This window comes from Hemicordylus capensis, chromosome 3 (assembly GCF_027244095.1).
Source record: "Hemicordylus capensis ecotype Gifberg chromosome 3, rHemCap1.1.pri, whole genome shotgun sequence".
NCBI lineage: Eukaryota > Metazoa > Chordata > Lepidosauria > Squamata > Cordylidae > Hemicordylus > Hemicordylus capensis.
In genome coordinates this window covers 236,679,145-236,959,502 of record NC_069659.1, presented here as the reverse complement: position 1 = coordinate 236,959,502, position 280,358 = coordinate 236,679,145, and the positions used below count along the sequence as shown (strand labels likewise).

The 280,358-nt window shown below is 42.8% G+C and overlaps 3 protein-coding genes and 2 long non-coding RNA genes across 11 annotated transcripts; 2 read left to right on the top strand and 3 right to left on the bottom strand.

The window, feature by feature from the left end:
* The first annotated feature begins 5,652 nt into the window (after window positions 1-5,652).
* On the top strand, window positions 5,653-22,699 carry PLA2G12B (phospholipase A2 group XIIB). 2 transcript variants are annotated; one of them, XM_053309857.1, is made up of 4 exons: window positions 5,653-6,406; window positions 15,633-15,709; window positions 16,981-17,146; window positions 21,065-22,699. In XM_053309857.1, the coding sequence occupies exons 1-4, from the start codon at window positions 6,169-6,171 to the stop codon at window positions 21,181-21,183; spliced, it is 600 nt and encodes a 199-aa protein (XP_053165832.1). In that variant the 5' UTR covers window positions 5,653-6,168; the 3' UTR covers window positions 21,184-22,699. The 2 variants fall into 2 exon arrangements, with proteins under 2 accessions (XP_053165832.1, XP_053165831.1); XM_053309856.1 differs by having other exon boundaries at window positions 15,633-15,721.
* Window positions 22,084-85,164, bottom strand: OIT3 (oncoprotein induced transcript 3). 2 transcript variants are annotated; one of them, XM_053309854.1, is made up of 9 exons: window positions 84,909-85,164; window positions 80,990-81,364; window positions 70,488-70,598; window positions 57,052-57,174; window positions 54,805-54,927; window positions 39,021-39,181; window positions 35,407-35,822; window positions 26,728-26,827; window positions 22,084-24,531 (listed from the first exon to the last, which is right to left on the bottom strand). In XM_053309854.1, exons 1-9 carry the CDS (start codon window positions 84,976-84,978, stop codon window positions 24,355-24,357), a joined length of 1,656 nt encoding a protein of 551 aa, XP_053165829.1. In that variant the 5' UTR covers window positions 84,979-85,164; the 3' UTR covers window positions 22,084-24,354. The 2 variants fall into 2 exon arrangements, with proteins under 2 accessions (XP_053165829.1, XP_053165830.1); XM_053309855.1 differs by lacking the exon at window positions 54,805-54,927.
* LOC128350942 (uncharacterized) lies at window positions 44,277-49,912 on the top strand. The gene is made up of 2 exons (XR_008319523.1): window positions 44,277-47,016; window positions 48,343-49,912. It is a non-coding gene; the product is annotated as an uncharacterized LOC128350942 (long non-coding RNA).
* Window positions 85,165-99,443: 14,279 nt separating the features above from the next.
* Window positions 99,444-260,990, bottom strand: MCU (mitochondrial calcium uniporter). 5 transcript variants are annotated; one of them, XM_053310641.1, is made up of 8 exons: window positions 260,745-260,990; window positions 123,439-123,508; window positions 115,362-115,532; window positions 113,603-113,707; window positions 110,219-110,379; window positions 105,684-105,887; window positions 103,713-103,829; window positions 99,444-101,382 (listed from the first exon to the last, which is right to left on the bottom strand). In XM_053310641.1, exons 1-8 carry the CDS (start codon window positions 260,886-260,888, stop codon window positions 101,305-101,307), a joined length of 1,050 nt encoding a protein of 349 aa, XP_053166616.1. In that variant the 5' UTR covers window positions 260,889-260,990; the 3' UTR covers window positions 99,444-101,304. The 5 variants fall into 5 exon arrangements, with proteins under 5 accessions (XP_053166616.1, XP_053166618.1, XP_053166617.1 ...); XM_053310643.1 differs by lacking the exon at window positions 260,745-260,990 and adding an exon at window positions 260,273-260,292; XM_053310642.1 differs by lacking the exon at window positions 260,745-260,990 and adding an exon at window positions 259,226-259,381.
* Window positions 260,991-267,002: 6,012 nt separating this feature from the next.
* Window positions 267,003-269,058, bottom strand: LOC128351263 (uncharacterized). Its single transcript, XR_008319673.1, has 3 exons — window positions 268,943-269,058; window positions 268,179-268,192; window positions 267,003-267,101 (listed from the first exon to the last, which is right to left on the bottom strand). It is a non-coding gene; the product is annotated as an uncharacterized LOC128351263 (long non-coding RNA).
* Window positions 269,059-280,358: the final 11,300 nt, after the last annotated feature.

Sequence of the window (280,358 nt, the reverse complement as noted above, 5' to 3'; positions counted from 1 at the left end):
TATATGTGCATTCTCTGTAGTCATATGTAGCTGGAGCTTTCAGGTGCATCCACATAAACGAAAAGTGTAGATCCATATAAGGATTTTGAAAGTGGTGCAATTGCAATGCCGTCCTTTATGCAGAGAGATGATTCAGCTAAGAGGTACTTTAATTGCTCCTTGAAGAGAATGAGTGGACAACATGACTCTTGAACCTGATTTTCTCAGACTCAGCATTTGCTGATAATAGATCCTCAAAATAAAAACCAGAGGGCAAGGAAAACAGACATTCATCATATGCCGTGTACAAGTAAAACTCATCTGATAACTGCTTTGAATAGCAATACATGAATAAACCGCAGATATGAAGAGGTGTTCCCAGAATGTATGAAGATGAACCCTTTTATCAGATCAGCTCTTTGTATGTTTTCCCACAACCTTTCATGAAGAGATCTAAAATTTCAAGTTCAGGTCAGTCCATTAAAAGATATTTGTCTTTTAGCCTAGCTGAATAACTATGATATTTCGATAGTCCAATTTCAAAATTACCATCCTTGGGTAAGGTACTGAAGTTGAGCATGTAGTGGCAAACTAGCTCCAGGTTCCCTTGTATGAAACTGTTTACATCCCTTCCAACCTGGATTCTAGCACAATTTGGGGACTGAAGTTGTCAGAAAATTGACAGGGAAGTGTCACTTTGCTGATTTCCCTGGATCTTTCAGCAGTTTATTCTACCATCTACTGTGGTATCATTCTAGGCCACCTATCTGGGATGGAAGCAGGGGCAATGTACTGATACTTTCTGACAGGTAGGTCCTAGAGATGATGTTGGGAGATGAATGCTCTACTTTGCGGCTATTGGCATTCATTATGCTGCAAGGTTCCGTCTCATCTCCCCTGCTTGTCAATATCTCATTTAAACCACTGGGAGAGGTCCAGGGGCGTAGCTAGGGGAGAGGGGGCCCGTGTTCATCCCTATCTCTGGTGGGCCCCCAGACCCCCAGAGTGTGGGAGATAATGAGGAAAATAGGGAGGGGTGGACCTGGAGGGCCCTCAGGAGCTGGGGAGTTCATCTGATGGAACTAGGGCAGGGATAGGCAAGCCTGGCTCGCCAGGTGTGGTTGAACTGCAACAACCATCACCCCCAACCACATCATTCCCAGCCACTCTGGATTAGGGTGTTATCAGTAGGCAGATGACACCTGACTCTGTCTCTCATTTCCATCTTCTGCCCCTGTGGAGGCTGTGAAGGTTCTGAATCTCTGTCTGATAGCACTTTGGATTGGGTGAGGGTGAATAAACTGAAGCTTAATCCAGAAAAGACAGAAGAACTGTTGGTTGAGGGTTCTGATGGTTCTGCAATAGATGTTTGACCTGTTTTGGATGGGACTGCATTCCCCTCAAGCAGCAGGTTAGAAGTTTGGTTGTGCTTTTGGACTCTAGTCTCCTCTGGATGTGCAGCCAAGAGCATTTTTAATCTTATTTGCCAACTACAGTCTTTCTCGAAGAAACCAATCCTTCATGCTCTTGTCACCTCTAGGCTAAATTATTACAATGTGCTTCAAAGGTAGGGCTGAAGACTGGACAGAGCGCAGCTGCCAAACTGGGAATGGGAGCTGCTAATTCTGATCAAAGTAAACAGGTTTTATACCAGCTGCACTGGTTACTTCTTTGCAGGCTCAATTTAAAATGCTGGTCTTGCCGTTAAAGCTGTCAGTGGCCTGGGCCCAGAATGCCTCAAGAACTGCCTTCTCTCATATGAACCTGTCTGAGCGCTTTGCTCTTCATTGGAGGCCCACTGGGGCCCCCTGCCACCAGAGGAGCTGAGGGCCGGTACATGGGAGAAAGGTTTCTCAAGTGCAGTGCCCAAGCTCTGGAACAGTCCCCCAAGAGAAGTACACCAGGTCCGATCACTGCTTCCTTTTAGGCAAGCAACAAAGACGACGTTATTTCAGCAAGTTATTTTTAGATTGAAATTATTGCTGCTGCTCATTTTATTCTATCTACTTGTATGCTGCTGTTTTAGTCTGTGTTATTGTGGTTGTAGAATTATTGCTTTTACAAATTTGCTTTATATATTGTATTTTGTATTGATTGATCGTGTTGTGCCCTGCCTTGGATATATTCTAGAAAGGCAGCATGCACATTATTATTATTATTATTATTATTATTATTATTATTATTATTATTTGACGTGATGAGGAAAATTACCCAGAGTAGACCCACAAAAATTAAAAGGACAAGTTAGGATTGGGCTAACTTGGGTTTGTTAACTGCAGATGTGGCTTGACTCTCAGCATAGCACGGACAAAGGGGGAATGAAAGCAAGTTTTGCTTCTTCTCCTTCCCCACAAGAGCCTATTTTGCATACAGGAATATGTCCACAAAGGCTGTGCAGCCGTATGTTTCACCTTCCAAAACCAGCATGCTCCGTCACCACTACACAAGCCACCAGAGGTGCACTTAAGTAATTTTGGAGCCTGGACATAAAGGCATTTGGAAGTCCTCCCCCCCACTGGAGCCAGCCCCCCTGCAAGTTAAGCATCATCCCCCTACACACACACACACACACACACACACACACACACACACACACACACACACACAATTTTTAACACGTGGGTTCTTGAGAGCACAAACAGCAACTGAACTCATAAGTATGTAAGAATATAAAACAGGTATACTTTTGCAAATATGCATTAGCAGAAACATTTCAACCTGCAACTTAACATATTCCCATCCCAAATATTTCTTTCCCCACTCCCACCATTATCTCTAAAGCACTTGGCACAGGTAACAATCGCACTCGGCCGCACGACACAGTGAGGGCTGGCAGTTCAGCAAGGTGGCCACACCACCCAGGACAGACTGAGGAGGATTTGGGGACTCCTGGGGGTGTGGAGGCCCTGGACTTTGGCCCCAAGGTCCAGGGGTAAGAGTGCCACTGCTAGCCACTTTTGAGACTGGTTGTGGTGTTCTCCTAGTTTTGAAACTCACCTGGTACCAGTTCAGAAGCAGTGTATGCACCAGCATGATGTGAGAAACTTTAGAACTGCCATAAATTATTGAGGAACATAGGAAGCTGCTTTATACTGAGTCAGACTTTGGTTCATCTAGCTCAGTATTGCCTACACTAACTGGCAGTGGCTCTCCAGTGTATCAGGCAGGCGTGTTGCCCAGCCTCGACTTCTGGATAAGATGGCGATATAGTGGGACACATTTCAATGCACTCTGGAGCCTGCCACTTAAATAATCTAATCTAAACTGCTTAATTTTTCTTATCAAAGTAGGACTTGGCAGCTGGACAAGTGATTATCTTCTTCTTTGGCTGTGTAGAACAAGTATGGACCTATAACAAAATATTGTGTTATATTCCTGGTGTGCTTGTATTACTTGACTCCCTGTGAGGGGGGAGCATGGTGAAAAAACAGAAGTTAGCAACAACAAAAAAAGAAAGAAAAGGAAAAGGAAAAGAAAAGAAAAGAAAAGACAGGAGTGGAGGAGTCCTTGTTCTAACTTGAGTTGTCATGCTTCATGTGCCATTTTTATTTTTGCTGATTTCTGGAGGTTTCGTGGTGGTGAGGCACTGCTGTTCCATTCCAGCTCATTTTTATTCAGTCCTAAAGTTTCCGGAGTTAATGGCTGTTGAGGGGTCAGTTTAATGTTTTCATCAATATTTGCTGAGGTTCTAGGAGAGAAAGGGGATTGTGGAATAGGTTACATCTAATAGTGAATGTTGTTAGTTTATTGTGTGACTGTGTGTGTGCATGTACACAGTCAATAATCTGCAGATTAATAGATTCAGTGCACAACTTCCCCTTCTATATCTCAGGAGAGTTCACCCAGATGCAGTTGTTTTTATCTTATTTTGGAGGGGATTAAACCCCCACACACCAAGAGCTTACCATAGTTACTCAATTGAAGATGACTCAGAATTTAAAATGACCCCCTTAAAAATAAAGGTTAAATATAGGTTATACCTGCATTTACTGAAAAGGAACAGGACTCTGAATTTAAGATGACATCCTGGTTTCTAAATAAAAAATTGGAAAAAACATGGTTTTGGGTTCAGGTAAAATGCGTGACTAACAAGCAGAAGGTTTCCGGTTCAAACCTCTGCTAGTACTATATCAGGCAGCAGCGATATAGGAAGATGCTGAAGGCATCAGCTCCTACTGCATGGGAGGAGGCAATGGTAAACACCTTCTGTATTCTACCAAACAAAACCACAGGGTTCTGTGGGCGCCAGGAGTCGAAATGGACTTGACGGCACACTTTACCTTTAAATGCAGTAAGTGTGTCAGACCCCTTCTCCTTTAAAAACACAAAGATGTGAAATGGCTGGTGATAAAACTGAAGCGTTTTACAGAGTTTCCCCCTCAGAAGCAGAAGGGGTTCTGACTATCTTGAAGGAGTTTTCTTGAAGCTGAGAAATTTCCCACTTTTTTGTTCAGTGTTCAAGCCCTTTTTCCCCACCTCACCACTGAGTTCCATTAGCTCAGCCCACCTGCTTGTCTGTTAACTGCACTCTGAGTCCACAAACATCTCATCCCATTGACTTACATGGGGGCAGTTTGCAGAGGGTGGGTTGCCTGCCTTAGGGTTTTTTCTTCTTCTGATTTCTTTGAACACTGATGTATCTGTGGGTCATCCTGCACTTGCTAGTACCTCCCTCTCACCTGCAGGCACTCTGGTTATGAGTCCATAGGGATAATAAAGTTTCCAAGCCTTTTGGAAATAGTATATAGATGTTCACTTGGCCTGTGCAGGTGAATGGAAGGTAACCAGGTACTATTATGTGTTTGAAGAAGTCATAGAGTTCTGCCACTCTCTCAGATTTAGAGTCACAAATGCTAAGAAAAGCTCTCTGACTGAACAAATCCAGTCTTAACAAGATCACATGGTCTGAAGCTGATGAAGTTCACTGAGGTGTATCTAGATTACCACATGTTTTTCAAAGATAAGGTAGATCATGTTTCCTAGCCAGGCCTGAGAAGGAAGTAGGGAGTAAAATAGACCTCCTCCAATCCAATCCAATCCAATCCAATCAATCAATCAATCAATCAATTAAAAAAAAGTTTTTAAAATGGATTGGATTGAAACTTCTGTTGTGTAGCAAACTTGGTCAGTTCAAGCTATTTTATGACCACAGGCAAAAATTAATGTTGATACCCCACTAAATTACATAATGCATTTTGTGAGTGTGTCTTCATGTCTTTGTATTAAAGAGTTTTCCTGAATTCATTTTTCATGTTTTGGAGAGTGGGAGGAAGAGGCTGCCAGTGGAAAATGATGGATTAATGAGAGACGACACACACATTTACATCTGGGACAACAGGGCCTGAGGCAGGGTAGAACTTAGGCTTCTTTCCTTGAGGCTCCCCCCCCGCCCCAGTTTCAGCTCCTTCTCCTCCTGTACTATACAAGTAAATAATGGTTGATGTACAGAACACTGGTACAGTGAGAGAGCAGTCTAACCGAGTTTGTCAATTAACTGCACTGCTGCAGCAGGGAAGCAGCAATTTTTGACGCCCACCCCTTCCCCAGAAAGTCCTCTCTGCCCCCTAAAAATATGTCCCTGAGGGCTGTACAGCCCTTGGGGTCATATTTTTGGGTGGTACAGAGGGTTTCCTGGTGAGAGAGAGGGTGTCAAAAATCACTGCTTACCTGCTGTATTGGTGCAGTTAGTTAGGAAGGCCCTGGTACATCCTTGTTCTGCCAGATACTTTTGCTCCATTCAAGTGTATGGAGAAAGGGAAAAGGAGCTAATTAGGAAATCAGGAATGGGGCATGAAGAAATGACACGACATAAGAGTCTGACGGTGGGTGGAGGGAACGATGACACTTTTGTTCCTTCTCCAAGATGTTTCTGATTAGCTTGGAGCCCCTGGAATTGTGCCCACCTGTTCTCTCTATTGGTCCTGAGAGCAAACAAAACTGCCTTCTGTATTGGGCAATATGTTCAGTTCTTTGAGCTCTGCTTGGACCAAAGTATCTGAACTTTGTGCTCCCTAATTAAGGTGACCTCATCCTGTTACCACAGTAGTGTTTAAAGTCCATCGGAGTGGGGCGTACACACAAATCCTGAGCTCAAAATAGCTCCATTCCGATTACCCCCTCACTCCCTCACAGCCGTCCCTCTCACATTTATGTTCTTGGGGCCTAGATTTGTTTGGTCTGACTTCAGAAATGCAGCTTGTTACCAGCGCCCTGATTCTGTGCTTGGCACTGACTCCTGGGAAGTGCACTGAAGGGACGATGCAGGACAACACCATCCACCAAGCAGCACCGCCAGAAGAAAGCTTGACATCAGACTGGGGGATTGGGACAATCCGGAACAGCTTTGAAACCGTTACTGGCTATTTCGACTCCTTCATGGAGATGCTAGGAGGGAAAAATGGAGTCTGTCAGTACCGGTGCAGATATGGTAAGCTCTTCTTCTTTCATAACCAATCAGGGCTGCTCTAGGCAGCAAATTATTAATACTCTCATCCAAAATGCTTTCCTCCCCCACTGAATGAGGGCCTATTGATTTTGCTAGTAGTAAAAATTCTCTCTTTCCTCATTCCAGTTCTGTCACTGACCAACGGGAGTGACTGGGAGCGACAAGGGAGAAATGTTTTTTTAAAATGCATATATTGATTGATGATCATTAAGAAAAGCTCCCAGAGTATGTGAAAAGTGGCTTTCCTTCAAGTAACTACAGGGATCTGGTAATAGGGAGATTGAGGAGAAAACTATATGCCGGGGGTGAGGTTGATTTGTCCTTCCCCGCCCCCCAGGTACTGACTGCATTTACATTCCTAAGGCAAGTGGCTCTGTATCATCGTGCCCCATTTCCCTGTAGTGGCTGAATTTGTCTCAATGGCTTGTCCATCCATCTTCCAGTAACCTCTCTACATTTCAGAAGGCCTGGCCTAACAAAAAGGCAGTCCACATGTTAAAGTCCAAACTAATTTGCACCAGTCCAACTAGGCTATGTGCTTATAGATTCAAGTGTGCATCTTCTATTAGACTGGAAATCACTTGTGGCAGAGTCAGTGCAACAAGAGTAATTCCTGTCTGCATGCATCTTCTGAACTGTTCGTGGAATGGATGAGCACATTCCTGGATCAGGAATGATGAGCACAGCTCCAATCAGAAGGTTGGTGCTTTCAACTCTGATAACTTGATTATGAGAAGAGCAACAAAATCCATTCCGTTCTCTCAAAAACCAAAACAAACCCAGTAGACAAAGAGTTAGTGGCTCTAACCTTCTTGATTAGTGGAGTAGATGCACATCTACCTGTGTGCATAGCTGGATTGGGACCACTAACTATTCTTGTCACATGTTTGTTGTCTTATATGACCATGCACCAGAATAGAAGGGTAGCACATATGCTGCCTTATTCTGACTCAGACTATTGAGACATGTAGCTCAGTGTTCTCTACATACAGAGACTCACAGCAGCTCTCCAGGATTTCAGAGGACAGGGGTCTTTCTCAACCTTGCCTGGAGTTGCCAAGAACTGAACTTGTTCTGCACACTACACACTGTATTGAAAAATATACTCTACAACTGAGCTGTGAACTGTTTCATAAATATAAGCAATCTTTTAGAGCACGAAAGATTTCGTTTCTGTTTTCTCTTATTTTCTTTTTGAGACTTACACAGCTGTGCATTTTGCTTTCACGATGTTACCCATGCTCCATTAAGTTCTGAAATTGATCCTAATGGAGTTCCCAAGAGCTGTTAATCAACTCCCTGCTCATTTTTTCAGAATAGCTGGCGATTGTATAACTTTGTTTTGCAGGTTCCAAAAACTTCCCAACTTTCCAAAAACTTCCATCGTTCAAAAACCAGTAGTATTTTCCACAGACACCAAGTATTACTGAGGGTTTAGAGCCATTTCACATGTTGTTGTTTTTAGGTGTGCATCTACAATACACACTTAGGTGTTTTAGATGTATTATAGCTTAAAAGTGTGCCGTGAATGAGAGCTGATTTGATTGAGCTGCACACCAGGACTACCTTGGTTTGAATCTCACATCTAACATGAACTCACTGTGGATTCAGTGGCTGGCCTTAAAGAAGCCACTTTTCAGCCTCAGCTACAATGTGGGGCTAATAATACCTTACAGGGTTGTTGTGAAGATTACAGCAAGATAATACATGTGAAGTGCTTTGCACACTCAGAAAGTGCTATGGGAATACCGGTCAACATCCAGACTAACAAATCGCTGGTGCTGCTAATGCTGTGCTTGTGCTACTGGAGAGGAGCAATTTTCTTAGATTCCCCTTCTCTCTGAAGCCCATTGTGACTCTCAAAAGTGTGTCACCATTGGTCTCAAAGTGTTATTTAAAGGCCCTGGGTATTTAAGAGAACGTCTTCTTCATTATGAGCCCCACTGCCCATTGAGGTAATTTGAAGAGGTCCATCTCCAGTTGCCGCCAGCTCAGCTAGTGGCCACACGGGGACAGGCGTTCTTGGTTGCTGTACTGACTACTGAGCCTGTGGAATGCACTCCCTACTAAAATAAGATCCTCCTCGTCTCTGACCATTTTTAAAAAGCATTTGAAAACCCACCAGTTCACCCAAGCTTTTTCAGCTTTTTAAATTTTTAAGTTTTCATCTGTTTTTGATTTTTAGATTGCCTAAATTGTTTTAAGATTTTCGTGTATGTTTTAACTTGTTTTATGTATGTTATTGTTAACTGCCCAGAGATGAAAGTTTGGGGTGGTGTACAAATTTGACAGATAGATAGATAGATAGATAGATAGATAGATAGATAGATAGAGCAAGAAAGAACACATTATATAGGCACATTAATCAGAGAGCCAGGATTGGCTGCAGCTGCTTGTCAAGGGTATTGCCTGCCACAATCCTGTTTTTTTCCTGCCATGTAATGTGGAGATTGGCCTTGGACATCACAGATCGTGGGTCAGATGCCAGCAAAGGAAGGGAGGGATTGAACTTGTTCTAATATGACACCTGGTATTGAAACAACCAGGATAAGGACACCTTGTTCCTCCTATAACCTTTGAATGCTGACAGCTTGGCCCCCAGTGAAGGTCTGAACAGGCTTCGATCTGCACCTGGCCTGCAGGAACTTGTGCAGGCTGTTAGGTTACAGGAAGGTAATGGTGCTCTTTTCAGGAGTGACTTAAACAGAGTCAGGGTGGCCCAAAAGATAGCAGTGCCTGAGGCAAGACACCAATTGCTGACGTGCACCATGACCTTTTGGCAGGGGGACGCGCTCTCTTTCAAAAGTGACCTTCTGAAAGCAGCATGGGAGCTGTGGGGAGGAGGGAAGTTGGTCAGCGGCCTCTTCTTCTCCCCTCATGCTTCTTGCAAACTTTGAAAGGAGCATGAGGAGAGGCTCTCTTTGCAAAGCCTGCAAGAGTCAGATTGGTCCCAAAGAGCTGCTCTGGTGGCAGCAGCGGGGGGGGGGCATCTTGCTCTCCTGCTAGCGCCACAATTATCTGCCACCTGAGGTGACCACCTCACCCTGCCTTATGAAAGGGCTGCCCCTGCAGAGTATGAATACAGTCAGCCATTTGCCAAGTGGCAACTGACTGTTCTGTGCATATGACCAAGGAACCAAGAACCTGTTTTATCCTGCCAGGTGGTATATAAAATCTTTTCAGACTTATACACCTGATAAGAAATCAAAGGAAACAGGGAAGTGGTCATATTCAGTGTACCACTTCATTCATTCATTCATTCATTCAATTTCTATATCGCCTTCCAAAATGGCTCAGGGTCGTTTACATTAAAACAAAACAATTAAAACCAATTAGCAGTTAAAAACAGAGGTTGTAAAATACCATAACAGAGAAAACATTCAAAACAGTTTAAAAACCCCTGAAAAACCAGGTTACAACATTAAAACCATTTACAACCATTGAAAAACCCTGGAAGGCCAGGCCAAACAGATAGGTTTTAAGGGCTCTCCTGAAGACCAATAAAGAATTTAGATGACGGATTTCTGCAAAGTGATTTCTGCACTTTGCAGGCCACAGCAGAAGACTAGCTTTCCAAATGGTTGCTATGGTTGTTGGGGGTTGTAATTTTTTATCCCCAGTTAATCAGCAGAGCACTAAAGAAGCTATCCATTCCAGTTACAGAGTAGTTGCAGAGTTTAGTTGTTGCGGCTATTCAGAGAAGACACATGGAGATTCTTGTAGATCTAAATACTAAATAGATTCATTGGTGAAGTACACTGTGGATAGGAAAGACCTAACCCTAATCTATAGAACTACATAATGAATAGGTAGGGGAGAGATATATGTTTCCATATGCTCCCTACAAGGAAAGGAAGGGGTTATGACTCAGCACAGGAAACACCTGTAGAGTCATATTAAGGGTCATAGAGTAGAGACAGGTAGAACAGTTAGGGAGACCCTTACTCACTATCTCTACTCCCAGTGCCCCTAGTGGTCATTAGGATAGTTGATGCAAAAAGTCGATGCACTGGAAGTCCATCTCCAACAATGGTAACATGTCCTTTGATAAATGTCTGTTGGTATTAACCCACTGTTTGACAGCCAACTTGTTACACTACTCATATCTGTCCAGAGATCTCTTATAATGAACACCCTCCCTGTGTGGCTGACTGACTGGGCTGTTTGGCTGACTGACTGCCTGTCAAAAGGTTTTTGAACACACAAGAAACTTCTGCTCTTGAATGGTCAGGAGCTGCTGGAAAGCAGAAGCTTATGAACTCTGGAATGATGTGGGCAAGAAGGAGAGAAAAGGTTCATCTGACTAACTGCAGAGTTTCCAAGAAATGAAGGGTTAATCATTGGTTGATGGACAGTTGCTTGATGAACCTTGTTGTCAAGGGTGTGTGGCTATGTTCTCAGTGGAGAGTTCTAAGGATGAATGACAGCAGAGGCCTGTTAGAGAACGTCATTTGGGGGCTGAAGAGGAAAAGATCTGGAGCGGGGGTGGGGGTGGGGAGTGAAACCGTGCTGCGAGGTAAAGCAGAGACTAAGAAGGGAATCTAAAGGAGGAATTGTAATCAAGTTAAAGGAGTTGATTGAAAGAAAGAGTGAAAATATATCATTCAAAATACACTTCTGGGAAAGATACAATTTAATTCAGATTTCTGAAGTCTATCATATTTAATGGCAGTCACAGGCATACCCTATGAAACAGGGAAGAAAGTAACTGTTGCAGGGCGTAGATATAACTGAAGGCGTGTGGGGGACATATGTCCATGGGCCCCGAGGGAGGGAAGGTGGGAGGGGCCACAGGCTGGGCGACAGCTCGCTCTTCATTGTCCTCCTCCCACCTCCTCAACTCACTGGCACACTGCTGGCATCTAATCCGCCAGCTCATCTCCACTTCCAGCAAGATGAGTCTTCTCGGGGAGGGAAGGGGAAGGGTTATCAAGCAATTGTCTTCTTTCCTCCTCTCCTCCTGGCTGTGCTTAGTTTTAGCCCACCCCTCTTCCTGGTGGACTTACAGGATCAACAGCGAGGGAAATGTTGCTGAGCATCAGCCAGCCAGTCACAAGGAGAGGAGGCGGGAGGGATGTTGCCTGACACTCCTCCCCCTTCCCTCCTAAAGCTGAGACAAGAGCTGGACCTTTTTCAATTAAAGAAGCTTAGTGTCCACCATTTTTTACTTCTGTCTGCATTAAAAAGAACAGGATAAAAAACATAATCCTCCGTTTCTCTGCTCTCCCTACAAAAAACCTTCCTTAGCACTGGGTTCAGTGCTAATTGCTAATTGCTGAGGCAAAATTTGGGACTCAGTTTCCCATGAAAAACTTTGACCAGGTTATGTATATGTTTGTGTGTGAGGAAAATGAATGGGCAAATAAGAAAGACAGAAGCATTGTTGGTGCTGTGTGAATATATGAGGTAATTATATATGTGTTAAAAATGTTTCTGAGCCAAAGGAATGCACACACGCAAGTGTATGCAGGTGCGCGTGCGTGTGTCTAGAATTATTTGCATAAGAGTGGAAGAGCCTTTTGGAGAGAAGTGGGGGGCGGGGCAAGATAGGAAGGGGCCCATCCTCACTTCTTGTCCCAGGACCCACTCCAGCCTTGTTAGGCCTCTGAAGTGTTGCTAACAAAGACTACAATGAGATGCTGGGAGGTACACTATGTTGAGATAAGAAAAGATTTAAGTCTGAGTCTGAGTGGGGAAAATAACTAACTCGTGGAAAGGGTATAGCATCTTAAATTGTGGAATTGAACTGAATGGATCTTAAATTATGGAACTGAACATATTTATCTGAACCGAAAGAAGAACATCATTTTAAAAAATACTTTAAGCTTTTTCATTCAGTCCTGGATTTCTGGTTGGTTCATTCCTATTCCTATTCCTATTCCTATTCCTATTCCTATTCCTTTCCACTACTGAGTAAAAAAGGGATACAGAGGAATTCGAAGGAAGTGGTGGCAGCAAAAGACAAGGATATAAAGTGGCCAAGGAAGAAAGTGAAAGGAACAGGTTGTAAATGAGGTGCAACCATTTTACCAATCAATATCTCTTTACTATATATATATATATATATAGCAGTATATAAATATGATAAATAAAATAAATAAATGTGTTTTATAGAAATAAACAATAAATATATGCCACCTTTTGGTCCAAAAGTAAAAACAGTAGAAACCAGGCTAAATAAAAATCTATTTTAGTAGATTATTATGAACTAGTCACATTAGGCCCGTTACAATAACGGGCGCTAGAAGACCTTTGGGGCTGGCTCCCTTTCTCTCTCCTCTGGCCCCCCCCGTCTCCAGCGGGGCCAAGTGCGGCCGCTGCCGCCATCGGGGCCGGTCGCCCTGCCGCGGCTGCCGCTGCCATCGGGCCCAGTCGCCCCGCTGCGGCCGCCGCCGCCATTGGGCCCAGTCGGCCCGCTGTGGCCGCCGCCGCCATCGGGCCTGGTCGCCCCGCTGTGGCCGCCGCTGCCCTCGACTCCGGCCCGGTCGCCCTGCCGCGGCCATGGCCGCCATTAGGTCTGGTCCCTCCGCCGTGGCCGGCGCTGCCGCCATCGGGCCCAGTGCCGCCATCGGGCCAGGGGGCTGCAGCGGTGGCACACACGCCGCCACCAGCCTCCCTATGCTACTGTAGGAGCCGGTCCAAAAATTTAGGAGGCAGACAAGGGACACAATAAAATATTGAACTTAATGATGGACATTGTGGAGGGGGAATGTTTTACAGCTGCTTCTCTCATAACACAACAAAATCTTATGTAGATTTAACTAAAGGTTTATTGAGAAACAACTCCATTTTCTCCTACTCGACTCCACCCCCACCCCAAAACCTCTACAGGATCCCATCGGGACAAACATCTCAACAACACAACATAAAAGATTACTAGATAGAATGCCAGGGAGCATAAATGGGCTTCTCTTTATCCCCTTTATAAATAACACCCTTAGAACAGAAATAGGGCTTCCTGGGACAAATAAAAATCTTATTAAATAACTACCTCTGAATATCCTAAATTTCCATGTGCCAGGCTCCCTAGGATTTGTCAAGTCCTGTCCTAAACATAGTCATTCCTTCTAATGTAACATGTAAGTTATCTCCCAATTAAGAAAAACTTTGCAATATCTGGGTTTTAGGGCTGGATTTTAATTTTGGGCCAAATTTATTTGCAACATGTTGGCCACATTCGCATATAATGCAGAACCACCTCTCCCCCTACTCTCCCATCCAAATTAGGACATACTGGAGAGCATCCTCTCTTCAGTCAGAGAGACTTCAGAGAGGCGGAGGAGCTGGCTGTGTGGGCTTCCTTCTTGCTTGAAGGACAGTCTGCACAGCCAATCAGGGAGGGAGAGAGGGAGGAGTTTCCTTCCTCAACTTCAGTCTGGAATGGAAGGGAGGCTCCCTGGACCCTTGGTTTGGAGCAGCAAAACTCACTACAAACTGAGGGTTCAAATTGGAGTCTCCTGGGCGCAACCTCGTGTCGTGCTACGGATAGGACCAGAGTTTCACGTGTTTGGATTTAACAGTAAGTAAACTGTGTGTCCCTGAAATTCCAATCCCCCTATGTGCAAATGCGGCCGTTGTTACTGGTCTTGCTTGTAGTTCTGGGACAGCACTTTACATTTCAGCAGAGCCTATGCTTCCCCCCCCCCCCGCCTTATTTTCCATTTGCTGTAAGTGTGTTGAAGTCCTAAGCACAAAGAATATGTGTACATATCAAGGCACAAAAAATACTCTACATGTACATATAGAGGTACATGCATCATTGTTTATAAGATATGTATGGAAATGAAAGGCTTCTTGTTAAAATATCTGTAGTACATCCTCCCCCTTAAGATGTGTTTTTCTAAAAAAGCCCTTTGCTCATGATAACCTCCACTTGGCAGGCTTTTGAAACGAGCAACTAGAAAAGGCTGTCCAAAACCGGCAATAAAGAGATTTCATTAAACTACAGCTTAACCTATTGACAGATTAGTTGCCTCCAACCACATCATAAATTAGGTGGCTGATCTCTTCTTTCCAGGGCAGATAATCCCAAGCATTTGGCTGCTTTTTAAAAATTCTCTCCCTAATGCTGATGAACACATGTTTTGCTGACATGCAGGCAATTGCGAACCCATCTTAATAAGCAGTGGCAAAGTCCATTTCTATCTGTAACTTGTATTTGCCCTCTTGTGGCTTTCCATTCACTTGATTCCTTGCTGAGTTCTCAAAAGCCTGCTGTGCTGCAGAAGTCACACCAAAAAAGCAAAAGGAACCATTCATTCCCACTTCCATTGTAGATTATTATGTTTTAGTACTGTACACGTGTTGTATTTTATTATGCATATAAAAAGCAATGTGGCAAGTCAGTTGCTTGGTCTTATTGAACTGCCCATTTTTGTGTGAACTGGAAATTAAACATTTTCAGTGCGGCCACAACATTTGATTTTTGGCATACAATAGTATTTAGCATATGTGGCTGTCTTGCATAGGTGACATGTAACAGTATTGATTTTTGACAATTGACACCTTATTACATTTCACATCTGCTAAAATTAGGGTTGCCAGCTTGGAAGCATTTCCAAATCTGCGATTCAAAAGGCCTAGTGATGTCACAAGATGAGATCTGATGATGACACAGTATTGATTGATAAAAATATTATATATGCCTCTTCATCTCCTATCAGGCCAATTGAAGAGATTGTCTGGCATTCCAGCAGCACACATTCACTTTTGAATGGGGCAAATAAGGGAAGAAGCAGCAGAGATGGCAGGAGACTAGAGAATGAACTGGCTTGCCTAAACAATTAAACTTAGCCTTCCTAAACCTGAGACCTGGCAGTCCGAATAAATGACATATGACTATTACTTACTAGGATATCCTAGTAATGAAAACTGAGATGGCAGTGTCTAAGCACTTGGATTTTGAGGAAAGAAAATGTATGCTCAGATTGTAAACATGCCATTTTCTTATCAACTCATGAACATTTTCTGATCACTTCATTTACAGTCCAGAGTAATTAGCATGTACCTCAAGGGTATGGCCTTGTGTATATAGCCTTAACTTATATTTCTATGGATATGCTTCCAATAACCCTGTGAAGCAGTTGGGGTGGGGTGGGGAGAGAGAGACTGAGACTGACCCAGTGAGCTTCATGGCTGAGTGGGAAGCTCAACCTGGGTCTCCTTGGCCTAAGCCTAGCTTCCTTCTAGTAACTTTTCTGTTTTACAGGGAAGGCACCAATGCCCAGACCAGATTACAAGCCTCCAGAACCCAATGGCTGCAGCTCCTATTTCCTGGGTCTCAAGGTACCCGAAAGTGTATGTACTGCTAACAGCTACTTTCCTGATGAATGCACTAACCAAAACAGCCAATAAGAAAGGCAGTTGTCTTTGCCAGCGATGTGATGATTGCTTGGTTATTTTTGTCCCTTAGCCTGCCCCGTCTCTCTGAAGGGGAGAGTTCACTGGTTAATGCTTGCCTAGACAGTCACACACGTCATGCTATCAAGTGCAAACAGTCTGCCTGGGCATGCCAAAGGTGGTGGCAGGCTGCTGATGGCAAGGGAAAGGACAATACGTCATCTGATTGCCATCTACTTAATCTGCTGTTTGATTGCCCGGGCACTAGAGCATTCCCCCCCCCCCCAACTGTTGGTGGCTGCTTCAGCATGTGAATAAATCCTACAGATGGGAACTGCGTAAATGGAGGCAGGCTCCCCAAACCCTAATTATCATAATACTTATTGCAAGGCAAAAGTGCTCCTTCCATTATGAATGCTAGAAGAGCCATAGGCTGCAACAGAGAAGCAAGCGGAAGATGTGTGGTAACAGGGCCCTTGGCTAATGTCCAGACTAGAATCTATTCATGGACACGAAGCCTAATGCCCATTGGTGCCATTGCCTGAGAGTGGATTCAGCAGATGGCAATTCAAGGCTTGCGAACAATATCTAAGCAGCAGCAGCAGCAGCAACAACAACAACAGCATCCCCATGTTCCTGCAAACTTGTTTGCAAGTATGAAATGCTGCCAGCAGCCACCTCTCTCTGTGTGGTCTTTTATTTCCTTTGTGCTGCTTCATCTTTCTTTGATATTGGATAGCACATGAAAAATATCTCACACTGTTCAGGATGTTGTTCTGCAGTTCTGGTCCTTTTAAAATGATTAAAGAAAAGGAAAATGTGCCTGTACTACCGTGATATGTCTCTGAGAGCTGGGATGGCTGGTTCATTGACACAATCAGGTCAGCTGTAACAGAGAAGGAATGGCTGGCGAAGAGGAATATCTTCTAGAGCTCTTTATGTAGTTAAAAGGCATGATTGCCTGCTAGGTGCTACCTTTGGTTCCCAAGACTGAAAGCCAAGTTATTAGCTGCCCTGATGGTTAATATCACTGCAATATACTGTCCTTTTCCTGGACAAAATGGACCAATGGCCTTTCTCGGGATAAGGCAAAGATGCATATGCTGCAGCTAACACATGGATAATGGAATGTTATAAGGAGCACTTAGGGATCTCTGGTGAAAAGTGAACAAATGGCTGGTGTCAGATTCCTTTCTTCCCTTTCCTTTCCTGTACAGCTGGATCTGGGCATCCCAGCCATGACGAAGTGTTGTAACCAGCTGGATATATGTTATGACACCTGCGGTGCCAACAAATACCGCTGCGACGCCAAGTTCCGCTGGTGTTTGCACTCCATCTGTTCCGACCTTAAACGTAGCCTTGGCTTTGTCTCCAAGGTGGAAGGTAAGTTTTCCATTCAAGCAGACAATATGCAGATGGATGTGTAGATCATGATTTCCTAAGCAGTGGGAGCAGATGGGGACAGCTATGGTCTCTGTGATCCAGCTATCTATGGTTCACTCTAAAATAACATTCGAAATTAGCTCCATTTATTCCCCCCACCTCCCTCTCCCTCTTTCTCTCTCTCTGGATAATGCGAATTCAGATTTTATTATATAGAGCTGAAAATTCTGGTAGATACACCAGGTATCCTGGCATGTTTCTCTTGTTTAAACAAAAAAGGTAGTCCTTTTCCTGTGTGGGACAGTCAGGAGCTGGAAGCAGACTGAACACAATACACTTGTGGACTGTGCCTAGCCCTGGGCTGTGTTTGGCCCAGGGTTTCCCATTTTCACCTTTCCATAGGATGGCAGTGCCCCTGTTCCTTAATAGAATCAAGCACTGGGAAGTCTGCACTAGCCTTCCCTAAGAGTGGAGAACTGGGAGCAACACACACTCCTTTTAAAGAAAGCAAACCTTGCTGAATAAGATAAAGCAGTTCAGAATAAGAACAAGATGCCATCCTTTTGAGAATTATTCTTAAAAACCTTAGAAGTTGGAAAGCACATATAATGCACCACATGTTGCTATGGAATATGTGACTCAACCAACATTTCTTCCCCACATGCCATTCCTTTCTCTCTGGTTCAGACTACTGCAATTAGCTGGCTAAGGGGTCACTAATTTATTTTCCAAGTGTAACAATTAAGATAAATGGGGAAGTTCACACTTCAGTGCTGCTGATGCAAACTCATTGCAGATTCCTTAAAACAGTGCCTCTCATCATTGGCTTCCTGTCTCATTAGGATGATTAAACATGTGTAAATTTTAGTACCTTTAAGTGTACATACCTAACAGAAGCAGAATAAATAGACAATACCAGAAGTCCTGAATAGTTTACACTATTAGAGCACCTTATCCAACTTTTCCCTCAAGCTCCTTTATCATTAAGATTCTGCCTACATTTGTGTCCCTACCTCTCCTAAGAAGGGAGAGAGCACCAGTGTCTGTTTAGATTTGTGCTAGGACAGTATTCTCAGGTTCCTTTTCAGCTTCACATTTCCATTGCTCAAGGTACAGTTGGCCTGTAAAGATTGTTGTAGCCATTCCAAAGCAGAATAAAATATTTATTAAGCAGTTTCCTGGAATGAACAATGGAAGCATGGCTCACATGGAAAGGCAATATTAGACAGAGGGCCACAGTTAATTGGGCCATAATCCACTCTCTTCCTTCCTGTTTGTGTTGAGACTTGGGCTGTGTGTTTCTTTGAATACTAACCAATGCCATTGCCTCTCCGCCCTAAGTCCTCTACCCATCACACTGAGTAACAAACTGCATTAGAAACTCTAGGAAGCTTCAAATGCAGTTTTTGATGTGGCACAGGGGGCTTTTATTCACAGGGAACAAACAAGTCTTATTGCATACGCAAACCTTAGTTGTGCTTGAAGTCCCTTTCTGCACTGAAATATGACCTTTTAAAAGCATGTGGTGCAATTTATATATTTTAAAGAAATCACTAGCAGTCAACATAATTTGCCTCTGTTTTGCATGAAAACCAGTTTGAAGCCAGTAGGAATATCAACTTTATTCTCTCGTAGCCCAAATACAGACAAAGGATTAGACTAAAAGAGGCCTTCATGCAGAAGCTTTGAAGTGGTTTGCCAGGTGACATGGCAAATTTTTTAGCTTACAGATTGACAAAAAAAACCTGACAGGGTTGTGGCAAAATAAGTCCTCCCACTCATCAGCTGAATCTTTGCTTTCATCTAGCTGACATGAGTAAAGGTCATGATTGTGCTGACTCACTGTGGATAGAATAGGAATTCAGATCTGAAATTAGTGTAATAAAAATTGTGAGCTGAAAACACTAGATACCAGATTATAAAAAATTGCCATCTAGTTTTCAAGACTTTAAAATGTACTGCTTCTCACTCCCCAGATTTCCCCAGCATCATGAGTGATATGCATTTAAACTTATAAACTCAGATAATGAAACTCACCCATTGATTACAGACCATAAAATTATTGAGTTGGAAGGGTCTGTGGAGGCCCTTCTGGAGTTCAGCCCCCTACTCCGTGCAGAAAACTGCTATAACATCCCTAACAGATGGGCAACCAGCCTCTGCTTGAAAATCTGTAAAGAAGAACTCATCACTGCATGAGGCAGACTGTTCCACTGTTGACCAGAAATTCAACTGTTGATTTAAGAAATTCAACCTAACATCTAGCCTAAATAAATAAATAATAATAAATTTGCTCCCTTGTAATTTCAACCCATTGGGTCTAGTCAAGGAAAACAGAGAAGAAGTCTACTCCTTTTTCTATATGAGAACCCTTCAGGTATTTAAAGATGGCCACCACATCTCCCCTTAGGTTTCTCTTCTTCAGGTTAAACATACCCGGGTCTTTGAACTGGGTTGCCAGATCTCATCGTGTTGTTTTCCAGATCACTGCTTAAAAGCTGCTCCTTTTAGCAAAGACATTTATCTGTCTCAGTATTCATGTCCCATACTTTGACTTGCTCTTTTCTCTTCTGCCTTACCATTAAGTATTTTTTAGGCAGGAAATGTTCTCTCTTCCTCATATGAAGTAAATTTATAGTATCATATATTTTATAGTAATATTCGCTCGCCGAACCTTTTTCTAGACTAGTTCTAATAGTTAATAAAAATTATTAGAGTTATAAATATTGGCTAGGAAGTGAGAAAGGAAGGAAATAAGGGCAAAAGCAGAAAGCTATTCATTTCTCATCATTGCAGGTACAAAAACCAGGGACAAATCACAGCGGAGGAAGGACACATACCTTACCAAGAACTGGTAGCTTAAATGAATTAGCACAAATTCATCAGCCTTCAGTGCTCAACTAGGCAAGATCTGGGAGATCTTTGATGAGGCTCATCCACCCACACTTATTTGAAAAATAATTTAAAAGCAGTTGGGAGTCTGAGAGCTGGATTGCCCAAAGCTGCCGCTCACGGAAGCACCAGCCATCACTTTTATGGTGCTTCCCCCTTCACACAAATGGCACCATAAAAGTGAGCAGCCAGCTAGAGGGGGCGAGTGACAGCTCTGAGGCGGGACTTCCTACCTACTTTTGGCACTGTAACCATGAGCATTGCTGCTCAAAATAACATCTGAAGAGGGCTAGGAAGAACTCATTTTCTGAGCTTCAGTTCAGACAAAAGATTCTACATCTGAAAAAAAGCAGTGTATGTGCTTCCACCTTAGCTGGACTGCTCAAATCCTGTGCTTAAATGCACCCTTAATGCAACAGTGTTGCAATAGAAGCCTGTGTTTTCAATATATCCTGGGTTTAGGGGACTCTTGTTCAGGGCCTGCTCAAATATGTATATGGTTTTATGGGTCAGTAGTCCTTGGGATGGACAGGAGGAGCCATTCTCTCCCTGTATTTCAGACTGTATGTGACTGTGCCTCAAAGGTGTACTGATTCTACACACTCAGTGACTTAATAAACATATAAGTGGGCTGATATACTTCACTGTGTTTCAAAAAGGGTATTTGCTTGTCCTGTGTTGATTTAGTTGTTATAATTGTTACAACGTATCATAAACGACCCAATTTTTTTTACAGTAAAGGCTCTTAACCTATCAGGTCTTTGCAAAAGAGGAGCAGGTAATCCTCTTGCTTCTGGGACAGCAGGCTCGCTTGCTGCTGGAGGAAAGAGAGAGACATAGAGTACCATTTCCCCGCCAAGCAATTCAGAAGACTGAACAAGCCCCCATCTAGGAACAATCAACCAGGAAGCAGTCTGTGGACAAACACTTGTCTACAGACATTAAGCAGAACACAAGCCTTTTAGAGCAGGCAGTGAACATGTATGATTGATCCTGACATGCCCCCCCCTTTCCCTTTTGCTGCAGCATGCGACTCAGTAGCCCAAACCGTATACAAAATGGTCCGGACTTTGGGCTGCCGCCCCTTCATGAACAGCCAAAGAAGTGCCTGCATTTGCAATGAGGAAGAACGTGATGAATTGTGAGACGTGTATCAAGCTGCTCGATGGCTCTGACTTGACATCTCCCTTCTCTTCTGAGGCTTGGTCTCCTGCCATCTGAAGAGGTGCCATTTTGTAACTGCAGGGTTAGGGGATCAGGTGGCTGCAGCAGTGCATTAACTGCCGCTTTTAAAGTTGGGATCGATCGAGAGAGGAAGGTGGAGCAGGAGGCTGCACTGGCCTTTACGCCACTTCAGTACCATCTGACGACTTCCATCACCTTTCCTGACTGAGCATCTGCTTGACATAATTTACAGTCTTGTATGAAGACCGCCTGGGATTTGTGTGACTATCTCATATATGGTCACATACATGGTTAGCAGGGGTTAGCACTCCTGCTAACTTGGCAAAGAGGCACCTTTTAACGTGATGAGCCTCTTTATTTAGCAGGGGGAGAGTAACTGGCCCTATCCACCCCCAGCACAGTACCCCCAGTGACTGTTGCTGGTGTCTGTCTTATGTTTCTTTTTAGATTGTGAGCCCTTTGAGGACAGGTAGCCATCTTATTTATGTATTATTTTTCTGTGTAAACTGCCCTGAGCCATTTTTGGAAGGGCGGTATAGAAATTGAATTGATGATGATGATGATGATGATGATGATAATGACAAAGACTGCAGTGCAACACTGACTACAATAAATTCTGGCAGCATATATGTGCATAACAGCACTACCAATATCACAAGACATTTACTGCTGCCATAGTTTTTTGAGAGCTGCTGAGCCATTCAGCTTTGTCCTACTGGCTATGCAAACCCCATGCTATTGAAAAACAAACATAGGGCTGTGCCGGCAATTCTGAATTGCTCAGCAGGCCATAGAATGGTAATCTATATACATTCACCTTAGGAACAAAGAGGGGAATAACCACAGGACCACACTCTGTATTGGCTTTGGCATTCTCATTTATTTCATTTCCATTAAGTCATGACTCCACTTTAAAAGGGACAACATATGTATCACCTAATAAAGAGAGAGAGAGTGGAACAAACATTCTGAGGAGAAGAAAAGTTTAAAATACAGGCAGTTGCAAAACTAACATTTTTTAAATAACATATATAGTTCAAAATAACACCAGAGATTGCAGGTAACATTAAGAAGCTCTTTTCTAGCTATATAGAATTACTATTATTTTACAGCTTCAGGTGGTACACTACATATATTTTTGTAATCATACTTCCAAAATATAACTCTTATGCCCTCCAGATTGCTGCCTGTGTACACTCTGTTTGATCAAGGAGTTGCTTATCGCAAACTGAAGTGTTGCTGACATTTTGTCTAGCGCCTTCTCATGGAAGATAGGGGAAAAAATTCTAAATATAATCTGTTGCAATTGAACTTCCTCCATTCTCTGATTCGTAACCTATCTGAAACCCTTGGAGCTATTTTGCACTGCAGTGATACCTTGTATGCTTTCCAACGCTTTCCATTTACATAATATTGGTTTTACACTGTTAATTTTTTTTTCATGATCTCATAACTAAAGCATATCGGCCTCCCCTCCCCCTGTTTCCGTATGTTATTCTATCCTATGATATGTGTGTGGTCCCTTAGAAACTGAATTTGCTAACTCTGTTACTTTCCTAGACTGTCCTATGATTGTTACATTTTTAATCTCTCACAATACTTCTGTATGAAAGCAGAACAAGAGCAATTTGGACAAAACTAAACAAAAGGCAAAACATTCCATGAACCAGGTGTGGGACGGGAGGACAGAAGGGAGACCACAAGGGCAATGTCAGCTCTATCCACTGGGAGTAGTACAAGCAATGGAATTTTGATCAATGTACATTTGGAATTGAAACAAGTACAATTTTCAGCACCAGAATAACCACATCGACGACTTTTTCCATAGTACAGATGATGCACTATGCAGATTCTTTCAGTTAGCATAAGCATGATGCTGACACTTAGCACAAGTAAAATATTAGGCTGCAATCCACAAACTACTTCTGAATAATCCCACAAAAAGAAGAGAGAAGGGGTAAGAAAGAGACAGTGCTAGAAAACTGAATGCTGGGAGCTTCAGGTTCAGCCCGGTTAACTGGGAGTCATTGGGCGGGGGGCAGTGGCAGGGGGAGTGAGGTCACTGCAAAGCAAACCAACTCAAAAGCCTGGCAGGTCTGCTTCGCACAGTTCTAGGAAACAGTATTAAAAACAATTCAGGCATAAGTAGTCAGTACTTGGCATAAGTATTTATGCCAGTAATGCTGGCATAAGTAGTTTGTGGAGACCTCCAGATTCAGTATCAGTGAAATGCACACAATTTGATATTGTGTGCATTTAAAAATATTGTGTGCATTTGAAATGATATTGAAATTAGTCCTATGAGCTTTAGTGGGTCTAATTATAGAATCATCTTTTGCAGAGTGATGTCAGCACAAACTGACATTTGGATTTGTATGTTAAGCTGGTGTTGTGAAGGGCTTCAACACACATCCAGATTACGAGTTACTGTGCACCATAGGCTCACCTCATTTTTGGAAGATTTTCCTGGACATCATGATTTATCATTTCACCTTAAGTTGTTGTACTAATACATCAACCTGCCTAGATCCACCCCAGATAACCAAACTGTGTTGATTTAAGTCCAGAAGAAGCTGCCTTATTGGTCCATCTCATTCAGTATTGTCCACTTTGACTGGCAGTGTTTCTAGAATTTCAGATCTCCAACCCTATCTGGAGCTTCTAGGGATTATACCTGGGATTTTCTGCATTCAAAGCATGTGCTCTTCCACTGAGCTACAGCCCCATCCCAATTTCAAAACTCACAAATGATCATGTGCCAGTTTAAATTGGTGCTTTGCAGTCAGTGTCTTTCCCCACTTTTATCCCCATGTCAATATAGTTTTGTAAAAACACAGAACTACTATTGATCTGAAGATCTGATTATCTAGACATTTTGCATTTAATAAAAGTTGGTGAGATTTTGGTCCTGTGAATCAATAGTGAATACAGCCATCCAAAAGTAGCTAGCATACATGAAGTTCGGATGCAGAATGCATTTAATTTGACCTCAACAAAGCATGACCTGCAACTTCCAATGGGGGTGGGTGGGAGGGAGAATCACATTTTTTATTTTTTGCCAAACACCTACCATTGCTCATTGTCAAAGATAATCAGAGAAAAGTACATTAAGACATGTTTATGCGACAGATCTACTCCTCTACATCAATTCTAATGGGGCCACCTGTCAGCACATGATTAGCCATGTGACTAGCTTCCTTTTCCTTAGCTCCAGTCCATCTGCGCATCCGTCTACGACAGCCCTGGGCACAACGAGACCTCTCATCCATCACTCCACACACAAGGATGTGGCAATGCAGGAACACTTCCTGAATATAAAAGCAGAGATATATATGAAATATTGCAGTGATCTAGCTAAATCTGTAATGCACAATGCCAGGGAAATATTTCCACTCTAGAGGTCTCACTATGGGTGGTGAAACTTGCTTGTTAAAGGTGACAGTTCAAGATTATTGGAGATATTCCACCAAAGCAGCAAAACAAGACACACTTGCATCCTACTTAGGTTGTTCAGCTACATAGAATGTATACGGCTTTTCTGGAAATCACACTTTGGGCTTCTGATGGACCTGGGGGAAGTGAGTTAAACGCATGAAGCTACCTTATACCAAGTCAGTCAGACCATTGGTCCATCTAGCTCAATATTGTCAGACCAGCAACAGCTATGTAGGGTTTCAGGCAGGAGTCTTTCCTAACTATCTGGAGATGCCAAAGATTGAAGTTGAAGCTGTCTGCATGCAAAACAAGTGCTCTTTTACTGAGTTATGGCCCTTTCCCAACCAGTTTGACACTGTTGGGTTTAAATTTAAACAAAAATTTAAAAAAATTAAATTGTAATGTTTTAACTTTTACTATGTCATTAATTTTGTTTTAACTACTGTTTTAAGTTTTTTTGTTGTCATTTATTTTAACTAATGTTTTAGTTTTTTGTTTGTTTGTTGTAAACCTCCCAGAGACATGAGTTTTGGGCAGTAGAGAAGTGTGTTTAAAAAAATAAATAAATAAAAAATAAATGATGAAAACATTTGGGAGAAGCAACCTGATATGCTTGCAATGTTTTGTGTTACATGGCCTGTACTGATTTGCCTTGGCATTAATTCTTGCCACTGCAATGCTAACATTTCTTCTCAACCTTCAGTATATTCACCTTCAAGAGAAGCTGGTCTGAACAATATGGATTAAGCATGGGCTAGAAACCCATCTTATTCAGCAAAACAAAAAACAAAACAACCCATCCTAACCCAAACTGCCAGTTTGTTTATTATTATTTAATTTATTTTTTACATTTATATCCTGCTTTTTCTCCAAGGAGCTCAGAGCGGAATATGCTCATTCAAAATTGTCTAGCATTGAAACTGAGTTATAAGACAATATAACCAGCCAGATCACATAAAGTTATTGTTGCTATATTATTGTATGAACCTGATTTTGTGCTCTCCCCGCCATCCTTCTGTACTGGTCAAAGAATGTAATAAAGTTTATCTATCTATCCAGCCAGATCACGAAATCCTGTCCAGGATTAAAATGAGCTGAGTGATAAGTAGTTTTAGGTGTAATCAAGCCTCCATTACTGAACAAGGGAATGACATCAACAAACTGTGTATGTCATACATATTTAGGTTTTGCACCTGAAGGTTGGCTTTTTCCCTTCAATAAAGAAATAGAGAGCATATCTACACTGTAGAATCACTAAACAGATTTAGTCTTCCTCATGAATCAGTCCTGGGAACTGCCTTGTGGAGACTAGGAATCTCTAAAAGGGAAATCTCAGCACCTCACCAAACTCTTTGTGTGGGAGTCATGACTTGGGGGCGGGATTTTGCTGAGCGCTCTTTCCCCCCAAAGCACTCAGGGGCTCTTAGGGCCGAACATGACCATGACATGTCAGTTCCATGACTGAAACCTCTGAAATCTTTTTTCTTTTTAAAAAAGCAGCTGGGGGTGGTGGCAATTTTGATAAAGGTCATAGCACAAAGGGAGGGGTTTTTAATCCTCTTCCCTATGCTGTTTCTCCAATTTAAATAATCTCATGATTGCCTTCTTTCTCATTTTCACGTGTTCTAATGCCCACCTCTTTTGACTTCACCATTGCATCCTCTGTTTCCTAGTGTATCCTGCTTTTCCTTCGCTAATCTCCTGGTCCATCATATTATCTTGATCCCGGTCTGGCCTTCAGCTAGAGAGATGCCTAACCCGATGAACAAACTAGATGTTAAGTGTAAGTTCTTTGACATGTGAGTTCCATGACTGCAACTCGCAATGTTTTTTCCTTTTCCAAAAAGCAGTTGGGAGGCCCGGGGGGGGGGGGGGGGGGGCCCTGAAAGCCTGGCCGTGCAGATTTGTGAAATGGAATACAACAGCAGCAGTCCTAAAAGAGTTGGAAGTGGTCCTTCCAACAGTGGTCCTAAAAAGTAAGAGGCCCATCCACATATACGATGCTCCTAATAATGACCAGCATTTTGGTAGTAAACCGTGAAGAGGAAGGGGGTTGTATTTTTGCTCACCCTATTGTCTTTACCCACAAATTTGAACACCGGGACCTGGAAGTGCTTGGCAAGATGATCCTTCGACGTATATTGCTTCACAGACTCATCGGAAACACAGCTGAAGAAAGCAGAGAGAAATATTAATGGTTTTCACAGGCACGGTGGAAAAATCCCAGCATATTCCAGCCAGAAGAGGGCAAGGAGTCTGGCTATTCTTGCTTAATAGTCACATTAGTATCTTTGAGCATGGCATGGCATCCAATAATAAAGAGGAAAACAGCAGTTGGGACAGATCACATTGCCAGAAACGAAAAAGCCAAAGCAGCAAAGAGATTTGTCAGAAGACACACACAGCTAATCTCTCTCCGTATACACAGCTCAGGTATCCTAGGGGTTTGGTAACATTACTGCAACCACGTTTTTATCCTCAGTTCACCTTTTTGAACCACCGAAATTTCAACAACCAATAGAGATGCATAGATAGTGCAGCACTGACTCAGGCATGGCATATATTAGCATTTATTTCAAAGAATGTAATTTTAGAATGACACAGTAGATAGATAATATCATATAGAATCTCCTTCCCTTCTTTATACCTTAAATACAAAGGCTTACTGCAAAATAAAATAACTTTTCAAAGCAGTTTTATTATTCACTATTTATGCTGGTTCGTGGGGTTTAGTTGCTTCCCTTCCCTTCTGTGTAGACAATACTGAGCGAGATGGACCAATGGTCTGACTCAGTCTACGGCTGCTTCCTAGGTTCCTATGTAAAGCTTCTAGGTCCCAGCCCTAGAGAATAATGACTTATATACTTATTTTACAAGGTTTTCATTTTCATATCAAGCCACCTGATAGGGTCTGTGATTCCCAAACGACTAAATCCAGAATCGAAACTCATGGGACTAATTTGAAGAAAACTGATTAAGAGTAGCAACCATCATCTCCCAGAAGTTAGACATAATGCTAAAGATGTGAAAAATGTTTGAACTGAGGATTAATTGATAGATGTTGGTTCAGCAAAGTGCCCTTTCAAAAAGAAAAACATCTGGTTTCATGGTGGAGTAGAACACAACGCGGCACATTTTCTTTCCAGTAATCTAATCTCAGGAATGTGGACTTTGGATGTTATAAAAGCTGTAGAAAGGAAAGAGGGAAGGGAAAAGGCTCAGAACATGGACAACTCCAGTCTTACAGTGGATAGAATTAGAGGTGCACCTAGGTAGCGTTGGAGCCTGGACCTAAAGGCCTCTGGAGGCCCCCCGCTGCAAGTTAAGCATCATTTTTTAACACGTAGGTTCTTGAGGGCACAAACCACACCATCCAGGACAGACTAAAGAGGATTTGATTTGCATCCCTGCCCCCCGCCCAAGGTATGGAGGCCCTGGTCTTTGGCCCCAAAGTCCAGGGGCAAGAGCACCTCTGGATATAAGTATCTTTAAGGAATGGACCCATGGCATAAATAGCTAATGAACTACAGTATTACCTAAGGTAGGAAGGGCTTGTTGGGCAGCACTTGATTACATTTTCAAATGGCTCTGATTACAGAACCACTTGAAAAGAGCTCTGTAAATGGAGGGGAGAGTGTCTATTTTCTACATGGATGAAGAACAGTTCAGCTATTTACTGCCCAGTGATTAAGTCATGTAGGAAAAATTAATGTATTGTTTCATATTCTGTTATGCGGTGTCTTTCTTTAGACTTAGGTATGGGTGGGCTTTCAGGACGGACGTGGGGCAGGTGGCATCTGGAATGTAGGTAACACCCCATGCACAGAGATGGAATCAAGTTTGGTCTAAGTAGAGAGACTGTGTATGTGTTTTGCAAGGAAAGCTGAAAAACAGCATTTCATATTGGGCTGGTAGAGAGCTGATCTCTGGATCATGGCAAAACAGCTAATAGTTAATATTACTTTGGGATCAGCATGGCCTGGGTGCTTGTTTCTACACCACTGTTAATACCGGCTGAGCCTGTACATTTGAAAAGAAAAAGATTATTCCAAGGATTCGGGGCATAGCAAGGCTGAAGTGATCCCTGGGATAAGAAGTGGCTGGTTTCCTGGGCCCCGGATGCCTTCTTCTCCCCACTCGCCCATCCCCTGTACCTTTGCTGCAGAACTATATAGACATGGTGAAAAACAAAACATTCTCAGTATGCCCTTCCCCTTGTTCATATGCAAATAATTTCATACACTCTCCACACTCTGATCAGGAGCCAACTGTTTGCCACTGAGTCATGCAGGCAGGAGGGGAGTGTAAAGAATGGGCTGTTTCCCAGTCAGTGGGTCCCCCTCCCTCATGAGTCCAAGGACATTTGTTTCCCGCCCCTTGTATCATTACAGCCACACCACTGCAAAGACCCCATAAGTTTACATGCACTGTCTTCCAAGGAGAGGGACCTTGTAAAGGCTGCCATGAATTTCCCACTGCATGTGAAAGAAGGGGACTGAAGCAGTATTATAAGGAATACAAAGGTATCGTCCAACAAATATAACTAGCTGGGAATTGGACTAGGGGCCAACATCCCAATGAAACTGAGCAAACAAGAATGTCAGCTGTCCAGGGGCGGTGCTGAAATTGTGCACATGGATTCAAAGAACCCGGGCTGAGCTGCCTCTGGGGCCACCTGGACAGCTTCTAGGGCTGCCTCGCTGGCCCCTTCTCCTTCCCATAAGCGCACCACCAAAGGCCAGCAGAGTGGTGAGGGCAGCACAGCCTCCCTATGGGCTCCTGGAACAGGGAGCCTGCTGCCACCGCCGCCATGGGGAAGAGGCTGCTGGTACCCACAGTGGTGAGGTGGTGTGCTTGTGGAGAAGAGAAGGGGCCAGCAAGGCGGCCTCAGAAGTTATCAAGGTGAGTAGCACGCCACTGCCATCACCAGGGATGCGGGGGCAAGCTGTCCATGAGGAAATGGGCCACCTATACGCTCCCCACATGCCACTGCAACTATCTTAAAGTACAGCATCATTATGTAAGACATGGACAATCAAAGCTGAAATCTCAGTTCAGCCATCAGTGGCCTTGGATGTTAACCATTGCTGATCCTCAATTCTTCATCTGAAAAGTGGGAGTAGCAGCCTTTTCTGAATAAAGGAAAGGACTTGTATCTTGTAGCATCATTCATAATCAGGGATGGTCCAAGGTATCGTGGCACCAAATGCTGACTTGCACCTACCCCTTGGTGGGAGCCAGCCCCCATCAGAATTTTGAAAGTGGTGCAGAGGGTGGGAAGGAGGCAAGGTTCCTAGCAGCCTCCTCCTCTCCCTTGTGCTTCTTGCAAGTTTGATAAAGAGTATAATGAGAAGTACAAGGCCAAATCAGTCCCCAAAAACTGCTCCAAAGGCAGCAGTGCAGGGACATCTTGCTGCCTTGCTGTTGCCCCAGTAATTCCCCACCTGAGGCAACTGCCTGATCTCTCCTCAATAAACAACCACCCTGTTCATAATGAATTTCCGTATTTCAAACATCCTGGGGAATTGATTCTACTAAGCTAAGGATGTAGTTACATTAGCTATTCAGCTACTGTAAATACAGCTAGTTCTGCATAAATACAGTACAGCAGAGCGGTCTGTACATTTAAGGATTATTTATATGAAATCTAGTAAAGCATGATAATAAGTCAGTATTTAACAGTTATTGACAAGGGAAAGCCAGCTAAGACAAGATCCAGAACCTTATTAAATAGTAAAGCATGGAATAGCACCATGTATTGTTTGGCGGTGTTACTCATACAATCATTACACCTCACAAGTAAGGTGTAAGTACCTCACAAGTAAGCACCTCACAAATTAATAATGTTCACAATAAGCTAACCAAATGGGCTTTTGTATTTTTCTGCCCACCCGAGTTCTGTATTCCGGGGATGGACATGTATCACTGGTAGTCGAGTCTGAGCAATTTGGGCAGAGTGGTTCAGCACTCTGTGCTCCAAGGATGTTGTCATTTTCTAGTGGCCTTGGTTCAGGGTTACTAAAAGCTCCTGGCAGTTCCTCCTCAAAGGTGGCTCCTCCTCGAGCAGGAGTGAGTGTTTCTTGAACTCCTTCCCCATCAGCTGCAATAAGCTCAAGAGGGTGGTGTTGACCCACCACAGCAGTTTTTCTCTTTTCTCTCAAACTATCGATGGATCAGGATCAGGAATACCGCGCAGGTATACGGAGGCCGGACAGACCGCAGCGGTTATTACCGAGGCTGGCGGGGGAAGGGGGAACCTTCACGGACCCCCAGGCCTTTAGGAAGCCCCCCCTAAATTCACGAACTGGAGGGGGAGTTCGGTCCCGGTCCAGATGGAACCGGGGGGGGGGCTTTGGTTCAACCATGAACCCCCGAACTGGTTTGCACATCCCTACTTTCCAGCAGGAAAAGGCCCAGCAGATGTCCATGTTTTATGAAAACAAACGAAGTCGTCTAAATAGGTGATCAGTCTTCAGCACCCTAATAAAATAATTTACAACCCTTTGAAAGGTACTTGGGGCATGCATAAGTCCAAAAGGCATCCTGCAGAACTGAAGGAGTCCATAGGGCATTAACAAAGGGTGTTTTTTTCCTAGAAGGCCCATAATCCACAGCCGCTTCAGCAGTTAAGGAAGGTCCAAGTGCAAGCAATCCATAAGCAGTCCTGGCAGAGGAAACCAAGAACAGTCCCCCACCCCGGGAATCCCCAACCAACGGATACTTGTTGAAAGTACAAGGGAAAGGTGCATTGCCCCAGAGTCCTGGCAAGGTGCCTCAAGGAACTGGCTGCTGTTGTACAAGGACCCCCAGTTGCCTCAGGGAAGAAGCTGCTGTTGTAGGAGAACCACCATCAGCTGCAATAAGAATGGCCCTGAGAAAAGGATGTCCAGGCTCCTGCTTTTATGTGAAAGGGAAGATTGGGGACTGGGAAACCTCTGTGGTGTCGGATCCTTTGTCATATCAGACCTCAGTGAAGGAAAAGTTAACATATGTTGGAAGACGGATTGATAGAACCTTCTACATCACCTTGGGCTTCCCCAGTAGTGACTGTAAAGAGGCCTAATGGAGATTTGAGAATATGTGTTGATTACAGATAGCTAAATAAACAAACGGTTCAGGATAGCTACCTACTTCCTAACATGGCGGACGCTTTGGATAAAATGTCAGGAGCCAATTTCTTAGCAGTTTTGATCTGGTCTCTGGGTATTATCAGAATCAGGTGGCACCAGATGACCCCTGCTAACTGGGCAAAGAGGCACCTTTTAATGTGGTGATTCTCTTTATTTAGCAGGGGGAGAGTAACTGGCCCTATCCACCCCCAGCACAGTACTTCCAGTGACTGTTGCTGGTGTGTGTCTTATGTTTCTTTTTAGAATGTGAGCCCTTTGGGGACAGGGAGCCATCTTATTTGTTTTATTTCTCTTTGTAAACTGCCCTGAGCCATATTTGGAAGGGCAGTATAGAAATTGAATTAATTTAATAATAATAATAATAATAATAATAATAATAATAATAATAATAATAATAGGAAAAGACTAGCCTGCTAGTCTTCAGGCTGTTCACACAGACCTCTCTCTGGAGGGAAAACTCTCTCTGAGAGTCTCTATTGTTGTTAGTCTCTAACAGTAGAACAGAGCATTTAAGAGACAGAATAAATAGTAAATAGTAAAGCATGGAACAGCACCACCTATTGGTTGGCAGTGTTACTTAGACAATCATTACAATACCCTTGAACAACTGTAAAGATGTTTATGAGGTGAGCCTAAAATTTCTGCTTGATTTCAGCATTGTTAAATTGAAAGAACTGAGTTTATTTGAAACAATGACGATCCAATAATCAACTGGGTTAAACTACAATGTGAATTGTTGTAGCCCTTCAAAAGTCAGACACACTAAATCAATTTAAACTGGACCTTGATTCAGACCCTTTGGGAACTTGTGAAAATATTATTCATTGTAAGTCAGACAATACTCAAAGGGTTGTGTGACTTTGGAAATAAAATGTATTTTGAAGTCAGTAATGTGTCTGTCCTATCACTCCTAGCCTCCATTTTGCAGTGTTTAGATGCCCTCTAGAGGATAAAGGCAGCAGAGGGGTTGTTGTATGTATATGTTATGAAGATATCAGCGTATTTTAACATAACCAATTACCTAAATGTATCATTGTCAGCACTCTCCTGCACATTTGTTGTTCCTGATGTTCTTTGCAACACACACAAATATCCATGATGTTCAGAATGGCAAGAATGCGTGGGTGCCTGGAGTCTGAAATATTTGCATGTCCAAAAGCATCCTTAATAAGCCAGTGATACATAAAGCAGGAAGCGTTCTGCAGTCCTTGGGCCAAGCAGTAATTAGCCTTGATAGAGTGATGCTGACATACTGCTAACTGGTCCAGGAACAGTTTAATTAAAAGCCATTATACAGACTGTTGTGAGCATGCTTTCTGCTTATGCAAAACAGTTCCTTTCTCTCTCCAGGCTTGCATATCACCTGGCACTTGAAGATGAACAATTGGCTTGGAAGCTTTTGGTGACCAGTGCCAGGCCAGGCTAGTGCAGTTCGCATACTACTCCCCCACCCCCGTATAGGGGCTAAAAGAGTTCTTGTAGTTTGGGTGTGGGGAGTGGCTGATTAACAGAGAGATGGAGTAGGCTTTTGCTTATGGTGGCAAAATTTGAGGAGTGGCAAAATTTTGCTGCCCCTCTCTGGGAGCAGTGGAGGCTGCAGTGAGGGGAGGGGAAAGGAGGAAGTCCCCCCTTTTCCTTAAAAAAAATGCTACTGCGTGGCGGCAGATTTAACTGTGGAGAGGGGGAGTGAGGGGAAAGTCCCCCCCCCCTTTGCCCTGCAAAGAATGTCGCTGGTGGTGGCAGAATGATGCACAGTGGTAGCTGCAGGGTGGGAGGGTGGGTGGGGGGCAAGGAGGGGAGACTTACCCCTTTCACCTTTGCGCAGCGGGATGTGGGAGAAGGCAGCGAGCTCCTTTCAGCTCCCCTCCTCCCAAAGTGACTGCACAGAGCTCTGCTGTGCAGCCCATTTTCGGCCTTTCTCCACACGTGGAGAACAGCCAAAAATGGGCTGCACAGCCGAGAGGCCCATGCAATTACCTGGGAGGAGGGGAGCTTGAAGGAGCTCGCTGTCGCCCCCATCCCTCCGTGCAGAGGCAGTTTCGAAGGTAAAGGGGGGAACTCTCCTCTCCTCACCCCCACCCTCCCTCCCTCCCTGCAGCCACCGCCATGCCCCATCCTGCCACTGGCAGGCACAGCGGCATTCTTTAGAGGGCAAAAGGGGAAGCATTCCACTCAACCCCCCTCCCTGCAGCTACTGCCACTGCTGTGCAGTGGCACTTCTCTTTTCTTTTTTTAAGGTTCAAGGGCAGCAAAAGCCTTTTTGCCTGTGGGTGGCAATCCACCCCTGATTGCGGGCAGGTGAGCAAAACAACAGAACAGACTGTTTTGGGAACATAGAAAAGTTTGCTAAGGGGCTTGTGGGCCAGTTATCTTCTGAGAAGAGGTGATTGGCTTGGCCATCACTGTGATCTGAATTCGGGGGCATCCCATGTTTTAGGGTTCTAGTTTTCCTAAACTGGGAGGGTAGATTGCATAGGCAGGGATCTTGCTTGGGGATGAGTACTGCCTGCATACAAGACTGCTTCCTATTTGTAAACAGTTGATTTTAAAAAATGTATTGTATGCTCTTCTCAGACGAAAACCAACTTTATAAAAGGCTGCCCTGCCACTTCTAAGTCAGGAAGTAGGGGGGAAAGGAAAGGTTGTGCCGTCGAGTCAGTGTTGACTCCTGGTCAGTGTCGACTCCTGGTGACATGTAGCCATGTGGTTTTCTTGGTAGAATACAGGAGTGGTTACCATTGCCTTATCATGCACAGTATGAGATGATGTCTTTCAGCACCTTCCTATATCGCTGCTGCCCGCTATAGGAGTTTCTCATTTTCTGGGAAACACACCAGTGGGGATTTGAACCAACAGCCTCCTGCTTTCTAGAAATCAGGTGGCTTTCCTGCTGCGCCAATAGGTGGGTAAGTCAGGAAGTAGGGAGCACAAATATATACATACACATGACATTTGTCCTATGAGGAGTTAACTAATGGTCAAATTCTGTCAGCTCTGGCCTTGGCAATCACTGTTGTTGGTATTATCACCATATAGGACAAAAGCAATGTATGAAATAGTCCCAAGGGATTACAAGTAGAATGCTTGAAAGAAGCTCAGAATACTTATTCATAGTTCCAGTCTTGAGGCTTGATCTCTAAAGAAATATTGTGCAAGGACAAAAGTTCTTTGCTTCATCTCTGGTCTTGTGCAGGCTGCCCACTGAAGTAATCCATTCACTCAAGAGTGCTATTCTGCTAATTGGTTAAATATGCTCTAATGATGGGTCACCAGCTGGCCATCACAGTAGGGCACATGGGTATGGAAGCCAAATTAATTACCAGCCATAAAAGTTAGAGGGACAGTTGCCCCCTGTAAATACTGTTGTAAGTCATCTATTTGCTCACCCAATGGCTCCCTCTGGATCCTTTTTATGAAGTGGGTAGTTTTGCCTGGGTAGCCATAACAGCTGGTGATCGTTCTGATTGGCAGCCTGTCCTTTCCCTGTCCGCCAAAACCCATTGTGACTTGGGAAAAAGTTGGCACTTCCTGTATCCTCCATGTTTCGTATGCCCCAAGGAGCAAAGGGAACTGAGTTTTAAATATCAGGCAATTGAAAGGAACAGCAACAACACTTACCCATCTCGGATTAAGTAGTACTTTAGGACTTCATCATTCCTGGATGTAGGGGTTGCAAAACAGCTCTCCACTAACGTCTCAAGACCACTCACATGCACCAGAGGCTCAATGCCAAAATATAAAGAGTCTCGGAGTTTAAGAGTGGGGAGAGTATCCCTGTAGGACTCTTCAAACTCTTTGTCTTTGAATATCTCGAGAGTGAAGGGAAATACACCATGGTTTCGGCTCATGATTTCCAGCGGTGAGTTCTTAACATTAGGGATGTAGCCCTCCGAGATAGTGTAGTGGCGAGGGAATTCACAAGTAATAGGGATCAACAGCTTGCCAGTACGGACGATAATATCTCCATTACTGCCAGGAGTTTGCTTTGGCAAGCCAGTTACCATATTGGTCGCGATGATTTTGTCATTTACTACCTGTACCATAGAAGGGAGAAAAAGAAAACACTGCAACAACAGATGGACAGACACAGTAAATGTATGTCAGGAACAACTTTATTATAACCCTGACTGCATGCATAGTATATCTCAAATCTGCAGAAACAGAAAAAAGATGGGTAACTGGGAACAGAACTCAGCTTCTTAGGGATCTCACCTTAAAAAAAAAAACCAATTCCCAATCCTTCCATTTGCAAAGTTATGCTTGAAAGCGTGTGGGCAATGGCTGCTGAAATTTTGTGGGTGGGTGAATACAAATTCCCTTGGATAGCAGGTAGGGTTTTAGCACTCTGCATAGCTCCTTGTTCCTCCATGACAGGCAAAACAAGAATAAATCATGCCAAAAAAAAAAAAAAAGTTTAAGAACTCAGCAGAGAGTAAACAATGCAGTTAGGACATAATTTGTGGAGATCATAAGATTCATCTTCCTTGGCACAGAATTTGCATTGCATGGGCACAGAATTTTAATATTTTGAAATGGGATTATGCACAGCCTCCCTGATTGTAACCAAAACCTTTAGATTGTTTGAAGCTTAGTGGCTAAGAGACTGAGTTATTAATCAGGAAGTATCTGGTATGAATCTTACCTCTGTCAAGAACTCACCAGGGAGTTATTCACACTTGGCTTCATGCTGCGGGGTATCTGAAGAACAAATCTGCTTCACAGCAGATTTGCAAGATGTTTAATTTGGGGGATTAAATTGACAGTTCACGTAGCCATTAGCTCCTCCCCACGTTAAGCCAGAATGTGCAGGCTCTATTCAGGGGAAAGCAGAGTCCTGTCTCTCTTGGTCCCTGATAGCTTGCAGGAACGTCGGTGTAAATCCAGCTAATATGTGGAGTGGCACACTCCAATCCAGAATGGATTTGAAATAAAAGCCCTGTCTGTAAAGCCTCCTGGTGATCTTAAGTAAGCCTTTCTGATCCCTCTCTGCAATATAGGGATTAAAAACACTTACTTACTTTATAGGGGTTGTAATAAGGATTACAACAAGACAATACAAGACAACTGCCCTGAGCCATTTTTGGAAGGGCGGTATAGAAACTGAATTAAACAAACAAACAAGCAAACAAATAAATGTGAAGTGCTTTGAAAGCACTATTCAGATGCAATAGATGATGATGATGATGGATGGATGATGATGATGCAAGAGATTAAGGACTAACTCTGCCCTAAAGGAATCTGAAGTGTGGTATATAAGATTAGAGCAATGATTATTCTAACATTATCATCCTAAAATCTGGGACATATGTAATGATACATCCTTGCTCTTTTATTATGTACCAACATGAAATTTCCAAGAACCATATCTATATATGTGTTCCATTTTATCAATATTGTAGGAGCCTTCTAAGTACTTGACAGTACAAATTTCAATGATCTGTCATTTAGAAAATTCAGTATTTCAGTGTGACTGTAGCCACTAACTGCTCCTAATTGCATAGCTGTCTCCTTCCATTTCATTGACCCAGAATGCAGAAGGAAGGACTCTCAAAGTGTTTTCACACAGGAGGACAAAAGCGCCTCTTATTTCAATCAGCTTTGTCACATAAAAAGAAAACCAGCATCTGCCAAAAAAAAAAACCCCAACTCATTCACATTGCAAATGTGTCTCCTTTGCTTTCTCTTCTGCATGCGCAACTATCAGTTGTGAACATGGCTGATGTAAACCTCATATATGAAAATGCCTCAGAGTGGATTGATAGAATTCAAGGCAATTTGAACCACCAAGAAAAAAGGCCTATTTGAATCATAGATTTAAACCACAATTTTCTATTTATCATATAGAAACTCCTTAAATTTTTTTAAAAATGCATAGTAATTGGTTGGGATAGTCCAAACATATTTTAAGGTTGTTCAGACCAAAATTAATCAGCTTGGGGAGGGCCAGGGGGAAGGCGGGAGCCTACTTGTCTCCCCCCCACCCCACGATCTGGAGCCTGACTAGGACTCTGCTGCTCATGCACCCACATGAGTACCAAGGCAGTGAGTGGTGCAGTGAGGGAGAACTGGGGGGAAGACGCCTGGCCTCCAGGAAGCCCACAATGCACCGTGCAACCAGCACAGTGCATTGGGGAAATGCCTGGAGGCCGACTCCTTCACCCTGACTCTATGATGTATGGCTGCTGGCAGCCCAAAAGGAGCTGCTGGCAGCCCACTCACCCACATGAGCTGGGAATGAGGTAGGAAGAGCACACACGCGTCCTCCTACCTCACTTTTAGCCCAGGTTTAGAACCTGGGCTGCCTGGCTGAGGACTGCCAAGATCAGAACCAACCCTGGCGGTTCTCATGACCAGCTCTACCCGGGTAGGTCTGGCTGTGAGAATGACCTCACTGAGTTGTAACCTACATTGTTCCGTGAATGGAAGGCAGTTCTGTTTGTGTGAGGAGGGGAAGTTTTGACTGCAATCACCAGTTATAGGACACGTTTAATTGCAGTTATTGCTGCTCAAGGAGGTGCCACCAGTGACTGAATGAAGGGTGCATGTACTTTTTCACACAAGGATGTTTGTTGTTGAATCCTTCTGTTGGGTGAATAGTCAAAATATATCCTTTTTGCCTGAGTTACTTATTCAATCGAGTTGCCTTTCTCTCTTATCAGGGTTTAGCTTAGGATCTAATCATGTTTTGAAAAAGAATTTTGCTAACGTACAGACCATCCTAGGGGGTTCACAAACTTTTTCTCAGCACTGTGACTTAGAAAGCCTAGAATTGTGAGATACCATAGTCGTGTTCTTCCTGCTTTAGCCTCTTTTAGCAAGGAAAAAGAGCTGATCAAAGGATCACTGTGAAACAGTCTTGTGCTGGTTGGAGGAATAAGTTCATGGTAGGAGAAAGATGACATCTAAGGCTATACCTATACTGCAGGCTTAAAACAAGTTTAATAGCCATTCTTATTATGCAGGGATTCCTGGGCACTGTAGTTCTGTGTATGTGTGCATGTGTACACTAGAAATTCCTAACAAGGAATTCACTGCGCCTTTGCCACACGGCAATCCCCAGGATATAGCAGGTAAAGTCTTGACAACTAACATAAGTCTGGATTATGGATATGTTTTTCAGTGAGATATATTAGAAGAGGAGCACATTATGGGACAAGTTTATAGGAATGATGTTTTGAAAAGGAGATATATCATTTCAGCTGATTAAAAAAAGCTAATGCATCTATACGTACATCTATAGTGGTACCACAGGACTTCAGGGAGAAGATGATGTTGACATGTGTGCCATTGGACACCCCTTTGCAGGAACCATTGATGAGTGAGAGGTCCATCCCTCCAACAAGATCCTTGGGTATGTTCACTTCTATGGTGGTAGATTTGCATAGGACAGGAACTGTAAGAAAGACAGATCTCCCAAGTGAGCTGGAAATTAAATGCATAGCCTTGGAAAGAAAACCAGAGCAGGCAGATGATATACAATCACCTTGCCCTATGAAAACTTGCTCTGATCTGCCTGCTTGTAAAATGTGATTATTATTTTAGACTTTAATTTTGGCTCCTTTCCCCCTCACAAAGAGCTGTCTGTCTTCTTTAGTGTGACATCCCCACCCCTCCGAATGTGAGCTTACTCTGCTTATGCTGTATTTCTAGGATCCAGTAGGGGCATTAGCACTTTTATGATGATTCAGTATTTGAGCAGGGATTTAATGAGTCTCCTCCCATTGCAGCAACACTGCAGATGGCCAGCTCTTTACTAGCAGCAATATCCCAGTCTTCACAATATAGAAGAGTGTGGGGCAACCTTGTAATATCAAGATGGGAAGTTGAATTGTTATGGTTGGGAAATTCATAACGCCCAGGGGAGGGACTTACAGTGTGTCTCATCACTTATTACAGTGTTATCCAGTCATGGCCTGTGGTGTAGCCATATGCACTGTGCTTGAAGAGGAGTAATTGTGCCACTTGTTGGGGCTGGGAAATACAGGTGAAACTCGGAAAATTAGAATATCGTGCAGAAGTCCATTAATTTCAGTAATGCAAAGTATAAGCATACATATGTATTCAGTACTTGGTTTGGGCCCCTTTTGCAGCAATTACTGCCTCAATGCGGCGTGGCATGGATGCTATCAGCCTGTGGCACTGATGAGGTGTTATGGAAGACCAGGATGCTTCATTAGCGGCCTTCAGCTCTTCTGCATTGTTTGGTCTCATGTCTCTCATCCTTCTCTTGGCAATGCCCCATAGATTCTCTATGGGGTCAGGTCAGGCGAGTTGGCTGGCCAATCAAGCACAGTACACTGTATACTTTTCAGAGGTCCGATATTGTTCTATTCTTCAATCCTTGTCTTCTTGGTTCCATGTAATATTCTAATTTTCTGAGATTGTGGATTTGGGGTTTTCATGAGCTGTACACCATGATCATCACAATTATAACAAATTAAGGCTTGACTTATCTCGCTTTGCATGTAATGCGTCTGTCTCATATATCAGTTTCACCTTTTAATTTGCATTACTGAAATTAATGGACTTTTGCATGATATTCTAATTTTCCAAGTTTCACCTGTATTGCTCCCCAGGAATGTCTGATAAAGAGTGTTAACATCCGGCAGACTGTATTTCTAATGCCACAATGGGATTATCATTGGGCTGGGTCAGCTATGGCCTTACTATCTATTGCAGCAAACCTGTCCAGAAGAGCCCACAATTCAGGGTAAGGGACATCACCCTCTGTACAATACACTCTGTTGTAGAACATTTGTTCTACAACATGGTGGCACCATCCTATTGTCCATCTGCAGTACCTCTTATTTAGTCTAAAATACCCTCTAAAATATTTGACTAGCTAACACGTTCAAACACTAGACTATCTGCACAATCCTTATGTGCATATAAAGTGTACCTGCAAAAGATTATCCATAACAGGAACTCAAATCATGTATTATGAATGAGCCTATGAATGTAGACTTGGTATGCATGTATAACTGTGCAATCATGTAGGTCAGGGCCTTCTGCCGCAATCCTGTTCCATGATTGGACCTTTCAATGAATTTTTCTTCTCCTAAAAGCAGATTCAAGAGGGTCATGAAATGGATTGGGGCTGCAGTATGGGAGAAGGTGGAGTCAACCCTTCCTTTCTGTACCAGTTTCCCAATACAAATCACCCCCTGCTCCTAGAGCTGCTATGAACCATATAGGGGGAAACAGAAGGCTCCCGTATTGTATCTCTATGCCCCCCACCCCTGCCCGCCGCAACTAATGGCAACTCAGCAGGATTTTTCATCAAAGAATCACCTTGGGGAAAGGATTAAATCTCCTCCTCCCACTCCATGGCCCCAATTCAAATCACCCCACAGCGGCTTTTAAGACAGAGAAAATATATTGGGAGATACAGTTTGAAATTCCCCACATAATGTGTACTAGGGTCCTTGATTCTATTGAACACTTGGGTGAAATACTGTATGCAGGTTTCCCCTTATAATTCCATACATAAAGTGGCTAAAGAGTTATGCTATTTAAAAAATGAAAGTTGAAAATCAAGAAGGAGAACTTGAATGTCACAAAAGAGCCAGGCTTCCCCCTACTGTGGCTAACACTTTGAAGTTTAAAGAATGTGCAGCCTGTTACAATCCAAAGGAATGGAAGCTGGGAAACAGACACAATGCAGTGAATAAAAACAGGAGAAAATATTTGAATCGTGGAGAGAGGATCGCAGAATTACAGAAACAGGCTAGAAAGGGATCTAGAGGGCTAGAAAGAGGATCCTGTTTAATTAATTAATTTCCCCATATGGAAATCCAGAATGGCTAACAAGGGATCATAAAAATAACACTATATTAAAATTAGAATAATTATATTAATTATTAATCATAAGCCTAGTTATTAGTTCTATTAGTATCTTAACACTAGTTCCATGAATAAAGGAACCTTAAGGCCAGTTTGCCTGATACCATCCAAAGGCTCCAAGCAATGATGCAATGAGTGACATGAGAGCACGCCATCATGGAATAATGGTGTGTGTGTGCGGGGGGGACAACCCGATTGCCCCCCATTGTGTGATATTACTTTAAAAGAGTATGTAAATAAAACTATATAGAGTGGACTGGACATTTTATACAAACATGTACCACAATTATATGGAACAGAATGGCACGCCAGGAGGGTCCCGTGTGCTCATGTGGACAGAGTTGGTGGACAATATCATCCAAACCAACCCTTAAACTTTTCTCAAACACCACCATCTTGTTTCAAATGGCAAACAGCTTCTGAAAGGGAGAGGAGTTTGAAATCAGTTGGTGGCATAGAATGGTAAGCTGTTTAAAAAAAAAAAAGAGTCAAGAATTCTACATGGTGAGTGCAAACCTCTTGGGTGAGCATAAGCAGTTCTTTGGATTGAGGTCTAGGAGTTTCTGTGTCAATTTATTTCACATTTTATTGTATTTCAATGTTCTCATGAACTTTATGGACTCAGAAAGGGCAACAACCAATATCTTGAGAGGGTCTTACAGGTTGTATATTTGTCATCCAAATGGCACCCCACCCATCAGTGACCTTGCACTAGAAGTAACCAGCCTTGAGTCCCTATCAAGGTCACAATAATCCCCTATCACAATGGCCTGGTCATTGTGGCTTGGAATGTTGGGAATTGTAGTCCAACAACATCTGGGGACACAGGTTTGGTTACCCCTGCCTCACACTGTTTGAGTGTATATGTTCCATAGCTGTGAAAACTTGATTGCTAGGCAATGCCAACTTTACCCTGACCATCCATGTTGGGGTTAGGGTTGTTCCAACCCTTAGGATGATGAACACAGTGATGCCCAAGAATCAGAAGCTGAAATGTCTGTAATATTTCCAAAAAACTGCTACCTAAATATTCTAGGGAAACAAATCCCCAATTCACATTGGCCACAACAGAGGGGTCTCACAGGGTCTTCCCATTTACCCATTTGAATTCAACAACGAAGCCCCAGATAGATTAGATGAGAGATATGTCATTGCAGTGCTGGACTAGGACCGGGGAGACCCGAGTTCAAATCCCCATTCAGCCATGATACCTGCTGGGTGACTCTGGGCCAGTCACTTCTCTCTCAGCTTAACCTACTTCACAGGGTTGTTGTGAGGAGAAACTTAAGTATTTAGTACACCGCTCTGGGTTCCTTGGAGGAAGAGTGGGATATAAAATGTAGATTGATGATGATGATGACTTCTGTTATTTTGAACTTATTGGCTGGAGAATCCCCAGTCTGACTGGTGTGAGGGGGGATGACCTATACAGTTTTCCCAGTGATGACTGCCTTGTTGGGGGTAATTATTGATATAGCAGGAGCTAACTCACTCCCATTACAGCAGAAGTTAACAGGATCTCAGAGGCAACAGCTTGTAAATGATAAGGATGGAAATTCAGACAAGGTTAAATTAATCTACTTTATCCAGTACATGATGATAGAAAAGACCTATATCTAACTTTGGCTACATGGTGGTCAGAAAGAGACCAACAGAAGCATGGTGTTCAGAAAGAGAGCTGGTAGCATTCCGGGAAGCAGAAGGAGGAGGAGGAAGGCACTCCCAGGAAGTTCCTGAGTACACTCTATCAATTGAAGGCTCACAGAGATAAACAGGAAAGAGAAGGAGACTCTAACTGACTGTGTGAGGGCTAGAAAAAGCTGTGTTTTGCCTTTGGCATAACTGTAGCCATTTTGCTTCTGTAATACTGCTAAAAGCTGATTAGGAAATAAATGATAGTAAGAAATTGCAAGCAAATCTCTTTTTGGGTGTTGTAAGCATTTCTGAGTTCCAGACAGGACAGGAAGATAACACTTGAGAAATGCTTAAGCTTAGAAACCGCAAGCGGAAAGACAGGAAGCCACCTCTTGATATATGTGACACCATGTCTGGAACGACAACTTATTTGAATATAGCCAATAGCATTGATTCTACAGAAAAGGGGAACTGAGGGAGGGGGCTTGTTGCTTGTCACTGCTTGTTAAGGTATAAAATTGATTGTAACTGTTCCTGCTGTGTGCCATTTCTCTCTTGCATTGAAATGGACACCCTTTACTCAGCTGAATAAAGATACTTAATTCTCCTTTCTGGCTTCTTATTGAATTTGGCTAATTAATCATAAGAGTCCAGAGCCAAAATCCCACCAGACTAGCTGGAGGGCTTTTAGCCTTCCTGGAAAACTGACCCCAACATTTCTTGGTGCATTGGCCGGGAAATTGAAGGCAAAAATTGTGAGGCTGCCATTTGCAGCAAAGGGCGCCTTCAGACTGGTACCTGGGTGAAACCGGAGTTGCCCATTGGTCGTCTCAAAGCGCGCTCCAGCATCCTTTCGCTGGGAGACCACGTTTGAGCAGTTTCTGGCAGATCCCAGCGTTACCACGAACGAATGCAAGGAGATTGACAGGGAACAAGGAGGTTGATGCTGTGATTGGACCAGAACTTGAGGGGGTAAGTATAAAATTATTATTTGGGGAAAAGGGGGGAGGTGTGTGAATTTTGTGACCCTGTGTGCAAGAGATTTCCATACGGAAGCGTGAAAGAGGAGGGCCAGTACCGCAGTTCTGTCCCTTCGCGAGAAGGCCAGTCGGGAAAAGCCCGAGCGCAAGTGTGTGTGAATGTGAAAAGGGTCCATACTTAGGAGGTTGGCCTGGGAATAGCTGTTCGACCGGGGGGTGAGAGGCCTGACCCCGTTTCTGACCCCACCTGTCCACCACAGCCGGTACGCTTAAAGGAGGGGACAAGTGTTCCCAGACCCAAGCCTGAGGGGGGCGGACGGCGTGCGCCAAGGCCCAGCCCGGTGTTAGTGGAGATAAGGGAGGCAGAGGCGAAAAAACCCGTTAGGCTATTCTTGCAGTGGTTTGGTTAGGTTGGATTGGTTAGGTTGGGAAAATTAAGTTAAGGAAACTGGAAATTGGGAAGTTAGTGAGAATAGGGACAAGGGTTAATAGTTAGGGGAGATAGGAAACAATAGGGAAATAATTAGAACACCCCCTTCAGCACCTCCTAGATAAATTTAACTATATTAAAAGAATTATTAAAAGCTCATGAGCGTTAATTAAGTAAATTTATGGTCTGACCACCCACATCTTGGTCAGAATTTGCCTCGTTGGCCACTAAGAAACTGCCATCGACGTGTGAGTAAATTAGCTCGCAAAGTTATCAAGTTTAAAAGCCTTAAAGATGCAAGACCAGAGAGTCAGGGATGAGGATGGTTTTCCACCGCCCCATATGAATGCCCCATCCCACATTCAACCAAATCTACCTCAGCGGGCACCCTTTTTCTATTTTTCTGCCCCACGATTCCCATGGGCACCGCCACCCCGACTTCCCACTCCCAATATGAGACCAGTCCCGGGGAGACTGTCAGGGAGCCTGCCATCTGGCCCGTCAAGGGGATATGCTCCACCTGGACCTGGAGCGGGACCGTCTTCTCCCAGTGCCCCTAGTTTTAGAAGTGGGAGTGTTGGCTCCGACTTGGGAGGGGATAGAAGCTCAACTCCTGGGGAATCAGCTAGGGATACGAGAAGGTGCCCACCCCAGAGACCCATGGCCACGGGCACACCAAGGAGTCAGTTGGGAACAATGGTTGTGGGGGATGGATTGCTCCTAGTCCCTTTCCACCTTGGACCTTTAAAACCGGAGACAAGAACTTCTGCCCTATTGGCATCAGCCGTGCAGCTGACTATTGGCCAACCAGGCCATGTCCCGGACAGGGGAAGAAAGGTACGAGGGCCACGGGGAAGTCGCTGTTTCTGCTGTGGCCAGACAGGCCACTGGAAGAGGGAATGTCCTGACCTTAAGGAGGGAGAGGGTGCTGTCTCTCCACCACAGGCAGAGAAAAGCGGGGAACAACCAAATCCCCAATCAAAAACGGAACCCATTGCTGTTCCAAGCCTTTCTTTGTGGACGGATGGGACATCCTTTTTATTTAATGGACAGAAATATATGGGATATGGAGTGAAGACTGAAGAGCACTTGGTGTTCTTAACAAGAATATTCCTACCAGGCTCTACTCCAGAGACCGAACCATTGGGAAGGGAGAAAGACATGAAATAAGACAATGGCCCTGATGCCAGAGAAGATCAGCTGGCAGAAATGGGTGCTTAATAAGCAGCCTAAATAAAAAGGGAGGTCTGTTAATAGTTGAGCATTCAATGGCTTTTGTACTCTGCATGCCATTTAGAAAACCAGGAATAGATAACATCTAAAAGTGCTTTTACACACATATATATATATTTTTTTTATGAACTCGAGTTAGAGGCCCTTTTTTGGCCCCAAGAATAACATCTTTTTGCAATTGCTTTTATTATATACCGGTAAAATTCTAATAAAACACTACATGTGTGGGCCCAGCAAGGAAACTCCCCTTATACCATCATGCTCCAAGCACACGCTATGGAGAAAGGAGGGGGGGAAAGGAAAGAGCCCCCTGAGCCTGTGAGAGAAGGCTAAGGGAGATTTTTGGGGAAGAAAACAATGCTGTCTGTGCTTTCTCTAAGCTCAAAGCAGCTAACTTCCTGTCTGTTTCTGTGTGTGTTCATCTTGGCCCAAAGCCAACACTGCTGCTGCTTTTGTCGTATGAGCTATCGTCCTGTTTGTGTGTTTGTGTGTATGTGTGTTCAACTTGGCTAAGAGCCAACACAGTATTGCTGCTACTGTTCAATTGTACCTGTTGCAGCAAAAAGCCAAGAATAGGCTTCTCCAAATGGAGGCTGTTTCTTGTTCTCTTTTTTTCTTTCTCTCTTTTTCTTGTCCCAGCTGTAGCATTACGGTTGGGGGAAGGAAATGAGGAAGTGGAGTTAGAGGGAGGCCAGCTTAACTGCCGCTCCTAAAAGTTGTACAACCAGCCTAAAGTTTTGCTGCCACATGAAATGGAAATTGAAGGATATTGAGCTCTGTACAAGAGACCACAAAACAGAGAAATGGGAAAATATGTAAAAGGATTTTGGTTGAAGGTGGTTAGCAAGGCAAAGAAAAGAAATGGATAGTAACATCTGAGTGTGTCCTCCAGATTCGGAGAAAGCTCCCTTGCACCTGCAGGAACTCACTTGCTGGCTGCAGGCTTTTTCCTTTTGTCTTTGTGATCAGGCTGAAAAGACTAAGAGTCTCCTCCAGGTCGTCCAGCGGAGCCAGCCAGGAACTTTTTTCATTCTCAAGCAACTTCTGCATTTTGTTAAAGGCAAACAGGCTCTTCTACCTCTCATCTCGTATCTTTGTCAGACACCAGTAAGTTGTAAGGCATGTGGAAGGTGGAATTGGAGGGAGGTGTAATTGCAGGGAAAGGACTTGGGTTGTTGGAAGGGTTGAGACTGGTTGATTGAAGTCTATGGGTGGACTGTAGCTTTATACCACCTTGTGTGTGATGTGGAAGGGTGGTGTGGAGTTGCAGACCGTTCTGTGACTTGCTGTGAGGGATAGTTTTGTCTGGCCTTTATCCTGTGCCTGCTCATGGGCAGGAGGAGTTCCGCGGGGGTTACGGAGGATTTTAAAAATAATGATGTGAATCCTTTGTGGCGCACGTGGAATGTCTTTTGTCTAAGCCCCTATTCTGTAAGCTGTTTTGATGGGTTTGTGTGCATGAGTTGCTGGACTAAATACATTCACGGGAATGGCAGAGAAATAGTTCTGCTGTGTTCGTGGGTGTGTAATTCCGGTGATATGTTTCTTCTTGTGAACTGAAACAAAACTTAGGGAACTAAGTGCTGCTCAAGGCTGACTGAAAATATATTAATGGCAAGCTTTGCATCATGCATTTTTTTAAATTGAGCTGAAATTCTTATGTTGCTGCTATTGAAGAAGCTGCTACACTTGTTCTAAAACCGGAAGTTTTTCTTTTAACTCTCTCACCACCGAGAGACAAGTCTTTGAATATTAGCAGTGGCAACCCTGCCCACGTTTAGATGGGGGAGGGAAAAGGGCTTTCTGTGAAGCAATTGCGTTCCAACTGGCAGTTGCGCGGATTTTTACAGAACACAGTGGTCCTGCGATGTTAAATTGGTTAATTGTATGCTGCTGTGTTTTTGCAAAATCTATGTGACATTTCTGCTGCCTTTTTGGGAAAGCTTAAATCTTGCCCCAAACTACGGGTTTTCTTTATGATTGGTCGACAAGTGCTTGGATTTTGTGAGACATGACAGCAGTACAATGTAAGGGAAGTTAGTCTGATTGTATTCCTGTCATGCTTTCGGAAGATCTATGTAACATTCTGCTGACTTGTCTTGAAATGTACACTGAGAAGCTATTTATTCAATTGGTCTAAGGTCCAAAATTTTTAAATTGGTCTCATAAAGCAGCCCTGCTTTGCCTTCACAACAGCTGAGTTTTTGAAGTTCCAGGTTCCAGATGCAAGATTGGATGAAGAGAATTGTTTTCTGAAAGTCGAGCCTATCATCATTATACAGCTTTGATGAAAGGATATGACTTTAAGATCACAGGTTTCACCCCTCTACAAAGATCATGGACAATTTTTATAACACCTTTTGCAAAAGAGAGACTTTAATTTGCTTATAAGAACCTAAGCCTTATCCAGAAGATTAATCCTATTTTAACCAGGTTTTGCTAAGTCAGGAGGCTAAAAGATGGAAAACAGAAACATCACAATAAAGTACATGTGACCTAAATGGAAGTTCCAAAGCCAGATGTCACTGACGAATCATCCCTGTATGGAGAATGAAGTCAGGAATGCTGGAATAAAGATTGTGAGCCCTGATGAAGGTCTGTAAGTATGATTGTCAACCAAGCGTTGTGCAAGCAGTTAGAGTGTGGGAATAGGACCGAAGAAACTGAGTCCAAACCCCATTCAGCTGTGATATTTGTTGGGTGACACAGAGCCTGCCACTCAAAAGGTTTGACCTACCTCACGGGGTTGTTGTTATACAAGGGAAAATGGGATACGGAAACCATATGGAAACGGGACTTTGTGAGCAGTCATGCCCAGAGAGGGTTCTGGTGAAACTCAAACGCTGAACTTATATGCTACAGCCTTTTGATTGATAAGACTATGTTGAATCTGAAAAAGTTTAATGCCTCCTCAACACCTAAAAACTCATGAGAAGAGTGTATGCAGAAAAATGTGAATGCCTTTTTCTTTTTTGATCTTGTTGTTTGCTTTTTGCCTAGGAACACCTTTTGTTTGAAGACATTGTTTTTTGTTTTTGGCTTCGGGAAAAGGGCACAGGCCCGGGGCAAGCAGGGAAACAAAAGCATAAATTGGGAAGATTAACATGCCAAAGGACCAAATTGAAAATGGCCTCAGGATTTATCTATCTTTTGTATTACTTGTCTTGAAAACTTTACCTTTTCTGTTTTGGCTAGTATTGACACCTAGGGACTTGATTTTAGGATGCCTCCTCTATGGGGGGAGGGAGAATATTGGCAACTCACTTGTCTGTTTTCTCTCAAGTAAACAGGGTTTTGTAACCAACAGTGCCTTGAATTATCTTTCCAAGAAGGGTTTTCCTCAGATGACAGAAGTATCCTGCATATAATCATTAGACTGTGGTCCCAAAGGAAACTCCAAAAGGACATCAACAGTGACCCAGGAGATTAGCTGCCAGCGACAAGCATCCAATGGCAACAGATTGTTCACCTGCTAATTTGTCTTGTGTTGAATAAATTCTGGGCATATAAAGGAGATTCATGAAGCCTACAGCTTCAGAATCTGAAAATAAAAAGGGAGGAAATGTGAGGGCTAGAAAAAGCTGTGTTTTGCCTTTGGCATAACTGTAGCCATTTTGCTTCTGTAATACTGCTAAAAGCTGATTAGGAAATAAATGATAGTAAGAAATTGCAAGCAAATCTCTTTTTGGGTGTTGTAAGCATTTCTGAGTTCCAGACAGGACAGGAAGATAACACTTGAGAAATGCTTAAGCTTAGAAACCGCAAGCGGAAAGACAGGAAGCCACCTCTTGATATATGTGACACCATGTCTGGAACGACAACTTATTTGAATATAGCCAATAGCATTGATTCTACAGAAAAGGGGAACTGAGGGAGGGGGCTTGTTGCTTGTCACTGCTTGTTAAGGTATAAAATTGATTGTAACTGTTCCTGCTGTGTGCCATTTCTCTCTTGCATTGAAATGGACACCCTTTACTCAGCTGAATAAAGATACTTAATTCTCCTTTCTGGCTTCTTATTGAATTTGGCTAATTAATCATAAGAGTCCAGAGCCAAAATCCCACCAGACTAGCTGGAGGGCTTTTAGCCTTCCTGGAAAACTGACCCCAACAACTGTCTCTACACACAATGCCCCTTGTGGTCATTAGGGTTACTAGTGCAAAAGGTGGATGCCATCTGGAGCTAGATCTCCAACATGCCTCTCCTTAAAGCTACTATTTAGGAGGAAAAACATGCCCCCTCCAAGGTGGAGGGACAAATAGTTTTGGAGAAGGGTGCAATTAAGTTGGGAACATTGCAAGTAAGAAAAACCCTCCCCTGCATTGCAAACCTGATCCCGATCAAACACCCTGCAGCTGCTTCCCCCACTTTTTAAAAATAAAAGTTTAAAAAGTTGGATATGCTTCTCATCTTGTTTAATTTGGCCCTGAGTTTCTTTGCTGACATAATTATTCTTTGGGGAAACAGCATGGAAAAAGCAGTGTTATCAGCTGCATGGAGGGTATTTTCCAGAACACAACTTTGACCAATTTGCTCACACATAACTTTCAAGCTTAAGGGATGGATAGAACATAAATTACTTTTAGTGTGGAAAGATATAGATTCATGAGTCCTGTTAACAGCATAACACTTAGCAAACATTTGTTTTACCATGTTATTCTGAAGCACAGAAACAGGTGTTGCCTGTATCTAAAGTGATGCATTGATTACTGACTCCCTGGAATCTGGGATGCATAAGCTCCTTCCGGCATCATTTTCTTTTCTCCTTAATATAAAGCATTATTGTTCAAGTTTAAATCTCTTCTTAAAAAACACCTGTCCACTCCAGGGGATAGTTTTGGCAAGAAAACAATATGCTAGTGTGGAAAAAAAACAGGTTGGTAGTAGTATTTCTGAAAATGAGTTTCCCTACTGATTTCTCCATGGGCGTTGTTTGACAGAAGTGGGAAATGAAAGTCAAAGGCTCTCTCTCAGCTCCTGCTCTGGTAAATACACAAGAGGGAAGGAATCAATGTACTATATCTCAAATAGCAAAGAACAAATCCTGGAAACAAAAAGCCAAAAAGAAGACAAACGTTACTTTCAAGCCTCCAAGGGGAAATTTGGAAAGCATTTCCAATAATGCCTGGCCCACGGATAATTTTGCATAGATGAATTGATCAGCTCAAGGCTCTGATTTAGGATGTTTATTAAGTCGCTCAATGAACGGTTTGATAAATGAGCATGCTTTTCTGCTGCTTGGGTCTGGATTTGGGGGCCTGCCTCCCATTAATCAAGCAGTGATGGAAAATATGTATTTCCTTTTAGAAGCATTTTTTCCCCCTAAATAACAAATTACATTATTTGCTAGGCTTCTCTTCTACCACCCTTTCTCACTAGAGGCCAAACCAGACCTGACAACAGCAGACCTATGCAAATGAGGCTAAAGGATGGCTTACTTCCCCTCCGTCTGATAAACAGGAATCTGGCTAGGAGGAAAGTGTGCGGGGTGGGGTGGGGGGGCAGAGTGGTATATAGGGGTGTGGGGATGCAGGGAGGAAGTAAGGGAAGGGTTCTGCACTTCCTCACCATATGGCCATCTGGTGTTATTATTCAGACCATCGACAGTCTGCTTTATATGTGAATTGGCCAAACACACGGTTCTTCTACTGGAACCGAAGCCCATGGGCCCAGCCAGGAAAGCCCACAAGGACATCTGGGAAGTATAGTCTCGTAGTGTTTTCCTCATTCCCAGATGTCCCATGTGCCTTCCCAGCTGGCTCTGTGGGCTCTGGTTCCAGTAGTAGTGCCCTCGACCCCCAGCACAGTAAATGTACAGAACTGCGTAGAACGGTTTATGCTGTGAGTGCTTGTTTATGTGTGGCACCAGAAGGGTGCTACATATTCGTTGACATTCTGATGTATACATATTCAGCATGTTCCGATACACAGTGTATGGGAACATGATGAACATTTATTCATCAGAATGCCAACAAATATGTAGCACCCTTCTGGTGCTACACATAAACAGGCACTCCCAGCATAAACAGTTCTATGCAGTAGTTATGTTATGTAATGTTCCGATACACAGCCCTATGGCACACAGCTGTGTTCTGGACTCTCATGCTTTTTAGGCTCTATCTGGAAATTTAGGCTGAGGTGGCATCAGTATGCTCTAAGCCATGTTTCCAGCTTCTAATCCTAGGGAGACTGTTGAACTTGTGAACAGGTGTCTGGAGCAGGTTTGGTCTGGAGAAGAGTGAACAAGCAGAAATGGGGTTCAGATAAGATGGAGGTCCTGTTGGTTGGGAGTTCCACTACACTGGCTGGAGATATTCAACTTCTCTTGCATAGGTTGTACTGCTCATGAAATATCAAGAACACAGTTACGGGCTTTTCTTGGATCTGCAACTATTGCTAGAAGCCCAGGTCTCAGCTGTGGTCAAGAGTGCCTTTGCCCACTTCAGCTGATATATCAACTGGATGCAGTGGACCTGGCCTTGGTGTCTCATGTTCTTGTGACATACATGCTAGATTACTGCAGTACTCTCTACATGGGACTGCCTTTGAAGACAGTTTGAAAACTATATTAGTGCCAAATCATCATGGTGCTAGAGGGATTATGGTGTATGAATGATGTGATGCGTGAACTCCGACAGTTACACTGACTAATCACTAGCTCCTAGTTCAATTCAAAAGGCTGGCTTTAACCTTTAAAGCCCTATATGGCATAAGGCCAGACTCTCTCAGGGACTGCCTACTCCAACATAAACCCCACCAAAACTTGAGATGGGGGCATTGGAAGACCTGCCCTCTGGTCTGCCCTTGACTGAGATCTATCTGGTAGGTACCAGAGACAAAGCCTTTTCTGTAGTGGTACCTCACCTATGGAATGCACGCTGCCACAGGAGTTGCCACAGGATTCCTTTTTTGCCTTAAGATTTTTTTTAAAAAAAATATTTAAACATGTTTTTATTAAGTTAAGAATGTTCATGTATTCTTAGTACAACTTTCAGCATTATTTTAATAAACTTTTATTTTGTTTTATATTTTATTATGCATTTTTTGAATTTATGGTTTTCTTAGCTGCCTTGTGATGACTATTGGCTAGGAAAGGAAGGATTACTAATATAAATAAAATGGCTTTCTAATGCCAATGCCTTTGTGCCTGGAGTTGTGTGTGTGTGTTTTGCTTTTGCCTCTGAGGAGATATCTGCTATTCCAGAAATGTGTATATCTTAGAGTGCCTTCTAAATGTAAACAATTCTATAGAGGCAGCTGATCTGTGAACATGATAGAGTGAAGACAATGGGAAAGAGTTAATATTTACTACTAATTTACAGCAAGAGTGCAGAGTGGAAACATTAACGTGATACATGCTTTGGGTAACTGCCAGTACCATTAGCAATTATATCGCCATGCACCTAATTAGAATTAATAAAAATCTGTTTTTATGCAGTTGAAGGCAGGGCCTACAGTTTATGTCCCCATAAACTACTGCATGTGGCCATAAATTTGATTTGGTTGAATAAAGAGCAATGGTTGTTTCTCTAATGTGCTTGTCCTTCTGCACAAAATGGTTCTTTCCATTCTGTTAGATACTCAAACTGATGTTATGCACTCATGACTGCAGGCAGGGCTGATCCACCCATTGGACAAGCTGGATATTTACCCCATGCATTAGTCTTGTACAGGAGACACCACCAACTGCCCTTGACAGATTGGAAGCAACTGACTGCACAGGCAGCTCAGCCATTTTGTCGCAGCAAGGGAATGTGGAATGGCATGTTTGCCCACCAAACTGGCAGACTGGGAGTGGAGTGTGGCTGCCAGTGGTAGCATAACAGAGGAGGAGGACAGTTGGATGAGAGGAGCAGTGCTGGGTCCAGCCACTTCTGTGTCCAGGGCAGAGGCACCCTAGCCCTTTGGCCAAGCGCAGCCCAACAGCCAAGCCCCATACTTTCCTCTCATGCTCCAGAGCAGGACTGCTCAACTTAGGCCCCTCAGCTGGTTTTGGACTACAACTCCCATAATCCCCAACCACAATAGCCAATAGCCAGGGATTCTGGGAGTTGTAGGCCAACATCTGCAGGAGGGCCAAAGTTGAGCAGCCCTGCTCCAGAGCAAGAGAGGAAAGGAGAGGGTCTTCCTTGGCTGTGCTCAGCAGAAGTGTCCTGGGTGCCTTGGCTGGGTGCAGTCAAACAGCCAGGTCTGCACTGCCCATGGGTAGGAGGAGGGTGGTGGCTGGGAGTTCCCTGTCATCCCCTTTGGTGTTATGCCTGGGAAGGAGTCCCTTTCACCCCACTTTAAACCCAGTACTAGAGGGAAATGGACTCCTAATACATTTGTATTTTAAAAAACCAAAACCCATGGCATTGGATCAAAGCCAGGACTCGGTCAAGGTTTTCCCCATTGCTCGGGGCTAGCTGAAATGCCTTGATCTACATAACCCAGTTTATGCAGAACATCAGCTGTCAGGAGGGTCTGGAGGAGAGCTGGTCTAGTGATAGCAAGCATGACTTGTCCCCTTAGCTAAGCATGGTCCAGCCTGGTTTGCATATGAATGGGAGACTAGAAGTGTGAGCACTGCAAGATATTCCCCTCAGGGGATGGAGCTGCTCTGGGAAGAGCAGAAGGTTTCAAGTTCCCTCTCTGGCTTCTCCAAGATAGGGCTGAGAAAGATTCCTGCCTGCAACCTTGGAGAAGCCACTTCCAGTTTGTGAAGACAATACTGAGCTAGATAGACCAATGGTCTGACTCAATATATGGCAGCTTCCTATGTTCCTATGTCTTCTTCAAAATGTACTCCAATTCTAATGGTACAAAAACCAAGGTGCATTTGTTCCACTTTTACTGGACCCTATATTGGCCCAGCTACCAAGTAGTATTTGACCACAGTGATCCGTATTGTCCTACCTTGGCAGGTGTGGTTGTCATCTGACAAAACAAGCCCCCGTGGGCATTCACACTGGTAAGTGTCTTCCACTGTCATGCAAGCATGGCTGCAGCCTCCATTGTTATTGTGACACCCTTCAATCTCTAGGACAGAAAGAATTCTCAGACACATAAATAATAGCCTTCTGTCTAGCGAATGGACAACCCAGTAATGGATCTGTTTGAGATACTGCTAAGAATGTCTTAACCTGGCCAAACAAGCAATATCCACTGAAGAAGTGGAATAGGAGAGTAAAAAGGGAAGTTTAAGTTCATTAAAATTAAATACTGCTTGTAGCTGCAGTATCCACCTGCATATATTAAGTATTAATTTTGTAAGTGTCTCAGGCAAGATGTATTCTTGCGCAGCTCCCATAAATTTCAATGGGTCTACTACAATAGAACCTTGCAGTCAGAAATTATGACAATGTGGAGAAACAGGAAGCACAAAACACATGCATTTCCTGCTCCCTTTGTAGAACAGTGTCCAAAGCTACTCTCAATTTGCCAGTATTGTAAGAAAATTGGCAATGCTTAAAAAAGCATTCATTTTTAAAGAATTATATCAGGTTTTAATATGACAAAGATATATTTGTAAATACAGATGCCCTTCAGGGAGCTGTCTGACAAGTTTACATTTGGTGGCAAACTTGGATATGCTGCTGTATAAGATATGAACCAGCCCTCTAAAGTAGGGTTTATTACTACTTTAATGTACTAGTAGTATGTTTAGAGCTGTTCAGTCAAAATGTCTTTGAAAGTTACAGAATACAAAAATGGGGCCTGGGGAACTCTAACAGACCTGTTTTTACCTCTAGTTAAAAGTCACATAAACTGAAAATGCAATCCGAGGAAGTCCCTGTGGTGCACCGGGGAAATGACTTGATTAGCAAACCAGAGGTTGCCAGTTTGAATCCCCACTGGTATGTTTCCCAGACTATGGAAAATACCCATATCGGGCAGCAGCGATATAGGAAGATGCTGAAAGGCATCATCTCTTGCTGCGTGGGAGGAGGCAATGGTAAACCCCTCCTGTATTCTACCAAAAGAAAACCACAGGGCTCTGTGGGTACCGGGAGTCAAAATCGACTTGACAGCACACTTTACCTTTACCTGTGTACCCAGTCAATGTCTGGGTAAGACTCTGAAAACATCTGAATGTTTTTAGATGAACAAGCTCCCACTGACCTTTAAACTGGAAATTCTGTGGTAAGTGTGAACGTACCACCATTCTGAGATTATTAAAACATATTCCATCTTTTGAGAATTTGTGGTTATGCAATCAATGTTGGGAAGGCTGCAAAGTGAATTATATCTTTCCTGGAACGGCTCATAAACCTCATGGCATATCAGTAAATATGAAACCAACAAACCCAGTTGTATATTGCTTAATAAATTCCCTTGAGAGTGTTACCCTCGTGAAAAATGTCACCTCGGGGCTTTAAATTGTCTATGAGGCAAGTATAAACCTTCCAACGTTTAGTGGGGGGAGGAAACAATTAACTCTTCCTCACAAAAACAAAATGACCAAAATGGATGTTACCAGCCCTCTTCCCAAAAGACTAGACATTGAGAATAGTGGTACCAGACACATGCTTGATTTAGTAGGGATATAAGTACTTTCAGCGGGTGTGAACTCGATGGGCTTATGTATCATTTCATTTATGAAAAGCTATCTTCCTTGGTTCCATCAGTGGCCCATCATGGGCAATCCATCATTCACTCTCTGACGGCAGCTCAGCTGGGCTGCTGCAGAGCAAATGCTTATCAATACAAAGCTTCAATACAGTGCTCTCGCTGTGGTTGATTAGTTCATATTTCTGACTGTGTCAGCTCAAGTGCCTTTTAAAGCAGGAGTTTTTCTACCCTAAAAAACATAACTGCACAACTTCCGACTCTACTGGCACCATCTCATACATGGACCATCGCCATACTGGTCCATGTATGGTGGACCAACAGGGACTAGATAAACCACCTGTTTTTGCTGCCTGCATAAATGGAATATTATCAATGATTATTATCACTGTTTTTTTTCTGAATACTGTCTCCATCAACAGCACCTGTTTTGCCTTTCTTGCTGAATTTATGCACAATGTTTTTGAACTCTGTGGGAAACTGCCCCATCTTGTAGCTACTGGCAGTAAGTCCTAAAGTTTTCATGACACAAGGATTAATATCAACATAGCTAATCAGATGCAGGTATCTTAACTGAGTTGTCGTCTTACTCACCCTCACAGGTCTTTCCATCCTTCCCCAGAACACGCCCAACTCCACATTCACAGCGGTATGAGTTCTTCAGGTTTACACAGAACTCGCTGCAGCCCCCATTATTCTGTTCACATTCATTTTCATCTGAAGAGAAACAGGAGTCACAAATCCACAATTTAGTAACATGCAGCCAGTAACTAGGGCCCAGTCACATGACCGGAATCAGGGATTCACAGATCATTTTACTTTTGATGGCATTGGAAGAGTCACCTACTTACTACAGGGCATTGTAGGGGCGTAGCTGGGGAGAGGAGGCCTGTGTTCACCCCTCTCTCTAGTGGCCCCTTGGTGAGGGAGATAATGAAGAAGATAGGGAGGGGTGGAGCTGGGGGCCCCTCAAAATCTCGGGGCCCCCAGTTCTTTGAACCCATCCGCTCAATTGCAGCTACGCCCCTGCTAGTAGACAACCCTAGCTGGGTTGCCAACTAGAGAGAGGTGACTATTTTGGGGACCAAATGACTTTTTAAAACCTTTTTTTCATTAGGAGAAATAAAGACTGTTTTGGGGAGCAAACAACTTTTTGTTTGCATGTGTTGTGGTGTCCAAAGTTCTGGGGAGCAGCTGAAACATTCTGTTCTCTTAGAACACATGGCTTTCATGAGTAGCTTCTCGTCTTCTATCTCCTTTTCCTTCCTAGTAACCATCCATCTAATGGGGAAGCCAGAGGAGAGGTTCTGCGTCAGTGGCAGGTTGCAGAGCTACTTGATGCAGGAGCATGGACAAGTGGGCCCGGCAGGTGCAGCTTCCTTCCTTCAGGCGGCAGTTAGGAGTTCGCTAACTAGCTTTACTCAGTTAGCAGTTACCCCTGCTGACTGAGTAAAAAGGCACCTTTTAAAGTGGTGAATCTCTTCTATTTATCAGGGGGAGAGCAGCTGGACCTATCCAACCCCAGCACAGGATTCCTTCAGCAGCTTTTCTTTCTTTTTAGACTGTGAGTCCTTTGGGGACAGGGGAGCATCTTATTCTTTACTTTTCTTTGAAGACCACTGTGAAATCTTGTTGAAAAGCGGTATATAAATGTTTATAGTCGTAGAGAACAGCAAGTGAGTGGGAGTCCATGCATGCACGGCTGCACCAGCATACAAAGAGTCTGGCTTGGTAGCTAGCTAGTTGCCCTGCCTCGAGCCAAGAGGTAAAGTTGTTGGCCTGTCTGGGGAGAGCAGGCTGGATGACCCATGGGGGAGCAGGGCAGAGGACGGTGTGGGGGTAAACCTAAGCAGGATCTTGAGAACTCAGCACCTAGACAGCAGACTGGGCAAACATACAGCTCACCTAGTCATCAGCTTTACAGTGGTGAGCTCTATTTATTCTCAACTTATCCAATGTTTATCAAAATACGCATATACTATATATAATATAATAAACATATGCCAATTTTATGGAAAGTGGAGACTTTGGAGACGACTTCTTCTTCTTCTTTGGTAAAAAGCATCCTCTATTTCCACTTATTTTGTGATGGATATCAACTTTTTTCACCATCTGGACCTGCAACCTTAATTCTTATGCCAGTGAAACAGGCCTGTTCAATGTATTACGTGTGTGTGTCCGTGTGTGTGTGTGTGTGTGTCCATGTGTGTAGAGAGAGAGAGAATGAGAATATATGAACTACTTGATTTACTTGTCACCTTTTTTTGCTTTTGGAAGCAGGTAAATAATAAGATTTACCAGAGGATCTGTCTTCAACTTGACAGACCTTAAAGGCCAGGTTGAGACAGATCATCCTGGAGAGAATCTATCTATGTAATTGCTAAGAGCTGACACTGACTTGATGGCACTTAATCAATCAATCAAATAGTCAGACTGGAATTTTTATGACACAGCCCAGATAGGCAATACTGAGTACTTTGGGGTGCAGGCCCAATTTCATTAATAGTCCTTCATAATGGACTGAGAATATCTGTTTGTTAAATGGTGGCCAACCCTGAGCAAGAGTCTGACCACCCCCACTGATCTAATGCTGAAACTGAAATTCAGAAGACCATGCTACAGATTCCTGGATAAAAATATAAGGAAAAGTTGTATGAGACATTTATGAAATTCTAGGACAGGGGCAGGAGATGGAGGGTGGAAAATTGCTCTTATTACTATATGGCAACTGATCTTGTTTGTCTAGTCACGTAGTTCAGTAAGGCTTCTCCACAGCATCTTAATTCCACTTTCTATTTGCCAATCCCATCCTGAGCTACCCATAACAAAGACTTCCAGCTAGGCCTTATTTCTTGTGGTGGGTCAGGTTTGTTATTTGGAGAAGGAGTTTACTGATGCTTGATTTCCAACAGAGAACAGAGAGGATTGAAACCAGATCTCCAAGGGGTTAACAAGTGAAGATAAATTTATCAGAGGATCTTTGAGTGATTAAAATGGTGTAGATTTTATCAACCATTGTTAGTTTTTAATACTGCAGCACTTACTTAAGAGACTGAAATGAATGTCAGAATCAGTGGTTGAGAATTAGGATTCATTATACAGCCAGGATTCATTATACAGCCAATGAAAAACTTGAATGAAAAGCACATCCAGTTACATAATTGATTAAAGGCCTCCCAGATGATGGTGGTGTTGTAGCATTGCCAGTCACCAAATTGACTAGATTGCCTAATATTCTCAGAACACAGGTAGTATGCAAGAAAAATTTGGAAAGGGGAGGCCAGAGAGACTAGTGTTTGAAATATATCTGGAGCTGTTATTACTCAGAGCTCAGGAAATTAATTAGAAAGATGAACGAACCTTAGAGATTCAAAGTAGAAGAATAAGAAATATTTATGCTGGAAGATGACTGTGGTACCAGATTATTTGGCATCAAGTATGTTATAAAGTAATTCATCAAGAGAGGAAAGATATGCGGCCAAAATTCCAAAGCAAACTTTTTAAAGGGACAGAATTAATTTCTTAATGCAATGCTTGTCAAACTGTATTTTTGTGGGATCCACAAAATTCCTCAGAAGCTTATCAGGAGTTCTTCAATGAGAAGATAATTGATTGATTAAGTGCCGTCAAGTCGGTGTCGACTCTTAGCAACCACATAGATAGATTCTCTCCAGTCTTCAACTTGGCCTTTAAAGTCTCTCAGTGGTACATACACTGCTGACATAATCAGGTCCATACACCTTGCTGCTGGTTGTGCTCTTCTTCTCCTTCCTTCAACTTTCGCCAGAATTATAGACTTCTCAAGGGAGCTGGGTCTTCGCATAATGTATCCGAAATATGATAGTTTGAGTCTAGTCATTTGTGCCTCGAGTGAAAATTCTGGATTGATCTGTTCTATGATCTATTTGTTTGTTTTCCTGGACGTCCAATGTATCCTCAAAAGTCTTCTCCAACACCAAAGTTCAAAAGCGTCAATGCTTTTTCTGTCTTGCTTCTTCAAAGTCCAGCTTTCGCATCCAAAGAGCATCATGGGAAAAACCAAACGATTCTAATCTTTGTAGATATAGACACGTCATGGCATCTAAATATCCTTTCCAAGACCTTCATTGCAACCCTAACAAGTGGTAGTCTGAGGCATATTTCTTGACTGCTGGATCATTTACTGTTGATGGTTGACCCTAAAAGGCAGAAGCTATCCACCACTTCAGTGTCTTCATTGTCAATTCTGAGGCTGGTTGCTGTACCCGTTGTCATTCATTTAGTCTTCTTTACATTTAATTGTAGTCCCGTTTTTCACTGTGCTCCTTGACTTTCATTACTACAGCTTGCTGGTCATCTGTATTCTCAGCTATCAGACATGGTCGATGCAATCAAAGGCTTTTTTGTAGTCAATAAAGCACATATTGACTTCTTTCTGGTATTCTTTGGCTTTCTCAATTATCCAGTGTGCATCAGCAATGATGTCTCTTGGTCCCCGGCCTTTTCTGAAACCAACATGAACATCCAGCATTTCCCTTTCCACGTAGGACTCTAATCTGCGTTGGATGATCCTGAGCATTATTTTGCCAGCATGTGAAATTAAGGATATTGTGCGATGGTTTGCACAATCTGTTCAGTCTCTTCTCTTTGGTATCAGTATGTAAACTGACCTCTTCCAAACTGTTGGCCACTGTGTCATTCTCCAGATTTGCTGGCATAGTTTGGTTAGAGCCTCGACTGATTCTTCTTCTGTTGCCTGCCATATTTCTGTAGCTATTCCATCAATTCCTGTAGCTTCCGACTTGGTGATGACTGGAGTGCTGATCTAACTTCATCTTCCTGTACTAGAAGTTCTTGCAAGTAGGGAATCTTTTCTAAAGTATCTTGGATGTTAATGTCCCTGCTGTACAGATTTTCAGTATACTCCTTCCATCTCTGTTTGATCTTCTTTGAGTCAGTTACTATCTGTCCTTTGGCATCCCTTAACATACCAGTTCGAGGTTGGAACTTCCCTCTGAGTTCAGAGATCTTTTGGAAAACTTGCCTTGTTTTCTGTGTCTATTTTATCCTCAAGGTATTTACAGATGTCATTGTAGTACTGCTCCTTGTCTCTTCCAACAGCATTCTGAAATTCCCTATTAAGTTACTTCCTGAGGTCTTTATCTTTCTTGACTTTGGCTTCTCTAAGATAATTATCAGTTGACAAATATCAGTTGGTCCCCCCTTAACAATCTTCCCTTTTAACTTGCAGCCACAGCGTAGTGTTGGGTGTGTTCTGTAGCAGGTTGAGTGCACACAGGACAATTAAGAGGTATATTTTAGGCTTAGCCAGTCTTCAATGTGAACTGAGTGTGTGCCACAGAACACGCCAGAATTCTCTGGCGTAGGAGTTCCTTTCAAGACCAGCTGATGTGGAAAGGATTCTCTGGTGCTAAAAAGTTCATTTTAGCAGGTTATTGAAACTGGTGTGTGCATATGCATTTTAGATTCAGTCTCTTTGTTTTTATTTTAAAGGCACCCTAAGGAGCAAAAAGAAAAAAAAAGAAAAAAAAAGACACTGCAAAGGGGGGAAAGTACATGGAAAAGGGAAACAAGGATTGTTTGGGATAACCTAGCCAGGTATTAGAAACTGGGTGTCTTTCTAAGGGTGGAAACTGGCCATTTATTTTCCTTCAGCTTTCGAAGGAAAGTGAAGAGGTCAGTACTATGCTTACTAAACACTGAATTTTATTAATATCAGCAAGAGGTCTTTACATATAAGGATGATCAACACAGGCCCCAATATCAGGGGGTAAAAGTGTGGAGGGGAGCCACAGAATGGGTGTGTGTGTGTGTGTTCATGTTCAGCCTCTGGAAAGAAGCCCATCTGCCTGCCTGCCTCAGATCTGGCCACTTACCCAAGAGGAAGCCCATTGAATTGAATCATTTACTACTGTGCAATGCCATTTGTTTACTGCAAGGAAGCTCAGTGTGAATCATTCACCAGCAAGTCTGGAAACTGTTCTCAATGCCATGTGGTGTGGAGGTCTCATTCCACAGTTCAAGCATTTGTTAGTATCTAAAGCCAGTCTCTGTATATGATTTATTTATTTATTTGCTCGGGTTCTTGCACAAGTGCACAATCCCTTTCTGTTTCCTCATTATAGAAGCAATCAAGGAATTGCAGTTTGCACCATGGTGCTCCCTCTAGTGGCAGTTTTGCTCAAAAGTGCCCAGAGAAAAATTACACACACACACACACACACCCCTACACCTACCTTTGTCACATCATTTCCACTCTGTGACCCCATTGGCCCGAAATGGAGGTGGGGCAGTAAATGCTATTCCGGTGGAATATGGACACTCCCTACCCAGAAAGCCCGCTGCAGTGGTAGGAAATTTGAATAGCCACAATCCTGTCATGACGTATTGAGAAACACATAGAAAAATGCTGTGCTCACAGTTTCCAGTCACTGCCTGATACCGTTGCACTTTGCAACACTTTAGCCAACGCAGATCTCGCAATCTGGAAAACACCTCTGAGTCCCGTATCTCTGTATAAGTGTATTGTTCTATAGGAACATTTATCCTTGTTCTGCAGCTTTAAGTAATGCCCAGATTTGGGAATAACACAATGAAGTCTTTGCATTAAACGTGTGTGTGTGTGTGTGTGTGTGTGTGTGTGTGTGTGTGTGTGTGTGTTTGCTCTATGAATTGTGTAGCTGATCTTTGGAGTCTTGTACATGGATTTGACCTTTGAATATATGGGATTACTCCCCGTCTGGCATTACAGTTTTATAAAATCCCAAAGAAAACATTATCTGGCATCATGTTGGCAATTCAGGAAGCATTAGTTTCCTGGAATGTACTGATGGGTCTCAAATGACCATCTGGGAAACCCTCTAACCTTATCCACTGGAATCTAAGAAAACTATTAACCATAGATTTGTAAGCATATTCTTAAACATCCTTTTAGAACTACACATGATGTTTATTGTGTCATTAACCTTAACAGGTTTATTTTTCCCCTCGTCCATAGCAGAAGGGGTGTGTGTGTGTCTATGCGTCTGGTTAGCATCAAGACTTAATGACACATGAGACTTCCGGTTGGACTGCTAACGTGGCTGCATGCTTCCCGACAGGGGAGACCAAGGAGGAGAAATTTAAGGGGGTTTTGAGGCTTCAACCCCCCCCCCATGCCACCCTGGATTAAAGGGTCTGGACTTCAAGATAGCCCACAGATCCCCCTGAGCTGGCTCCTTAATTTAGAGCTGTGCTGAAGAACGCAGTTCTGTTTTAAGTTGAGCGGCAGGGGCTGGGACCAATCAAGCTCACTCCTTCATCGGTAATCTTTTTGACTGAAGCCAGCTGGCATATAATCTCTATGGTTTGGATTTAATTAATTACTTAAAGTTCAAGAAGCTCACCTTTCAACGTGACTAAGGACAACTTGCTGGAATTCTTCCTGCTTTTGCTGGAAAGACATCACAGAACTCAAAACGTGGCTGTAAGTGTTTCTGACTATAAATTAAGGAGGGAAGTCCAATCTTCTTGTTAAAAGCTGGAATCCAAGAACTGAATTGATGTTTAAAAGTTTTAAAACTTGGAAAAAGAGTTTATTAGTGGGAATTACTATATTTTTCTTTACTGTTGATTGAGAAAGTTTATGGAAGAGGCGTTTTGCTGTTTTGCTGTTTGCCATTGAATATGTCCATCATTAAACTAGCCAATCAAAGTAAGGAAGTGTTTCATACTACCGTGAGAGAATTCAACTCCAACTGATAAGATATATGAGTTGTGGTGTGGAACTGATTCTATTCGGAAAATAACCACAGGCTTCTACTTTCTCTCTTGATGTGGTTAAAAGAATGGATAACATTAAGAAATCCTAGAATACTTGATTTGGAAGGATTTGATAGAAGGTTTGGATGGCATTCATATTTGTGGTATGAAAAAAGTAAAATACATAAAGATGTTTTGAATCACTATGTAAGAAGGAGTCTGATGAGGGTGTGGTTAAAATATAAAAACTGGTTGGAACTTAAAACGATATGGGTATCGCTGATTGAAGCTCTAACACGTAAAGAAGTAAATATGCAATTGCAATAGGGTACTTACAGGGATTTGTTATGTTTTCAAGAAAAGGATTGTAAGCTAAAAAGTTTAACTGAAGTACAAAATTTGATTAGAGATTGGTTTCAGTATCACCAGTTAAATGAAATATATAAGAAGGATCTTAAAGTTGGATTTGAGGACCAGATGTCGAGATTTGAGAAGGAATTATGTGAAAATGAGGAAAAATTAGTTTCTAAAATGTATAAGCTTTTACTTTTGGAGGAGACAAGAGATGAAGTGGTTAAAACGACCATGGTAAAGTGGGCTCAAGATGTGGGGTGTAATATAGAAATGGCAGCTTGGGAGAAACTATGGAAAACTGATTTAAAATTTACTGCATGTAATGCTTTAAAAGAAAATTATTATAAAATGATGTATAGATGGTATTTGACTCCAAAAAAATTGGCATTAATGTATAAAAATATTTCAAACAAATGTTGGAAATGTGGACACTCTGAAGGTACTTTTTTCCATATGTGGTGGACCTGTAGGAAGGCCAAGGCCTATTGGGACATGATATACAATGAATTAAAGAAAATATTTAAAATGACATTTCCTAAGAAGCCAGAATCCTTCCTGCTGGGAATAACACAAGGAGTAATTTCTACAACTAATTTAACATTTTTCATGTATGCTTCTACGGCGGCCAGAATAATATATGCACAGAAATGGAAAAGTAATGAACTGCCTTCAAAAGAAGATTGGCTGATAAAAATTTTGGAATATGCGGAGATGGCAAAACTTACAATATTGATAGGAGACCAAAACTTAGAATGCTTTAAAGAAGATTGGAACCATCCTTGTTGTATCTAAAGAACTATTTCCCTACTATGGATCTTACAGCAGGGTTTGAAATTTAGTAATAATTGCAGGTTGGGTAGGTTAAAATTGTGTTTGTAAGGTTTAAATTTATGTTTTGAATTATTATTATAGCAAGGGTAAATTTTATAGCTGATGATTCACGAAGAGGTGTGAGTGGGAAGTCCATACTTGTTTATCTGTTGTGAATGTTAATTTTAAGATCATTGTTAAAATTAATAAAAATTGAATTGAAAAAAAAAAGACTTAATGACACATTAAGTATCACATGAACTTTGACTATTAGAATACACTTTGACACACATGCTATAATGTTTATAAAATCCCAGCAGATTATTTAACACAGCCCCTGGTGGCGCAGTGATAAAACTGCCGCCCTGTAACCAGAAGGTTACAAGTTCGATCCTGACCAGGGGCTCAAGGTTGACTCAGCCTTCCATCCTTCTGAGGTCGGTAAAATGAGTACCCAGAATGTTGGGGGCAATATGCTACATCATTGTAAACCACTTAGAGAGCTCTGGCTATAGAGCGGTATATAAATGTAAGTGCTATTGCTATTGCTATTGCTAAATGGACAACTAGCAACCCATGGGCTGGATCCAGTCTAAGGCACTTTAAGGATCCAGCACCTGCAATGCTCCTAGCAGCCTTATCCAGTTTAATTATGGTAAAATGTTGGTCCACATTTTTATTCTGAGGGCCTTTCCCAGGCAGCAGGCCTTACCACACGATTAAGAGGGGTGAAGTACTGAGCGTTATGAGGCATATCAGATATTTGAATTTGCCCAAACCACCACCCCACCCCCGCAAAAACTGGGGCTTTTTTAACCCCAGACACAAATTGGGCTAAGCTCCAATGTGGAATGAAAAACCCGAATCATGTATGGAGTGCTCTCTCATAGCTCACAGGGACCTAAATCTTCGACATAAATCTGGACGATATGTGAGCGCACACCTGCCCTTCCTGTGTTGAAGGAAAGTAAAATTGCCGTCTGGGAACGGCCCTGGAGAGAAAAAACATTTTCAAGTTGTAAGAAACAGAGATGCTACACTTTAAAATTACATTTTGCAGCTAATATGTAAATTCACATATCTATATTTATCTCTTTCTATATATATATTATTATGATCCCAAACTGGGAAGCTTTCACTGCTAGATGATACTGATTTTACCGTGGAGCCTGGCCCCTCATGAGGGGCTCAGTTTATGAGGTATATTACACTGACAGCCCCCATACTTCTAGTTCAAGATTAGAGAAGCCCCTGAAAATCTAGACGTTGGTCATTCCTAGTTTAAACGGTTTTAAGTTCTCAAATTGTCAGATGTGACTATGAAAGGACCACAGCATTTTTTGGTATCAGATAGGTGTGTGTGTGTGTGAGAGAGAGGGGGGGGGAGGGAGGGAAGGAGAGGACACTGAAGGAGAAAATAACTGAACTGATCAGCAGAGAAAGTCTCAAATAAGAGATAAGGAGTTGTTTGTTTGTAATATGTATGAGACTTGCTTTACAGTAACCTTGTAAAGCATTGCAGTCTTTGCAAGCAACGCTGCTGCCCTTTGACTGGCTCTTCATCTAAACATCTACAGTCTCTCCTTGCGGGCAGACTTTAACTAATAACATGGTATCAGAATAATTAAGTCAGAGATGTACTACTGAGTCTGAATGAAATCAGAAGGAGAAGAGTGCAAACAAAGAGCAGGGACTGGCCTAGACTAAAGGCTAAATCCAGCCCTCCAAAGGGTTTTCATCTGGCCCCAAGAGTTGCCTTCAGTTTCAAGAACATGCCCCCTCTCTTCTGACCCTCAGCTGTGCCTGCTGATCAAGCCCTTTTCAGACATTCCAAGCACTTCAAAGGCCCCTTGAAGTTTTTCACACAGAGCTTTTAAAGCCCTTTAGCTTACACCTCCTCCGGAACGGCAGGTGTGCATTCACATGTTGGCCAAATGTACCCTGAAGTCCCTGCGAGCGATCAGGGAGCACTTCACATATGATTTGGGGTTTTTACTGCACATTAGAGTGCAGCCCAATTTCTATCTGGGTTTTTAAAAAAATCCACTTTTTGTGTCGGGTTTTTGGGATAACTTTGAGTTTACAGTAAAGCCTCCCAGAAAACCTGTGGTAGAGCCTCCTGTGTGGAGAACTCCCTGGTCTATACATTCAGCAGAATAAATTGGTAGGATTCTGAAGACTTAGAGTGGGCTGTACCACTGCAGTTTGTAGGGGAGCCAAGGGGATCTTCCAACCTTCCTTTCAAGGGCAAGCTGCAGCCATGAGGAGCAACAGTCTACACTTTGATCATGCCAAAGGCATTGTTGAGTCCCCGCTCCTGCTACACTGCTGCTCCATTCCTGTTTAGTCTCTTCTGCCGTTGCTATTTAAGTTATGAAAAACAAGCTTGTCAACAGGTTTAACATAATCCAACCCCAGCAGGTTTAACATAATATATGGTCGACTATTGGACTTTGGCCAAATTGTTGTTTTTGTCTCCATATGGTCACCCAGGACAGTGCCATAGAGAGGGAAAAGATACCCTATTCCAGTGATCTTCACTATTTTTGGAGTGGGGGCCACAGCTGCTGAAAGGGCTTATTCCACGGATTAGGGCATGGGGAATGAGAGAGATGACAGCAGGTGGGGGAGGGGGAGAATTGCCTTCAGTTTCAATAATTCAAGAGAGACATCAGTGCCACCTACTGGCCAGCCCTTGCATTCCAAGATGAACCTGCCCTTCCCTGCAGCTGCCACAAATGCAATGCAAGAGCTGGCCAGCAGTGGCGCTGTGGAAATTGTGTGAGGTACCTGCTCGGCATATGCACAGAGAAGATCACGCTCAGAATTAGCTTGGAAGCTTGCAGCAGTATATGTACAGAGAGGAAGATGGCACTTGCAACTCACATGAAAGCTGCAGATCCTACTCTTGACTGCCATATGGGAAGACCCCAAGAAAGCATGTGTTATCTTCCAAACTCTTGCTTTAGTCACATGCAAATGTATGCAGGCTTAATTGGTTGATCGATTTCCATGAATTGGATTGGCTAAACATTCTTTAATTGTGTGACAGCCCTGTATATTAGTTATTACGAGGCATCACAATCAAAGCCCCCTGGATGAACCTGAGAGACACAGGTTGATGAACAGAGACACACAGGGCACCTTCCTCCTTTGAGGTCCCTGCCATAGAGGGGCAGGCCATCCCACATCAGGAGTAGCAGGCAGATCTAGCACTCTGTACAAGGCACGGTATCATTTCTTCTGCGAGTGAATGTACACTGGTATGGCAGAAAGTAACAGGTAAGGAAGTTGCTTCCTCATGGGAATGAATGGCAGCCATTCACTGGACTGGATGAAGCAAAAGTGTGCACTTGAGGACAGCATGGAGACAGCGGTAGACCCACTTCTTGCCCCTGCTGACCCCAACTATTGAGAATCACACTTGAGCGTATCAATGGTCTATCAACAGGTCAATTAATGGCTACTAGTCCTGATGGTTGCTGGCTGCCTCCAGACTCAGGGACAGGATGCCTCTGAATCTCAGGAGAGCATCTGGAGAGTCACTGTGGGCAACAGCATGCTGGAGTACATAGGCCTTAGGCCTGATACAGCAGGGCGGTTCATTTGTTCTTATGAGCCTGGCTCCACAGCCACTCCCACTTCATCTGGAGAGCCCCCTCCTCAATCTTTCCTCCAACCAGAGTGACCAAAGGCTGGCAACTGGGGTGTGTGCACACCTATGCATGTGTATTTATTTATTCATTCCATCCCTTCATATCCCATCCTACAACACAAAAGTCCTGCCAGGTCAGCACATAAGGTTGGAAAGTAGAGATACCAAATGAAATCCAGCAGCAGCAACGCAATGGAGAAGAGAGAGTAGCAAATCAAGAGGCAGCAGACACAGGATTCAGTTGTGGTTTGAAAGGCATCAGAAGCCTGGGGAAAGCACCAGGGTGACCTAAGAACCGGCTCAAGGCAGGCCTACTGGGGTGAACACTCCACAGGCAGGGCACCACAGCCAAAAAAGTCTTCTCCCACCCACCCCTACCCCGTATGACCTCAGAAGATGGGGGCACCCAGAGGAGAGCTTCCAGGGACTAGTGCAGGCCAAGGGGGGAGAAAGGCGGCCCATCAGGCAGGAGGTCCTAAATCATGCAGGGCTTTCCAGACAAGCTCTCTAGACTTTCAATACCATTGTCAGTGTGCATCGTGCTTTATACAGCACTAGATCTATTTTTCACTAGAAAAGTTGAAAAAATGACTTGCCTCTTTCTGCCCCAAAGGCTGCAGCCTCATGAAAATGGGTCCATTGTGGCAAACCACCACATAAGGCCTAGGAAAATTTATTTCCTAAGATGAAAAGACCCCAGGATGACATTATTGTCACCAACTAACAGACCAGAGACTGCAATCAAAAGAGCTTGTAGGCTAAAGGCCCAGGTAGGATAAATTCTGGTCAACTTCCTGGCCAGGGACTTCTATTCAGTGCCCTTGACATTTACAGGAACTCTCCCAAACCTGTTTGCCATGGGTTCCGGGTTTTTAAAGCCCACAGATCCGACATCATCACCCATTTCCCCCCAGGTGGCTTCTTGGTGACACAGAGAGAACTGCCATCTCAGGTTACCTCTCCCAGAGTCCCAGAATGCATCACTTCCCTTTGATTTGCATAGTTCCACCCTGCAGGTTACTGCTCCCAGATTGCATCACCTTCCCTTTGCATAGTTCCACCTCGAAGGTTACATCTCTTAGAATGCATCATTTCCCCTTCATTTGCACAGTCATGATAAACACCAATTTTATCTATCAGTGAAACTGCATGTTGTTAAGGTAATAGCCACCCTTTCTTCCTTTGGATAAAAACAAAACAGCTTTATATCACTTGAATGGGTTTGCATGAATGTGTTTCCATGGGTAGCTACTGAAGCAGCCTTTGTGGGGACAAGTCATAATGAGTGGCTTAAATCAGCACAAAGGTCAAACCTTAGGAAGGTCCACCTAACACAATAAGAACTGTGATGAAAAAATAAACTGAATTCTAAAGTGGTGGTGGAGAACCCATCAATAATTTGTGTGTTCCTTTTGTCCCTATGGGACTTCCCTTTTGCTTTTCATGTTCCCTCGCCTGGGTCCTTCCTTACCAAGGCAGGTTTGTCCATCTGGTCCCAGTATTGTCCCTAAGGAGCACATGCAGTCTCCAGGATCCAAGCAGGAGCCCCGGCAATCAACCATATCACAGATGTCATAGAAATCTGCAGAATGACAAAAGAGGTTTGCCATGAATACAGAATAATCCATCTCTGGTGTCCATATTTTCAGAGTGTAAACAAAGGGTCAAACAAGATGCAGCTGTTGCACACCTGTGTTTTATAGTCAGGTCACTGTGGAATTGGTAGGGGACAATTTAAAGCACAATGTGGCTGGGCGGGAGAGATGTGCTGAACCCTTCCTCTGCCTGCTTTCCCTCACAAAACTGCTTCTCCTGGGCATTTTTTCTCTGTTGGGCTCCAAGGCTGGAAGTGACCCCTGCTGGGAGAAAAATGGTGAAGGAGAAGAGAATTTGGGAGCGCAAGTGTGGAAGGGATTCTTCCACAGGAAGGGATTCAGTATCCCTCTCTCACTCATGGTTCACCCAGCCCTACCCTCCATTTTGTAGGAATTTGAATTGACTTATATTCTAACTTACAGACTGTGATGCAGTAACATCTACTATGCCCTAGTTCTTCAGCATACTCATTGGAAGTAAGTTGTTTGTGAAGTAAATTTCAGTGATTCATAAGTCATAGAACAGACATCTGAAACCCTGACAGCAAAAAAATGCGTCTGGCTCTTAAATACTGGGACTAGCTCCTAGAGCCAAAGAAAATTTGTCAAGACCTTTGTTATATTATCTGAGGGCCTAGCAGCTGCATTCTGTAAATGTAATCAATGAACATATCAATTCATAAGTTAAGCAATAGAGGACTGATCAATTATTTGATCAGTTGATGGTCTTGCATTAAATTTGGTGAATGTAAGTAAGTAATGAGTTTATTGTTGTAACCACACAGACTAAAACATCGTAAAACAGCATAAGCCATGATAGCTAAAACAGCATGCATAAACTAAGAAAAAACAGATAAAACAAACTAAAACATAATAATACATACATAATAAGAAATACAGGTAAAATTATGAAGATCCCGAGTACCTAACTGTAGTTATAACTCTAGTGGATACAACTTGGGTTAAAGAGCTAGTCCTGGAACTAGAGCTTAGCCAGATGTCTAGCAGGGTTAGCAGGTATTGTACAGTTCTCTTTCTAATTTTAAAAGACAATAGAGTAAAAATGGCCACTTGATAACTGACATAAGGAAATGCGTCTGCCAGCAAATACTTGACAGGGTGAATGAAACTCTAACTTGCCACTCATCCCGTGGGTCTCAGTGCAACTTATATCCACTGCGTGTGCCAAAGACTATGGGACTAGCCTTGCCACGTTCCCTGGAATTTAGGGTAGCCCCTGGAATTTGGCTCCTCCACCCAGCTGCAAAATTCCACCCGGATTTACACAGATTTCAAATGCGCTGCCTGGATTGCCCGGATTTTACTTTGGCTCTGATCACATGGGAGGGCAGAGAAGGGGGTGAAAGTATTCAAATCTGTCAACCAAATAAAATGCAAATTAGTTCCTGCATAATTTGCACAATATGCAAATTTGGTCACCTGGATTTGGGAAGCTTGAATATGGCAACCCTATATGGGTCTAGGATCAAGAATGCTTAGCCTCCATGTTCCATTTCTCATCTGTAAACTGAAAATTATTTGGTTGCCACCTATCTGTTCCCCACACACTTCAAAATAAGGAGCTAGCTCCCCACTTTTCTTAGCAAAAGGGACCAACCAGCTATCACATTTGGTCCCATTCAATACAGAAATCTGCTCCTTTTTTTGGAGACCATTTTAAAAATCCCTTTTTTCCTCCACCATCCCCTCCCTTTTTTTGGTTCATAAGCAAATTACATACTTTGAAGCAAGGTATGGTGTGCCTCTGAGCACATAGCACACGAATTTGTGTTTATACCAAAGCTAAAAGCACACAGTTCTTCTATTCCATGCAAAACTCCACACCTGCTTTTCCATTCAAGCAGTTTACAAACCAAAGCAAGCCTTCTTGAAAACAGCTGAAACTGCAGAAGCTGGAAAATATTTTGTGTGTGTGTGTGTGTATGAGGAGGTGAACAAAAGAGTATGCCAAGAAGAAAATTGGAGAGGAAGAAAAAGGAAAAATCCTGGGTACACCAAGGGTAAACAACTGAGAATGCTACAGCCACACCCTCTACATGGCCAGCCAATCAGATGCGCAACATCTGCAGAAAGGTTGAAGGGAGACAGAATAGCTTGCCGCCTGAAAATCACTGCAGGAATGACCAGTAGCTTGCAAATGATGGAATGCCTGCCCTATTGTAGGCAACAATACAATTCTTTGAACTTTAGTGCCCCTCTCTCCATTCAGTGAATGAAGAGGGGACCCTAAGTTAAGCAAATTGTACTCTTGCCTACCATAGGGACAAAGCCCTGTCTCAAGGCACAATAATTATATTTGCAGGTGCAAAGGAGCGCTAGGGTTTGTTGAACCCAAATAGAAAACATGTTCTTTTACAGCTGCACTGGTTACAGGCTTGTTTCTGAGTACAATTTGAAGTGCAGGTATACTGACTTTTAAAATCCTAAATGGCTTGGTTCTTGCTGGCTTAGGACCAAGGTACCTTAAGGACCACCTGCTCCCACATATATCTCTTTCTATCCTATGTGAATAGTCCTCTTGTGTGTGCCATCGTTGGTGGCCCTGTGGGAAAGGGCTCTCTCTGTGGTGGCCCCATCCCTTTGGAACTCATCTCCATGTGAGATCTGACTTGTGCCAGCCTCCCTCCTGTGGTTTGATGACCTTGTGAATTCCTAGCTTTTTAACTTTCCCCTGCTAACTGGGCAAAGAGACACCTTTTTAATGTGGCCATTCTCTTTATTTAGCAGGGGGAGAGTAACTGGCCATATCCACCCCCAGCACAGCATCCCTCCAGTGACTATATTATGTTTCTTTTTAGATTGTGAGCCCTTTGGAGACAGAGATCTTTCTTTCTTTCTTTCTTTCTTTCTTTCTTTCTTTCTTTCTCTCTCTCTCTCTCTCTCTGGAAACTTTTGCTGGAAAGTGGTATATAAATATTTGTTGATGTTGTTACTCCTGTTATGAAAATCTTTTGGTGATATCCTCTCCTGTATTAATTTTTATATTTTATGACCTTTTTCTTGTTTTTTAAATTTTTAATTGTGTTTTATTGTTTTAATCCTTGTCCGTAAGTTGTCTTGAATTTTATCAAAGGAAGGAACAATATACATTTTTACATAAATTTTTGGTCAATGACTGTAAATAAATAAACTAACTAACATAAAGAATAATAATACATTTTAATTGATAATGCAGAATACAAGACAATGATTAACACTGGATTGTAAGAAATATTCCATAAGCATTTAGTCTAGGAGTGCAACCACTAAGAGTACTTTGGGTGGAGTCTCTTGAGCAGTTCAGTTGCACATATGTTTCCCATATGATTGTTTTAAACATGCGGGAAGCTGATCCTTGTGGCTTCTGACCACAAGGTCATGGCGAGCCATTGTAATCCCTGCATGCTGTCTTTGGATAAAGATCTCAGCTGTACCTCTGGGAAAGACTTCTGTTTCTGCCTGTGTCGTGAGCCCTGTCCTCACCAGTGAATCAAGGCTGGACCTTGAAGAGACGGGGCCAGCACCAGACCTAGCCCCAGGCCCTGAGGGTAGCCCAGAGCCTGAGAAAACTTCTGAGTATGGTCCTGAAGAGGCAGAACCACCACCAGACACAGCCCTGGCAATGGTCTGGATGGAGTGAGGGAGCCTTGGAGTTTAACCCTCAGGATGCAGGACTAGAACTGGCCCCACGTCTCAACACTAGTCCAGAGCTGGTAGAAGCTTCAAGGATGGGGCCCCCCTTGAGACACCTCTAGAGCCTGAATCACCAAGAGATCTTGCCCCTCCTCCTTGCCCAAGGAGGAGGAAACACCAAGAGATCTTGCCCCTCCTTAAGTGCAAGGCTTCAAGGCAGGAGGGTACCCTTTAAGAAAGTTGCTTGCTAGCCAGAAAGGCAGTGCCCAATAGGGACAGACTGAGCTCGGGAGTATTTCAGGGCTCAGTCTGCGGCGTCTGCCTGCTGTTGGGACAACATATCCCATGGCGCTACCCAACCTGCTTCCTGTACCTTGCCTTGTGACTCACTGCCTGAACCTTGCTGTGTTGCTGGAACTCTGCTGCTGAAAACTTGTGTCATAACAACACACGAACCATGTCATATTTTTATAATCCTGCATCGCTGTGCAATATACAAGTCAATTTTATAACAAGACAATTAGTGGTTCTCGTACAGTGCATTTAGTCTGGTGTTTTTTTTAGCTGGGGTGATTACCCAGTATCAGAACCAATTAGGATTTGAAAAGCCACTCCTGCCCAAATTATTTGACCTGCAAGGCTGTTCACGATGCAGCTGTCATCAAGTGAAAGGCTGCCCATTCCTGAACTTCAACGGTATTAATTTGGTTTAACTGTTATAGCATCAGCTAACCCCCTAATCTGTGTGACCTCAATTTGATAAGTCTTTGAGCAAGAAGGGAACAAATCAATGCATTTATCCAGCAGGGGAGGGGAAAGCATTTTCTCAGCTCAGGCATTTATATAGGTGGCATATGTTTGTGTCACTTTCTTCTGATTTGCAAAAATCCCGAATAGCTCTTCTCTGTTAGGGATGTGCAAAATGTTTCCATGTTGAAATTGATCATTTCGAGTGTTGCAAGCTTGAAACAAAATGTCCTTTAAATAAAGGGCCTGTTTCGAGCTTGGAACAAAACAACCCCGTTTCAAGTCAAAATGTTTTGATATTTTGGAGGCCTGTTTTCCCCTTGCTTATTGGTTTTCTGGCACTTGCTTTTGATTGGCTTGCAATCTCCTTGCTTCTTAAAAAGGTGTTGGAAATCACCTGCTTGCCCATTGCTAGTGCACCAGTTGCATCCCTTCCTCGAGAAGGCAGATCTGGCCACAGTTACCCATGCCTTAGTCATGTCACAGCTGGATTACCGTAACACGCTCTATGTGGTGCTGCCCTTGAAGAATATCTGGAAACTGCAGCTTGTACAAAATGCGGCAGCTAGGGTTCTATTTGGAGCTGCCCGGTGACATCATATCACACCTATTTTGAAAGAGCTGCACTGGTTACCAGTGTGTTTCTGGGTCCAATTCAATGTGCTGGTTTTGACCCTTAACGGTTTGGGCCTGAGATACTTGAGGGACCGCCTGCTCCCAAGGGTTGCTGCCCTCTTGAAAATATCATCTGATGGGGCTCTGCTCTGGGTGCCAACAATGAGGGAGGCTCGGTTGTCATGCACGCGGGACAGGGCCTTCTCTGTTGCTGCCCCCAGACTTTGGAATGCTATCCCAGCGGCCATTCGCTCCTCGGACTCCATGATTGTTTTATTGCTGATTCTGTGGGTTTTTATCTGTTTACAGTTTTTATGTTTGTATTTTATATATTTTAGATCAGATTTATTGTGATATTTTTAGCTTAATACTTTTAACTGTCATTTTTATTATATGTTTTTAAACTTTTGTAAACTGCCTTGGGATTGTTTTTAATGAAAGGCAGTATATAAATTTATCAATAAAATAAATAAATAAATAGATAGATAAATAAATAAATAGAATTTCTTTTGTGGGCTGGTGGTAGGTAGCACCCATCATGTCCTACCACCCAATACACTTTGGTGTCTCTAGGAGCTACCCATAGGGAACAATGCGGTGTTTCCAGTTTCTCCATTGTTTCCTATGGCCAAAACACTCAAAATGTTTCGCATTTTGTTTTGTTGAAACAACAGGGTTGACTACTATTTCAATGAAACATTTTGGCTGTATGAATTTTGTTTCAACCTTGAAACAAAACGCAAAATCTGTTTCATGCACCTCTCTACTTTCTAATTCAATATGTATTCATTTGCATTCAAAATCCATTTGACAGTACCCTCGAGATAACAAATCACAGATTTTATGACCATAGATGACAGCTGAGACCATCTCGTATGGCCTTACATGTTGTATAACTCCAACTGACCTTATCAAGGTTTGTCTATATGGGGTGTAGTGGAGAGATGAATGCTCATGAATTCACAGATTAATTCTGTGAATGCACAGAGATGAAGTGCTGGTACTTCTTGGCTTCTCTGGCTGTCAAGGTGGGCATGGTCATGGGGCTATCATGGAGAACACCTGCACTTGTGAATCTGTAACTACACCATTCATCTATTTTATATATATATATATATATATATATATATATATATATATATATATATATATTTGATTATCTGAGGGAGGAAAGGGGATTTTATTCACCTTTAAGAAAATGAAAAAATTCCTTTGTTTCTAGTCAGTTTAATTCAGTCAGCCATATGAGGTGTTCAATAATGTCCGTAATCAACTCAGACCAGTTTTTCAAATAAAAAAAGATAAGCAGAGATCTAAAGCACTACTGTAGAGATGGTTGAAGGGCTTGGTTGATTGTTCCGCCAGTGGAAGTTTGGACTTGCTTTCAAACAGTATTTTTAATGTATTATTATTATTTATTGCATCTTTATTCCACCTTTCCTCCAAAGAGATCAGGGTGTGATTATGTGGCCTGCTACCATTACAGATTTTATCCTCTCACAAAACCTCTGGGAAGTAGCACAGGCTGAGAGAGAGTGATGGGTCCAAGGTCACTCAGGAAGCTTCCTAGCTGATATAATCCCCTGTTTTTCCCAATCTGAGGGTCAAAAACATTGGAAGGGTGATAGAATCTCTTTAAAACAATTTTAAAGAATCAGTTGTGGAAGGGAAGTAACCATAAATTTCCTGGAACAAGGCAAATAGTCCTGGACGTGGTAGGAACAATTTATATTAAGAAAATGGTTGGCAGGGGGTGGGGCAGAATATTTATGCCTTGTCCCCAGCACCACGGTCCCAATCTAATCAGTCCTTCCACCATGATTGCTTTTACATTCTTAAAATAGAGATGAGAGGCCCAGTCCTGGCTCATCCTGAATATGCTCCCTGCTGAAATAAGAGCATCTCCTTCTCTGTTTGTTTTCAGGAAGAACCTCAAGCCTCTCCTGTTTTTGCAGGCTTTTACTTAGAATTAATTTTAATAATTTTAAAACTTGTTTTAATATCTATTTTATTCTATTGGATTTTATTATGTATTTTAATTTGTAACTCCTAAATATTTTAAATTTTGCACACCGCCTAGAGATGTATATATCAGGCGGTATAGAAATACGATAGATAGATAGATAGATAGATAGATAGATCTATCTGGTTTGGCCCTAACATTGTCATTACTACACCACACTTGAGTTCCATATATCATAAACTATTTTAAAACACCCCTCAGTTTCAAAAAGAGGCTTGCCATATAAATGCAAGGGCTGCTGTTCAAGAAACACAAGTTTGAATCCCACTTGAATATGAAGAGTTAGTTGTGAAGTTCCTTGGATTCAGGCCATAAGAAACTGCTAAATACAGACTAAGGGTTTGTCTTAGTCTAGCATTTGATCTCCATCAATGGCAAGCCACTGAGGTCATTCACACAATCAAAAACTGTTCTCCTTGGGTTTGGGAGCCATGTGTGCTTCCAATTTTTGGTTGCATGGAAACAAGGTAAGAGGAAAACCTGGGTGGGTAGCTTTTCCTCCTACCTTGCTTCCACACAATCACTTCTACCCAGGTTTCCCTCCTACCTTGCTTCCACACAACTGAAATTTGGGAGCATACACAGCTTCCAAACCGGAGTAGAAAACAGTTTTTGATTGTGTGAATGACCTCATTGAGTCCCAAGCACTGTATAAGGGTTCTCTCTCTCTCTTTGTAAACAAATGTTTCTCACTTAAAGGTGTTCTCAGATCAGGGGAACCCCACATACTAAGCACACAGCTCTCACAGCAGCTTACAAAAATAAAAAAATAGTTTAAAACAACAGATCACTTACAAAACAGCTAAAAGCAAGCAAGCAATCTCATCAGTTAATTCAGAACCTGAAAGCCATCCTAAAAAGGAAAGTCCTAGCCATCCTCTGAAACCTCTCTCTCTCTCTCTCTCTCGTTGGTCACTTGAGACACACTGCTCTAGGGAGAGAATTCCAGGAAGAGGGAGGACCACTGAGAAGGCCCAAGATCTGGCCATCCTCATGTTGGCACCTCAACAAACAAGGGGACCTTGAACAAGGCTTCCTTGGCCTTTGTAATGCACATGGAGGAAATGTTTCCCTAGAGAGTTCCAAAATGACTAAAAAGGATTTTTGAAGATACAAGATAAACACCAATGAGTTGAGCACAACAGGAAGCTACTGACTAGCTTACTAGGAGTTGTAGAGCTGAACTGAAAATTCAGCTTCCCATAACTTCAGGAAGTCAGAATGAGTACAGATTGTTGGGTTTTGTTTTTTGGTAACCATAGATTAACATTCCCCACTGTGAATTCAACTCCAGCACTACTGCAACTTCAACTGTTGGCTGAAGGCATTTTATACATGACACCAAAAGCACCTCCTTTGCACATTATTTATGTGTATGTATGGTGGTTGCTAATATGAGGGAGAGAGCTGTTTAAAAAGTTCATTTTACTTGTATATTCTAGTTACTGGCAGACATTCCCTGCAGCGCTACACCAACAGTAGAAGCCCTGTGAGGATGCAAAGTAGTTGGAAACTAGCAGTTCACCTTCAGCCCAGCGAAGGGTGGGAGAAGTGATGTCCACCACTCTCCCCTCCTTCCTAAAGGACTATTCATTTCCAGGACTACGTCCATGAAGGCCACGCACAATTCTCACGGGCATATTCCTGCAGGTGAATAGTCCTGTAGGAGGGAGGGGAGAGCAGTGAAAATTGCTTTTCCCCGCCACCCACCTTCTGCTGGGCTGTGGAAGAAGGAAGAAGTGCCGCTAGTGTCCAACCTCTTTGCATCCCCACAAGGCTTCTTCCATGATTGCAGCAAAGTGGGGAATGGCAGCCACTGTACAGGCACTCCCCAAGTTACATTCGGTGTACAAACATCCATCCATACAAACAAAGCTCCGTATCATAGTACATTAAGGAAGCCCCCAACTTACAAAGGCCAACCTGCACATACAAACAAGTCACCACTCTTGGAAACTATAAGGCTGTTTTCACACACACACAGCCAAGACCAGGCTAAGACAACCAAGCCTGGGCTTGGCTGTGCGTGAGAACCTTCGGGATCATGCCCAACCCCGATGGGACTTGGGCAGCAAACCCGCCGGTGGAGCCAGCCTCTTAAATGAGGCTAAGGAATGAAGTGCTCCCTTAGCCCTGTTTTGTTTATCGTGTGCAGCACTGGCTGCTTATCGCTGATGCTGCCGCAGTGATGGGTGCCCACCCGTCGCTGCGGGGATCCCCACAATGCAACACACACTTGCACAATGCATCATAGGGTTTCCGGGGGCCAAGACAACACATCCCAGCCTCCAAGCCGGGGCAGCCCGTGTCCCTCTGGGCAGGCACTCTGCATGCAGAACGCCTGCCCAGCATGGACCCAACCATCATCTGCAGGGGAGGTAAGCCCTTTCTCCTGATCACCCTCAAGCCCTTCTCACTGATCAGGAGAAAGGGCTCTATATGTATTTCGAGTTATGAACATCTGACTTACAAACAAACTGTTGGAACACAAGCCGTTTGTAAGCTAGGGACTTGCTTATACTGAAACTGTACATTCACATTACAGATGTAAAAAATGAAAAAAAGTGCCTTTATTCATTTATTCTGGTGAAAAAACACCCCGAGGTTTCCCAGCAGGTTTGGTGAGCCCATTCTACTGCTTTTGAAGCTCAAATATTCATAACCCTCTAGCCTGTTCAGAAGGACTAGAGGGTTTTGGGGTAAAGTGTACCAGGGGTGCAGAGCTAACATGAGCACACCGTCTACCTTCACCGCTTGCAATCCTTATCCATGCCCCTTGCTCTTCTCAAGTGCATTTGTCTGTACCGTTTCTCCCTGTAACTGGGAACGCCAGCTATAATCTAGAATGGTCAGCACAGAGTAAATTCAGCTATACCATCTGCTCCCGATTGTGTCTTTCAGTTTCTCAAAGAGCAAGATGTGTCTCAAAAGTGTGTCTATTGACACCTGCTCCCACACTGGGGAGGTCCGGTTGTGGTTGCCACTGGCTCGGTTGGTGGCAGCTCAAAACTGGGCTTTTTCTAGGGTTGCCCCGGGACTTTGGAATGCACTTCCTAATGAAATTAGAGCCTTCCCTTCTGTTGATGGACCTGAAAACAAAGAAGGACCTGGAAATATATCTGTCTAGTCAGGCTTTTAGTTTATAGTTTTAAATTAAGTTTTGGAGTTTTTTATCTGTAATTTTAAACTGTTTTGTGTTAATGATTTCATTATGTTTTTAGACTGAGAACTGCCAGGAACTTGTGTATGGGGTGGTTCTAGAAATGTGTTAAAATGAATACATACATAAAAGGGAACCCCTCTTCACACACTTAATCCAAAGAAGTGGTTGTAAATGAAAATTGTATATTGGTCACTTACGCCCACAGTAGGCATGGAAGCAGACACCGGGCTTGGGTAAGCGGTAGACATAATAGCCTCCTGGGCATGCCTTGACATCAACCGTGGTGTTCCAGAAGCAGCAGTTCCCATTGAATGTTGCACAGGCCTGTCTTTGGACAATGCTGTCTGATTCTTGAGGGTGGCTGCCATTCAGCCAGACTGGTGCATGGGTACCACAGTGGTTCTCTTGGATACAAAAGGTGGGCATGGCATCACCAGCCATCCCAGTGAAGCGGTACCACTCCCCATTAACATGGCTGTCACACTCAGGCTGGTCATAAGAAGTGTTGATCTGGTGCTCTGTATTCCTCCAAGGTTCATTCAGACTGATGTAGGCAGAGCAAGGATCCAGAGCTAGAACACAGATGGGGGAGAGAACCCAAAGATGGTCAAAACAACTTCACTGTTCATGCCAAATAATTTTGTTGGTTGTTTTTCATTCCCGTAATAGAGATATCTGTGGATAAAATATCTGTATATTCTGTGACACTAGAGCATCAGGTCTCTAGAATTTAATAGTCCACATAGAATTGAACCAACCTATAGATTGGACCTTGACTCTGATTAATTGCTTACTGCTTCCTTTGTACATCTGGAGCATGTGGATTCCATTAATTCATTCTGCCTAGTATGATGTGTACACAAAACACCTTTTCACCTGGTGGTAGGGATGCCCACTCTGACTGAAGCTATTCCTGGAAATGTGGATCTCTTGGAAAGGCACTGAGAGATCCAAAAGGACCAACAGAGTCATATTCCCTCTGTCAATACTTAATTAGAGATCATCCATCAGACTGACCAAAGCAGTCTGAACACCATAGCCTGCCCAAAAGCCACTTTGAAATGGATTTAGATAATCAGTTTCCTCCAAGACAGCCTGGAGTTGAAGGGCCACACCACCTGCTCAATCATGGGAGATTAGAGACTCGTCTATAATTGCCTAACTTTGAGGGATCCAATGAAGGTTGTTTCAAGTATGGTCTAATGATAGCCTGCTTAAGACAAGGAGGCATCCTGCCGTCCCTCAGAGAAGCATTCATGATATTTACCAGACCCTCTCCGATAATCCACTTGTCAGATGAAATGAAGCAATTTTGGCAAGGGTTAAGAGAACAGGTAGTAGGACACACAGTCCAAAGCAGCTTATCCACATCCTCAGGAATCACAAACTGAAAGTGGTTCAGTCTAATCCCATAAGAGGAGTTACTGCACACCTCTATAATACAGTCTGCCAAAATTTTGGAATCCAGTTCAGCCCAAATAGGAGATATTTTACCTGCAAAAAAATCATTAAAAGCATCACAGCGGGTAACTGGTGGTTCCAAATTCAAATTCAAGGGGGAGGGGGCTTGTACGAGTCCTCTCACAACTCTAGATTACTTCTCTGGATGTGAACTTGCGGACACAATGCGGGCAGAGAAGAACTGCTTCTTTGCTGCACATATTGCCAGAGCATAGATCTTCAAATGTGCTCTATGTTGGATTCAAGTTGAGTCTTTCTCCACTTGTCTTCTAGTCATCTACCTTGTTGCTTCAGCTCCTGTAATTCTTCCATATAGCATGGGGCTAATTTTGAAGGAGGTTGGAGAGGACGCTTAGGAGAGATTGTGTCTACTGCTCTAGTGAGTTTGTTATTCCAAGTTTGCACTAGGGCATTGACAGAATTGTTGGCCTAACATGTCCCCTAAGGAATCTCCTACCTGAGAAAGCAGTAACATGGAACAAGGCTCCTCTCTCTGATCTATGGGTGTGGAAAGGAATATATGAGAGATGAGTTCTCTAGGGATGGGGACTCAGATGTTCTCTAGGGCATTAAATGTGATAAGCACTAAGTTCGTCCTGAAAGCTAACAACCAATGTACAGTAACCAAAACTGGTACAAGAGTGCCTGTGAACCTTATCAATAAATGGGCCATGGAATTCTGTACTAGGTAAAGCTTAAGAACAATCTTTAGGGGAAGGCTCCTTCTCTCCATCACTTTCCATTTCTCATTGTGTGTCCTTTTAGAATCTTTACCATTAAATTCACTCTAGTGAGTGACCGTCCGAGGATGTTGAGACACCTCACTGCAGCAATGTCAATTTCTTGATTACCCACAAACCTTGTTGCCAGCAATGGGTGCTGTAGGTATATGCAAAGGACACCTTAGGTGAACTGTTCCTAACAGAGTTGAATAAAACTGAAAAGATTTAAAATGAAGGCCACTAGAGAGAAGAATGCAATAAAAATATTCATTTCACTTTTCATCAGGGCTGTATTTAATCTTCTCTTAGCAGCTTCTGCAGTGAAAGTTTGCAGCTTACATCTTTGCATACATTTAACAGCTGATTAAGCACCAGTTAACCATGGCTGGCCGTGTCCACCATTAAAGCAGGATTTATGCTAATATTTTTCTGACTAAGGCAAATTCATTACTTTTCACTATCATTACACTAAAAAGGCCAATTGTTCTGATTAAGCACATCCAAACTGAGCAAAAAGCATTTTTCTCCCTTTTGCAATGTGATTTCCCCCTGGGCTGCTGCTGCTGCTACTGTTGTGGTATTACTTAACCTAGATTTTAGGAATTCTGTGATTTTCACCAGGTGAAAATAAGAATGCATTGTAAACTAATGAGAAAATATCTTGGGCACAAATGAACTGTGACTGCAGACTGTTTGCCCATTCACCTGGAATTATGAATTCTGGAGACTGACTCTGTTACTCAGCATTACTCTGCCCTCACAAGATGCAAAGATAAAAGGGGGATATCCCTCAATATATACTTGCCTGAGATCCTTGGAGAAAGGGCAGGATACACATATGATAAATAAATAAATCCAAACCAAGCTAGGGAGCACAAGAACTATCTAGAAAGTTTCTGCAACCATGGTTTGATGGTGCAGGGGTTTTTTTTGGTGGTGGTGGGGAAAGTATTGTATCTCTATCCCTTGGAAGAGCCATGCTTCATTTTGTTTCACATTAGCAGAATCTTCATGGCACCAGTTTCCTGACCATCATTTTTTTCACCTTAGTTAGTACTCCTGATGATCAGCATTTACTGGATAGTCATGAAAGTCCCCAGTCAAATACAAAGCTTAATATTCAGTCTGGGTGTGATGGGTACCCTGTTTGTCACTTCAACAACAAACCAACAACAACAACAGGAGTTGATGAGAATCTAGTTCCTTGAATGGCACAGCAGTGTGTGGTGTGTGAGAGCATAAAAAAAGCTTTCAGCACAGGCCTATACATGTCTACTCAGAAGTAAGCTCCACTCTGTTCAGTTCCCTTGCAAATGTGCCCAGGATTGCAGCCACAAAATGACTGGAACATGGGGAGAGGGGAGTCATATTGTATATCACGAGATGTGCCATATCTACCAGTAGTAGATGGCTGGGATCATCATCATCATCATCATCATCATCATTCAATTTCTATACTGCCCTTCCAAAAATGGCTCAGGGCGGTTTACAAAGAGAAATAACAAACAAATAAGATGGCTCCCTGTCCCCAAAGGGCTCACATTCTAAAAAGAAACACAAGATAGACACCAGCAACAGTCACTGGAAGTACTGTGCTGGGGGTGAATAGGGCCAGTTACTCTCCCCCTGCTAATTAAAGAGAATCACCACAGTAAAAGGTGCCTCTTTGCCCAGTTAGCAGGGGTATACAATCATATTTCACATGGCAATCCCAATACTGGGGAAAGAACTGCATTTCTCCCAGGGACAAAATTCAGTGCACAGAGTCCTAGGGAAATGCAGCTCAGGCTCTGTACTGCATGCAGCAAACAGATGAGTAACACCTGTACATTTACTACACTGATTGGCTGCAAAAGGTCCTAAAAGGAGAACAAGCTTATTGCAAGAACCTGGCCTCTTCAAGCTTCTGATGAATGGCTTTGCATTTACTTACCCACTGTATTCTCCTGTATGGGTTGTGCCTTGGTATAGAGGCAGAAGGAGAAAACCAGAAACAGGAACATTCCCCTCTGACAAAGGCAACTTGCAGTCCTCTCTGGATTCACCTGGATGCTCCCTCAGTCACACAGGTGTCCTACTAGGTTTTGGTGTTTTGAAACACCAAAGCTCAAGAACCAAGTTCACATGAAAAGAGACCCTGTTAAGGGTACTTGAGGAGGTTTTATCAGAGGAAGAGGCTGAGGGGATACTAGCTGTAGCCTTGACCTTCCTATTAGTAGTTCTGCTTTTTAGAGACAAGAGGGTCCGTCCCCCCCTATTCATTTTGTTGTTAACCCCATCCTCCTATTGTTTTGTTGTACCGTACAGTGACATGTCTGCTATCTTATCTGGAAAAGGCCCTAAGGAAGGGATATGTGGACATCCTGTAAAGAAGGAAAGATGGCTTCTAGCTATTATCTCTTCATGTTTGTTCTGTTTCCCGACAAACCTTCATTCCTGAGATTGTGAAAACTTAGCAAAAACAAAACAGCACTGTGGGGTGGGGGGAATCTATCTCAGCTAATTAGTTAGGTATCTTTGACAGCAATGAAGTTTTGTTTATGAGACAATGTTCATTATTGACTGGGCATCTCTGAGTAAGGCTCTACAACTAAGAAAGTTTCTAGTGTATCCACTGGAACTGGATGTTGCCAGTGCACCGTCTGGTCTTGTTTTATTGGATGGTTTCCAGACTGTTGCCTGAGGAGGTGGACAGGCTGCTTGGAAGGCTGAGGCTTACCACATGTGTCCTTGACCCTTGCCCTTCAGGGTTGGTGAAGGCCTCTAGGGATGGACTGGGTCCATGCGTGGTGGGGGTGGTGAATGCCTCTTTACAGCAGGGGGTGGTCTCCCCTTGCCTGAAGGAGGCAGTCATTAGGTTCCTCCTTAAAAAGCCCTCATTGGACCCAGATGACTTAAATAACTTTTGACCAGTTTCAAACCTCCCCTTCTTGGGCAAGGATTTTGGAGAGTGTGGTGGTGTTTCAGCTCCAGGCAGTCCTGGATGAATCTGATTACTTAGATCCTTTCCAGTCTGGTTTCCGGCCTGGATATGGGCCTGAAACTGCCTTGGTCACCCTGGTAGATGATCTACACCTGGAGAAAGACAGAGGGAGTGTTACTCTGTTGATCCTCCTGGACCTCTCAGAGGCTTTCGATACCATCGACCATGGTATCCTTCTGGGACGTCTCTCTGGGTTGGAACTTGGAGTCATATATGGTGCCTCCGCTCCTACCTGGAGGATTGCACTCAGAAGGTGGTGCTGGGGGATGCCTGTTCCACCTCTTGGCCTTTGGCCTATGGGGCAGGATGGCCAGAACCTCAGGGGTATACTCGTGAGTCAAATGGGCCGTAACCCAAAATTTGGCTTTAAAAAAACCAAATCTAGCAACAGAGCTATGGGGTGCCACAGTGATCTATTCTATCCCCAATGCTGTTTAACATTTCCATGAAACCCCTGGAGAGGGTATCTGTGGGTGTGGGCTGCACTGCCATCAGTATGCTGATAACATCCAGCTCTACCTATCTTTTAAGTCAGAAGACACCAGAGAGGCAGTGGATGCTCTGAACCAGGACTAGGAGGCTGTTCTGGACTGGATGGGGGCAAACAAGCTGAAACCTAAATCAAGATAAGACAGAAGTCCTCTGGGTTGGTAGAACTGATCATCTGAAGAATGAGGTAAATCTGGTTTTGGACGGGGTCACACTCCCTCGGAAAGACAAAGTCCGCAGGTGGCAGTGGTGTGCAGAAGCGCCTTTTACCAACTACAGCTGGTACGCCAGCCACGACCCTACAAAGTTGGATCTGACCTCAGTCACTCATGCGGTAACATCCAGATTGGACTACTGCAATGTGTTCTACATGGGGCTGCCCTTGAAGACTGTCCGGAAGCTTCTGCTGGTCCAGAATGCTGCTGCAAGGATGCTCATGGGTGCAAGTCGTTCCATGAGTATTACACCCATCCTGCAGCAGCAACATTGGTTACTGGGTCACTTCCGGGCTAGATTCAAGGTGCTGGTATTGACCTTTAAAGCTCTACATGGCTTGGGTCTGGGTACCTGTTGGACTGCATTCACCCATATGAATTTGCCGGGGCCCTCTGTTCATCATCTCAGGCTCTGCTCATGGCCCCACCACTAACAAAGATCCAGTTGGCGAGGACTAGAGACAGGGCCTTTTCGCTTGTGGCCTTTCGGCTTTGGATTGCCCACCCTGAAGAGCTTCACCATGCTCTCCCCCTTAGTGTGTTTAAAAACAATAACTAAAACCACACCTTTTTAAGGAGACTTTTTAATGCTCCATCCATCTTTGGTTAGATCTGGTAGGTTCTTTAGTGTTTAGTTTTTATAATTCTTAGTTTTTAGCTTTTAAAATAACTTTTAAAATAACTTTTAATTTGAACTTAATACTGATGATGGTTTTTAACCTAACTTTTAATTTGTTTACTCAGTTTGTTTATTTTATTGCTTTTGTTGTGTACTGTATCTATTTTATTGTTGTGAGCTGCCCTGAGTAGTAGTGTACTGGAGGGGCGGGATAAAAATATTTTGGATAGATAGATAGCGTATTGGGCAGTGTATTATTCAAACACAGCAATTTAACAACTTTAGGCCAGCAGACAAAACTGATGTAGACGTGCTTGGGAAGGATGCTTCCTCCCTCCCCACTCCGTCCCTGCTCTTTGACCAGCTTATGAATGGATTTCCTGACTTGCTATGATCAGAACCAACAATTCTGCAGCCCATAGCAAATCCCCTCAGCATGGGCTGATGCTGTCTGGCACTATGGAGATCAAACTGGGAATCGTTGCTTCACTGGACTGCTAGTTGGCGAATAGGACATCCACATCATGGCCCATAATCCTCCTGTGACAAAATGTGTTGCATCACACCTCCTCACCCAGGATGTCAGGTGATTCTAGAAGACTAACCTAATTCTACTGGCTAATATAAAGACTCCCAGATAAGCTGCTTTCCCTCAGTCTGGACAGCTTGTGCCACAGGTCTGCCAGAGACACACCTTCCAGTATTTCACAAATTCAAATAAGGTCACTCTTTTGCTCCCTTAATGCTATAGAGCAGGGGTGGGCAAACTCGGCCTTCCAGCTGTTGTTGAACAACAACTCCCGGTCCCATCCCCCAGCCACAATTTATTGTGGCTACTACATGGTTACTTCCCAGCTGTCGCATGCTTGTTTTTTTTTTCCAACTGTTGACTGAAATTTCAAAAAAACATGTTGTGTTAATAAACTGAACAATGCATTTATTAAGGGTGTTTCATAGAATGCCTAATTAGGTGGAGCCAATTCTACAGCTGCTTGCTACTCTCTGACTCTAAGCCTGCCATTACAAATAGCATTGCCAGGTATGGTGTGGCTGCGATCAGCATTCGTCGGCGGTTGATGGGCAGTGAGCCCCCTCTAGCCTTAAACTGACTCTCTGTGACTCTGGGCAGGCCTTGTAATTGCTCACGTGCCTCCTCTTGCTTCTGCTCGTTATACTCTCAATTTGGTGGATTTCCAGTCTTATTACTCAGGATTTTATATATTTCTGCTACCTTTTAACCTTTTTACAATTTTATGACTTCTTCTTATCCCCTTTACTTCTACTATCTTCCAGGCGTTGAGGCCCTCATGCATACTATTTTAAATCCTTTTAATATTATTAGTCCTTATGTTCTTAATTTTAATTTTTAATTTTTATATGTAATACTTTTTAAATCTAATCTCACTTTTAACACATAATCACTCATATTTTAATAAGAGCTTAGTATTTTTAGTATTGTTATATGCATTACATATTATTTTATATGCAAGCATCTCTTTTATCTAATCTTACTTTTACCATGTAACTACCACTATATTTTATGCTGATCTGAGACTGTAATAAAGACGGATTGATTGATTGATTGAATTCGGTGGTTACAAAATGCAGCAAGTCAAATAACTTCAGCAGCATTTACTGTCGGAAGAGACAGTTATAGAGGAGATGTGGGGGAAGCAATGCACTGGCTTTTTGCACCTTTGTGTGTGTGCAATGCATGTATATACAGTGAGCCTTGTATATACACGTACACAGGGCCAACTAAAAGGCAACCCAAGTCAAAAGGTTGACTGCTGACTAGTTCTGGTTGCCGTGAGAACTGTAGAATACAGAGGGAAGGAGAGAACAGCAGGCACATGCCATATGAAGCCCAACTAGATTTCACATGTGGCAGAAGCAGGCCATTAACTTGACAGCTGATTCACCTGGCAGCATCCTCACCCTGTGAAGTCTCCCTGTTCTGTATCTTTCTTTGTCATTATGTGATTGCAAACCTTCGATTTCCCAGGCTGCTAACGCTTCTTAGCTGATGGATATATAAGACCTTGGGAAGACCTTGGGAAGATATATAAGACCTTGGGATGGATATATATAAGACCTTGGGAAGTCAGGTTGTAGAAGTACTTGCATCACATATTAATCTTAAGGTTGGCCATGGATAGACATTTTGTGGCTGTGTTTAGAAAACCAGGTGTCTCCCCCCTACTACACCTGTGCATAAACATTTTGCAGTGACCATATTGGACTTCAATGGGACTTAATTATCTGAAAGGGACTAGTTGACAGCCCAGCCAACTGTTACGGTCTTTGAAGTCCCTGTTATGTGAGTAGCAGATATGCTCAGGGCTCACCTACACTTGCCAAGGAAGCTAGAAGCAATGGCTGAGAAGACAAAAGATGGGAATAATCTTTCCCCAACCCCAACCTATAGAAGTGAGGAGGCTCCAGCAAGCTCCACATCCTCCTCCAGATAGAGCTAAAGGCCTCCAGGAAGCTGACAGTAAGACATCCATAAGCAACTTTCACAAGGGCCATCCAGAAATGGAGAACTCCGCCGCTCGGGAAGACTCCACACTGAAGTGTGTGCCAGAGTATAGTGTGAGCCAATAAGAATGTCACTTGCCACTTCTAAATGCCCCCAAAAGCAAGCCGTCATGGATCTCAAGCTAAAGTTTGACTTTAGCTTTTTGACTTTATGGCTAAAGTTTGACTTTAACCATTTTTTGCTTTTTATTAATAACTTTTAATTTGAAACTTTCCCCCCCAAAATGTAATTTTTAATGTGGCCTAAGCCTGGTCTTTTAACTTGTTTAACTTTATTACTCTTTTATTTTACATTGTATATATTTTATTATTGTTGTGAGCTGCCCTGAGCAGTAGTGTACTGGATGGGCGGTGTATAAATATTGTTTATTATAAAGAAATAAATTAATAGTTATTCTCCAGCCAGAAAAAAAGGAAATAAAAACTCCCATAACGATGACTGATATACTATAGATCAGAATGAAAACTCAGATCTCATAGCAGAGCCATTAGACACTATCATTGGCTTTGGATGCCCAGAAGACAAACTATCTCTGAAGGGACAATAATACAGCAAGGCCAAGGAAGTTATGGGTTGTTGTATCCTCTCAGTGGCTGATGTATTCTTCACTACAGAATCAAATAAAAAAAGTGACAAGTTTCAACTGCATTTCCAACGTAAACTACAAGCACATATAATCCATTATTTCTTGCCCATTTATATTTTCACTGTCTGCCCCAGCAAATGGCTACAAGCTGGTGTTTGCTATTCATAGTGGCCCTAGCTACAGTATAGTAGTTCATCAAAAAATGCCAACAGTACAAGATCAGTAGTCTTTGATTTACATTTATGTTACAGTGAAGACAAAAACTGTGATGACATTACCCTCAGTCATGTTCTGTTAGTGCCTTCAGAGACTTATCTGACAGAATGAAGGATTGGCATTTGAATTACTTCTGATGAATAAGCAGAAATGTAGAACGCATCGCTTTGGAAGAGCCGTGACTGTCAAGAGAGTTTCTGTTGCCACAATGCCACTTTCTGTCTTTATTGATTATTGCTTTATCCTGTTCTTTGAGTCAAATGATGTATTTATTTAGATCCCAAATATTCTAGGCAGGTGACAGTACACTCAAACATACATAAAATAGAACATTAAAATCAACTGAACAAGCTGAGGAGTAGCTGTAGGGGAAATGCATGCTTGAATACTTTCACATATTAGAGAAAACAAACTCTGCATATACAAAATGAACATGCAGGAAGAAGTTTTCTGCCTAGACTTCTTCCTCAGCAGGGGTGTTGATCCCGCTCTAAGCATTTGGGAAGTCCCCCGCTTTCAATTCACTGAACACCCTCCCCCTGACCAAATAATCCATATCCTCATTCCCCAAAACATATTTTGCTGCTCCCTAAAAGTGTCTTTCCTCTCTCCCCATTAGGTGAGAAGTTGCTCCTCAAGCTTTCTCTCTGTCTGCACCCCTGTTCCTGAAATGGTGTTTTTCTACAGGCCCATTCACAAATTATGTTCAACACTCATACATAGTACAGAGTTCTGTACGCAGGTACAGTCATTCACATGTTATGCGGAAACCAGGTATAGAAGTACTCTTCCTAACATTTGAAGGGCTTGTATCCCGGTTCACTTTTAAAATGAATGCAGGTACAATCACACAGACCCATGTACAAGTGTACAGACATAGTACACTCATACAGCATAATGTCTGAATCAGGCTTATATGCAACTTGATTCTGTAAAATGTATCAATTGTTCCTATAATGCTTTCAGAAGATTTTGAGGCTTGGGGTTAGACTAGTATCTAACAGAAATGTTCCAGAGCTTTAAGGCAGCTACAATTCTACCCTGGCACACAGGTGGAATTGTGGGTTATGTTAGATTGGTTTGACCATCAGCAGATTGCAGCTTATTGGAACCCTGTTGCATCGTGCCAGAATGATTTATTACCAATGGCAGACCAACACAGAGTTGTCCAGTTTCAAAATTATGAAATATAATAATGATGATCATGAGGTCTGAAAAAAAGAATTGCAAGTTTTCTCACCATATGGGCAGAAAGCTGATAATATCTACAGGTGCTTAACAGGATGTGCAAACTAGTTCGATGTTGAACTGGTTCGGTCTGAAGGTTCAGGGTTGAGCCGAACCCGGTTCGGCTCGACCCTGGGCTGAACCTGCCAGTAAATGTTCGGGGCGGGGCGGGTTTGTGAGCCTTTTTATATTTAAAATGGTGGGGTTTTAGTACTTATTCCCTCTGGGGGGCTTCTCCAAGGCCGCAGGGGGTCCACGGAGGTTCCCCTTCCCCCTACAGGCCTCCATGTTGGCAAAAACTGCCTAGTTCTGGTGTTTTTTTGCCCATTCCATGCCTTTCCTCCATCACGGTGGCCATTTTGGAGGCTGCCGTGCATGTGCAATGGGCCACTGCATGGCCAGGTCATGACCCAGGCTGGGGGGGGATGGAATGGGCCGAAGAACACCCAAACCGGATTCACAGCTGTTTAATTCAGGTGATTAGATGGGCTATTCACACAGAGTGGGCTCCTCTCCGCAATCCCTACAGATCTTTTCCCTGTGTGCATTCCCACAGCTTGCTCTGGGTTTTTTCTCCAACCAATCACATCCCAGGAGGAGGTGAGAATCGTGTAAACTGGTCCGATAGCTCACAGGGATTTTGGGGTAAATCCAGCTGATATGTGAACTCACATCCTCCATTCCAGAGGCGATGTGAACTGAAAGCCATGTGTGTAAAATTCCCAGGTAAACAAGCAGAAAAGCTTGTACATTGAGGGGGTGAGGGGAGAGACAGCCCCCCACACACACACATTTCAGGGTGCCAGTTTGTCACAAATGACTAAAAAATAGGTATGGATGGAAAAGAGGACTAATAAATGTTTGTGGGCTTGGAACTTCTGAAGACTTATTTGCAAGGCTATTTAAATGCTTATTTTGCAAAAGCCACAGTGGTCATTGACAACATCCTGGAACGTGCTGCTCAGCTCAACACAATGCAAAGTTAAGCTGTTGAGTGTTGTCCTTCCATAGAAAACACTGCCATTATATGTACCCCTTGGAGGAAAGTACCACAATCACAAACTATATCCACATTGCCATTTACAAAGCATATAGTTTCATTGCCAGAGTTGGGATCAATTTTTTTGAGCCAGCCCTACTGTACGGAGGTGCTGCACCAAACAGCTCCTTGGAAACATGTTGATAGTTCCATGTCTACCATCACTGTGGCAGAAACAATATGACAGTTTCACTATATATTCAATGTGATGCAGCAAATATAGTCTCAACAAAATCAGCAGGAGGAGGAGGGTGACAATAAAAGCAACACTTTTAGTGGTTGTGATAAGCCGTTAAGAACCAGCCATATGTGGCTAAGTCCTGCTTGTAGTTAATGGAAGGTTCCCTATTCCAGATAAGTAGGGATGTGCTTCCAAATGTAATTGCTGGGGTTTAGAGACTTAGCATAATTTGTTTAACCATAGTGATATCTTCCTAAGTTTCAATGTGTTCATATTCTATCAGGGCAAAAAAGTGGGGTGCAGGACGTCAAACACAAAAATCATCTCCCTTTGATTGAAACATTTCTTAAAATGAAGACCAAGGGATAAGAACCATTTAAGGCAAAAGAGTGCTAAGGTGGAAATGCCCAAAATGAATAAAATAAGCATTTAGGATAAAATAAACCACGGGAATGGAAAACAGAATCTAAATCTCTTCTAATCTCAGTACTCCATCCTTGCTATGGAAAATGAGCATACATCACATATCATTATCTGGCTACACAGTAATCAGGTACTACTGCAATGAGCTCTATGTGGGGCTGCCCTTGAAGACCGTTTGGGAGTGTCAGCTGGTCCAGAATGTTGCTGCAAGGATGCTCCTCAGCGCAAGTTGCTTGATGAGAGTGACACCCATCCTGTGGCAGCTTCATTGGTTAGCAGTCTGTTTCCGGGCTAGCTTCAAGCTGCTTGTCTTGACCTTTAAAGCTCTACATGGCTTGGGGGCAGGGTACCAGTCAGACTGCATCTGCCCATATGAACCTGCCAGGGCCCTCCGCTTAGTAGGGGTGTGCCCGAACCACGGTTTGAAGTGCGGTTCGAGCACAATGAGGGAAATTAAAAAGGGAACTTTAAGAAAATGGAGAGCAGGTACTTACCTGTTCTCCATCTCCCCTTCCAGCTTCATGCGAAGGCAGCATGTGTCCCAAAAAGCCCCACGTGCTGTCATCATGCACATAGCATCTGCGCATATATGCGTGCCAGTTGTGTAGTCAGCAACACCACGTTGACCACACAAATGGTGCCTGTGCATGCAGACACACCATGTGCATGCTGACAGCGCGTGGGGCTTTTTGGGACATGTGCCACGACAGCAGGAAGCTGGAATGGTCAGCAGAGAGCAGGTAAGAACTTGCTCTCCATTTTCTTAAAGTTCCCTTTTTAATTTCAAAGTCCTCAAACTGTGCTTCGAACCACGGTTCGAACCCTACCGATCGGCATCCGAGGCCCTTGCTCATAGCCTCGCCACTAACAGAGATCCAATCGGCGGGCACTAGAGGCGGGGCCATTTCAGTTGTGGCCCCTTGGCTTTGGAACACCCTCCCCAAAGAGTTTTGCCATGCTCCTTCCTTCAATATAAAAAACAAATAAACATTAAAGCATCTTTTGAAAGAGGCTTTAAAATGTTTTATCTGCTGCTTATATATGGTAGGTTCTTTAGTTTTTATAGTACTCAGTTTTTAGCTTTTTATTAACAACTTTTAATTTGATTTTTTTTTAAAAAAAATTGTAATTTTAAATGTGGTTTTAGCCTGGTCTTTTAACAACTTAACTTGTTTAATTTTATTAGCATTTTATATTGCATCTATTTTATTAATGTTGTGAGCTGCCCTGAGCAGTAGTGTACTGGAGCAGCGGGGATATAAATGTTTTAAAACAGTGTGTTTTATAGTGATCCCCTGATAATTGAGCAAAGAGGCATCTTTTTAAAGTGGTGATCTTTGTTTAGCAGGGGGAGAGCAACTGGCCCTATCCATCCCCAGCACAGCATCTCTCCAGTGGCTGTTGCTGGTGTCCATCTTATTTTTCTTTTTTAGATTGTGAGCCCTTTGGGGACAGGCAGCAATTTTATTTATCTTTTTATATCTATGTCAACTACTTTGGGAACTTTTTGTTGGAAAGCGGTAGATAAATATCCATCACATTTGTACTTTCACAGCCCCACCTGTCAGCCAGCAAATTCTGTTAAGCACCAGTGCTTGCCACAATAGTAGTATTGAAAAGAGAATGGGTTCTTTTCGGAATGAAAGCCCTGGCCAGCAGGTGCCTTTGTGAAAAGCATAAGAGGTCTCTGATCAGGTTGTGTCCATAGAGTAAGACTCCAGTAGAAAGGAGCACAGCCGCCTCTGGGACCCGTGGACTGTCAGTACGACAATGCTTTGAATTCACACAATTTATTGCCATCTATAAGGACCCACTGTGAGATGCAGCGTGAAGCTATTGCTGGTTAATAGCACCAACTTTATGGAGCCTTATCACTCACTTCCGGTGAAGTGAACACAGACTTTCAAACCACTGCATGGAGAAGAGTGCTGCCCTCCCCAACAAAAGTTGGCCAACACTGGCCAGTGTCTTTTGGTAGATGCTGAGACACCAATGGGAGCTTTCTTTCTGGGGAGTGGTCCAGATTGGGGCCATGGTGGGGGCAAAGACTAACCCCCGCTCAATGCTGTGGCCCTGATCAAGATTGCCCCCTGCACAGCAATTTGTGGTTTAAAATAACAGCACAAAAGCTCTAAGCATGCAGAATGCAGCATATGTGTAATTTGACCTTTAAGAAGGTCTGCTGAGCTTTTTGCTTGTGTGTGTCCATGTATGGCTCCATATATGCTATTTCACTCATGTTCTTAGCATCCATTCTCTCCTGGATCTGTATGTACCCCTTTCAAAGAAAGCAGAAACCACAGAGGGGGAAAGGAAGGAAAACTCTGTACAGGTGTTATTTATATGAGCTTGTTGCACTGCTGCTCCTCACTGTGCACAGTGACATTTCCAAGCACAAACTGCTGGTAACACAGAAATATTGCATTGCTGTTGAAAGATGGGTCAGTGTAGACAGCCAGAAAACATGAGTTTGCCATCTGAGAACGGTATAAGTGTACACAAATCCTAATTTACCCACAGACAGAGAGTATGAATACCATGTCAAAGCATATGCTAAGATTTGGTATTTTTGGTTCCTATGTTGCTTGAGTGTACAGTTGTAAATGCACCCCCCCACACACCCACATTCAATAAACAGTAATCACAAGGGAAAAGAGAGAGGAATGCTACTCTCTGCATCTTTCCCCCCAGGGATTTTTCACCAGCAAAGAAGAGAATGAGCCTGAATGCCACTGGGAACCAATTCTATGCATAATCTGTTGCGGATGGCTGCACCTGGAAAAGGGGAGGGACTTGCATTGTGGTACAAGCCAAAAAGTTACTTTTTATTGCAAGCACATAAGAGCAAATGAGGATAGGTGGAAAGGTACTGTTATTCCAGCACAGTTTTAACACTCTATAATGGACTGCTTGCCTGAATCCTAATCAATCACAAATGCTTTAGATCGATGAAGCATAATAAGAAAATCTCCTGGCACCAGATATTTTGAGATTACAGCCAAGAAACGAAATATCCTGCTGATTCTAATCTTGAGCAAGCAGCTCTGTAGAGAAAAAGATAGAGCTTGAACACAGCCACACAGACACTTTTGCATGTTTATATTTGTAAAAGTAATCTCAGCAGGGGCTTAGTTCTCACTCAAGTGGTAAGCCTTTGCCTGGACTGTACCACTTAAGACTGAATGCGGGAGGATATGTTTAAAGTTCCCAATATTTTTTTAAAAATTACATAGAAAAATAGTTGGTAGGGAGCAGGGCCATAGTTTTGCCTAGACCCCGATATGCCAGTTTCCTACGGAACACTGGTTTACGACTTCAGCATGGTCTAGGGAGAGGAGGATGGTAAGACAGCAAGATGAAACTGTTGACAAAAATTGATCTGGGGAAAAAACATTTGGAATGGCAGGTTTGGAGGGCCAGCTCAATTTTGTCAAGAAACTGATATTCTATAGGAAGTAGTGTCTCCTATTTAAAGGGGTGTACGGGGCCATCATTCATCCAAGCAATGTGAGGCACTGTTGGAGGACACAGGTGATCTAGAATAATTTAAATCTAGCTTCAGGCTTTGAGATTCAGCACAGACAGCTTTCATCACCATGATGACTGACATCACAGAAGGAGTGCATCTCTGGGATCTCTGTTAATTCTCCTGGACCTCTTACCGACTTTATAATCCACCATATTATCCTTCATGTCTGTTGGGTATCGCTTCTCGACCTTATGGCCAAGATCAAGTGAAGTGTCTATTGGGTGCAGTGTCTAGTGCTGCAGGGATTTCACTGCAATCTCAATGGCTGTTTCCAGAAAACATTGCTAAGGGACTATTGCTCTGCCTCTGGCAGTTATGCAATAATGTACTGTAGGGCTCTGTCTGACATTTACTGATAGTATTGTTTTGTTTAAACCAAGCTGCTTTGGAAGCTTTGTTGGTAGAAAACAGGATAGGAGATATAAAATCATGCCACCTATAAGGTGAACAGAAGAAGCTGAGGAAGAACTTCCCTATCCCCTGCTCGTGGTTTAAAGCCATGGGTTCTCAAATTTTGGTCCCCAGATGTTGTTGGACTTCAACTCCCATAATAGGTATTATATGAGTTGAAGTCCAATCAACATCTGGGGGACCCAAGTTTGAGAATCCCTGGTTTAAGCTACATTGTAAGGCTCCTTTGGTTGCTTGGCTCCATGCCAGGACACTCTATGATCTACACAGGGATATATACCCGAGTCAGATCACTGTTTCATCTAGTTTAGTACTGTCTATGCTGATTTGCCAGGGCTTAAGGCAGGAGTCTCTCCCAGACCTACCTGGATATGCCAGGAATTGCATCCAGGATCATCTGAATGCAAGGCACATACTCTACTATTGAGCTACAGCTCCTGCTGTTTATATTACCTTCCTTCAGTGGATAAAGCAATCACTCCTGTCCCAGCAAAATACCTAGATAAAAAAACAGATCTATATAGAAGCACCGCAAACCAAGTTTTCTCATTCTATGTACATATGTGAGGTTACATGTGTTGGGGAGCTGCAGTCAGGCATGGCTTTCTAGTGCCATAAGGCAGCCACCTGCATGTGAGAACTACACACAATGATCTATAGGATTCATACTTCCAGCCTAGAAGTATCTTCTGTGCAGGTTTTTTTGGTACAGGTGAAACTCGGAAAATTAGAATATCGTGCAAAAGTCCATTAATTTCAGTAATGCAAATTAAAAGGTGAAACTGATATATGAGACAGACGCATTACATGCAAAGCGAGATAAGTCAAGCATTAATTTGTTATAATTGTGATGATCATGGCGTACAGCTCATGAAAACCCCAAATCCACAATCCCAGAAAATTAGAATATTACATGGAACCAAGAAGACAAGGATTGAAGAATAGAACAATATCGGACCTCTGAAAAGTATAAGCATGCATATGTATTCAGTACTTGGTTTGGGCCCCTTTTGCAGCAATTACTGCCTCAATGCAGTGTGGCATGGATGCTATCAGCCTGTGGCACTGATGAGGTATTATGGAAGACCAGGATGCTTCATTAGCGGCCTTCAGCTCTTCTGCATTGTTTGGTCTCATGTCTCTCATCCTTCTCTTGGCAATGCCCCATAGATTCTCTATAGGGTCAGGTCAGGCGAGTTTGCTGGCCAATCAAGCACAGTACACTGTATACTTTTCGGAGGTCCGATATTGTTCTATTCTACAATCCTTGTCTTCTTGGTTCCATGTAATATTTTAATTTTCTGGGATTGTGGATTTGGGGTTTTCATGAGCTGTACGCCATGATCATCACAATGATAACAAATTAAGGCTTGACTTATCTCGCTTTGCATGTAATGCGTCTGTCTCATATATCAGTTTCACCTTTTAATTTGCATTACTGAAATTAATGGACTATTGCACGATATTCTAATTTTCCAAGTTTCATCTGTAGAACATAAGGTGGCTCCTAAGACAACTTTAAGCCACCTAATGGAGCAGGAGGGAAGTAACTTGCCTAGGGAGCAAGAGGTTGCTGGCTAGAATCCCCGCTGGTATGTTTCCCAGACTATGAGAAACACTTATATTGGGAAGAAGCAATATAGGAAGACACTGAAAGGCATAATCTCCTACTGTGTGGGAAAAGGCAATGGTAAACCCCTCCTGTATTCTACCAAGAAAACCACATGGCTCTGTGGTCACCAGCAGTCGACACAACTTTACCTTTAAGACACCTTGGCTCTCTCTTAACAATGACCAGGAAGTTTCAAATCAAGTCTCCCCCCCCCCACCCCCGCCCGCCCTTAACCTCCCAGAGAGGTAAGTTTGGGGCGGTCTACAAATTTGCAATACAAACAAGAACAAAATAAACAAACTTAATGAGTGGAGGATTGCCATGTCAAAGTTTACAAACTTCTTGACCTCAGATTTGACCCCTCCCATTGGGCAAGAAACAACCCCAACACACCAGTTCAAAAACTGAATAGTTATTTATTGTTCCTGAAGTACATTGCTCTTTTATACATATTTAATAAATGATACAGGATTTTACACATGTTCAGTATTTTACTTTGTTTTTTTAAAAGGACTTTTCTCCATGCCCCCTCCCTCACCCCAAACACACACACACACAAAGGATTCCGTTACAGGACTGTTCATTTTCTTCCTTTTAAAATGCTGCATACAAAGGATAAAACTGATCTTTAAGAAAAGAAAAGAAAAGAAAAATCAAAAGATAACTGAAAACAGAAAGACAGAAGAAGAAAGGTGGGGGAAGAAAAACACCTTGGAACATGCATCCATTCAGTCCAACATGCCATTGAGTGAGAGGAGGCAGCAACAATCCCATCTGCGTTTCCACATCGGCAAGGCACCTGGCGTCTGGTTTATATTTATTTTGTACACTTTAAAACATGGTTCTCCAGAAAGTGGGAGCCTCTCGCCTTGACACAGTGAGAAGTGGTGAACTCAAAGGAAACACCCGGCCTTTCTGCAAATTAAGCTTAGAGCTCTTCTCCGACCTCCATCCTGTTTCCACAGTATTTATCTAACAGGACGATAAGAAGAGGCTGATTCCACTCAGTGCAGGATGTGAGATCCGCTTCAAAAAAAAAAAAATCAGCTGGTTTGCAAGGAGGTGGAGGGTGATGAGTGCCATTTCCTTAATTGTTTAAATAAGAAAGGGGGTTACAATCTGCTACCCCTTAGAAACCCTGACCCGTAGGCTTCAGAGCATTAATTTAAAGCTACTTATATGAGAGAGGGCTTGTGAATCAACATGGAACTCCATCTCATGTGCTCCAGGCCTTTGACAAAGTCTCCAGACCTGGCAATCTCGTCAAGACACATCATTAATTCTGTTACGTAAACATCACGTTTAATTATCCCTGTTCTAATGCTGCTTCATCATATTTTGAATCAAATACCCTATATATTTAAAAATACAAGCTTCTTTGATGTTGTAATCCAGGTGGCTACCAGATTTGGGGGGCGGGAGGGGAGAGAACTTCTTTCCCTTAAGACTGAATATGAAAATTTCTCTCATGCAACATCACCATTTATATGTAAGTAGTAGATTCAGGGCAGTAAGTCCTGTTGAGCTCTAAGGTATTCAGGAATAATCAGGTCAATCAGCATTCAGAATAAGAGCTATTTCAGTTTGTGATTCTGATAAAATTAATCAGTGATATCATCATCCAGTAGAGAAGGACATTTGGTTGATTTTAAGTGGACAGGGAGGGGGAAGTTCTTGGTGGTTGTTTTTTGGTAAGTAAAAAGCAGTTTCACATTAATTTTACAAACAATACACTAGGTCCAATCTAGAGTGCATGTTAATGAAGGTGGAGCTCTAGGTGAGATCAGCAGCCATAGCTGCTTAAGAGGACTTTGGTGCTTCCCCCACCCTTCACTTTTTTGGTGAACTATTATTATTGGTGTTTTGAATGTTTTTGTTTTTAAAAGCTGAGCAGACTGCTGGTGCATCATCAAGAGGCAGATACTGCAAAGCTGGAAAATATGCCCCCACCCCACAACATTCTCTTCATTAAATGCCCAACTTTTGAATATATATTTTCATCCAGCAACAAAGAATGTTTGAATGTGACGGTACTCACCAAGCCCTTTGAAAAGACTTCACATCCCACAATGCCTGACCTTCTAATTGGACACATTGCCCCCTCCCCAGCCAAGGTCCTTGTTCTGGTTTTAATGCTAAAAAAAAGCCCTCCACCCCAACGAGACCTCCCAGCTTCCACCTGCAACACTTTAATTAAAGAGGCAAGAGCTATGAACAGGTTTGCCAATTCTGCCAGGGTTCAGAGGTCCTCCGCTGATCAATCTTTATCGCTGATTTGTCGGACAGGCAAATGTACCTGCAAGGGGTCTCGAAGCCTCTTAAGATCCAATTCTGCCTGAAAATGGAGAAACACAAACTCATGAGGACCATCTTTCCCCCTCAACATTCTGCAATGTGATGTAATCTCTTTATTGATGAAGCTATAACAATTACAAAGTGGTTTTTTTAAAATTATCTTCCATTAGAACCAGTGCAATACAAGCACAGATGTTATCTACATCCATTCAACAGAAATAAAGCACAAGCATAATTAAACACAACCATCCTCTTTACAATAGGCAACACACATTCACAAAGGCTCAGCAAAATTTCAGCTGCAGCAACTGCAAAACCTTCCAAATGGCAGACCAAGTTGCTTTTCCCTGCTGGCCCAATGTCATGCGGTGCCAAGATTCAACTATAGCTTTGAGTGACTTCTCAGAGTCTCAGGAGTGCATGCCCCACTATACCTTTCATATGCACAAGCCTCAGAAGAATTCTACTTCCAGAGGAAGCTACAAGCAAGCCAGGGACCGGGTTGGTCATGATGACCAGAAGTCTTCAAATAAACGGCTGCCTGAATCCAAGGTTTGAAGTCGGGTTCAGACTGTAGTTTATTTTAAGACTTGTGGTTAGAATAAGCCAGGATCAGTCAGTGGACTGACCCTGCCTTGTTACTAGCCACAATTGGAAGTACACATTTTCCAAGGCTCATGTGATTGAAGGGGAAAGGGGTGTGTGCATTCCCAAGGTTTTGAGATGCTGTGCAAAGCCAAGGTCTGATATTGGCTCTCTGCATGATATCTGTTAACCCCTGCTAACTTGGCAAAGAGGCACCTTTTAACGTGGTGATTCTCTGGGGGAGAGTAATTGGCCCTATCCACCCCCAGCACAGTACCTCCAGTGATTGTTGCTGGTGTCTATCTTATGTTTCTTTTAGATCATGAGCCCTTGGGGACAGGGATCCATCTTTCTTTCTTACTTATTAATTAATTAATTAATTATTTCTCTGTGTAAACCTCCCTGAGCCATTTTTGGAAGGGCAGTATTGAAACTGAATTAATATTAATAATAATAAATCAAAACTTACAAAATTACAAAAAGCAACTTTACTGGGAACAGCATATATTTTGTGATGATATCTATAATAACAACAATATCGATAATAAAATTCAGGCATCCCAGGTCCTTGGGAAGGACCCAATGTCTGGATAAAACAAACCAGTCAATAAAACCTGACTATGTAAAAAAGAAATAATAATCATAATCTGTACTAGCCCTATATGTATATAGCACCACATAATAATGCTCATTATTTGTCGTATGTATCTAAATATTCCAATATTCCATAGAATCCAAGACAGAGAATTCCAATTGTAGTAGTAATGCTTCACAAAAAGGCATCACTAAGCAAGGTTGCCAATTTTGATTTCAAAACTCCTGGCAGGTAAGAACCAAGGACTGGTGGGTTCAGGAATAACATAAAGGAGGAGAATTTTTTATTCAGAAGTTCACTGGACTGTTAGATCATTATACTGGTTACAAGCCAGAACATCACTTTATTGGTTTAACTGTAAAATAATAGATAGGTCACAACTCTAAAACCACCCATTTAAATGGGAAATCTATAGAATAGCAGCTCAAAATGTTTTTTTGGGGACAATGCAGTTATGGAATCAGTTTTTTTCCATTTGCAAATGCAACTCAAGTGAAAGCCCAATCCTAGTTTCCATCTCTCTTCCCCCATTCTCTTCTTTGCTCAGCAGCAATGTGGTGAGCCTTTTGAAGGGTTTCTGCAGACTCACTATCTAGGAAGCAATGTTATAGAATCGTACAGCCTTCTTATACTAAGGATAAGGAAAGGAGAGGAGAGGTTTCATGGACAACTCTCATGACTGCTAGCTATAACTTAATTGCATGAAATGCTTGCATGTACGCTGGATCCTCTGTGAGACATTATCACTGCATGTGCTGCAAAGAAGAGTGGGCAAAAGGCTTCATATCTGAGAGCAGCTATCAACACCAGCTGCCCAGAGTATATACGGGCTTTTTAAGTAGCTACCATGCACCCAGACAGATAGTTCAGAATTATTTTGCGCACACACACACACACACACACACACACACACACACACACACGTCACCCCAGAATGCCAAACAGGGTTGTGTCATCCCATAAAACATCTTTGCAGCTTTAAGCAGCCATTTCAACTTTTTGCTGGAATACAGAAAATAAACTTATAAAATCCACCCCTTTGTGCAGTCGCTGTAGAAATATGGTGAGACAAGGAGATGGGAAACAGATTCTGGCCATAATCTTCTTCCAAGTGCATCAGTCAATAATCCTCAAGTTCAGAGGAGAAGATTATTTCCCACTGACTCCTGCTGAAAAGTTATTCTCATTACCTGAGCAATAGCATCCTTGAGTTGATTGTATTTTTCTAGGTCAAAACGCGTCTTTTTGGCTCCTTTATGGAAAAATAATAAGTACTGCCTATCTCTGGCATCTGGGTATACATACTCCTGTGGAATGTGAAAAAGAATGAAAATTAGCTAACATGTCATGAATTAATGTTTATTAAGAAATAACAAGGGGTTAGGAGGGAAGAGGACCCAAACTGTTGATTGAAATCAGTCCCTACACTAAGTATAGGTAAGGTAAAGTGTGCCTTCATGTCGATTTTGACTCCTGGCGCCCACAGAGCCCTGTGGTTGTTTCTGGAAGAATACAGGAGGGGTTTACCACTGCCCTCTTCCGTGCAGTGATGCCTTTCAGAATCTTCCTATGTTGCTGCTGCCCGATATAATAGCAGCGGGGATTCGAACCGGCAACCTTCTCCTTGTTAGTCAAGCGTTTCCCCACTGCACCACTAGACTGGAACAATAATACATCACTGAACATCAAACCTGATCTATATTCATGAAAGTAAGAACTAGGTCTGATTATCAGCTGCTCTGCCATTTTAAAAGTACAATGGCAAGCAAGCATCAGCAGCTCTGCCCCTCAGAACAAGACAGAACAGGAAATGAAGCTTTTGTTTTACAAGAAAGTATATTATTCAGCCCAACTGAATTATAACTGTTCATTACTCAACTGTTTATTATTCAGCTCAACTCGATTATTCAGTTCAGTGAGTTTTTGTAGGGAAGAAAGGGAAGGGTCCAAGGTGGTTCAGTCCACACCACCACTTACAGTTATTGATCAGCACACTGATACCATCTGCTGGAATCAGAAGGTAATACAAACTGCACCAGAGACCAGGGTAGCTATCCAGAACATACAGGCTAGCTCAGCTAACATGGTACTAGAGTACTGGCATACAAACTTGGGGCAACCATCATGACTAATGTTCACAAACTCACACACTCACACTGCACATTATACATCACAAGTGATATTAAAAAAACCAACCAAACTCAAAACTTATGTCACCATAACACTCAAACTATACATCCGCAGTTTGCATCCTGCTACATTTTTGTGGGCATCCCTCTTGGAATAAAGTGAAAATATGCTCATAGGAATAATTTAAGAACTGGAACAAGTAGCCTGACAGCTGCAGAGCTGTGGCAATAGGTAGAGAGTTCTACACAGAATCGCCCCATCTAGTACAAAATCTGGTATTCACAAACCTTTCACTTTCATTTTGAAAAAAGCTCTGGCTGAAAGAACAGAAACCCCAGTCTCTTAACATTCTTAATGTTTGTTATGGGGTAACTTTCTCAACAGACAACAGGAATTATGAGGCTGGGGCTTGTGTTCTTTCAACCAGAACCTTTTTCAAAATGAAAGTGAAAGAGTTGTGGATATGTCAACAGGTTCAATGCTAGATGGATAAATTTCATATAGAGTCTACAGGCTTGTCAGTAAAGACATCCGATGAATACAAAATAGCTAATGGGGGTTCCTGGTATATCCAGCCCTTTACCTGATGTACTCTGCCTTCCCCAGGGACCTTTTGCGGTCCAGAGCAGAAGCATGAAGAACAGCACCAAAAAATCACATTCATCTGGAGAAAACTTATTATGAGTTCTTAAATTATTCTTCTCTCTTTGGGGACAATTGGCTAGAACACAAAGCTAGATGCCGAAGGACTAGGTCATACATGCATGTACATCACTGAATTTCTTTGATGACTGAGAACTGAAAAAGGACTGCATTTGAGCCAATAGGAAGTTCTATCTGTGATGGTCAATTCACAAATTGAATCACTTCATAGTGAATCACATGATGCTGTATGAACATGCATACTATCTGGAAGTGTACAAGCTATTTATGTGGTCTGAGCAGTACTGAGGAGAAAAAGTAAGATTTGGAAAATGATTTTCAGAAAACTTGCTATAGAAGGTTGAAACAAAACCCAATGCTTGTCTCACCTGACGCGTAACTACGAAGTATGCATACATTGCCATGGCACTACCGTATGTGATGAAGTAGGTGACTGGCTCCATAATGTCCCAAGAGTACTCCCACCAGGTGAGCCGGGCCAGAATCCCAAACTGAGTGGCCATGTAAGCAAGTCCACCCCATAGCACCCAGGTGGTCCTCTTCTCCGCTTTCCTGCAGATTTCCATCCTAACCTGCAGAATAAAAAAGTCAGCACTAACATGATGTCTTATATTCATCTGAGGCCTATTCACATTATGTTCTACACACAGTTTGTGTATCAAGTTTGCTCATATAGATCTGTAGGTACAATTATTCACACATTATGCTCAATGCACATTTAGTACACTTCTGTACCTTGCACTGGAAGGGGCCTGTACCTAGGTTCACTTTCAAAATGGACACATGTTTAGCCATTCAAACAAAAACCATGTACATGTGTACAGTCATCTGTATGTATGTACAAGGTCTGAACAGAGTTATGCTGTTGGGCAGTTTTGTTAAGGTGCAACATAAACTGAACATATTACAACTGGAATTTTCAATACTGGCCTATAAAACTGCTTTTATAATATACTGAGTGCTGACGTTTCAATTTCAAATGAATCAAATTTCCATTTCTTTTACACAACATTTATTTCTGCTGAATATCAATGCCTTGGTTCTCTTCATTTTTGTAATATCCGTCAATCCTAATTCTAGCTTTAATGGTGTGTTTATACCACCTAGATTCTTTCTTGGAGGAGAGGCAAGCTGTTCCTCCTCTTTGAAAGTTTTTGTGCTACTCTTCATAGCAACGCTCACAAAGAACAAGAGATCTCTGAGTTAGTATGTGTGAAACCCTCCCCCGCCCCGCCGCACAGGCAGGTGTGCTTACTCATGAGTATGTCTGCTGCAGGCAAAGTCTCCAGCCTGGTGCCTGAAATGAAAGGTCAGATGAGCCTTCCCCAGCAAGATTATTTGCCTCAAGGAACAGCTTCTGCCTGTTGCTGGAGACTTTTCTTTGATACAAAACGGCTGGCTGGGAAGGATCTCCACCTGTTTCGAGCACCAGGCCAGAAAGAGTCTTTCTCAACCAGCAACTCTGTTCCCAAAGAAAGAAGCAACATTCCTCAAACACTGCAGGGAAGTAACAGCATCCATGACAAAGGAGTTGCTTTCCTGCAATAAAATCCAGAAGTGGAGCCATAACAACCACTTCAGAAAAATCTTACTAGTTTTTATATTTTGTCCATCATTTCAGCATCTAATAAATGTAGGCCAATAGAAAAGCAAAACTAGATAGCAATTTAGCTGATTTTCTTCATTAGTGTCCAATGAAAGTGCTGAAAAGAATTGACCATTCACAGTCCAAAGGCAATTTACTACCAATCATTCCCCAAGTGCTGCAATTCTAATTTCAGAATCTCCATATTTCCAAGGAAACCAGTCTATGAAAACAATGGTGGCGGGAGTGGGGAATTAAAGTTAGAAATGCTCCTGATTCTGTAATCTCTGTGGCATTCACAGTAAGTATCCCTTTGAAAGGTTCTTATGTCAGTCGTCTAGGATACACAATGGATTTTACCTTGAAATCATTAGGATTAACCCAAGAAGTTCACTGTGTTCAACTGTGTATTCTTTAGCTAGAAGGCATGCTTTGAGTACTCAGCAAGATCTGACAAGAATGCATATACTGTATTTCAGTTCTAAATCCTACTAGCAACAAAAAAAGCCATTATGTTTTTTCAATTCTATTTATTATTCGCTTACAATTAATGCCCTGTAATTCAGTTATTCACTAGACAGTTTAGAAGCAGCTCTTTCGAAGACAAGGCTCAGACCAGGAGAGGCAGCAAAACTTTTGTTTTCCTTCCTAAAGAAGCAAGCAAGCAAGCAAATACATAAATCAACAAGAAAACAAGGGGGAAAGGACAAGGTAAGTTTGTTAGAGCTAGTCTTTTCTAGGGTTTGTTTTCTGGCTGGCAAAGGTTTTGTTTGTGACATGGCAGTTTCAGTTGTACCTAGAGAGGCAGTGGACAGGGATTAGCTGCAGGTGAGTCACACAGCTGGTGGGAAGGGCTACATTCCTGAGAAGGCTCAGTTTGGAAACAGCTCTTGAAAAGACTAGGCTCAGACCAGGGGAACTTTGCTACCTGAAGCTTTGTGAATAGGAATTTGCTAACCGATATCAAAGGAGTTTTGTGTGGAGTTTAGGGTATGGGGACCTGAGTCCTCCTAGATGCACTGGACTTCAGAAGAGAGAGCGTCTCAAAAATGTGGTGACTGGTAAAAAGGAAACTGAAAGGAAAGGTCAGGAGGGTCAAATGAGTCCAGAAAGCATGGGACTTATTTAAAACCACAATACTAGAAGATCAGTTGGAATGTATACCAAGGAGGAGAAAGGTACCTGAGGACAACAGCATGACTAACAAGTAGAGTTAGGGAAGCTATAAAAAGGAAAGACAACTTCGTTCAGAAAATGGAAGTCCTGTCCAAATGAACGGAAAGAAGCATAAACTCTGGCAAAATAAATGCATGGGGACAACAAGGGATGCAGAAAGAGAGTTTGAGGAGCATATAGCTAGAAATGTCAAGGGTAACAACAAAAACTTCTTCAAAATATCAAAAGCAGAAAGCCTGCAAGGGAAGCAGTCAGATCGTTAGGTGAGGTGGGTGTGAAAGGGATCACTAAGGAGAATAAGGAAATTGCAGAGGAACTGAATGAGTTTTTTGCATATGTCTTCACAGGAGAGGATACATCAAGTCCGGAACTTAGCTTCTCAGGCTTGGAGGCTGAAGAACTGGGCCAATGTGAGGTGATGAGAGAGGATATTCTAAACTGCCTTGAGAAACTAAAAATTAAGAAGTCGCCTGGACCAGATGGCATCTACCCAAGAGTTCTGATGGAACTCAAATGTGAAACTGCTGATCTCCTAGCAAAAATATGTAACTCTGTCCCTACAATCAGGCTCTGTACCAGAGGACTGCAAAGTAGCTAATGTAACTCCCATTTTCAAATAGGATCCGGGAAACTACAGGCTTAACTTCTGTGCCAGGTAAATTGCTGGAAAGCACACTTAAGTACAAAATTGTTAAACATACAGAAGAACAGACCTTGCTGAACGAAAACTAGCATGGCTTCCACAAGGGCAGTCTTGCCTCACTAATCTTTTGGAGTTCTTTGAGAGTGTCAACTGGCATGTGGATAAAGTGATCCGGTTGACATAGTATACTTGGGATTTCCAAAAAGCTTTTAATAAAGTTCCCCACCAAAGGCTTTTGAGTAAACTTAGCAGTCATGGGATAAGGGGACAGGTTCATGTGATTCATAAATGGATTGGTAACTGGTTGAAGGACAGGAAACTGAGGGTAGGAATAAAGGGACAGTTTTCACAATGGAGTCAAGTAAGAAGTGGGATCTGCCAGGGATCTGTGCCAGGAATTTTAGGACCAACAAAAGGATGTACTTTTTCACACACTTTGTAATAAATCTATGGAATTCTGTGCCACAGGATGTAGTGGTGGCCACTAGCCTGGATGACTTTAAAAGGGGTGTGGAGAAATTCATGGAAGACAGGTCTGTCAATTGCTTCTAGTCTGGTGGCTATAGGCCACTAAGGGTGTGCACAAAACTACCTGGCCTGGTTTGGTTCAAAACAAATTTGAACTGCACCGGGTCAGTTAGGGTCCACGGAGGTTTCCCCTCCCTTCATCGGCCTTTGTTTTTCTAAAAGTCACTCGGTTCAGTGTCTTTGGCCCTTTCCAGGCCTATTTCCTGGCATAGCCCCTGGTGGCGCAGTGGTAAAACTGCCGCCCTGTAACCAGAAGGTTGCAAGTTTGATCCTGACCAGGGGCTCAAGGTTGACTCAGCCTTCCATCCTTCCGAGGTCGGTAAAATGAGTACCCAGAATGTTGGGGGCAATATGCTAAATCATTGTAAACCGCTTAGAGAGCTCCGGCTATAGAGCGGTATATAAATGTAAGTGCTATTGCTATTGCTATAGGGGCCATTTCGGAGGCCGCCGCACCAGGCAATCGGCCCGGAAAGGTCCAAAGACACTGAACCGAGTGACTTCTAGAAAAACAAAGGCCAATGAGGGGAGGGGAAACCTCCGTGGACTCACCACCACCTTGAAGAAGCCCCCTCCCGAGGGGTTAAGTTAAAAAAATAAAAAAATCAACGAACCCCTGAACTTTGGGGGTGTGTGTGTGTTCAGTTCAGGGTCGACCTGAACCGGGGGTGTTTGGGCTCAACCCTGAACCTTTGAACTGAACCGATTTGAGGTTGAACCGGTTCAGATTCAAGCCAGTTTGCACACCCCTATAGGTTGCCTCCAGCCTCAAAGGCAAAATGACTCTGAATACCAGAGTTGCAGAGAAGCAACAACAAGAGAGGGGGCATGCCTTTGGGCTTCTCAAAGGCATCTGGTGGACCACTTTGTGATACAGGATGCTTGACCAGAGAGGCCCTGGGCCTGATCCAGCAGGGCTATTCTTATGACAGTGCAAATCGGAATGCAACTGAATGAAACTCAAGCCGCACCTTTTCCAGGGGTGCTAACTCTTGTTTGAGGTCTTCTAGCCGTCCAATTAGTTCCTTCTCTTTATTCAGCTGGTGTTCCTCAATACCCAGTGTGGTGTATAGTTGCTGAACCAATGTCTTCACATCATTCAGCGTGGTTGCATCTTCGTGGCTTAAGAGATCTAAAGAAGCAGAAGGCCCTTTTAGTATTCTGTTCTTCACAGTGGTTATGTTTCCAACAGCCGATCAGAACCAAAGTGACAAATCTGTTCCATTTTTGCATATAAATGTACACAACCAACTGAACCATACCACCCTGCTCTCAAACAAAGGCTCATGCAAAGACTACCATTAATGGAGCGATACCCACTACAGACAACAATGTACTCTCAAGATACTACAACTCAAATGCTAATCCAAAATGCTAATCCAAAAACACAAGTTAGTAATTTCCTTGTACTTGCATCACCTATGATAAAAATGTTGTTTCAGCTACAAACACTCTACTGTAAAATGTAGTTTTACAGAAAAGTACTACTGAAATGTAGCTTAAATTTGAAACTCTTTCAGAGTATAATTTTACTCTGAATAGTAAGTAAAATAGGCATGCTTGCAAGATTGTATTCTTCCCTGCTTCCCCTAGCTCAGGCCCAATCCTATAGGTCCACCTGATACCAGCAGAGGTTCCCCATAATCTGCATGCATGCTGCTACAGCGCAGCCTAGGAAGGGAATGAACATGGCAAAACCTTTCAGAAGTCTGTGCTTAGTGCTCACACTTCATGATTCAGCTGCTGCCTGGTTTAAATAGATTAAATGTAGCTATAGCAGCAGTAGTGTGTGAGTGTGTTTGTGTGCGCGCGCGCATAATCAATTGGAATCAATTCAGTATGAAATAGAGGATGCACTTACAAGTTAAGCAAGGCAATGAAGCCAACTCCTACCTGACAACATTTCACACTCCATGCAGACCATATTCTTTCAATATTTTAATATATAAGCTTGTAAGTATTTAAAAAAATCAAATGTTAAAGTTGCTAAAATTAGTGTACATTCCTTGCTGTATTTCCACCTTAAAATGAGGTATTATACATTTTGTGAAGACAATGCAAACTAAAATATATAGAACCTTGCATGCAGTAAATTTCAGCACATAAATCTTCAGGCTTAGCTTGCCTTTGTAAGTCTCAGTGATATCTACAAAACAATCCAAGTTTGACAGACATGAGTTGAGCAGACATCAGTTCAGCAGTTACACAAACAGTGGGCAATGCTCACATACTGAGTCAGAATAATATTTGAACCACACCAACACCTACAAGATCCAATCCTTCATATTAATATGCTGAAAAAAGCCAGAGAAGCTTCTTGTATAATATTGAATCATACATGGGTAAAGAGAGACAGAGCTGGTACATGTTAACCTTTCTGCCCAGAATCAGGTAGTATTCAGCATCACAGAAAACAGTCCTATTCTCACAATACTTTATGCCATGAAGGAAAGTCACTTTCTTTGCACATCTACAGGACCCGCCAATGCTTAAGAGATAGCCAGAATATATAAACCAAATGAAACCAACGTCTTTCCTCTGTCCTGAAAAAGCTTTCATATTTAGACACAAGTAACATAACCTCTAGACTGTGTCTCAATATTAGAAGAAGATTCAGAGAATTGCAGGCTATTGCCCTGATCATTTCATAGCCATTATCAGTGCCTCCATACCTATCTCATCCTTGGGTATTAAATGGACTTTCAAAACCATGCAGGGGCTTGAAAGTGCCTTTGCACTATTATATATAGCTTTGTTTATGGTCCAGGTTCTTGTGTATAGATAGAAGGCAAGGGCACACTATCTGTCTGCCTTCTATTCAAGTCTACTGCAAACAACTCTTTGTTTCAGAATAGTGGCTGGCATCCTGACTAATGAAGCACATGGATAACGAAGGGCTATGGGGACATGACTGGGGCTCATGTGCAACTCAGCCCCCACCCGCCTCTTTCTCTGGCTTGTGCAATAGCATGCAAGCGTCCCTGCTCGTCAACACTCTGGAAGTGCTCTGGAAGAGAGGAAGCACATCACTGAGGCTCAACAATGTATTTCCTCCCTTCTGTTCCTCCCTCGCCATATGTATTTTCTACCCCCCCCCACCCCCACCATCTATCCCAGTTTTGCACAGAATGGAGGAAAGGTACCACTTATGAATATTGTCTTAGATTTACAGTGGTCAAGGGCATAACTAACTTCTAAGTGAATACACAAACAAGGCATTACAAATCAGGAGTTGCCGGCCTAGTTCCAAAGACAGTAAGTACGTGTTTAGAGACCATAGTGCACAAATGAACACAGCCTAGGTTCATTTCAAGGAGCATAAATGAATTTGTTCTATAAAACAGATCCAAGGCCTTATGGATATCACTGCTTGTTGGCATACATATTAACACCAGCATTACAACACAACTGCTGAAACTGTATTTATTATCAAAGTCTAGTAGCTATGGGTTGCAGTAATAACAGCTATGATGAATACTCTTTCAACCATTTTGAAATGAACCATTTTTGAGTACTCACTAAACCACTTACCACTAGGTAACTATCTCTGGTATCAACTTCTATAGAGGAGTGTGTGAACATCCAATACCTCTGCAGTCACTAGGGTAATCTTACTAATTGTACATTGGATGGAGATATAAACATTCCTCAAAGCATATGCATGTAAGTGATTCTAAAAAAACTATTCAAGTACCTTCTACGAGAGAGAAGCTACTTAAGAAGAGCAGCAGTGCTCAAACATTAAGACAGTGATGACAAAATAGAAAGGAGGCAAGCAACCAGAAAAAGGTGATCACCTAAACCTAGGACTGGCCCAAATCTTCATAGCCGTTCTTCTTCAAACACTCAGATTTGTTCAATAAACAGTAAGACTAGTCAGGTCATCTCTAACCAACAGAAAATCTTTTCTGTGGAGTGGGTGTTCCTCATATTGCACCATTTGCCACTTATTCAAAATGAAGCCCTTTTAACAGAAACTATGACTTTTTAAAGAAAAAAAACCCACGGATGAGAAATGTGAATGGAATATGAGTGGGTGTGAGTGCATGTGTGTCAGAAAAAAACTGACTGAAGACTTAGGAAGGGCACACTAAATAGGGCATATACCCACAAACCTATCTACCCTATAAACACTGGAGACTTGGAGGTGGTACTTCAACGTTTTCTTTTACACCTACACACTAGGATCAGAGGCAGCATGCTCACGTGCAAAATCCTGACCACACAGTTTTGCAGAAGATGAACCATCAACTGTCTTGCCCACCAAAGATGAAATCACTGTTTTTAAAAACTGATAGATGAAGAGTCTTCCTGAAATCTCCTGGAAATATATCCAAATTGCATGAAGTCGTTACCTCTCTTTGGTGGTCGGACATGATAAGTCAAGTCATTAATTACTAGTTTGAAATCATCAAGGAGTAGAAGATCTATGCCTGTTGAGGAGGCCACACGTGTCCCATCTGTAAAGGGAAATGGGAACAGAATTGAGCTGGAGAGCATTAATGTCTATGAACTGTGTTCCAGTGCAATTAAATATACAAAACTTGGCAAATCTAGTATGCTTCCAAGTTGTGAAACAAAGCTTTTCCAGATTCCTAGTCATCTTGGTATTCAGAAGGCCAACTATACATGATGGCTGCACACCCATGTGTTAGTATGCACTGCCATATTTGTATAAAGAAGGGTAGGTGGTTAGGGGTTGATGTTTTAATAATAGAGAAGCAGCGGATGGGTCTGCTCAGCCCAATCCCTGCCTACTCCTTTCCAAGTTGCAAAGTTTCCTTCCCTGCCATTATTTCTCCAGGTCGTGCCCTGAGATGGGAAACATATGCTTTACTAGGAGAAAAACAGCTTGAGAGAAGGGGCTGCAACCATCACGTGCACTTAGCCCCTCATTTGGCCATCTGACCTGGTCATCACAGTAGAGATGTGTAGGAACTGGTTTGGTGCCTCCTTTGGGGCAGGGTCCTCATCTGCTCTGCTGCCGCCCCGCCCCTCTTCCAGGCGCAATGCTCGCTCTGGCAAAGGCACAGGCTGCAGGGAACAGTACCTTTGTTAGAATGAGCACTGCACCCAGAAAAGAGGCAAGGCAGTAGTGAAGCAGGTAAGGACCTGCTTCTGAAGGGAACCGCTCCCTCATACCCACACCAATATGAGCCATTCATGCACATCCCTAAATCACAGTTTGTGGTGAAATAATATTCAGAGTTCTGCACTGTCGCTCTCACTCTCCAGGAACTACATCAGATGACACCTCCTCTTACTCAGAACTGACTTACGTAGGCCCAATAGTATGCAGACGTTTGAAGTGCATAGAACAGGGCAGTGAAATGTAACTATTTGGCAGCTGTAGTGAGAGTAAAGACCAAACTAGGCGAGACATTAAATATGTATTACATTTCTATACTGCCACTCATATGTTATTGACATTTACTTTAAACTAGACAAAGTAAAACGAACAGCCATGTGGGGGCTTGATCCACTTCAAAATCTTGGAAGTAGGAAGTGTTTAACAAATTGTACTTTTGTGAGTGGGGAGATTTTTGACAGGATAACAGTACAGAAGAAAATGGTTCAACACTCTCAACTTCTGTGCAGTCCAAATCTAGATCTGGCCTTTCCCCTTTTAAAGTAAAAGCTGCCTTTTACTTTAAAGTAAAGATCAGACTGTACATTGATGTCTCTAATGTCTTATTTAGTTTGGCCTAAGTAATTCAATAATGCTACATTTTATAATAATCTCAGGTAGAAAGCAGAGTGAACTACAACACATTTATCATCTCAAAAAATAGTCAGCAGTGGTTCATTGTTATCAGAACTCAGACTTCTTGTATTAAATAAGCGTAGACATTACAAATCCTGGGCATACCTATTTAAAACCTTGTCAAAAGGTTGATGCACTTCTAAACAGAGTGTTCTCCTTTTCTTCAATCTCAACAGTTGCACAGATTTGCAAAACTAATGCAATCGTCCTAATCTATGGTGGTGTTCATGTCAGTCTGACAAGCGGCTTTGGTTTAATGTCATTAAATGTAAACTAAGGAGCTGTAAGCAAGTTAGCAAGTGCAGAATAACTCTGTACTGAAGGAGTTCATCCGATTGCTTCAGTAATACCTGGCGAGTAAATTGCAACCCGGTCAATTCCCCGGTCTTCTGCCTGTAGTTGCCGTAGAAATACTCCAACAGAGTCTGAGATAGGCTTAAGTGTAAACTGGCAACGTTCACGGCGGGATGGAAGATTCACAGATATCACAGGCAACCCGTTTTGGTAAACCACTGTCACATCTGGGGGGGGGGAGGAGAAAAAAATTAGTCCGTCAAGGCAGATTCTGTGCCAGGTACATCATATAATGGAGAAAATAAGAATCTCTATATGAGCTTTATAACACACAGCATGCCTTTCTGAAGTTGAGACACACAGCCACAGGAAGGATCCTAGATTTATTCAGACTGCCAATGTCTGGATTCTGCCTCCAACCCCCAAGGCTGGAGCTGGCTTGAAGCATTGTACATGTAAGCAACAGATATCTGTTTTGGTCAGTGTCCTGGTGAGTATTGCAGGGAAATCTCTCTAAATCCCACTCGCCCTTTGTTTGACAATTCTTACATGGAGCCTCACTGTGGCCTCTAGGCGTTGTCCAAACATCATAGGAAGCTGCATTCTACTGAGTCAGACCATCTAGCACAGTATTGTCTGCACAGACTGGCAGCAGCTTCTACAACTTTTAAAACATTTAAACTTCTAAAAAGTCTTTAAAGACGCACCCAGGCTTTTAACTGATTTTTTTTTATTGTTTTAATGTTGTTTTTAGAATATTGTTTTAAAATTTTAAATTGTTGTGTTTTAAATTTCTTGTTTTTGTTTTTAATTAATGTTTTACTTTTGTTTTTATCTTGTTGTAAACCGCCCAGAGACGTAAGTTTTGGGCAGTATAAATTATGTTAAATAAATAAATAACAAATAAATAAATAATACAAGGCTGCAGGCAGGAATCTCTCTCAGCCCTCTCTTGGAGATGCCAGGAAGGGAACTTGGAACCTTCTGTATGCAAGCATGCAGGTGCTCTTTCCAAGAGCAGCCCCATCTCCTAAGGGGAATATCTTACAGTGCTCACATATAGTGTCCCATTCAAATGCAACCAGGACGGACCCTGCTTATCAAAGGAGAAAATTCATGCTTGCCACCACAAGACCAGCAATCCATCCTTTCAAGCATTTAGGAAGCATCTTCCTTAAAGATTAGGGCTCCTTACTGCAATATCTTTTGAACACAGTTCTCTGAGTTGGGAGTCTCTTTCTTCAGAAAAAGGAGCTACGCTTATTCCATAAGGATATAATGGTCCTTTGGTATGAACAAGGGATCAGACCAAAGATCAGTTCCACTGAACGCAAGAGCAGATGCTCCTCTGCTTCTGATCTTGGCCAAAGATGTACAAAGGAATGGTGCACACTCAATGTGTGAAAGGCCCTTCCTGGCAAAACCTAAACCCACCTGCAAACTTACCGCATTCCAATTCAGGCAGCAAGAATGTGTGTGTCTGCTTTGGCCAAGTGGCTCAGGAAGAACTGAACACATGTTGCCTCACCCATATCAGGCATTGCACTTTCACATGATTCACTGTGACTTAAATAAAAGTGGATGGGTCAGTCTTGTCCACTTTTTGAGAACAAGCTCCATTAGGAGAGAAGCCTTGAACTCAAGTCTGGTTGTCTGCTCTCATATTTACTAGAGATTTGAAGAGGGACACCTCTACTTTCTGAAATAAAGCATTTAACTGTTTTTCACATGTCCAAGCAGAATGCTCTCCTCCCTCCAGGATGAGAGTGGAAAAAAGAGCTTTCTGACAGCTTTTTTCTTTAGAGAAAGGGAGACATTCTGAGCTTATTCAGTTCTGGCTCCTTTGCGATGAGAGCCAGGGTGGTTGTTTTTGGGGGCTTCTGGCCTACAATTTTGTCCTCTGCTGTGGTTCGATAGGAATTTGCCTGTTCATTTTTTCTGCTTATAGTTGGTGTGGTTACTAGATCATGTGTTGCAACAGACTTCTGGAAAAACCTCTGTTTGCCCTAGAACTTTGAGACTACCCTGCCTCAGAAAAACGTATACCTAGGCTAAATGTCCTATCTTCAAACGAAGAAAATTTTACAGACTAGGCAAAAAGCTTATTACCCTCCTGCAACACACACTTCAGTGCAAATCACCAGAAAGATGATTATGTCGCTCTACAAATAAACTGGAGATACACAAAGCTATTGCAAGCATGAGCATATAGGCTTCCAACATGACAAACAGCTGTTCAACCATGCCACTAGATATGCTTCAGTTCACTAACAGCTGGTCCTATAACTCATTTGGGGAACTTACTAACAGCTGGTCCTAGAACTCATTTGGGGAACTTAAAATTACTATTCAATAGCAATTAAATTCTGTACCTAAAAAGCAGAGGTGGCCTTATAAGAACATCCCTGCTGGATCAGGCCCAAGGCCTATCTAGTCCTGCATCCTGTTTCACACAGTGGCCCACAAGATGCCTCTGAGAAGCCCACAGGCAAGAGATGAGGGCATGCCCTCTTTCTTGCTGTTACTCTCCTGCAACTGGTATTGAGAGGCATCTTGCCTCTGAGGCTGGAGATAGCTTATGGACCTGCAGACTAGTCAATGACAGACCTGTCCTCCATGAAAACCCCTTTTTAAAGCCATCTAAGCTAGTGGCCATCACCCCATCCCATGGCACAGAATTCCATAGATTAATTATGCATGGTGTGAAAAAGTACATTCTTTTCTTGGTCCTAAATTTCCTGGCCTTCAGTTTCATGGGACGACCCCTGGTTCTAGTGTTGTGAGAAAGGGAGACAAAATCATCTGTCCACTCTCTCTACTCCATGCATAATTTTATACACCTCTGTCATGTCTCCCCATAGTTGCCTCTTTTCTAAACTAAAAGCCCAAGGTGTTGTAGCCTTGCCTCATAAGGAAGATGCTCCAGGCCCCTGATCATCTTGGTTGCTCTCTTCTGCAACATTTCTAGTTCTACAATGTCCTTCTTAAGATACGGTGACCAGAGCTATACCACAGATTTGTATAATGGCATTATGATATTAGCATTTTTATGTTCAATCCCCTTTCTAATGAACCCTACAATGGAATTTGTCTTTCTCATAGCTGCCGCGCACTGAATCGACACTTTAATGAGCTGTCCACCACGACCTCAAGATCTCTCACCTGGTCAGTCACTGACAGCTCAGACCCCATGAGGGTATATGTGAAGTTGGGTTTTCTTTGCCCCATTATGCATCACTTTACACTTGATTACACTGATACAATTGCCATTTTGTCACCCACTCCCCCAGTGTGGAGAGATCCTTTTGGAGCTCCTCACAATCTGATGTGGATTTCACAGACCTAAACAGTTTAGTGTCATCTGCAAATCTGTCCACTTTACTGCTCAGCCCAACTTCTAGATCATTTATGAACAAGTTAAAGAGCACTGGTCCGAGCACAGATCCCTGGGGGATCCCACTTCTTTCTTTGCCCCATTGTGAAAACTGTCCACTTATTCCTACCCTCTGCTTCTTGTCCTTCAACCAGTTACCAATCCACACATGAACCTATCCCCTTATCCCATGACTGCTAAGTTTACTCAAGAGCCTTTTGGTGGGGAACTCTGTCAAAAGCTTTTTGGAAGTCCAAATATACTGTGTCAACCGGAACACTTTTACCCACATACCTGTTGACACTCTCAAAAGAACTCCAAAAGGTTAGTGCAGCAAGACTTGTCCTTGCAGAAGCCATGCTGGTTCTCCTTCAGCAAGGCCTTTTCTTCTATATTTTTGTCCTTAAGTATGCTTTCCATCAATTTACCAGGCACAGAAGTTAAGTTCACTGGCCTATAGTTTCCTGGATCCCCCTGGGATGCCCTTTTGAAAATGGGAGTTACATTGGCTACTTTGCAGTCCTCTGGTACAGAGCCTGATTGTAGGGACAAGTTACATATTTTTGCTAGGAGATCAGCAATTTCACATTTGAATTGAGAGCTGGTCTTGTGGTAGCAAGCATGACTAGTCCCCTTAGCTATGTAGGGTCTACCCTGGTTGCATATGAATGGAAGACTACATGTGTGAGCACTGTAATATCTTCATTTCAGGGGATGGAGCCACCTTGGGAAGAGCATCTAAGGTTCCAGGTTCCCTCCCTGGCATCTCCAAGATAGGGCTGAGAGAGATTCCTTCCTGCAACCTTGGAGAAGCTGCTGCCAGTCTGTGTAGACAATACTGAGCTACATGGACCTATGGTCTGACTCAGTATATGGCAGCTTCCTATGTTCCTATGACTTCCTTCAGAACTCTTGAGTGGTGCCATCTGGCCCAGACGACGTGTTATTTTTTCATTTTCCAAGACAGTTTAGAATGCCCTCTCCCGTCACCTCAAATTGGCCCAGTTCTTCAGCCTCGAAGCCTGAGAAACCTCACAATCTCAACATGTATAAGACACTAACCTAAACCAGAACGACATGTGGAGCATCAATGTCAGCACCCTTCACTACTCCCTCTATGTATAAGCCTCCCCCACTCATAACTTTGTGTGGGTTCCAAGGGATCCTGATGGGGTCATAATCCTAGAATTTTTGAGTTCAAAGGAACCTTGCAGGTCTTCTAGATCAACCAGGAAAAGAGAAAAGGTCAGTGCAGGGAGGAAGATGACGCAGCACTAACAAGTAAAAAAAGGGGGGGAAAGGGAGAGGGGATGAAATCCCAAAGGGGCTGACTGAGTTGATGATCAGTTTATTCAAGCCTGACTGACACATTTTGAGCAATATGCTCTTCTTCAGAGGCAAATGTATTTCTAAGGTTTTTCTGGGAATTATATCCTGCACCAGCAGGAAGTACTGCTGGTGCAGGATATAATTCCCAGAAAACCATTAGAAATACATGTGCCTCTGAAGAAGAGCATATTGCTTCAAACATATCTGGCAAGGTTGAATAAACTGATTATTAATTCAGTTGGCCCCTTTGGGATCTCTTCCCCTCCCTCTTTTGACTTCTAGTTCAACCCGCTGCTCAGTGGAGGAATCTGACAGATGGCCATCCAGCCTCTGTTTAATAACCTCAAGTGAAGGAGAGCTCACCACTACATGAGGCAGACTGTTCCACTGTTGAACAGCTCTGTAAGGATTTTCTCTTAATGTATAGCCTAAGTCTGCTTCTTTGAAATTTCAACCCACTGGTTCTAGTTCTGCCCTCAGGAGTAACAGAGTACAAGTCCCCTCCCTCCTCCTATACGAAAGCCTTTTAGATATTAGAAGACTCATGATATCTCACTCTTTAGCCTCTTTCTCCAGGCTGAAAAGTCCCCCATTATCTGCCTCTCTGCAAGTTGGTAACCTGATTTAGCAATGCATCATCCATGCATTCTGCTTGGCCAGATGGTCCAAAGTAAACTCCTGTGATGATATTGCTTCTCTCTCTCTCTCTCTCCACCCTGCCACATGCTTTTGACAGGGCTTCCATGCTTGGATTTATGGATTTCTACAGGTGAAACTCGGAAAATTAGAATATCGTGCAAAAGTTCATTAATTTCAGTAATGCAAATTAAAAGGTGAAACTGATAAATGAGACAGATGCATTACATGCAAAGCGAGATAAGTCAAGCCTTAATTTGTTATAATTGTGATGATCATGGCGTACAGCTCATGAAAACCCCAAATCCACAATCTCAGAAAATTAGAATATTACATGGAACCAAGAAGACAAGGATTGAAGAATAGAACAATATCGGACCTCTGAAAAGTATAAGCATGAATATGTATTCAGTACTTGGTTTGGGCCCCTTTTGCAGCAATTACTGCCTCAATGCGGCGTGGCATGGATGCTATCAGCCTGTGGCACTGATGAGGTATTATGGAAGACCAGGATGCTTCATTAGCAGCCTTCAGCAATTCTGCATTGTTTGATCTCATGTCTCTCATCTTTCTCTTGGCAATGCCCCATAGATTCTCTATGGGGTCAGGTCAGGCGAGTTTGCTGGCCAATCAAGCACAGTACACTGTATACTTTTCAGAGGTCCGATATTGTTCTATTCTTCAATCCTTGTCTTCTTGGTTCCATGTAATATTCTAATTTTCTGAGATTGTAGATTTGGGGTTTTCATGAGCTGTACGCCATGATCATCACAATTATAACAAATTAAGGCTTGACTTATCTCGCTTTGCACGTAATGCGTCTGTCTCATATATCAGTTTCACCTTTTAATTTGCATTACTGAAATTAATGGACTTTTGCACGATATTCTAATTTTCCGAGTTTCACCTGTATGCAGATGTATAAGTTCTTTTTGTATAATGCAACTTTCCCCTCCTTTAAATAAAAAGAAGGGGAAGAGAGGGGTGCTATTCCATGGCTCCTCAGTGGAGTGCTGCAAGGCTTCTTTCACCATCTTGAAAGAAGCAGAAAGATTCCATTAATACCACTTAGATTTCCGTTTGGGGTTTTTTTGCTTTATGCCACACAATGGCATTGCTAACATGCTACAGTACTAGGGCACATAATGTCAATCTTCTCTCCCTGGTAGGAACACTCTCCCCCAACTCCACCCCACACTTGCAAACAAAGAGCCCCAGCAACTACTCCTTAGATCCACAGCCAAGAGCTTTGTACTAACTGTGTGAAGAACTGGTGTTCCTTGAAGATTTTAACATCTGCTCACTATTAAAAGGCATTAAGCTACTAGAGATAGTAAGGTTACTTTATACTACAAACCTCACATCGATTTTTGCTGGTCAATCATAAACATTTTCTTGAATCCAGTTTTAATATACTACTACTGAAGATGCCCTAGTTTATCCACCCATATTTCACTTTGCAAAGCATTTCAGATTGTTTTCACCCAATAATCTTAAAATGTCAAGTTCTATGGACGTGCTATGATGATGAGACCTCGAAGCTAGAAATAGGTTGTGGTGTTGTTGTTTTTTAAAAGATCAGGGTATTTTAGAATGCCAAAAGGAAAGGACATTCTTGACCAATGACCCATTTAATCTTTCAGGGTTATGACAGGCATGTTCCAAAATGCATCTGAAGATTTCCTTCAGTAAGTAAGTGCGACAAGCACACATTCTACCACACAGAAATGGAACACACAACATAGGATATAAAGCCCCAAACATACACACAACATCTAGCCAGACAGATGGCAGCAACATTTCTGGCTCTTGGTTTTGGATCTAAAGAGCTAGCAGTTTATCTGCATGATCCAAGGATTGTTTTCCTTTAGTGGCCTCTAAGGATTTTTTTTTTTTTAAAATCATTATTCTGGGTAGTTGCCATTTTCAGCTGCATGATGTATTCACTGCCTTTTTTTGACAGATGCAGTGTTTCCATATCATTTTGTAGATTCCATTCTTGTGAGCAATCTCATTTCCATTTTTGGTTGGACAACGCTTGTCCTTAGAACTCCTCTGCTGAGTTCCCAGGACCAAAATGACCCACAAGCATACAGTGGGAGTGGAGATAATAGAAACCACAGCTGTTAAGGAAACTAGTAATGGAAGGGACCAGATACATTATTGACAGTGTGAGTGCATGATAGAGAAGTCTGAGAGTGCCATTTTAAGATCACATGTGCTTTCTAACCAATGTAAGTTTCATATTCAAAATTAAAAACTTTACCAGTTGTGAAACTGCCTAAGCAAAATATCCATTTCTATAACAGAAAGCGGGGGGGGGGGAGAAAATTTGAAATGAAAGGAGACGACCAAGCATAGTGATGTTATTCCACAAGAAGAAAACTTACTAACCTCCAAGGCACATGATTGACCTTGAAATGACAGCCCTAAATTAGGCAAGCAAGGTGATGATTTGAAAAGGAACGACAAGCACATTAAATTCACCTAGAACAGGTAATCGTGGAGAAAGATCCTTTGGGAAGTATGAAATGGGGGAGAAAGAGGGGAAGACAACTGACCTAGAAAACCATGCATTTTATATATTTTTGGTAATTTAGCAGTACAGAAAGACCAGGGCAGGCAAGGTGACCCATGAATTTCTTTCATAAAACCTTTTGAAAAACTGAACTGCCTATGACTATATAAACTCAGTGTCCAATGCTATAACTTCTATAAAGTGCCAAATTACATCCCTAAGTAATATACCCAACAATTTAAGCCTTTTAATAGAAACTATTGTTTATTGTACTCACCATCAGAGGGCACTACAGTACTGCAATAGACCACTCTCATGTTCTGCCATGGAGGAAGCCTTTGGTGTGCCTAGATGAAATGAACACAGCAAGACAAGATTTATTAATAAAACAGCAAATGCTGGGTTATTTCAGATGACCCATGCCAGGATACCAATCTAGCCACATCCTACTACCCACTGCAGGGAAGACAGCAAATCAAGACAACCTTTCAAGAGCAGTACCTCTTGTTGCCATCTGTCATTAAGTATGGATATTCTTCATGAGCCAAATTTCATGCCTTAGAAATTCTGCTCATCCTATATGGAAGGGAAAAGGAAATCATTCAGGACGCATGCAATCTTTAAGCAGCACTTTGGTTTAATATGGAACATTTATCTCCAAAGGTGGTGAATGATCGATAGATAGATAGATAGATAGACCAGGTCAAGAGCATATCTGGACGCATGCAATCTTTAAGCAGCACTTTGGTTTAATATGGAACATTTATCTCCAAAGGTGGTGAATGATCGATAGATAGATAGATAGATAGACCAGGTCAAGAGCATATCTAGCAAAGAAGAAATTAACAGTATGTAGAATAGAAGTGTTATATTCCTTTAGAAATCCTAGTCAGCATAACTGAACACATTGCTAAGTGCACCATATTTGAATGGGGGCAGGGAGAACGTCCATGGGATGGAAAGCGAAAGAGGGTTTATTGGGAAGTATTGATTAGTCTAGCTTCCAGTTTGGTTTATATATCATCAGTTACCAATTCATTTCTGCGAGCAATGATTTGTTTGAGCAAACCACACAGTGGAATTTACAAAAGCTGCTGGCAGCAGCATCACACCATTTTCACTCATTTGGTGACCGAACTTTAGTTTGCTCTCTTGGGAGGCATAGTGGCATAATACATAGCATGCTAGGTTCCTAAGAGTAAAGAATTACTCAGTGAAAACTCCCTACCCCTACTCCAATTACAATCCCCTTATCTGCTGCTTCTTGCAGCACACATACACCCCACTTCATTGCTAAACTTGACTTGCAGCTATTGTCATCTAAATCTTTAGAGAACATTAACACAAGTTACAAGAAGTTTTAAAAGTGAGGTACAAAGTTTACCATTCCAAAATGGTAAGCTTATTTGGAAGTGAGGGCCATTGATTTAAACAAGTGTTTACTTCTAAGCAAGTATGGTTTAGGACTGCAACTTTTTATTTCTAACATTCAATTCATGAAACTGCATTAATTGAATGAATGGAAACTTCAATTAGTTTTCAGGAAGTGTTAAAAACCAAAAGGTATTTATACTTTCAAACCCACATCTATAGCATTTCTAACAATGGACACTAGTGGAGAAATGTTGCCTTGGAACATGATTTATCTTTATCCAAGCCAGAGTCAATGCGATATCTTGAAATTTCCCATTTGCTTTTCTGTGTACAAATTAACACACAGCAGTGACCATTTTCATGACAAGGAAAAAAAGCATGTATTTGTTTCTAGTCACATAAGCATCTGCTGCAACGTTCCCACTTCAGATGTTAAACTGTTCATGTGAGCAGACCATTCATGTGCACAGTTAGATACAGGGATTAGCCAACTGCAATCTTGCCTGCAGTGACTCAGACTGGAGTTTTCCAATAGAGAGATTGTCCCATTATTTGGACTGCCAAGGAAAACCCTTTTGCTGGGACAGAAAGAGATGGACCAATTTATTCAGAAGACACCACTTTGCAAGTTGGAAACATGACTTCTCCGATTCCAATTCTTTTGTCCAAAGCTGTATTTTAAGGGGTTTGCTAAAGGATATCACAATTACCGTACTACCACATCAGATTTCTCATGGTTATATTGAGCTGCATGAGTTGAGATAGGTCAGATTTGACGTGAAACTAGCCTTTATTCAGCCCAAAGGCTCCTTGAAATGACATACCAGAGCTTCCCTTTATTCTAAACTCCATTTTGAGCATGCCTGACCTTACGTTTAGCCCTGTGAGTGTTACATACATTGGGTATAGGAAAGAATCACCCCCTTTGATAGACCTTAAATTCTGGTTCCCTTACATCCTGAAATGAAAACACAAAGAAAATTCCCTTCACCAGCTATACTTATCCAATGCAACCTATAACATCCAACTGAAAAACATCACAATTACAGTCCAGAAAAAGTGTCAGAAACAAAAAGCAAGAATTACTGAGATTGAAAAAGGATCACCCGCCCCCCCCAATGTCAATATTTTGTTGAACCACCTTTTGCTTTAATAACAGCCTTGAGTCTGTTGGGATACTTCTCTATCAACCTTGCACATCTAGACGGAGCAATATTTGCCCACAAATTCTTTTCCCTTTGCATTATTAGCCGGGAGATACAATGGTGTTCCCCTGGAAGAACGCTTCTGCAGATGCGGCAGTGGGGAAATAGAATCTATTGAGCATATTCTATTATCCTGTAAAATACATAGGCAATCGAGGGAGCACTTAATTCTACCTCTGGTCTGTAAACAGACAGACCGATCTGATGAACAACTTGTTAAATTCTTACTCTCTGATGAAAATGTTTTTAATTTTAACTCTGTAGCCAAATTTTGTTATATTGCTTTTAAGATGTATAATGAGAACCTATAGAGGTTTTTTAAAAATAAATTGTTCTGCTATTTGTATGCATGGATTGTTTTGTCTAGGACCGTAAATAAAACTTGACTTGACTTGACTACATACAGGTGAAACTCGGAAAATTAGAATATCGTGCAAAAGTCCATTAATTTCAGTAATGCAAATTAAAAGGTGAAACTGATATATGAGACAGATGCATTACATGCAAAGCGAGATAAGTCAAGCCTTAATTTGTTATAATTGTGATGATCATGGCGTACAGCTCATGAAAACCCCAAATCCACAATCTCAGAAAATTAAAATATTACATGGAACCAAGAAGACAAGGATTGAAGAATAGAACAATATCGGACCTCTGAAAAGTATACAGTGTACTGTGCTTGATTGGCCAGCAAACTTGCCTGACCTGACCCCATAGAGAATCCATGGGGCACTGCCAAGAGAAGGATGAGAGACATAAGACCAAACAATGCAGAATTGCTGAAGGCCGCTAATGAAGCATCCTGGTCTTCCATAATACCTCATCAGTGCCACAGGCTGATAGCATCCATGCCACGCCGCACTGAGGCAGTAATTGCTGCAAAAGGGGCCCAAACCAAGTACTGAATACATATGCATGCTTATACTTTTCAGAGGTCCGACATTCTTCTATTCTTCAATCCTTGTCTTCTTGGTTCCATGTAATATTCTAATTTTCTGGGATTGTGGATTTGGGGTTTTCATGAGCTGTACGCCATGATCATCACAATTATAACAAATTAAGGCTTGACTTATCTCGCTTTGCATGTAATGCGTCTGTCTCATATATCAGTTTCACCTTTTAATTTGAATTACTGAAATTAATGGACTTTTGCACGATATTCTAATTTTCCGAGTTTCACCTCTACGTTCACCCAAATATCTGCAACAGCTTTGTTATTCCCATTCTGATTAGCAACTATTCTAAGTTCTATATTGAGCAATTATTGCTCAATAATTCTAAATTCTATAAATTCTATACCGAGCAATTATTTCTTATTTCCAGTAACCTTCCTTGCCCTGACTAGCATGGTGCATGTGTTTGCTTGACAAAACCAGGAAAAAAGGACCATTAATTCTCTCTCTGCTTGGGTTCACATATTATTGAGCTAAATCGAGGCTGTGATGCCTGCTTTCATATCAAACACACTTCAAAAAAAGACCAAAACTATATTCTATTGTGTGGACAACACAGAGCTGTTCCTATCTAACATTTAGCTGTTTGCTGCAAGGTTGGACAAGGGTTCCTGCTTTCAAAACAGCAGCACAATGATGATATTAAGCAGCTATGGGTATTGTTCATGTTAACCATTTCCAAAGAGGGATGTGGGAGCTGGCCGTTGGGGCTTGAATCCAAACCGGATCTGAGCCGACACTTGGCCAAACTGCATCCGGCCTGGCCCTCGAGCCAGGTCACAAGCCGGGTTTTGATCCCCCTTTATAAGTACAGGGGATTCCCTAGCCTAAAGTGGGGGGCAGTGAAAGTGAAACCTTTTACCTTGGAAAAGGAGGTCCTGGGGATGGTGGAGGCAGCCATGGATGCGGTAGGGATGTGCACAGCCTTTATGGACCTCCGAACTGGTTCAAACCACGGCTAGTTCCACCGGTTTGATGGCAGGGGGTGGTGAAGCTTTAAGGGCAGGGGAGAATGCACTTACCACCGCCCCCGTTGCATTTCACCCGCCAGCACTCGGTTCCTTAAACATCCCCCGGGGCAGCAGCGTACCTTCTGCTCTTTGTTATGTTTACTGGAAGTAGTGGATGCTCCTGCGTGTGTGTGTGTGTGCGTGCAGGTGCATCCGCTACTTCCGGTAGGGGAGGGGGGAAAGTGGCAGGGGAGGGGGAAACATGGCGGGGGAAACATGGCGGGGGAGAGGGGCAAACGTGGCGGGGGAGAGGGAAACGCGGCGGGGGAGAGGGAGAGGGAAACATGGCGGGGAAGGTGGTAAGTCCATCCTCCCCTGCCCTTAAAGCTGCACAAACACCCCACCATCAAACTGGCCCCCACCAGTTCTGTTCAAATCCCTAGGATGCGGTAGACACATTGGAGGTGGCGGCTCCTCCCAGCCCGGACTGTCATTTGGGAGGCACACCTCCAATGTGTCTGCCGTGGCTGCTTCCACCATCCTCACACCTCCATTTTCAAGGTAAAAGATGGAGGTTCCATTTAGCATGAGTCAGCATTAAACAAACTGGATTGTGTGCGGAACATTAAAATAATGAGGTTTCAAGCCATTCTATGGCTGTATACATTAAGTGATAAATGCAAAGATGGGGGTTGTCTCTGAATACAAGGATGGGAATAATAGTTTTGGCACAGTACATTCTTCAAATCAATCCTTTGGCTTTGCCTTGAGAAAAGACTCACTGCGGCACACACAAAGAGGAACTGACTGCTCCTCAATTGTCCATTATTAGGTTCGGAGGGTTGTAGAATGAACTAAGAAAGGTTTGCCCAAGTCCTCTGGACTTCTCTTAATGTATTCTGAACCCTAAAACAATTTCCTGGTATGATGTACTTGGATTCGTCTCTCCTCATTTTGATTTGAGCACCATGTTCAACGATCAAATTCAGTAATCAAAATTTTACTTAAAAACTACAGGTTGTACAAGGTGACCTTAAGGTATAATTCCAGATCTCTGATATGCCTTAGCATATTATACCACTCATTCAACATAAATGTTGATAATATCAGGCTTGAATTCAAAGACTCCTCTCATTCTTGAACTTCCCTCATTCAAGATAAAATATATATTTATGAGCCACTGCTAATGAGAATAAGATAAAATAGATAAAATAGCAGAGTGACTAGATACATTGAACTAAATTAATCAACAACTCTTGAGTGTTGCCCCTGTTCTAGTGAGTATTCCCAGCCCACAATGCCATACAAAGCAGGCTCTGCTACAGTTTATTAAACCATAGTCTTCTTCAACCTGAGCAGTGTTGGATGGTTTTATTTTCTGATCTTAAGGGCAAGAGAATGTAACACCTGTGGTCTAACAAGTTTACAAGAATTCAGCAGAATAATGAAGTTTTGGAGCAAATGAATCTCAATGCTCATTCCAGACTTCACTGATTATGTTTCATAACCAATCATTTGATGACATTTAGCTAATAGCCAAAGCGTTCTGGCATTAGTTCAGGAAGCAATGCAGAATAATTACATCCAGGTTTCAACTGAAGGCATACGTTTTACCTTTAAGAGCATCTGGCGACAGAGCTAAAGGAAGGCAGGGCTTACCAGCATGAGAACAGAAAATTTCAGAAACAAGGATGTTCAATTTTTTTCATTCTTCAATCATAACTAAGCAACAATTGCCAATGACAAATCACGTTTACAATCACAAACCATAAATCATGCCTCTTAATACTTCTAAATCACAGCTTTTGCCCCTCTGTTCCTCTCCCATCCTCTTTATTCTCACTCCCCATGACTACGATGGAACAAAATGAAAGTTCTGTTTGCTTCCCCAAGCAATGTGAGTGGAAATGGGGAAAGAGAGATGGGAAAGGGAAGCATGGTACGAGAAACCATGTCCACCGCATCCCCATTTGTTGCTCGAACTCTTGGGCTCCAATCCAGAAATTCTGCTTGCAGTGGTGTAGGGAGGACACAGGTGGCCTATGTTCACATGGACAGCCCCCCTGCAGTGGCATGACCCCTACCTCTCCCAATGGTGGTGTTTGTGGCGGTGAAAGCAACAGCCTACCCTCCCCCCCCCACAAATGACAGTGTGCTCCTACTAGCCACATGGTGTGCCAATGCGTCTGGACAAGAAGCTGTGGTGGGCTGCAGGAGCACACTGCTAGGATTGGGCAGCATGGTGCAGTGCGTTACAGGGAGGTGAATATGTGACTGAGGCAGCTCCAGAGATAAGCGAGGCAGCTCCATAGGCAGGAATCTGTGTGCCCTATTATTGCTCCGCGCCGGCCTGCTTGCTAATGTCACCAGTGTCCTACGTCACCCTCATCTGCTCTGTGGCAAGAGGGAGCAATATTCAAGGCATTGGAGCAGAAAGCCAGCTTTCATCATTCAGCCCCACACCCTGGAGTAACATTTATCAGCGAGGCGGGGATGTGTCAGTCAGCATTTTATATAAACAGTCCACTACCACTGTACCATTGCAGAGAGTTTTCCGTCATCTTGTATTATTATTATTAAATTCAAACAATGCTCCTATACAGACATAATGCTTTATTTCCCTTAATCACGATTAAGGGTTACACTTGAAAGTCTGAACCATGGCTAACAACTGGCTGCAACAAGATGTGAAATCGTGTTAGAAATGGGCTTGCAAATCATTTTTAAACACTGAAGCATGATTAATCAAAGCAAACCATGGTTATGGCAGTTTCCCTGTCTTTTCAATGTTCTTGATTGCATGACAAGAGGCAGATTTCACTGAGATCTGGACATGCAATTCAGTGGCAAGGCTTAGCTCAGCTAGTTAAATGGTTCCACTGTACACTCCAAAAACTAATCAGGATTAAGGAAAACAAATGTGGTAAGCACTAACTGTGATTACACACAATGCTATCACCAGGCCAATGTGTGCCAACTACAATTGCTGCCATCCAGTTTAGTCTACTGAGCAGTATATATTCTAGAATATGTATGACAGAGCAAGTATCGCCTTTTAAAATCCAATGTGAATATATTTAAGGGTTCTCAAATGTATTTGTGAATGCACGAAGGTGTCATGAACCCAGATCCAGGACCCTCCCCCAACTGAGGGACAAGGTAGACGGTTCTGGGGATCAAACAGGTGGGAAGAACCTAAGACTCGGTCCCAAATGACCCCAGGCCACTGGGACACCCCCCCCCAAACCTAAAAGGAAAACCCATGACATAACATGTACCACAACCTAAGGAAACAACCTTGCTATTATTCTCTGACCTGGAGGTCCCATTAGTCTTAGAAGCCCCTTCCAACCCTGCATTGTCCAACCCCTGATCATCTTGGTTGCCCTCTTCTGCATCTTTTCCAGTTCTACAATGTCCCTTTATAGATGTGGTGACCAGAATTGTACGCAGTATTCCAGTTGTGGCCGCACCATAGTTTTGTATAAGGGCATTATAATATTAGCCATTTTATTTTCAATCCCTTTCCTAATGATCCCTAGCATGGAATTGGCCTTTTTCACAGCTGCCGCAAATTGAGTTGACACTTTCAATGAGCTGTCCACCAATACCCCAAGATCCCTCTCCTGGTCAGTCACCGACAGCTCAGATCCCATCAGCGTATGCTTGAAGTCGGGGGTTTTCGTCCCAATGTGTATCACTTTACACTTGCCAACATTGAACCGCATTTGCCACTTTGTCTCCCATTCACCCAGTTTGGAGAGATGCTTTTGGAGTTCCTCACTATCCGTTTTGGATTTCACTACCCGAAAGAGTTTGGTATCATCTACAAATATGGCCACCTTGCTGCTTACCCCTACTTGTAGATCATTTATGAATAAATTAAAAAGCACCAGTCCCAGTACAGATTCCTGGGGGAGCCCACTTCTTACTTCCCTCCATTGTAAAAACTCTCCATTTATACCTAACCTCTGTTTCCTGTCTTTCAACCAGTTAGCGATCCACACATGTACTTGTCCCCTTATCCCAGGACCACTAAGTTTCCTCAGGAGTCTTTGATGAGGAACTCTGTCAAAAGCTTTTTGGAAGTCCAGGTAGACTATGTCAACTGGATCACCTTGATCCACACACTTGTTGACACAAGTGTGGGACACTTAAAATAATTAGTTGAATACTGGAGCTCTGGAGATTTCAGCTCTTAGTGTTTATATAGGAAGATTTAAAAGGTTTAAACAGGGAAAGTTAAAAATATTTGCATCATAATGCTGCAGGTCTCCAGGAATGAATCCTGTCAGGTCTGAACCGAAGTCAAGCCAATTAACTGCTGCTGGCTGAAAAAACAAATCTTGCTTTCAAGTTCTGCACTGTGAAATAAAAATCCATATTTGGCTCTGATATACAAGTACCTCAAAACCAGTTGGCCACAATCCCAGTAATATTACAGGATTACTGCAAACCTTCCTAAAGCAGTCTCAGTACCTTTGGCTGTCAAGTTTGTAATGGGCTAAAACAGAATGTCATCTCTTAGCCTATTTTTTATTTTATTTTTGCACTTTCCCATCCACTTAAGAAAAAAGTAATTGGATGCCATACATACTTTGCATAATTTAAAGACTTTCAAAAATGCAAACGACAACAGTTTAAACTATGTTCACTTCAACAGCAGAATAGTCTGAAGACTAAGCCAGAGGTCCTTAGTTTTAAGTCTGTAATACTACACAGGAAGCAAGAAATTGGAGCAACATGCGAGAATGAGCAAGTAACATTAATTTAAGTAGTTCTTGACCCCACTTGAACTTTAATTAGTGAAACAAAGTGCTTGCTCTAATGGTTGCAGCAGCTTTTCCAAGCATGAATGATGGAGAGCTTTTTTTCTTGAACATGCAAGAAAACACTGAAAATGCATGCAGGCTAGCTCAATTGTGTATGTATATACACCAGCACAATTTGATTAAAGGTGTGTGTGTGTGTGTGTGTGTGTGTGTGTTTACTGTGCCCTATCCTCAAGACAACAAACTAAAAGAAAATAAAAATATAAAAGTATCCCTCACATATATATGCTCAGTACTCAAGTGCACTTCTACTTACTCAAGGTACTACATTACAGTGTTTCCGCATCCCTATGCAACATGGAACTGAGTGCCTAATATCTTGCATTTCTATAACATGCCTGTATGACAATTCCTGCATCCTGTCTCTGCAAAGCGTTACTCTGCCCTATCTAGGGCATGTATTTTATTTCGTTAAACATTCTGACGCACCACTGGGTTTTTTTTCTGTATCCCAAACAAACAATCCTTTGTTAAAGCAGGCCAGCACAACCTAAGGCCTGGGGGCTAGATCTGGTTTGCGGGGACTTTTAACATTAGGGGTTCATTCACCTGCTCATCCTCAACACATGCCTATTTATTTAGGCTTTTGACCAGGAAGTGAGAGGGTCTTGTTCTGCACTGTTATTATTTAGTTTTGTTGCTGCTCTTTTTTATTTAACTGCTGTTTTAATTGTATTGTGGCAGCATTAATTGGTCCTCAGAGTAGACCACTAAGATACATGCAAGGGCAGGTCTGCCAAAACCTATGTGGCCCTTGACACTCTTAAACCTCTTAGTCTCCACTCACATGAAAAAGAGATGCATGGGCAGGGGAGACTTGAGATCAGGGATTGTGCTGGAGACCAGGACATTAAGCCCCTAAATGATCCTGATTGCAATACATACACAAGCTGCAATTTGAAGACCATTAAATGGGGAAAGTGAACACTAGAACCCTTCTGGTGTTTGGTTTTCCCATAGCTATCTTCTGTCTTTACTAGAAAAGGGCTTGGTAGCACTTCCACATGCCTTGACTGGACAACTTGAAATGGCTATAAATATCCCTTGCCTGTACACTTGCAAAAGAAACCAAACACAGGTTAATCATCATCATCATCTTCTTCTTCCATTAGAAGCAAGGAACATGGAAGGAGAGGAGCCTTCTTGGAAACGGGAAACCACTATATATATGGAAACCACTCTTTAGATTTGTTTCTGTAAAGTCTTCTTTCTAATTCATCTAGACTAGTGACACTGGCTGCACACAGAGGCATCTATGTAGCATGATACTTGTACTAGGCTCGACAGAACCAGAGGCGCATCTAGGGAAAATAGCGCCTAGGGCAAGAACTGAAATTGCACCCCTGTCCAAACATCTGACACTCATCTTTCAGATAACTTTACCATAATATCAACTCAAAAATACAAGTCAAGCTCATTAATCTTTTAATTAACAAATTATGGCACTACATTCTGCACTAATTGCAGTTTCCAGACCGCACACAAAGGCAGCCCAACAGAGAGCGCATTGCAGTAGCCAAGCCTGTATCAACATATATGCACCACTGCTTATGGCCATTTATCTTAAGAAATGGACTTAACTGGCGAATCAAATGGGACCAAGAGGGAATGAACTAGAGGATTCTGCCAAAGGTGTTCAATTAGCATTGTGGTCTATTTTCGGTGGAATCTTCTTGTGTAATGACTTGGCAGGGTCCAGCTACATTAGCTACATCATCAAACCTGTAATTAGCATTATTAATAACTACTGTGATGCCTGGGAACCTTGTGGGAGGGGAGGGTATTGTAAGAATTCTACCATGTGGCATTGATTTTTCTAATAACTCAAGGAGGGAGTTGTCTCATTCCACATCAGAAAGCATTAACTCATATTGTTCAAAAGAATGGGTGAACAAACAGTAGAAAAGGGTGGGAAGCTCAAATATGTTTTTGGAGAGATGGTGAAATGACAGAAGAGACAGGAGGTGGGTCTTTTGGTCCTCATCTAACCCCTGTAGCAAGAAAGGCAGGCTTACCCCAAAGGTAGGCTTCCAGGAAGGGCCCCTGCTTTGAATTTTACTCACAAAAACGTGACCGTGTGCAACTTGGTCCCACTAGATCCTGGGAGTGAGCTGTTCCCCCTGTTTGTTCACGGACCCTGGCAGGGGTCAGAGAGACTGAGAGCGGCTGGAAGGGAGAGACAGGCAAGGTGACGCAGGCAGAGCTCAAGACATCAGGCAACATTAATCTCCTGTTTCCTGCCAGGCACCTTGCTAAAAAGTGGGGTGGGAAGGTGGGAGGCGCGAAAAGGAAATTAAAAGCAAGGAAAACGGGAGATGCGAAAAGGAAAAGCTATATGATGGTGATGATGGAACTTCTGATCCCAGCTCACAGCACCTGCCTGCTCGCAGGGCAGCAGAGATCCACCAGCTCTTCCCACTGCACAGACTATCTGGAAAGAAAGACCACCAGCAGCTTTGCCCATGCTCCAGCTTAGGCTGTAGGGTACGTGTGTGTGCAGATGCAACCGCAACTGGAGGCTGTGTGAGCTGGGAAAGGAAGGAGGCTATTGCTGGGAAGCCTCTTCAACAAAGAAAGAACAGGGGAAGTCTCCCATGAGCCCACCAATGGAAAGTACAAAGCAATCCTAGTTACGTTTACATGAAAGTCAGTCAGTGGGGGGTGGGGCTAGTCCTAGGTCAACGAACATAGGGTGGCGACCTCAACTGTATGGGTTGCAATATTTGGATAAAAGATATCACACACACACCCCTCCAGTTTGGGTGAAATGTTTTTTTTATGAAATGTTCCTTTGGAAAGGGAGGGGATATGCAGACCTCTCCAAATCCCTCTCCGCATCTTAGCACCCAGCTGCATATGCCTACAGTTCCCAAAACGGTAATTAAGGAGAAGAGAAGCTTCCCACACCCCATCAATGAAAACCAGGAAAGCCTGACGATCTCCCCAAACATTGGATTTCGCTGCCAGGGACAGGATGGATTCTTGATGACACCTCACTTCCCCTTCCCCAATACACCATCAAAACTCAAATGCCATCACGCTTTTGTTCTTTAAATTTCCTGGGGGAGCGGGGAGGATTAACTGCAACATATTTTTTAAAACTTTGGAGGGGGGGCACCACCACAATATCCAACAGTGTCCCCTCTCTAGGGGGAAAAGAAGGAGGTTGAGAGTCAGATTCACACACACACACACACCCCAAATCAACCAATAGGAAATGTGTTTTAAGTAAATATCCATTTTTGAGAATTAACATTCTTTGGCAGCTGTGGTGTGAACAAGTATAGGTCATACACCTGTTTTTGTCGAGTGTACACTATGCAGCAGGGCAGGCCGTGGGCAAAAACAGCAGCACAAAAGAATGGGACGCCAAGAACGGCCCCAGGCTACTTAGTCTCCCGGACTCCCTCAGCGGCGCTGCATCGAAAGGCTCCATGGGCAGCAGGCTGAGGCTCGCTCAAGAAAATCGCCTGGCCGCTGCGGCGCCTGCACTGAGAACTGGCACGGCGGCGGGCGGCCCAATCAGCTCAGGGCACTCTCAGCCAGCCAATGGGAGTGCCCGCCCGCTGCCCAGAGATCTCGCGACTGGTGAGTTGTGCAAGTGCTGCTTGCAGGGGGTGTGTGTGTGTGCCAGGTCCATCCAGCTGGGCGCCCAGAGCCGGAGATGCCGGCTGCGGTGGTGAGCAGCGGGGCACCCTCCTAGTTGCTCACGCTGGATGGATTCTGAATTTTGTAGTGGGGCAGTCATGGCACTTGTGCCCCCTTCAAGTGGCGCCCCGGGCATGTGTCATGGCTGCCCTACCATGGATACGCCTCTGGACAGAACATTCCCTCCTGCTTGCTTCACACAACTTTCATAACATATCAGAAAACAGTAATGAAAAAATCTGAAGCCAACAGTGAGAATAAATCTTAGCTCACCTAATGGTGCAGTGGGGAAATGACTTGATTATCAAGCCAGAGGTTGCTGGTTTGAATCCCCGCTGGTATGTTTCCCAGACTATGGGAAACACCTATATCAGGCAGCAGTAATATAGGAAAAGGCTGAAAGGCATCATCCCATCTGCACAAGAGGAGGCAATGGTAAACCCCTCCTGTATTCTACCAAAAACAACCACAGGGCTCTGTGGTCACCAAGACTCGAAACCGACTTGAAAGCACCTTTACCAGACATACAGCAGAAGCAACATGTCCCCCAAGTATTTGGTGCAATGGCTGCTATATGCCAGGACATGCACATCCCTCTTTCAGTGATCCTCAGAAAAAAGAGTGAAGGTCTATTAGGCCAGTTCCATTATTACAGTGACTACTCAGAGATTAGAGATCTCAGATGATTATTGCTGCTTGGATAGCAGAAATCTCTTCAGCTTGTTATCACACAACTATGTTTGACTGTTTTGTTATAAAATGGAAAAAGTTAATAGTTAATCTGCCATACTAAACAAAGTAACCCAGTGGCATTGTTTAAATCTAACAGCTGCCTCCATGACTATACTCATAGGAAACATAGGAAATAGCCATATACTGAGTCAGACCATTGGTCTATCTAGCTCAGTATTGTCTTCACAGACTGGCAGCGGCTTCTACAAGGTTGCAGGCAGGAATCTCTCTCAGCCCTATCTTGGAGATGCCTGGAAAGGAACTTGGAACCTGGATGCTCTTCCCAGAGCGGCTTCATCCCCTGAGGGGAACATCTTGCAGTGCTCACACATCAAGTCTCTCATTCAGATGCAACCAGGGCAGACCCTGCTTAGCTATGGGGATAAGTCATGCCTGCTACCACAAGACCAGATCTCCTCGTCATGCCTTCCCACAGACAATTCGGAAGATGAAGATTTCAAAGGAAGGTTGTTTCTAAGGCCCATGCCATAGTGAAACTGTTTCAGAGAAATTTGCATGTGATGCCTGTCAAAGCCTCAAAAGCACCTCCTTCCACTTTTTCAAGTACGTATTGGCCATTAGGAGCATTGGTCTTATTTGTTCAGGTGCTTTAAGGTACTTTGGTTAGAGCCCTCAACTATCCCTGCCAGCGGCTTCCAAAATACTCCTGTGGTTGGGAATAGGGTTCGGCTGATGCCAAGAGGTTGTTTCTATGACAACTCTAAGAGTCAATGTGTTCAGTCCCCAGAAAGGTATCCCTTCAGTGGCTGTTACTGGTGTATCTTATGTCTCTTTTTAAAGATTGTGAGCCCTTTGGGGACAGAGAGCCTATTAATTAATTAATTTATATCTGTGCAAGCCGCTTTGGGAACTTTTGTTGGAAAGTGGTATATAAATATGCATCATATTCATATTCAACCCTAATTTAACCTTGACACTAGAATTTCTAAGAAAAAAATTACTAAAATCCCACTCCTGTTTGAGGACCATGCTTTCTTTAAAATATCCATTAGCTATTCTATAATAAAGGACTAGTTGATCCTCCTTTTGAAAATGATAAACATAAAAAAGGTCAACTCATGGATAGAGTTACTATAACTAAACTAATAGTGAGATGTAAATAATCCTCAAGTATCTCAAAACATTTGGAAATTATGTCATTTGACAAGAATAAAGATTTAGAAAGATTTCTTTCCAAAAAGTACCTGTCATGAAAACTGACGTATTTACATGGTTGACGTCTCTTTCTCTCTGTGTTCTGTGGCCAATTACCGGTGCTCCTGGCCAGTGCTCAAGATGCTATCAGCAAAAGCAGATATCTAACGAAAAGATCTCTGAACACACTAAATTATTTGAAGTTTTTTCAACAACATATTGGAAGCCACTAAAAAACATTAGAGCCCAAGTTCTGAACTGAACTCTTTTACTACAGATTCCATTTGTTTGGTATGCACACGTCCAGCAAAAATAAACAGCAATTAATCACTGTAATAATTCAAGTAGAGTCAAGTTGAAGTTTCAGGATGAATGAAAAAGGTTTTCCTCCCTGTTACTGCAAACACATATTTTCCCCCAAAGTGCATTTTCTTTTTGCCCTGCAAATACTTTATTTTTCAGGGCAGGGTGTGCATGTGGAAACACACATTTACTTCTAGCACAGATGGGCTATGCAGCTAGACCTCCCCTACATTGGGTTCTGACCATTAATCTCAAAATAAGACAGAAGAATTAGGCTGATTCAACTGCATTTTGTATGACCAATGCAACAGCTATACCCATGGACTCAAGTAGAAAAGAAATGCCCTTTTTATATAGAAACAAAAAATATTTTGCCACCATAAGATGCTACTGAGACACCCAGAGAGATTAGAAATAATTAGAATACCAAATTGATAGCTCTGAAAAACAATGCAACTTCCACTACTGCAAGGAGATAAAAAGCAGGAACAAGCCAGCATTTCAGTTGAGCCGGTAAATAAGAAAAATAAAGAAAAAGAGTCATTAAAAAGGTAGCATTTGAAACTAAGTTCAAACTATTACTCTCTATTGTGAAATACAACACATCTACAGTAAGTGAATTATTCTATTACAGTCTATACAATGTAGAAGAACGGTTTAGAGAACCCAATACGACAGACTGCTACTATAGCACGTGCGTGCATACAAACACACTCACTTCCTTGGACTATTTCTACACTCTGAATCCTCAGACTGATCCTGCCAAAATTCACAGAGAAGAATTACTGGGAAAAGTAACAGAATACTCCAGTAAGAATTTTTTCTTTTGAATGCTAGTTGCTTCAAACAGCCATCTAGAGAGTGTGGGACATAGATGAAACAAAAACGTAGGGTGGGGGATGCAAAAAGACAACATCGGCCTGTAAGTAACACAAGCATCTGAATGCACCTTCTCCCCATCTTCTGAAACAAGTGGTACAGAGCTCACCTAAAACCTTACATGGGAATGCCAAATAATTTAAAGTTCAGCCACACCTGTTTAGGAAAATACAAACACCAAAAAGCCAATACAAATCAAGCAATTCTAGTCTTAGTGGTCAATTTGCTACCCTTAACTCAGCATTCTCACATAGACTAGTGAAAGAAAGAAGTCTTGATATGCATTTCCATACATGACTCAAATACTACAATGAATGACGATTAATAATTGTAGCAATTTTAAAGCTTTTCTCCTTTTCAAATGTATAGCGGAAAAAGTTAAATAGTAAAAAGCCTCCAATTAAACTGTATGAAATCTTCACATCTTTGAAACCATCTAAAGCAGTTAAATTAAAAGAGCAATCTTGATTACCCTTTGTTAACGACATGCACAATAGTCCCACAAATTAGTATGATCTTGTTTAGAACAAAGACTTGTGAGAAACAAAGCTAAAATACACCATTGTCCTGCATAGTTTAGCCCCAGTTCTTCACTGAGTCTTTAAGAACAAAGCTATTCCAGAATCATCAATCTTTCTGGATTTAAAGAAATTTCAAGCCTACTAAGCACAATTAGGAGTATGAGAGGAGGCAAGAGGATGGTTCAGATGCTGACAGAGCCTATACATAATGAGACCCAATAAATCCCACACAAGAAGTAGTCTAGGAGTGCCTGATGCTACAGTGCTGCTGAAGGTGGGCAGGGCTAGGCCTGATTTGTCTTTTATACTGGAAGTCACTGGGAGTGCCATATCAAAGAGCAGTATGCAATATATCCCTTTTTAAAAAGTAATTTATTTGTGGCATTTATATACCTCATATATTTATACAACCTCCCACAGCAGTTTACACAAAGGCATCGTATGAACAAAAACCTGCACAAGCAGCCAAGACACAAAGAGTTGGATCTTTTCATGTTGTGCTCTTAAATCAGGTCTTCAGATGGGCTGCATCTGTTTCTTCTCTCCTCTCCTCCCTGCAGGACAAGATGGTCCTCAGTAATTCTGTGGTGGCAGCAGGGAGGGGCCACCCCAGCTGGAGGGAGGGGCCAACAGGGAGGGAGGGGCCACCCCAGCTGGAACCTGGGCTGCTGGATGACGACAGCTTCCCAGGCTGTGTCAGTCTCTCCTCCCCAGAGAGCAAGGTGGTTCCTGGTAGCTCTGTGGTGGCAATTGTGTCTCTACCCTATCTTCACAATCCTTATCATGCATTGTCAAAAGCATGGAAGGAAAATAGAGAGCAGGTGAACTGTCAATCTTTCCATTTCTATGTCATCACATTGGTCTCACATAACCTGGTCTTCAGTACAATGGTGAGCGACACAGGGCGATCCTATGGGCCTGGCACCATACACCACTGCATGTAGACTATTTCCAGGTCTGTCACATGTCCTCTTATTTGGAGTGTGTGCACATGGACTAGAGAGTGTAAAGTTCTGACACAACTAAGAACTCCTGCCTCTTTCCTCCAATTAGCATGTTTCCTCGTTCTGAATTAGGTGTCAGCTTGAGCTCTTTCCCATTCTCTTACTTCTTGATCATCTCTAATTTCAATGTGGCTAAACAATTTATTTTACAAAATAAAAAAATACTTGTTAATAATAATAATAATAATTAAATTTCTATACTGCCCTTCCAAAAATGGCTCAGGGCGGTTTACAAAGAGAAATAACAAATAAGATGGCTCCCTGTCCCCAAAGGGCTCACAGTCTAAAAAGAAACATAAGACACACACCAGCAACAGTCACTGGAAGTACTGTGCTGGGGGTGGATAGGGCCAGTTACTCTCCCCCTGCTAAATAAAGAGAATCACCACGGTAAAAGGTGCCTCTTTGCCCAGTTAACACGAATAGTTTCCCTGCAATGTCTGATGCAGTCAGCAGGAAAACAGAATATCTGTACTATCATCAATTTATTTATTGTTGTTGTTGTTTACACAGACAGGAGTTATTGACTGGTTTGTTTTATCCAGACATCGAGTCCTTCCCAAGGACCCGGGATGGCTGAATTTTAATATCAATATTGTTGCTGTTATTATTATAGATATCGTCACAGAATATAGGCTGTTCCCAGTAAAGTTGCTTTTTGTAATTGGCTGATGGTGATTTCTGTGGCCCCTATGTTGTTGAGGTGCTCTTCAAGGTGTTTTGGAATTACACCTAGGGCCCAATTACTACTGGGATTATTTTGGTCTTCTTCTGCCACAGCCTTTCAATTTCAATTTGTAGATCTTTGTATTTTGTGATTTTTTCTATTTCTTTTTCTTCTATTCTGCTATTACCTGGTATTGCTATGTCAATTATTTTAACTTGCTTTTCTTTCTTCTCGACTATAGTTATATCTGGTGTATTGTGTGGCAGATGTTTGTTTGTAGTCGGAAGTCCCATAATATTCATTTTCTACAACTTTTTCAATTTGATGGTCCCACCAATTTTTGGCTACAGGTAGCTTGTACTTTTTGCAGATGTTCCAGTGTCATCTTGTCATGCCTTTGTTTGTAGTCAGTCTGTGCGATATTATATTATATTATTTATTTATTATTATTTATTTATTTACACAGTCAGACAGGTGTTATTGACTGGTTTGTTTTATCCAGACACTGAATCCTTCCCAAGGATGATGATGATGATTTTGATTTCTATAACGCCCTTCCAAAAATGGCTCAGGGTGGTTTACACAGAGAAATAATAAATAAATAAGATGGATCCCTGTCCCCAAAGGGCTCACAACCTAAAAAGAAAAACAAGATAGACACCAGCAACAGTCACTGGAGGTACTGTGCTGGAGGTGGATAGTTACTCTCCCTCTGCTAAATAAAGAGAATCACCCAGTTAAAAGGTGCCTTTTTGCCAAGTTAGCAGGGGTTAGAATAGAAGAACCTATGGGTACATTGATTGATTTAGACATAGCATGTCTTGATTTGATCCAATTGTCAGTTTTAACAGCTTTAATACAAGCTTCAGACAAGCAATTCTCTCACTGCACAGCATGATTCTCATAGAATTGGATCATAGAGAGAGGACTACAGCACTGTAGCTATATCTGCTTTAATAATGATCACATTTCATTTCTGTCCCCTGCTGACTTGAAAATAAACTTCACATTTTAGAAGCTGCCTTATATCGAGCATAGGAAGCTGCCTTATATCAAGTCAGATCATAAATAAATAACAGATAGATAAATACATCTTGCAGTCCTTTTTATAAGGCTTATATCTTACAGGTGCCACATACGGGGAAAAACTCATTCCATGTGTGCTGCTTGTTTAATGGCTCATCTGAGCAACTTTAACTTGGGCATGGCTTTAAGTAGGTTTCTTTCTCTATCATAGCAGAATTTCAAAAACAGTTTGTTGATATGGCATTGTAGGCCACTGTTCAAAGGCAGCGGAGGGGGGAGTGAAAAATCTCATGGCACATCTTTCTGGATAGTCATAGCTGTACAAATAAAATAATCTCATGTTTTGAGTACGCTGTGCCTCTAAGTACTACTACTGTGAATCTTTATTATAATTAATTCTCTTAGCCAGCTATGCATGGGGATGTGGCAAGGCTATGCGTGCCGGCAAAGGAGGCACCTGATTGGCTGAGCTCTGGTTGGCCGGAGGAGTCGCCTGATTGGCTGGGCGCTGGTTGGCCCGGATGCTGTGAGGTGGTGACGGCAGCGGCAGCAGGCCTAGCCCAGCTGCGGTCGCAACCTGGGCTGGGAGGAGGTGAGAGGTGGGAGGCAGTGGGATGGACTGGCCCTGGCCCGGGCAGCGCCTGCAGAGGTGAGTGGGGAATGGGTGACAGGGGCAAAGCCCCCACACCTGTTTCAGCCTGGGGTGGGAGGGAAACAGGCAGCGGGGCGCAGCCCCGGCACCCGTTGGAGGCCGGGGCGGGAGGGAAATGGGCGGTGGGGCTTCCCTGTTCACCACCCTAGAGGAGGAAAGGTGGCAGCAGGGCCCCTTTTGGCCACCCAGTGAGGCTCTGTGCAGGTGGTTGGTGGAGGAACGGACGGGAGGCCATTAGTGGGAGGGAAACAGGTGGCGGGGCTTCCCTGTTCACCGCCCTGGAGGAGGAAGGCGGCAGCAGGGCCCTTTTTGGCTGCTTGGTGAGGGTCTGTGCAGGTGAGGGGGGAGGAACGGGAGGGAGGCCATTGGAGGCTGTTGGCGGGCTTCCCTGTTCACGGGAGGAGGAACGGCAGCAGCACCCTTTTTGGCCGCCCGGTGAGGCTATGTGCATATGGTGGTGGGGAGGAACGGAAGGGGGGGGCAAGAAAGAGAAGAGACTGGGGCAGGAGGGAGAGGGAGGGGAGAACAGTCAGCCCCAAAGAGCTCACAGATGCTCTGTGTTGGGTTGGCTAGTATTTATATATTGCTTTTAAAACAAAAGTTCCCAAAGCGGTTTACACAGAGAAATAAAAATGGACAGGATGGCTCCCTATCCCCCAAGGGCTCTTGATTTATTTATTTTATTTTATTTTATTTATTTATTTTTGCATTTATATACCGCCTTTCATTAAAAAGATAACCCCAAGGCGGTTTACAAAAGTTAAAAACATACAATAAAAACACAATAAAAACATCATGTTAAAAGTACAAAAACATATAAAAACAGGCATAAAAACAACACAACAAATACAACAAATAAAAACACAGAGAAGCCGCAGTAGAAAACAATCATGTAAAAGCCTGGGTAAAAAGCCAAGTCTTTAAAAGCTTTCTAAAAGCCATGATGGAGTCCGAGGAACGAATGGCCACTGGGAGAGCATTCCAAAGTCTGGGGGCAGCAACAGAGAAGGCCCTGTCCCGAGTGCACGACAACCGGGCCTCCCTCATTGTCGGCACCCAGAGCAGGGCCCCCTCAGATGTCCTCGTCCAGCGGGCAGCAACCCTTGGGAGCAGGCGGTCCCTCAAATACCCTGGGCCCAAACCGTTTAGGGCTTTAAAGGTCAAAACCAGCACCTTGAATTGGACCCGGAAACGAACCGGCAGCCAGTGCAGCTCTTTCAAAATGGGAGTGATATGTTCCCAACGGGCAGCTCTGGATAAAACCCTCGCTGCCGCGTTTTGCACTAGCTGCAGTTTCCGGATATTCTTCAAGGGCAGCCCCACGTAGAGCGCGTTACAGTAATCCAGCCGCGACGTGACTAAGGCGTGGGTAACCGTGGCCAGATCTGCCTTCTCAAGAAAGGGACGCAGCTGGCGCACCAGCCGAAGCCGTGCAAAGGCACCCCTGGCCACCGCCTCCACCTGAGCCTCCAAAAGCAGAGCCGGGTCCAGTAGTACCCCCAAGCTGCGTACTTGCTCCTTCAAGGGGAGTGCAACCCCATCCAGAACCGGTAAAATCTCCTCATCCCGATCGGCTCTCCTACTGACCAACAGTACCTCCGTCTTATCCGGATTCAGTTTCAGTTTGTTAGCCCACATCCAACCCATCACGGCCTCCAACCCCCGATTCAGGACATCCACCGCCTCCCTAGGATCAGATGACAAGGAGAGATAGAGCTGAGTGTCATCTGCATATTGCTGACAACTCAGTCCAAATCTCCGGATGACCTCTCCCAGCGGCTTCATGTAGATGTTAAACAGCATGGGGGACAAGACCGATCCCTGCGGGACCCCACAGGCCAACGGCCATGGGGCCAAGCAGTAGTCCCCCAGCAACACCTTCTGAACCCTCCCCTCAAGAAAGGACCGGAACCACTGCAACGCAGTGCCTCCGATTCCCATACTCGAGAGGCGGCCCAGAAGGATACCATGGTCGATGGTATCGAACGCCGCCGAGAGGTCCAGCAGAACCAACAGGGACGCACTCCCCCTGTCTAGTTCCCGGCGTAGGTCATCCACTAGAGCGACCAAGGCAGTCTCAGTCCCATACCCGGGGCGGAAGCCAGATTGAAAAGGGTCCAGATAATCCGTATCATCCAAGACCCTCTGCAGCTGGGACGCCACCACACGCTCCATCACCTTGCCCAAAAAGGGGAGGTTAGACACAGGTCTATAGTTGTCCAGGTTGGAGGGATCAAGGGAGGGCTTTTTTAATAGAGGTCTTACCACCGCCTCCTTGAGGCACGATGGCATCCTGCCCTCCCTTAACGAAGCATTAACGATCACCTCCAGCCATCTACCTGTCCCCTCCCTGGCAGCTTTTATTAGCCATGAAGGGCAAGGGTCAAGAGCGCACGAAGTCGCCCGCACACTGCCCAGGATCTTGTCCACATCCTCAGGCCGCACCAACTGAAAAGAATCCAACACAACGGGACCAGATGGTACCAGAGGCACGTCTGCCGGAACTGCCAAAACTCTGGAGTCCAGGTCAGCACGGATGCAAGCGACTTTATCTGCAAAGCGACAGGCAAACCGATCACAAAGAGCCGTAGATGACTCCTCCCCCATTGTCCGGGGGGATGTGTGGAGCAAAGATTTCACCACACGAAACAGCTCTGTTTGCCTGCACTGAGCAGACGCAATGGAGGCGGAGAAAAAACATTTCTTCGCCGCCCCCACCGCCACGGCATAGTCCCTAAAATGGGCTCTAGCCCGTGTTGATCTAAAAAGAAACAAAAAGATAGACCCCAGCAACACCCAATGGAGGGATGCTGTGCTGGGGCTGGATAGGGCCAGTTGCTCTCTCTCTCTGCTCAATAAAGAGAATCAGCAGCAGTGGCCACTTTGGCAAAAAAACTTCAATGTAAGCCATTTCCCACTGTGATGACCTCCGCACAATACTGCACTTTTCTAAATACTGGAAGGACCCTTTAAAAGAGATGGTGCCCATTCTGAACTCTATGGGGAAAGTGCTAAATTTCCAAGCACTCTGTATACATCTTCCAAAATGGTGTATGGGTTCAAGAGCCCATGCACTCATTTCCCTTAAAAGAGCCCCACTGTTGCTAGACAAAGCGCAGCACTGCACAGTGGGAACAGTCATCCAGATGGTGATAGGAGGTCTGTGTAGAACATTCAGCTTCGGCCAACGCACTGGCATAGGCCCAAAAAACAATTAGTCAGGGAGCTGCACTTAGTAGGGATGTGCACAAAATGGATTGTGTGTTTTGTTTAGAGCTCAAAACGAAAACACAGAAAGCTGAAACATTTTATCAAAACAGCAATCAACCCAGTTGTTTCAACAAAAGAAAGCTAGAAATGCTTCAAGTGTTTTGGCCGCAGGGAACCACGGGGAAACTCTAAACATCTCATTGATCCCCATGGGTAGCTGCTAGGGACACCAATGTGGAGTGGTGGTAGGGCATGATGTGTGCTAACCCACAAAACGGGCAAGCAGGCAATTTTTAACCTTTCCCCAAAACTGCCATAGGATCCTAGGATATAGGGCTGAGGGAGAGACTCCTGCCTGTCACCTGGGAGAAATCTGTGTTTGGATCTCACCCAGCTTGCCTAGCCCACCCAGATTCTCCCAGATTTCATTTAAACAACAAAACCAAACAGCTAAGCTCTAGCCCTTGTAGAAACGGAGTTATGGAGCAAAACATGCAGTCACTATTCTGCTCAGAAATTATTTTCCAGCCAATTTACATAATATGCAAATTAGGCACCCAGATTTGGAAAGCCAAAATACAGAAACCCTAACCAAGAAGCAGGGAGATCACAAGTCAATTGGAAGCCAGCGCCAGAAAACCAAACAGCAAGGGGAAGACAGGCCTCCAAAATGGTGCTTGAAACATTTTGAATCAAAACAGGCTTGTTTTGTTTCGAGCTCATGACACTCTAAACCAGACCTGCTCGATTTAGACTCCCCAGCCATTTTTGAACTACAACTCCCATAATCCCCAGCCGTAGTAGCCAATAGCCAGGGATTATGGGGATTGTAGGCCAATATCTGCAGGAAGGCCAAAGTTGAGCAGCCCTGCTCTAAACAGTCCATTGGAACATCTTGGTTGAAATGCTTTGCACATCCCTAGCACCTAACATTGATATGAGCTGCCTGGGCGGTCCCAGGTTTTCAAGCTGCACTTGAGAGAGCTTGCCATCTTATTTTTTTGTATGTTAACTACTTTGAGAACTTTTGTTGATAAGCAGTACATAAGTATGCGCAGTAGTAACAGAAGTCATCCAAACTACTAATAATAGTACCTGATCTAAAATAAAACTCAATAAAGCTCAAGATTTTTTTTTTTAAAAACACTAAATAATTTAAAGCAGAATGAACTACAGAGGCACATTTTAGTGACTGGAAAGCAGGTACTACTTGTTTTGAATGATTAAAATACAGCACCCAACAAGTCTGTAATGGCACAGATCGGAGGCTTTCAAAACTCAAATATTTGTTTCCAGAACAGACTACTAAGGACCACATTAGGAACATCAGGATAGACATAGGCACTGTTTTTGCTATTAAAAACAGCCCCTTTCTTGGTCTGTGAAAAATCTGAACTACCTACTTCAGAAAGTCGGATTCTCAAAAATTATTTTCTCCAATATAATCAAGAGACAGAAAAGGAGGACTTAAGCCAGAACTCAAGATCTTCTTATCCAGAATGATATAGCATATCTTAGCGGTATGCAAAGATAACTTCCTGGAATAATCTACTTAAGTATCAACCAGGTTTAGAAGAATCCTTACAATCTAAGATGGATAAATTCCAAATGAGAAGATAACTCACTTTGGCAAGATTTCAAATGATGCTAGCAGCTGTGCTAGAGGGCAGATTCTACATGGTACCATATACATTTTGATATTTCCATTTGTAATAGGAATCACATTGCAGCTCTTCCTCAGTTATATGATTGCTCACTAACATAAGGATGAATCTCGTGACTATTTTAAAGAAATATCTGTCTGTTATCCAAAAAGTAGATTTATATATTTTAAATAACTCAAAGTGAATGTTATATTGCTACATTTTTAATGGCATTAGCAGAGTTTCAAACTGCAAGCAGGGAAACTAGTAGTTATTGAGTCTGCAGGGAAAAAATGTTTTATTTTTAACTTCGTGTTTGTTTCATTTTTTTCTCCAGACATCAATATTTGTGCCTTTCGAAAACTTTCAGTGCACTGATTAGCTGGTCCAATAAAAGTGATTTCTTCCCATCTGTTGGGTGCCATAATTATTGTACTTATACAACTCAAGTAGTGAAGACAGAACAGAGGAACAGAACTGACATCTGAAAGAATATGGGTGTGGCCCACAGTTTAGACTGCAAGCTACCATAGAACAACTCTTGCTAAAAATACATGTTCTGAGATTTGGGATTTTCTTGCAATTCAGTTAAAACAGCCATATGAATAGTTAGTTGCTGGTCCTATTATCAATATACAAAAGATCTTTACCATTCTTAATTTTTTGTTTTTATACCCTTTCCCTAAACTATTTTATATAATGTTTATACCACCAAATCAGAGAGATTCGAGGCAATTTACAACAAAAATCAACAATTATAACAAAAAAACATAATTTAATACAATTAAAAACCCATCCAAAACAACTCAAGCAATTTAAAAACTATCCAAAACTAAACAAAAGCCTGGTTAAAGAGGTAGATTTCCATGGGCTTTTAAAAAAGCCAGAGATGAAGAGCCTCTTACTCTAGCAAAGAGTGCATTTCAAAGCCCAAAGGCTGACTTTACAGAAGATGCAAAAAAAGGAGGAGACCAAAGTCCCACGGTGTTGGGCCGGCTGAAGCCTTCTTCAGAGGCAAAATATTTTCCAATGAAATTCTGTCATACAAAACCAACTTTTCCACAAACAGGTAAAAACACTTAGACTAGCCAATACTCCTTAGGCAGACTTGCTGCTTTCCTCCCATGAGCTCCCATGAGGATAAGCAGCTTTGGCCGATATGCATTGGGCTGCAATAAACCATTTCACAGCACTGTGGGACTTTGGTCTTCCCATTTTTTTAGATCTTGACTGGGTGCTTCTCACTTTTCTTCATTTCTTCTTTCGACTGTAGAGAAGGCCTGACCCCGAGTTGCTGCCCAACAAGCTGATGGACAACTGTAGACAGACCACCCCAGATGATCTTAATAAATGGTGGGGCTCATGTAGACAGAGGCATTTTCTTAAACTAAAGAGAAAAGACCTCATTGTTTCAGAACTACTAAAGACACCATATAAAAGAGGCTACATAAAGTTTAATGAATACTGACTCATAATGTGAATGTACCTTTTAAGGCTTTTAAGGAAAATCATGGCCATTCTAGTAACCTTCCACTACTCTGAAGCAAAATGCCTTTTAGTATTTCCATACAGGTCCAAATGTATTTTAAAGAACAGGAGTACAGAAAGGTGGTCAAAGGTCTTTACAGTCCATGATAATGGCTTTAAATGTTGGTGTGTTCAAAAGCATCTGCCCTAGAAATCACCAGTGAAAAGCTGATCATCACTTTTGTTCCATACACAGAAGCAGAACTGAGGCTGGCTATGACCAGCATAAAGCCACACAGAATATTTGTGGAAGAAAAATTTTCAAAGAAAAAGGACATACAGTATGAGGCAAAACACAGAACATATCAGGCAAAATATAGGAGACTAGGAGGTGAGGCCTGTCATTAGCTGGGCAAAGTCATTTTGTGTAGATTACACTACTAGGAAAATTCAAGAAATGAAGTCCAGGCCCTCTAATATTGCAGGGGTAAAGTTCGCAGAAACAGGGATACTAGAGTGCTCAAATTCCTTAGCTACACAATCCACTCACAACGAGAGTGGATGGAGCAGCCTACGCAAGGAGAGTGCTTTTTTAAACATTAAAGCTTCACATGCACCACCTGAGAAGCACTAGAAGTTTAAAAGGCCACTTTCCCTGTTTCTCAGCTGATGTGTGGGGAGGTTTAAAGCAGCAGTACAAGTGGTGAGAATGAATGGAGAGCCTATGCCTCTTGTGCTACTTTTTTTTTAGATCTCCCAGTGCACTAGTTAAGAAGCAGGGAGAGTGGCTATTTAAACTGTATACCTAGGGGGGTAGAAAACCATGAATAACCAAGACTAGCCCAGCGATAATTAAATTAGTATACAGGGAGGTGGGGCAAAAATGGGTGAAACTGCTATTCGAGGGCCATCTGTATGTGTCCGAGTTTTTAGCTTGGTTTTAAGCTTATGAGATCACCTGGCATATCACCTTATGAGTTTTAAGCTTATGAGATCACCCAGCATGTGTGTATGTGTATCCACCTGAAGATGTGTTCCCCCATCGATTTTGCAATGCCTAGACCAATATGAACAAAACTAGCTGTAGGGACACATAGCGACAGCTCAAGGGCACTCTTTGTAATGATGTCATCCACCCCAATTCAAGATGGGGGACACATGAAGATAGATATCTTTATTTAGGTCACTGACCAGCAATAATAGACAACAACTGCAAACAATAATCAGATGGTGAGTTCTTCATGAATTTTACAAACTACGAAACAGAACTTGGACACATTCCAAGAAACTGAGTCTTTAAAATTTGACAGCAAATAATCTAAATAAAACTCATCAGTGTGGAAATTCAATTTCATATCAAAGGAAATTCCATTTAAAAAGAAGAAATAAAATTAATTCAAATATCCTTGTTAAATGTACAATAGAGTAATACATGTGCAGTTGTTTCTATATCTCCCGAACCACAAGGATATAAACAGGCTGAGTATGGGAATTTCTTAAACTTCCTTTCTAAAACTGCAGTGGGGAGCGCATTTAGCTGAGCAAGAGTCATAGCTCTTCTAAATTTTGCTGTTAGGTTGATTAGGTATAAACCAGGTTTTACATTTGAAAACTGATTACCTATATAAATCCCTCTAGGCAGCTTGGCTGACTCTTCTTGCATTCCCATATCAAATACATGCTGTTTGATGACCCGTATTGCTTGGTCATGCCCCATCCTAATAAGCGCCTCCTGGGAAAAGCTGTACGATTGCAGCTTCTGTCTTAACGACACCTTCCATCTCGAAGTGTAACTATCTATAAGAGTTAGAGGGGCCAAGCCCACTTGGGAAAACAACAACTTCAACCAAAATACAAACACACTCAGCCAGAGTCTTATTCCTAATCTAAAAACCCCTGCCTCATGTCTGAGAGCTGTATTGGAAACATAGCATGGCACTTGCAATATTGCTCTTAAAAATTTGGCTTGGACTACTTCCAAGAGTGTAAAATTCTCCTAGGGGCCGAGCTGGGCACCATACAAGAGCTGTGGGCAAACTTTAGCAGCAAAAAGCTTTATGGCAGCCAGAATGAAGACAGCTCCCCTGGTGAAATAAAAGGACCTAATAGCATTGGCTGATTGCTAGGCATTTTGCGTCACATAATTAAGGTGTGCTCTTCGCCCTCCTGCGGCGTGGAAGACGACACCCAGATATTTAAAGGTTCTAACTTGTTTAATTGCATGGCCATTCATAGACCATGAGTGGGACTTAGGTCATTTAGCCAAGACCAGCACCTTTGTTTTGGAGTAGTTCACTTCCAGCACTTTTTCGGCACAATATAAACTCAGTGAAGCAAGCGCCCGCTTCAACCCAGTTGGGGTCTGTGCTAACAGGACCATATCATCTGCATAAAGCAGGGTTGCCAGATGTTTATTTGCCAGTTTGGGTGGGTGAATGTCTGGTTTATTCAGGTGGGACACCAAGGGATTCATATAGAAATTAAACAGGAACATAGGAACATAGGAACCTGCCATATACTGAGTCGGACCATTGGTCTATCTTGCTCAGTATTGTCTTCACAGACTGCCAGCGGCTTCTCCAAGGTTGCAGGCAGGAATCTCTCTCAGCCCTATCTTGGAGAAGCCAGGGAGGGAACTTGGAACCTGGATGCTCTTCCCAGAGCGGCTTCATCCCCTGAGGGGAATATCTTGTAGTGCTCACACATCAAGTCTCCCATTCAGATGCAACTAGGGCAGACCCTGCTTAGCTATGGGGACAAGTCATGCTCGCTACCACAAGACCAGCTCTCCTCTCAGAAAATGAGGCCAGAATACATCCCTGCCTAACACCCCTTTGAGTTAGAATTTCTGGTGATAAATGGCTTCTAGTGCTGCAGTGCACCCTCAGACGGGAATCTTCATGTAATTTATAAGTAACAATAATCTCTTATCTATGGAAGAGTCCCTGAGTTTTGACCATAGTTTTTCTCTCTAGATTAGGTCAAAAGGTGCTCTAAGATCTATAAAAGCTGCAGACAAGTCAGCCTTTGGGCCGCTAGTGTACTTCTCTACTAGATGTTGCAAAATGTGACCCTGGTCAATAGGAGAGCGCCCCTCTCGGAAACCCGCCTGCTCAGCTGCCAGGATATTATTAGATTCAAGCCAGTCCAGGAGTTTCCCATTTAGGTGTTTAGCATAAAATTTACTGGTGACATTCAGAAGACTGAGTGGGTGATAATTGCCAGGCTCATACCTTTTCCCTTTTTTATATATAGGGACTATGATGGCAGCTGCCCAGTGTTTGGGTACTTTAGCAGTGCGCTCTATATAAGTAAAAAGAGAGGCTAATACTGGGGCCCACCACTACAAATTATTATGTATTACCTCGATTGTTATAAAATTGTTCCCTGGGGCCTTGCCAGACTTAAATTGCTTCATCAGGCCCTCAATTTCAGAGCAGATGACAGGAGCCCATTGTGGCAGAAGTTCAACATCTAGTTCTAGTCTAAACATGCTAGGTCCTTCCCGCATATACAATGTGTAGAAGTGATGCTTCCATATCCCAGCTGGTGTAACTGAAGATGAACTGATGGGTACCCTTCCCATAGGTTGTGATACAAGGCGCCAAAACACTGCTATGTTCTTCATTTTGATAGCAGCAATCAATTGATCCCAGGTCTCCCTAGAGGCCTATGCTTTCTTTTCTCTTAATAGTTTTTTGTACTGTCTTTTCATTTCTAACAAATCATGGGCCATATATATAGTAGAACCTTCACCGTGTAATTTAAATGCATTATTAAGTTTTCTTTTCGCATCTTGGCAACCAGCATCAAACCATGGACAAAAGAACAATTTCCCCGCCTTATTAGATGAAGGTTTCATAGTGGCAAGTCCTGGCTGTAATAACTGAGCCAATTTATTATAATGTTCTAACATGGAGATCTCGCAGGGGGCATGCGGCCCAGTAATTAAAGCAGTTCGTAGACTGCAAGCTTGCTGTGAGTTTATAACTATGGCTTCTAAATTTTGTTGGCTAGAAAACCATTTCACATGCTGTGGGCATTGCTCTTCCTCCCTAACTGGAACCTGATTACAGTCTAAATGCAGTTCTCCCCTCCAGCCTATGATCAAGTTCATTGGAAAATGATCACTTTCCAGGTGACTGATAATGTGAAATTTCTTTATGTGAGGTACTAAATTACAAGATATACCTGTAAAGTGGATAAGTGAGGGTTTGGAGCCAGCCCAGTGAATAAATTCTGCTTGGAAATCACTCAAAGCCACCTGTTCAGCAGGTGCAAATTTGCATTGCTAAAGGTAGCAATATGTAGATTTAAACCACAGAAATTCCCCACTATATCTTTGGATTTTCTAACTGAGGGGGAGGGCACATCCTGATCGAGAGGACACTACTGGAATATGGCAAAAAGTTTTATTATCTGTTCCAATTCAAGCTTTACAGTCTCCAGCCACTATTAGGTAAACTCCATGATATGTGGACTGTATGTCAACTATAAAGGCCTCCAATCCAGACCAAATCGTACTTGCTTGAGTGTAGATTCTGACAGACGGTACATAAACATTTACCAACACTAAGGAGATTTCACCAACCTTTAACAAGGTTGCCACAGTATAATGATCCATGGTGCCAAGAAGGGATAACTTAACCTAGAGTGTAGTGGAAGCCATCACGGCCACCCCTACTCAGAGCCTGCCACGGCCTTCCTCAGGGACTGCGCCCAGGGTCAATGATATATACCCAGAAAGAGTTCACTCATTGTCAGTCCAGGTTTCTTGAAATAGCAGGATGTCGAACCCAGCAATAAACGTCAAAAAGCCAGGATCTTGGCTTTTTGCTCTCCCACTCAGCTAGATTCCACACAAGACGTGAGAGTTTATCTGCAGGGTCTGACTGTCAATCCAATTGGGCCTGGAGCTGCTCTTCGAGGGCCTTCTCTGCCCAGGGGTCAGAATCTGAATAATTAGCCTGCAGCCCTGAAATAATATCCATTAGGGGAGCGGCGGATGCATGAATGTTGGAGGCAGAAATGGGCTAACCCATGGACCACCTAACTGATTTGGAATCAAAGGGCTCACAATCTAAAAAGAAACATAAGGTTGACACCAGCCACAGTCACTGGAGGAATATCTGGTGTATTTGTAGGTCATCGAGAACTATGACTTTATTTCAGACAACCCCGTCCACCTACCCTTCAAAGTATATCAGATAAGAGAATCCAGAGTCAAAATGCAAACACTGCAAAACCTTCCACGTTCATAGGGAATTTCCTCTGAACTATAACAATTTATATCCCCTACTCTGTAATGAGCTTAAACGCATTTACTGAGTGCAAGCTTAAACACATTTACTCAGAACTAAGTCCCACTGTGTTCAATGGGATTTAACACTGGAGCAAGTGCTCATAGTCACGACTAAGTATCATTGAAATCAAGAGAGGAGTTAGTCATAAGTAACTCGTTCCATTGATTCCAAAGGTGCTTAGTCATGACTAAATTTATTAGATAACAACCCCTAGTCTAGTAGTACTTAACAGCCATCAATAATAATAATAGTAATTATTTCTTGTTTACACAGTCAGACAGGTGTTATTGACTGGTTTGTTTTATCCAGTCATTGAGTCCTTCCCAAGAACCTGGGATGGCTGAATTTTATTGTCAATTGTTATAGATATCGTCGCAGAATATAGGCTGTTCCAAGTAAAGCTGCTTTTTGTAATTGGCTGATGGTGATTTCTGTGGCCCCTATAGTGTTGAGGTGCTCTTCAAGGTCTTTTGGAACTGCACCCAGGGCACCAATTACCACTGGGATTATTTTGGTCTTCGTCTGCCACAGCCTTTCAATTTCAATTTGTAGATCTTTGTATTTTGTTGTTTTTTCTATTTCTTTTTCTTCTATTCTGCTATCCCCTGGTATTGCTATGTCGATTATTTTGACTTGTTTTTCTTTCTTCTCAACTACAGTTATATCTGGTGTATTGTGTGGCAGATGTTTGTCTGTTTGTAGTCGGAAGTCCCATAATATTTTTACATCTTCATTTTCTTCGACTTTTTCAATTTTATGGTCCCACCAATCTTTGGCTACAGGTAGCTTGTATTTTTTGCAGATGTTCCAGTGTATCATCCCTGCTACTATGTCATGCCTTTGTTTGTAGTCAGTCTGTGCGATCTTTTTACAACAGCTGATTAGATGGTCCACTGTTTCATCTGCTTCTTTACAAAGGCGGCACTTGCTGTTTGTGGTTGATTTTTCGACTTTTGCTCTTATTGCATTTGTTCTTAGTGCCTGTTCTTGTGCAGCCAGTATTAAACCCTCTGTTTCTTTCTTCAAGTTGCCATTCTTAAGCCATTGCCAGGTCTTGGTGATGTCTGATTTTCCACTTATATTGTGCAAATATTGACCATGCAGGGGCTTATTTTTCCATTTTTCTGCTTGGTTCTTGACTTGTTCTTTCTTGTAGGCCTGCTTTGTTTCATTGGTGTTGAATAGTTTCTCGTTCTTGACCATTTGAAGTGCATCTTCTTCACTGCCCATTATATATTCTTCAAGGCCTCTTTTCTCCTCCTCTACTGTTTGATGGACTTGCAGCATTCCTCTTCTTGAGTTTCTCTTTCACAACAACCCTGTAAAGTAGGTTAGGCTGAGAGAGAAATGACTGGCCCAGAATCACCCAGATAGTTTCATGGCTGAATGGGGATTTAAACTCGGGTCTCCCCAGTCCTAATCCAGCACTCTAACCACTACACCACGCTGGCTCTCAATGGTTTCACATCCTTAGTGGAAAGGATTAAATAAACTCAGGTTCTAATAGAGACTCAAGTTCTCTAATATCAGGTTCAATTTAGTTCACATTCTCAGACTCCCTTTCCTCCATACATATTTTTCAATACAATCTGTTCATTCACTCACTCTTTCCCAGCTCAACCACTCACAAAATATAATGATTGTTACTACAATTAATAGAAATAATCCATCCGCCTTCATAATGTGCTGACATTATACAAGTTCAAGGTCAGTTAATACAGCCCTTTAGTCACTCTCATGTAAACGATCGTAGTAAATCAAGTGTAAAGGCTTGAATAATCTATTTCAATCAAGCTTTCAAAAAAACCAAAAAACCTCACTCTTATTTAGTTAAAAGTGCAACGACCTAGTTAAGGGAGAAGGGGCTAGGGGTGTGCACCGGACCGCGGACCTGCGGCTCGGCACTGGGGTGGGGGGGTCCATTAAGGGCGGGGGGGGCTTTACTCACCCCTCCCGCGCTTTGCTGCTTCGGCGCCATAATTAGTTTAAAAATTGCGCCGCAGAATCCCTCGCCGCTCCGGGGCTCCTTGACTTCAAAATCGGGCGGCAGGATACTTCCCTGCTGCCCCCAAAGCCCCCTCAAGCCATTTGAGGTCTTTAAATCTCGCCCCGGACCGAGTGCTAAAGCGCTCGGGCGGGCGGCGGGGAGATGTCCTTCCGTCCGCCCGCCCCCTTCCCTGCCTTCTGTGAAGTGCAGGGAGCCTTCTGCGCGCGCGCGCAGAAGGCTCCCTGCTTCTGCGCACGCGCGCGCAGAAGGCTCCCTGCACTTCGCAGAAGGCAGGGAAGGGGGCGGGCGGACGGACGGACATCTCCCCGCCGCCCGCCCGAGCGCTTTAGCACTCGGTCCAGGGCGAGATTTAAAGACCTCAAATGGCTTGAGGGGGCTTTGGGGGCGGCAGGGAAGTATCCTGCCGCCCGATTTTGAAGTCAAGGAGCCCCGGAGCGGCGAGGGATTCTGCGGCGCATTTTTTAAACTAATTATGGCGCCGAAGCAGCAAAGTGCGGGAGGGGTGAGTAAAGCCCCCCCCGCCCTTAATGGACCCCCCCACCCTAACCCTCCCGAACTAAAACCACCCCTTGTCCGGACCGGTTCGGAGGCCAGTAGAATGGCCTCCGAACCGATCCGTGCACACTACTAGAAGGGGCTATGTCCCTCCCCTGCCAAAAAAAGGACACAAAAGAACACACCAAGTGGGTGTGCGGGGAAAACACCTTACAGTGTCCTGCCAGCCAGCAGAGAAACGAGGCAGCCAATCTGCTGTGAGGGCGGAAACTTTCTTCTTCCTCCTCTTGACTGCTGCCGGTTCCTTCCCACACTGCTCCTGGAGGAAACAATGAAGGCTATCCACTCAACTCGTTGCTTGGAGTATCCCACATCACTGCCTTCCTGGATTACACATAACAGGGCAAAAAGGTCAAGTGCACACATTTCTCTTTTGCCCTTTTATGTCTAATCCAGAGAGGCGAGGGGAGGAAGCATGGTGAGGAAGCTGCAGCAGCTGAGAGGAGGAAGCTGGAAGTTCCCTTCCTCACAGCACATCGGCCTCCTCTTTTCTCCCTTATTAGTTTCCTTCTGGGCTGGTGGGACACTGAGTTATCTTTTACCAGCCATTCTATTCTTTTGGTAGGTGGGAGGGGTGCTAGCTGTTGCTAGATTTGATTGGCTCAAATAACTGTGGCTGTTGTCCATGAGTAAGCCCATTGGAAACAATGGTCTTACCCATGTGTAACATTCACTGAGTGGCAACTAGCATCCTTGCCCCTCCCCAGTTCCTTATGGCAGCGCTGCCCACTGCCATTGATTCACTCCTTTTTGTGCCCCTTCACACACGTGCACATACATACTCTGCTCAAGAGCACTTAACACTGTACAGTCACTCATTAAAACTCTTAAGCACTCTCACAACCCAGATTTTAGAAAGCATGGTTTAAAAATGACAAGACTTGGAAAAAGCCAGAATAGGTTCGCAAATATTTCTCCATATTTCTTGAATATAAATATATTTACAACATAAAGTAGCTTTTGCGAATGATGTATTACTTTTGGGAATTGCTCGATTATTGCAACGCACTCTAGACGGGGCTGCCCTTAAAGAATATCCGGAAAAGTCAGTTGGTGCAGAATGTAGCTGCCAGGGTTCTCTGTGGAACTGCTCGTTTGGAGCAGATTACACCTATTCTGAAAGAACTGCACTGGATGCCAATTTGTTTCCAGATCCAATTCAAAGTTATCACCTTTAAAGCCATTAATGGTTTGGGCCCTGGATACTTGAGGGGACGCCTGCTTTCAAGGGTTTCTGCCCACCCAACAAGATCATCAGAGGGGCTTTGCTCTGTGTTCTGACTTTGAGAGAGGCTAAATTGCCATGCACCTGGGACAAGGCCTTCTCTGCTGTTGCCCACCCCCACCCCACCCCGCTCTGGAATGCTCTCCCAGTGAATATTCACTCTTTGATGTTTGTGGCTGCTTTTAAAAAGCAACTCAAGAGTGTTTTATTTACTCAGGCTTTTACCTCTTAGAGGCTGCCAGGTTTTCTCAGTTGTCTTGCTTCGTGTGTGTGTGTGTGTGTGTGTGGTTTTTAATTTTGATTTTGAGGTTTTTAATGTAACTTTTATGGAAATTTATTGTATTTATCTTTTGTAAGCCACCTTGAGAGAATAAAAATTGAATAAATAAATAAATGTACATTGTACTAATACACCTGAAACTTGTGATGGACCACATGTTCATTTCTATGTTTAATGATAACTTCTTGAGTAGTGTTTAATGACAAGTTATTGAGTATAAAATATATATTCCTGATAAAAGCTTAGCAAAACATTATTCAGCTTAACTGGATGTATACATGCTCTAACAGTATAAATTAAATTAGAGAATAACTTTACATAATAGCCAGAAATATTTATGGCAGTGGCATGGAAGCAAAGTTGTTCTCTAGTAACAAAGAATACAAGTTTTTTTATCTTGAATTGAAGGTGCTGGTTTCCACAATTATTTGGCCAAGCACAATTCTGGAAATACAGGTGAAACTCGGAAAATTAGAATATCGTGCAAAAGTCCATTAATTTCAGTAATGCAAATTAAAAGGTGAAACTGATATATGAGACAGACGCATTACATGCAAAGCGAGATAAGTCAAGCCTTAATTTGTTATAATTGTGATGATCATGGCGTACAGCTCATGAAAACCCCAAATCCACAATCCCAGAAAATTAGAATATTACATGGAACCAAGAAGACAAGGATTGAAGAATAGAACAATATCGGACCTCTGAAAAGTATACAGTGTACTGTGCTTGACTGGCCAGCAAACTCGCCTGACCTGACCCCATAGAGAATCTATGGGGCATTGCCAAGAGAAGGATGAGAGACATGAGACCAAACAATGCAGAAGAGCTGAAGGCCGCTAATGAAGCATCCTGGTCTTCCATAACACCTCATCAGTGCCACAGGCTGATAGCATCCATGCCACGCCACAATGAGGCAGTAATTGCTGCAAAAGGGGCCCAAACCAAGTACTGAATACATATGCATGCTTATACTTTTCAGAGGTCCAATATTGTTCTATTCTTCAATCCTTGTCTTCTTGGTTCCATGTAATATTCTAATTTTCTGAGATTGTGGATTTGGAGTTTTCATGAGCTGTACGCCATGATCATCACAATTATAACAAATTAAGGCTTGACTTATCTCGCTTTGCATGTAATGCGTCTGTCTCATATATCAGTTTCACCTTTTAATTTGCATTACTGAAATTAATGGACTTTTGCACAATATTCTAATTTTCCGAGTTTCACCTGTATAGTCATATGAATAATTTTAGTAGCCACAAGGAGGCACGCTAAAAGTGTTACTAGAATAGTTTAATAGAAGACATCCTTTCATATCCATGACTTTAGCACAGAGTCTTTAGGCAATATGCAACTTGTTCCATAAGACTATGTATCCATCTTTGGATGGAGCTAAACATTCTTCTGTCATAAGATGTTTAAATGTTTAAATTCTTCATGCAAGTTTTCACTAAATGAACTCGTTTCTTTCTCATTAGTTTTCAACCAATATGCTGGGAAATTGCTCTGCATGGAACCTAACCCAAGCTAGAGCTGATGAACAGCATGACAGAAAAAGGGTACTTGGTGTATAATAAATGTACATATGTGTTCTTTGTTTTAAACTGCAGGCCTCTTGCCAGTTTAAAATTGGCAAGCTTAGTTTCAGCTGAAAAAGATGCCCTACCCAGATGGAATAAAGTGTTGCAGTGACCAATGAGTCTTTATGTCAGAGGAGAAAGCATTTATACAATTGGCACATCTAAGCACCCATTTATAGGCACTGTCAGTCACTTTCATAGTTTGGCACAAAACTAGAATGCAAATGGAGAAGTTGTATTATTTTGGGTGGCAGTGCAGCCCGTTTTGGCAGCTTCTTTAGATCTGAAGAAATTTTACTCTAATGACATTTTGGGCATCGTTTAATTTCTGGGGAAATCAGCATCCCCCTTAGTTTTAAATGAATGCAGCAGTAAAGGTAAAGTGTGCCATCAAGTCGGTGTTGACTCCTGGCAACCACAGACCCCTGTGGTTGTCTTTGATAGAATACAGGAGGGATTTAGGGGTGTGCACAAAACGATTTTTTGTGATTCAATTTGTACCCAAATCGAAACACCCCCGTTTTGATTTGTGTCCAAATCTGACCCATCCGAATCAGCCCAGATTCGATTTGGATCCAAATTTATCCGAATCCGAATCGATTTGGATCGGAAAAATGAGTCGTGGGGTCAAAAGAGTGGGGTGGGGTGGTAGTGCCTAATGGGTGGAGGCTACCACCCCAATTTCCAAAAAAAAAAGGGGGGGGCAAAGGATTGATTTAAATTTTTTTTTTAAGTTTATGTGTCTTTAAGATTTTTTTTTTTTTGCTAGTAGCAGTAGCAAATGAGAGTGGATTCATGGATTCTCATTGAAAATCTCATATGCAACCAGAGAATCTACACTCAGAACACTTCCAAAACAAAAGAACCCAGTACACCATGGGTTATCAAACCATGGGGGTGGTTGGCACCCTATGTTCACTATGCCACCACTCTCTCTGGGCCACCCAAGTGCCCCACATGTGCAATTCTGGGGCTGCTGAAACCTCCATTCTTCACTATGGGGGAAAAGAGTAAACTTCACTTCAAAAATCAAATAATATTGAGCCCTTTGCCCAATCACTCTGAAACCTAGGTGGTAGCAGGCACCCATTGGGGCACTACCACCCAACCCACTCTTCCCCCTCCAAAATAACATCAACATCACACATCTATAACACCCGCAGAGCTTTGCAAAGAACAAGTTTTGGTCACGCACATTCACATCCCCCCCAGAAATGCAATTTATCCACACACAAGAGTGTGAAACAACAACTAACAACAAACATCACACATAAATTTTAAAATTCAATTGCTGCCACCCCAAAGCCCCGCGCTCCCCCGCAGCAACCCCAAAGCCCCGCGCTCCCCTGCTGCCACCCCAAAGCCCCGCGCTCCCCTGCTGCCACCCCAAAGCCCCGCGCTCCCCAACCCCAGACCCTGCGATCCCCTGCTGGCCAATCTGCAGGCTGGAAGGGCCGGAAATTCACAGATGTCAAAACTCAAAATGGAGACTGAAGGAGAAAGACTCTCTGCAATTGCAAAATGGAGTTCCAAAACAGCCGAAACAACAAAACATTTTGTATCCGAAACAGGGACGTTTTGTTTTGGCTACAAAATTTTCTGTTTTGAGCACTGGGTGTTTTGTTTTGGCTACAAAACAGCCAAAACGACCTGTTTTGTTCACAAAACGTTTTGTATCCAAAATGAAACGCACATCCCTAGGATATACCATTGCCAACTCCTGCACAGTATGAGATGATGCTTTCAGCATCTTCCTATATCACTGCTGACAGATATAGGTGTTTCCCATAGTCTGGGAAGCATACCAGCGGGGATTCGAACTGGCAACCTCTGGTTTGGTAGTCAAGTCATTCCCCTGCTGCACCATTAGGTGGCATGAATGCAGCAGTACCGAAACCTGATCCACTTGAGTAACAGAAATAATGTAGTTGAACTCCAAAATGCATATGCATCCTCAGAGTATCTTTATAGTAGCAGCAGCAGCAGCAGCTGCTGCTGCTACTACTACTACTACTACTATCACCTTTCTTAATCTTCCAAACTGAAAAACAGATAGTAAGGCAGTTCACATGAGCAGCCCTACCCAGGGCTCGTGTGAAGCGCTGGGATCAAGGCCAATCTCAGCACTGCCCTGTTTCTTCCCTAGGTAAAAGGGTGCAAGCGTGCCCTTCTCCTTATCTAGAGGCCGGGCTGCGTTTACCCAGCCTCCAGAATGCCGAGCTGCCAGGAGCAGCTCAGCTCATGTGGGCGTGCGATCCGCGCATCCCACAAGAGGACAGTCATTGGTGGGGGGCAGGGGGTAGGTTCAACCCTGCCTTCCCCCCGCCCCAAGAAACGGTGGTGTGAACTACCTTAATGAGTGACAGGATAGCCCTTCTTTCCAATGCTGCATATTATAGACTATTTCAGTTCTTAAAAGCACAGTTTTGGATGGTTAACTGGAAAGCAACATCCCATCAAACAGCATGTTCTCCCAGCCTTACAGCAACAGACCTCTGTCCTTTTCCTGGAGGAGGACCTGCACAGTATCTTTAAGCACAGGAACAGATGTTTGCATACTGACTGCTTTTTCAGCTATCTTGGTCTTCTTGAATCAGCTCTTAATGCCAAGTATTCACAGTTTTAATTGCATGAACCGTCAACGTGATTCTAGGTGTTCTGTTTAATGGAAGTCACCACCACCACCACCAGTCAAACCAAGCTTGTTCACATGTTAGGCTCCAACCTTCTAATTTCTTTCAGAAACCTTTACCTTGCAAAAAACCAAAATTTAAACATTTACCTTGCTTCACATCCATAATTTTAACTTCCCCACAAACAAAACGTTTGTCACAAAGTTCTCTTTATAACATGCAGATTATGCAGATTATTCATTCAGCCTTCACCATTTCTGTTTAGAATTGTTTGCAACGTTTACACAAAAAGCCCAGTTTTCCAGAAATATCCTTTTCTTCCAAAGCCCTTGAAACATATGCCCCAACTCAGCAACCTTGCATACAATATCCCAGCGCTTATTTGTCAACTATACGTGCTTGAGCTGAACATTATTATAATAAAACTTACAAGTAAACTGAAAGCTTAATTATAAAGAACCTCATCTCTTTCCACCTACTGTTTAGCAATATCAAACACTGATTAAGCAGAATCTCACACCCTATTTCCTTTTGAAACATCTTCATATATTCCCAGTACCCTTGAATATGTTGGCAGGGTCACCATATTGCCTCCTCCTCCCCCAAAAAAGCTTTTTGCAAATATACTGAACGTATATTGGAGTGAAACACTGTCTGCTTTGTTATATGTAAGTACAGTAATTTCTACTAAGTGAGGCAGTTAGGATCCATGCACTTCTTTGCCAACTGCTGTCCAAATCTCCTTTTTGAGAGCCCCAGCTGTCCTCTCCTGTTTCCACCTAAAAGCTTGCATTCCATTTTATTCAGCTTTCCCCAGCAGAACACACTTAACTCCTAAAGCAAATCTACACACCTGCTCAAGTAAATCTTCCACACCTGCTTCAACAGGCGCGTAACAACGATCGGGCAAGGGGAGACAGTTGTCTGGGGGCCGCACTGCCTGGAGGGGCCCCCCAGAGGCACCTCACGTGACTCCCCATTGCCCCCTGCCCAGCCCCAAGGCCCCTCAGCCACTTGCCCTGTTCGCCGTCTCTCCAGCTTGTTCTCCTGGCCAGCAATCCAGGCAGCAGACAAGCTGCAAAGAGCTCCTTTTCTCCCGCCTCTCAGCTGATCGGCGGGTGGGCGGGGCTTCCACGGAGGCCTCTTGTAGGCCTCTGTGAAGCCTGAACTCCAGTAGGGCCCAAGCCAGCCAGGAAGGAGGAGGCAGCCAGAGTGGCCACCACTGGTCTCTGCAGCAGAAGACCCCTTGCTGCCCTGCTGAATCCAGCATTTGCCAGGTAGAGTGTGAACTCCTTGTTGTGGTTACCTTCCTTCCCCCCACCCCTGGATATATAGGCATCTGCTTGCCATAGGGCTTTGATATGGCGGGGGAGGGACAGAGAAATATTTATTTTTAAACAGCTTGGAAAATTTGCTGGCTTTAAAAAAAACTATCTAAAAAGTCCTATAAGTGGCTTGTTTCATGGCAGAAAATTACAAAAACTTCTGGAACAAACAGTATTATATTTATTTTATTCATTCATTCATTCATTCATTTATAAATGCACTTATGTTCAAGTTGTTTTGCAACCCAGAAGGTCTGAGTGAGAACTGTGAAGCATGTGTGGTGCTTTTATTTTATTTTATTTTTCTTGTGTGTGAACTGCTCCCCAATAACTTGCAGGGACTTCAAGGTAAATCTGGCCAACATGTGAATGCAGCTCCTCCATTCCAGAGGAGAGGTGTGTTAAAGGGCTTTAAAAGCCTCCTGTGAAAAACCTCCTGGAATCAAACTTGACTGAATTTGTTCAGAATTCTGAGAAAACAAACATGGGCTCACCCTGCATGGCTGAAAGTCTCCTTTGCTAATCTGCAGTGAGGGGGCCATTTTAATCATTCATCTTTCTAGTGTGTTCTAGGCATTAAAAGTAAAACAAATGTATAGTACTCAGTGTATATCACTATATATTGTGACGTGTGCGTGTGTGTATTCAGTGAAATGTATTTCCAGGCAGCATGCTTATTTTGGAATATCAGACTTAAATCCTTGGGGGCCTGGGGTGTGCGGAGGCCCTGGACTTTGAGTGGTGGGCCCCCATTTTAAAATCTCGTCTCTGGGCCCACTCCAACCTTGCTACGCCCATGTGCTTCAATAAGCCTTCACTAAACAATATGCAGGTTCAGATACCAACATTTGTATCTTCACATGACCTTTGTCCTAAATTAAAATTGAAGGCATCAGATTTTTGAAGCTGGTACCTTCTCCCAGGTCATGAAGGTGGGAAGCAGTAACTCATTTGATTCTGAGCACTCAAGAACTATAGTTGGGTGGATACAGCTGTGGAAGATAGGGAGATTAATGCCTTCCACTAAATTTAAATTTAAAAAGGTGTTGTACTGGAAGCAATCTTCTCTGACTTGTTTCCAGAGATAAAGGTGGGGGGAACCCTGGGATCTTCTTGAATATTTGACCTCTGTGTGAAGAAGAGAAGATCTTTCTGGAATACAATCCCTTCTTCTCAAGTAGTACTGCAGATCGTTAGAATTTTAATATGTTCACATTAAATGATGGCTCCTGGCCAGTTAGTAATCTGTACTAGCTTTTCCAAGAGATAAGGTAGTTTGCCTAACCCCACTAATCACTTAAATATACAATGTATGTCCTCACACAGACCGGAATCTAGAGCAGCAACTTAAATAGACAATTTTACAGATGTGCATACCCTTTCATATGCTCCTCAAGATAAACTCAATCCTAAAACATCAGAATGAGACACACTCATTGCTGCTGGTACCATACCTGCAGCTGTCTAGTCAGGAGTCAGTAATGAGCTGCTAGAATCTTTGATGCATGGAAGAAGGTGCCCTTACTGTAATTGCTACAGTTCCCACAACTCCACCCACTGAAATACTTTAACATGTTCACATCCATGCAATATTGATAGGTTTCCTCTGAATTAAAAAAAACAAGCAGGGTGCATTCATCTGGAACAAGGCTCCTTCCATACGACAGAAAGAAACACACTTTCTGTTGTTGAGCTGCCAGCTCCAGTCCAACAGTACTAGCACACTACCTTGTCCTGGTGCAATGGCCTAGGGGTGGGACCTGCAACATGGGGAACTATTTGTGCTGCTTGTTGTTTTGCTTTGTATTTTTAAACAAATACTCTATTGTGAAGAGGGGACAGGATGTACAGAGCAAAACTAAAATTAATAACATTTTTTAATGCCCATGAAATGCAGTGCCTTGCTGCTATTCTTCAAGGGTTTTGGCATCGTAATATATCCTAAGCTGAAACAATACAGTGAGAGGGATTGACTTCTGAAGAGAAAAAATGTATACAAAGTAATTTCTATAAAATAGCAGAGGCATTTGCGAGCAGAGGTGCTGTTCCGTTCACTACACCAAGTCACTAAATCAAGCAAGACGTGTTCTTGACCATTGTGAGCCATATTCCACAAAGCCCTCCAAAATGAAATGGGGTTAGCAAAGTTATTTTTAAGAAGGAAGTCTGGATTTTTCAAAGTATACATGTAAAACATGAAGAAAATGAGAAAACTGTTCAGTTCACAAGGAACTAACTACACATAGAAATGGGCATTGTGGTCATATTTCTCTAACAAATACACAAATATCTGTTACCAGCCAACCCCGCACAGAGCATCTGTGCGGCGCTTTGGGGTCGGCTGTTTCCCCCTCCCTCTTCCTCCTGCCCTGGTCTCTCCTCTCTTCCCCTTCCCTCCATCCCCGCGCTCTCCAGCCCTCCTCCCCTCCCTCCCCCCACACAGAGCCACAGTGGGCGGCCAAGATGGGCCCCGCCGCTGCACTTTTTTCCTCTCCCCCATCCGCCTGCCGCCACGGCTTTTCTCTCCCCCTGCCCGCTGCCGCTGCCTTTCTCTCCCCCCGCCCACGGCCCGCCTCCGCCTTTCTCTCCCCCCCCGCCCCCCCGCCTGCCAGCCACTTTCTTCCCCTTCTCCTCCTCAGTCCTCACTTTGGAACTCTCACAGCGTGTCGTGAGAGTTCCGCCACCAAATCCTGGCCATGCATGTCCCAAGAGAATTAAATATATAGATACCCTTAGCTCTGACAACAAGCTGAACTTTTAAATGTATATAACTTACTATAGCATGAAGAAATCGTAAATCAGTTAGTATAGGAATACATACAATGTTTATTTAGCCATCACTTTTCATATATGTCAACAAAAATGACAAAAGAAAAAAACTTGGCGAGGTGAGAAAAGAAATTTTGCAACCCACTAAGCTTTCTTGGTTGCAGAAATGGGGTGTATGTGGATGTGCCAGAACAAAATGGTTGTCTCTTTTCCAGATCATTTTATGGATTTGCCATCATTCTATCAAATTATCTTCACTATTGGACCAAACTGACCACCAGAATAATCCATAAAACCAACTTAATATTCCTATAATAAGAACATTAGATCAGCCCTGCTGGATCAGGCCCAAGGCCTATCTAGTCCAGCATCCTGTTTCACACAGTGGCCCACCAGATGCCTCTGGGGAGCCCACAGGCAGGAACTGGGGGCATGCCCTCTCTCCTGCTGTCACTCCCCTGCAACTGGTATTCAGAGGCATCCTTCCTCCGAGGCTGGGGGTGGCCTATAGCCCTCAGACTAGTAGCCATTGATAGACTTCTCCTCCATGAAGTTCTCCTCCAAACCCCTCTTCAAACCATCCAGGTTGTTGGCTGTCACCACATCTTGTGGCAGAGAATTCCACCAGTTGATACTCCCTTTCCTCTTCTCTCTAGGAAATCCAGATATTTGGGGGAATTTTTCAGGTTTGAACCTCATCCAGACCCTTAGAAGGGTAGATCTCCATGTACTTAATGGGGCTATACCCACTGATTACCCAGCCGAATATACCCACTGGGCAGGTCTGAACTCGTCCCTTATTGATTATAGCACTTAGTCTTGAAATCTACTACCTTTGCTAGGGGACTTTCGGATAATTACTCACCCAGAAAGTGACCACTCACCTTTGACACTGTCTGTGGCACGGAGGGTGCCAATCCATTTGGAGGCTTGACAGGCCCCTATTAATGAAGAGGAGCCAGGCTGGCATAGGCTGAGATGGACTTTAGCCCTACAACAACACGTTGATAAATTATTATCGTCATCGGCTGTGTCTATCCTACAGGCTGATATAATTGCAGGACAGCAAAATGCTTTTGGCACCTCTCCTTTAGAGTTATACATTCGTTTGGTCGACCTGCTTATGCCTGCCCTAGTTAACACAGCTTCCATACCTAATAAGACTGCTAAACATACCTCGCGTACCTGGTTTGACCAGGATTGTTTGGAGGCTAAAAGAAAATTAGTCCATATTTTTAAATCTTATGCTGAGGGCTCCACTGACATTTCCCCCCAGACTTTAGTAACTTTGAAGAAACAATATAAGAAAGTAATAAGAAATTGTAGGCCAAAAAAGCCGAATGGGCTGACCTCATCGGTGCCTCCAAACCCAAAAATCAGACTAAATTTTGGTGCCTGGTCTCGCACCCCATAGAGAGGGTTCCCTCTACCTTCAATTTAGTTATGGGAGCGCCATTTCTCAACATTATATAAAAAAAGAAGGCTCTCATATGGTTATTTTAGATTATAATGTTGATCAATTACCAGGCTGGAATCCGGTTACTGTTTCTGAAATTGAGGCCTTGGTCAAGAAATATAAGGTGGGCAAGGCTCCAGGCCCCGATTACATCACAGTTGAAATTATCCATAACAACATGGAATGGTGGTCTCCCCTCTTAGCCTCATTATTCACCTTTATAGACTCCACCGTTAAAATCCCGGAAGATTGGGGCACTGCACTAATTGTTCCAATTTATTAAAAAGGGACTGAAGATGATCCTAGCAACTACCGCCCAATCAGTCTGCTCAGTGATATCAGTAAATTGTATGCCAGACACCTACTGGGGAAATTGCAGGAGTGGTTGGTCCCTGAGGACATCCTTTCGGCTGAACAGGCGGGATTTCATGAAGGGTGTACCACCATTCAGCAAGTGTGTAATTTACAGCGTTTAGCTGAAAAATATTCCTCTATGCCCAAGTCTTCCCTGTATGCTGTATTCACAGATTTTAAAGCAGCCTTTGATTCCATCTCAAGGGATAGACTATGGATGAAACTAAAGGATGGAACTAAAGGACTACTGAACCACACTTACTATTGTTAATTTATAATCTCCATGTGAATACCCATCTCAGAGTCCAATGTAATGCAAAAGGACATCTCTCCACAGAAATACCCGCGCATAGAGGAGTACGGCAAGGGTGCATTCTTGCCCCATTCTTGTTTAATTTTTATATTAATGCCTTAATTTCATACTTAAATGACCCGGCCCTCCATACTCCTAAATTGGCGAACAGACACGTCTCGACATTACTTTATGCTGATGACATTGTCCTACTCTCACAAACTAAGACAGGGCTAAAATGTGGCTTAGCGTCTTTGAGAGCCTATAGTGTGGCCTTAGAGATAAAGTACTCTAAAACCAAGGTCCTGGTGTTTGCAAAACACCCAAAGAATTTTAAATGGTTCATAAATGGACATAGAATTGACCAGGTGAAAGTGTTTAAATATCTTGGGGTGGCCTTTCATTCTAGTGGGTGCTGTAAAGCCCATCTTAACTTTGTCTCTCACAGTGTGCACCAGGCGGCAAACACTATTAAGTCTTTTCATTTCTCAAGGGGTGCCCTTTCCATACCAGCAGCGATTAAACTTTTTATGACTAAGATATACCCACAGATTCTAGGGTGAATCTGCGGGTATATCAGATAGGTATGGGTGCACAGCTTGGCCCTTATGATAACTTTACATTGTTGGAAGTAGTTCAGATGAAGTTTCTAAGGGCCATCCTCCAAGTCCCCTGTGGAGTCACTAATGCCGCCCTCCGAAGAGAGGTTGGCGTTACCACACTGAAGATGAAAATCTGGTTATGTATAATTAAATTTTGGCTGCATTTGTCCCCCCCCCCCCCAATTGGCCTTGCTTCTTTAGTATTAAATGATAGTTTTACATCTAAATGGAAAACAGCGATAAAAATGAAGCTGCAACACTTCGGTACTTCCCAGGAGGAACTCATTGGGCGGCGATTTGAGCAGGCAAGCCAATTTATTATTAAACAACGGCTTGTAGATATAGAGATGCAAGAGGAGTGTGCTCGGCTGACAAGAGGAATGTATAAACCACCCTGAGCCATTTTGGAAGGGCGGTATACAAATCAAATCAAATCAATCAATAAAGGTCCCTAGAGTTTCAACCTTAAACCTGCTGGTTATTTAGACCATATACTCCTACCCAAATTCAGGAGAGCACTGACCCTTGCCCGCTTAAATATTCTTCCTACTGTGATCTTGGAGGAAAAATACAAACGACTACCTTATGCATTGCGCCACTGTCCCTGTGGATCAGAGGCCATAGAGACAACTGCCCACATAATCCTCTATTGTCAATTGTATAGGTTCAGTCATTTTAAGTTCATTTTACCCCTTTAAAGAATTGTCCTGGCCACACCAATCATTTTTATTTAGAGTACCTGCTGTCCAATTTTAAACCTGTAATTTCTATCAATGTGGCCAAGTTTTGCTTTATTATTTGAAAATTTTGTAATGTTTGTATTGCTAATTCACAAAGTTTGTAAAATGTGAATGTAATATATAAATTGTAATTGGCTGGTCTATGACCATAATAAACTTTAACCATCTATGTTAATTATATTTCAACAAGTTGATCAATATTTAGGTGAGTGCTTTCCAAAAATTAACATTAAATGTTCAAAAGAAAACCAACTTGCTGCTATCAAGATTTCTCTTTCAGTCTAATTAAAATAAAGTTGTGCATAAGGTCAGATATGTATACTACACAGACATTTCTAGCTTATTCAGAGAGCCTGAAAGAAGATAGCATAGTGTTTTGGTGGTCCATCCCAATCTTAGGCATTATGTCCCAAAAAGGAATTCAAAAAACCTGGAACTTTCTATTTAAGCCTCCAGTTCCACAGAGGATTAATTAAGAGCTAATTTCTGGGAATGCTACAGAAAGCCTGCATCCCCCTTCAATTCACATATAACCTGAAGTAAATCTGCATATAACCTACCTTGGTGTTTTGTTTTGTAACAGAAAGCTGCCTATGGGTGAACAAAAGCTAAGTGATTAATAAGTAAGCTACACAGGAAGGCCAAACAGGAATATTTAGGGCATATATAAAACCAGAGATCCCTCTTATGCTGGACTGTCACATAAAGGGCAGTTTCTTTTGATCAAGGGCAAGTTTCATGTTAAGAGGAAAGCAATACCCTTAAATTTCAATCCAAGGTCAGAAGCTGCTACTATTTCAGCTACAGCTTTCACCATCATAGCCCTTGCTCTCCTAGGAGAACACTGTGGAGGAAGATGCAGTAATCAGAGGGTAGATTGTGCCCAATAGAACAGGATTTATTTTTTGAAACCACCCTGAATATTCACACACTGTTTTCGGTGGGGACGCCGGAGATTCCATCCCATAAAAATGTCTTGTTTCTGTCTGAAAGACAACTCATATCCAATTATATTGGCACAACTGTGCCAGTAGAGTTAAGCTGGAGGGTGTTTTTAACATCCCGCCATTATAAGCCCTGAACATTCTATTGCTTATAACATCAAAACCATTTGTCCAACCTGCCTGGCCATCAGCACACATTTACTAGGTGACAAGGAACACCTACCCTGTATATTTGGTGGAGAATAGTTGAAAAATGGCTTAGATAGAGCAGTTTAAATGTTTCTCTTTTGAACAAGGGTTTAAAGGGTTGGCGACATTTTTTCCAGAATGAGGAAGTGCTATTTAAATGACTTCGTAGTGAATTTGCATGGTTTCAGCCTTTAAACTCCATATGCCAGAAAAGTGCCTTTTGTATATCCCCCTGGAACTCAATAGATTGTTATTTTTATTAATTTAATTAATTTATATACCACCTGACTCCAAAGGCTCTAGGTGGCTCACAAAAATACATACAATAGGGATGTATGAGCCAGCTTGAGGTAATGACCCAGGCCGCACAAATGGCCAAGGAGCATGAGCGGCAGCCTCCAAAATGGCCACCACCACCAGGAAAAGAGCCGGAATGACCCCAAAATGAGCCGAAATGGCTCTTGCAGGACCGGGGTGAGGCCGGCAGGGGGAGAAGGAGATTGTGGAGACACACACACACCCGCCTTGGCCACGCCAGCATCCCTCAAAGCCTGGCAAACCATTATTGTGTGCACCCCTACACAACAAAAGCAAAATAAAATGAACTGTTCAAACAATTTAACGCATTCAGAGATTACTAAGAGCTTGACTAAAAAATGTGTCTTAAAGGCTCTTTTAAAGGCTGGTAAAGATGTTCAACCAATTACAATTGATCCTCAAAGTTGGGTTTTAAGAGGCAGAAAAATGCATTTTTAGTGCTCACAGAGTCTGTGCAGTAGCAAGTTTGAGGTTTTAGTTCCCACAGAGCTACCTACAATAAACATGGTGGCTGAATCAGTGATCTGTCCCTCCAGCTACCCTGACCCTGCTGCCGCCACTCTGTTCTGGCACACACACCTCGCCCCACTGGGCTCTGCCCCCAGGGCTCAGATGGCCTGCGCACACCTGTGCCTGCATGTGTGCGTGTGTATGAATGGCTATGTCACTTGCATACAACTTTTATACTATTTTGCTGATAACACTATTCTGAAGGAAATTAAATCAAGGAGAACTGTGAGGTTTATGGGAAATTACTGGGAAGATAATCTGTAGTTTCAGACATGGTTGTTAAAGCATTTGTTATTTTTAGTTATTATTGTTGTTTGTGTGTGGGGTTTTATTTTGTTTTTTTAAGGGGAAAAAATGAAGTGCAGATTTAAAGTGAACACAAGTTACCTGCTTCTTGTGTTCTTATTCTCTGCTGAATAATCATGGGATGGGATCATACTGTAACTATTACTGAATCCACTAATTTCATTTACTTGTGTTTTTTCAAGGTGTGTGTTTGAGAGATTTGATCTTAGTTGAAAGTTTTACAAAGTTTTTGGTGTTCAGTTTTAGGAAGTTTTACCTTATAGTTTGTGTAAGCTCTTCCCCATTGTGTCTAATCATATTTTCCTTTCTAAAACGCCTGGAAATTCATTAATCCAGAAACCTCTGGTTTAAAATAAGAGTTAAAATGCTTGACATTTTCATTTGTGCTCTAAAAAGAATGGAAAATGCAAGTTAAGGTGCCCATCTTAACTTCCGTGCCATATAAGCTGTAAATACTTTGTACAGTCCAGTATATGATGATGGCTTTAGAAATGAGGTTCCATGCACCCACACTCTGCCTTCATCAGGGAGGGATGCATCAGGCAGAAATTCATCAGGGACATCTCTAGGAAATGGTTAGGGAAACTGCACTGTTAAATGTCTGCCTGGATGCATCCCTCCCCAGCCCAATGTCCAACTGAAAGACCAAGGCAAAAGTGTGGGTGCATGGCACATAGAGCCTCATTTGTAAAGCCATCATGATATACCAGACTTTAGAGCGTGAGTGAAAATCTAAATTAGCTTAACTCATTTTAAGCCAAAGTTTTTTGGATTACTGATTGATTTCTCAATGAGGGACTTAATAAAAGCAAGCCAACAAAATGGTTTAAGTGTTGAACAAGAAACAAGACGACCCAGGTTCAAACCCCTGCTCAGCAATGGAAACTGCTAACTTGGCAAAGAGGCACCTTTTAACGTGGTTTGCTTTATTTAGCAGGGGGAGACTGACTGGTCCTATCCACCCCCAGCACAGTACTTCCAGTGACTGTTACTGGGGTCTATCTTGTGTTTCTTTTTAGATCGTGAGCCCTTTGGGGACAGGGATCCATCTTATTTATTTATTTCTCCACCCTGGGCCATGTTTTGAAGGGCGGTATAGAAATCAAATAAATAAATAAATAAAGTGACCATGGGCCAATCACCATTTCTTAGTCTAGCACACTGCCGAGAGGATAAATGTGGGGGATGGGTAACGGAAATGTTATTACAGGAGGCCAGAAAGGTAGTAGATAAAATAGATAGCTCCCCTTGAGCAATGACGCCGACTTGAGCGGCCATTTCTGTGGCTGTGGGGTTAAACACCAGGCTTGACCCACGCTCCCAACAGGCAGCAGAAGCAGTCCAAGGGAGCCATAATAGAGGTGAAAGTTTGGGCAGTATATAAATGTGATTGATTGATAAATAAATAAATAAATAAATAAATAAAAGGAAAGCAGGAGAGACTTTTTGCAAAGTATTGTAAGCTGCCTTAGAGCATTATGAGTGGTAAAGTGAGATAGAGATTCACCACTAAATAATACACTCACATGCAATGCCTATACATTAGAAATCAGGACCAACTGCCGGACTCAGCTAGCACTCATGTTTGATCCTTCTGTAATGCGTTACATTTAGCACTATGATCTACCATAGAAAGCTACCTTAATAAACTGTCAGACCAGAAATAGAAAGACAGTGATAGCTTGAAAGCCACTACATTCAACCTAGACTATTGCCAAAAATATCACGCTTGACTAAACAGCCTGCCCTCCAATGGCAAAGTATATCTACTCACAGGAGGTTGTGCAATCAGACCATATGCTGTTCTGATTTTCATCTCTTAAAAATACACACCAGAGCTACTGAATGGACACGATCTCTCAGCAGCCAAGTTATGGTTCACGAGCAATAGACACTGGCTGATATCCCTGCACGTATAATATTCCTAGATTAGATATAGGCACAGAAAGATCGGTTTAATGCTCAACACAGAAACTAGGAAACATTTCATGCACTAGCACAACCATCTTCATTCTTTTCCAAGTAGAGAAAAATGAAGATCTTCAACATGAATTCTTAAAAATGAATCTTCGTCCCCTGCTAACTGAGCAAAAAGGCACCTTTTAATAAATAAATAGATAGGTAGATAGAGGTGATTCTCTTTATTTAGCTAATGAGAGCAACTGGCTCTATCCATCGCCAATACAGCATCCCTCCACATGCTGTTGCTGGTGTCTCTCAGCTGGTGTCTCTCTTTTTAGACTGTGAGCCCTTCAGGGACAGGGAGCCATTCCATTCCATTCCATTCCATTATATCTATGTAAACTGCTTTGGGAACTTTTGTTGAAAAGCAGTATATAAATATTCATCGTATTCGTAAACAATGAAGATTTGTACATTAATGAAGTAGCAGCGGGGAAATGATCTAACAAGCCAGAGGTTGCCGGTTCGAATCCCCACTGGTATGTTTCCCAGACTATGTTTCCCAAACGATGGGAAACACCTATTTCGGGCAGCAGCAATATAAGAAAATGCTGAAAGGCATCATCTCATACTGCGCGGGAGATGGCAATGGTAAACCCCTCCTGTATTCTATCAAAGACAAACACAGGGCTCTGTGGTCACCAGGAGTCGACCACTTTACCTTTACTAATATAAAGACTGACAATATTTTCAGTAAACCCCACCCTGCAAAAAAGTCTCAATGTATCTAACATTCCAATTCATTTTATCTGTAAATAGAATGGCACAAATTTTGTTTCTGAGAAGGAACCAGTGACTCACCAGAGCAATGAGTGTTGCATTGTACATTGCACTCAACTCTTCTGCTTAAAATGGCTAATGTTACTATGGACAAGTTTGCAGTTGTAAATAATACATCAGAAATAAGGTACAAAATAGAATCCACCACTTACAGCCAAAGTTTCAAAATAAGAAGTGTTCAGCAAATATTGGATGGTTACTAAATATTTTACAGTGTCGTCGTAAAGTGTTTAGTTTATTTCCATCTAGTCAGCTACATTTTCCAGAAAGGGAGTAGAAAACCCAAGTGGGGACGATAAAAATAAATCTATGCTTATACTAGTACTACATGATGAACAAGCTTAATAGAAACATTCTTCCAGATGTTTTTTCCTGCCCATGAATAGATGCTTTGAAAAGGCATAAAGTGGTCAGTGACATTCATGCGGGATGTCTGAACACTTGGTGTGTCTTACATGGCAATCATTCTAAACCATATAAAAAGGCTACTGAAAACATTACATTTATACAGCTAAAGGCTGTATTCAATACCTCACATGAATGTGAATGTTCATTACCTACAATTCATAAGCAGAAGCTTAAGCGACACAAAATAAGTGAGTAATACTAGCTTGATTAATAAAGCTTGAGCATCTGCACACTAGTACTGTATTGCTTTCTTCGCCCTCCATCCCCTCACCCCAGAGACCTTCCCACCCTCACCTGAGCCCCAGATTCCTCCACTCCTGCTCCTCCTCCTCACAGGTCCGGAGTGGCTCCCAGCTGGAACTCCAGCACTGCCCCACACCCGGAGCAGCAGCGGTGCCACCGCCACTTACTGGGCTCAACACCTGTGTGCCTCCGTACTCCAGGCACCTCCAGCGTGCCACTCATGTGCGTGCCATGCCTTAGCGCTTTATATATATATATAGCTTAATCAGCACAGAGCATCTGTGCACTAGTACTTGATTACCCCACTCACCTCAGATCTCTCTCCACCCTCACCTAACTGAGCTGCACTCCTGCGTCTCCTCCTCCATCCAGTTGCTTCCATTCTCCTCACCTCTCTTAGTCACTCCTCCATCCCTTTACTCAATCCCCCTCGCCCCTCTTGGTCACAGCTACAGTGTTGCTGACACCTATTGGCCAAGCTGCAGCCCCCTATCCCAACAGACCTCTCCACCCTCACCCGAGCCCCACTCCTGCTCCTCTCGACAGGAGCAGTAGCAGGGGTTGACTGGGTCTTCCTTGTTGCCGCCACCACCATGGCCGCTCATTCCTCTCAGGCCACTGACAGGCCCAGGCCTGTATCTTGCTTGCCTCCCTCTGCCAATGGCCTCAATAGCACCAAACAGCTGCAGTGGTTGACTGGGCCCTTCCTTGCTGCTGCCACCGCATGACTGCTCATTCCCCTCAGGCTACTGACAGGCCCAGGTCTATCCCTCACCTTCCCTCTTTCTCTCTTTCCCTCCCTTCTTTTTCTCTCTTTCTCTCTTGCTGTCAAGAAGCTGCTCATTTCCCTCAGGCCACTGACAAGCTCGGTCCTGTTCCTCACCCTTCCTTCACCCGGTGCACCTACCTCTGGCACACTGCCACCGGGCATCCTTCCTTCTGGTCAGCAGGCAGACCGCCCAATTTCACCCACCAGCTGGCCGCCACCTTCTTCCAACCAGCAGCCGGGCCATCCTTCCTATAGGCTAGCAGGTGGGCCGGAGAGAGAGGCTCTGCTGCCCGCTCACCCTGCCTTCTTCCTTCTTCCATCCACCCGTTACCACCGGCTTCTCTGCTGGCCGGTGCCATTTGCTGCCGTGTTTCCCCCACCCACAGGCTGCCGCTGCCATTTTCTCTCCTGCCCCCGCCACCCATACCCATCACTATCTGGCAGCTGCTAGCTGCCACACATGGGATTAGCCACAGGTACACCTTAGAGAAAATATATAAATATATAAATTGGTTGTGTGTTCATTTTTAATTTGTATGGGGTCTGTGCTGGGTTTTAATGCGTATGTTGTGAACCACTATGCGATAAATTCATTATGAAAGGCAGTATATAAATCTAGCAATGAATACATAAATTTAACAGAGAAAATGTAACACACATGGACACACCACAACAAAATGGCAATGCGCTGTAAAAAGGCAGGCAGAAATGACACCGGAAGTCCCTTCCGGGTCATTCCCAGCCACTCAGGTAATGCAAATAGGTAAATTTCACCTGTTTTTTATACCAGAGATAAAGATAAAGACCCATCTGCAGATATGTTGAAACCACGGAAAATGAGGACCTCCTGTATACACTTGAAAAGAAGTGCAGTAAGACGGCCTTTTAAATTATCTCTCTCGCAGCTCACACACACACACACACACACACACACACACACACACACACACCGAGTGCCCGTTCGGTGACAAATCAGTCTTCCCAAACCAAGCTTGGTTCAATCACGAATCGAACTGCCCCCAGTTCAGTCCACGATCTAACCTCCCAACTAGCCTGCTTTGAGGTGAACTGTTCGTACACACCCCTAACTTTAAAGTGATCTGCTATCTAGCATCTGTTAGGGGTGGACTGAATAATGATTAAGTAGGAACTGCCAGGTTTTGGACAAGCTAAGCAAGACAAAGCAAATGGGTTATATTTGAATCTTTTTATGTGTGTAACTAACAAAATAATGAAGTAACATTTCTGCTTAGATCGTAAGAGTATTGAAGCATTTGGAAACATACCTGGAGTCTTGACTAGATTCTTATTTTCTATGGTTATCTAGCCTGCTATTTGATTCTCCCCACTGCCGATACATTATTTCAGCTCTACTCTGTGTATAAACCCTGTGATCTTGGGTCTACTCTTTAGAAATGGTTGCTTGAAATAAGCACGCTATGAAAAGATCTATTCTAATAGTTTTTTATAGTATTGAGCAACAGGACTTGGTTAGAAAACTATGAATAAACAAGAAGTGGGGAATCCCATTCATGCTTGTTGCATGATTTTATTATGAAAGTAAAACAGATTCAATGGGAGGTTTGTTTTTCAGTCTCGTGCCTACACTGCCACTATTATCGCAAAAAGAAAATCAACAATGCAAGCACAGGATGAGTGGGCTTACGTTCCAATTACTAGAGAAGATTCTTTGAAGGCATGATTCACTTCTCAGAATTACATTCATTGAGCTTCTGTCTTTACTACATACACAGCAGTGGCCTTATTCAGAAGACTCTAGGTAATAAATTACAAATACCGAAACTGTGATGAACACCACACAACTACAGCAAAAAGGTGTCTAATAGCTTTTAAAAATCCTTGGTTTACAATGCAACACGAAGAATTATGCAAAGTCTTCATGCAGAAGAGAAGCAGGTTTTTCTACTGTGCCTCCCGACGGAAACATGTTTCAATGGGATTTAAATTTATTGTTTACTGAAATGGAACACACCAACAATAATTCTACCCACAGAACATATGCACCAGGTGACTCTGAGGAACTGAACACACATTTTCCTGTGGTGGCACAGACAAGTAGCTTACAAGTGAAACAGGCTTTTGAAATACCAGTGTGGCAGAATCCAAACTAACATCAACACTCCATATAAGCAATGAAGAAGAGCATCAAGGTTGTAGCCATAGCAAGCCAAAGCTCAATTTCAAGCTCCTGGGGCTTTTCACACAATATGTACTTCTAAAGCAAAGCTGAAAGCAAGATAGGATTTCAGATTGTGCTGAAATAAAAAGGAATGCTATCTGGCCAAATTCATCTAGATTTTCTGTCAATAAGTCATGACCATTTAAAGCTAGGCTTTAAAACAATCTCAGTGTTTTACATTTTTTGGTGAGTCTCCACTTTCTCCCAAAATGACACTTATTTGAAGAATTGAACATAAATTGATTTCTGAGGACAGCAAATGCATAGAAGTTTAAGTCATCAAGTCCAAGAATATTATTGTGCTTTACTCCATTGATACAAGCTTATGCAATTACCTTCTTTCTTTTAGAGTTTTAAATCTAAACTAGTTTAACCCGCACAGAGCATCTGCGCGCTAGTACTTGATTGCTCCCCTCACCCCGTCAGAGCCCCCGCTTGCCTCGGAGATATCTCCTCCCTCACCTGAGCCACACTCCTGCTCCTCTTCCTCCATCCCGTTGCTTGCAGCCCCCCTCACTCCTCTTGGTTACTCCTTCATCGCTTTAATCCATCCCCACACCCCTCTTGGTTGCAGCTGCAGCGTTGCGGCGCCTATTGGCCAAGGTGTAGCCTCCTATCCCTAGAGACCGCCCCACTCCTGCTCCTCCCCACAGGAGCAGCAGCAGTGGTTGACCGGACCCTTCCTTGCTGCTGCCACCGCATGACTGCTCATTCCCCTCAGGCTACTGACAGGCCCAGGTCCATCCCTCACCTTCCCTCTTTCTCTCTTTCCCTCCCTTCTTTTTCTCTCTTTCTCTCTCCTCCACTTACTCTTCCCGTCTTTCATCCCTCCCTTCTTTTCTCTCTCTCCCCCCCTCCTGAGTTAACAGATCTTGTTTCCTCATCTAATTCACACAACGATAGCCTCCTTCTCCTGAAGGGGCTTTTTCCTTCCTCATGACCCCTCTCTTCACAGACCCCTGTCCACTATCCTATCTATCTATCTATCTATCTATCTATCTATCTATACAAACACACACATAGATTCCTCTCCTCTACAATCAAGAACATCTTCCGACCAGTAACATTTGCATTCCAACAGACCTTAACCATCACATGCTCCTCCTCCCTATCTGCATATGGAATCCCCACTGCCCAATCACCACAGTGCTTCTGCTCGCAAACTCTCATGAGAGTTGCCACGCATGGGATTAGCCACGGGTTCACCATAGATAGATAGATAGATTCAAACTATTGTTCTGAAAAGAAAGGTACTAGTCCAACTACTTGCACTCCACACAGTTCACATATGCCGAGCCTACCAAAAGAAAAACCACAGGGCATTGTGGGCACCAGGAGTCGAAATCGACTTGACGGCACACTTTACCTTACTTTACCAAGCAGTACTGAGGGTCTGTGAAACTGGTTTGTGGCATTCAGCAATGAACATTTGCAATTCTGCAGTATGCAGGGGAGTGCCAGAACAGCTGGAGATTAGTTTGAATTGTGGAATTAGGGGGTGGGGATCAGACACTCCCTTTTAGTGCTCCTCCATTCAGAACTGCAATTTGCAAAAGGTTCCTTTCATGAATGAACACACAAAAATTGGGGCTTTGATACATATTGCATAGAGATAAGATAGGTCCCTGCCCAGAAGGCCCAGAAGTCTAGGAAGAAACACATCACTGACAACAAAAGAAGGTGTGTGTGGGGGGGGGGGGGTGGGACAAGATCAACTAGGCCTTCAAGAAATTTCTTTCATTCCAGGAGCTAGCCTAGAACCATACAGCCTAGAACCATACAGCAGACACTTGACAAAATTGCCACCAGACAGCTTGGTGTACTGGTTAGAATGCTGGACTAGGACCCGGGAGACCCAAATTCAAATCCCCATTCAGCCATGATACTTGCTGGGTGACTCTGGGCCAGTCACTTCTCTCTCAGCCTAACCTACTTCACAGGGTTGTTGTGAGGAGAAACCTAAGAATGCAGTACACCGCTCTGGGCTCCTTGGAGGAAGAGCGGGATATAAAATATAATAATAATAATAGACAAGTGTGCTGCATTAATAATGAACAGAGGGAAAATAACAAAAACAGAAGGAATAGAACTGCCCAATGGAAGCAACATCAAGAACCTGGAAGAGAAAGAACATTACAAATACTTGGGCATTCTCCAGGCGGATAACATTGCACACACCGAAGTTAAAAGAAAAATTGGAAGTGAATACATCAGGAGAGTTAGAAAAATCCTAAAGTCCAAGCTCAATGGCGGGAACACCATACAAGCCACAAACACCTGGGCTATACCTGTCATCAGATACACTGCAGGAATCATAGACTGGACCCAGGCTGAGCTAGAGACGTTAGATCGCAAGACCAGGAAAATAATGACCATCAATCATGCTCTGCACCCCTGCAGTGATGTAGATAGGCTATACCTCCCTCGCAGCTCAGTTGGAAGAGGAATGCTGCAAGTCCATCAAACAGTAGAGAAGAAGAAAAGAGGCCTTGAAGAATATATAATGGGCAGTGAAGAAGATGCACTTCAAATGGTCAAGAACGAGAAACTATTCAACACCAATGAAACAAAGCAGGCCTACAAGAAAGAACAAGTCAAGAACCGAGCAGAAAAATGGAAAAATAAGCCCCTGCATGGTCAATATTTGCACAATATAAGTGGAAAATCAGACATCACCAAGACCTGGCAATGGCTTAAGAATGGCAACTTGAAGAAAGAAACAGAGGGTTTAATGCTGGCTGCACAAGAACAGGCACTAAGAACAAATGCAATAAGAGCAAAAGTCGAAAAATCAACCACAAACAGCAAGTGCCGCCTTTGTAAAGAAGCAGATGAAACAGTGGACCATCTAATCAGCTGTTGTAAAAAGATTGCACAGACTGACTACAAACAAAGGCATGACAAAGTAGCAAGGATGATACACTGGAACATCTGCAAAAAATACAAGCTACCTGTAGCCAAAAATGGGTGGGACCATAAAATTGAAAAAGTCGAAGAAAATGAAGATGTAAAAATATTATGGGACTTCGGACTACAAACAGACAAACATCTGCCACACAATACACCAGATATAACTGTAGTCGAGAAGAAAGAAAAACAAGTCAAAATAATCGACATAGCAATACCAGGGGATAGCAGAATAGAAGAAAAAGAAATAGAAAAAATCACAAAATACAAAGATCTACAAATTGAAATGGAAAGGCTGTGGCAGAAGAAGACCAAAATAATCCCAGTGGCAATTGGTGCCCTAGGTGCAATTCCAAAACAACTTGAAGAGCACCTCAACACCATAGAGGCCACAGAAATCACCATCAGCCAAATACAAAAAGCAACTTTACTGGGAACAGCCTATATTCTGCGATGATATCTGTAATAATAACAGCAACAGCATTGATAATAAAATTCAGCCATCCCAGGTCCTTGGGAAGGACTCGATGTCTGGATATAATAAACCAGTCAATAACACCTGTCTGACTGTGTAAACAATAATAATAATAATAAAATTACCAGATGGACACTGTCATATAATTTGAAAGAAATAAAAATGAAGATTGGAGAGGGGGAAGGGGTCCTCGTCATCCCTTGTACAAATAAAATACTTAGAACAGAAACAGGGCTGCCTACAGCAAGAAAATATTTTATTATGTAACTAACTCTGAATATCCTAAGTGCCACGGCTTTCTGGAACCATTCAAGCCCCAAGGTCAGCAGAAGAGTAAGCAATTATTTTATATACACATACTTCAGCTTTGCTGAACCAGGCTGTAAAGAGTGGCGGCTGTGTTCAAGCCTGAACAGTTGGGAGGGTTCTGAGGGGAGATTTGAAGGAAGCAAGAGAGATGAAACTCACATTGCTTCCATGTTCTGGTTAAAATGAGCAAAACAAGGCCCTCACTTCTCTTAAGCTTCCCAACACTTGCAGAGCAAGGTTGTTTCTATCATTTCACCTGGACTTTGGAGAAGAAAGTTGCAGTGAAAGTCTCTCTCTCTCTCTCTCTCGTTCTCCTTTGCCTAGTGTGAAGATGGGGGGGGGGGAGTGGGAAAGCCTCTTTCCCCATTCCATATGCATGCCAGAAGACTCGGGGGAGGTGACAAGCAATTGCATAGTATGAAGTGGTTTTACAAATTTTACCTACTTGTTCTTATCTAGCTTCTTCATCCTCTACTTCCCCAATTACTGAGGCTCCAGTACAGTGGTTAGGAGAATAAAGCTAGGTAACAATGATGCGTAGGATTGCAGCAGCCAACAAGGACGGAGCTCTCCAAAGCACACACACTTGCAAATGGTTGGTCTGTCAACTGCCTCCTTGCAAGAGCAAGGCATTCATTGTTTGCCACAAACTAGTTGTGCAGGCCTCCAGTACTGCTGCAGATATGAACACTGCATTCCACATTTGTTCACTTGAGGAACATTTATATTGCTGCTGATGCCTTGGAGTTTGAGGAAACATAATCCAGCCTATCACATTGAACCATCCGTCCAAAAGGGAAGTCCAAGGCTTTAACACTTCATCTCCTTGCTGGGGTCGCATTTTAAAGCTGAAATTCTTTTGGCAGTATAGCACCATCACTTCTGCGCAGCTTGCTCCAATGGCTACATGCCAATGCATTAGCCATGTTGACTGTAACATACCATTCATCATACACAGTGCCTTACAGTGAAAAGCTATTCACGAAACTGCCAAGAACTACATTCTCTGGAGACAGTCAAGGAACAACAGATATTCAAGGATAAGATTGGCAAGTTTAGACATGTATTGTAATTTCTGCCAAATGCATGACACCATACTCATGATTACAGATATCCCAGTGCAGAAAGTATATTGCCTTATCTGGCAACAGAAAGATGTACATACTTGTTTCTAATAGGGATGTGCACGAAATGGAATTTGCATTTTGTTTTGAGCTCAAAACAAAATGCAGATGGCCGAAACGTTTTGTCAAAGCACCAGCTGAACTGGTTGTTTCAATAGAACAAACTCAAAACGTTTCAAGTATTTTGGCTATAGGGATCATAAGAACAGCCCTGCTGGATCGGGCCCAAGGCCCATCTAATCCAGCATCCTGTTTCACACAGTGGCCCAACAGATGCCACTGGAAGCCTACAGCAGGAGTTGCGAGCATGCCCTCCTGCTGTTACTCCCCTGCAACTGGTACTCAGAGGCATGAGTACCTGCCTCGAAACACTCCATTGTTCCCCATGGGTAGTTCCTAGCGACACCAAAGTGAATTGGGTGGGAGGGTATGATGGGTGCTAACTACCACCCAACCCACAAAAGCAATGGCCAAGCAGGCAACTTTAAACAAATTTTTTTTTACTTTCCCCCCAAACCCCATAGGATCTTATAGGTGGTTTGGGCAAGGTTAAAAAATCGCCCACTAGCCCATTTCTTTTGTGCGTTGGGTGGTAGGTAGCAGTCATCATGCCCTACCACCCAATCCACTTTGGTGTCCCTTGGAGTCACCCATGGGGGACAATGGGGTATTTTGAGTTAACCCATTGTTCCCTATGACCAGAACAAGCTATGCTTACAGAGTGCACACACAAGTTTTGTATTGCAGTGTGCAATGTATTTTGCAAACCATGCCTTGAAAAACACTGCAGAAGCACACAGTAAAGAGGAATCTGTCCCTCCCAACACACATTTCACACATAGCCACAAAATGGCCAAAAGAGAATCACTGACCCAGAAACCACTGCCAGCCACAGTGCATACACTGCAGTAACATCACTGGCACAAACTGCTCTCTCAAATGCTATGACTTCCTAGCATTGCAACAGCTGCCACAGCTGCACCCTTAATTAGCAGCAAGCATAGCCATAAGCTCAACAAGAGCAACTTCAGCCACATTTTTTGACTGAGTACACCTTGCAATCCAGATTGTAGAGCAGTGAGTGAAGCACAACTTAGTCTCAAAACCATACATGGTGCTCTTCACAGCAATCACCAAGAAATATTACACACATACACACAGAGCAGCCACTGTCCATTTCTTGCAAGAACACTATCTCACAAACAAAACAGACCACAACTCAAGGAAGGAAGACAACCAAATTCTAACTTTGTCGTCAATCTGAGATCCAGCAAAACCAGATAGTTATAGAAGCAGTATCACAGCATATTATACTCAGTGCTGAGCAGAGGAGCTCTGACCCCCGGACCATTGGAGACCCAGTCCTCCAAGATCTGGGAGGGCCTCCAGTAGCCACGTCACAGCCCACCAAACCTCTGCTGTTACTGCAGCTGAGGGGTGACTGCGGGGGGGGAGCAGAGCAGTCCTTCTCCCCTCTTCCCCCCCCCCCGAGGTAGTGGGGACAGAAGTGAGACTGGGAGCATGTACTATGGCCAGCGTCTTTTACCAACTGTGAGGCACACTTGCATAGTCGAGATTGGTGCAAGCCCATGACGTCATGGGCTTGTGACGATCTCTAAACTGAGCAGATGCACCTTGCAGTTGGTAAAAGACGCTGGCCCTAACACATGGGCCCAGTATCACTCCGGTTCCCACCACTGCCAGGGGGAGTGGGGAGAAGGACTACTACACTTCCCTCCCCCACAGCCACCCCTCAGCCACAGTAAGAATAAAACAACAACAGCAGAGATTTGGCAGTGTGGGCCCCCCAAAGGATGTGTTGGGCCCTTGCGGCTGGGTGGTCCGGGCACCCAAATTGTCTAGGTGTGCCCCTGGTGCTGAAAAATGAAAACCACATCATCAAACCTACCTTCCGCCTCTCCTGACATATCCTCTTCAAGTGAGTCACACTCTAAGGGCTCTCTCTGCCTCTTAATCCCTTTGAATAAATTTTGAAATTCCCTCTTTTTGTGTCCCCCCCTTCCTCCCCCCCAGCCAATGGGGGCACAGTTGCCCATGACAATCCTTGATTTGCATAACAAGCTAACCAAGACGTAAGGAGATCGGAAGCCAGTGCCAGAAAACCAATAAGCAAGGGTAAAACAGGCCTGCAAAATGGAGCTTGAAATGTTTTGTTCCAACCCTTAAATAGGCCCTCTTTTTATTCAAAGGGTGTCTTGTTTCAAGCTCAAAACACTTGAAACGGCCCATTTCAATGTTTTCATTGAAACATTTTGCACATCCCTAGTTTTTACCTACAGGAGTAGTGATTTCATTAGGACAAGTACCACATATACACTACCAAACTGTTATGAATTAAGGCCATCTAATACCACTTCCACAGACGCATATTCTAAAGTGGGTACTTGACAGAACCAGATCAAATCTCATCATAACATGATCCTGAGGAAAAACAGCCCACAGCTTAACATCAGTAAAATGGATAGAAATGAACTTTACAAGCTTGTTCAGAGTGTGAAGATGGTATTGTAACTAAGACTATAATATTGTGTCAGTTTACCAACAAGATTAGCTTTTTGATTGATTACAAAAGGGTACCTGTTAAACTGGGAAACAGATGTATTTCCAAGTGCTTACAAAAAACCCATGGGAGGCTGGTGCCATCTTAGAGGCATTCCTCCTCCCCCTCGGTCTCTCATGTGTGCATCATGTATAAACAAAGGAAGTATGCATTTGTTCTACAGAATTATTGCTTTATTCATCTGCAAGTTTAGGCAATTTGATTATAATCATGTGATCAATCAGTTATAGTATCTTTAACTAGGTGACTGCCCTAATTATGACACATACCAAATACATAGCTCCAAGTAATGCTGCTGGCTGCAATCCCTGAACAACTTTAACCTTGACCATTTTAATATTTGGTGAGGTGATGTAGCTCAGTGGTAGAGTACATGCTCTGAATGTAGACGGTCCCAAGCAGGGAAGGGCATGACCCCTTTCTTGAAGGGTCACAGTGTAGACAATATTAAGCTAGATGGACCAATGGTATGATTCAGTAAAGGAGGTGTATTTAGGGAAAATATGTATTTAGGCGTATTTAGCTGTGGTCACCAGCTTCATGCCTGTCAGCAGGAGGAGCTGGAGCTGGTGCGAGTATGAGAACTAAGAGATTCCCTCAAGCCAAACCATGTGACACCCCCCCCCTTTTAGGGAGAGTAGAGCAGCTTCACACACACGGGAGAGCATGCTGTGCGGATGCTCCTCATATTTGCGGGGGAGCAGCAGAGAAGCCTCCAAAGTAAAACACATGGCCTTCCCCTCACACTCAAGGGAGGAGATATTACAGAGGGAGCAGCTTAGCATGAGACTGTCACCACACCAACAGTTTGTTTGCATTGTATATGTTTCTCTCACACATCCGTGTGTGTGTGTGTGTGTGTGTGTGTGTGTGTGTGTGTGTGTGTGTGAGATAACGGCATCTGAGAGAGATCCCAACGAACACACAGCATGGGGGGGGGGTGTTACCCGAGAGGGAACAGGGATTGGTGCTTCAGACAGCTACACATGTGATCGTGATGTGACCCTCTCCAGGTCCCAGTCTAACATGCTGCACTCAGAGCAGAACCTTTGCCATGACAGCACGCCTAGAAGCACCCTTCCCTTCCTTGCTAGCCAAGGAGAGCAGCCAGCTCCTGTGAGCGGGGCTTGCGAGACAACCAACAAAGAAGGGAAAGAAAGATAGTCAAAAGAGGGAGGGAGGGAGGGAGGGAGCAAAAATGAAACAAAAAAATTAAAAGGAAGGGAAAGAGTGAAATAAAGAAGGGAAAGGAAGAAAGAGGGGGGAAGTGCAAGTATAAAGAAAGGAGTAAACGAGGGAAGAGAGAAGGAAGGAGAGAGAGACAAAGGAAGAAGAGCGAGTGGAGGGGAGAGAAAGAGAGAGAGAGAAAAGGAAGGGGTTAGAGAGAAAGAAGGGATAGGCAAGGAGAGCAATAAAGTACTAGTGGCACAGTTGCTCTGCACGGGTTAAGCTAGTTACAAAATAATATTCTTGAAGCCACTCACTTCTTTACTTCCATAATTTAACTCAGGGTGTGTGTTCACATATGTCACCTGTCCCATAGCTTGTAGCCACATGCACCTCAAGACTAGTTTAAGCACAACTCTTGGGCAGATTCTCTCGCAAAATATGTGGAAGAGAGGGAAGCAGCCATCAGCAACAGAGAGAGGCAGCAATGAGCAGCAGTGAATATGAATTTCATGCTGGATTGACTTAAGGAAGGGAGAGCAGCCCAAATACAGCTTAGGGATAGCAGAGGAGAGAGAGAGCGAAAGAGAAACAGCGCACATGGGGTGAAGTGGCAGAAGCAGCTGAACACTCTTGTGGAGGAGGCAACAGTCCTAAATATACCTTTGGAGGACCTAGTAGCTGCTATTGTCGAAAGGATGATTGAGCTAGAGGGTCCAATGGTTTAACCAGGTAGATGTTGTGTTTTAGGTCTTGTATAATAAGAACTGAAGCAAACAGAGTGGCTGTGACAACTCACACTGTTAAGAGCTCAGAAGAATTACAACTTTCCTCCTTTCCTTGCCATAAGAAAAAAATGATGTACAATTGACATATTAAAAACATGTGTTATTGTATTCTTTTTAGCCTACTTTCCGTAAAGAAAGTAAGCTTATGAGATCACCTGGCTCTGTGTGTGTCCCAATCAACTTTGCTATGTCTGAATCAATATGGACCAAATTGGGTACAGTTGTAGGGACATCTCAACAGCATAATTTGTGATGATGACATCCACCCCGATTCAAGATGGCAGACACGTAAACATTTGAGGTGCAAGTGGGCTAACTTGTGGACCATCTAACCTATTTGTGCCAAATTTGCTACAGCTGTAGTGACACATAGGGATGGCTCAAGAATGTGGTTTGCAATGTTGTCATCGACCCTGATTCAAGATGGCAGATGTGTGAATGTTTAAGGCTGAAGTAGGCTAACTTGTGAAGATGGTAATTATCAATTAAGATAACAGTGAAAGGAAAGGAGGCAGATTAATTCTTACCAGAACTTGGTTGTTGTTGTTTTAAAGCAAACGTATAGGTCTTACACTGAATATATTCTTCAAAGTTCATAGCCAATGTCTGCCAAGGTATTACAAGCCAGATGGGGACCCACTACATTTCCAGATGCAGTACCTTGCACAACTCCTTGAACCCTGCCACCTGCTTGATTAGCAGAAGAATCAGGCAAAACACACACAAAAAACCACAAGCACACACATTTGCTAGTTTACCCTGGTCACATGTTTCAGCTTCTCTTATTGCAGGATACCCATCTCCCCCCCTCAGAGCATGCAGACCCAATATAGCTAACTGGTAACATAGACAATTAAGATGGAAAATTAATATGTTTTGTTAGTTACCCCAATTTTATACTTAACTAGCATGGGAAGCCTGTCACGGTTAATTGGTTGTGGTTGCTTCCCAACTATCATTCACTAGAAAGATACTGGCTGCTCATTTCCTCACACTTGGGACTGGGCAAATTCATTACTGCAGTTTACTGCTTTCTAACACTTGCAATACTGCAAGTTCTAAAGGCAAGCTATAATCTTTATCCAGACTAGACATAGCCCTAATAGAAATGGTTTTATGCCAGCTGCAGATGTGTCTGCTCCTTCAAACACCCTTTCTCAGCTTAGGGAAAGGGGTGATGGAGAGGATTAGCAAATGCCACAGCTCTTGCTACTTGTGCATAATTTATCAAATCACTTACGCCTGCTTGTCTTACTTGCAGCAGTGAGCTAGTGTACCAGCTTCCAGAAAAATAACTGCAGAATTGCATACTCCTACGATTTTCCACATCTAGTAATACATGGAGAGCCCAGCAACTTTAAAATAGGCACTCATGGTTTAACTGGCTAGCGGGATTATATTACATTTACTATAACTATTACTGATCAAGTTGCAAAAGTACATTCCAGGAAAGCAACTTATGACATAAAGAGAAAGAACCTACCCAACACACACCATAGCAAACCCATATGCACATTGGTTTTCCACCACCACACTAATCTATAGTGAGGAAGTTATTATAAAGGAGCCAAGGAGCTCTTTATAGCTGCTGGCTGTAAGTTTTTTGTTGGAAGCGCATTTCAGCCAACTGAAAACACACATTCTGTGTTCCAAACAGTCTTAATTTTTCTGAGACATTCCGACAAGAGCACAAGGAGCAAAGAGGGCAGATTCCATACGAATGAGCCTGGCCTTCGCATCTTGCGCAGTAATAATCCATTTGCACACTATCTTTCTCCAAAGTTCGACTCTGCAGCAGCAAACCCACTCTTGCCACCAGAGCATGACTGATTGTTACACAGAGCCTCTCAGTATAGCTCTACCAACAGTGGTAATTTTGGTTTTCTGAAGAGAGAATGTTAACGTGACAAAATTGCAGATAAAAGCCGCAGCTGTTCAAAGTATCATGCTTCAGCAACTCTTCATCCTAAAGCCTCTTTCAAGCTGTACCTGGTGCAATAGATACCCAACCACGTGCATTTCATCCAATGAAAAATACCTAAAAGCTTGCTGACCAGAGCAACTAACTATTCTACAGAGACAACAGTCACAAATACTCATTTGTAATCTATCAAACCTCAACTTGAAGGTAGTTTTTCAGGTCAAAGTCTCACCAACAAGACCTTTAATGCAGCTTTGCCCTTACTACTATTATAGTGTGCCATCGAGTCTGTTTCGACTCCTGGTTGTCGTGGTTATCTTTGGTAGAATACAGGAGGAGTTTACCATTGCCATCTCCCGTGCAGTATGAGATTATGACTTTCAGCACCTCCCTATGTCACTGCTGCCCAATATAGGTGTTTTCCATAGTCTGGGAAACATACCAGCCGGGATTCAAACTGGCAAGCTGTAGCTTGATAATCAAGTCATTTCCCCCGCTGTGCCATTAGGTGGCACTGCTGTTATGGTCTATGACTATTACCACTACCATCATCCTTTATTACAGTCATAGACCAGCATAAAAGCACATGTTAAAGAATACAAGTAAATAAAAGTGGAAGTAGAAGGTGGTGACATATATGATGATGCATACTAACATTAAAAGAACTAATAATACTGAGAATGTATGAGGGTGATTACATGTTAAAAAATAAGAGTACTAAAAAAGCTAAAAGTACTACTATTACTATTAAGTTTAAAAGTCATAAAATGTAGTACAATGCAATAAAACAATAGGTATGGAGGCATGGGCAAGTGCAAGTTCAATCCAGAGTCATCAAGAATTGGATTAAGCGGGCTCACAGCCTATCATCCTTCGATGGATGCCGATTGCAGCCGCACAGAACTTGGCAACACTATGCGTAATGGCAAGGCTAGAGTCAGAAAGCAACAGAAAGCTGTAGAATTGTCTTGAACGTCCTGGGAACTTGCTTAGCAATGGGAGAATAAGGGCGACACTCTATAAAACAGGCAGTATAGAAGGACATGTCAATAGTTTTGATCTGTTCTGAGCCACAGGGACATAACCGCTCTGCAAGTGGGATCTTTCTGCAACGGCCCTCTAGCACTGCTGAGGGGAGACCATGGCAGCGAGCCAAAGTGAACGCCCTCCTGTGGTTTGGGACCTCCAAATGAGTGAGAGATCCTGCAGGAGAGGCAGTATATCTATGCTCCTAACTGATATAAAATTTTGAGACACTACTGAGGTCCGTTTGGCGCTCAGTCTCTGTAATGCGCTGCTTAATAGTTGCTTTTGCCTGATCGAAGCCCATGTTGAGCAGGGACAGTGGGGAGAGGCCCAGGGAAGCTAATTTTGCCTGAGCCCAACTAGATTGATTGTCATCATGCAGGGTTAGAGGGGCAAGACCAATTGGGCAAAAGGATAGTTATGACTATTACTAATTTCTGTCTAAGAGCAATTTGAAGGAAGGAAACAGGAATGGTGTAATATTTATTAAAGCATAGAACCCCACACGTTTCAAGCAGTGTTCCCTCCAAGGCATGCACACGTGCACACACTCACAATTTTTTTAATGTACGCTCAGTTAATTTTAGATCCTGCTCAGGTTGAAGCCAGAAGGCCCCACTCTGAATGCATGTGCACACATATTGCCTTGATACTGCTGCCCAGAACAAAACTCATTCTGCAAACAGATGAAAAAAATTAGAGAGAACACTGATTTCAAGTAAACACTCTTCTTCAGGGGATGGAGATACACACACACACACACACCCCACCAAGGTTTAGTTATGATAAATAGCTTTTTATAAACAAACTAACTAATTCATACAAAGGTTTTAAGAAGAAGTAAACCATAGAAAATAGTCAATAGCTTCTTACAAACAAACTGGCAAGTTTAAACAATGTAATAGGGGTATTCAAATTAGCTAGACCATGGTGAATGCAACACATGAAGTAAATAGTCCACATAGAAATGACAGAAAAATAAAATCTTGACTCAAATGGCTGAGTAACATTAAAACTAAAATGCAAGAACTACAAAAGAGTAGAAGATTATAAAACAACTCACAGTGTTTACAAAGCAGAATACTCAACTTGTAAGAAGCTTAGCTATTCAGTAAAAAAGAAATCCTCACATAAGGTAAGGAGACCATGAGCCACCTAAGGGCTCAGCTGGAAAAGACTTCACTAGGTTGCCGGTTTGATCCCGCTGGTATGTCGGGGAGCAGCAATATAGAGAGATGCTGAAAGGCATCATCTCATACTGTATGGGAGATGGCCATATTAAACCCCTCCTGTATTCTATCAAAGACAACCACACGGCTCTGTGGTCGCCAGGAGTTGACACCGACTCGATGGCACACTTTGCCTTTAAGGAGACCACAGGTATATAGACTAGTTAGTCAAACAGCAGCAGACCATGAGTACAACACAATGAAACTAACTTAACTCTTTCAATGCAGGTTTGCAAAATACCAACCCAACCTATTACTAGGGTAGAATGGACTGTCCATGGAAAAACCAAATGTAAATACAAGAGCAGCTTCCTGCCATACAGAAACAGGTGCAACTACACTACCAGAATTATATTAACATTTTAAGACCAAGATCCTTATTAAGGCCCCTAGGGACTAAGCAGTTCAATTTAAGGATCCATCTAGTCTCTTTTAGCAACAAAATCTTGTCAGGGCATGAGGGTATATGTTGTGGAACTCAGAATGAAAAACTGATAAGGTATGTTTCTTTTGCAACCAGTGTCGGACCAATGGTGCTTTATTATTTTTATGTTTGATGTTACATCAATGTTCACCAACCCTCTCTTTCAGAGTTCTAATAGTTTTGCCCTCATACAATAAGTGACAGGAACATTGGACAAAATAGACTACAGAGGCAGAATTACATGTAGTAAAGGGATGTAAAGTATACAGTATGTCTTTTGGTCAACAAGATTGGTAAATGTACTAGAGGTATAATGGCAGTAGATGCAATTTCTACAAGGGAAAATGTTCTTGGGAGAGACTGGATCCAAATATGGGAATCAACTGTTTCATGGAAAGGGATCTATCACTTCAGAGCAATTTGAAGCTAATAGGTGAAAAAACAAAATTATTTTGCTGGATCAACTGTTTGAAAGATAAAGTTGAGTGCTGGATGTGTATTTGATCTCCCACAGTCATTTTTAAAAATATCTAGGAAACAAACAAGATAAATAGGACTGAAATAATGAATCTAGTTACAGTAGATATATAACATTTTAAGGGAGCATGTGATGAATATGTATTAAATTGAAATTAAATGGCTTCATCAAAAATAAAATAAAAGGGGAAAAGCGGAAGCCCCTGATTCCATTAGAGCCTGACAAACTATAGGCTGGAGGTAGCAATCGAAGGGTGAGAAAATTCAAGTTCAACTTCACATATGCAGGTGACTTTGCAGGCTAGGTTACATGTTGAAAGAGTGGGTGTGACTAGCTTGGCTTCAAATATGAACTTTCAGAAAACAGTGAGATGTCACTATCCAATAGAATGATCTATTGTGTCTAAAGCAGGGCTTCTCAACTTCATCCTTCCTGCAGATGTTGGCTTTCAACTCCCGTAATTCCTGGCTATCAGCCACTATGGCTGGGGATTATGGGAGTTGTAGGCCAAAAACAGCAGGGGGTGTTGTGAAGTTGAGAAGGCCTGGTCTAAAGCTAGCCCACGAAGAGGAGATTATCTGCTTCATAGAAACACTTTCTAGAGAAGGTCTTCACTCTCATATTGGCCCAAGTAGTGGGGCACGTGAGGACACATGAAACCTTTTGTATGCTTCAGGGAGGAAGGATGCAGCGTTCCTGCAAGTCAATGTGTTTGTGAAGGGCTTGCTGAAGCTTAGGGCTTACCTGACTATCTTCTTCCCTAGATTATAAAACCAATTGCATGCACTTACATGAGTATTATGAATCCTGATTTAAAAGCATGTTCTATTTAGACAGGAAAATACAACATCAGCAAACTACTTGCTCTAGTGCTTAAGGTCATATGACAAGGGGATGAAAGCCATAGCTGACACCTTAAATAGAATGTTGTTGTTCCTTCAGCTTCCAAGAAAAATGTCATCTTCATTATTGTGGCTTTATTTTGTTTGTTTGTTTGTTTGTTTTTACATTCTATATCTCACTTTTCCTCCAAGGAGCCCTGAGCAGTGTACTTCATGCTTAAGTTTCTCCTCACAACAACCCTGTGATGCAAGTTAGGCTGAGAGAGAAGTGACTGGCCCAGAGTTACCCAGAAAGTATCATGGCTGAATGGGAATTTGAACTCTGGTCTCCCCTGTTCTAGTCCAGCACTCTAACCACTACACCACGCTTATAATAGCCAGCATATCACATCATTAGAATACAGAGAGTACAATTGATAGGTTGCAAATTCATAGTACCCTTTCACCAAATGGATTGCCTAAATGAAGCAACCAAGCACCTTAAGAATCGCCAAACAGTCAAGAGTGTATCTTGGTATTCGGCATCAATGATGAAGACTCTGGGGAAATAGTTTTTCCATTTCTACTTTTGCCTTTACTAATTTTAGAAGCCAACTGAGATTGCTTGGGTGGAAATAAGCAGCTCAAGGCTGCTTTAATACAATGCATTTGTACTCTGGAATCAATTCCCAACTACAATGTGTACACAAAGAGTGATTTATGAACACCAACATGTATAAATCATTGTTCTGGCTGCAAAATACACATGAGTGAGGGCTCAATTTTTCTTGGTTATAATGGCACTCTTTGCAGGGGAAGCCACCACTGCACACACAGGCACCAATCCTGTAAAGCACATATAAATTTGTACTTGGGGAGCTGATCCCGATTACAAGACTTGTACTTGATGGCAGAGGAGGTGGGTAAAAAGCTGTTCTACTCACCACCTCCTCTGCAAGTACCAACTGTCTCAAAAACCTAGCCATTAGTGATGCATGTTATTTACACTATTTATATTCTGCCTTTCAACAAAAGATGTATACAGCAAATGGAATGAGAAGTTGGCTCCATGTTCCAAAGGGGCTCACAACCTAAAACGAAACACAAAGGAGACACCAGCCACAGCCATTGGGAGGGACACTCTAGTGAGCTAAATAGGGGCAGTTTCTCTCCCCCTACTAAATACAAGAGTCACCACATTAAAAATGCGCCTCTTCACCCAGTTGGCAAATGTCACTGCTCACTGATGTACTGTTGGATACCTACATGGCTAGGGAAACTTAAAATGCCGAGGTGCATGACTATTTTATAAAAACTGGCATTGTGAAATGCTACCCAATAGAGTCAGATCCAGGGTAGGCTAGGGAGTCATTTCCTGTGGCATCAATATATTCTGTGCTGGGATAGGAACATAGGAAGCTGCCATATGTCAAGTCAGACTATTGGTCTATCTAGCTCAGTATTATCTTCACAGACTGGCAGTGGCTTCTCCAAGGTTGCAGGCAGGAATCTCTCTCAGCCCTATCTTGGAGAAGCCAGGGAAGGAACTTGGAACCTTCTGCTCTTCCCAGAGCGGCTTCATCCCCTGAAGGGAAGATCTTGCAGTGCTCCCATTCATATGCAACCAGGGCAGACCCTGCTTAGCTAGGGGGACACGTCATGCTTGCTACCACAAGATCAGCTCTCCTCTCGTTTATAGAAGCGTTTGGTGTCAAATAAGTAATGGCAGAAAAAATTGCTCAATTTAGATCTGAATATCAGATATTGACAAGATCTATATTACAAAGTAAGCCAATAATATACAGAATTCTTTGAAGTATATTTCAATAGCCTTTGCATAGAGAGGAGTTTAGGCACTGCACAGATGGAAGCATTATTTCTCAATCAAAGGAAAGATCATTATCATGAAAAAGCTTTGGTGGGGTGGATGCAGACCATGAGCCTTATGTTGCCTACCCTAGCATTAAATAATCTGTGCCTGGAATCATAAACAAGCCTAGAAGGGGTTGCTTCGAAAGATGTGCAGGCCGAGGTATTTTTGGACTGAGGTGTACAAGGTGAGCCAAACACACGCCTTACTATAAAATACCAGGTGCTTTCTGCTAAAAATGGAGATTGTCTATTTATCATTTAACTGTAACTAAACTATCAGAAAATAATGCTAGTAGCAAGCTTTGAAATAAAAGTGTACATCATGGAGCCCATCTCAACAATCAAGTTTTGAGTATTCTGAGCTTTAAACATTTTTGTTCCTGTTGCAAGCTAGCTCAAAATAATGATTTGACTTACTTTTCTTTTTCTTTCTCTCTTAAAAATGGAACCAGTAGCAGGAAGCCTTTGAGACCCAAGTTTCTACCTCAATACCAACTTAATATTTTTACTGAAAGATTAAAGAATAGACTAGATTCTCCTCCGAGAAGATTTCCCCCCTAAAGGTGTCCAGAGACAATCTGATAATGGAAATAAAGTTGCAGCTTTCAGTCAATACAGCCAGTAACCTTGCTGCAGCAGCACCAAGGTTATTAGCAAAACACTAGCATTTGTACTGCCAGGGTTCTCCGCATCCACTGCTGCTTGCTTTGCTGAGTGTATGATGTATGAGAGACGGGGAGATACTCATGCTGGATGAGGAAACAGCCCCTGCATACTAAGCAGGCAAGGCAGGGAAGTATTATAATGGCCAGAATTCCTCCTCAGTGCAGATTTCAGTCATGTTTACTGAATGGGAAAGTGAATTTTATCATATTTGAAAATGCCATGTATTTTATCATATTTGCTTTTCTTTCATCCTTTCCCCAGGATGTCTGGGAAGTACCTTTTGGTGCAGGGAACTCCCATGCTATGCCCTAGAAACGTTAGGCAGTTCCGCAGTCCTTACAGTACGAGCAGCTGGAACATTTCCAGAATGGAGTCATGTGCAAAGTTTCCCCCAGACATTTGTGACATTACAGAATCTGCTCACCAGTCCGAACGTTTAGCAGCTCCATTAATACTCAAGGCAGCTGGATGCAGGTAACAGAAGGGTTTTCCTGATGTACATGGACATCTAAGATTTGACCTTCACATTTAAGCATGTTTCCATGGTTGTTGGACTCACTACAAAAAATGCCACTGGAATAAAGTAGATGCACTTTTATTTCAACCTTTCAAAGGGCATACAAGAGATAATTGTGTTTTATTTTCTATCCAAAAAAAGTAAATATACTAGTGCTAGCAAAAAATATAGCATAAAACTGATTTGTTAGACTGCACAGCCACTGCATTTAAAATCTAAGTGCTTGTTATAAATTCATAGGTTACTAGTCTTACAGTTTAAAGGAGTTACAGAGTAGGTCCATGCACAAATAAAGCTGTTTTGAACTAATGAATTTATAAGTTTGTGTATGTTACATAATATTCCAAATGTTTTTTCCTCTGTGCCCTCATCCTCTCACTACCTCCTCAACATGGTCTGATATAAATGAAATATAAAAGTATTTAGAAGTAATGTATTTGGGGAAAGTTTCTTATGTCTCAGCTGGCAATAGTCTGCTTTTCTACAGCTGGCCCCCAACACCAAATAGCCACAGCTTCAAAACATTATGTGATAATGCAGAGTATTATTTTTTTTAAAGAACAAGACCATTTTACAGCATATTGGTGAACCTAGTTTTATGCTTCCAGTTGTCCTTGTAACACATTAAAATATGAACATTGACCAAAAGAGAATGTAGAGTAGAATCTGATTACCTGGCAAACAGTAATAAATTCCTAGCTTCTAGAATCTTATTTTTAAATCATTCACAACAATAATTTAATTACTGAAAGTAATAATGACCAAAAAAAGTTTGTTTTACAAAGGACATACATAGTCAGATAGAGAATACAACCAAAGCTTCTACTCTCCCATGAGCTGGACTGTAACTTTCCCAGTTACTTCTACTTCCCTTCTACTAGCTTCTCTGTATAGAGGTTGCAGGTGAGCAAAATGCATTACAATACTAGACCTACAGAATATTTGAAAATGTTCTGTGACACAAGTTACGCGCAGCTGCAGATGAATGGGAAATAAATTTTTTATTGTTATCCTGCCATTCCTCCAACTGAGTTCAGGGTGGCATACATGATGTCCTCTCTCCCCCTCTCCACACACACATTTTATCCCTGCAAAGTAGATTAGATTGAGCAATAGTGACTGGTCCAATGCCACTCAGGGAGTTTCATGGCTAAGTGGAGATCTGAACCTGCATTCCTTTGCTCCTAGTGTGAGAATCTAACCACTGGCAAAAGGGCTCCACAAAGAGGACTACAATGTGCTCTACAGTTCAATGAACGAAGACTTTATTATGGTCATTGACCCAACATCACAGAAACAATACAAAGCACAATGAAAATAACACGGTAATACAAAACACCGATAACTCAAATCAGCTCAGACCTGATCTTACATGCAGCCGCACAAAGTTTGGCCACACACAGTGTTGTAGATACACAGTGATCAGCTATTTAAAAAGTAGTATATCCATCATCCATTCTATCAGGGATGTTTGATAAGAGGGCAAAGATAAGAAAAATATGAATATCTCTGCAAAATGAGCACTATAGAAAAACATGAGTCGCAGTTTGGACATCCTGCCCCAAAGGACAGATTTGACTGGTAAAAGGGATTTTACGGTACCTACCCTCCAGTACAGCAGATAGAAGTGTATTAAATCCTGCGAGGGAGAAGGCCCTTTTCTGGGACAAGATAGTTAAATTCATTAAATAGTGGGCTGGTTTAAGGTAACTGGTGAAACTACCAAGAAAGTTTCTTGCAGAAATTCATGCTAGGTCGCTCTGCTTTTCATGGTTTGCTATATGTATGTTGTTTTATAAGCTCTTTAGCAGCAGCATGGCCCAGAGGCATTGGAAATTTAGGGGGAAATCCATGCTTGCCCAACATATCATAGAGCAATTTATGCCAGCTAGATTGGAAGCCATCTTCCAAAACAAGTGGAGCTAGTCCTTTATGACAGAAAATGGTTTAAATCTAAAGGTTAAATACATGCATCCAAACCTTGGCCTCCACTCTTGTTAGGCCAGCCTCCTGACAGAATAACGTTGAGTATGCATCTGGGGGCTGAGAACAGAACACGAAAAATTTTGATTGGACCATTTCCATTTGTTTAAAGGTATCCTGAGCACAAAATAGCAGCACCATAACATCAATTGTGAGAGCACTTTAGCTTCATAAACCTTAAGTGCAGGAGGTATACAGAGGCCACTGCTGTGGAAGAAGAATTTTAAGATAGCAGAGACACTCTTCTGAGCTTTAGTTGCAACATGCTTACAGTGGGCCCTCCAAAAGCTATTTTCACTGAAAACCACTCCCAAGTATTTAGAAGTCCTTACTTGATCAATTACTTCCCCATTAATCTGCCAGACATGTTTCTTAGGGCTTTGGGTTTTGGGGTTTTTGTTTTTTTTATTAGCAAAAACCATGATCTTAGACTTTTGGACTTTTACAGATAAATACTCCACAGTATTGAGCTAACCTACATAAAGCTCTTCTCATGCCAACAGATATTCTAGATACAATAACTGCATCGTCAGCATAAAGCAGAACTGCGATAGATTTACTGGCTAATTTAGGAGGGTGGAAATCATGCATTCAATAAGTGGCTTTATATAAAGATTGAAAACCTACAGTTCAATGAAACTCATCCATGCACAAACCACTGCAAACTGAAAAAAGGGCCTGAAGGACTGTAGATTTCCCAACTCCCAACCCCTGCTAACTTGGCAAAGAGGCACCTTTTAATGTGGTGATTCTCTTTATTTAGCAGGGGGAGAGTAACTGGCCCTATCCACCCCCAGCACAGTACTTCCAGTGACTGTTGCTGGTGTCTATCTTGTGTTTCTTTTAGATTGTGAGCCCTTTGGGGACAGGGTTCCATCTTATTTATTTGTTGTTTCTCTGTGTAAACTGCACTGAGCCATTTTTGGAAGGGCGATATAGAAATTGAATAAAACATAATAAATAATAATAACTCTGTCTCAAATATGCACATCACTTCACACAACCTAGAAATGTGCGACACTTATTTTGAAACACAACTCTGCTGCTGCTCTACCACAACAGGACACTGGAGTCAAGGCCAGGGAAGTCTCCCCTTAGAGAAGTCTTTTTCAAACTCAAGATTAAGAAGCATAACTGAAAAATTCCCTGAAAAACAGCTTACCCATTATTATTGACCTTCCTCTGTTATAGAAAAGGGCTGGGTGTGTGTACACTCCAAGGCCCAATAGTCCTGGCCAGCACCCCGTGATACATAGGGGTTAACTGGCAAATAAGTTGATATGGGAAGTGTTTACTGAAGCTAGACCATTTAAGAAAGCAACTAGAGCATGCCAACATGACAATAGGCCAAAAAAAGGATCAATTTCATTTAATTATTGTTAGAGCTAATGAACTAGCTTCCACCATGAACAGTGCAAAGGACACTTTAGTACTCTAGTGTCCTTTGAATGTTGCCAATATACAAATACGACAAATACTGAATATGGCCAATATGCTGGTGTCTTCTCATAGAAGTACTACGACAATTTAATTTTTTTAAAAAACACTCCACTTTTCAAGAAAGCATTCAAAGCAGCATATACTGAAGACAAACACTCGAAAAAAACAGAAGTCATAAAAAACACTTAACATAACCCAGCCAAGATTCCAAATCATACATGCCAGAGCATATACAGCTTCCCCACCACTTTACCTAAGCTGAACAGATGGCAGGGGAGATCATGAAGGGACACCTTGTCCTTTATAGTTTAGTTAAAATAGGTTTTTAAAAAGTTTAAAATAAAGTTTAGTTAAAATAGCACACTTTCATTCATTAAGCAAGAGAAACAGCTTAAGAAAAAACACAACTTGATTGTGGGAACTAATAAAATATGTGTTTTATTTAACACTGCATAGCCCACCTTTCTTACAAGAATTTAAGGTGACTTGCAGTGGGGAGGGGGAATACATCAAGCAAAACCCACCAACATCAGCACACAATATATAAAACCAAATGCAAAGCAAATCAACTGTAGCGGCCAAAAAGGGGACCTCTACAGGAGTATTGTGCAAGTTCTCACAAGGAGGACAGATTCATATGGGAGAAGGTAGATTTTTATTTTTATATATATATATATATATATATATATATATATATATATATATATATACACACACACACACACACACACACACACACACACACACACACACACGTAAATATATACATACACACACACACACACACACACACATATACACGTACGTGAGTGTCCAGGCCCAAAACTATTTAGACTGTAAAAGTCAAAACCAACATCCTGAATCAAAAGATACTGGTAACCAGTGCAGGTGGAACAAAACAACTGTTACGCGCTGCTGCATTCGACACCAGCGGAGGTTTCCAAAGGGTCACAGGCAGCCTTAAATAGAATGTATTGCAGTAATCCAGTCAAGATGCCACAAAAGGCATGGATAACCATGGTGAAGTCCACCAAACAAACTGATGCAGTTCGCACTAACCAAAGCTGGACAAAAGTCCCCCAGGTCACAACAGACATCTGATCATCCAGAAATAATGCCAGGTCCAGGAGAACTGCCAGGCTCCAAAACTGATCCTTCAAAGGGAAATGCAACCCCATCTAGAACAAATTGACAAGCCATTGACAGGTAAGTAGTTATGCTGACAAGGAGAAGCTCTGTCTTGCTTGTTAGCAGACCTCCAAATATTGATGAAGAAGCTGAACTCCTTCTCCAGTTGGGAATATAGTTGGGTGTCACCTGCATAGTGGTGACACCCAACACTAAACTCTTAGATGCCTTTTCTCAGTGGCTTCATGTACTGAACAACATGGGAGACAGAACAGAACCCTGTGGGACACCAAAGACCAATATAAACAAGAATCTCCCAGCACCACCTCCTGCACAGAGCATATTAGAAGAACCACTGCAGAGTGATGCCCACTCCACATCCCACCCCCACACGGATACTGCAGTCAAAAATATTCTTGGGCATGCTAGCTTGGGCAAGAATGGCAAACGGGAGACCAGCTGACAGTTTCCTACAAGCTCAGGCTCTAAGGAGAGATGCTTTAGCAGTGGTTGAACCACCACCTGTTCTAGGCCCACTAGACCTCCACATTCCATCAAAGCAGCCTTCAGCATCACCCAACTCAACCAGCCTCTGAATTACCCTGCTAACTAAGCAAAGATACACCTTTTAAAAGTGGCAATTCTCTTTATTGTGCGGGGGAAGGAGCAACAACTAGTCCTGTCTAGCCCCAGCACAGCATCCCTCCAGCAATGTTCTCTCTAATTTTTTTCATTTGTGTGCAGAATGAAAGAATAGCTTTATTATGATCATAGATCAAACATAAGCACAACAAAATATAAAACTTTCAGATAGGAAATCTATCATATAATACACCAATAAAGTAAATGTTTTATGGGAAGACCTAAAGGGTAGAAATTTATTTTTTACATTTATATTCCACTCTTCCTCCAAGAAGCCCAGAGCAATGTACTACATACTTGAGTTTCTCCTCACAACAACCCTGTGAAGTAGGTTAGGCTGAGAGAGAAGTGACTCTCTCAGAGTCACCCAGCTAGTATCATGGCTGAATGGGGATTTGAACTCGGGTCTCCCTGGTCCTAGTCCAGCACTCTAACCACTACACCATGCTGCCTTTTAATTAATTAAAAAATTAATTATTGGCAGATCTCAACAGTGCCACTCAAAATTTAGCAACCTTGTGTGTAATAGCAGCTTTCCTGTCTGTCATAAAATTCATCAGTTCGGCCAGGATAGTGTAATAACAAGGGAGTAATAAGACTACGTTGACCATCATTATATAAGGAACAATATAGCAACACGTGGTGGACAGATTCAACCCTACTCGAACCACAAGGGCAGATCTGACTGGCCAGGAAGGTTTTCAGAAATTTCCCATTAAAAACTTCTAATGGTAAGGCATCTTAAGACAAATAAGAGCCATCTTATTTGTTTGTTATTTCTCTTTGTAAACTGCCCTGAGCCATTTTTGGAAGGGCGGTATAGAAATCGTATCATTATCATCATCATCATCATCATCATCATCATATCTTGCTCTAAGGAACACTCTCTGAAGGTTGGGCAAGCAGAGTGATGAGTGTGTGCAGAATGAGTTTTGTTCTTAACAAGGCAGTGTGTGCACATGTGCATTCAGAATGGGGTCTTTCCAGATTCAACCTGAGCAGGATCTAGAAGTGACTGAGCGGAGGGGGGAAAATATGTGAACACATGCTCACACCTTAGAGGAAACACTGCCCTTTAGAATATGAACCCTTTGGGAACAGGGATCCATCTTTATTTTTATTTCTCTACGTTAACCACTTTGTGAAATTTTGTTGAAAAGCAGCATATAAATATTCACTGTTGTCTCCCCTTCCTTCCAGCTCCAGGTGTCTTTACCACCCAGGCAAAGCAGGCATGTAGTTGCCCAGAATCTTCCAAAGACCCAGCCCACAACTTCAGGCTGAAAAGAATCTAGCAGAAGGGTGCTGCAGAACAACATTTGGAAGTGCTAATGAAGAGACCAAGTTGTGACAAATGTAAGTGATTTTATCCACAAAGAACTTTGCAACATATTGTATGCAGCACTGTTCCTATTAGGACACACAAGTTCAGTGGAAAATATTTCACAGAAGTCAAGTGAAGCTCGATGTTATTCAGTATTTTGCATTACACCGTTTTTCTTTTTTAGCAAGAGGAACAAAAAACAGCCACACTACTTGTAAGTTTCAGAAGAAACGAGAGAAAGGTGATTGGGAAACCCTTGTAGAAAAAACACTCCCGACAGCAAAAACAGTATGGGTAAATTGGCCAGAAATTCCTGACTTTCTGGCTTCTCTCCATGATGCAGAAGTATTCCCCAACACCACTGCAGGATGCTTTATGATGTGAAAGACTAAAAGTAGAAAGTACTGTACGTGACTTGGTAGGTGTCTTACTGCACTATAGACACAGATATGATGCCAAAATTACCGTTCATTGCTGAATGACAATATGCAAGCGTGAATGGCAAACCCCCTCTGCATCAGGAATTAGCTTTTCATAATGTCAAAGCAGGGAGGCCAAACAACTATCTAGTCCCACACATGAAGGAAAGGCCTGAAATGAAATGATTGGATTTAGCAGCTAATTGGTGCACTCAATTTTATATTCTCTCATTTTGTCTGCACAGCATGCACGCTGCCAAGTAGAATAGCAGAACTCCCACAGACCATCCTAGACCTAGCATCAGAATTATGGGAGAACGAAGTTTAGTTTAATAGTGAATGTTATCTTGCTGAAACTGCTGTAGATCAGCAAACTGAGACCAGGGGTCACATTGAGAATGCTTTCACGTTTAAAAAGAAAGCTCCAGGACGTTGAGGGAGCCTCTTTGCTATTTTATTATGGTGAAAACAATTCCAAGTTTCACAAATGTATCAGGCATTGTCAACTGCCTTAAGCCAGACAGTGACTTGCTAACCCCACTAAGTAAAATAACTGCTCTGAACAAAAAAGCAGTAGTAAAACAGCTTCAGTAGTTTTACAGCTATTAACATTTTTCACTGTACAAGCCAAACACAATGACATGGTCTATAAAATAAGCAGTTTCAAGATTGAAAATGGTCACCTGTTGCAGTATGAAGTGATCCCAACTTTCCCCAAGTGCAGCATTGTGCATCTGACTGGAAATATGATCAGTATTTTGTTGGGTGGGGGTGGGTGGGGGGAACAGCATTTTAGGATCTATATTAATTCCCGTAGAACTGCAAATAAATATCGTCTCAGAGTTTACTCAGTACACCATTATGAAGGGCAGAAGGAGAGCCTGTATACTGAAGAAACCTAGATTCTGTCAATGGCAACACACTATTTCTCTCTCTGCTCTGTACAGCCTATATCAATGGAAGCTAGGTCACCCAGCGTCAGCAGCTGAGGGACAGGTTTTATTCCCATACCATCTGTGTCAAAGTGCAGTACTTCACAACCAGCCACAACCTGTCTTTTACATGATAAAAAGTAAAAGGTGTGGTGGAACTGCACTATTGCAGTGGAACTAAACCTGACCATTCTTAAGGGAGCTGAGTTTGCCCTTCCCCCTCAACCGTCTTGCTGACCGTCACTCTTTTACCTGTACAATTTAATGCTAGATATCCTACCTTGGGTGCTATTTCCTGTTCTCAGTACAATGAGACTCCTGAATATGGCAGACACTGGACCATCCATTGCACCTGGCTGCATCAGAGGAAGTGTTGACACAGCAACATTTACTCTGTACCTTGGCTGGGTACAACTGCAACTTGGCTCTTCTCCTTCCAGAACTGTGTCCCTTAGTTACCCTTCCACATTAGAATTATAAGCATTACTGCAAGAATTGGTACCTGAATTTGCTTACATCCTTTCCCTCCTTTTATTTGTGTAGTGTAGAAGAATGTATGCCATTACATTAACATGCATGCCATTACATTAACATTCAGTGAATTGGCAAAAAGGTGCTATATAAATCTAGTTCTTAAATAATAGAGCCTTCCTCAGAGTGTTAGAAATGGCCCAGAATTCATTAAGATGCAGGCAGCTCCACAACAGCCAGTTTGTTTCTTTACACAGTTTTTAACCTCTTCTCATCTAAATGATAAATGAGAGAGCATAAAGCATATGAAATGGGTCAAAAATGAACAGAAATTGCATTTAAGTGCATTCACTATTCTGATTTCGGAGAAGAGATGAACTCTACTGAAAGCTCATCACTGCTTCCCCCTACCCAAAAGGCAGAAAGTGCTAGACATTTACCATTTAATAAAAGTTTATGATCAACTTCAAGGAAAATGCAGAATATAATTAAAAGTGGAGATTTCACTGTATTCATTTTGCTGCAAAAATATCCACATAAGAGCATCTCCAATGGAGAACCGCCCATCCAGAAATATTAGCACACTGCAGATGCTTCAAGAACACAAAATACAGGAGAATCTCAGTATTTGCAGGGGTTCCATTCTCTGCAATTACTACAGATAAAAAAACCATGAATACTGAGTAATTGTGTCTATGGGATAGGGGGATGGGTTAGGTTCCTGGAGATCAAAAAAGGTTCCAAAAATGAGTAAAATTGCCCAAAAACCATGCTAAGTCTGCCCTCAGCTGTCCAGCAGAGCCTGCAAAACACTGCCATTTGTTGTTCGGTTGTTTCCCCACCAAAAAAGTACCTTTTCCCCCTCTTTTAAAAATATGAGCCAGAAACAGGTAAAATTGCCTGAAAATCATGGGGGAGAGTGCCCTACTGTGCTCAGTATGCCCCCAGCTGTCCAGCAATGCCTCCATAATGCTGCAATTTTCTCATGTTTTTTGGAGTAAAATCAATTTTTTCACGTTTTTTAAAACAAAAACAAGCCAGAAAAAGACTCCCTTGAACAAAATGGCATGTGACACAGACCTCATAGGTCATTTCTGCCCACCTCTGACCTATAGATATGTGAAAATTAACCCCCTTTTTAATTTATTTACTGTTTTTCCCCACATATACCAAGGTCAGGTGCCAATTACCCGGCTGCAGATACGTGAAACCGTGGATATCAAGTCCGCGATTAGCGAGGTTGTCCTGTACCGCACACAGTTTACACATTAGAATCCAAGTACAATATTATTTTTTCATAAATGAGGAAACTATGAAGCAATAGTGAAGGAACTGGCGGGTGGGGGAAGGTATGGAAATGTAAGAGAGTATCCTTAATAAGTCTTATGGTTCATTTCACAAATTACACCCAGTTCTGAGCTAACAGGAAAGAGACACAGATAGTACAATCCTGTGCATGTTTATTCAGAGAGAAGTCCCATGTTAAATAGGGCTCACTCCCTTATAGAGATTGCAAATTAAATAAGCATCCTACGTTTTCTGCACTCATGTGTCAAATCCAGGCTTATTTTACAAGTTTCTGTGCAGATTTAATTCATTGGCCCAGTTTAGTAACAATGCAGGGCCAGGAACGAATCCTGGATCTGTGCCATGTCCCCTAGCCTCTTGCATGCACTCTGCTCTCTCCCCATCACATGTGAGGAAGGATTCTACTTCCAATCCTGGTTTAAAACAAGTCACAATCTCTTCTTACATCTGAACAAGATGATCTTTACTTATTTTAGCCAGAGTTCCAAAATAAAAACAGAATCTGAAGCAGGGATTGTATCTCAGGAAAGAAATAATTGTGCCATGGATTGACTGACTGACTGATTGATAAATAAATAAATAAGACCTATATAATTTGCAAGACAATATCTCAAATGCTGTTTTCTATGCACAATACCTTTTAGTGTAACTTTGTTCTTACAAGTTAGGAAATTTAAATGTTAAACTTGATAAACCAAGTTAGGTATAGCAGAGTTGCTTTTGGGAAACAAAGTAATATTGACTCTATTGGATAAATTCCTTTACAAGTCTTTAGCAAGTCCTTTCAAGCAGATGTTTAGGAACAGATGTGTTTTCACCCCAATCAATGCTACCTACAGTAATCCATAGAATATAAATCATGTAACTGAAGACTTATTTTGCTTCTCTACATTTGTTTCTAAGGGAAGCAGTAGGTTGAACTTAAATTTTAAAATTAAAGATGTAATAGAATTTGTAAAATCAAAACTAATCAGGCAAAACATCTCCCAGACATTGTAGACAGTAATCTTAAAATGTTGCTCCCCAAGAAATAGCAGAATTATAATACAGCAACTTATCTCTGCAGTATAGCTACAAAAGTTGAAGACAGAGCTTTTACCCATTTGCCAATGAAGGTAAAAGAGAATAAGAATATACATCATATATTTACTCTACCACCAGCCACCTGGCATACTATAAGCAGAGTGATGTAATTTAATACACAGAACTCAAAGACAAAAAGATGATAGATCATCTTCAGGTTCTTTTTAGCCAGGCTCCATCAGTGTAAAGCCAGATCTTTACAGATAGAACGCTCTCCTATACGTAGTACCCCACTTTTGAAATTCAAATATATTCCATACAAAACTGAATCAGAGAGCATACATATTGAGCTGAAGGAAGGTTTCCTTTAGAAGCCATAAGGAAAACTGCTTCCCTACCACTGCTCCACCCTGCACATCTCCATCTGTTTTACAACTTTAGTGCTTATAAAATATAAAGCAGTGAGTTTGTGTTTCAAAGGTTCTTTATCAAATCTGTTCAGACATCCAAAATAGTTTTTAAAAATTCTCAGAGCTATAAAAAGTAGCACCTAACTTGCAAACTTAATTGCAGTCTCAGATGGGGAAGGAACAGGTAGTAGAAGTGTACAAGCAAGGAATGAGGGGCATTATCCATGTCTCTCTCAGAAGCCTAACAGAAGAGATCAAGAACACAGTAAAGTAAGCTAATTTTTCTTCAGCAATCACATTGGCCAAATACACAGACAGACACTAAACAATGGTTTTCCACTATGCAAACAAACTTATGAGGCATGGGCCCATGCACTTCCCCTCCCCATTTTTCACACAAAAGAACAGAACATTTTACCTTTTAAACACTTTGAAGTAAATCACAGTTCAGTATTGCACCCAGACTCCGGAAATGTAATTTACTTCAAGCCACAACTGGTGAATAAACCAGGATCTGAAGTCATGGTATGATCTTGGTATGGTCCCCACTAAATGTAGGTTAGGAACATAGGAAGCTGCCATATACTGAGTCAGACCATTGGTCTATCTTGCTCAGTATTGTCTTCACAGTCTGGCAGCAGCTTCTCCAAGGTTGCAGGCAGGAATCTCTCTCGTCCCTATCTTGGAGAAGTCAGGGAGGGAACTTGGGACCATCTGCTTATCCCAGAGTGGCTCCTTCCCCTGAGGGGAATATCTTACAGTGCTCACACATCAAGTTTCCCATTCATATGCAATCAGGGCAGGCCGTGCTTAGCTAAGGGGACAAGTCATCCTTGCTACCACGACCAGCTCTTGATGAGGTTGAAGTAGGGGTGTGCATGTAGGGTTTCAGCAGCTCTATTTAGAGGCACCAAAAGGCTTTGAGCTTCCCCTGCCAATTTGTTCCAGCATGGGTGAGCATTTGAGGAAGAGGCAAGCACTTCTTACCTGATCCTCCATGGGCCCTCCGCTGCCCCAGCATGGCACTGTCGAGATTGAACACCCCGCCGCTTGTCTGCAGGGCTGCTCCCAGGAGTGCGCAGGGAGGCATTGGCACAGAAATGGCGTCTGAGCATGTGCAGATGCTATCTTGAGTGGTGAGCAACACCATTTAATCCTGACAGTGTGGCACTGGGAGGCGGCAGAGGACTGGCCATGGAGGAGCAGGCAAGACCTGCTTTCCTCCTCTTAAAGTGCTCATTCTCTGCCCCTCAGGATGTGCATAAAACTCTTCATGCACATCCCTAGTTTGAAGTAAGTCGCAGTTCCCAACTTTGTACATAATGGGAGAATGGCGATCTACATTCAAAGAAGTAAATGCTTTCTCCCTCCTCCTCATGTTTGAGGGAGGCTGGAACACCCAAGCCAGGCACAGCTCAGAGGCTTGTCCATTGAGAAGGAAACCATAGTGTCCCATTACATTTGAACTAGGCCAAAATACTTTTAAAATTGAGCTTGAACACAACAATAGTATGTCAGTCACTACATTTTTGAGAACTATAATCATATTCACTACTTAAGTTTCATAACAAAAGCTAAGAGCCCCTGGTGGCGCAGTGGTAAAACTGCCGCCCTGTAACCAGAAGGTTGCAAGTTCGATCCTGACCAGGGGCTCAATGTTGACTCAGCCTTCCATCCTTCCGAGGTCGGTAAAATGAGTACCCAGAATGTTGGGGGCAATATGCTAAATCATTGTAAACCGCTTAGAGAGCTTCGGCTATAGAGCGGTATATAAATGTAAGTGCTATTGCTATTGCTATTCTAGGGGAACATTCTGATTAATACACACATTCCAATATAGCAGAAAGTGATCCCAATTCCAATTTCCCACAAAACTATTTAGCTCATCTATTTAGTTGTTCCTTTGCAGAATTAAGTTAAATTAATAAGTTTTACTAAATGGCATGTATACAAAAACCAATCCAGTTATTAGATCTTCTGGTCATTTCCACGTCAATGAAAGCTCAATTCTCAGTCTTACAATTAAATTGCTAATTCCTAAGGTTTTACCTATATAATCTCTGGATGACTGACTGGAACTATTTCAACTCTTATTTTTTGATCTACCTCAGCTGTCTTAAGCCACTTCTAATCATTGACATTTTAATAGGTCCTTATTAAGATTGTAATGATTTTCTTCATAAGTCTGTATCAATGCACTATACACACTAAGTATTCTGGTTTACATTTATATGTAGTAATTACACTATTTGATATATGTTAATTGAGGGAGTGAATTGTTCCATTTCTGTTTAAGTTTAACAGAACCATCAATTCGTCTTAGTTGAGTGTATTCATTAACGTAAGTATACACATATACATATATTTTTGAATGATATGATTGTAATAATTTAAGGAGGCAATGAATGGGAACTATAAACAAGCAGGAACAAATTACTTCATATTTATTTATTCAGAGAATATGGGCATAAATATTTAAGAACTAACACTTCCTGGCCTTCCAGTATCAATTTTCTACCTATCCACATAGATTGCAGTATAGTATTCTGAGCTTTTACACTTGCAAATGTAACCAACAAATAAAAAGGTTTTCGCTCTCAAAGCAGGGGGAGGCTCAGCTAAGGACACACATGCACGCACGCACGCACAATGAGTCTGCCGCTGGCCCCTGAGAGGCAAAGGTGGGTGCTCCCTTCAAGCAACAGGATGCCGATGAGCCTGTGATAATTGTTAATTGATCTTTAACTACATGCATAACTACTGTATCACAAACCTGTAGGTATGTAGGCTTTTTGTGTTGGGCTTCTGTTTGTAAATTGTGCTGATCTGTGATCGTAATAAAGGAATACTGCTTTTATCTTTTTCTGATTTAAGGAATTGTGTTAGAGCCTGTTCTAAATACTCTATTATATTTTGAGTATTCAGTTCATCCATTAATCCTCTAAATTTCAAATTAAATTTTCTACTTTCTGTTTGAAGTACTTCACAATTGGCTTCTAATTTTTCTGACCACCTTGAGTTCCAGGTAGTTAATGCTCTTTTTGGCATCCTCTTGTGACCGTATTCCCCGGGCCAGAAAACCTAAGCAATGGGTGTCCCATCCTATGAGGCTGGTGTCCGTGGTCACTGTGATGCATTGTAGGATGGTCAGAGGAAGGCCTTTGGTCATGGCTGGAGACATCCACCATTTGAATGATCTCCAAATTTTGTTGGGTAGATGGACTTGCTTGTGTGTGCCCATCATGATGGTCTCCTGGTGTGGCAGAAGTAACCATTGGAGTGGACGGGAGTGGCACCTGGACCACAGTGTGCCACCATGGACCCCAGAATCTGTGAGAAAAGCTTGAGGTCTGCCATCATGGATCGTAGCAAGGGTTGAAAAAGTGTGGTGAGTTTGGTTCTTCAGGATGAGAAACTAAGTCCTGGGTCGTGTTGAATGCTGCCCCAAGATGCTGAATGATCTGTACTGGTAGCAGGTGGCTCTTTTCTTTGTTTATGCCAAAGCCATTGTCCTGGAGGCATTGCAGTGAGTGGAGAACTGCAACTTCTCCATGGTGTAGGGAAGGGGCTCAGATAAGGTCATTGAGCAAAGAATAAATGTGCATCCCCTGTAGGTAGATGTGTGCAATTAGTGTGACCATTATATTTGTGAAGACTCTGGGTGCTGACAATAGGCAGAACGGGAGGGCCTTGTATTGGAAATGTTGTAGGTGAAGCATAGAAACCTCCTGTATTGGAGCAGTATTGAAATGTGTAGATATGCCTCTGAAAGATCGACTGAGGCCAGGAAATTGTGGGGTTGGGTGGCTTCTTTGATAGAGTGGAGTGACTCCATTCCAAACTTTTTTCTGACTAACCTGTTCAGGCGTCTTTCTTTGGAACCAAGAATAGCAGTGAATAGATGCCAGAGCATTCTTCTGTGGAGAAAACCTACTTGGTTGCTTGAATCTGGAGAAGATGACGTATCACCTCATTCATCAGATGATGTCTGGATGGTAAGGTGGAGCGTGGAGTGACTATGAAGGAATCTGGTGGTGTGTTGATGAAGTCTATTGTGTATCTGTGGAAGACTGTGTCTAGCACCCATTGGACTTGGGTGGTAGACATCCATGTGGGGGCAAAGAATTGTAATCTGCCCCCAACTTGACTGGTGTGATTATTTCTTGCCATGTTGGAAGGATGAGGACGTTCCCTGGAAACCTTGTGACCTTCCTTGTCCTCTGAAATGGTGTCTCCACTGCAGTTGGCCCGAGCCCCTAAAGCCAGGCATGTGGGAATCTCTCCCTGAAGTGGAGGGATAATTTCAATATTGTCTGAAGGAATGAGAGGAAGTAGATGGCATGGTGGGGGAGTGGGATGAGCTGAGTTGAGAAAGTGTCTATATGAATCCATACATGTGGAGGGCATGGCTTTTTTCTTATCCTTGGCTAAGATGGGGTGCAAGAATGGAACAAACAGGTCAGATCCAGAAAAGCGGGAAGCTGTACAGGTGAAACTTGAAAAATTAGAATATCGTGCAAAAGTTCATTAATTTCAGTAATGCAAATTAAAAGGTGAAACTGATATATGAGATAGACGCATTACATGCAAAGCGAGATAAGTCAAGCCTTAATTTGTTATAATTGTGATGATCATGGCGTACAGCTCATGAGAACCCCAAATCCACAATCCCAGAAAATTAGAATATTACATGAAACCAATAAAACAAGGATTGGAAATAGAACAATATCGGACCTCTGAAAAGTATAAGCATGCATATGTATTCAGTACTTGGTTTGGGCCCCTTTTGCAGCAATTACTGCCTCAATGCGGCGTGGCATGGATGCTATCAGCCTGTGGCACTGCTGAGGTGTTATGGAAGACCAGGATGCTTCAATAGCGGCCTTCAGCTCTTCTGCATTGTTTGGTCTCATGTCTCTCATCCTTCTCTTGGCAATGCCCCATAGATTCTCTATGGGGTTCAGGTCAGGCGAGTTTGCTGGCCAATCAAGCACAGTAATCCCATGGTCATTGAACCAGGTTTTGGTACTTTTGGCAGTGTGGGCAGGTGCCAAGTCCTGCTGGAAAATGAAGTAAGCATCCCCATACAGCTCGTCTGCATAAGGAAGCACGAAGTGCTCCAAAATCTCCTGATAGACGGCTGCATTGACCCTGGACTTAATGAAGCACAGTGGACCAACACCAGCAGATGACATGGCTCCCCAAATCAACACAGACTGTGGAAACTTCACAGTGGACTTCAAGCATCTTGCATTGTGTGCCTCTCCATTCTTCCTCCAGACTCTGGGTCCTTGGTTTCCAAATGAGATGCAAAAGTTGCTCTCATCAGAAAAGAGGACTTTTGACCACTGAACAACAGACCAGTTCTTTTTTTCTTGAGCCCAGGTAAGACGCTTCTGACGTTGTTTGTTGTTCAGGAGCGGCTTGACAAGAGGAATACGACATTTGAAGCCCATGTCCAGGATCCGTCTGTGTGTGGTGGCTCTTGATGCACTAACTCCAGCCTCAGTCCACTCCTTGTGAAAGTCCCCAACACTTTTGAATGGCCTTTTCCTGACAATCCTCTCCAGGCTGCGGTCATCCCTGCTGCTTGTGCACCTTTTTCTTCCACACTTTTCCTTTCCACATAACTTTCTATTAATGTGCTTTGATACAGCACTTTGGGAACATCCAACTTCTTTTGCAATTACCTTTTGAGGCTTTCCCTCCTTATGGAGGGTGTCAATGATGGTTTTCTGCACAACTGTCAAGTCAGCAGTCTTTCCCATGATTGTGATTCCTAATGAACCAGACTGAGAGACCATTTAAAGGCTCAGGAACCCTTTGCAGGTGTTATGGATTGATTAGCTGATTGGAGTGGGACACCTGGAGCCTAGACTGTTGAACCTTTTCACAATATTCTAATTTTCTGGGATTGTGGATTTGGGGTTCTCATGAGCTGTACGCCATGAACATCACAATTATAACAAATTAAGGCTTGACTTATCTCGCTTTGCATGTAATGCGTCTATCTCATATATCAGTTTCACCTTTTAATTTGCATTACTGAAATTAATGAACTTTTGCACGATATTCTAATTTTTCAAGTTTCACCTGTAAGTGCGGTTTTAGATTTGAGGTCTACTTGCCATGACTGAGCCAGAGGGATCTGCGTACAGCTACCCTTGCTGTCATGGATCTGGATGCCTGTTGTAAGCAATCTAGGCTGGAATCTGCAGAAAGGGTTGCCACTTTGGCTAGCTTATTCAGACCTTGGCGAAGCTTGGTATTCTCAGGAGGAACTAATGCTATACGTTCTTTAGCCCATAGGATAGAGACCCTGGCAAATATAGCATTGGTAGTGACAGCTTTGATGGCTGTAGCCGATGCCTCGTGTGCTTTTTAAAGAAAAGTGTCACATTTACTATCCTCTGGAGAGCGTAACTTGTCATGGCCTTCAGTGTTTAGCATCACCCCTGACACCATCTGGGCTACTGGTGCATCAATGTGGGGTACTGCCAGAAGGGAAGACAAGTCCTGGGTGAGTGAATAGTGTTTTTTGTGGTAGCTGCCTACTGGCCTGGACAAAGCGGGCTGCTGCCATTCCGCTAGTATAACTTTCCGGAAGGTGGTGGGGAAAGGCACTGAAGGTGATGGAGAATCAGTGGCTGGAAACACATTTTGATCCAGAATTGTAGTATCTTGGACCGTCTGTGCTGGGGCTACATCACTGATGGCTCTTTTCGCTTTGGCTAATAGGACTTCAAAGTTTAAGGAAGAAAAAGGTAGAGCAGAGAGAGTAAATGGTTGAGTAACTTCTTCCCCCAAGAGTTCTCCTTGTTCTTTGTCTGACACTGGATGCGAGTGCAAATCAGTGTGGGACTCTGGTTCAGAGTCTGAGTCAACCTGTGGCTGGTCGTTGGCTTGGGTTGGGTTGGGAGTGATGGGAGGGGAGTGTTGTTGGTTGTGTTGGGTTAGGAGATGGTACGGCTGGGGGTCCAGGGTCAAGGCAGGTAGGATGGGGATGTTTGGATGAAGAGGAATCAGAAGATGAATAATGGTGTGTTTTTACATTTGGCCCCCAATTTCAGCCAAATAAAATAGCCATGTTCACATGGTGGGCATCGCTCCTTGGGCTGGAATCAGGAGAAGACGAAGATAAACATCTCCTAGGAAGCTTAGGTCCTTGGGGGGGGGGCAGTTGGGGCTCCCATGCCTTGGGTTGGCAATGCAGGGGTAATATTCAAGACATTGTGTAGTTCTGAACTATCCTCCCCCATAAGCTGTCTGAGCTACATCAGGTGGAATAATCAAGGATGGCCCTGCATTGGGAATTGTGGAATTACACATGGGAACCTGGGCATCTGATGGTCTCTGTGGAGCAGGCTGTGTTGGGGGAGCTTGATTCTGAACATCCGCTGGCTGAGGTAGATTGAGTTGACCAGATACTATAGTCTGTCAAGATTCCAGTTTCTACTTTCAAGATTTCTGTGCCTAGCCTCTCAGGTCAAGGTTTTTGTGCAGAGTGCAGCACTTCACATTTTTGAGGACTGGTTTCCAGCACAGCAGCACCACTTACATCATCTTTTATAACCAGCATTTCAGTGACTGTTGTCAGTTTCACATCCTTCATCATGTGGGGCTTGTTTTTAGCCCTTATCATTGTATTCATTTACTGTTATAATATGGGTGCCTGTGGGAATTTGTTATTATATGTTTAATTTGGCTTCTACCTGTGTTGTGCCTCTGTTATCATTGCCTTTGTCTTTATTCATGGGTTTTGTGACATAGTTTTTGCATCTATTACCCATGTTCCCCCAGTTTTTTCCTTGTTAATTAGTGGGGTTTATACTCATGGCTTATTTAACTAGCGTATTTGCTTTCTCTAATGAAGAAAGAGAGTCTATCTTAGGGAGTATGTCTCCTAGTTTGAATGATAGCCAACCTTATCATTCAGATTGGATTCAATTATCTCATTTAAAGAAGAAGCTCATTAAATTGCAATCTCATGCCTTCAGCCTTAAAGATTATAGTCAAGTGAACAAAATTCCACGTGGATTGCGTATTCAAAAATCCCCAGCCATGTTTGGGGAGGATGAGGAATTTAAATATAGGTGGATTGCCATACTGAACAAGTGTTTGTTTGATTTGATGTTGCTAATTATCCAAAAGGCCCTTAAGGAGGCAGAGGTTGTTCAGAAGGAGATTGTGACTTGTGAAACATTATTGAAGGGATCAGTTGCTCCTGATATATTTGAGAAAAGGTATAAGGATCTGGATGTGAATATTTCACCACTTCAGGAGAAACTTAAGGAATTTAAAAATCGGAAATTTGAAAGAGACAGTCGGGATTACACATCAGGTTTTGTTTATAACTGGATCACACCTGCAGGTATTTCTAAAAAAAATGGTTAGATGGAGAGACCCTATCAGCACATCTGATACAGAGGACACGGACACGGAGGAATCGGCTACTACCTCGGGTGATGACAGCTATACTCAGGAGGGGAGACTTCGTTTGGATAGAGCATCTAAGAGCTACTCTAGGGGGTCTCATTCTTTTTGCAGGGGCAGGAGACCGCAGGGGCAGACGAAGGATTTAGTCATTAATCTGAGCTCTCGGATTTTATCTCAACAGGAACGGGAAGTTCTAAATTTGGGTCTTAGTTTTGTACCTAGACCTAGATACAATGATTTTGATACCCGGGTAGATTTATTTAAACTGGTTAGACTTTTGAAATTAAGAAGTTGTTTGTGGGATTCACCCTCTGTTATTCCTGATGTAGTGAAACCCAAATCTAGGTTCATACCCAGTGGAGAGTACCCTGTGGTTCAGGTGTTCCAAAAAGTAGTGGAGAGAGACATTAAGAATTTGGAGATGAATCAAAGAGCTAGGGTGTCCAATTTCTCTACAGAGGACTGGTGCACGCTTCATAAATTAGTGGAAGATTCTAACATCATCATCAAACAAGCTGACAAAGGGGGAGCGATTGTTATTTTAGACAAGGAGGACTATCTGAGTGAGGTCAGAAGAATGACCTCACTCAGATAGTTGAATGACAGAGACAGCTATAGCCCTATTTCTTATGACCCCACCTCCAACATTATGTTTCTTGTGAGAATAGTTATTAACGAAGCACTAGTCTTAGGGATTATCACCGATAATTTAGCAAAAGGTTTATTCAATCAGTATCCTAGGGTGCCAGTTTTCTACATTCTTCCGAAGATACATAAGGATGGTTTCCCACCTCCAGGGAGACCCATTGTATCCAGTTCTAATTCGATTCTAGAACCCCTTGCCATTTATGTGGATTCATTTTTGAAACCTTTTGTGTTTAAAACAAAATCGTATATTTGGGATACTAAGGACCTCATCAGACAGTTGGAAGGGGTCAGCATTCCTAAAGGGTCCCTTATAGCAACGCTGGATGTATCTTCTCTATATACCAGTATACCTTTAGAGGAGGCCAGAATGGTCATAGAGAGAGTATTGGAAATGAGACATAATAAGGATCCTCCTACATATTTTTTTGTTAGAGTTAGTGGACCTTATTTTTGATAAGAATTATTTCCGGTTTGATGACCAATTTTATTTCCAAATTAAGGGTGTGGCTATGGGTAGTTCTTAAGCCCCCAGTGTGGCCAATTTGTTCATGTCCTCTTTGGAAGATGCATTCATTTGGAATGAGACAGCTAATCCATTTTTTTCTGAGATTTTCATGTAAAAGCGTTTCATTGACATCTTAATAATATTTACTGATGCCACACTGTTTCAGTCATTCCTGGGGTGGATAAATGAACTTCACACCAATATTAAATTTACCAGTAATTCCAGCCAGCACATGGTTCCATTTCTAGATACCAATATTTGGGTGAATAAAGAACATAAGTTGAGTTTCTCTTTATACAGGAAATCTAGACAGGAACACATTTCTTCACTATGACTCTTGGCACCCTGGACATTTAAAGGACAATCTTCCCTTTGGCCAGTTCTTAATCATACATTACCGCAGGGAAGATGATTTGCTATCCTCACAATTGGTTAATAGGGGATATCCGAAGGAAGTTATACATAGAGCGAAGATTAGAGCAGATTCCACTAGACGGAGTGAGTTATTGCAGGATGCCCCGAATAAACAGCTGGACCATTTGATCCGTTCTATAGATTACACTCCATTATCCTACCAGAGCAAGAAGATTATCTATAGACATTGGCATCTTGTTTCGGATATACCTGGTTGTAAAAAAAAAAAACAACCCATGGTGGCCTTTAGAAAACCAAGAGTCTAACAAATTTTTTGACTCGCTCAGACTTTACAGAAAGACCACCAGTGAGTAGGGCTGCACAAGGTTTCCACCCCTGTGGGAGTTGTGCAGCTTGTTTGTTCAGCCTTCCCACTACTGAATATTGGGACCCGGGTTTGAAGAAACATGTTAGCTTAAAATTTTTTGCTAACTGTAAGACGAAAGGGACTGTTTATGTCATAGTGTGTCCATGTAATCTGTGGTATATTGGGAGCACTATGAGACCTGTTAAGACCTGTGTTCGTGAACACAGATCCAGGCTTAAGAATATAATATTAGATGCCCCATTAGTGCCACATTTTGTTGAGAAATCACACTCACCCGATGATTTTAATTTTTTGTGCTGTTTAAATTTACACCAAGGTCCTTCGACAAACAAGATAAGCAGAGGATCCTTCTTCAAAAAGAATAATTTTTCATTCACAAGTTCAATACATGTATATCCAATGGGTTAAATGTTAATTGCGATTTCTCCTGTTTCCTTTAAATAAATAAATTACAAAGAAAGGGAAATTAAGATCAGCACAGCTGGTCCAATATTCCCACTCATTGTATAATTGATTGATGGTTGGGGAGAGTTTTTAACTCCAAGTTTAAGCATCATTCATTAAGGAGCATAGCATGTCCGAGCAGGCACGGTGGTGAGATGCTGCTTTTAGTGACAAGGCTTTTCCAGTTTTAAGGTTGGTTTGTTTGCATTTATTACATGTTTTCACCATGTATTTTGTATGATTGGGGCTTTATGATGATGATTATTGATGCACAGATCGTCATATTTCTGATGAAGATATTTGCGAAACAGACCACAACCTAGGAAGTCTGTCAAGATTCCAGTTTCTACTTTCAAGATTTCTGTGCCTAGCCTCTCAGGTCAAGGTTTTTGTGCAGAGTGCAGCACTTCGCATTTTTGAGGACTGATTTCCGGCACAGCAGCACCACTTACATCATCATTTATGACCAGCATTCCAGTGACTGTTGTCAGTTTCACATCCTTCATCGTGTGGGGCTTGTTTTTAGCCCTTATTGTTGTATTCATTTACTGTTATAATATGGGTGCCTGTGGGAATTTGTTATTATATGTTTAATTTGGCTTCCACCTGCGTTGTGCCTCTGTTATCATTGCCTTTGTCTTTGTTCATGGGTTTTGTGATATAGTTTTTGCATCTATTACCCATGTTCCCCCAGTTTTTTCCAGATACAATAGGGAGCAATCCATCGCTGTTGTGGGCATTTATACCCAGTGTGCGGGGACAGCACAGGACCGTCAGTTACCCCTTGACACCAACTGCCCTGGGGATTCTGCTCTTAGATGCCAGGGAGAGGCCCGCAGAGCCCTGGCCCTCTGTCCCTTTGTTTGCACCGAGGCTCCCTTTGGGAGCGGTTTTGTTTGCCTGCAGAAATCTTTAATAATCAGGTGTTTACTGAGCTGTAGAGCGGAGGGAGGACGTTTCTTTTTCTTTTTGCGAGGCAAGGCATCCTCTTTCAAATGTTTAGATTTTTTGGCGGCTTTTCACAAAGACATGGCCGCTCTGTGTATTTCCACCTGCTCCATGGGAGGAGAGGGGTCAGGAATAGCGGGGGGGGGATTTCGTCCAAACGGGCTGGTCTAGGGTGGGTCCTTCGGAGAGGGAACCCCCTAGAAGTTCCTATGCCTGAGCCTTCACCATGAATGGAGAGGAGGGGGAAAAGAAAGTAAACGGTAAAGAAAAAAAGCTTTGCTAAAAAGCCAAATTGAAACAGATAAAATATCAATTTGGGGATAAAAACCAAGGAAAAGAGGACCTAGGTTGCTCCTTACCCACCCTTGCACAAATGTAAGTAGAAGCTGGGCGGGGGGAGAGGCTTTTGCCACTAGTGGCTTTTGACACTATTGATCATGCATATCCTCGTGATTTGGGGGTTCTTTTGGATTCACGCCTCCTGCTTGAACAGCAGGTGGAGGCCGCAGCCAGAAATGCTTTTGGCCCAGCTTCATCTGGTTTGTCCATTATACTCTTACCTTGATCGGCAAGCATTAATGACAGTGACCCATGCCCTTATCTCCTGCTCAGATTATTGTAATGCTATCTAGGGTTACCTTTGAAGATGATCAGGAAGCTACAACGGGTCCAGAATGCAGCAGCTCACCTACTTATGGGTGCCAGAAAATATGACAGGGTAACACCTCTCCAGTCGCTGCACTGGTTGCTCATTCACTTCCAAGTTCAATTTAAGGTCCTGGTTCTGACCCTCAAAGCCTTGCAGGGCTTGGCACCTGCAGACCTGCCTCTCCCACCCAGTTACATGCTGTCCGGTTAGATCTCAGATGGCCCTTTTATCGGTCCCTGATTTCCGAGAGGTTCGGGGCTCTGCGAAAGGGCTTTTTCGGTTGCTGCCTCACTTCTTTGGAACTCTCTTTCTGTTCAGATTCATTTAGCCCCTTCCTTACTGATCTTCAAATCTTTATTGAAGACACTTCTTTTTCGCCAGGCTTTTGCCCTGTAGTTTACTTTGTTTGTTTTTTGTTAGTTACTTTAGATTTTAGTTTAGAATGTATTTTAAATGTTGCCTTGTTTGCTTGTTTTTGTACACTGCCCAGAGTCTTCAGAATGGGAAGTATATTAAATATTTCAAACAAACAAAGTAGTAGATGGGAGGAAAGAAAAAACTAGCCTGAGTATCTAAAGAAGCAAGAGCTCTCTTTCTGCTGCGTTCCAAGCGGAAGACACAACGGGAAGGGGGTTTAGGCACCACCTGGTAGCAGGAAGTTGTAACTACAATGATATCAGTCCTGTCTGAGCATGCTCCCTGCTTCACCCACAACAATGAACTCCAGAACAGGGGGAGGAATAGAGAAAGTGTGGAGGGTAATCTACAGTGCATTGCATGTGTGCCTATTTGCATAAGTGGTATTATCTTACAGTTACCTAAGCTCCTTATTCCAACACATTTTCAGTTTATCACTTTATGTAGATATTCTATATTAAATCAAGCTTGCAGATTTCATTTAAGACAAGCAGAGGGAAATCTTAAGCTCTTTCTGGAAAGAGTTGGGGTGTAGCAGAATACATTCTTTGTGAGTTTTCCATTCTGTACTTGAGAAGTTATATCTATTGCAGACCAGGGAAAATGATACTTCCTAGGAAAACTTCTTTTCTTTAAGGAGAAGCCTTTCTTTTACAACAGAGAGCTTAACCCCCAAGATGGGGGTAACAATCTCCAACACACACACACACACACACACACACACACACACGACTGACAGTTGTCTTTTTGTTTCTTTCATATCTGTAGCAGGTGTAAGCGCATGAGGATATAATGAGGAATTTGGGGTCCACATTTCTTTATGTACTATTTATGTGTCAGATGCTATACAAGTATCTTTTGAAGTTGGATCTCTTAATTTAGTTCCACTTCTGATTCAACGAGTAAAATTCTACACTTTCTACATTCAGTTTCACTGAAGTACACCCTAAACAACATTAAGATAAATGAAGGAAAGGATGAAAAAGAATAGAGTCACCAAATATTAGAAAGGTGTTTCCTTAAGCTCATATTACACTCTTGATGCTTCCATTCCACTTGACACCTACCCAATGAAGAAACATTTATGTTGATTATACTCTTTACATTCTAGGTTACTCTGAAAAAGTCATCTGTGCACATTTATTGCCTAGTAACCTTGACAGGTTAACATTAATGAAAGAGCATATCAGCATTTGTTGAAAGCACCTTCAACCAAATTCTGGATTACATGTTGAAACTCTGGAGTCCAAAAGAGAACAAGGCATAACACTTCAACAGCTGTTCCCTTGTGTAACAACAAAACCAACCAACCTTTATTTGTTTGTCACCCCAGAACAAATTGTTCTCTGTAGAATCCAGGGCAGAAAGTGAAAGTAAGGTTGCCCTCACTGAGTTCATTTACATGACATTAGAGCACCCTAAGATTCTGTTTAAGTAAAAAATCCTTGGTGTCTGGGTGAATGAGGTGCCTGGGATTTCTCTGGCCATGCACATTCCTAATTCAATCAACTGTTAAATCAGTAATTAATTTAATGTATATGGATTTCAATGAAAGTGACAAGGAAAATTGTGTGATGTGTAACTTTAACCTTTCAAAATTAGAAAGCAGTTTATGAAGGCATCACCTTTCCGACTGCATCCGTTTTAAGTTCTCTTATTTATAAGCAACTTAATACTGCAGAACAAAAATTTAAGAAAAATGGTTGGATTATCATAATATAAAGCACCACACAGTTGTCTAAAATAATTTTTATTTCAAATTCAAATTCACAATAATTTAGGTCGATTTAAATGCCAATCAAGCAATGCTAGTCCAGCAATAACATCAGTTCAGTCTTATCTCTAACCACAGCAAAATCCTTAGCAACTCTTCATGAAACCATCTCAATGTTTTCAGTCCCCAATGTTGCAAGCAACTGTGACTCTCAACAGTTTCTATTTCAAGCAGTTTGGGGCATTGGTGCTGGGGGGGTGGGGGTATCATTACAGCTAACTGTCCATCAACCAGAGAGAAGAAAATCTACTTTGCATAACTGAATCAACAGCCAACCAGTCATGGAATGCAATTGAAATAGCTGCCAGGAAGAAAATTTAGTTTGAAAAGCAATCCAAACCAAGGTCAGCTGATTCAGCCATTGGTTACCGCTGGGAAACCCTGGATTCTTTTCTCTTGACTTGAGAGAAACTTGAGAAGAGACTTCAGTGGAGGTGAAGGGTATATCTGAAGCAGTCCCACAAAGAGGAAATAAAGTTATAAAGGAAACCAAAAAATGCAACAGAAACCACTGCTACTTGGGTGGTCTGACACACACACCCCTGATCCAGTGTGGTACCCAGTAGTCACTGCCACCACTCTCTGACTCCAGAGAGAATTCAAATTTGGTTCTGAACCAACCTTTGGAGGATGCCTCCTTTCTCTTCAGAGTGGGAGCCCGATTCAGTTCACCTCTTCAGTCAAGTTTGCTGTTAAGTCAACTTGTGGGAGGCCACAACTCCAGAGCCTCTGCACAACATACACAATCTATAAGATTGTTCTCTCTAAAAGGTTTTATTAGTCTACAGGAACCAAGGTGGATAGGTGAAGCAGGTAGGCACTGGGAAAATAAAGCTGTAAGCAAGGCACTTACATATCTTGAAGCAGAATGGTTCAGCTGGCAGATGGAAAGCTAGCCAACAAACAAAAGCAACATACAACGTTTTTAAAGTTTTTCTCAAAGACACCTGGAAAGGCAGAGAGCCCTTCCTCCAGAGTTATGTCCAATTACAGTTATGGGCTCAGGTTGACAGCTCCTCCACCAATGAACAGGTTGGATGCCCTAATGGACAAATGCTGACACCTGTCTGTTGTTCAAAGATTTTACAGTCCCACAGGGCAGTGTAGGTGAGAAGTATCTATTTCCCTTGTGCTAGACAGGATTATATGACTAGGGAATGTCATGTCCTGCAGGTGTTGTGCAAGTGATGTTCTCACTTCACAAGGATGGAGGCTATGCACATGGTTTCTCTACAAAAAGGTATATAAAGTCTATCCAAACCTTTCAAAGCTAAATTATTTTCCCTACTGTTGACTTCTAAAATGTTGCTCTACAGAATAGAATTTGGCATATGAATGCTGGACTGCATTTTTGGAAGAATGCTTTAGAAATAAAACAATAATCTTCTACTTGGAAGAAAACTATGTAGGAAACTCCACTTCATAGGAAATAACTACTTGCATTGCAAATTTCCAGAAGTTTTCAAGACATGGAAAGTAGAATTTTCCCAGGGGGAAGAATCTACAAGCAACACTCTGTATTACTTGTTATATTTATCAAGAATTACCATTCTGTAATTTAGAATTGTTTTTCAAACAAATTTACCCAATTTTAGAGATGTGCTGTACTCTAAGGTACCCAAAGGAATCAATTTGCCCCTTGTGGGGGATAATAGAAATCACATGCAATGCCTTAACTACTGCCCAAACAGGGAAAGTTTTGAACTTTTATACCCTAGTTGTATTAACACATTCCAAGAGATTATGTCTGTGTTCTTTACCCACAAGTATATTTATTCTGTTAGTCCTCCATTTAACCCATCAACTCTTGCATTAGAAACTATCTGGATTCCAGCAAATTTGCATCTACTAATTCATTATTCGTGTCTGAACCTGCTATTGATCATGAATTGCTGTCTGTAATCTAAAACAATAATAGCTAGTTAACCTAACTATTTAGCAGAGTGTTTGAAGGAGGGCTAGGAATTATGGTTTATTCTATGGATTATTTATTAAGTTTCTAAGAAAATTAGTATCATTAACACAAAGTTGACACTTGTTTGATTTACCAAGTGTTTGTTGGTTTAAGGGTTTCACGAGAGAGTAAGATCACTAGAAAAACCTTGTGGAAATTAGCTGACATTATATACAAAGTTACTTTTCAACAAGTCACCTAAAATGTCTAAAGTGCTCCAAGGACACTGAACCTTTTAACCGTTCATCTGTTTAAATCAACTACCAACTATACCATTATGACTGATAAATCTTTTCTCAACAAACTGAAATGGGCTTGGATGGATCCCCAATAAAAAGAGCAAGAGCTATCAGAACCATCAAAAAACAAAATCGGGGCATCATATTAGTACAAGGAACTCACACTAAAAAAAACCTATCTTCAGAATTTCCAAATCAATTTATAGCAGTTCTCATACCTGCAATGGAAGGAAAGATCAGACTGGATATAAAATTTATTTATTTTTCAAATTTGTAGACTGCCCTAAATTTCCATCTCTGGGTGGTAAATACCTAAGAAGAGCTCACCTGGCATGGTCAAACTGATCTTTCTACACACCCCTTCCATTGTGTCCCTGGGTATTATAAGCCTGAGGGCAGGGTCTGTGTCTTATTTTCATCTACACACGTGGACAAATGTGTTGGTACCCCTCCACAAAAGAAGAACCCACAATTGGCTCTGAAATAACTTTAAACTGACAAAAGTAATTGGCACTCATCATTGTTTATTCCGCATTTAACAAAAATCAGACTTTGCTTTAGAGTTTTGATACAACATAATATATTTCAAATAATAACACAAATGAAAATGGCATGGACAAAAATGATGGAACCCTTAACCTAATATTTTGTTGCACAACCTTTAGAGGCAATAACTGCAAACAAGCGATTCCTGTAACTCTCAATAAGACTTCTGCACCTGTCAACAGGTAGTTTGGCCCACTCTTCCTGAGCAAATTGCTCCAGCTGTGTCAGGTTTGAAGGGTGCCTTCTCCAGACTGCATGTTTCTGTTCTTTCCATAGATGTTCAATAGGATTCAAATCAGGGCTCATAGAAGGCCACTTCAGAATAGTCCAATGTTTTGTTCTTAGACACTCTTGGGTGCTTTTAGCTGTGTGTTTTGGGTCATTATCCTGTTGGAGGATCTGAGACAGAGCTTTCTGACACTGGGCAGTATGTTTCACTCCAAAATGTCTTGATAGTCTTGAGATTTCATTGTTCCCTGCACAGACACAAGGCACCCTGTGCCAGACGTAGCAAAGCAGCCCCAAAACATAACCAAGCCTCCTCCATGTTTCACAGTAGGTATGGTGTTCTTTTCTTTGAAAGCTTCATTTTTCCGTCTGTGGACATAGAGCTGATGTGACTTGCCAAAGAGCTCCAGTTTTGTCTCATCTGTCCAAAGGACATTCTCCCAGAAGCATTGTGGCTTGTCAATATGCATTTTAGCAAATTCCAGTCTGGCTTTTTTATGTTTTCCTTTCAACAGTGGAGTTGTCCTGGGTCTTCTTCCATTGAGCCCACTGTCACTCAAAAAGCAGCAGACGCTGCGATCAGACACTGATGGACCTTAACTTTGGAGTTCAGCTTATATCTCTTTGGAAGTTGTCCTTGGCTTTTTGTCTACCATTCTCACTATCCTTCTGTCCATTCTGGTGTCAATTTTCCTCTCGCATCGTCCAGGGAGGTTGGCTACAGTCCCATGGACCTTGAAATTCTTAATAATATTTGAAACTGTTGTCACAGGAACATCAAACTGCTTGGAGATGGTCTTATAGCCTTTGCCTTTAACATGCTTGTCTATAGTTTTCTTTCAGATCTCCTCAGACAACTCTCTCCTTTGCTTTCTCTGGTCCATGTTCATTGTGGAACACACAATGATATCAAACAGCAGAGTGACTACTTTTCTCTATTTAAATAGGCTGAATGACTGATTGCACGATTGGAGACATGTGTGATACTAATTTGATAACAGCTAATTTGAAAAAACACTTTAATCCAATTATTTATTATCTTTTCTGGGGGTACCAACAAATGTGTCCAGGCCACTTTAGAATATCTTTGTAGAATAAGCAATACTTGATCTCTTTTCACACTTGCTTTGCTTTACATGATGACCTATAAAAGGCATGCAGGTATACATGGGACAATTGCTTTTCATTTAATTGCTTTTCAGGAGGCATAAAACACTTTTTAAATTAACTGTAAGGGTATCAACAAAATGCCCCTTGGCATTTTTGCATTAATATAAATCAGAATAATAGTTAGGCTGCACACACACAAAAATGACATTGTTATGTATGTGGATAATAGGGGTTTGTGCCAAGCAGTATAAAGGTTAAAAAGTAAAGTGTGCCGTCGAGTCAGTGTCGACTCCTGACGACCACAGAGCCCTGTGGTCATCTTTGGTAAAGTACAGGAGGGGTTTACCATTGCCTCCTCCCGCACAGTATGAGATGATACCTTTCAGTATCTTTCTATATCGTTGCTGCCCGATATAGGTGTTTCCCATGGTCTGGGAAACATACCAGCAGAGATTCAAACCAACAACTTCTGGCTTGCTAGTCAAGTCATTTCCCTGTTGCGCCATTAGGAAGCATAAAGAGGAATCAAAAAGCCATCTTACACACAATGCCATTTTGCACCTTAAGTTCAATCTGAAGTCAGATTTCATTTTTTGCTACTATTCTTCACTATTGCTATGTATAACATGCATATTCATAGTTGGCATGCTTCAAGACTAACACATTAGCATTCTTCACATATTTGTGGTTTGGCTGTATACTCACCTCCTGTCCAACCCAGAAAAAAACCATGACAGGGAATTCCTATGGTTATTCAGGGACATTCCCATTACCCACCAGTACACCCTGCCATCATTTACCATAGCTATCTGACCAGAAGAACTTTTCTTTCCAAAGATAAATCATTAAGACTAGATTCACATGAGCATGTGAGGCAGGGTAAAGGTTAGCAACTAGCTGTAAAGTCTGCCTTTCAATAGAAGAGTTGTAAATACTTCCAACAAGGAATATGCAAAATATAAAAGCTGTATCTCTAGATATGCACCATAGGACATCACTACTCATAAGCACAAGCAAGTCAATAAGTGGAATTATGTTGGCTTTTCATTTTTAAAACTGATTAAGACCCCTTCATTGGTAATCTGTAAAGTAATAAGGATCCCTCAAGCAAGGAAAAATCATTTCAAAAGCAAAAGGTGAGGCACTTCAAAATCAGAAATATACCCTAATTCCTGGGAGTTCTCCACACAGCAGGCTTTACCACAGGTTTTCTGCAAGGCTTTACTGCGAACTCAAAGTTATCCAAAAATCTGATGCAAAAAAATTGAATTTTTTACCCCTAAAAGTGTATTTTATAGGATATGGGATGCAGGGAAGAGAACCTTTAAAAAACAACAACCACCACCCTTCTATGGATGTGTGACCATAATTATGAAAATATAAAGCTTCTAAATCTGTGCTACTTCACATTCTTGTATTTTCCCACAGAATTGACAGTGGAAGATTAACTCTTGTGTTTCAACCCACAACAGGAAACAGGTTTTATGCCCAAATGATCCCCAACCAAGGTATTCCAGAATATCGAAACTATTTCACAGAGAAGGCTAGAGTGAAATCTTATCCCCAGCTTTCTAGTTCAGTACATGCAAGAAGAAAAGCATTCAAAAATGCATCACCTCAAGCACTATGAAGTGATGCAGCCCAGGAAACCTTTTTTTTAAATTTGATGTTGCTGACTGCATAAATAAATAAATGGCCCTAAGCCAAGGTACTACTAAATGTAGAAAAGTTAAGGAATTTTTCATTAAATACACATAAGCTATCAATAGCTTATTAATAGTTAAAGCTAATTTCTTTTCAACTGAGGTTGTTATTGTCACAGTATGAAAGGAATATGTCAGAAAAATGCTGAGGTCTGATTCAGTAAGAAAAAGTGTTTAGAAAATGAACATTGGGTGCATTGGACTCCAAGCCCAGTTTCAATATACTGAAGTCCTAATGAAGAGCTATCCCATCACTTTATTTATATGGTTTTAGCTGCAGTAATTGGGCAAAACATCTTGATGGAAAGAATGAGCCTTCATAAAATGTTAATTAGATCGCCTGTCCACACCCACAGTCAAAGGAGATTTGAAATCTACCATCTAAGTTTGATTTATGCTACATGACTCTTTCAAGTACCCAAATTAAAAATAGCTTGGCAGGCATTTTCAATCTACTTTGCTATTTATAATCCAATTCTTTTCAAAACATAAAAAATTCATTGATTTACATTATGAGTTAATGGCAAGACCATGTCTTGCCTGAAGTAGAGGTATAAGTATAGGAATACTGTGACTTCCCTTTGTTCACACACACACCCCTATAAACCATTACTGTTCAGAAATCCAGAGCAGACATTCCCTGTACACTGTAGAACAGATCTAGTACACAGATAACCTCCATCTTGAAAGTAAAAAGGAGGAAACTGTACCCACAGTGCCATCCATTCAGGTGAGCAGGAGAGAACAGTTCAGGTTAATGAGCTTACTCCCATGTTTTAACAGCAGTTTTTGTTGCATTCATTCAAAGAGTCATTGCTTTCATTTCAGCAACACATTTGACAAACATCTATTAAAAATTTCCTATTTAATGCACATAAGGTTTCCTTCCACCTTAGTAGGGCTCCTGAGGTACAACCACCTAAATCTAATCCAGCATAAACCTAACAAAACTGTATCAAAGCAGAAGATAGAATAAGCCACAGCAGAGCACAACTCATTCTCCATCAAAATATTTTTGGAAAAGGAACATATTAATTAATTTCCTTAAGAAGAGGTGAGAAGGTGCTAGCCCCCCAAGGAGAAATCCCACAACCTAGAGGCCACCACTGAGAAGATCTTGGCCTTGGTTACCATCAGTCTGTGAGGCAGATTGAACAACAAGGTGTTAGACAATTATCTAAGTGATCAGGCAGGTTTATATGGAATTAAGCAGCATTTAGGTACTGGTGGAGTGACCAGATTGTTTGAGACCATTTTTTAAAAGGTCAAGTATCTTGAGTTATGTCCAATGAAACTACCTAAGGACAGATGTTATATGCCACATGGAGGTCAAGTACCAGTCAATAATCTTGCTGCTGCATTGCAGACCAATTGCAGTTTCTGAATGGTCTTCAACAGACAGTCTCAGTAAAGTACATTATCTAATCTGAAAGTCACCAAGGCATATATGAGAGTGGCAAACATTAGCCAGCTAGAAATATGATAATCCTATATATTACATTTCAAGATAAAGTTACCATACTTATTAGTGATTGTGCATTGGTTGCAGACTATAGTGTTCTCCTTGATGCAATCCATGCACTCCCTAATCTGGGAAAACAAATGAGGTCAATCCAACCACTCTGTAGTATGATCCCCAAGTCAAGGACACAAACAGTCACTGTCACAGTGGTGCCATGTGTACCATTTCAATGTAAAATCCACAAGATGACCAAGGAAGCTGAATGGTAAACATGTTACTCTTCGAAGCATACATTTTGTCAAAACCCTGCTACTATAGAATTACATCTTTTTGAATTATACATGGAGGGACATATTAGGACAAGAAGCTCCTTAAGATTAAAGATGATCAGTTGAACTGGAGAGGATATTACACACTACTCTCTGTACTCTTAAGAAAAGATTCCCCCCGCCCATCTGCACAACACTGAGGTTCTCTCAAAACATTTGTTTGCTGTTCACAAGCAGTTACAAATTTGTTACATATCACATAGTTCTGCTTGCTGTTATCACTGCTAAATTAAGATACATGTATTCTGGAGTGAACACTAGAGGTTAAGGGAATGCTCGTTAACCAAAATGTCTTTTTTATACTTCATTTGTTTGCAGAGTTTTTAGGTTCAGCTTAGTTTATGTTTTCACATGTTTTTATAATTATATACATATAGATAGATACAACTTCCCCTGTACACTATGTCATACACTTTGGATTTGACAAAGGGCAACTAAGCTAATTTTGTCAATAAGAACTACAAAAACCAAATCCAAGTTGTACCAAAATCCAAGTTGTTGTACTGATAATTTGACAGCAGGCATGTTCATTTTTCCATTAAAAGTTCTCAATAATAGGCATGTGCATGAGCTGAGGTTTGAGCACTTTGTGGACAGGGAGACCAGGAACTTTAAGAAAAAGGAGAGCAGTTCCTTACCTGGAAGCCACATGTGGCATCAGCATGCCATTGGCCCAGCCAGCAACACTATGCACAGATGCATGTGTGTGCTGATGCTGCACGGGGCTTCTAGAGACATGCACCGCCCCGCCCCAGCAGGAAACTGCATGGGGTGGCGGAGAGCAGTTCTAATGCAACCTCATCGATATTTGATCGTAACCTTCCTTTTCAAATGAGTTAGCTGGTTCCTACACTGCTATTTCCAGTATGTTTCAACAACTATTTGGGCTATGTTGCATGGCCATAGGCCATGCTGACTTTAAAACAAGGCTTTAGAGATCATGATTAGGCTGTGCTCAAATTTCTCCTGCTTCCCATGTGCCGCTCTCAGAACCCTTCTTTGATTTGGGCTCTCCGAGCAAGTTTAGAGCCATGCCTAGTTATCATTTTAAACTGAGTTGGCAATAGAGAATGAGTAGAGGGATGGGGAAAGGAACACTGGCTTACCATGAAGGGTTCTTTTTCCCTGTGTTCGGAGTTCATCAGATAGGGTTGTGCACTGAGCATGCTCAAGACAGGACTGGATCACGTAATGTAATTTCCTCTTGGAAGCCCAGTTCCAACCCCAACCCCAGTTCCAGGGCTGATTGCGAGGAGTGAGGAAAGTTAAGTGGAAGAGAAATTAGAGTATTGAGAAAAACAGCAAGGGGAGGTAACATGAGCATACAGTAAGAAATAGGACAGACTAGCCTAACAGCTGTGACCCCGAGAGCTGTCTCCCCAGCAAAAGGACAACAAATAGTACGTTTGCATGCATATGCCCTCCCAAGTATGAGTACAATGTAGATTATACATCCGGGTGGGGCTGATGAACTCCGAACACAGAGAAAAAGAACCCTTCACACTGTCAATATTCCTTTTCCCCCTGTGTTGGAGCTCATCAGATAAGGACTTGCCCAAGAGGAGAGGAGTATAAAGGGAGGAAAGGATATATCAGACAACTCGTTGCAGGACAGTGTGGCCGAAGGCAGCCTGAGGGGTAGAGAAGAAAGAGCTCTTGTAATGTCGGGTGAAAGGGGTAATTGAAGGCCATGTGGCCACCTGGAAACTTTCTGTGAGTGGGGTGTGTGCAGAGAAGGCTGCATATGTGGCTGCGCTTCAAGTGGAATGCACGGTTATACCTCCAGGGGAGCAAGGTTAAGTGATGTGTAGACAGGGAGAATGCAGGACTTAATCCAACCGGCGAAAGTGGCCTTGGAAACCTTGTTGCCTAGAGTGGGTGGATGAAAGGAAACAAAAAGAGAGTCTGACTTGCGAAGGGCTTTGGTGTATCTAATGTAGATGCGTAATGCTCTGTGAACATCCAGTGTATGCCAGAGCTTTGGGATGGGATGGGATGGGGATGAACAAAAGGAAAGGAGTACAACATCCTGGGACCTATGAAAAGTAGAGTTGATCTTAGGGGGTAAGGTAGGGTCGAGCCTAAGGCTATTCGAGTCAGTATGAAAAGCAGAGAGTTCCTTACGGACCGACAGGGCGCCTAGTTCAGATACCCAATGGGCCAACGTAATGGCTACAAGGAATAGAACTTTGAACGTTAAGGTCTTAAGGGGAATAGACAAAAAGAGGTTTAAAACGAGACTTGGTGAGAGCATTCAAAACTTTGTTAAGGTTCCATGATGGAAAGCATTGGATAGTGGGAGGCACTAGATTGGCAGCTCCTCTGAGGAACCTAGAAATACGTGGGTGAAGAGAAGAGGAACTCGTACCAATGAGGGAGATGTCTAGTACTGATGCAAGCACTGAAGCCTGTTGTCTCAAGGTATTAGGTCGGAGACGTAGATCTAAGCCAGTTTGGAGGATGGCAAGTACCTCTTGGACACTGGCGGACAGATAGTCTTTGTGATTGGTGCGTGACCATCGGAGGAAAGTCACCCATGTAGCCTGGTAGACCCTGTTGGTGGAATGTCTGTGAGAGGCCAGGATTGTATTTTGCACTGGTTTGGAATAGCCCCCGGAGGCTAACCTCAAGCACTCAATCTCCAGGCAAAGAGCTGTAGCCATCCTGGGTCTGGATGGAGAAGAGGGCCTTGGTGAAGGAGGTCTGGCCGACTGGGCAGTTGCCACAAGGGTCTGACTGACAGGTCGAGGAGATCAGGAAACCATGGTCTGCAAGGCCAGTGGGGAGCAATCAGAATCACCGCTGCTTGCTTTTGGACTAGCTTCCAGAGTACCTTGGTGAGTATCGCCGTGGGTGGGAAGGCGTAAACGAGAGAGTCTTTGGCCATGGGGAGGTTAAGGTGTCTGTTGATTCCACTAAAGGAGAATGGAACCTTGTGAAGAAGCGGGGGAGGAGATGGTTCATGGGGGACATGAAGATATCTACTTGGGGATGATCGAGGATTTGGACGAGTTGTAGGAAAACATCGGGATGGAGAGATCACTCTGCTGGACTGAGTGACCACTGACTGAGCCAATCTGCTTGTGTGTTTTCCTCGCCTCTTAGGTGTTCTGCAGTTATGGACGTCAGATTGGTTTCTGCCCACTGAAAGAGAAGGTCTGATTCCTGCATCAGAGATTTGGACCAGTGTGCCACCCTGTCAACTGATGTGTGCTTTGGCGGTGACGTCATCTGTTCTGACTAGGACGTGGCTTCCCTGAATGAGATGTTGGAAGTGGAGGAGCGTGAAGCGGACTGCTTGAAGTTCCAGCCAATTTATGGACCTCTTCATTTCTGGAGGAGGCGGACCAATGTGCTAGTGCTGGGTGGTCCAGACAGTGGGCTCCCCAGCCAAGGAGGCTGGCATCCATGGTAATCATAAGGCAGAGAGGTTCGGACAGTGGTAAGCCCCTGGGGAGGGCAGAGGATAGCCGCCACCACAGGGATTGTCTGACTGTCTGAGGCAGGGGTATCAGGCAATGACTGCTCCTCCCCTTTCATCTCTAGAAAGGGGAAGAGCACACCATGGAGTACATTCCAAACATGCAATCATGGAGACCAAGGCCTGGGAGAGGTCCATGATGTCCGCCGAACAACGGTGGAGTAGGGGGCGCAACTGGGAAGTGATTTTCTTTCTCCTTTCTGGTGGCTGAGAGACAGAGTCTTGAGTTGTGTTGAAGAGGGCTCCAAAACGGACAAGTGACTAGGAGGAAGGGAGGTGACTCTTTTCTTTGTTCACCACAAATCCATGATCCTGGAGACACTGAAGTGTTGTACGGACATCCTCCAGGGCTTGACGGAGGAAAGGTGACCTGATGAGGAGATCATCAAGTTACAGATGGATGTGTACACCCTGGAAGACGAGGTGAGCAATGAGCGCCACTATGACCTTTGTGAAGACGCGGGGCGCGGAGAAGAGCCCAAATGGGAGGGTACAGTATTGGAAATGACAACTGTCATATGAAAAGCGTAAGAATACTCTGTGTTCCGGTTTGATGGGGATATGAAGGTAGGCCTCGGAGAGGCCTACTGATGCAAGATAATCTCCCAGGCATAAGGTCTCTGATAGTGTGGAGGGATTCCATCCTGAACTTTTCCTTTTAGATAAACTAATTGAGGAATTTCAAATCTAGGACTCCCCTCCAAGGGCCGTCCTTCTTGGGAACCAGAAAGAGGATGGAGTACATGCCTTGAAATTTTTGCATAGATGGTGCATGTTCTATTGCTTGAATTTAGAGAAGATTATGGACTGCTTGGAGCATCCAAAGATGTTTGGTCGAATTGTTTGATCGTGGTGATGGTAGAAAACATTGGGGAGGGTGGGAGAAGAGGTCAAGGGTGTAACCCTTGGAAACTGTGTTGATGACCCATTTGCTGTTGGATGTAGACATCCAGGTTGTGGCAAAATCTATCAACCTGCAGCCCACAGGAATCAAGTCATCGTTTACGTCATGCTGAGGAAGGGGGGGAAGGGTCGGGTATTGAATCCCCTGGAGTTCCCCCTGAATCTCCGACGCCACTGTGGTCTGCCGAAACCTCTGGAATTTTGGGGCCGGAAGTCATGGTACTGCATGGAAGTCTGGCCATGGAATTGTCTATTAGAGTGAAAGGAATGAGTTGGAGCTCGAAAAAACCTGAGAGAATCCTTGCAGTTGGCAGGCAAGGACTTCTTCTTGTCTCTAGTTTCAACTAGAATAGGGTCCAATGCCGGACCCAAGAGGTTGGTGCCAGAGAAAGGGACTGAGGTCAGGGCAAGCTTAGACTTGGTGTCCACATCTCAACTCTTGAGCCACAGGGATCTGCATACAGCCACTCCTGCAACCATAGCTCTGGAAGACTGCTGAATACAGTCTAGGCTGGAGTCAGCCATGAGGACTGCTGCTTTGGCCATTTTGCTGATGCCTTGACATAGGTTGGTGTTTTCAGGTGGAACCAGAGCTACGAGTTCTTTAGCCCAAAGAATGGAGACCCGAGAGAAGATGGAGTTGGTGGTGGCTGCTCTAATGGCCGTGGCCGTAGTGTCATGTTCCTTCTTTAGAATTGAGTCACACTTTTTATCCTCTTGGCTTCTTAACTGTTCTTGGCCCTCAGTATGAAGGATCAAGCCAGATACTAGTTGTGCCACAGTGGGGTCTATCTTGGGAGTTGCCAACATAGACATAATTTCTTGTGGTAGATTGTAGTGCTTTTTAGGAAGATTGCCAATAGGTTTGGAAGATGCTGGGCGTTGCCATTGCGGAATACATAGCCTTGCAGAACAGAGATGGAAAAGGCACAGCCATAGAGGCCATGGAACATGAAGGAAAAACATTCTGGTCCTGAGTAGGGGATGGTTCCGCAGATTCAGAGGGAGCAATGTCATTAATAGTTCTTTTTGCTTTGGTCAAGAGAATGTCAAAATCTGCTGAGGAGAAAGATCTAGAGGCACTAGGGAGAGGGGTGACCTCTTCATCCAATAGCTCTCCATCCTCTTTGTTAGAATCAATAGGATCAGCAGGTTCTGCTGATTCAGAGTGCGAAGAGTCAGAGGTAGAAATGGGAATAGTGGGTCTGACTGGGATAGGAGGGCGGATGGTCGGAGGGGCTGGGGAGCTGGAGGAGGAGATAGAGCACAAGGAGATAAGGCAGGTGCTACTGGGACCAGAGCAGGGGGGAGGGGATCGAGAAGAGCATCTCAGATTCTTTGGTCTGCTTTCGTCTTTGGAGAAGGAGAAGGTAGTGGTGTGCCCGAACCGGTCCGGCGGCCATTCCAAAGAATGGCCGAACTGCCGGCCCGGCCCGGCCCTGCCTGGTTCGGGTCCGGGTGGGGGGGTATGCCTTTAAGGGCGGGGAGGGCTTGCTTAGCCCTCCCGCCTCCTTGCCCCCGCCAGCACCCGTATTTTCTAGTATAGGGGCGCTGGAAACCAGCCGCCCCCCCCGCCGCTGCCGCGGCGAAAGAGCCCCCAATGCCAGCCCTCCCTCCCTCCCAGCTAGCTGCCCGCCCGCCCGCCCGCCCGCTCACCGCTCTCCGGATAGGAAACGAGAGGAGCTCCGGCACAGAGCTCCTCTCGTTTGGAAGGCCTCTGGCAGAATGGTGTTTTGCTCGCGCGCGCATGCGCGCGCCGCAAAGCACGCCATTCGCCGGAGGCCCGGTCTACCCACCGGGAAAGGGCTGGGTAGACCGGGCCTCTGGCGATCGGAGGCCCGGTCTACCCGGCCCTTTCCCAGCGGGTAGACCGGGCCTCCGGCGAACGGCGTGCTTTGCCGTGCGCGCATGTGCGCGCGCGCAAAACACCATTCTGCCGGAGGCCTTCCAAACGAGAGGAGCTCTGTGCTGGAGCTCCTCTCGTTTCCTATCTGGAGAGCGGTGAGCGAGCGAGCGGGCGGGCGGGCGGGCGGGCAGCTAGCTGGGAGGGAGGGAGGGCTGGCATTGGGGGCTCTTTCGCCGCCACCGCGGCGGTGGGGGGGCGGCTGGTTTCCAGCGCCCCTATACTAGAAAATACGGGCGCTGGCGGGGGCAAGGAGGTGGGAGGGCTAAGCAAGCCCTCCCCGCCCTAAAAACAAGGCCCCCCTTCGGTGCCGGTCCGGACTTCTCCGGACCGTGCACATCACTAGGAGGAGGAGGAATGCCCACATTTTCTCCTGTGGCTGAGGGGCAGAGCCCTGGCGGCAAAAAGACACCGCTCGGAAATAGGAACGGCGCGCCTGCAGGGGCTAGAGTCGGGAGGAGGAGGATAGATGTTCCCCACCTCTTCTAGGAGCGCATTGTAATACAACAGGAATGGGAGCCGCCGGTGGCCGAGTAGTCGGAGCCGCCGGTGGCCGAGTAGTCGGAGCCGCCGGTGGCCGAGTAGTCGGAGCCGCCGGTGGCCGAGTAGTCGGAGCCGCCGGTGGCCGAGTAGTCGGAGCCGCCGGTGGCCCTAGCGGATTAACCACAACACACACAGACTGAAAGAATTCCCTCAACCAGTGTATGACACTCGGTGCAAAGTGAGGGGTAGTAGTACCTACAGCGACTGAAGCAATCGGGATTGCAACCGGAGAAGTCAAAGGAACCAGGGCTAGAGGAGGCTCTGTCGGCAGTGTGGAGGGAATGTGCAGGCTAGCCAATTCCCCTTCAGACATTGGGTCAATTCATGGGCAAAATCAAGGACACCAGGGAATCACCCGAAAGGCGCTGGTCATCCGCCTCTGGAGGTATAGGTTTGAGAGGGTGTGGTTTAGTTTTAGATCACTTGCATACCACCTTGATCAAAAGCCATTCGCAAAGACGGACAGAGCTTTCCATCTTGGAGGTAGGCGACTTGTTGCACTTCTTTTCCTTGGCAGGTTTATCACTGCAGTGTTTAGCCTTTTTCAGGGCTTTTTTGGAGCAGAGTTCCAAAGTCAGTGCCTCCTATAGCAAAATGGCGGATGCGGTGAGCGTGGGAAGAGCCAGTTTTGGCTGTTGGAGGAGAGCTGCAGATATTTGCTCCGAGTTGCTCAGGTCCTGTGGCAGCTGAGAACTCTCTGGGAGGGAGCTCTTTGGCTTGAGCCAGCTCCATTAGAATCACCGTCAATCAGCAAACAAAATATAAGTCGTTTAGAGTCTAATTAGCAGAAGAAGAAAATGTTGTTTGAAAGAGATAATTTGAAAGACCAATCGTAAAACTAGCTCTCCTCCCACCTTTGCACAATCTATATAGTGAGAGGAGAGGGAAAGCTAAAAAAGGAAGGGCGGGGGGAGGCAAAAAACGCAAGTAGAAGAACTCTCTTAAGGATGTACCAGCTTGAGCAAGACAGAACTGGAACTGAGGTTGGTAGGTGGCTTCCAAGAAGAAATTGCGTCATGTAATCCAGTCCTGTCTCAAGCATGCTCAGTGCACAACCCTATCTGATGAGCTCCAACACAGGGGGGAAAGTGTGAACAATCTTTAGAACCTGGGTTTAGTGTTTCTACTGAGATTAGCTAATGCTTAATAAGCAGTGCCTTCCAAACTCAACACCCGGCCTACTGCCTTCCAAACCGAAGCTCAACCCTACTGCTATCTCACTGAAACTGAGAATACGGACATTCATTTTCCTAAAATTTGCTTAAGTGGAAACAATTTAACAGTAAAAAGTTTTAGTATTACATTGTTTAGGAATTAATGAGTTTACATTCAGCAACCAACTCAACAGGCCACAAAACCTCCTCTCAAAAAGCAGTAGCCCATTCCCAAGGCAACATCAAAATTATTATGCTTCTGTGTGATCTCCACACTTCATAGCTCAGCAGCTTGGAATACCCCTGAAAATGTGAGGGCCACACCATTAGAACTAGGCAAACCTGTCTACATTCAAGTTGCAACTCTGGGTGTTGCAACTTTAAAAAAACAAAACAAAACACATTTTATTTTCCACTCTTCCTCCAAGGAGCCCAGAGCAGTGTACTACATACTTAGGTTTCTCCTCACAACAACCCTGTGAAGTAGGTTAGGCTGAGAGAGAAGTAACTGGCCCAGAGTGACCCAGCAAGTATCATGGCTGAATGGGGATTTGAACTCGGGTCTTCCCGGTCCTAGTCCAGCACTCTAACCGCTACACCACACTGGCTCTTTGATTTACATTACTGCAAGTCACATATCAGTTGCCATTAACTTCTATCATTTTAAGCAACTTTGTTTATGAACTGTGCAATTAACTCTCTCTCTCTCCGTTTGAGACAGAATACTTGAAAAACATGCCAAGAGATTAAATATAATAGAGTTTATTAAGATTGGTCAATGATGCAAGTCGAGTATACACAAAATAAACTTCAGTACAACAAAAACTTAACAGAATAATTGGTTTTATAAATAGTCTGGATGTTCCAATTTTTTCAGTTAAGATACAGCAATTGAATAAAGTTTTGCAGGCGTCATGGTTTGAACAGATCTTTTTTGCGGGGGGCGGGGGACCTTGAAGCAACCACATACACAAACAACTGCTCCAAAATCATTGTGGGGCACAGCATCTTTCTGTAGGGCCTTACTACAGAAAGGGAGTGTCTTTTTGTTCCTCTCAAAACAAAGTGAAATGTGTGATTCAGTGCCAGGGAGCAAGATTGTGTCAAACATTTTTAGGCTTCTCCATTTGCCAAATCTGTACACATACCAAAGAGCTACAACTACTGAAATGACGTACCACAACTGTTGCCAGTACCAAATACATACCAATGAGAACCATAATGCTTTTGAAAGAATCTGACACATTTTGACCCCAGTAGTACTGGTTTTTACTGGTGCATCTCTCCTATCAGCCTTTTGGTTGGTTAGTCAGATTTTTTGGTCACTGTCATTCTGCATTTTACTGTATCCAATTTTCAACCATCATGGCAGCTCCCTTGAGCTCTGAAAAGGTGGCTAAGAAATCTTTTTAAAAACAAACAAGGAGCACAGGCCCAAAGCAAGATTTCTATGAATTAATTAAAATAATCATATTTCAAATTATTCTCGCCGATTCTACAAGAGGGAAAGTCTAAACAAATCTTTAGTTCTTGGATTCCCTGGGGACAGCATGCTTCACCACTCCAACATTTTGTGCAGTGCATTACATCTTTAAATCAGTCTGAAATAAAATATTCTGTAATAATTCAGATAAACCTACGTACAATAAGAGTTTTAGCTTGGACCATTTTTTCAAGGAACTTTGAAGATGGGTGCTTGTCCAGTGCAAACCTAAATATTAGCTGTCCAGGCCAAGCTGAAAAAGTAACTTTATACATTGATTGTGTCTTCAACACAATCACCACCCATAAGCTGAAAAATGCCTTTTTAAAAGTGCTTTAAGGTACCCTTGCATTCTGGATACAATTCTATTTGGCACTACCCACAATCTAAGGTATTCTGAATATTACATTTAAATGCAATTCTATACAGTTCCATTCCAATTAATCAAGTGCTGAGAACTGCTGACATAAGAAACCCTTCATAAAAATTCATTTTGTAAAGTAAAATCCAGGAATGGGAAAGAGCCAATTAATCATGATTGACAACTGTTTTTCACATGTTTACTTTATCTTACTGTTTCTAAAACATTCCATAGGATCAACAGATAAATCTAAGTTCTTGAACATCTGATTCACAAGGTACTAAGCACTTGTTTAACATACAATACAAATATCGAGCAGTGTACAGCAAGAAGTTCATCTATACAAGATGAACAGCAACTAACTACTGTTTACTCCAGCTGGCAATGGCTCTATCTCTAGACAGGATCCTTCCCAGCCCTGCTACTTGAGATCCCTTGTTAGAGATGCCAGAAATGGAACCTGGAACATCTGCATGAGAAGCATATGCCATACCATCGAGCTATAGCCCCTCCTCTACTTAAGGAGGGGCTTCCAAATGTAAGTAGCCTTCTGAAGCCTCCATAGAACTTGACACCAAGTGAACACAGAACCAAGCTGCCTCTTGAATTCCAAATTTCACTCTTGGTGCTCTCTCTGAGCAGCTGAGATGGCCGAGAACAGATTTTACCTTTGCCTGCAGATATTGAAAAGATTGGTATCACATTATCAGTGCTGCTTCAACTAACTCCTATGGACAATTGGCTAAGCAGTTAAACTTAGGACATAAGAGTATTTATGTCACAATTACAGCAAGTACTAATTAACCAAAAAAGAGTACAACCATCTATTTTCAAGTCAATGTGCCTCAAAACCAACAAATGCTATTATTGTCCAATACATGCTTGTTGATATACTGTATACAGTGTGCCCTTATTTTGTCCCAAGTTCAAATATAAAGGAAATGTGTTTTACTTCAATCTCATATAACTAACATCAAGATGACACTGTTGCTATCTCTGTAATTCTGAACTTCCTTGAATATAAAAAGGAGTTTGTCTCCAAGGTGCTTATGTACTAGTCAACAACCCTGAAGGCATATAAAGAAATCTTTATTTGAAGGAGGCAGAAGGAAAATAAAAGAAGCATATGTCAATACAGAATGATAAGCAGACAGGATGTGTCTCAATTATGGCACAAACAGTTTCAGGAGATTATATATGCAATTCTTGCATTAAATTCACTGTCACGTTTTCCTATTACTCTGCATCAGTGCATGTGAAAAATGTAATCTTAGAGCTGAAAATCCAATGCATTAAAAAAAAAAAAAAAGATCAATGGTTAGATTTTTTTTTTTTAATTTCTTCTTCAGTGCTGCATTTACATGTGTTTTTCCACAGGAGATAGAAATGTTGGTCTTACTGTGAAAGGTTATTTTTCACAGGCAAAGAGATCATCCTCCAGTAGTATGGGTTGTAGACCAAGCATGCTCCAAAGACAGGGCCAAATTCAGAACTGAATGTGTGGCTAGCTTTCCACCTGGGCAGTCAAACCCCAGTTCCAGGACTGATGCGCTCCAAGGAAGATAAGAGAGAGAAAACACTGGAAATCTACAAGACATACACAACCAGAGATGTGAGAGGCAGGAAAACAAGGGACATACAGAAAGCCTGGAAATCTTTTTTTTTTTTTTTTTAAGATCCCTGGAAGTCACCTCCACCCAAAGATACCGGCCCCAGATCCAAGGGGAGCAAAAAGAACATCCCTGAGTGGGCTGGATGACCTCCTCAACTGTGAAAAAGAACCTTTCACCATAAGACCAATGTTTCTTTTCCCACAGCCCAAGGAGGTCATCCTGCAATAGTATGGGACATACTGAAAATAAGGGAGGTAGAATAAGGGATGTGAATCAGACTACTTACTGGAGAACAGGGCAGCTGAGGACAGCCTGCGCCGCATGGAAAGAGCGTTGATTTTGTAATGCTTGATGAAGGGCATGATGGAAGACCATGTGTCCGCTTTGCAGATTTCCAACAAGGGGGCACTGGCGGAAAAGGCTGCAGGCATAGCCATGCTGCGGGTGGAGTGGGCGGTGATGCCGCAGGGTACAGGCAGGTTGATGGCCTCATAAACTAGAGAAATGAAATATTTTATCCAACTGGAAAGGGTGTTCTTGGAGACTCTGGCGCCAAGGGGCGACTGGTAGAAGGACACAAAGAGAGAGTCGGAATGCCTGATAGCCTTGGTTCTATGTAGATAGATCTGAAGGGCATGCCGAATGTTGAGTGAGTGACATATCCCTTCCTTATGAAGAGCTGGGAACTGACAGAAGGATGGGAGCACCATGTCTTATGATCGAAGGAAGGTGTAATTCCCTTTAGGTTAAAAGGTGGGGTCCGGCTTCAAGATCACAGCATCCAGTCGGAAGATGCAAAGTTCTTTATGGACAAAAAAAGCTCTGCGTTCCAAGATCCTACAGGCAGAGGTTATTGCCACCAGAAACAATACCTTGAGAGAGAGAGAGAGAGAGAGAGAGAGAGAAAACAGAGGTCTACCTCCGCTAAGGATTTGAAGGGACCCTTAGTAAAAGCGTTGAGGACTTTGATGAAGTTTCAGGTAGGGAATCTGTGGATAGGAGGAGGAGCTAGGTTAGCAACTTCTTTAAGAAACTTCCACAGATGAGGGTGCAGATGGGAGGAGGTTCCTGTAGATAGGGGGAGAACAGAAGAAAGAGCTGTTTGTCATTTGAGAGTACTGGGGCGAAGACCCATGTCGAGTCCAGCCTGGAGGAAGAAGAGAACCTCAGGCACCCCCACTTATAATGGATTAAGTAGTTTCTTGCGTGCCCACATAGAGAATGCTGCCCAGGAGGCCTGGTATATGTGGTTCGTGGATGGATGTCTAGAGGCCAGGATTGTATCTTGAACCCATTTGGGGTAGCCCTTTTGAGCTAACAGCGTGCACTCAACCTCCAGGTGGAGAGTTGGAGCCACTGGGGTTCTGGATGTAGGATGGGGCAAGAAGGTCTGGCCATAGAAGAAGGTGCCACAGCAGGTGGACTGAAAGTTGTTGAAAGTCGGAAAACCATGGTCTCCATGACCAGAACGGGGTGATCAGAATCAGCTCTGCTACTTTGATGCAGATCTTTTGAATGAGCCTGCCTATGACTACTGTCGGGGTGAAGGTGCAAAGGTGGCCCAGGGGCCATTAGGACATCCATCGCTTCCGCCCGTGGTGAGAAGATGCAGGAGAAAAACCTCAGGAGTAGATGGTTGTGAGGAGAGCCGAACAAGTCTACCCGTGGATTCCTCAAGTGGTGATTGATCTGAAGACAGACGTCTGGATGCAGAGACCACTCTGCCTGGTCTATAGACTGGCAAATGAGCCAATCTGCCCGGGAATTCACAATGCCTTGGGGGTGTTCTGCCACTATAGAGGACTAGTGTTTCTCTGCTCAATGGAAGAGCCTTAAGACTTCAGCCATGAAGGAACATGATAAGGTGCCGCCTTGCTGACTGATGTTAGATTTGGCAATCATGTTGTCCATGCGCACTAGAATGTTCTGGTGGTTAATAATCAGAAGGAATTGAATGAGAACTAGATGTACAGGTGAAACTCGGAAAATTAGAATATCGTGCAAAAGTCCATTAATTTCAGTAATGCAAATTAAAAGGTGAAACTGATATATGAGACAGACGCATTACATGCAAAGCGAGATAAGTCAAGCCTTAATTTGTTATAATTGTGATGATCATGGCGTACAGCTCATGAAAACCCCAAATCCACAATCTCAGAAAATTAGAATATTACATGGAACCAAGAAGACAAGGATTGAAGAATAGAACAATATTGGACCTCTGAAAAGTATAAGCATGCATATGTATTCAGTACTTGGTTTGGGCCCCTTTTGCAGCAATTACTGCCTCAATGCAGCGTGGCATGGATGCTATCAGCCTGTGGCACTGATGAGGTATTATGGAAGACCAGGATGCTTCAATAGCGGCCTTCAGCAATTATGCATTGTTTGGTCTCATGTCTCTCAACCTTCTCTTGGCAATGCCCCATAGATTCTCTATGGGGTCAGGTCAGGCAAGTTTGCTGGCCAATCAAGCACAGTACACTGCATACTTTTCAGAGGTCCAATATTGTTCTATTCTTCAATCCTTGTCTTCTTGGTTCCATGTAATATTCTAACTTTCTGAGATTGTGGATTTGGGGTTTTCATGAGCTGTACGCCATGATCATCACAATCATAACAAATTAAGGCTTGACTTATCTCGCTTTGCATGTAATGCGTCTGTCTCATATATCAGTTTCACCTTTTAATTTGCATTACTGAAATTAATGGATTTTTGCACGATATTCTAATTTTCCGAGTTTCACCTGTACTGCATAGAGTTCTAACCAGTTGATGTTGTGATTCTTCACAAGCAGGGTCCAGGTGCCTTGCGCATACTGGCCATTGCAGTGGGCACCCCAGCCCCGGAGGCTCGTGTCCACTGTGACCAGTCCAGGACAACCAAGGGAAGACTTTGCAGCATGGCTGAGGAAAACCACCAACGTAGAGATTGCCAAACCTCTGGTGGAAGCCAGACTTCCTTGTGAATGCAGGCCATGATGTCCTCCTGGAAGGTAAAGAGAAGCCACTGGAGGAGGTGGGAGTGCCATTGTGCCCATGGGGTGCACTCTAGACAGGCAATCATGGAACCCAGTAATTGGGCTAGAGTCATCAAGTCCACCAACAGTGTGTGCAGAAGAGGAAGGATGAGGGCCTCTAGCTTCTCTAGTCTTTCCGGTGGTAAGGGAAGTGTTGCCTGAGAAATATCAAAAACCAACCCCAGGTGCAGGAGGGATTGGGACGGGATGAGGTGGCTTTTCTGTTGGTTGACTAAAAAGCCGTGGTTGTCTCGAGCCGAAAGTGTCTGTTGGACTGCCTGCTGGGCTTGAATGAAGGAGCCCTGATCAGGAGGTCATCCAAAAAATGGATTTATGTGGACTCCGCCCATTCTGAGGGATCCACAGAGGGGATCGCCAGGAGGGAAGAGACACCCTGGGGTAAGTTGTAGTGCTTCGTGGGGATATGACCCAGGGCTTTGGGGGAAGTAGGGGTAGCCCACTTGGCCAAAATGACCTCTCTGAAGAGATGGGGAAAGGGGACCATAGCTGTTGGTGTGGAGCTGGAATGAAATACGCTATGGTCTAGAGAAGTAGATTGAGCCACATCCAGAGGGACCACATCACTGATAGCACACCTTGCTTTAGGGAGCATAATCTCCCAGGCGGGAAGCTAGTCACACCTTCAGTTCTGAATTTGGTCCTGTCTTTGGAACATGTTCATTCCACAACCCATACTATTGGAGGATGACCTCCTTGGACTGTGGAAAAACTTAAAATAAAGTCAGACTCAGAGGATCATCTTATACTGCCATCAGTCCTATTTTACGACTGCACAGCAATTCTAACTTCCACTCGATAGCATTTAGACTATAGAAAAGCAGGCATTTGTTCTTCCTAGTAGCTGGGTCCCTGGGTATAATATTAAAGAGGGTCCCACTCTGCAATGCACACCTGTCCAGTCTTCCACCAGACTCTTCTCACTGCCACCACCAGTCACTGCTGGGCCAGATATTGCTTCCTCGCTCCTTCCCTTGTCTGGACCCAGCAGCAGCACAGGTGCTGTATCTCCTTCCTCCGCTGCCATGACACTGGGAGAATGAAAGAAATGAGCAGAAGTGAGGCAATGGGACAGCAGGGAGCAAAAACAGCCACTCAAGATTTTTGAAATCATGTGCTCCTTACCAGGTATAATCACACAGAGTTGCGGGGAGAGGCTGTTTCCAAAAGCAGGTAGGAAAGAAGAAGAGTGAGAAATCACTATTTAGAGTGACAGAGAAAGCGGGGGTGGGGGAGAGACAGAAAGTGGAGAGTTTGGAAAGAAGACAACATAAAAAGGGAAGTGGCAGGCAAGAGAGACTGGCATGCACATGTGTGTGTGCGCGCGCATGTGAGAAAGACTGACTTTGTACTTTTTTGGCTACAATTAAAAAAAATCAGTTTATGGTGATTTATGCATGAGCAAAAATCCTAATTTTATCTCCATAAAATTATATGAAGTCATAGGATTTGTCATTAGGTGTTCTGCTTTCATACAGATATTCAGATTTGAACATTCTAGTTTCAAATGCTAGTACTGGGAACATTAACATAGTGAGGGGCAATTTAGGTGAAAAATAAACCCCCTCCCCCCTGCAACCAGTCTGGCTTGAGCAGTGTCCTTTAGGGTCCCTCCATCTTGGCTTGTTAATATAATTTTTATCTTGCTTAGGCCTTACCATAATACATTCTTATACAGCATTTTTTCTCACTATCTCAGCTGGAGGAGGAGATAGGGTATTGATTCAAACAAGATTCAAATCCCCTTTTAGCCATGAAGTAAAATGGCATAGTAAAAAATGATTCCACATTTCTACCAGTGCCACTCATCCTCTTGTGCAAATGATCCTGTGCATATTGCATCCATTTTAACTCAGTGGGACATGCTTTTGAGTTGATTATTATTATTATTATTATTATTATTACATTTTGTATCCCGCTGTTCCTCCAAGGAGCCCAGAGCGGTGTACTACATCCTTGAGTTTCTCTTTCACAACAACCCTGTGAAGTAGGTTAGGCTGAGAGAGAAGTGACTGGCCCAGAGTCACCCAGCTAGTATTATGGCTGAATGGGGATTTGAACTCGGGTCTCCCCGGTCCTAGTCCAGCACTCTAACCACTACACCACGCTGGCTCTTTACTTGCTCAGGACTGGAGTACACAATATAAAGCACTAGTTTTATTTAAAAAAACTGGGGGTGGGGGGAGCTGGATTTTCATCCAGTAAGTTGGGACACATAATTCTGAATATCTTCCTGGGTACAAAATACTACTACTCCTATTGGACACAGCAACACATGGTTTAAAAAAATGTTATCTAAAAGAAATCAAGTAGGCCAAAAAACAAACACCACCACAATGCTTTTGGTTGTATGCCAATGCTGGCATGTACAGAATTTCATTCCTTCAAGAGAACTTCCGCGCATTCTCCTTCCAACAGCAGCCCATCATGGTCTCCAAAAACTAACTCCTGAAAGTCCAAAGACTCTCTGAAGCTAGCAGGGATGCAAGAGGAGAGCTGGTCTTGTAGTAGGAAGCATGACTTGTCCCTTTATCTAAGCAGGGTCTGCCCTGGTTGCATGTAAATGGGAGACGATGTTCCCCTTAGGGGATGGAGCCGCTCTGGGAAGAACAGAAGGTTCCAAGTTCCCTCCCTGAGATCTCCAAGGTAGGACTGAGAGAGATTCCTGCCTGCAACCTTGGAGAAGCCACTGCCAGTTTGTGTAGACAATACTGAACTAGATGGACCTATGGTCTGACTCAGTACATGGCAGCTTTCTATGTTCAGGGAGTTTCTAAGAGGGACAGTTGTCCAAAATCTATGCGCTCATGTGAAAGGAAGTACCTTTCAGTCACAGAATGCAGTAGTTATGATACAACCTTTTAAATACCTCTGAACGTGTTTCAATGAATCATATTCCATTTCATGTACCTGACAATTAAACATATTAAGTAGCTCCCCATTATCAGAAAATAATGTGATATATTTTTTAAAATCTTATTTATAGCCCACCTTCCTTCCACTGAAGTCAAGGTGGTGAGGCACTCAAATTAACCCTGTGCTGACACAGTAAGGTTTTCCATCATATGAAAGGGTACTTTTTCCCAGTGAATTCCCCTTTCCTTTTCAGTCACTTGTGCCTCCCAAAATTATGTCCCCAATGGTCCTCCAACTCTCAAGTACATAATTTCAGGAGGCACAGGCAACAGCAGATGTTGCCCAGCGTGCCTAGCCTGGCTGCATATTAACTTCCATAACATGATTCTTGGCCTTTCCCACAGTAGTTACACTCAGGTTGCAGCTGGGAAACCACATAACCACGTCTCCCCAGTCAATGGATTAAGTCATTCTGATCTGGAGATGCCTTAAGATCAATAACAAGATCACAATGGATAGAGAAGACCCATTCTAGCTATTTTCTGCCCTCAGGCATACTGGGGAAATAGAAAACAAGATAGACTAGTTTCCCCTCCCATTAGTCTTGGAGGAAGATTTTAAAAGCAAGTACTATGGAACGCCAGCAGCCATTCAAGATATGTTGTGCCCTATCCAATAATAGCTCCCTGGACTAGTCTCAGTTAGTCATGCTGGGAATCACTCCCCTATTGCCTTGCCTAAAAATACCTGTGTAGGAAAATGTCTGCCCCGAATCCTTTGTCTTTAGAAAATGCCTCAAAACATCTGACACGCCAGCAAGTTGAAGACTCAGCAAAACCTTTTAAGACCATTAAGGATTGTTGCCAGGATGAGCAAACCCTCAGTCATCTCCCCAGGCTAACTTTTCCCTATCAGACGCCTTTGTTCCTTGCTTTTGTGGTACAACTGCATGCATTTGCTTTTTCCCATCCCTTTTTCCATGGTGTGCCACAGTTCCAGGAGATCTCTCACTTATATATTTGCACTATAGAGACCATTTTCCCCTGCACTGCTAGTCTTCCCAACCTTGTTCCCTCTATGGCATGCACATGCACACACTCACACGTTTAATGTCCGCTCAGTTAATTTTAGATCCCGCTCGGGCTCAATCAGGATAATCCCACTCTGAATGTATGTGTGCTACCTTAATACTGCCACTCAGAACAAAATTAATTCCACATATAGATGGAAAAAACTAGAGAGAACACTGCTCCCCACATTCCTCAAGGTATCTCAGTATACCCCAGTTAGCAGATCCTGGCCATTGCTGGGCACGCTGCCTTCTCCCTGAGCCAGAAAGCCTTACTAGTCTGGTTTTCCTCCCTGCAACTCAAGTTCATCACCTCCTTCCCAAGAATCAAGTCAGCAACTTCATGACCTGAGATCTCTAGCTCTACCAATCTCTAGCTCCACAGAGCAGCCTAAGGTAAGTATATGATGGTGGCTGTCTCTTTTTCTCTATTTTTTCCTACCTCACCTCTGTCCCCTATGCCTGTACCCTGAACCTCTGAATGCATATCTGAGAAAGCTTGGTGCCATTCTTAAGGACTTAATCTCTTCAGAGTTGAACCATGGTCAGTGGCTCCCCAGGAGATCATTAACTACTGCTTTATCTTCTTGTAAGTTACTGTTCTTCAAGAACCTCTGTTTTCAAGGAATCTGTCCTGACTCCGTGGCTCCCTCCTTAACACCCTGATATTGTAGTGTATCTGCCCATGGCTAGCTTTCTTGACTACCATATTAAGGTAACGTGGCTGAATGCACATTTGCACCCAATTTGAGTTCATTTCCCCAACTTTAGCTTAAACTTAGTCTCGGAGGGTAGTAACAACAACATTTCATAGCAAATCTGTTAACACAGAAAGAAGCAGGCAATCACTGAAGATCATGCTGCCTCCCCTCATTTGACCAAAAAAAAATATTTAGCTGGAGAAACCAGGGGCTAGATCTGGGACACTAAGCACACAAAGCATGTATTACACCCCTTTGACTAATGTCTTTTAAATTATAATGTCTTTTGTATACCAAAGAAAACCAAACCCCACACCTTGACTATAGTTATTTAGCATATGGGGGGGAGGTGTGAAGTTTCCTCATCCTAATCCCTAGAATCCAGCCCCTAGTAGTTTTCTGATAGTGATCCTGAACACTGCTGCTCCAAACTTCTTAAAGCAAGAATGGCTGAGGAAATACTTATTATGTCATGTAGAATGAATATTGTATGGGGTTGTGGTTTATGAGGTTATGTCAAATATATTTTTATGGAATTACGTTGCTATGTATGTTATTGCTTGTAAACCGCCCTGAGTCCTATGGGAGTAGGGCGACATATAAATCTAACTAACTAAATAATAAATAAAGATTGTCCAAGAAGTAAAATCAGCACTAAACCAGCCTCCTGATATCAAATCCAATATCCAATCAAATTATTTAATCTGTAGCCCCATTCTGAAGTGGCAGCATTCTCTCCAAAGCAGTGAGTATTCAAATATTACTCCACATCCTAGCTTTCATTTCTCTTTTTCCAGCTCCTGCCCCTGAAGAGCTTCTTAAACATCATTCCTTCTTCTGTGTCAGCATTTTTAGATGCATCACAGCTCAGACAGAGACCTCCAATTAGTGCTGCAGTTTCCCCCCTGGCAAGCTAGCTATTCAGTGCAACAGCGGCTTATCAGTAGAAAGCAACAGTCAACCATGCTAATTCTTTAATTCAGCATTGGATTTTAATGCTCATACTTTCCAGTTTGTATGGATTCTGTCAGTTTAGAAGGCATATTTACAAAAATGCAAACTAACTTGGAACAAATTTAATCCTTGCCTTCCCAGCAGCTAAGTCCAAGGTTAGAGTGTATCTTGTGAATAAAACAGCAAAAGGTATACACACAATTAGATCAAACAAAGCTTTGCTCTGGGTGCCGACAATGAGGGAGGCTAGGTTGCCGTGAACTTGGGACAGGTCCTTCTCTGTTGCTGCCCCCAGACTCTGGAATGCTTTCCCGGTGGGTATCTACTCCGTATTCTCCATCACAGTTTTCAGAAAGCATGTCAAATCGTGGCTTTTTACCCAGGCTTTTATACGATTGTCTCCACTGCTGCTTCTTGTATTTTGTACTGTTTTTATGCTTGTGTTTTAATTTAATTTTTTAAAAATCAGATTTGTTTTTATATTTTCAGCTCAATGTTTTAATGTGTCTTTTTTATAACCTTGTTTTTAAAAAATTTTGTGAGCTGTCTTGGGATTTTCTTAGTGAAAGGCAAGGTATAAATTTAACAACCAACCAACCAACCAACCAACAAACAAACACTGTATTTTAGTTTGCAATATAAAGCTAATGAAATCAAGGTTTTTTCCAAGTCAATACTGTAGCAAGTAGCTCGGTGGTACTGAAAATTCTGAACGCACTACATTCAAAAGGGTTTCCCCAAACATGGTAGAAGAGCATTTCCAACCTGAAAGACAGACATTTTGCAGGGACGCTTATGCATTTCTTTGCTCGCAGAAAGCAGCAGCAGGTTTTTTCTGTGCAGTCATAAGATAAACCAAGTGCTACAAAGTTTCACAAACTGAGCAGTACATTCGTTTTTAAGAAGCCTTTTCCCCAGGCATTGGACAGAACTGAAGCATATTTATGATAAACAGTTGTATTATTTACTTTGCATATGGAATACAGTTCTTCAATGTCTAGGAACACGACTGCTTGGAAGTTTGTTTTTAAGACATTATAACACACTGACATTTGGGGTAGTATTTCATAGTAGATTCATTCCTGTTTTATTTACACATCAGCCATTTAAGTATCAATTCCTACTTTCTAATTTACAACTACGTGATTTGGCTGGTTTTCCTTACTAACCTGGAATGCAGAGCTCAAGCAATAAAGCTTAGTATACCTCCCTTCTGCCTCCCCGCCCCCCACATTTCTTAAAAGCTTGCCCTATCATTAAGAGGAGTCAACACATTATCTATTTAAAACTTTCCCATCAATCGAGGCAGTTTGCCAGGCTGAGGACTAAACCTACCAAGCAAGTCAGAGAACAGACTGAGATTTTACAAGATATTTATTCATTCATTAATTCAGTTTATATACCAACCTTCCTAAAAGTGCTCAGGGTGGTTTACATTAAAATCAAAGACACATCATAACACAATTAAAATAAAAAACATTTAAACCACATTAAAATTAAAACTAGGTATCATTAAAAGCTTGGCTAAAAAGATGGGTCTTTAAGGCTCCCCTGAAGGCCTCCAAGGAAGAGAATCATTTTGTATCCACGGGATAGATCAGCTTCAGTTCCACATATAATGGAACAGTAATCAACACAGAACAAGAGAGTGTATTCAGGACTTCATTCTTGGCATCAAGAAGTGCATGTATTGGACAAGTCAAACTTTTTTCAAAATATTTAGTAATTAAAGAAAACTTGCTGGTCTAAAATATTCCCAGAAAAACTTACTCCCTGCCATTTCTGCATTCTCCTCCCACCCCCACACTCTAAAGAGCTACAATCTAGCACAAATTATAGATAGACAGAAAGGCCAGTCACGGATAAGACCTTATCACGGTCTTTCAAAACTTGTGTGTGTGTTTGTTTTTCTGGCAACAAAACCAAGGGTTCTAGGTCGATACACAGTCATAATAATCTTCTCTACCAACAAGCATTATGTGAAAACCTCATACACTTCCTACTACAGTCCATCTCAGGGGAAGACCCAGGTCAGCAAACTTTTAACCAATAGCTTGCATTGGGGACCAGGTATTCAGTGCATTTTTCTTTTTAAAACTTGCCACACAATAGGTCATCCATCCCTTTTTAGAGTTCATGCAGAAGAGCTCCACAATTAGTTGCGAAAACTAATATGTCAACATTGTAAATGTAAATAAATTTCAAGTTGGTAAATGCTGAGAAATGTAATCTGTATTGAATTGTCCCAATTCTGTGTGAGATGGTTTTAAGACAGTAACAGATTAACAAGAGGGGACATGGTAAGCTTACTTTTCGCTGCAACCACTGAATCAGTTCAAAAGTAATTACCATTGAACTCCAGATATCACTACACAGGAATTAACATTCTTAAATATCGGCTGTACTAGCCCACGAGTGCTTGCACAACGTAATGTGGCTGGAGTTCCACAAGCACTGCCTATGGACTTACCGTGCATTTTGGCTGCTTATCGGAGATCATGAAATTCTATCCCATTACAACAAAAAGGTTGAATGTAGGCAAACAGTTGTTACAAGTCTCATGACACAAAGAATATGCAAGTTCTCACAATACTAGCTTCTTCCCAATTGGTCACTGAGATTTTGCAAAGTGGGAAGAGTCAACAGTGCCCATGTCTGCTAAGACTACCACCAGCACATTTTTCCACTCTTGCTTATCCAAGAAACTGCTGTCAAACCCACTGAGTCACTTTATAATATATGAATTTGTAGTCACATGTATCATCCACCTTTCAACCGTTATGACTACCAAGGTGGCTTAGAACAAATTAAAACAGCTTAACTCAATGGGCACACATCTTACTATTTAAGGAAGGTAGTTTCCCAGAAATGCAAATAGAGAGACATGTTATGCCATAACACATTTGAAGCAAATCAAATAGATGTTTTCAAAGAAGCACTTTCCTGCTGTTAAAATTATGCACTAAGTTTCCATTCACCATAATCGTCCGTATCTTTCACCAGTCTCTCAGCATGACATAAGAGACCTACTAATTTAGAGTCTTATATAAATTCAAGCCCCTTTCCCAACCACCATGCCATGTACACATTTCAAGAGCGACATGCTAGCTATGCACATACATAAGCCAACTTATCACTGACTAGTACTCTGCTTCATCCTATAGAGTTCTTTAAACACTATAAAGTGCACTTCAGCCTCATCAGTGCTACTGCACTAATTCCAGCTGCTCTGTGTTAAAGCACTAGGAAGTTTACTGTTCCAAGACAACCAGAAACTTTATTTCATCAATGGCAATTAGCAGACTGCTATTTTAAGACAAAGATCTTGTCTTTCTCTCAGTGTGTGCGTATATATTTTTTCCCTTAAGCTGTACCATAACCTTAATCAACCACAAAATCATTCCACCATACCTATACAACTACAGATCAGCAGCATAAGCCTCTCATGCAATCAACACTGCGTAGGTACTAGTGCTGGCATAATTACAGAATCAGTACTGTATTCTGTATGTTGGACTACATTGCCCAGGCCCCTTGAACATATAATGCTATGTCTGCAGCATAATAATTTATCACAAGGCAATGTGAACACAACCACAGATTCAAAAACAGCCTTAAAGCCACACTTACAAGTTCGATAATCCCAAAATCATCATACTTACCCACATGAGATACTTTGGAGAACTCCAGTAAAGCACTGAACAACTGAGAGTAAGTTCTCAACACCTTTTCCTTGATTCTGAGATCCAAGTTCTGTTTTATTACCTTTGAACCTACTCAGCACTTCCAACACTATATCAACAGGAGTAAGTTCAGTGATCCACTACAGAGCATTACAACAGAGCTTATGAGATCCACAAAGACTTTACAAAGGTATTGTTTTTAAAGTGCTGAATGCTGTGCAACATGCTGAATGCTGTTGTCAAGAGCAACCAGAGATACTGAAGTTTCCATTTGCACTGTCTGATTCAAATCCTTAAACAGTAGCACTAGGACAATATAAACTTAATTAAGCAAGATATTTCAAGATGACAAATGAATAAAAAAACAGCCTATCTATGGCTCTTTGACATTCTAAGAAAAAGAAACATAATTTAGTGATAAGCTAAATGTAAATAAAGTACTAACAGAATGCTGGCACTAGTATCCAATAGTGTTAGACTTGGCAGCAAATTAGACACAGTTGTACATTGTATCCAATGTTGTAATGTATCCAGCATTATTTTGGATATTTAGTACTACAACTAGACAGTTCAAATATCAACAGTAACCACTTGAATGGTTTGTGATTACTGACAGACATCTCATCTACACCGGCAGACCATTTGACCTTTGTGAACGGAGGCAAAGCAATCTTAAGGATTCTTCTAGCTGAAACTCTTCATCTTTCCCTCAACCTCCCCACCACCACCTAGCTGCAGATGCAGAACACCAAGCTGGCTAGAACTGGCAATTATGTCACTGAAGCTGGTTAGTATTGCATGCACACTCCTGGGTAATTTGGTGGATAAGAGGGCTGAAAGTCTCCTAGTACAGGGGTGTGGTGTGGTGGGGGAGATGAGTTCCTGAACTGGAAGAGGGGATGTCAAGGAGGTAGTGTATGCAGTTGCTCTAGCTATTGTCACAATCAGTGTAGAAGGAGGACTTCTTTCCTGCATCAAAACTTTGTGAATCTCCACATGGGGTCTCCTGCCTCACTCCCACCTTCCTGCCTTATCCCCCTTATGTATCGGGGCTAGCCTTTTTTGCCTTGCGGGGATAGTATCAGCTTAAATTGAAACGAGTGAAGAAAACTCAGTGGCAGAACTACCAGTAGTACTTAAGGGCTTTGGTATTTCTTTGGCCATTTTCAGAGATGGATGGGAAAACAGTATAAACACTTTTAGAAACAGCCATGAACATTCCAAAGTCTAGGACACCTGGGTGACAAGGCACCTACTTTTCCTCTCCTAATCTAAAGAACAAACAGAAATAGAAGAAATAATATTGTCATAATTTAAGTTTGGTTCATACATCTGTGAATGATTATAAATCAGGATTATTATATTTTGTTTCCTCTACCCTACCAAGTGCACCTCTGTTCCAGGCTTTACAAGGCTTTTCATTAGTAGTTTTGATTTTTGCATTTTCGCACAAAAATGAATCGCAAGCTGTTCTACTGTATCCCAGCTTCCCATCACATGAATGTGCAGGAAAATAATAATTTTCTACCACAAAAGAAGCAAATTCTGAATACTAGTCTAAGAAAGGCTTACTTGCATTATTGGGTGAACTTACCAGAATGATATGAATACTTCTAACACAAGTAGTGTATAAGTAATAAACACAGAGTCTGACTTATTTCAAGTTTTGTGACAACACTCATTCAGCTGCTGTTATAATTGTCTATGCCATAGGCAATTACAACAGCAGCTGAGTGAATGTTGTGACAAAACTAGAAGTACAAACGTCAAGATTTTAAGCGTGCAAGTTTTCCAACAACACATATCCAGCTATTACTAGAACTGTCTACGCCCAAGAACCCTTACACACTTTGGTTTAGTTGCATCACTGGGTGAACCTTTAAAGTTGTTGTTTTTTAAGTATAGAAAAATATTGGGTCAAACTACTAGCCCCATGGAGTGGATTCCAAAGATCACACAAGAGCAGAGCACAGGACACTGTGTGTGACCAGTAGAAACCGCCGCCACCACCACCCCCCCACACACACCACTTTACTTATCCTTGGAAATGATTGGTATATATATTTATAAGGTATAGAAATACAGAATCTAAAATATGCTCCCAACCCTGCTCAAGAAATTAAAATCCTCCTTCATATAGAAAGCTTATCTAGAGAAAGACTGGACGAGATGCTCCTCTGAATCAGCAAATCAACCAGGTTTTTCAGGCAATGTGTTCAAAGTTCTGCTTTAAAGAAGTCTCGCCGATGTGGTCTGAAGGCAGCAATCTTTGGGTTTGGGTCTACATGGGAGAATGCCTGGGAATCCATAGTGCTTGCATTCCATGACAGAATACAAATCATAATTTAAAAAATACTACCCAGGATATTCAACTAGAGCTAAACTCTAATTCAACCACCAGGAGGCAACATTTCCCTAGTAAACTTGAGCTCTTGCTATATGCCTTAATTTAAAAATACTAATACATAATTACATTTATATCCAATCCTTTCTCCCAGGAGCTCGAAACAGCACATATGTTCACCACCATGACCACCACTATATTCTCCCAACAACCCTGTGAAGTAGGTAAGACTAGAGTGTGCTACTCAGCAAAAGTCTCCCAGAAAGCTTCATGGCCAAGTGACTATTTGATCCCGGCATTCCCGGTCCTAGTCAACATTCTAAACACTACATTACATGGTCTCTCAAGTATTAGTCAAGTTTTGAGTAGACATGGAAACTTCATGATAGTGCAAAATCTGGACGAATCCAGAACCATGTGAAAATTCCACAACCTACAAAAAACCAAGGCAGCATGGGAGAGTCCAACTCCTTCATTATTCCTGGGGCACCACTGCCCACAGTAGCCCTGTGAAGATGATAGGCCAATGTATGCCTGACCATCAGAATGGTTTATGCAAGCTGCACAAAAAGGTATTGAAGGAAGCAATCCAGCTTCACAAGAAGATGGCTGCACCACTTGCTTTTCCTTTGGAACAAGATCAATATTTAAAGCACACTGGCAGCATTTATTTCCACTCATCTCAATACCAACAAGATAAAGCCAATATTCATGAACTAAGTAAACAACTGATGACCCAACCCATTCATAGGGCCAAGCCATCATAACCTAAATACACACCCTCTCCTTTAAGCACACTAGTTTCTGTTATCAGTGGTACACACAGGTCAGATACACCCAGCACCAGAACTACTTCTCTTTGACTTTCCCAACCTGATTAAGTGTCTGTATACTGCCAGGTCAACTGTTCTCCTTCTCAGCTGTTCCACATGACAGCAGGTTATAACGACTCATGAACTGTCTGCCATGCACAGGTCAAACAACTTCAACATGCTCTTTATCACATACTAGGACAGCTGAACTGTGCAAGTCAGAGGCACTCTTGATCTCATGCAAAACTACTCGAACAATGCACAGTGCCATCTACTGCATACACAGGGTGACTGCTCAGTGAAATCTAGTATAACCTTGAAACAAAATGAAAAACAAAATTGGCTTGTATTTCTTAAACACTTTTTGGAGCTTGAACAGGATTAGTTTTCTTCCTGCCACAATCAAACAAGATGAATTTTACATGAAAATAAGCTGATGGAAACATGTGTGAAAACCTAAGACTATTTATCTTGCTATATTAGCAATAGATAATACTTCCACACAGTCATGCTTAATGAAGCACTGTTATTCCCCAACAATACACAGTAACAAGGATGATCCAGTGACTGATCGCAATCAGTTTCACATAAAAGTGTCAAATAATGCCTTAATAAAAGGGAAGAGAAAGATTTATTGCCATCATGATTACTACTAAACCTACTTTTTCATGCTGGTTTCTATTGTTGTTACTTCAGCCTAGACTATCAATATTTTGCTTAAACAACAACATTTAGCAGAACACATACCCTTATTATGCAACTCCTATATCACAGGAAGCTGTCAGATAACTGTTTCACTATAAATTCGATCACCCCTTTCCCTTTGTACTACTTGGCTGCCACCCAATCTGTCAAAACTGTAGGTTAAAGAGTAAAAAGAAGATAGAAATGACTTGGATATCAAGTACAAATTCAGAACCAGGAGCCTAGGTTTTTTAGCCCTTAGAAAAAATCTGAGGCAGACAGAAAGTTTTGCAGGGAACACTGATGGATGAACCTTCAGTTTACAGATGAACATATTGAAATTTTAGTTTCTGCGCAGTAATCTTAAACTATTTCACATGAAAAGCTTCTCAACATACACAAGAGGTATTACAGTAGACTAGAGATCTGCACGAATCGGATTTTGTGATTTAATCTCAAGTAGAATCGTAAAATCCTCAAATCAATTCATCAAAACAGCTGACCTGGCCAGCTGTTTCAACAAATTAACCTTGAATCGATTTGAGTGATTGGAGCACCATTTTTTTCTAAGGCAAGCTGGTCTACCAATTGGGGTTGGCTAGTAGACCAGCTATCTGCCCCTGTCAGCGCATCAGCCCACCTTGGAGGGCTGGTCTACCCACCGACCCCAACTGGTAGACCAGCTCTCCCTTGGAGAAATTGCCTCAAAAAGGCACTCGAATTTGGATGATTTGATTCAAACTTGAATCAGGACCTCCATTTTAGGGGAAATTCAATTTGAGTTTGAATCACTCCAATTCAAGCTTGAATCAATTTGCACATCTCTGCAGTAGACTATAAACTTATTTTACTATTTATAGTTATAAGTTATTTCCCTGCAGAACAAAACATTAGAGATTTAGTGAAACTTTGATTAACAGATTGCAGACAGATTGCAGATATCTTCTCTATAAATGATTACAACCTATGTTTTATCAGATTTGCTCACCTTAATGAAAGCATTAGCTGGCTTTTTAGACTTCAGAAGACAAGCAAGAAATTTGGAACAGGATACAACATAATTTGGGGTGGGAGAGGAGAAAACATGCACACATAGAACTGATATAACATTAATATTGTATAAAAGCATACAATGGCATGATTGCCCCAGACATATACACCTGAACTTGAACTAAATACAACCCAACAATGCAGATATGGAGTTTAACCAGAAAGGTATCAAAGCTCCTATCAACAGAAGTAATGGAGTGTGCACAACAAATTCAGCAACAGGCATTTCTCCCTCTCTCCCTTGTATGTTCTCTCTCTCTCTCTCTCAATTTATCAGTTCCATGCTTGAATTTTTTGCTACCACATGCAAGACTCCCTGCTGTCATAGAGAACTAAACTTTTGCATAATATGGATTTCATTCCAGCTTTAATTTATGCCTCACCCATTATGTGAACTTTATTTTAGAACTTAAACCTTACTGGCAAAACATTAAGGGGATAAGTGATGCACACAAATCTGCATTCAGCCCAACCTGGTTGCATTGATTCTGTTTCTAATGAATAACTTTGCCTAGAAAAAGCTGGGGGCAGAAGGAGAGAGGAAAGGGAGTACTTCTCACAACTGTCAGAAATCACTGGCAGGAACCAATCCAGCCACAATATGAAACCAGGCAACCTAAGAACACAAAAACAAAAGCGACCTCCCCTGTGCAATTCCTCCGCCCCTTCTGATCTCTAAGTAAATGTTGAGGGAGGAAAGGGGAGGGAGAGGCTGTGTGAAGGAAGTGACAGAGCGGGCTCCCCACCCACTCAGTTTCTTGAATGAATGAAAACTGGGGTGAAGCCAATCCTCCACCCATCCACAAGTGCTCCGCTGCAGGCGGAGTGTCCCCCACCCGCTTCCAGTCAGCCAAGTTAAGGGGGGCTCTGCAAGGGCGGTCCGATCCCCCAATGAAAGAAGAAGGGGGCTACAGCAGCAGCAGCACCAGGGACAGGAGAGATCTCTCCCCCAAGTCACTGCAGCAGCAGCGTCTCCCTCCTCCACCTCTTTTGCCTGCACACCGCAGCAGCATCTCTCTCCCCGTCTCTCTGCCAACCACTCTTCTACGCATTATCCCCCTGAGGCGCCGGTGCTGAGAAGGAGAAGAGGCAAGGAAGCACGCCGGGAAGCCCAACGGGAAGGAGGAAGGGGGTCGCCCTTGTCCCAGGCGGGCGGTCCCTTCGCTGGCGGGGCGGATCCTGGGCAAGGACTGGGCTGGGCTCGCTGCCTGAGGGAGGGGAGAACGAGGAGGCTCCGACGGGCGGCACCACCAGGCACGTCCCGCGTCAAAACCCGCCGCTCAAGCGCTTCACACGCCTCAGCCCGGCCTCGCTTTAGCACGGCTCCGGAGAGGGCAGCGGCGGCGGCGGCAGCAAGCGCTGCCTGCACCGCTCTGCCTTGCCCGCGTCCCGCCCAGCCTCAGCAGCACCTGCCCTCCCGTCCCGGCCTCCACGCCGCCGCCGCCCAAGGTACCCACCGTCCTGTGCCGCTGTTGCTGCTGCTGACGGTGCCTGCCCAGCCCCGGGAAACAGCCGGCGGCTGTCAGCGCCGCTCCTCCTCCGCCACCGGGAGTCCGGGAGAGGAGGAGGAGCAGCAGCGATCTGCCCGCGGTGGCCGCCATCTCTCAACTGGAAGTCGCCCCACTCTCCGGCAGGCTGCGCTGCGGGGTTGCTGGAAAGGGGTGGGGAGAACCCCGCGCGCGCCCCAGCCAATCGCGCGGCCTTCGCTGCTTGAGGGCGCGAGCATCGCGTGTCAATCCCAGGCCGAACCCTCCGCGGCCGTCGCCACCAATCGCTGGGATGCAGCGATTAGCGAGGGCGGGACTAAGAGGCTGGAGAGGCGTCTGTCACATTGAAAGCGGGAGGGGGAAGCAACTTAGTAAGGAGCAACTGGCGCCCAGGTAGGAAATTGCTTGGGAACGAGAGAGGCAGCGAATGTTTGCGGCTCCCGCGTGGCCTAGTCTGCAAAAGAACAGTGGAAGTTGGGTGACCCGTATGAACTTAGTAAATCTTCTTATATGTAGTTAATAAAAACGGCAGAGAGTCCGAGCTCCATAGTTCCTTAAAGATTAACAAGTCGATGTCAGCTTTCCTGAACTAGACCGTCCGCTTCATCACATGCAGGATGGAGTAGTGCAGAAAAGCTTAGACATTTGTCTTTAAAGTACTACCAGACTTGTTTCTGCTGCAACTAGCTAATGTTTTCCAATAGCAGGCAAGAGGCTCAGGCTGCAGTCTTAAACACACTTAGTAGGAAGTAACGTCCCATTGAGCTCAGTGGGACTTACTCATGAGTAATCGTGCATAGAATTGCCTTACTAACTTACACAGCAGGTTCTCAAGCTAGGAGATATTTTGCTTTTCATTTTAGACCATATTCTGTTTTTGGCCAAAGGGCCATTATGACAAGTGATTGTCATGAAGTGAAATAGTATGAAAATGTGAACCAACTACTTTGTTCAATAAAAAGCACTTCACACAATTTTTGTCTCTCTGTTGGGTCAAGAGGGCTATAGCCACTTTTTCTTTAAAAAAAAAAAGAACATTATAATTTGAATCAGCAGCTGGAGGCCTCAGGGCCAAATCTGGCCCCTTAAGGAGTGATGGCTGAAAGGTAGCTGGACTTTGGGCTGTCCATGTTAGGGGGGGGGGAATTGTGAGGGTGGGGAAATTCTTGCTTATTTCACTCTCATAGTGGTCCTCCCATAAAACTGCTAGGGCACCAGACAGCTTCCATGGATTATGCTGATTATTTCTACAGAGCATCACTGAATGTTTTATAGGATCCACATTATCAAGAAAGGAGAGAAACAGCCCAAGTCACAGCCATTTTTAGATGATGAATCAGGACCTGGCAGTGAGTTACAGGGCTAAAGCCTGATTAGGAGCTGAATCTTAATTAGACATTCTGCTCCTGGGCTAGCAGTTACCACAGCAATTTTGCCTTCTCAGTATTTAGAAACTCGGATTGGTATGAGAAGCAGAAGGAAGTATGTTGGACCTGAACCCTGGTTCAAATTTCAGTATTAACTTGTGTTCACGGCACCACCCCTGCACAAGCCACTGGCATTCGATTTGCATTCCTGAATAATAATGATTTACTCTTAAGTTGTTATTGTAAGCGTTAATAACATTTCCATGTGTCATTTGCCTTAAACATTTGGGATAATGTAAATCTAAATAATGCATAATGCACTCAAGTTGGATACCCCCAGCAGTGTCCTCCTGAGACTGGAAAAATCGTCCAATATCCCCATTCCCCTTGAATTCACTTCTTCTTGACAACTATTCATTTATTTTTCAACATGCATTCTAGCACACACTTGAAAACACTTCAGAAAGGCTCACAACAGTTAAAACCCATAAAATCCAACCTATACAAAATTAAATAAAACATAACAATTATAAATCTATATAGCAACAGATTCCAACACAGTATTACATCTCTGGAATGAAGTTCATGTTTCCTGAAATGTTCAGCTATGGGGTCTTAATTGGCCTCCTAAGCACCAAAGCAGTGAAAATCTTCCAAACCTCTTTTGGAGGAAGTTCCAGAACAAGGATGCCACCACTGAGAATGCCCCACCCCTTGTGCCAGCTAACCTAACATCAGGCAAAGCTGACACTCACTGCGGAACCGTATCAGCAACCTAAACATGGGAAGTAGGATACAGGATATAGCTCAGTGGCAGTGCTGGACAATCGGTGTAGATAATAGCTAGTTTGACCAATGGTCTGACTCAGGTCAAGGCAACTTCATAGCATCATATGGGAGGAGGTGGTTTCAGAGATGGCTTGATCCAAGGTGTTTAGGAATTATGCTTCAAAATCAGTCAAGGTCCAATGCAGATCTTTCAGCTTAGGTATTGCATATTCCCTCTAGTCCAGTGGTTCCCAAACTGGGAGCTTCCAGATGTTGCTGAACTACAGTTGCCATCATCCCCAGCCACAATAAATTGTAGCTGGGGCTGATGGGAGTTGTAGTTCAGCAACATCTGGAGGCTCCCAATTTGGGAACCACTGCTCAAGTCAATTTTTATTTATTTATTTTATTTTTACACTTATTATTATTACTTATTTCAATTTCTATACCACCTTTCCAAAAATGGCTCAGGGCGGTTTACACAGAGAAATAACAAATAAATAAGATGGATCCCTGTCCCCAAAGGGCTCACAATCTAAAAAGAAACATGAGATACACACCAGCAACAGTCACTGGAGGTACTGTGCTGGGGATGGATAGGGCCAGTTACTCTCCTCCTGCTAAATAAAGAGAATCACCATGTTAAAAGGTGCCTCTTTGCCAGGTTAGCTGGTGTGTCCCACTCTTCCTCTGAGGAGCTCAGAATGGTGTATATGGGCATTTTTATCCTCACAACAACCCTGTAAGGCAAGTTAAGCTGAGAGATATATGACTGGCCCAGAGTCACCCAATGAGTTTCATGGTTGAATGGGGATTCGAACTCAGGTCTGAACCATTTGCACTTTTTGGACAATCTTCAAAGCTAGTCCAATATAGAGTGTGTCACAGAGTAATCCTACCTGGAAGTAACTGAGGCATATAGAACAGTGACCAGGTCACAGCCCTCCAAAAAACTGCACCACCCAGGAAACTGAATCCTCAACATATTTCGCTGAGAATAAATCCCATGGTGCACAGTGGAACCTACTTAGGCTCACCCTGAATGCAATAGGCTTTTTATGCTCTGCCTGCAACTCCTCTCCCCCCACTTGCTTCCAATATCACCATTTTTGTTCCCTTATGCACACAAAACTTCCATGCCTCTTAGTGAAATGGGAAACATTCCCCAAAAACCATTTTCAGTGCAAATGTCTTCAGAACTGTTACCCCATGTAGAAAGGAGGGCAGAGCCTGGCTGCTTCATATACTAACCATTTCACTGTATGCCCATTTCTAGTACAGTATTAAGGTTTAACTTTGGGGAAAAATAGACTGGGTGAACAAAATGACAAATCCGGCCATAGTAAAACTAAATAAGTGACAACACTTGCCTTCTTCCATACTGCAAGATAAGGCATTTCAGTAAAGGTATTCATTATCTCATCCAGTCATAGGAATCTCAATTTTTTAAAAAATCCAGAATGCTATAGCAAAGCTGAGGACACATATCTGTTCTGGTTAATTGTCTGTTAGACATGACCAGGTGGATGATGCAAGGAAAGGACAGTCGTCTGTACAGAAGGCAGGGATCTGGAAGACATCTGATCCTTCCAGTTCCCTAAGAAGCAGCATGTGTGAAAATCCATCTCCCCAGAAAGAGTAACAGTAAGGGAGCTTACATTCTCAGAGTGTCTAGAAGTTTCAAAATGGAGATTCTGTGGCACTCTGGAAGTTCTTGTTTCTCTGGCCTTCTCCCTAAGATTGAGAAATGTGCTGGCTTAAACACCTCTCTTCCAGTCCTTCTTTCTGACCAGGGGTTCTCCTCCAAAATGAGTTTTTACCTCAGGTGTTCTAGGAACTGCTGCCACCTGGGCAGGGCTGCAACTAGGTAATTTCAAACTCTGTACCTAATGGGGGCCCCATCCCTTAACAATGAAAGTTCTCAAAGCAGTTTACGTAAGACGGTGCAAAGATAAATAAGATGAAAGTGAAGAAGAGGCTGGTTGGCCAGCTAAACTCTAGGTTGTGGCTCAGAGTGAATCTTCCATCATGTTAAACAATGACCACCCCACCCTGGACATACACTGTAACCTGTATCTTTCCGGTTGAAGGCACAACTATAAAGATGTTCAGGAGCAGCCTTCTGGGAGCCCAGCCCTTCAAGGCTCCAAAAGGGAGCCCAGAAGTTGCAGTTCAGACGGGCAGCAGGCGAGAACCTGGCATAGTCTCTGACCTGTGGTTTACCTGGCAAATAGTGGTCCCTCTAATCTCTGCCGAATGAATTTTGTTCTGGGTGGCAGAATCAAGGCACTGTGTGTGCAAATGCATTCAGAGTGGGGCTTTCCTAATTCAACCTGAGCAGGATCTTAGATTAACTGAGCGGACATCAGAAAACCTGTGAGCGTGGGAACAGTGCTGGCAAACCACTGTCTACTGCCTTTCAGCCTGAACAGGTTCTCCAGCAAGAATGGTGAGGGGGGAGGGGAGAAAGAAGTCAGCTTGGAGTGAGGACTTTTCCCAGGCACCCTCCATGTTCCTCCAGAGACAAGCTGGGGGCACCCCATGAGGGATGGGACAGAGGGCTGGGGGGGGGGGGCTCTGGATTTATGCATGCAAATCCAGTCTTAATGACACCACTGCATCTGGGTGCAGAATGACATCCACTGCCAGCTGGGATTGTTAGGGTAGTGTTTCTCATACCTGTTGAACTCTGCCCTCTTCAAAACTTAATCTACAGGGAAAGAATTGCAGTGCTGAGGAAAGAGATATAGCTAGGGCATAACACTGCAAAGATGGCATCGTTAAGGGTGTGTACACAAAGAACTACAGCAAACGACCACAAAGTGGTTGGCTTGATGATGAGATATGCTGAGATGAAGGCTAAAATGGAGGCTAATTTTCATCAACAGGAAGTGAAGCAACCAGTGGTCAGGGGAACTTCACAATAGTACCTGTACTCAAGTGTCACAGGGATAAATACTATGCACAAGGACCAACAGACACAGTATCGGAAGCAGCAGCAATTAGATAATTTCCAGCATCTTGTCATAGCTTGGACTTCTGGCATTATAGTTTGTTTTTATGGTATTTATTGCTGTGAACCACCTAGAGCTTTGGAGTCAGGTGGTATATAAATAAAACAAATAAAATAAAATAATGTTGTGATAAGCAGTGCAACAGTATAGTGCTGAAGCAAAAGAAAAATGCATGGAAAGCTACAGTGAGCGATGAAGACCAAGTAGCATAGTGAAACAGGTGGAGTGAAGATGGCTTAGCACTTGGGTTCCCAAACAGTGGTACTCCAGATGTTGCTGAACTACAACTCCCATCATTCCCAGCCACAACAAATTGTAGCTGCAGATGATGGGAGTTGCAGTTGAGCAACTTCTGGATTGCCATAAGTAGGGAACCCATTGTGTCACAATAAGACATGAGAATGTTGAGATTCAGTGTGGTGAAAATGCAGTGTGCTGTCCAACTCCCATGGAAGCATGACACTGCAAACTGATGTTATCACTTTAGCTCTTGACTTTATCATATCATTTGCCTTTTGACACATGAAATTAGGTGAGCAGCTCATCGGGTAATGAGCAATGTATCCAAAGTGTTTCAAAGTATCTCTGAAAGCTTCATTGCTGAGTTACAGTATCGGGTAATAGCTAAAGTTGTTGCAACTGCTTTTCTAAAGAGAGTAGTATGAAATTCATTTGCAAATGTATGCAATAACATCCTGCTGCAGTAAAAAGAATAAAGGCATGACCTCTGTACAAGTTGTTTTATCATTCTACACTAATGCAATTAGTCGTGATAAAACGTTATTGAACAAAGAAGGAGCATAATTATTCAACAAAATACTCAACAACAACAACGGGAAGGAAGGAAACCAGATTGTATCAAAGCCATTTTGCTGAACTGAATTAAAATACACAAAGGTCTAAGACCTCATCATTAATACTCCAAGTAAGACAATTTTTGCAGTGTTCTAAAATCAGTGTCTAAGCTCCTTAAAAATACAGTTTAACCATAAGTCTTTCACTGCAGCCAATTCCCTAACAGCTGGGGCAGGGCGGGGTTGCTAAAAGGCTGCAGCCCTGAGCATGCTTACTTAGAAGAAGGTCTCACTCCATGGGCGCTATTGAAATGACTTGAGTAAGACAGTTGAGAGGGCTGTAACCTAATGTCGGCCTTGTGTAGCCGGGATCTTCTACTAGTCCTGTGTAAGAGAAGAGGAGGAGATAATAGTTGCAAAAAGCCTCAGAGAAGCACAGCTCTGCAAGCCACTCCCCTAGCATCCACCACAACACCTCCAGCAAACAGCAGTCATGGGGTTGCATACTGACACATACTCCCATATGGGCCAGGCATGAAGGGGGCCAATGCATGCACAGCACCAGGGACAATCTTCCATGAAGTCAATGTTGGATGTAATTTTTATCCCTGGTAGGTAAATCAGCAGAGCACTAAGGAAGAGAGCACACACTCCCAGGGATGTAACTGTAATAGGGCAAGGGGAGACAGTTGTCTGGGGGCCCACTACCTGAGGCAAGTCACATGACTGACTCTCCCACCCGTGCACACCCCCCCGGGCTTCCTTCAGTTGTATTCATCCTCCAGAATTGATGTGAGTGTTAAGACCTGGAGCCACCAGAACAACATGTCTTTCTCTAGTAACATTAAATGACTTGCATCGTCCAAAATTTACAAAACCTTAAAAAAAAAAAATTTAGGATGATGTTCTATTGTGGCACATAGGAGATAGATAGAAAATTTTACGATCCTTTTTGTTACCACTATTCTAGAGAAAACACATGAAGAACCTTGTAGAACTAAATACTAAGTATTTATTGGTTAAGTACACTTGGATAGGAAAGCCTAAATCTAAAGGATTACATAATGAATAGGTAAGGAGAGAGAGATGTTTCCATCTGTTCTCTAAGAGGAAAGGAAGGATGATTGTGACTCAGCACAGGAAGTGTGGGGGAATCAGGGATCATAGAGTGGAGACAGGTAAAACAGTTAGGGAGAACCTTACTCACTGTCTCTATGCCCAGTGCCCCAAGTGGTCATTAGGATAATGGTGCAAAAGGTCAATGCACTGGAACTCCATCTCCAACAGTCAAAGCATTAGACCACACTCACAAAACACCCACAGCCTGCCTTATATGAGGATGCCACAACACCTCTATTACCTGAGCGACTGTGGTGCAGGCTGCAAGAAACCAGAAATACAAAGCCAGCAAGGAGCCTGAAAGAGACGGATATAAAACAACAACACCACTATTATACCCACCTTTTCTTAGCACGCTATGTAGAATCCAGAGGAAAGAGTTGTGGTATGCAAAGGACAAGACAAAGAAGTTGAATTAGGAACATTAACAGTTTAATGAGACAGATATTATTTACAGAGAGGCAAGTGCAGCCCACCTTCAGTGCTCTTACTGCTGGTTGTTTGTTAGCCCCAGCTCTACTGCAGCACTGTAACTATAGCACCATTCAGAAGCTGGCCTGGATCAGTGAATGGATTAACCAAAGCCACCACACACGACACAAAGGGAGACAAGCCACCTAATGGCACAGTGGGGAAATAACCTGCCTAGAGAGCAGGATGCTGTTGGTTCAAATCCCTGCTCGTGTGTTTCCCAAACTCCCATATGGGGCAGCAGCGATATAGGAAGGTGCTGAAAGACATCATCATCTCATACTGCCTGAGAGATGGCAATGGTAAATCCCTCCTGTATTCTACCAAAGAAAACCACAAGGCTCTGTGGTTGCCAGAAACTGACACTAACTTGACGGCACAACTTTATACAAAGGGAAGGGAGATAGCTTTTTGGAGAGGAAGGAGATCTGTGCAACAAACACACAGGTTTCTCCAGGACAAGAGTTCTAATCTACCAGGGAAGCTATATTGGTCAGGGGAGCAACTGGGACAGCCACAAGAGGAACCCCAACTCCACTCATATGGGGGGAACAGCTCCTAGCACAGAGACACAGCTAGAAGTAAGGCTCAAGCTCAGCCCGAGGGAGTGTGGGCAAAACCAAGAGCAAACTCACCTTCTACCTTACACGCCAGAATTACTATCTCAGAAGCAAAAAGAGGAAGAACAGGCAGACCATAAAACCCACACCACATGTACCACAGAGCAGCTCTGCACCCAACTAAAACAACAAACAGAATGAAGATACACAGGGTGCATTTTTCAGCTCTTTATAACCCCCACTCCCAACCCATCCATGTGCATTATAAGCATAGAGGCTGCAAGCAGAGCCACAATTTGATGGGACAGCATAGAACATATGGCCAGAAGGCCACAGGTGTGAGCTGTGCCTGTGATCCCCCTGTTGGGAAAAACTAGGAGAGGTCCCCACAAACAAGCACATCTGAAAGACTGCGTGTCTCAGCCAATCAGAGGGAGCACTGCAGGAGCCAATAGCCCACATCAAACGGCTTGCCTTTTGCTCCAGCTGTCCTATCTAGCCACATTAGCTTGAATGCTTAGCCACCTAGCAGACCTTATCACTTCCCTCCACAACTGGCTTCTTCTTTCAGTAGAATGAGGCAGGTTGCTATGTTAAAAATTATGTCAGGACACTAAGCTTTGTGCAATAACCTTCATCTTATAGGTAATGCAGATGGCTGCTTATGTGCATTTTATGGGGCCAGGGAAATGGTGGATCAGGCACTCTGGGACTGTACAGAATATAGCCTAGAACGGGAAGCACTTTGAAAATATCTACAGGGACTGGGCATCTTTGGATCATCTATGCAGGATGCTTTTCAGAACAAGAACTGGCGATTGGTCTTACAGACACTATGGAAATATCTGCAAGCTGTTGAATTATGTCAGGTCTGCACACAACTTAAGGCCCATTGGCCGGATATGGCCCACAGTGATTATTTATCTGGCGCCCAGGTATCCTGCAATAACACAGGAGTTGGAAACTGCCTTATAGCACCATCCTGTGCATTCTTTCTCAGAAATATGCTCCATGGTGCGCCCAGTGAGGTTTACTTCCATGTAAGCATGCCTAGCATTGCAGCCTGAAAGCAACAACAGTTTAGGGAGAAGACTAGGCATTTGTTTGGGGCTGGCATGCACTCCAGGGGCCCCACTGATTGAGCAGGGACAGGACCTGTTCTCTGGCCACTATTCTTGGTTAAACTATGGTCCACTGACAGGGGTTATAGATCCACAAGTAACTAATAGTTTTTTTAAAATTTAATATAATAATGTGCTAAAAATTGACCATGGCCAGTGCATGCCAAGTTGTAGATGGTTCCGGCCCACTAGGGCATTTGAGTTGTGCAGCCCTGGTTTATATGAATGGATGTAACTAATGACAATCTCCCAGAATTTGTAGTGTCAATTATAGGTCCTCTCCCAGTCCTGCTATGCCATTGCTTCTCTAACTAAAGAAGAAGAAGACTGCTTCTTTCACTCTGACAGCAGTTATGTGACTACTTGTGAGCCCTGCCCACCACCCACCACAGGATCATAGAGAGGTACAGTCGTTCAGCCAGGTAGCCGAGGGGCCCTTGCTTACTCCCTTTCAGAGTCACATCTTGAGTTTGGCTGAGAATGGTACAAGCAAAGTGCTCCTGCAGTGCTTTGTCTCAGTCCTGCCTTCCCTGCCCCTTCCCTGCTGGGGAAGAGAATGCAGTGTGACTGAAGCAACGCCTTCCCCTCTCTTGAAGGGGAGTCACAGTGACACTGAGCTGTGATGGTTCTGCTCCATGTAGCCAGTCTGTAATTCTGAATAACAAGAGGATTCAGGCAGGGGTGTAGCTAGGGAGGAGGGGGCCCATGTTTGCCCCTCTTCCAGGCAGCCCCTCAGAGTGAGGGAGATAATGAAGAAAATAGGGAGGAGTGGAGCTGGGGGGCCCTCACGAACTGGGGAGGTCCAGGTTCTCTGAACCCATCTGCTCAATTATAGCTGCACCCTTGGACTCAGGAGTGTTTGGTGAGCAGTAGCAATGGCTGGGATGATGTTCACCAAGCAAGAGCATCCTTACCTTGTGTGAGAAACACTGCTGTGGGGTACTGAGGGAGGGAGGAAGAGATCCTTCAAGCAGGGACCTCTTGGGCAAAAAAATTTAAAATGTGAAAGCCATTTCCTACTATGCTGACCTCCTCACTGTACTGCGTTTTTATCCATGCTGGGGATAAAATCCATGCTGTGTTTTTATCCATGCTGGGGAGTAAATCAAGGAGAGCCCCTTCTTATGCTGGGAGTGTTCCCACTTTCAGGAAGAGGCTGGACTTGACACTGTTACATTCTACAGTAGTCTTACTGTTTCCCATTCTCCTTTTCCATTTGAGAGAGATGGAGCCCTCTCTTAAGAGTTCTAGGAGGAAGGCACTGTGAAAGGCTACACTTCCCAGCACTCTGTGCATGCCTTCCAAGATGGTGCAGGCAGGGGTGGAGTGAGCCCCCTGGGGCCAGAGGACAAAATCTTGGCAGGGCCCCCCCATCGCACCTGTGCCCCAGCTCCCTGCCCCCCTGCATCTGATATCAGATGCAAGGGGCAAGGCAACCAACATCTCTCCACCACTGCTCCAATCTCCTGTTGGCCACCCCTGAAGCTGCTGCTGCCCCACCACCACTTCTTATTTTAGCCCTCATGGTGGTGGAGGTGGTGGTGGCGGCCACTGTGGCTGTCAGGCCTCTCCGGCTGAACTGCATGCCTGCACAGTTTGACTATGGGGATGCCACGGGCATGTGACATCCATAGTTGAACTGTGCAGGCGTGTAGTCAGGGGTGTATCTAGGGTAGGGCAGGCAGTACATGTGCCCCGGGCGCCACTTGAAGGGGGCGCCATTTTGTAAAATTAATTTTTTTTTAATGGCTGCCAAAAATAAAATGGCCACCGTGCATGCTCAAATGGCCCTAGGTTATGCTAGGCCTTGCAGAGGCCATTTGAGCATGCGTGTTGGCCATTTTGTTTTCAGTGGCCTTTTTTTTTTTTTAATTATTTTTAAAAATGGCCACCGCACATGCTCAAATGGTCCCTGCAAGGCCCTAGAGGCCAGTGGGTGGAGGAGGAACCTTTGCAACCCCCCCCCCAGCCTTTAGGAAGCCCCCCAAAGGGGCTACAGGTTAAAAAAAATAAAAATATATATAATATAAGTCACTGTACACATATTCAGATTGGCACTATGTACAGAGAATCAGGGCTTGTGAATACTGAGCTGACACTTACGAGCTAGGATTGTATTCATTTGCTCTTACTTTGCTTCTTGTGATAAGTGAGTTAAATGTGATGTCTTGCTAATATGGCTATTAATGGTGAGTTTGTCTTTGAATCAGTGTGAAATCCTTAATATTAAGGCCCACTGGGAGTTTCTTGCTCTCTTTCTCTCATTTTAACTGTCTTTCTGAAATACTAGAATATATTCCAAGCAGTGACACAGTTTACTCTGCATATCCTTTAATTATTTACAGAGTATCTGGGAAAAGTCAAATTCTCCATTTATTTTTAAAACTTATGTAATAGTGATGCTACAATGCATAGCAGAGAATTAGACAGGCACTTCTGTTTAGTTTTCCAAGTACATCTCCACATAGTATTTGGGTATTTCATGAGCCCCAGCATTCTGAAATTTGTAGTTTTCCAGCACTTTTTGGTCTGGCTACGTCCACTGCTAAATAGTTTTTGAAATATTAAAAGATTAACGAGCCTGACTTGTATTTTTCAGCTGATATTATGGTAAAGTTATCTCAAAGATGGGTGTCAGATGCTTGGACAGGGGGCGCAATTTCAGTGCTTGCCCTAGGCACTATTTTCCCTAGATACGCCTCTGCGTGTAGTTTGTCCATAGAGGTGTGCAGGCCAGCCAGAGAGGCCTGACAGCCACACTACAGGAGGTGGCCTTTCCCACTCAGCTCCACCTCACCCCCTGGAGACCAAGATAAGAAGCGGCGGTGGGGCACAGGTGGTGGGGCAGGGCAGGGGTGGCAGTGGGGCAGTCTGAGGAGCCCTTGGGGTCTCCTGACTCTATGGGCCAAGGGACATTTGTCCCTGCTTGTCCAATGGATGGACAAGGCCCATGGGTGCAGGGGCTCAAGAGGGCTCTGTTTCCTTTAAAGAAATCCCACCGGCATTGGACAAAGGGCAGCACTGCATAGTGGGAACAGTTGCCTCCACATGGTGCCAGGTGGGCTGTGCAGAGTATTCAGCTTTGGCCGAAGCTTCACACATGCCAAACAATTAGTTAGATGGGGGCCGTACTTAGAGTTGATGGGAGTTGCCATGCACCCCCCAGGCCTTACATTAAAGAACGCTGGTTTAGACAATGCATACAGTAGACAATATTGCAGGGGAAGTGAGACATGAAAAATCCTTGCAGTAGTAATGGTTTGATTTCCTTATTTAATTCTTCAGAGGGCATTGTCCTTGCATCTCTTGGATCCTAAGTATGTAGTACACCGCTCTGGGCTCCTTGGAGGAACAGCGGGATATAAGATGTAAAAATAAATAAATAAATCTCTAGATGGGTGGTAGAGTGCAGATATACTAGTGTAGCTTTCCACAGTTGCACCAACAGAGCAAAGACTGTGAAGGTGTAACACAGTTTAAGCAGGGGAAAGGGCTTACATCGGCTCCTATGCTGCTCAAGTGGGCTGGAAGGCAGCTGCAATATAACAAGACTATGGGAATAGAAGTGCACACACAGAGTTATAGACAGGAAGCCTGTTTGATTGGATGGCTCAATTTATACACGCATTCTAGCATGATGATCTCATAGATCATCTTCACCAGCTTTGTGAATGCTTAAGTGATACAACAATAGCTGGGATATAACATAATATGCATATATATTATTATATGTTGCATATGATATGTTAAATCAGTAATGTACAAAAATTCCTTGAAAGGCTGTTCACATGGCTTATTATTTACTTTAGAAGGGATTTTCTTTGTTTTGTATAATTGCTTTTTAATTCTTTAAAAGCAGCAATCTGGAAATGAACATCAATTTTATTTTATTTATTTGAAATTACCCCAGAAGTGATGGATTAAAGTAATTTTTTTAAAAAATAGGTTTAAGAAATATACTAGCAGTTCCCACATGTACTAATACTCTTATGGCTGTGAATGAAAAAGTATTTGGCTCTAAAGAGCTGGGTCCATGCCTTTCTTCCCTCTTTTAATGAAAAGTACAAGATGATTGGTTTCCTGATGAGAACGAATTACAGTGTTCATTTTGCACAGAGGATTTATTGTAAAACAGTGGAAATGCTCACTGCCCGCTTTTGTGGGATGCAAAGTATTGAGTCTAAACCATATCTGCTGCAGGCAGTTTATTGCTGTGTTTTGGAACTGGTCATCTTTCTGGACAACTCCAGCTTTGATTTCTCTGTTCCGCAGCCCCATTCAAACACCCACCCACTTGTTAAGAGACCAGACCAGTAAGCAAGGCTGCCCCAGAAGCTTTTATAAGAGTCAAACAGTATCACCTAACTAAATTATTGGTTTATTTATTTATTTCATGTATATACCCCCATCCAAAAGGGCTCAGGGTGGTTCACAATCAGAATGAAAACCATTTAAAAGTTAATTGAAAACTCATTAAAATAAGTTAAAACCATATAAATTTATTTTTAATTTTTATTTTATGTATAAAATAATTTATTTTATGTATTCAGTTTATATACCGCCCTTCTTAGTGGCTCAGGGCAGTTTACATTAAAATAAAAAACATATAATGAAAAAAAGTAAAACTAAGAACCATTTAAACCAGATTAAACTGGTGGCACCTGAAGATGGACCCCTCCTGATGATCTTAATGAGCAGTGGGGATCTTGTAGAGAAAGGCACTCTCCCAGGTTACTCAGACCTAAGCTATTCAGGGCTTTAAAGGTAATAACCAGCACTTTGTACCTTGCCTGGAAACACATTTAAAATTCAATTAAAAGCCAACCTAAAAAAGGGGTCTTCCTTCAAAGACAGCTCTAGGAAAGACAGACCGCTGATTCCCGAAGGGAGCATGTTCCAACTCCAAGTTGTCATCAGGTTTGTTTGTTTGTTTCTTTCTCATTAAACGTTGATACTGCCTTTCATTAAAGCAATCTCAAGGCGATTTACAAAACATTTAAAACAATTTAAGACTATAAAAGTAAATTGGAATATAAAAATACAGATCTAGTTAAACGTTGTGTATGTGTGTATGTTTATTAAACATACACAACAGGTCCATAAAATACAGAGCAGCAACAACAAAACCAACACTCATATGCCAGATGAATTGGCAGCACTCAGAGATGGACTGTTCCTGATTATCTTGATCATCAGGATCGGTGGGGTCCTTACTGAAAAAGGCGGTCTCTCAGGTAAGCCGTACCTAAGCTGTCCAGGGCTTTAAAGGTAACCAGCATTTTATGTTTAAAGATGCTTCATATCAGGTCTCTCTGCATTTCATCTTTTGCCTTGAGTTGGGTTGTGGCACCAGGCTGAAGTCCTGCCTGATGTCTGGGAGGTCACTAGTTCAAGACCCACTCCGCTATCATGAATTGATAATATTAGAAAAAAATGTTTCTTTCACCAATAATACTTTATTAACATTTCCCCTCAAATAACAGTACATGGATGGTCAAAGTTTGAGAACTGCAAGAGGTTTCATATGGCCAAAAGCCACAGTCTATATCAGCATAATTCTTTCCTATCAGCATAGTTCTCTCCAAAATGGCATTCATGCACTGACATGCACATACCAGTAATGTTATGGCCCTCAGCTCAGATATACTAATTTATCCTCTCCAGTAGCTTCTGATTGCCGCCAGTACTGCGGTCCCTCAACTGAAAGGTCTGTGTCTTCAAGCTGGAATAGAGGTGGAAAGTAGTGCATTGGCTTGGAGTGTGAATCAGAACAATAATGTTTCTGATTCAAATCTCACTCAGCCAAAAATACTTACTTCTTAAATGTCTCCTGCAGAAACCATCTTTCTATTCCCCAAACCAACAAGCCCTTCTAACTCATACCTTACTACTAATATATATAACTGCCAACATGCCCCTATTTTCCCATTCAGGTGAGTGGGGAAATAGGACAAGATTTTTTTTTTTAATTGAACCAACAAACTACCAAAGCATACAGTACGTTTCCAAAGCACAATTATATACAAAGTGGTTGTTTGTACATGATATATCTACAAAGAGTTACACACAAGGATTTGGAAACCCACAAGGTTATGAGGTATATGCAGGTAGTACTGTAACTCGAGGGTGGGGGATTACAAGGCACATCAGGTAATCGGGGGGGTTACATCCAACGTCCATTTCCATAATTTGTCCCATTGCTGTTTAGAAGAGATACTCTTGTCTTTTTGCACATAACCATACAAACTTTTCCAGAAGAGATTTACTGTCTCATCTGCATGAACCTCTTGGTTGCGTCTTCCCTCCCTATTCCTATGCACGAGCATTGCATAAATGACATACAGGTTTACTAACCTGATTACGAGAAGGGGAACGTTCCAATTCCCTAGTATGAGGGCACCCGTTCCATCCCGTTTCCTTGAAGGTTTCTTTCTAGGACCTTGAAAAGAGGTTCTATCGCTCAAACCCAAGGTTAGTTCTTCCCAAGTCTCTTTTTCCAAATCAGGCCACTCTAACAGCTTGCTTACTCCCTGCCACACTCTTTTGGCTACCACACACTCTTTTAAGAAATGTGAGTGGGTTTCCCTGAATGTTTTGCCTAGCTCACTAGCTTTCTGTTTGCAGGTGATTTTAGGACACTCTTGCTCGTCCTCTGGGAGCCATGACTTAGCCGCATTAAGTGGCAGTACTTGGTGGTATAAGCGCCACCTTGTTTCCCATAAATGGAAAGGGACTTTTTTGGCCTTAAAGAGAGCAATAGGGTGATCGGGTTGCAACAAGTACTGTGAGGTGCGGTGTTTGTAGCATTTACATTCTAAATCCGGTTTTAAAAAACCCACTTCTAGAATCTCTCCATAAATTGTTTTCCTTAGCTGCTTAACTGAGGAGGATCCTTTAAATAGATCTGGTTCAACCTTCCATTTTTAAAGTGTGAATAACAAATCTCTCAAGTAGTCCGGGTGTTCTCTTTTTAATACTTGTGTGATATTACCATTGAAAGATCTTTTCCCCTACCATGCTATGCCCCATGCTGACTTGCGCCAACACAGAGCGAAAAGCGAGACCCATATTTTTTGCAGGAGGTTGAAAATATTATGGACATTCACGAAAATCCAGTTTCCAAAATTGTAGGACATGAATTCAGTTACAAAATAGGGTTGCAGGGCAGGTAGGGCTAGGCCTCCCCGCTCAACCTCCTTAAATGCTACCGCACAGGCCAAAAGGAAGGACGCTGTGTGCCATACTAGATGGAAGATCTGGCTTTCAACTTTCCGAAGGAGATCGAGTGCTGGAGGATAGACTACCGCCAGGTTATGCACCGGGGGTATCAGGTAAGTCCGGATATAAACCGCTTTCTGGTACATGGCAAGGCTCCATTTTTTCCACATGGTGATTTTAAGCATTACTTTTTCTTCCCAATCTGTCCAATTTCCCCCCCAGACTTTTTCCTTAATCCCATATTCAATCCCCATAATGTTTACTGTATCTACCCACTTCAGTTTGGACTCTGGGGCTCCTTCGCTTTTACATTCAGAGATGGGTAGGTGCGAAAGTTGCTTGCGTCTGGGGTTCATTTTAACAAATACACTTTTGTCAGCATTTAATTCTGAGCCCGAGATCTTGTCATATTCCCAGAAGAGGTCTAGTATTACAGAGATTTCATTTCCATCCGATAACAGTAATGTAACATCATCGGCATGAGCTACAAATTTTACCCTAAACTCAGAAAGCGGTTCTAAGTGGACAGGTGGTTCTGCTATCCCATCACTCTCCCTCCTCCTCCCTCCCGGGAAGATCTCGCAGTGCGGAGGGATAAAGACCGAGAGTCCTTGCAGATGGGGTTCTCTCTGAATCCTGATCAGGATTGATCCAGGGCAAAAACATAAAGTAATGGGCTCAGTGGGCATCCTTGGCGGACACCCGAATGCAATGTGATCGGGTCCCCTCGCCATCCATTAATCTGTGGTGTCACCTTTGCATTCGTATAGAGCAGCTGTATCCACGTAATGAAGAGGGGTGGTATACCTTTAGCTTTCAACAATGTCCACAGATAATTGTGGTTCACTTTGTCAAAGACCTTAACTGGATCCAATAAGAGGAGGTGACCTTTCCAACTTTCATTCTGTATAGAGTAAAAAAGTTCTCTCAGCAGACACAATGAGTCTGTCATCTTTCTTCCTGAGATAGCGCTTGTCTGCAAGCTGTGGACCAATTTAGGGGCCACTTTCACCAATCTATTATTTAGGATTTTGGCAAAGATTCTGTAATCGATATTTGTGAGGGTTATCGGTCTCCAGTTTTGTGGTAAAGTGGTGTCACCTTTCTTGGTGGGGGGGGGAATAAGAGGCCATCCCCAAAGGACCTATTTAAACGCCCATTGTCTAGGACAAAATTAAATAATTTTACTAAAACTGGTAGTAGCTGGTCTGCGTAAATTGTATAGAAAGGCCATGTCAGATCATCAGGCCCTGGGGCTGATGTGTTCTTTCCTGCTGAGATAACTGCTCTGACCTCTTCTATCATTACAGGATGGGTCAAAGATATTTTTCCCCCCTCAGTGAGGGAATAGCCGAGACCATATTCATTCAGACTGCAGAACCTATCTAGATAGGATTGAATGTCCTTTACAGAAATATATTTCAGTACATACAAGTTTGTATAAAACTGGGCCATGATCTTTAACATATTGTGGGGGTCGGCCATGGGCTACTTTCATCCGATCGCAGGCCTTGGAATCTCAAACTAGATGCATGCGTCTTGTCCTTTGACCACTCCCCTTTTTCAACTATAGATCCTTTGAAGCGATACTGCTTATTTTCTAAACGCCTGTACTGCAGCTCATTTTGAAATGTCCTGATTGTCTCTTTGTAGCGGTGGCATGATTCCACGTCGAAGGCTTCTCCCCTGTTCATCTTATCAACAATCCTCAGACATTGGGTGATCGCTTTCTGATAATTTTTGACCCCTATCTTATATGTCCAGCTGGTCACTGCCCTAGTACAGCAGCCCACCCTCTTTTTAAGTGTCTCCCAGGCTCCCAAAAGATCATCTTCTGCTTCTAATAGCCGAGGGATCTGTCACATCAGTTCTGATAAAAGGACACCTTTGAGATATACACCACTTAACATTTTTCGGTGTAATTGCCACAAGGGCTTACCATGTGGAATTACCTCAGAGAGATTACAAATAAATCCCACAGCTGCATGGTCTGACCATGAGGTAAGTACTAGTTTAGAACTGTAGACTTCAAAAGAAGGGGGAGCCCAGAGTCTATCTAGCCGGCTAGCTGATCTCGGGTGGTAATATGTAAATTTGACTCCGGTTTTAAATTTATGTCTATACTGTGATTTAAAGTTCTCTGACGGATTGGGAAAAACTCCAAATCATTATATACCCCTAAGGCCTTATCATCTAAACCCAGAGTCTCACTCAGAAACCGTTGGAGAGCTTTTTCCTCATTCATTAGAGAGGGACTTGAGGGGGAGACTGGGAGGCCTCCCGAAAAGGCTTTCCTGTCGCTCAGTTGGGCTCTGTTATTAAAATCCCCCACAATCAGGAGGTGGCGCTTGGTGTCACTAATATATTTTAGTTTAGCCCAAAGAGCCTTCCTAAGGTGTGATTGTACCGGGGCATATATGGCGCAGAGTCTAAAGGCTCGGTCGATCCTTAGAGTGGTTGCCGAGCTTGGGTCACCCCTGACAGTAAAATCTACATACATTAGTCTGCCCTGATCAATTTTCAATACCCTCTTGATTTTGAGATCAGGTCTGTCTTTGAACAATAGGGACACGTTGGCAGGTATGCTAATAATAGAGGGACCAGCTATCAGATAGGATCTGATTAATACATAAGACCCTACATCTGATTGATAGAAATTAGGCTACCCAAAACTGTGTTTGCAAAACCTGGTTGTTACAGTGAAAAAAGCCAAGCTGGAAAATGTCTTTTAAGCTGTCACATTAAATGAGTAAATTGAGATAATAAAGAGACTATAGAACAATTGTATGAGCATTTTTCATCTTGAAATTATAGTATTATAGATGAAGATAAAGAGAATGTAGCTCTTATGTGAGTACAAGAGAAATAAAAACCATTATTCTTCTTGTACTCTATATCAGGCTCTAATTTACAAATACCTGCTGAATGTTGTTAGGCTTCCAAAATGGTTAATATCTCCCAGCATTACATACATTCATATATTACTCTATCTTTATATAAATATTCATTGTCATATTTGTCATATCACACTTTTCTAGATATTAGCTTGCAATGCCCAGGTTACCTATTCCTAGATTAGTATCAGGTTCCTTCTTAAGAGATTTGAGTGTTCCTAAAAGTTATTCCTCTGCCCAAAAACATATCTACTTCTG

Bases quoted from the DNA above. Each gene is read 5' to 3' on its own strand.
- MCU (XM_053310641.1), bottom strand. From the start codon at position 260,888: ATGGCGGCCACCGCGGGCAGATCGCTGCTGCTCCTCCTCCTCTCCCGG. The intron at 123,509-260,744 runs GTGGGTACCTTG...CATTTCATCTAG, and splicing joins AGCAACAGCGGCACAGGACG to GCACACCAAAGGCTTCCTCC. The intron at 103,830-105,683 runs GTGAGACAAGCA...CACATTCCACAG, and splicing joins ACTTCGTAGTTACGCGTCAG to GAGTATGTATACCCAGATGC.
- OIT3 (XM_053309854.1), bottom strand. From the start codon at position 84,978: ATGTTCCTGTTTCTGGTTTTCTCCTTCTGCCTCTATACCAAGGCACAA. The intron at 39,182-54,804 runs GTAGGACAATAC...TCTTTCTTACAG, and splicing joins TGACAACCACACCTGCCAAG to TTCCTGTCCTATGCAAATCT. The intron at 26,828-35,406 runs GTAAGTGTTGTT...TGCTTTCTTCAG, and splicing joins TACTACTTAATCCGAGATGG to CTGTGTTTCCGATGAGTCTG.
- PLA2G12B (XM_053309856.1), top strand. From the start codon at position 6,169: ATGCAGCTTGTTACCAGCGCCCTGATTCTGTGCTTGGCACTGACTCCT. The intron at 6,407-15,632 runs GTAAGCTCTTCT...TCTGTTTTACAG, and splicing joins TCAGTACCGGTGCAGATATG to GGAAGGCACCAATGCCCAGA. The intron at 15,722-16,980 runs GTATGTACTGCT...TTTCCTGTACAG, and splicing joins GTCTCAAGGTACCCGAAAGT to CTGGATCTGGGCATCCCAGC.